Source organism: Hippopotamus amphibius, chromosome 17, assembly GCF_030028045.1.
Source record: "Hippopotamus amphibius kiboko isolate mHipAmp2 chromosome 17, mHipAmp2.hap2, whole genome shotgun sequence".
NCBI lineage: Eukaryota > Metazoa > Chordata > Mammalia > Artiodactyla > Hippopotamidae > Hippopotamus > Hippopotamus amphibius.
The window spans coordinates 20,423,292-20,708,168 of NC_080202.1; the positions used below are offsets into that span (position 1 = coordinate 20,423,292).

Genomic DNA, 284,877 nt, shown 5'->3' on the forward strand with positions numbered 1-284,877 from the left:
AGCCTTACCCCAGGCACCCAGCCACCTGCAAATGATAATTAAAGGGAAGCCCAGGCCTCCGGGGCAGCTGAAACTCCTAACTGGGCCCCACAGCCACACTTCGCCCTGCCTTCCCTTGGCTCCAGCCACCCAGGTCCGCATCCCCTTCCTGAACCAGGATCCTTGAACCAGCCTCCCTTGTTGCACCAAACCCACAGGCACTGATGGCCCCACCTCAGGGCAACTCAGAGGAAGACAAGCCATCCTCACTGGCCCAGGACTCGAGGCCTGCCAGGCTGGGGGTCCCAGGCTGGTGGTGAGCTGGAGGGTACTCAGAGCCACACACACACTGAGAAGAACTTGAGTCACTTCTAAAAGAAGGGGATGGTGTGATCATGAGTAAGTCATTTCATCTTCTGAGCCTCTGTGAAATGGGTGGGACTCCTGGTGGGCCTGTCTCAGAGGCTGCTATGGGGAATTCAAGCAGCACATTTGGGGGAAAGCTCTGCAAGAACCTGAGGGTCATGCAGGTGTATGGTACTGTGATAGTTAATAGTGACAATGGTCCACACCCTTACAGACGGCTGACGTGGCGCAGGCACTATTCTAAGTGCCTTATGCATATTAACTCATTTTATCCACAGAGCAACCCTCTGAAGTGGGAACAATGATCCCATTTTACAGATGAGAAAAGTGAGACCCAAGAAGGTTAAATAAGTTACCTGAGGACCACTAGCCAGTGTGACTGCGGCAGGCTTGTGACTCAGGACAGTCTGGTGCTAGACTCTACTCTAACCATGAGACTACACTGCCTCTCTAGAGCTGTGGTTTGAGGGGGAGAAAAGGGGTCAGGGAGTCGGCCTCTCTGACCAGAAAAAGCTGCCCCAGGGCGGGGTGGGGGGGACACTTGCTATGTGTCAAGCACTTTCCTCACCTCTCACTTAATTCAGAACCCTGGGCGGCAGGGCATAGGGGTGGGGCAGGCAGCCTCAGCCCAATGGGCGCACCAGGAGACTGAGGGCCGGAAAGCCCAAGGTCTCTTGGTTGGTAGGGACTTGTCTTCTCATTTCCCTTCCCTGTTACTTCCAGCTCATACCATACCTTGTCTTCCTGAGCCCAAAGCCCCTGCCACCCATGCTGCATTTCTGCGTGCCAGGGACTGAACACCCTGGGGGATGGGCAGTGAGGTGACCAGAGGCTAGACACAGGCCACGCCCTGCCTTACATGCCCTGCCACGGGGCTCCCGTCCCTCCCTGCCCACATCCTCTCCCCACTGCCACATCCACACTGCCTATCCAGGGCACCCATCAGGGCCCTGCAGAGTGGGGCCTAGCGTGGCCACAGCCTGGCACTGGAGAGCTCTGGAATGCAGGTGAGGACCTCCCCCCGAACCAGCCTGGCCCTCAGAATCCCCAGATGCCCCCACCCACATATCCAGCTGTACCCCTGGCTACTCTCAGGCCATGATTTTCCCTCCTCTCGTCTCCACACATACAGGAGGAAAGGGTCCAGCTTTTCTGCCTCTTCCTCCAGGAGCCCTCACCTAACCCTTAGAGCAGCTAGGCTCCACAGGGCTCTACAGAGGGTGCATGGGGTAAGGCTGCCCCCAACAGGCAGTCAGGGGAGGAAGTTTTTTTGCTCAGAAAACCTGACATCTCTTTGTAAGCAAGAGGGCAGGGTGGGGAGGTGTCAGAATCTCTTTGCTGGATTGTCTCTGGGATCTTGAAACTCACCCCCAAACCCTGAGGCTGGGAAGAATCCATTTAAAGGATTTTAGGAGCAGGTTCAGAGCGTGGGTGTGGGTGGAGGGGTTCCAAGTCTAGCATATAACCTGAGTCAGAACCCTACCCCCAGTGCAGGGTCAGAGGTCATGGGCCACCCCTTACTTCCACCCCTTTCACTGTCCCTACTGCTAACTCTAGGCCTTAAAAGCTCTCATCCTGCATGCACCATCCCACAACCCCTAACTGCCTGGAAGCTCTTCCTGGGATCTAAGCAGAATCCCTCCTGCTCCAACTTAAGTCCAGGTCTGAATGCTCTAGTCCTGTTTGGTCAGAGTAGGGGAGATGAGTGAGTGGGCACAGAGTCACACCCTCAGGGCTGCCTGGAGTGAAGAAGGGGGCACAGCAAGTTTTGGAAGGGAGCCAGTAGGGTGCGGGGAGCCCCAGACGAAACCTTCAGACCAAGGGCAGCAAAGCAGAAAGCAGAGCATCTCCTTAAGACAAACATCTCCACTGCCTTCAGCTCAAAGTTCCATTTGCATAGAAAAATTATCCTCACTGCTCTTTTGCCTAATTGGCGAGGAGCACCTGCCCACACCAACAGGAACCACCACTAAGCAGCTCATAAAAGTTGGTGTGAGCAGTGGCTAGCTTGTGCCCACCCCACTGGCCAGGACAGGGCCTTGACGTGGCCATTTCTTCCTGGCATGGCCTGGTCCCAGTCCCAGATCTGCCACTTCCTCTGAGTCACAGTTTCTTTATCTGTTAAGGAGGAGGAATGATTCTTGCCTTATTCGGTGTTTGAAAGGATTTCAATGTGGTATTGCTTCAGAAGGTTTCAATGCAAAGCCAGGGACGTGCTCAGTGCTCCACACACATTCAAGAGCAAGTTCTTCTAGGGACAGCATGATTCTTGGGTAAATGACTTACCCTCTCTGTGCCACACACTCCTCATCTGTAGAGCACGGATTAACAATACCCTCCACAAGGCTGTAATTACACTTAAATAAGGTAGCATGTGTAAGAGCCCCTGGCACAGAGTAGGTCTGTGCTGAGTCAGGATTATTGGTAACCAGATGCCATCAACCAATCTTTCACCAGAGCGCGGAACCCTGCCTGATACTTCGGAAGGAATTCTGAAGCCAGCTGAGGGGTTTCTGATGGCCCCTCCAATTTTGAGTTTCCCTCATTCAAACAGTCACATTCATCATGTTTCAGGGCCCTGAATTCCAGGGTCAGAACCCCTGACCCCTCATCAGGAAAGAAGCAAGATGTGCCTGTGGACTAGTGATGGTCACCACTGGTTCCCCCAGTGTCATGTGGACGAGTCAGCTCCTGGCTGCATCTCAGACCCCTCGCACAGTGCTGGGCTCACCCCACGCTCCAGCTCTGAGACCCCTTGCATCAACTGTACTCTACATCTGTCTGTTTGAGCCCAGGAACCACCAGGAGGACAGGAGGGGCAAGCTTCCGTCTGGCTCTGTTCAGGGGTCTGTCCTGGGAATCCCCCAGAGCTGGCCTGCTCTTAAGCTAAGGGGGTCCTTCTGAGTCCCCAGACCTACAAGAGTCAGGTCATGGCTGGGGACCTGACCACTTCCAAGGAGAGCACCATGGGCATCAACTCACAGGTGAGGATAATGAGTCATCAGCGACAGACTTGAGAGAAGACCTCAGGCCTGCTGAGTCCTGGGCCAGGACACTGCCCCTGTACCCGCCTTTCTCGAGCCCTGTATCCGTGGAACGTCACTCAGTGCTGGAGTGCACAGGCAGAGAGGAGTTCAAATCCTGGCTCTTCTACTTCCTGGCTGGGACAAACCCACTTAAAATCTCTGAGCCTCTGTTTTTTATCTGTAAAATGAGGGCATCATTGCTTACTTCCCGATGGCTGTGAGGATTCAGGGAGACGGTGGAGATGAGTTTGGTACAAGGATGTAGTTAGCGCCTGGTGCATGACAAGCATCCAGTACGGAGAAGCAGTTGCCAAGGCCGCTCCTCTGTAAACTGTCTTCCTATCGTCACACACACACGTGTGCACACACACCCCACATACACAGACTTGCCCACTCAAATACACACACACACAACACACTGCAAATATTAGTAAGAGGGAAGAAAAGAAAAACTTCCAGCCAACAACCTGAGACTTAGCCCCACCCCTGCACACATTTGCTTTTGATGGCACTAGATAGAGAGAGACAAGGGAGGAGAAGGGGAGGCAGGACAGGACAGGACCTGAGAGGGGCAGGGATTCACCCAGAAGCTAACAGTAAAAGGGACAAGGGAGAGGCAGTCCTCCTCGCCTCTCCCCCAGCCCCTGCTGGTCACCTAGCAACAAGTATCTCTTCAGGATCTTTCCTAAATTGCTGAGTCTTCTGCTCAGCAATGCCCTCCACAATGTCCCCTCAGCCTTCCTCCAAGCATTGAGCTGCCCTCACTTGTAAATCCATACCTCACACGTCCTCCAGGCCTACCTCCCAGGGCCAGGAGAATTGGAGGAAGGGACTTGGATGGCAAGGTGCTAGGGGTGAGGCACGAATATTTGGGTGTTCCATGTGGAGGGCAGGGGAAGCTCGCCTGGAATGGTCAGGATCAGGGCCCACGAGGGGGCCCACAGCCCTACCCTGAGAAAGGAGAAAGGACAGAACCCAGAGCCACCTGAGAGCTCATTTCAGAAAGCACAGCTGTGAAAACCCAGAGCTAAAGCCAGAGTGGAACAGGGAAAAGAAGTGAGAGGAAGCATTTGCCAAGCATTTTACACACACACACACACACAGAGTTTCAATCCACAAACCTTGCAAGGTTAGGACTGCAAACCTCACTTTACCAATAAAGCAGACGAGGCCTTGAGGAGAGAGGTCCCTTGCCCTTCATCAGAGAGCAGATGTGCGGCAGCCCTGGGGTCAGAATTCAGATCTGCCTGACCTCAGGCACTGGAATTTCAGGGCTAGTGCCTTCCTCTCCTCTCCAGGGAGGTGGCCTCCACTTCCCAATAGCCCTGGGCTCTGGGCTGTTACGGTGAGTCATCGGGCCCCTGCAAGGGTTCCTCCAAGTCCCAGGGTCTCTAACAGGCAATGGCCACCCATCCCATGAGACCTCCATGCCCTCCCAGCAGTCCTGAGCTGCCTCTGAGAGCCCAGGGCTCTTCATTACTGAACCAGCACCATTCTAAGAGGTAGGCTCTGCACACAGCCGGCAGGATTGCTAGTGGCTCCATGGAGAGGCGGTGTGGAAACAGAAGTATTCGCTGAATGTCTGCCCCTCACCAAGGTGGCCAGCACCCTCAGGATGGGTGCAGGGCATGGGGTGGGCTGGCAGTACTCCCTGCCCAGGACCTGGGGTGTGGGGTGTGTGCCCGCCCTGCCCCATCTGCAGCCCTCACAGCTCTCCCTGCATTCATCCTTCTGTCCACTGCTTTGCCACCCCCTGAACACACCACCCTCTCTCCCACCTTCATGCTATCCCCGTATCACCCCGTTATCCCCTTCCCCATCAGCTTCTCCTTTCTTCCTGTAATTCAGCAGTTCTCACTGTTGGCTGCATATTAGAATCACCAGGGGAGATTCTGATTCAATAGGTCTGGATAGGGCCTGGGCGTCTGCATTTTTTAAAAGCTCACCAGGGGATTCTACTGTGCCAACCTGAGTGAGGAACTGCTATTTCTTCATCAGACCTCAGCTCAGAAGTCAGCTCTTCTGGGAAGCTTTCCCTAATCATCCCTCCACCCCCAGCCTGGGATAGATGCCCCTCCTCTGAGCTCCCAGGTCCCCTGATACCTCCAACTATCAACAACCTTATCACATAACACTGTAATCGACCTTATTACAAGTCTGTCTTGCAAAGACTGCAATCAACTCCAGGGCCAGGAGGGTCTTGTTCATTGTCATAGTCCCCGCACGGGGCTGCTATGAAGAAGAGGCTTCAGAAGGGTTGGATGGATGGACGGACGGACAGACAGATGGATGGATGGACCCAGGTGCTAATGCTCTGCTCACCAATGTCTCTTCCCATTCTTCCTCTGACAAGCCTCCCACATTGCTAAGCTGCCCGAAATCCCCTTTGCTTAGTCATCACACCCCAGCTGCCGAGCCGTTGCCTAGACAGGGTCACATGCCTGGGGTGCCCACCACACCAACCTGGATAAACCTCTCAGATCATTCTAACTGCGCCAGAAATCTCTCCTGCTCCAGGAAGCCCAGGGTTAACCAGGTGGACCCCAACAATCCTCCCTGATTTAGAACACCCTGGTTACTTTCCCACCACTTTCCCCCACACCTGGTCTTGGAGGGTCCATGCTGGACTGACCTCACAGGTGAGAGTCAGCAACGAGTCCAGGACTAGAGTCAAGAGACCTGAGTTCCTGCCACCAACTTCCTGCATGACCCTGGGCCAGTTGCTTAACCTCTCTGGGCCTCAGGCTTCCCATCTATAAAATGAGGGAATAATAGTACCCTCCGCATAGAGCTGCTGTGAGGATTAATGAGTTAATAGATCTAAGGTCTTAGAGTAGGACCAGGCACAGAGAAAGTGCTGTTATCAAGGTGTTTGTTAACTATTCTTATCTACCAATTGAGAGAATATTAACTACTAGACTGAGGCCTTTCCAGCCTGATGCACTCTTCTACTACATCATCTGCCCAAGCCCCCACCTGTGGACAAGACCACCAACGAGGGACAGTAACAGGCCTGGACTTATGTCAGTTGGCCCCTGGCTGGGGTCTGGTGATGTTTCCATAAACACAGTGGAGGTGAGCCCAGGCTGCCACCCAGCCAGGACCAAACTAGAGGGTGGCCCGCACAATAGATCTCAGCCCCAGAGTTCAGACCCACCTCACCAGGATCGGGAAAGAGGCTTTTTCGAAACACCACCACAACCACAGCCCCTTGGTTGTTTTTCCTGCTCACTTTTCAGCCTCCATTTCCCATTCACGAAGGCCCAGTTAGATTCCCTCCACACCTTCTCCCCTCCCCTTAAACAGACGGGAGCATCAAAGCGCAAAAAACATTGACATTGCCAAATGCAATTTCTCTCCAGAGATGATGAATTTGCTGCAGTTTGTATTTCCAAACAGGAGCTGCAGCTCCTGGGCGGCTCCAAGGCAGGCTCCCCGCCCCCACTGACCAACTCCGCATAGGCAGGCGCAACGCCCCCTCTCCCTCCACCCCTGCAGAGGAGGGGCACCCTGCAACTTCACGCTAGGGGTAAGGGTGCTGCAAGAGGGAAGGGTCAGGGCAAGGACAGAAGGCAGATGAGAGAACCAGGCAACGGGTCCCTCGAGATTCACTCAGACACACCTGTTTGGCCAAGGTCAGACAGAGTGCCCAACAATGATTCCTGACATTGGCTTGTTTGTTAAAGCTCTGCCTCCAATAAACAATAACAACTATTACAGCGCCCACCATGCATTGAGAGTTGGACCACCCACTTCACTTAAAAAATCTCATTTACTCCTCGCTCGACCCCAACCCTGAGAGTTGAGTCATCTTCTCTATTCCCATTTTACAGGAGAGGATTCACCTGAGAAGGGCTGTGGGGCTGGCCCAAAGCCATGCAGTTAATAGGACATGACAGTTTACCCTCTCACCTCCCTGACTCCAAGGCTGGCATTCTTCCCTACCACCAGCCCATGACCTTGGACATCTCCTTCAACCTTAGTTTTTCTCTTCTGCAAATTAGTATGGACCAATGTTTCTTAAAATATTTTTTTAAATGTATGCCCTTGTTTAACCAGCATTAAAATCTCATACCCTGGGACTTCCCTGGTGGTGCAGTGCTTAAGAATCCACCTGCCAATGCAGGGGACACGGGTTCAATCACTGGTCCGGGAAGATTCCCACATGCCATGGAACAACTAAGCCCGTGTGCCACAACTACTGAGCCTGCACTCTAAAGCCCATGAGCCACAACTATTGAGCCCACATGCTGCAACTACTGAAGACCACATGCCTAGAGCCCGTGCTCCACGAGAGAAGCCTGCGCACCGCAACAAAGAGTAGCCCCCACTCCCAGAACTAGAGAAAGCCCGCGTGCAGCAGCAAAGACCCAACACAGCCAAAAATAAATAAATAAAATAAAATTTAAAAATTAAAAAAAAAGATAACTAGGAGTAAATTAAAAAAAAAAACCTCAGACCCTTTCTGTGATCTGCATTACGAAAAACATAGAGGGTTTGGTGGCTGGTTTGTTTGTTTTCCAACACAAAATTCTGTTTTCCAAAGAAAAGATTCATTTCCAAAGATCATAACCCTGAATTTGCTTTGTGTCAACTCCTCCCTGCTCCCAGGAGATTCCCATGTGCACCTGCAGGAGGACCAGGGCCTCCATGGCTCAGCCACCGCACTGGGCTGGGGAGCTCTGGGCTCAGTCTCTTGGGCGCTTCCTTTGCTCAACACCTGAAGAAAGGCAGCAGTGCCCCTCTGTAGGGGGACTCCAGCAAGTCACTTCTCTCCAAACCTCAGTCTGTAACATGAGAAGAACAATACGAGTTCCCAGTGGTGTTGTGAGAGTTAAATGAGTAAATACCTGTAACACACCTAGAACACTGCCTGGCCCTCAGCACTCAGTAAGTGTTAATTATGTTAGGTTCTAGGGATGTTTAATCAAAATCATCATTTGCCTGCCCCCAGGAAAATTCCTGTAGCAAGTGCCTGTGCCTTCACTGGGTCCTGGGAGATCATTTTGGGGACATGTTACATTACTGAAGCCTCTCGATGGTCAGGATGACCTGGGATTATTGTGGATCCTATTGATCTGTGAGAATCTAAACAAATCACAATCTCTGATTGGTTTGGGTACAATTCAAACATATTCAAACAAATCACAGCCTCTGATTTGTTTGGGTTTGATTTCAAATACAAAGGACTTCTGTTTTTTTGTATTTGAGAAACTAGCCATCTGGGAAGTTTTTTAAGTTACACCTTTACCTCACTCCACACATCAAAACAAACTCCAGATAGACCTCGGATTTAAACATAAACAGTGAAACCATAAATGTACTAAAAAAAAAAAAAAGAATCTTAAAGAGAGCAAAACACCTTTGTAAGTAGGACACAAAACTCAGAAACCATAAAAGAAAAGATGAATAAATTCAACTACATAAAATTGCTTATTTTACACGAAAAAAATTATAAACAAAAGTAAAAGACAAATGATAGGTCAAGGAAAATACACTTTAAAACATATTTCAGAAAAAGGCCTAATTTCTTAAAGAACTGGGAATGAATGAGAAAATACCAAAGAGTTTAAAAAATGGGTAAAGAACATGATGAGACAATTCACAGAAAAGCACAAAAATAGCTCAGACATATAAGATCCTCAACCTCATTAACAAGGAAACACATAAAACCTGGGTCAGGATATCTATGGCTTTTCATCTGTTACTTTTTTTTAAATTGTCAATTATATTTCAATAAAGCTGGAACTTTTTTTTTATTTTAAAATTTGATAATAGTCTTTTGGAGAAAAAGGAAGTCTCACACTTGGCCAGTGTGAACTGACAAAATGTACATGGAAGGCAATTTGGCAAAATTTGACCCAGCACTTCCACTTGTAGGAATTCATCCTACAGATTTCTTTCCACATGTGTCAAATGACTTACGTATGAGGGTATCATTGCATAATAAATCCACACCAGTGGGAATAATTAACCAAATGTGGAACCTTGGGGACGTCCCTGGTGGCACAGTGGTTAAGACTTTGCCTGCCAATGCAGGGGACACAGGTTTGAGCCTTGGTCTGGGAAGATCCCACAGGCCACGGAGCAACTAAGCCCGTGAGCCACAACTACTGAGCCTGCGCTCTAGAGCCCGTGAACCACAACTATTGAGCCCGAGTACCACAACTACTGAAGCCCACTCACCTAGAGCCCGTGCTTCGCAACAACAGAAGCCCTACAGTGAGGAGTAGCCCCTGCTCTCAGCGACTACAGAAAGCTCTTGCGCAGCAACGAAGAACCAATGCGCCAATAAATAAATAATAAAATAAAAAAAAAAAAGAAGATGCCACAGGAACCATAATGGTCTTAAAAAAAAATGGGACCTTGGGCAAAGTTACTTAACCTCTCTGGGCCTCAGTTTCCTCATCTGTAAGACAGGGATAGTAATGGAACCTGCCTCAGAGATTGTTGTCAAATATGTACATAAAGCCCCTCGAAGAATTGCCAGGGGTGTAGTAAGTGCTCAGTTCATATCATTATTATAATTAATGTTGTCACCAATGGAACCCAACCTAGAGACTTGTTCTGATGGTAGGAGTGAGGAGTTTGGGAGCCACCCACCATCTTCTTTTAAGGAGAACTCTCAGGGAGGCAAAGTGAGATTGCAACTGTGGATGAGTAAGTAGAAATCCAGTCTTTGTATTATGCCTTTGTATTACAGAAGCCTGGTCAGCAATATAAACAGGAAAAATGGCTTTCCCAGAAGCAAACTTTGACAATGCCCATTCCTGCTCTCATCTTGGGAGAAAGCATTCTGGCTAAGCAGACTGAACCATTCCTTCTTTCTTGGAAAACCTAACCCTTGCTTACTTAAGGCCAACTAATAATAACAGTAACAGCTTACATTTTGTGGTGTGTTTTCTAAATGTCACATAGAGCTAAGCATTTAACATACAGTAGTTCATTATTCCTCATGCCATCCTATCTGGTAGGTTTTTATTATTCTTCCCATTTTACAGAGAAGGAAACTGAGGCTGCAACTTGGAGAGATTCACACAGCAGGTAAGTGGCAGAGTCCACATTTGGGCCTGGATCTCTGTTGCATCAGCCTTGTCCAGGTGGGCATTTCATTGTATTTCTCTGTATAAACCACAGGGTAGCATCTTGGCTTGTGTGCATCTGCTTCTTCTATGTATCTGTCAGTGTGAATCAGCCCCAAAGGCAGGACCTCTCTGAGCACAATAACAAAACTGGGGTTTAGAGATCAGGAGGCATGGGCCAGGTCATGGGACTCAACCAGCCCATGTGAGACATGCATTTCTGCCCTGTGAGACATGCATTTCTGCCCTGATCCCTATTTTCAGAGAGAGAAACGGTCTCAAGGTGGCACACCCAGCACTGGCAGAACCAGGTCACCCTCCCTCCTCCTTACTGCTTCTCTCTGTGCACCTCAATGCCTAAGAAGCCTAGGTAAAGGCTGTGCTGGCAGGCAGGGTGAAACGAAGTCCCCCACATGCTCCTAGAATGACAAGTGGTCCCTGAGCAGAATCAGAATTCCATTCAAGGCCATGGAGCCCCATTCCCTCAAACACATGTGGCCGCCAGCTGTCCCAGCTAATTACAATACCTTCCCAATAAAGAAGGGGTCAGCACTGGGGGAGGGTGTGCAGTAAGAGCTCGGCTTCCCGGAATCCTCGCAGTCCCTTTAGCACAAGATAAATTGTTGCTTCGGATTCAATTTCTTCCTCCCTCACGCCCACCCTGCTTGGCTTCCTAAAACAATAAGAAAACACATTTCTCATCACTGCATTTAATCCTTCAGGCAAGGAAAAGGAGCTATGCATCTATGCACGTAATGAGCAAGGAGGGAGAAGGCCGGGGAGGGGCAGTGGAAGGGCAGGTAGAGTCCAGGAAAAGACTCAGAGGGGAAGATGGCTCAAAATTCTTAGGTGAACAGGATGCAGCTTGCTCTACTACACCCTTAGTGAGTTCATCATTCTTTCAGGCAACTAATATCCATCGAGGCAGGCCCTGTTGTCTGTTGGACAGACAGAAAAGAGAAAGACACAGTCCAGGATTCACTGTGTAACGGGAGACACTGACCTATAAGCGACTGAGTAGATTACAGTATTCCATGAACTCTGATAGGGGAAAGTTCTAGGCTTTGAGGCAGCAAGGATGAGGGAAGGTTTTGCAGTAGCTGGGGGCATTTGTGCTACCTCTCAGAAATTCTCCAGGCAGGTGACCTAGGGAGGGAAAATGTCTTTTTTTTTTTTAATATATAAATTTATTTATTTATTTATTTTATTGGCTGTGTTGGGTCTTTTTTTTGCTGTGCACAGCCTTTCTTTAGTTGCGGTGAGTGGGGGCTACTCTTCGTTGTGGTGTGCGGGCTCCTCATTGCCATGGCCTCTCCTGTTGCGGAGCACGGGCTCCAGGCGCGTGCGCTTCAGTAGTTGCAGCACATGGCTCAATAGTTGTGGCTCACAGGCTCTAAAGAGCAGGCTCAATAGCTGTGGTGCACAGGCTTAATTGCTCCGCGGCATGTGGGATCTTCCTGAAGCAGGGATCGAACCTGTGTCCCCTGCATTGGCAGGTGGATTCTTAACCACTGAGCCACCCAGGAAGCCTGGGAAAATGTCATTTTAATAATGGCATTCTAATACTGCAATGGTCCTTACAGTAAACATGTGTACAGGGCTTTACAGTTTGCAAAGTGCTATTGCACCCATCACCTCATTTAATCTCATGCCATCCCTATGAAGCAGGGATTATCCTATCACACTCATTCTGCAGACAGGAAAGCAGAGGAGAAATGGCCTGCCTGAGTCTCCACAGTCAGTCAGTAACAGAGCTGGGATTCATGCTCAGGTTATCTGACTCTAAAACCTGTGCTCTTTCGACAACCCTAGTGATGCCAGTTTGTTCCCCAGGAAAAGGGTGCTGCAGGGGAGGCAGCAAAGAGTGGAGTAGGGCTAAGGTAGGGTTAAGGAGGGCTGTGGACATATAGCCAATGGGCTCCCTGAAACCAGTCAGCTACGTCCTCAAGCCAATCCACACTCACTTCTGGATTTGAACTGAGAGAGCCCCTGCCCTCAGGGTGACATTCTTACCCAGCCAGGCAGCCACAGTGACAGTGGGTATGGTTAGTGTTTTGTAGAAAAGGATGTCTGGTCTGTTGGCTTAGATGTGCTCTTGCCTTGTAATTATGGCTCTCTCTATATATATACATGGAATCAGCTGCTATTTTGAAAATGGACTGAAGGACAAGGAACAAGGACATAACTTTCTCTAGCGCTTACAATGTACCAGGTACTATGTATGCTAAAGTGTCCATCTCATTGGCTCCCCTGAAAACTGCATGAAGGGAAATACTACAATCGCCATTATATAGATGAGGAAACTGAGTCTCAGAGAAATGAAGCTACTTGCCCAAGGTCTCTGACCCGACCCTGGAGCCACTCATTCCTTTATACCATAAATGTCCAGAAAAGGAGCAACCAGAGGTCATCAGGACCCAAGTAGCCCAAGGGTCACTCTGCAGCATCCTCCTGAATGTCCCAAGGGTCTGCAGAGAGTCCCTTGTCATCATTTTAAGACAATCAGTGTCAATAATAATAATTTAGTGCTAACATTGATTTATCAGAGCATGACCCAGGCAGTTGTGACCACAAAGTTAAACCAAACCATAAGAGAGGATGCCATTTTAACACCAGGGGAATTGTGACCCTAAGAAATGGAAATAATAAAAATAGAACTGCAGAATCTCCTCAAGGTCAAAGATTTCTGGAGCCTGGAGACAGGAGGCGATTTCAGTATCTCAAAAGGCCAACAAATGCAAAGTCCGATCACATGTGCAGATAACCCAGGACAGGACTGCCCATTTCTGCAGCGCACTGAAGAACTTAGTAATGAAGGGACTCAAAGCCTTCCTGGGGCATGGAGTGCATGACCACCTTCTTTAATTCATGGAGTCTCTGACACAGAATCTACACTGGAGCTTAGCGGGTTCCACCAATGCCACTGGTAAGAATCCAGTCAGCACTGTGGCCAGTAACTCCATTATACAACCTCAGTCGTCTGAGGTGACCCCCAAAACTACTTGGGAAGGCATAATTATCTCCTTAGTGCATGAAGATCTTTCATTCTCAAATACAGAAATGTTTGAGAAACTCAAACCCACAGGCTGAATATTTTTAGATGTTAAAGGGTCTGTGCATATTGGTACCTTAAGTATTTGTAATGCTGGAGAATTTGGCCTGTTGACTAGCAAATCAGTCTTTAATTCCAATCTAAAATGTAATTTAAAAATCGAGTTAGATATGTGATTTTTAAGTTGAAAAAAAATCATTAAATTCATATACAGTACTGGAACATTTAAGATAATTTAATATCCTCTTGGATTTATGAGAACTACTTAAAATTACCTGGGAAGGTTTATCAGTCAGGTGATAAAGCAGAGTACTTTAAATTTATCACATAACATTTTACATATTTGAAGGTGTTTGATTAAGTTGATAAATGAAACAAACATTATCCAAAAACCTCTTAAAAAGACTGCTAAATTTTGGTAGACTTAAAAACAGAAAAAGAAAAAATTATAAGCTAAATCTTAAAACTTAAGGAAGAACCAGATTTTTATGAAATTTATAACTTTAATAAATTAAACATTCCTTTCAAAACCCAAAGTATTTCTGGATATTTTTTCAGTGCATACAAACTGTCTTTGAGGATTAAAAGAAGTCTCACTTGTAATCGAGTACTTCCTACATGCTCAGAACTTTAAGTGAATGATCTCATTTAGTCCTTACAACAGCTCTATAAAGTAGGTATTATTATTATCTCCATCTCCCGGGCACTGAATATGGGAACCAGAATTCCGCACTGGGGCAGCTGGAATTTCAGAGCCACCTGTCTTAATCTCTGTGCCACAAGTTCCTGTGTAAGAAAGAACCCTCTCAGGGCTGTTTTGGAAACACCATTAAACAGCCCGGTGGCCTCTTCTTCCTGCGTTCATTAGTTTTTGAGCCCAGCTCTTGTCCTCATCTCCAGACTTATCTCTACAGCTTTTCTTCTGTGTGTTCCAAGAACTAGCAACCTGGGCATCACCTGGGAGCTTTTTAGAAATTCAGTGTCTCGGGCCCCACCCCAGGCTTTCTGAATGAGAACCTGCAATCACAGGATGTCCCGGTGACTGTGGCTGCCCATCAGAGTTTGAGAAGCCTGGCTCTATAGCATCACTTTGGATCAGCCTTGCTCTATTTGGCAAACCAAGTTGCTGCTCTGCTGTCCCTCTCCCCAGAAAACCCCTGCCTCCTGCAGGCAAGCACAACATTAATAGGAGGGATGCAAAGCCATCTGGCCCAGCCCTTAGTGACTGTAAGGCTCTTCCACCACTTGAAGTTCCGCCACCAGCTGCAGAGAAAGGTAAATTTTGTTGAACTGCCCAAGGCCACGCTAATCTTTAATTATGCCATTAATGTCTGTTTCCCCCCAGGTAGCTGTTATGCCAGCAGTTACTGCGGTGCCCTGGCTTTAAACAGCTTGCAGATTTCCTGACAGTATTAATGGAAGTTTTGCAAATTGATTTGGGGAGATTAGGTGGAGAGCGGCTGGCGTGACTTGACGTGAAGCCCATTCTAAGCGGCTCGGATCCTCTGGTCCTTGATCCCTGCCCAGGACAAGGGGAAAGAGTAGGCATCAGGAGACCTGGGTTCCAGGCCTGGCTCTCCTACAGTGGGCTTGTGGCCTAGGCCCTGTCACTTCCTGTCTGAGCTGCTTCTTCAAAATGAGCAGAATGAGCAGGTTGGTCTAGACTAGCTTCACCAGCGATTTCTCCTGGCTTGAATGGCTCTGATTTCTGAGTCTCAGAGGCTGTCAGAATGGCTTGCCTTAGAGGGGATGAGCTTCCTTCCCTCCTTCTTTCCCTTATCCATTCATTCGCTTAACTTTTCACTCAATACACACGACAAGGACCACATGAGGCTCTGCAGTCGGCCCTGGGGACATAGACAAGAATTAGCTGCTTCGAGCTGGCATAGTCACACTCTGGAAAACCAAAGGCAAGCAGTGCTCACCATGAACTGGGTCAGCTCAGCCTCAGGTTCAGAGTACACTGGCCCTGCCTCCATCATCCCCTCTGCTCCAAGACCCAGAGGAGGGAGAGGACCAGAAGAGACAGTGAGATGGGGTGGAAAGAGAATTGGCCTTGGTGCCAGGGACCTGGGTTCTGGAACCAGCTCTGGCTCTAACTGCTGTGACCTTATGCAAGTCACTTTCTATTTCTAGAGTTTCCTTCTCTGGAACATGGGGAAATGGAGATGATAATTTCTGATCTGTCTTGCTAGGGGGTCATTAGTGAACCTAAGGGCCTTTGTGTGTGAACTGGGGACGACTGCCCTCTATTCAGTTGCCAGGCAGCTGCCCTACCCCTTTCTAAGAAATCCAGCCATGGGGCAGAATATCCAGGAGGCCAGGCCTTGGCTGAAATCTCTACCACTCCCTGCCCACATTTCATGAGTGACAATGATCACACAGCTTTCAAAACATTCCTATGGAGACACACAGGGCAGGGACAATGGGAAAATGAAGCCAGGGCAGAGGGAAGCAGAGTCAGAGCCAGGATAAATACAGGGGTCTGCCCCACTCCCTGTGGGTGGTCCTTAGTGGTGGGACTGGATCCTCGAGTGTATTCCCAGCTCTAAACCACCCCACTGGACTTCCTAGGGGGCGCAGTGGTTAAGAATCCGCCTGCCAATGCAGGAGACACGGGTTCGATCCCTGCTCCAGGAAGATCCCACATGCCTCGGAGCAACCAAGCCCGTGAGCCACAACTACTGAGCCCATGTGCTGCAACTACTGAAGCCCACGTGCCTAGAGCCCGAGCTCCACAACAAGAGAAGCCACCACACTGAGAAGCCCACGCACAGTGATGAAGAGTAGCCCCCGCTCGCCACAACTAGAGATAGTCAGCGCAGAGCAACAAAGACCCAATGCAGCCAAAAATACATAAATAAATAAATCTTAAATAAATAAATGAATAAATAAACAAACCACCCCACTGCAGAAAGCAAGGACCCACCCCAACTTCAGTAAACCAGTGAGGGGAAGTAACTGACTTGGGGAAGTAGCCCTGGCCCACACCCAGTCGGGGCAGAGTTAGGAGACAACTTGGGCCTCCTGGCTCTCCCCATGCCCAAAGGGTATTCCTATAAGTTGGGCTTCCCCTGCATCTCTGCCCTTGTCCCTCTAGTTTCTAGCTTCCATCTTGGCTCCTCTCTCCCTCTGTGTACCACACCTTCTGTGTCTTCATCCTCTCTGACAAGCTGGCTAACGCCAAGTATCGTAAATTCTGCCCAACACCAGCGCCCCTGACTCCAGAGCCTCTGGCACCTAAGGGTTCTCCATGCCCCCAGCCCCTCCATCATCACTGCCATTAGCAGCAAGAAGGGTTTATGGGCCTGGGCTTTATTCTAAAAATAAGTTTTCAATTAAAGTTGAGAGGTATGGGAATGCTGCCTCAGGCAGGCAGCCCCTCTCTGAGGCTTCCTCTCAAACAGATGGTTTGTAGCATTTTTCATTAATGAGAGATATGCAGATGGGGACCCTTAACAGCCTGCAGCAAAATGTAGAGGCTGGAGAGGGGTGAAGCAGAGCTGGCCCTGAGCCGGGGGATGCTGTCCAGCCCTGCCCTTAGTCCTGTCTCTCCATGGCCAGCCTGGCACCCAGCACCCAGGCCAGCCCTGGCCAGCCCTGAGGGTGAGAAAGCCCTGCACCACGGGTTCTTTGCCCCACATCTGCATGCGGGAAAGGAAGGCGCATGGAAGGCAAGCTGCTCTGTACAAATCAGATGGGCCTAAAGGGCCTCTGCACACCTCGCTTTAGGATACTTTACACCTCTCTCATCCGAAAGCCCCCTCTCCCCAGAGCTACACCTTGAGCAAGTCTTTTAATGTCTCTGAGCCTTAATATTGTCATGGGGAAGATAAGGATCAGAGAATCATAAGCCTGTAGGCTTGAAAGGATCATAAAGTCCATACTATTCCGCCACCAGGGCTTGAATAGCTAACAAATCTCTCCTGCCAAGAGGTGGCCTGGTCTCCAAGGCCGAGGCCTCACTTCCTCCAAGAGTCACACAGCAGCCAGTTTTACCTGCAGTCAACTCTGACAGAACAGTCTACTTTAGAATAAGGTGGACTCTGCCTCCCTGAGTTAAGCATGATCATTGTGGAAAGTTAACAAGGAGACAATGTATATGAAGTTGCTTTGTAAACTGATTGTAACTATCTTTAATTATGGGAACAGATGATCTAGGGCCAGAAGAGGAGAAAGTAGGGGTCAGTCAAGACAGAGTCCCAGAACAGCATCCTAAGCCTTGCTTCTGAAGCCCACCAGGTGGTATCTAGCCCCCCACCCTATCCCACCCCAGAGACCCCTGCCTCTAGAGCTCAACAAGGGGAAAACAGTCAGAGAAAGTATGCCTAGGTCAGCATTAACTAGCCCACCACTAGATCAACAAAAGTTCCTGGAGCCCCTACCATGTGCCAAGGACTGTTCTAGGCACTGAGGATTCAGCTGCGAACAGGAAGCATCTCCCATTCTGGTGTAGGGGAGGTGAACAATTAACAAGTCAGCATTTTATTTAAATCTCAGCTGGTGATGAGTAGTCGAAAGAAAAATAAAGCAGACAATAAAGAACGTGACAGGAGGCAGGGTATTTCTTAAAAAAAGGAAGTGTAATTACATTAAATGAGGGAGTAGGCCAGGCAAGGGCCTGAGGGAGGAGTGTCCTAGGCTGAGAAAAGGCAAAGTCCCCAAGACAGAAACAAGCTTGAGAGGAGGAGCAGCAAGGAGGCCAGTGCAGCTGGAAAGAAGTGAAGGGAGCAGGGAGAGTGAGAGATGAGGCAGGAGAGGCGGGGGGGGGGGGGGGGGGGGGCACGTGATGTAAGGCCCCTTAGGCCACTGGGATCACAGGTGGGGGCTGGGGATACAGGAGACCCTTCCTGACAGGAACCTTTTCCCATTCCGGTCACAGCAACACGACCCCCTCCCCTGGTCCCCATTCCCAAGCACACGCTCTGCTGCTGCTTAAGGTTCTGCGAGGACAAGGAGGTGGCAAACTATTTATCATCCACTGGGGCACTGCCAAAGAAAAGCAAGATGCTGAGGGAGGGCTGACTGGATGGCTACAAGGACTGAGGAAAAGGTGCTTCATCATTCATGAGAGACAGAGGATGTGACTTTCAGTGGGGAGGGGAAAAGAACACAAAATGTGGACAAAGTAGGCAGAGAGAAAGAGAATGCCAGGTAACAATAGCAGCTAGCACCATGTGCCAGGCACTGTTCTTAAAACTTCATAAAGTCTTTTCATCTTCCAAACAACCCTATTAGGTACTATGGTATGATTCCCATTTTAGAGATGAGGAAACTGAGGCACAGAGCAGTTAAGTAACTTACTCAGAGTCAACCAGTCAAGTGATAGAGCTGAGACTTGACCCAGGCATGCTGGCTTCAGGGTCCATGCTCATAGCTATGTAGGATGCTCCACGCAGGAACTGGACAAGGATGGCCTGAAGAGAAGCAGGCTGAGCAAGGGGGAGGGAACCTCAGGGGACGAATTTTGCCTCCCATACTATTTCCTCCCCATAAAATTCAATGCTACCCATTCAGTACTTGGGAAGTTTACAAAGTGCTTTCCAATTTGATCCAAAATGACTGTGAAGCAGGTACTATCATTATCCCCAATTTACAGATAAGGACACTAAGACTCAAAAGGCTAAGGAACCTTACTAGGAAGTGTAAAGACAAAATTCAAATACAAGGTTTGCCTGACTCCAAATCCCACACTCTTTCATTCACCCAAAAGCACCCAGGAGCATTATAAAGTGGCAGGCATGGAATCAAGTATTCAGGCGTGGGAAAGACGCAGCCCTTGGAAGGATCCCTTGGTTAGTGACCCTGTCTCCTCTACTCTATACTCAGCCCCGTAAAGAACATTCATCTTACTCCTGGCCAAAGCACTCGAAAGCCAGGGGGAGAGAGGAGAAGAACACTCGTGAACTCCTGCTCTGTGCTTGGTATTTTCAGGGATTACATCACTGAGCCCCTCCATCAGCTCAGTAGGGTAAGATGTGGCTGGGATCGCTTTGCCTATCCAAGCATTGTGCTTCCCTACCTCTGCAGCATGAGAACTCTGCTCTTATCTAGACTGCCGATATGCCTAACTAAAGACCACATTTTAAAGCCTCTATTGCAACTAGGTGTAGCCATAAGACTAAGCCGTGGCTAACGAAATATTGAGGAAATCTCTGCATGGGTCTTCTGGAAAGGCTCCTTAAAACAAAGACAGATTCCTGAAGTGGGCCCTTTGGACCCTTTCTCCTTTTCTCCTGTTTTCCGCCCAGAACTCGGTTATGATGGCTGAAGTTCCAACAGACATCATGAGTCATAAAGGCAACTTTAAGAATGGAAATCACGTGCTCACAATAATGGAACAAAAAAGATTAGGCCCTGGATCCCAGATGATACTGAGGAACCACTATACAAGCCCTGATCTCCCTGCTTCTGAGAAATAAACTTCTGCATTGCTTAAGTTACTTATCTCAGTTGCTGGAAGTCAAGAGCATGTCTTAACAGATACAGTAGTTATTACCATCATCCTATCTGGAAACTGAGGCTGGCAGTTTGCCCCAAATCCCACAGTTAAACAAGAGAAAGAAGCAGTTTTCAGACTTGAATTTGCCTGGTTCCAAAAGCCATGATCCTCCCATGCCTTTGGTAGGAGCCTCACTCACTCTCAGTAATTCATGAGAAGACACAGGCACCAGAGTTTTAAACAGCCAACAACCCCTACATCCTCTGCTCTGGTCTTAAGGATGTACATCAGAGCAGACTGTCTTCCTCCCTTACCTATGCACTCTAGTAGATCAATTAACCACATACCAGACAGCAGGCAGATTTTTTTTATTTCCCATTTAACATCCCTCTGCCTCCGATACTCAAGTTGCCAGGCCTTTTCACGGCTCCCAGAAGAAAGTCCCCTAAACTCATTTTTGTGCAAACTTGACAATGTGCACTACTCTAAGTGTAACTTGTGTATATTAATTCCACAAAATTTTCTAGATACCAGATAATGTTGTCTGTGAATAAGCATAGTTCTACTTCCTCTCTTCCAATCTGGATGCCTTTTATTTCCTTTTCTTATCTACACGCACTAGCTAAACCTCTAGTACTATATTGAATTAAAGAGGTGAGAGTGGACATCCTTGCTTTGCTTTGTTCCTGATCTTAGGTGCAAAGCATTCAGGCTTTCACCATTTAGTATGTTGATTCCTGTAGGTTTTCTTATAGACGCCCTTTATCAGGTTAAGGAAGTTTCCTTCTACTCTAAGTTTATTGAATTGTATTGTGCATTTTGTAAATTATTTTCTGTGTGCACACTGAGATGACTGTGTGGGTTTTGTCCTTATCCTATTAATATGGTGTATTACATTAATTGATTTGGAGATACTAAAAACAACTTTTCATTCCTGGGATAAATTCAACTTGGTCATGGTGTATAATCTTTTCTTATATGATGTTGGATTTGACTTGCTAATATTTTATTTAGGATTTTTGCTCAGATATTGTTCCTCTGTTTTCTTGGATATCAAGAATATTGTTGCGTTGAAGGTCCCCAAGACCATCCCCAGGTTCAATGATTCACTAGGAAAACTCAAAGGACTCAACATAGTCATACTCCCGGCTATAATTTATTACAGAAAGAGGATACAAAGCAAAATCAGCAAAGGAAAAGACTCATGGGATTAAGTCCAGAGGAAGCCAAGTGCAAGTTTTCAAGGACCCTCTCAGTGGAGTCAGACAGGATGCTCTTAATTCCCCCAGCATGAAATTGTGACAAGTGTAAAATGTTGCCAACCAGGGAAGCTCAGGGTACCCAGGGTTTTTATTACAGACTGGTGATGTGGGCACCCTGTGCCTGACATGCACCCAAATTCCAGACTCACAAAGGCAGGCAAATGTTGAGCATAAGTCATACTGTTGACAGTTTAGGCACCGTGAGCCACTCATCAGCTGGGGCAGTGGGAATTCTCCTGAAATCCAAGTTACCAGATGCCAACCAAGGACCAGATGCAGAATTAGGCCTTTCAAAGGACAGGCGTCAGCCATACCATGTTAACTTTTTTTGCACACTTGCATTTAAAACAAAAACCCAGAAAGCAGATAATACTTACTACAAAAGAATTCACTGCTAATGTTGGAATTTTAGCCACAGAGGGTGAGGAAACTTGAGTATCAGCACGTTCTTGGTGCCTTGAAACCACAGGTATGTGGAAGGTCAAGCCTGAGTCTCTAGAAAGTTCCATGTGGACTGACAGAAAAGGCCTCTCAGTTCATGTTGTGCAGTGCTTGAGCAGAAATACTTTCCCAGCACTGTAGGGAAAATGGCTTGGCTTTACCAACCTCATGGCCTTTCAGCAATGTTAGCCTCCCACCCTGCGCCCAAAACTGCCCAAGTTTCATCAGTTGCAGTCTGGGGTAGAGACTGAGGTGTGCCAAAGCAGAAACAGGAGAGCAAACGCTTGTTTTCCACCCCCTTTGGCACACTCTCAAGCATCCAACCTGCCTCTAGGCAGCATAATCCTGGTGCTACAGACAAAGCAATGCTGACACTCACTGAGTTCCACTGGTTACAGCCAGACACTTGCAGAGTTATTCTGCACTAGTTGATTTTACTCTAGTTATGTCACAAACTGTACCCCTGATCCTTCTCTGATGTATACCACTAATGGTAATAAAAAATAATAGCTAAACAGTTGTTAAGCATAAAACATGAACCAAGCACTTTGTGAAGCAATTTGCACATACTAACTTATCCCCACAACAATCCTGTAAGACAGGTACAATACTATCCCCCTTTTAAAGATGGGAATCTGAAGTTAGGTAAGTGGCCCCAGGTCACACAGCTGATAGATGGCAGGGATGGAATGTGATCCCACGCACTCTGGCTCCCAAGCTGGCATTCTTAACTGCCATCACAACCCCGCTTCACAAAGACAACACTATGACCCAGGGGTTTCCGATACTCTCCTCCACACAGGACAGCCCATCACATTCTCTGACCTGGACTGGGGGTGAGAGAGAAAGAGTACTAACTGAGGCTGAAGAATAGTGAAGACAAAGAATACACACAATGATACACAAATGGGCGAATCATGAACAGTTAAAAGCTTCCTTCAGTGGTACCATCCTCCAGAGGACATCTGGAAATGCTGGGGCATTCTTGGCTGTCACAAGGAAAGGGGGTGTACTGGCCATTAGTGCCTAGGTGCCAGGAATGTGAAACATTCTACAGTGGATAGAACAGTCAACACAATAAACGGTGCCTCTGAGATGTCAACAGCACTCCCACTAACAAACACAGCACATCAAACTGGCCCTTGTATACAGCTGCAGGGCAAGAGAAGAGGCAATGGGAAAGAGTCTTAGAAGCTCACTGCTTTTGAAGCCTTACCTTATGCATCCTGAGCTTTTGTGAAGCACCTGCCAGCATATGGCCCAAACCTGTTCCTCAACCTCCACATCAAGATTTATCTCCAAGGTATGGACAAGAGCCAGATTCAGGCCCACAGCCTATTTATCCAATAAGACACTTGGCTCCATCCTGGCGCAGGCAATGAGCAGACACAGGGCTATGCCAGCTGACTCCTGGACTAAGCAACTGAGAAGTGTTGAGAAAGTCTCAGAAGAAAGGAGACTGCAGTCATTGCTCATTGTGACTGTCATCAGCTCTGTACTGTCAAGGACTCTGCTGAGCACAGAGAAGGTGGCAAGTCAGGTCATGAGAAAACAATTCTTACCATCCGTGGGCTCTGGGGAAATGCCAGCACCCTGGTACTTCCCTTCTCTCTCTGTCCTCAAACATAATGCCCCTCAGTAAAGGCTCCAACTCAGGTCCCCAAGTTTCCTTTTTAAAGAAAGACTAATATTCATGAAATAACTAAAGAGGAGCATAGTCAAGAATCCACAATCAAGTCCTTGTTGCGGGGCAACCTGTATAAATAGCTTAGCAGCATGTTTGTTTTTCACTAAAGTACTAAATCAGTGATCTTCTAAATACTAAAACAGTATCTTCCAGTTTCCCATTTCTGTCCCTTTCCAATATAGCCTAAACATCTGGCCAGGCAAAGTATGACTGAAGATTAAATCTAATTCATGAGACACTTGATTTCCTAGTTGATAAGCTTAAACACCTCAATCTAGAATAGGATAAGGAAAGCAAGGCTATTTAGAGAGTCACTGGGGATGTCCTTAATGATTATACCCTTGTTCCCCTAGATCTTATTGACAATTATATGGGCAGCTATAAAGGAAGAGTGAATGGATTGTTACAAGGCCTTACTACTTAGTGATATTAAACTGAATTATGTTCAAGAGCCAAAACCCTGGGATGACAGCGATATTGTGGGAGACTGGGAGGGCAGTAATGTATGACTATCAGACAGGATCAAAACATAAAGCAATAGTGATGGCACCAATAAAGTGATCTCAAAGAAACAGTTATTGTCATGGAAAGGACTGTAAAAAAATATATAGGTAGGAAACAAACTGTTAGGAGGAGAATGGCAGACGGGGATAACAGCTCTCGGCTCATGATTCTTTAAGTGAAACTGAGAGAATTATGAAACAAACTTAGGATAAAGTCTTTTTTGTTTTTAATGAAACTGTCATGAATTTTTTTATGCACTCAAAAGTTGGCTACTCTCCAAAACAGAAAATTAGTTAAGCAATTTGCATTAAAAATAGGTAGGCCTGACAGTCGTAGCACATAGCAGATTTGGCCAAGGTTGACAGCCCTCCACCTCACCCTCAATTCACAAACACAAAAAAGTGCCAGATAAAATACAGCATATTTAAAACTACATGGCTCATTATGAGAGACCACTTCATATTCATTAGGATGGCTATTACTTAAAAACAAAACAAAACAAAAAACAGAAGATGACAAGTGTTGGCAAGGCTGTAGAGAAATTAAAACCATTGTGCACTGCTGGTAGGTATGTAAAATATATGGTAGCTCCTCAAAAAATTAAAAACAGATTACCATATGACCCAAAATTTTCACTTCTAAGTATACATCCAAAACAAAAATGAAAGTAGGGACACTAACAGATACTTACATACATATGTTTATAAAAGCACTATTCACAATAATCAAAAAGTACAAGCAACCAAGTGCCCATCAACAGATGACTAGATAAATGAAATGTGGTATATACATACAGTGGAATATTATTCAGTCTTAAAAAATAAGGCAATTGTAACGCTTGCCACAAAATAAGGAAACTGTAACATGATGAACCTTGAAGTCATTATGCTGAGAGAAATAAACAAGACACAAAAGGATAAATACTATATGGTTCTACTCATATGAGGCACTTAGAGTAGTCAGACTCATAGAAATAGAAAGTAGGATGGTGGCTGTCAGAGGCTAGGGGAGAGAAGAGTGAGAAGTTGTTTAATGGGTTAAAAGTTTTAGCTCTGAAAGAAAAAAAGTTCTGGAGATGAGCAGCGGTGATGGTTGCACAACAATGGGAATGTACTTAACACCACTTCACTGTACACTTTAAATGGTTAAAATGATACATTTTATGTTATGAATATTTTACACAATTAAAATAGATAGCAAAAAACCCCAAACAAACAAACAAAAAACCACAACTGAATAGCTGAACCTAAAGAGAGAAAGGGAGATTTTCCTCAAGAGGAAACCAAAACTGAGTGATAAACTCTGAAGGTGAACTGCAGAAGCCTGGGAAAGATGTAAGATCTAGTCTAGGTGTCAAGCATTTAATGTCCACACAGAAACAGGGCCTCACTTGAAGGCAGAGTTGACATAAGGCCCCTAAATGAAATAGGAGCCTTGCTGTTAGGCAAACTCTACCCACCTGCCAAGTGAAGCAGTAAAGAAACTTGCTCTGCTCAGGGCTCCTACAAGATATTAAAGCCCAAAGTCTGCACCATGCTCAGGTGAAGAATTTATATTACCTGAGTGGAAAAAAAAAAAAAAAAGGTAGAAAAAGGTCCCATGCTCTATAAATTGCTGACAGTAGTGCATAATAGTGTAAACCCCATGGAGGGGAATTTGGCAATACTGTTGAAATTATAAAGCATATACACTGCATATACAAAGCAGAAAACAATAGGATAATATTTTCAAAATGCTGAGAGAAAATAATGGTTACCTTAGATAAATGAAAGGTGGTATGTACACACAATGGAATATTTTTCAGTATAAAAAAAGAGGGAAATTCTAATATTTGCCACAGTACGATGAACCTTGAAGTCATTACGCTAAGTGAAATAAGCCAGACAAAAGACTTATACTGTATGTAAATTACCACTCAATAGCAGAAATAAAGACCTTTACAAGGAAGCAAAACTAAGGGTACTACTACCAGACTTGCACTAGAACTAGGATACACATGAGAAAGAAAGAAAGTGAACCCAGTTGGAAGAGTACAGTTGCAAGGAGGAATGGTAAACAAAGAGAGGAGATAAAAACAAATGGAAAATATAAACAGGAACTGTTTTATTGTATAAAACAATAATTATTATTATGACTAATTTAGGGCATTTAAAAGAAAAAATGGAACTAAAATATTGAATAAGAACACATGTAAAACAAGAGCGGATGACTATACTTAAAATGTTTCAAGAACTTTGCATTGTTGGGGAGGAGCAGAGAGTTATTAACTACATTAAGTAAGCAAGTTAAAAATTTTAAAGTAATAAATAAGATGTATCATTTCAAACTAGCAGAGGGAAAAGAGGAGTAATAAACTAAATTTAAAAATTGGGGGGCTTCCCTAGTGGCACAGTGGTTAAGAATCCACCTGCCAATGCAGGGGACACAGGTTCGATCCCCAGTCTGGGAAGATCCCACATGCCACGGAGCAACTAAGCCCTGTGCAGCACAACTTTTGAGCCTGCACTCTAGAGCCCTTGAGCCACAACTACTGAAGCCTAGACGCCTAGAGCCCATGCTCTGTAACAAGAGAAGCCACCGCAATGAGAAGCCTGCACACCGCAATGAAAAGCAGCCTGCACCGGCCACAACTAGAGAAAGCCCACGTGCAGCAACGAAGACCCAATGCAGCCAACAAATAAATAAATATAAATAAATAAATTTTTTTTTTAAATTGGGTCAATTCAAAAGAAGGTAGCAAAGGAGAAAAAGCATAAAAAAGGATAAACAGAAAGTATCAAGATTATATGGTAGGAAAAAATCCAACATATCAGTAATCACAAATATTAACTACGCTTGACAGTTAAAAGAAATGTCAGATTGAATTTTTTTAAATAATAAAAATCTAGGGACTTCCCTGGTGGTCCAGTGGTAAAGAATCTGCCTTCCAATGTAGGGGACGTGGATTTGATCCCTGGTCAGGGAACAAAGATCCCACATGCTGCAGGGTAACTAAGCCTGCGGGACACAACTACTGAGCTTGCACACCTCAACTAGAGAGCCTGCATGCTGCAAACTACAGAGCCCATGTGCTTTGGAATCCAGGTGCCACAACTACAGAGCCCATGCGCCCTGAAGCCTGTGCGCCACAACTAGAGAAGAGCCCACCAGCCACAACAAAGAGCCTGCATCCCACAACGAAAGATCCTGCATGCCTCAACAAAGATCCTGTGTGCCGCAACTAAGACCTGACACAGCCAAAAACAAACAAATAAAGAAAGAAACAAAGAAACATAATAAAATAAATATTTTTTAAAATCTAGCAATAGGCTGTTTTCTTTTCTTCAGATCTTTATTGGAGTATAACTGCTTTACAACACTGTGTCAGTTTCCATTGTACAACAAAGTGAACCAGCTGTATTTATACATATATCCCCATATCCCCTCCCTCGTGAGCCTCCCTCCCACCCTCCCTATCCCTATAGGCTGTTTTTAGAGACATACTTCCAAAAACAAAGAAAGGACTTCAATTAAAATAAGGAAATAAAATTTTTAAAAATCAACTATACTTCAATAAATAATTTTTTTACAAAATAAATGAAAAGAAAGTAAATGGATACTAGAAAAATATTATCCTCTCTCAACCCCCACCTACCAGCTCCGCAATACCAAAAAGAGACAGCATCTCTAGAGTAATACAAAACAAAATAAGGCTTTAAGGGTAAAAGCATCACTTTATAGAAGGTTTTCATAAAAATGTGAATTACAAAAACAGACTCAAAAGGAAACAGATAACTCAAGACCCAAAGCAATGAAGAAAATTTTATCAGTAGTCAAAAATCTACCCCTCCCATTTAAAAAACTACTAGGCCAAGAACAAGCTGTCAAGAAAGAGATAACCCTCCATCTTACTGACTTAAACTGTTCCACAGAAAAGAAAAAGATTCCCCAACTCATTTTATGAGGCCAGTATGTCACTGATACCAAAACTGGACAAGGACAGTAAACAAATAAAATTATAGACCCAATCCTGCTTATGAATACATACGAAAACCTAAATAAATATTAGCATCAAGTCCAGCAGTATATGAAATGTTAATATAATATTCCACTGAATCAAAAATGTCACCGATTATAAGATACACCATAACTTTGGTACTAAGAAAGAAAAGACTTGTCACTTCAACCATAACATAATGCTTTCTTATCACACATTTTATTTTACACTCACTGAAGGGGACTTTTAAACTTATTTACACTTACTTTTATCATCTATCATTCTTATACATTCATAATGAGGAAAATATAAGCAAAATAAATAACGTTAAGATCTTCATATTGGAGTCCAACTCTTCTAAATCACTTTTCGATTCAGAGTCTCTGATATTTATTCTTGCCAGCAAGAGATGGTAGTATGTATAACATTTGATAAAACATTTTCTACCATTCTCTCTGGCATTTTCTTCTAAGCCACTGACACATGTTCGGAAAGTTTTGCTGCTAAAATTTTCTTTACCAGAAGTTAACAACAGAAAGTTTTCAGGCAACAATTAAGAGTCCTATTCCTTCCTCAAATGGTCCTTAAATGGCTGTCAACTAAAACACTAAGGAATCACAGGTAACCAAGTTCAAGCAACAGCAATTAGAGGATGCACTGACTGCAAAACATATTCAAATTACAGAAATGAGAAAATGTGAAAAATCTGCATCTCAGAATCAACAAACATGGTATATCACAATCAAAGAGGATTTATCTCAGGAATACAATAGTTTAACATTAGAAAACTTATTAAAGTAGGTCACCACATTTACACATTAAAGAAAAAAAACAAAGCATGCAAAAAAGCATTTGATAAAATTCAACGATCATAATTTTTTAAAAAGCCTCTTAGCAAAACAGAAATACAAAGGAACAGACCTTATACAGCTGATTATCTGCCAAGATTTCACAGCAAAAATGAAACAAACAAACAAACAAAAATAGTAAAATGCTAGAAACATCCCCTTTAAAGGCAAGAACGGGATAAACGTGACTGCCATTATTGCTTCTAGTCAATATTATACAAAAGGTCTTATTAGGCAGCTCAATAAAACAGGACAATAGTACAAGGAGTGGAAAAGAAAAAAGGACTAACCTATTATTATCAACCCAGATAATCCAAAATAAAGTACAGACAAACTACTGCACTAATAAGAGAGTTCAGCAAGGCTATGAAATACAAAAGCCAACATATTAAAGCCCATAGAGGGCCCATAGTATAGCAACGAACAATTAAAATTATAATTTTTATAAAAGATGGTATTTATCATAGCTTCTAAAAAATACATAGGAATGAATTTAACCAAAGATGTCATGTATTTTTATAGGAAACACTTAAAGCTTCATTGAAAACATTTACTTAAAAAAAACTGAAGAACTTAGTAAGATATAAATAAAGTGATATAAAATATTTATGAGTGGGAAACAATCTATAAAGTCATTGAAATTCTACAATTCCAATCAAAACATACAACTCAAGAAGCTGATCCTAAAAGAGGGGAAACAGATCTAGGAATAGCCAAAGACTTTTTATAAAGTTTTAAGAATTAAAACAATGTGGTATTGATATAATAAAAATTATCAGACCAATGGAACAAAATATTTAAAACCAGAAACAAACCCAAGTAACAAAAATTCAGTCCATCAAATGGACTGCGATAGACCTTGGTATAGATCACAAATTGGCACGTGTGAGAACACTTGGTTAGCAATACGGAAAAAAAAATTTTGATCCACAACACATAGCATAGGACACATAAATTCCAGATGAATTAAAACCCTAAATGTGATAAAATTTTAAAACTCATGAACTATAAGAAAACATCATTGAAGTAGTAAAGAATTTCTTTGTAGAAGCACAAAAAATAAAAACTAAAAAGAAAAAATAATTTCAGTATATAGAAATAAAAATATGTGTATCATATTCTTTTGCTTACTTTTCAAAAGTGAAAAAGCTTCAATCTGGGAGAAAATATTGCAAAATACAGGTGGATACATAAAGAGATAGCTATCTAATACCAATCAGAAAAACAAATCCAATAAAATAAAATGGGCAACAATATGAATAGATAATTTTATAGAACTGAAAACGGTCAAAATATTCATGAAAATATGTTCAATATCACTAGTAATCAAGGCAATTGCTCTTAGGAGATATAATTTTATATCCTTCAGATTGGCAAAAATTTAAAAATATCAAGACTTGGCAAGGTTGTAGGGACACGGAACTTTTGCACAGGGGAGAATGTAAACTGGTATAACCACTTAGTAAAGGTAAAGATGAGGTGTCCTAAACCCCAGCAATTTCACTTCTAGGTATAATCTCTAGAAACACTCTCACACATGTGCCCAAGGAGACATATACACAAAAACTCAATGCTGTGATGTTCAAATGATGTAAAATTAGAAATAAGCAAAAGGTCCAACGATGGACAAATACATTATATTACAGACATATACTGGAATACTTAAAAACAGCTAAAATGAAATGAATGGATGAATGAATGTGTAAATTTCAAAACCGTATGTTAAGGAGGAAACAAAAGCAGCAAAACTATACATTTTTAATACATTTTTAAAATCCCCAAATAACAAATTTTATTATTGTGTTACAGGCAGATACAAATACATTAAAAGTTTTTTTAAGTGCACGGGGATGATAATATCAAAGATCAAAGAGTATCTCTAGGTAGTCCTTTTTCTAAGGAGAAAGGGTGGGAAAAGCATCTGATGAGGAGGAGGCAGGGGAGGGTGGCAATTTAACAATATCCATACTTTATTATTTCTTCGAAGAAAATACGAAGCAAACATGACAAGAATTCACTATTTTTTAAAGCTAGGTAGAGGGTACAAAGCTGTTTATTATATTTTTTTCTGTCCTTTTAGTATATTTTAAATATTTCATAATTTAAATATTTTACACAGAAAAGGTCTGGGAATGTGCACAATATACCCATTTTAAAAGGCCTATCCTATAAAATAAGGATAGAGGCTTAAAAAGATGTTCGTTTATAAAGGGAAAAAATTGAAAACAGAATTAGCTAGACAAGTTGTTGAACAGCCATACAATGAAATGTCACATAACCACAAAAAATTATAAGTTAGAAGTGTAGTTATTAACTTGGAAAGACACTAACAACACATTAAGTGGGGAAAAGCAGACTATAAGACTACAGGCTTTCAACTAAGGCATTAACGGGTTAGATGAACTTTGCCCCACAGGTACCAACAGGCCAAGGTCCCATTAATGCACCTGCCATATTTTAATCTCATCAACTTGCATCCATGGATACAAGTTAACTACAAGCCTAATAATAATAAAAAGTACAACAGATTAATTCTAGTGTTCTGAATAAGAAAGATATTGCTATAATACTGAGATAGAATAGCTTTATTCAAAGCCCCCCAAAAGTTATTTCCCAGCGAACAACCCCAGCCTTTCCAGATGAGACCTGTTCTACCTAATCATCCAGTTAGAGAGCCAGCAGAGCTATCACAGTAGTGTAAGTTGCTGATCATATATACAAAAGAGCCAGGTAAAATGTAATAAACTATATCCAAAATAAACTGTCAGGTATCAGTGAAACATAGCAGTACTCACAAAGTGATGTCATATTCACTAAAGGAAAGAATGGCAGCAGGAAGTTACTGAAGGAATTATGAGAGAATAAAACACTTTGCCCTGCTACATTAATACTGTCTGATAAATTGGAAATTGACATGGGTGCTCTAAAACCTGTGCTCCATATTTTGTTCATTAAAAGTTGCCCAAAAGGTCTAAGAATCATAATAGATTCTATTTTATGAAAACTGCAACAGCATACTACAGGAAAATTGTTTCCTCTACTCACAACCTTTTGATACGAAACGTGTGGGAGTTTTCCCACACCCACCAATTCTCCAACTCTCCAGACACAACTGGGTGTTCGACAATTCAATTCTGACACTAACTACAGGGAGTTAGCACAGACCCCACAGGTTAAGGGCTCAGTCCCACAAGACTGTCCCCCACTTCAGATACCAATCAGCAAGTAGTGGGTCCCCATGTGATCCACACTTGTATCCAATTTCTGTTCCCATGACCCCCCTCCTTATGTTTGATAATTTGCTATACCAGCTCACAGAACTCAGGGGTATACTTACTTACATTTGCCAGTTTATTATAGAGGATATTATAAAGAATATAGATAAACAGCCAGATGCAGAGGTACATAGGGCAAGGTCCATAAGAGTCCTTAGCATAGGAGCTTCTGTCTCCTTGGAGTTGAAGTGCACCACCCTCCTGGCACATGGATATGTTCACCAACCTGGAGGCTCTCCAAACCCCATCATTTAGGGGTTTTTTAATGGAGGCTTCATCATGTAGGTATAATTGATTAGTAACTCCATCTCCAGCCCCTTTCCATTCCCTGGAGACTGAGGGCAGGGAGGATTAAAGTTCTAACTCTCTAACCACGTGGTTGGTTCCTCTGGCATCCCAAAGCTATCTAGGGGTCCATCAAGAGTTACCTCATTAGCATACAAAAAAGAACTCATTACAGAGATTTTAAGGGTCTCAGAATCTCCTATGTCAGGAACCAGGGACCAAGACTAAATATTATAATAAAAAATGTTCCTATCACCCCTATTACTCAGGAAATTACAAAGCTTTTAGCAAATCTTGTGCCAGGAACTGGGGATAAAGACCAAATACATATTTCTTATTAAATCATAATATCACACACACAATAAAGGGTAGGGAGTTAGAACTCCTAAGGGAAAATAGTTTCATTATTATTTCTTTACTGTGTTCTTTATACCTTAATGAAATACTTATGAGACTTCTAAGATCAACAAATATAAACTACATTTATTGTGTAAAAATTAAGAATGGCTCAGGCTCTATAATGGGAGTTGGATGTAAGATGCGCTAAATCTCAGCTTCTAGGAGAGCTGATTTTGAACTCAATCACCCTTTGAGAGAAGACATACCAGCTCGCATAATTTCATCAACCAGGAGAATGTTGGTGGCAATCACTGTGCTGAGGGAAAAGATGACAGGGTGAGTAAAGCTTACCAACCCACTCTTATCTTTCCCCCCAGCAACCTTCAGCTACTAAAGGCACTTTGTTCTGCAATGATGTTGGTATGAGATAAGACAAAGCTATTATAAATACAAACATCACCCTTTGTATTATAATTCAAACTCCTTTGCTGATAAAGTGGAAGCCTAATTTTATATTCCAGCAAAACTGAGCTCATTTTTAGCACATCATTTGATTTTTTTTTCCCACTATGCATGTGGTACTATTTCAGTAAACTTCCTTCTTTCCCTTCCCCCTCAAATAAACAGTAAGATTAACATTTCCCTTAACATATACTGCTAGAACTGAAATGTCAAAGGGACTGTAAAATGACAGAAGCTAGTCTTAATAACTGGATACCATGCCTTATCATACACTTAACCATTTTTCCACTGCAGCATGGCAAAAATAATATAAAAATCTTAATGTTATCAATTATGTCCCTAAAAGTATTTTCTTTTTATTAATACAAACTTACCAAGAGTGAAGAAGTTGTTTTTTCACACAATAATTATCCCAAACTCCTGCATCTGCTGCTACCATTGGCTCACCTGTAAAGTAAAAACAAACTATTTCAATACTACAATCATGTTAATATTGGCTGTATAGTCTAACAATATTTAATATACCACCAAAACTACTATTGTCAGGGTCACCAATGACCTCCATGATGTCAAACCCAAAGGTCACTTCTAAGCCCTCATCCATCAGCAGCACTTAACACAGCTGATCACACCCTTCCGACCGCTTCTCCACTTGTCTTCCAGGACACCACACTTACCTGTTTTTTTTCTTTTGCACTAGCGGCTCCTTTTTTTTTTTTTTTTAATTTATTATTTTTTTGGGGGTACACCAAGTTCAATCATCTGTTTTTATACACATATTCCCATATTCCCTCCCTCCCTCAACTCCTCCCCCACCCTCCCTCGAGTCCCCCCCACCCTCCCCGTCCCAGTCCTCTAAGGCATCTTCCATCCTCGAGTTGAACTCCCTTTGTTACACAACAACTTCCCACTGGCTATCTATTTTACAGTTGGTAGTATATATATGTTTGTGCTACTCTCTTGCTTCGTCTCAGCTTCCCCTTCACTCCCCGCCCCCCCCCCAAACCTCGAGTTCTCCAGTCCATTCTCTGCATCTGTGTCCTTGTTCTTGTCACTGAGTTCATCAGCACCATTTTTAGATTCCGTATATGTGAGTTAGCATACAATATTTGTCTTTCTCTTTCTGACTTACTTCACTCTGTATGACAGACTAACACTAATGGCTCCTTTTCTGTCTACTTTGCTGGTTCTTCTCTTCCTCCTGAGCTCTTAATGTTGGAGTACCCAAAGGCTCAGTCCTGGATTCTTCTCTTCTCTCTCTACATTCACTCCCTAAGTGATCTCATCCAATCTTCTGGCTGTAAAACATATACACTCTGATATCTCTCAAATTTTTATCTCCAAGCTAGAGCACTTTCCTGAGCTTCAGACTTGTACATTCAACTGTCTGTTTTAAAGTCTACAGATACTTCAAACTTAACTTTGCCAAAACTCAGTGCTGACCTCCTGCCACTACAACCTGCTCTACCCACAGTCTTCTAAAATGCAGTTATTATTAGGCAATTCTAATGGCAATTCCTTTCAGTTGTTCAGTTGACTCCTCTCCACAAAGTAGCAAGAGTGATCCTTTTAAACATATTTAGACCATGTCACACCTCTGTTCAAAACTGCTCCCTATTCCACTGCAGAAAAAGTCAAACTCTATACACTGGCCCACATGCCCTCATATGATCTGAACTTCTATTACTTCTCTCATCTCCCTCCTCCTCAAAAACATCAGACTTGGCTTCTTCACTGGCTTTCCCTCTACCTAGGACATTCCTTCCCTAGCTCCCACATGGCTAACTTCCTAACTTTCTTTGATTTTGTGCAACAGACATTCTCAGTGAGGCCTACTCTGACCACCCTCTTTAAATTGAAACCCCCTCCTCACAATCCTGTGCTAGCATTCACAATCATCCTTATACTGTTCCTTTATTTTTTTCACAAAATTTATTGCCTTTCAGAATGTTAAAGGAGGGACTTGCCTGGTGGCGCAGTGGTTAAGAATTCGCCTGTCAGTGCAGGGAACATGGGTTCGATCCCTGGTCCAGGAAGATCCCACATGCCGAGAAGCAACTATGCCCATGGGCCACAACTACTGAGCCTGCATTCTAGAGCCCATGAGCCACAACTACTGAAGCCCACACGCCTAGAGCCTGTGCTCTGCAACAAGAGAGGCCACTGCAATGAGACATCTGTGCACCATAACGAAGAGTAGCCCCTGTTCACCACAACTAGAGAAAGCCCACATGCAGCAACGAAGACCCAATGCAGCCAATAAATAAATTAAAAATATATATATATACACATACACACACACATACACAGGCACACATATATATATAAAAAATGTTAAAGGAACTTATTTATTAAGGTTATTATTTACTGCCTATCTTTCCGTGCTACAATAGAAGCTCACAAGGGCAGGGACTTTTGTCTGTTTTGTTCTGTGTGAATCCCAAGTCAAATAACATGCACTCAATAAATAATTATTTCTTAAATGAATGAATATTTGCTCTTAAGAAGTTCAAAAGTAAACCAAAGGCACCCAAAATTTAAATATAAAAGTCATCCAAACCTCCACCCCCTGACTATAAGTTCTGGGTCTCTGTAGTATAACTTTTTTTTTTTTTTTTTTGGCAGCACTGTGAGGCTTGTGGGATCTTAGTTCCCCAAGCAGGAATTGATCCCGGGCCCTCGGGAGTGAGGGCATGGAGTCCTAACCACTGGACTGCCAGGGAATTTCCTCTTTTTTCATTAAGCAGCTAATTTTTTCTTCACTTTCTTACCTGTATTCAAATCTATGCCAACAGGTTGTTTTAATTCTGAATGCTCAGCCTGTACTTTTACTAGTGTTTCCTGGAGGTCATAACCAGAATTCTGAGCGAGAACCTTTAGGAATAAAAATAATAATAAATACATGCATGGAATGCCTTCATATGTATTTGAATATCAGATATTAAAAATAAGGCATTGCTCTCCAGTCTTGTGAAAACACATCCATAATAGAGTAATCATCTTCTTTTGAAGAATTCCATTCATAATCTAAATCAAATAATTTTGTGTAGCTAGTAATTTTTATATTTACTTAAACATTTTCCCTATATATATCACACTAAATTCTGAAGAATACATTAGAGTTTCCCTACCCCCAACTCTGCTACATTAGTTCCCCTCTGTTAGGGAACCCTAGACTGAAACCACCCACCCTGGTCAGGCACAAAAATAACCGCTTGCATAAGTTGTCTCAGGACAGGAGGTCCTGATAAGGAACACAGAACTGACAAGCTGCCTCCAAAACCAACCAGAAGAATTTGGGAGAGACCAAAAAGAGGGAGGAGACACCAGCCCATAATATGTCCTGACAACCTCCCAGAAACCCTCATGCTGGAATCCATCTTGACTGAGAGATGTGTGCGTCCACCAGGAAGGGCCCTACGTCAGACCAAATACGGGCATGAGCAAGATGACTGGCTAGAGACAACCCGGAAACTAATCCCAACACCATAAAACCCATGAATGCAAGCCACATGGCAGAGCAGTTCTCCTGGGTTCCCTTACCCTGCTACTCTCTGCTCCAGCACCCCTTTCTTTTCCCTTGTCAGTACATGTGTCTCCTTGGACATTTCCGAGTGTTAGACAAGGGCCCTTGAAGGTGTTCCCTCTCCGGTAACACCTTGCAAAAGATTTTTTTTTTAGTGGAAGGAAGCAGAATGGTATTCTTGTTTGCTCAGTCCCTCTAGCTGCACGTTTTCCAGTTTTTCCTGGACACTTGCTAAAGGAAACCTGACTATTTGCAGCATATCTGTGCCCCTCATTCACACGAGAAGACTCATGACCTGTGGCAGCAGGGATGGAGATACCTGCACTCCAAGCGAGGTTTATTTCCAAGTGGTCCTAAATCAACAGCTGATGAGTGAAAAGGTACCACCAAATGTCTACCAGATTTACCAGTGTGTGTCAACTACAGGATGATTACTTACTGACTTTGCCTCTTCAGGGGAAGAAAAAAATGGATATCTAATTCACAAAAATTCAACAAATTATGAATAATTTTAAAGCAATTATCAAAGAGACTTTGCATTGTTTGTAATGCATTGTTAACTAGCATTAACTAGCATTGTTAGTAATGTTTTAATTCATGATAATAATATATTTGAAATAGTTTTCTGTATTTCCATGTAGTTCATAACCAGATTAAGGCAAAGGAAAAAAATGGTAGTTTTCTGTCCTTCTGTTGATACATGGAAAAAAACTGGTTTCTCTCCTTTTCTAGGAATTATAATGACAATGACAAATGCAAGCTAGTATTTGGAGTGCTAAACAGCCTGACATTCTCACTTCCCGTACTTTAAAGTGCTAATACTTTGGATACCACCAACAAAATAAAGGTCTTCTCAAAATCTAATTAAATTTTACTTTCTACCCTTCTTCATCATGATTAATCATGAACCATTTTTGAGGGAAATTTTTGGAGTTACTTCAACTTTTGGAGCTCAGAGATGGAAGCAAAGTGGTAATTTAGCCATTTCATGAAACTCCCACAAGAATTCAGAGCTGCTTTAGCCATATAATATCTCAGACAAAACTGTGTGGGGAAATACAAATTAAATACTTGTCTTTCTAAGTCTGCTGTTATACATAACATGGGCAATTTAAAATTAATTAGACACCGTATGTCTAACCAGTTGTTCTTTGGCCATTAGGTAGTTGTACCTTAGGGACAATGAGTAGAGCCTCAGCAAAAGCCTGGACTCCAAGACGAGTTCTTCCTTTTATACGGTGCTTGTATGTAACGAGAGCTTCAGCTATTGCCACTTCAACTGCACCCGCTCCTGGAACCACACAACCTATTGGAGGAAAAAAAAAATGACTGGCAAGACATACCACACAGAAGAAACAGAGGAAAAAGCAACTAGCTCTTCATGTTCTATCATCTTGCCTGCATCTAAATGTATTTAAATATATATAGAAATAAAATAAGTTGCACAGCTCAGTGATCACTCAGATGTCTTATGAGACATCTTGAAGTTATACACCATTAAATAATTAAGCACAGTACAGACAACAGCTGGCTACAAACAGTTTATTTCATTGTTTATAAGAGTATACATTTCTTTCACCTTCATCCTTCTCCTTTATGACTATATTCGAAAGGTAGTTATTTATAATTTATGGTGGCAGGTAATTAATATAACATCTGATTTGAAAAAATGTTAGGTCAACATAATTTAGCCATAACTTTTGGTATGGAATTCTCAGGACTCAAGGAAGTGTTAGCTTTCTGTACTGAAGCAGAACCCAAAAAGTCTGAGAAAAAAATAATTAAGTGCTCTTATTATTCTAAGGCAAAAGCTCTGGTTAAACACAACAATTTTCACATCAGGAGATGACTCTTATACCTGCTGGTATGGTTCTATAAAATGTATTACTCTTATTTGAATCAGTAAACTTGGTTTGAAATCACCCATCTTTAAAACAAAACAACACAAAAAGAATCTCTCCTTTCATTCCACATCATTTTTTAATTACTATCCCCTTTCTCTGCTTCTCTGTACAACATAACTGCTCAAGAGAGTTGTCTACCCACAAGGTAATTACATCCTCACCTCCCATTCACTTTTTAAAAGTTCCTTGTTAAATACTGAATATATACAAAAGAATATTTACATGTATAACATATAAAGAATAAATGTACCCATGTACCTACCAGCTTAAGAAACAGCTTAAGAAACAGAACATTACCAGTAGCTTTGAAAACCTCCCTGATCCCATTCTCCTGTGAAAACACAACATACCAAAATGTGTGGGATGCTAAAGCAGTACCTGAAGAGAAATTTATATCACTAAACACCCATACTAGAAAAGCAGAAAGTTCTCAAGCTGACAACCTCAGCTTCCACCTTAAGAAACTAGGAAAGGAAGAGCAAATGGAATTTAATGTAAGCAGAGTAAAGAAAACAGTTAAGATCAGAGTGGAAATCAATGAAATAAAAATGACCCATGTAAGAAATGAAAACAGTGTAGAAATCTGTCACTACAGATTCTACCTATATTAAAGGATAAATGAACAACTTTATTCCAATGAATCTGAAAACTAAGATCAGGGATTGGCAAACTTTCTGCAAAAGGCCAGAAAATAAATATTTTAGGCTCTGTGGACCACACCATCTCTTTTGCAACTATTCCATTCTGCTAGCATAGCACAAAGCCACAGACGATACACAAACGAATGGCAGTAGCTGTGTTCCAATATAACTTTATTTACCAAAAATAGACAGCAGACCAGATTTAGCTCATGGGCAGTAGGATCTTACCTTAGATGAAGTAGACAAATTTCTTGAAAGACACAAAGTACTAAAGCTCACTCAAGAAAAATACAACCTGAATGATCCTGTATCTATGAAAGAGACTGAATTTATAGTTTAAAATCTTCACATGAAGAAAAGTCTAGGTATAGAAAGCTTTACTGGTGAATTCCACCAAACACTTAAGGAAAAACTAACACCAATTCTATACAGGAATTCAACACTTTTAGAGAATTAAAGAGGAAAGAATACTTTCCAACTCATTTTATGAGGCCAGCATTATTCTAAAAGCAAAAAAGATAAAGGCATTACAAATACACACACAAACACACACACACACATATATATACACACAGACCAATATCTCATGAATGTAGATGCAACAATTCTTAACAGAATTACAGCAAATTAAATCCAACAATATATTAACAAAAAATAATAGGCACAGCAAGCAGAATTATTCAAAGAGCCTAAACATGAAGAAACTCAAGTGTCCATCAATAGATGGATGGATAAATAAAATGTGGTATCTACATACAGTGGAATATTACTCAGCCTTAAAAAGGAAGGAAACTCTGAAACTTGCTACAACATGGATGCATCCTGAAGACATCATGCTAAGTGAAATAAGCCAGTCATAAAAGGACAAATACTGTATGATTCCATTCCTATCAAGTACATAGAGTAGTCAGATTCATAAAGACAGATGTAGAATTGTGGTTTCCAGGGCCTGGGAGGAGAAAAGAATGAAGAGTTATTGTTTAACAGGTATAGAGTTTCAGTTTTGTAAGATGAAAAATGTTTGTGATGGATGGTGGTAAAGGTTGCACAACATGAATGTACTTACTGCCACTGAACTGTACATGTAATGGTTTAAATGACCAAAAAAATCCAAAATTAAAAAAAAAACAATCTTTTAATAACTTTTAAAACTTTAATCCAATCTTGAAAAGATAATACATCATAACTAAGTAGTGTTTATCCCAAGAATGATTTGAAGATCAATGTAATTTAGTACATTAAGAAACTAAGAGAAAAAAAAACCATATGATCACCTCAATAGATACAAAAAAAGCATTTGACAAAATCCAACATCTATTCTTGATAACGATTCTCAGCAATAGAAGAGAACTTCCGCAATCTGATAGTGGATGTCTATGAAAAACCTACAGCTAATATCACGCATAGTAGAAAAAGACTGAATGTTTTCCCCTTAAGATCAGGAACAAGGGATTTCCTAGGTGGTGCAGTGGTTAAGAATTCGCCTGTCAATGCAGGGGACATGGGTTCAATCCCTGGTGCAGGAAGATCCCACATACTGCAGAGCAACTAAGCCCATGCACCACAACTATTGAGCTCATGTGCCACAACTACTGAAGCCCATGCATCTAGAGCCTGTGCTCCGAAACAAGAGAAGCCACAATAATAAGGAGCCCGTGCACCATGAAGAGTAGTTCCCGCTTACCACAACTAGACAAAGCCCATGTGCAGCAACGAAGACCCAACACAGCCAATAAATAAATAAATAACTTAAAAAAAAAAAAAGATCAGGAACAAGAAAAGGATGCCTACTCTCACCACTTCTATTCAATATCATATTGAAGGTTTTAGCCAACGAAATAAGGGGCAAAAAGAAATAAAAGATATCCAGCTTGGAAAGAAAAAGTCTCCATTAGGAAGACAACATTATCATTTACACAGAAAATTCAATGAAATGAATAAGAAAGCTACTAAAACAAATAAGTGAGTTTAGCAAGGTTGCAGAATTCAAGATCAACATACAAAAATAAACTGTATTTCTAATATGTTAACAACAATCAGAAATTGAAATCTTAAAAATACTACATACAGTAGGATCAAAATACACGAAACACATAAGGATAAATCTGAAAAAAAAAAAAAGATGTGAAATATGTAGTATACTCACATACTAAAAAGTATAAAATATTGCTGAGATAGATTCAAGAAGGCCCAAATAAACAGAAAGATGTACCATGACTCAGTATTGTTAAAATATTAATTATTCCCAAATGTATCCATATATTCAGTGAAATTCCAGCCAAAATCCCAGAAGTCTTTTGGTAGAAATTGACAAGCTGATTCTAAAACTGATATGAAATGCAAAGGATTTAAAATAACCAAAATAACTTGAAAAAGAACAAAATGGGAGGATTAACACTACAGATTTCAAGACATTATAAAGTTACTATAAACAAGGTAGTATGACATTAACATTAAGATAAACAAAGCAATCAATGAAATAAAGAACCCAGAAACAGAACCATACAAATACGGGAGAACTAACTGATTTTCAACAAAAATGCAAAGACAATTCAGTGAAAGGATAGTCTTTTCATCAAATGGAGCTGAAACAATTTGATACCTCTACACAAAAAAAGAACTTAGATCTATACTTTGCAGCATATACAAAAATTAACCTACATAGACCTAAATATAAAACCTAAGCCTATAGCACTAGTAAAAGAAAACATAGAGACGGGGATACCAAATTGTACACTCTAAATACACGCAGTTTATTGTATGTTAACTGTATCTCAATAAAAGTTCTTAAAAAATAATAACAAAAATTAAAAAAAAAAGAAAATTAAAAAAAAGAAAACATAAAAGAAAAATTTTGTGACCCTGGGGTAGGTAATGATTTTTTAGATACCACCCAAAAGCATAATCCATGAAAGAAAAAAAAACTGAAAAATTATACTTCATCAAAATTAAGAATTTCTCTTTGAAAGGCATTGTTAAGAGATTAATAGAATAAACTACAGAGTAGCAAAATATATTTGCAGATCATCTATCTGAACAGATATTTGTATCCAGAATACACAAAGGACTCTCAAACTCAACAATAAGAAAACAAACACCCAATTTTTAAAAGCACAAAAGATTTGAACAGAAACTTCACCAAAGATATGTGGATAGCAAATAAGCACATGAAAAGATGCTCACCATCAACGATCACTAAGAAAATGCAAATTAAAATCAAAATTTAGTTTTTTAAAGTTTAGCATGACTAAAATTATGACTCACTATACCCAGTACTGGTGAGGATGTTCATTATATTTACTGAGGGGACAGTTTCATGGCTGCACTCTTTAAATGTGTGTAGTAGTTCATTATATGTCAATTATACCTTGATAAATTTTTTCTTAAAAAAAATTAAGAGGTTGAAGTGATATAAAAAATATTCCATTTTTCTTTGTATTCTAAATTCTAAGAATCAGGTTGAACTACCAAAGCCTTCATGCCCGAATCATACACGTTTATCTTCTTGAAAAAAATGCTACTAGATTTTATCAAAAGTTACTACAAGAAGGAGGGTCTTATATCAAGCCCCATATTTTTTCAATTTAGGAACTGCTGTGTTTTCTCCTTTTCAATAATGAAATCTATATAGCTGATTGTATCCCTTTATGTTCTGGCAGCTTAAATACTATACTATTATGTTTGCCACATTCACACACTTTTTTCCTGGGTTCTAATTTTCCATTTCAGCTTCTATTTTACCATTATTTCACATCTATGTTTTTGCTTATCAGACAAATCTAATGTATTGTTTATAGAGTATATTACTCTATTTTTTGAGATACATTTCACATACCATAAAATTCAGTCTTTTAAAGTGTACTTTTAATATATTCACATGATTGTGCAACTATCACCACTAATTCCAGAACATTTCCCTCAAAATACCCTGTACCCATTAGCAATCATTCTCTTTTTCCCCTTCCCCCAGCCCCTGGCAACCACCAATCTACCTTTTGTCTGTATGGCTTTGCTTTTCCTGGATTCATGTAAATGGAATCATACAACATATGGCCTTTTGTGCCTAGATTCTTTTACCTAACCTAATGCTTTCAAGGTTATCCATGTTGTAGCATATATCAGTATTTATTCCTTTATAATACTCCATTATATGAATATACCACATTTTGTTTATTCATCAGCTAATGGATATTTGGATTGTTTCCAGTGGTTGGCTGCTATGAAATTCATGTATAAGTTTTTTGTGTAGACACGTTTTTACCTCACTTGTATAAACACCTAAGAGTTGATTTGCTGGTCACAGAGTAACTCAGTGTTTAACCTTTTGAAGAACTGCCTGTTTTCCAACAGTTCCCACCAGAAACATATGAGGGTTCCAATTTCTCCACATTTTTGCCAACATTTATTATTGCCCAGCTTTTTTATTATAGCTATCCTAACAGCTGTGAAACAATGGTTTTGATTTCCATTTCCCTAATGAATAATGCCGTTGAGCATCTTTTCATGTGCTTATTATTCTCATTTAAACATGTGCATTTTTATTGAATTATCTACCCTAACTCCCTTTAGAAGGAGGTTGGCAAGAAATTATCAATAAATAATAAATGCTAATATTCTTTTCTAATCTTTCTTAAAATTACACTGCACTGAGGAAATGGAATGGGTTCTAATCTGTAAAAGCCTTGTCATGGTTTTAAAAATAAATTTCTAAAAATAAAAAATGATACTACAATATTAAATTAAGGGTTTTTTCATTTAATAAACAGAAGTTAATTAAAAAGGCAGCATACTATTAAGAATATTCCAAAGGAGAAAACTTCACAATCCAAACTATAAACTGTCCAAAGTGAAATGAGAGAACAGTAAGCATTCATATCTTTTAAAATACTATGTATACCATGATGGATGTATTACTACTTTAAAAAATACATGAGGTTCATATCTATCACAAAAAAAGAGCTTACCATCTTCAATGGCATTTTTGATGGCACGAAGTCCATCTCTAACAGCATCCTTGATTTGTGTGAGAGTATGCTTATTTGGTCCCTTAACCAACAATGTGACAGAGCGAGGGTTAACACAGTCCTCAATAAAAGTGTATTTTTCCTCACCCTAAAGGATAATACAAGAAGATATAACTTTAATATGTAATGTCATTATTATGACATCTAGTTTATAATATTACAATCCAATCTTCATGTAAATTTTTCTTATCAAGCGTAACTAAATATGCGTTAAAAACAGTTAAGTTATATTTGCACTCTCAAAAAACATTTAGGTAAATAAATTGTAAAATCTATCCTGTGGCTTCTTAAAATATAAAATGTGAATTAAAAGGTTTAGTATTTAAAAAAAAGTTTACTGTTCAATTTATAACCATTGCCCGCAGAAATACTCACTAATGTACACTCATGTACAACACCAGCATGTCCCAAGCAATCTATACTGAGGTCTTCAAGAGAATTCACAGCTACTCCACCACAAGCAAGAGAGAGTCTGAAATTATATACATGGCACCATAGCTTTGGTTATGGAAAACATACAGACTAATTTCTTAAAGGTGAAAAGATAATCTAACACAGAAGACTGCATTTTCACTGTATTGTATTGTTTTTCAAATCTGTTTTAAGATGAAAACCTTCTGAGGTTCTGATGAGAAAAAAGTTCTGAGGTGGGTTAACAATCTTGATTTTTAACAGTTCCATTATTTACTGAAACTACAAACAAAATTTGGAATTTGTATGCTACTATCTTGCTCAACAACATTTATGTATAAGCTAAAAGGAATATACATGGGATAATTTCATCTGTCAAAAAATTTAGGATTCATAATTATCTGCAGGCTTACCTTTCCATATTTCTTCTTTTTGCTCTACGAAGAGCTACTATGCCATGTTTTGCAAGAGCATCTAAGGAAAATGGATCAATTCCCTATAATCAAATTAGCATAAAAGTTATAAGCAGGTTTTAAGCCAGCAGTTCTCAAACTTTTTGGTCTCAGCACTGCATCACAACCTTAAAAATTATTAAGAACCCAAAGAGCTTTCATTTATGTGAGCTGTATGTATAATATTTATCATGTTATAAAGTAAAATTGACATTTTTGAAATATTTATTAATCCATTAAAAATAACAACAAACTCATTTGTTAACATAACACTTTTAATGAATATTATAATTTCCTAAAACCAAAAATATACAGTGAGAGTAGTGGCACTGTTTTACATTTTTGCAAATCTTTTTAATGTCTATCAACAGAAAACAGCTGGATTCTCATAGCTGCATCTGCGTTCAATTTGGTGTGATACGTTGTTTTGGTTAAAGTATATGAAGAAAATCTGGCCTCCACAGATATGTACTGGAAAAGGGAGGAATATCTTAATTGCCTTTTCAGATAAATGTGGATATTATTGTTTGATACTATACCAAAACTCAACAAGTGATAGTTTCTTAAAGGTTAATTTCAAAGTGGAAGATGAAGTCATATCAATGAACTTTTCTTACTCCCTCACATTCAAATCTATTTGTCTATCTTGCATTTTGAATGGATTATTGATTTTGTTAAATCATGCACTTTTTTTAGTCATATAGAAAATATTCACTAAGTTAAGCCAGAGCTTCCGAATGTTGACATACTTCATGGCTATACAACACCAGAAATATCACATTTGCTAATCATCACTAATATTATCAGAAAAGTCTTTTAAGTAGTGGAAAGCTGTCAAGCTGACAGTGGCAGATACAAGTTTTCCAAAATTCTAATTTTTGTTTGAAAGCACAAATGCTATCATTGCCAACACATACTGTCTGTTGTTTCCTTAAAGTGGCAGGACTGTTTCATTCATTTTGAAGAAAAACCTACCAAATACCCATGTCTAAATAACCATTCTGTCAGCCATTCTTTCAAGTAAAAATGGCATTCTATGAAAAAAGTGGCTACTTTAGCTTGCAACTCAATTACACGAGAGCTTTCCTTCAAGACCCTTATGTTGATATGCGGCAGAAGTATTTTGTACATACTTCACATTTTGTGACACAAAATTATAACAGGATGCATCCACTTCTGGGTATATTTCCAGAAAAAAATAAAAACACTAAGTCAAAAAGATACATGCACCCAATGTTCATAGCAACACTATTTACAATAGCCAAGACATGGAAGCAACCCAAGTACCCATCAACAGATGAATGGATAAAGACGTGATATATGTATACAATGGAATATTACTCAGCCATAAAAAAACAATGAAATACTGCCATTTGCAGCAACCTAGATGGATGAACCTAGAGAATATTATGCTTAGTGAAATAAGTCAGACAAAGACAAAAACTATATGATATCATTTATATTGTGGAATCTAAAAATTTATACAAATGAATGTATATGCAAAACAGAAACAGACTCACAGATACAGAAAACAAACTTGTAGTTACCAAAGAGAAAAGGGAAGGCAGGGAGGGACAAATTAGGGGTATGGGATTGACAGATATAAACTATGTACAAAATAGATAAGCGACAAGGATATACTGTATAGCACAGGGAGTTATACCCATTATCTTGTAATAAACTAAAATGGAGTATAATCTGCAAAAATCACTATGTTGTACACCTGAAACTATCACAATATTGTAAACCAACTATCCTTTAACTAAAAAAAATAAAATAAAGTATGCAAATTTAAGGATCAAAATTTAATAAAATTATTACATTTTGACACTTCATCAAGAAATTCTTAAATGAAACTGCCCTTTTTGTGTGGGGGGTAATGTGGCAATAAAGTATACAATGACTAGTACAGTTTGGTGTTACTGCTTTGATCTGTACTAAGGTACCAGAAGTTTTAGCTATCATTATTTTTGCATCATCATTGCAGATGTGAACACAATATAAAAGGCATTATTATTAATATTATGAAAATAGTTTTGACCTCACAGACCCCCTGAAATGGGGTCCACAAACCACACCTGGCAAAACACTGAAGAACATTTACAAACAGTGAAAATCTAAACTTTCTTTCTCACCTTTTGATTAATGACAACAAATCCTTTATTGGAGTGAGCACAGACTTTGTCTCTCAGATCTATTATTTTTTGTACTCTATCATCAATAAATTTTCTTTCAGCTTTTACCAATTTCTCTTTCTCTTCTGCAGTCTTATAAAAGAAACCAGAGCTCACCTCTCTAAGATTAATAAAAACAAGTGAGTAAAGACAAGGCAGGGGAAGAAGGAAAGGTAGAAAGTTTATACTAAATATTTGGGATGTAAGAAAGGGATTAAAAAACACTTTTAGAAAAAAACAATTTCAGGGACTTCCCTGGTGGCACAGTGGTTAAGAATCCACCTGCCAAGGAAAGAAGAGTAGCCCCTGCTTGTCACAGCTAGAGAAAGCCTGAGCGAAGCCACAAAGACCCAATACAGTCAAAAACAAAATTAAAACAAAAAAAAATTCAAAGGATACAAAGAAGAAATGACATACGTACATTTTTTCATATTCTAGTGATACATTACAAGTAAGGATAAATGCATCTTCTACTCGCTTCTTCATATCTGGATGACGGGCACCATGATCCAAAACTAATCCTCTGATCAACCTATTAAAAATATGTAATGTTTCTTACTCTGAATATACATTCTAAAATTTGGTATAAAATTAAAATTATACTCTTAAAGTTGTTACAGAACTGCCAGGGCAGTTATTACTCATTGTTACACATTGTTTCCTTATACCAACTTTAAGCCTAACACATAATTAGTAAAATTAGGAAAGAGAATCTATTTTAGCACAGTTATGATTGTGAAGTCACAATGAAAAGTCAACCCAGAACTATTCTTTAAATTATGTGGCTCAAACATGTGACACAGCTAATCAAGCAATGAAAGGTAGGCACATAATGAGTTTCTTAGGAACATCTGCTCAAAATAATTACATGGAAAATTAAAAACTGTTAACCTAAATGTCCAACAATAGGGCATTGTTCAGCAAGTAATGACTCAACTATGTGCTAGTCATGAAAACCATGTAATAACATGGAAAAATATTTACAGGGGTAGCTAATAACCAGAGAATGACAAATTACATATAAAGCATGATTATAACAATTCTTTTAAAAAATAAGCACCTTGCATAACAAAGGGAGATCAACTCAATGATGGGTGATGTCTTAGAGGGCCAGGACAGGGAGGGTGGGAAGGAGTCACGGGAGGGAGGGGATATGGGGATATATGTATAAATACAGCTGATTCACTTTGATGTCCCTCAAAAGCTGGTACAAGAGTGTAAAGCAATTATATTCCAATAAAGAGCTAAAAAATAAATTAATTAATTAAAAAAAAATAAGCACCTTGGCACTGAAAAGGAAAAATGGAAGAAAACTAAGAGTAGGGTTATGCTTGGATGGTAGAAATAGAGATAATTTGGGTTGGAGGTGCTTTTTTCCTGTTTTCCAAATGATCTTTCAGGAGAAAATATGTTTTATAACTTTAAAAAAATTCATTTATACCCAATTAGGAAATGCATTTCTACTTATGAATCTTTCATAATCAATATTTGTTATACATTAATGTAAAGAAATAATTTTTAAAATAAACATAACTATAGGGAATTTTTCAAAATTTTCATCTAACTAGATCACCCTAACTCCTAACTGAATGTGAAGATATTTTATTTAGGAAGAAAAAAACAAACTACATGTTCAATATTCTTCACTCTTCAAGTCTCCTTCACTCTTCCCCTTCTTCTCACTGTCAGCAAATGATCTTGCTTCTTTGAGAACATAAAAATGCTGTCCCATCACTACTTCTACCAATCCACCTGCACTTGAACCTGAACCTCCTATGACTAGGAATGAACTGCCCATGCTCCTCTCTAAGGTTAAGCCCTCCGCCTGTGTACTGTATTCCATTTCCCCTCTCCACTCCTGCAACTGTCCCCTCTTCCCCCACATAAACTGTTCCTGCCCACATGAGCATTCTCATCAGGGTACAAACTTGTCATAGTAATTCCCATCTTTAGAACAAAAATTCTTCTCCTTCAACACCATCCCCATATTCCCTTCTAGCTACTGCCCCACTTCTCTGCTCCCCTTTAGAGCTACACTTTTCTGAGTTGTGTACATTTGCATCCTCACTTCTTCCTTAACCATTCTCTCTTGAGCTCACCTTCAATCTGACTTTCACCCTCACCCCCTTTTTGAATCAACTTTCATTAAAGCCACCAAAAAACTAAACGTTCTCCAAATCTAATGGTCAATTCTCAGTTCACAACTTGCTCAAACTGTCAACAGCATATGACAGAGCAGATTATTCTCTCCTTCTTGAAACACTTTCTTCTCTTATCTTCTGGGGCACTACTCTCTTTTGGCTTTCCTCCTATCTCACTGGCCACCCCTTTTCAGTCTTCTTTGTTCAGTCCTCCTCACCTTCTCAATTTCTAAACATTGGAGTTTTCAGGGCTCAATCTTTAAACTTCCTCCTTTCTCTATCTATATCACTCCCCAGATGATCTTATTAACTCTCATAGGGACTTCCCTGGTGATCCAGTAGTTAAGACTCTGCGCTCCCAATGGAGGGGACACGGGTTCAATCCCTGGTCGGGGAACTAAGATCCTGCATGCTACACAGTGCAGCCAAAAAAATAAAAAATAATAAGAATTCTCATATCTTTAAGTCATTCATACACTGATGACTCCCAAATATATATTTCCAGTCCAGACCATGATCCTGAACTCCTAACACCTCTCTCCAAATCCTTACTCAACATCACCACACGGACATCTAATAGGCATTTAAAACATAACGTTCCCCAAAATAAACTCTTGGTTTATTTCCCCAAACCTGCTCCTCCCAGTCTTCTCCATCCCAAGAAATGGCATCTCTGCTTTTCCAGCTGCTCATGCAAAAACCCAAGAGACATCCTTGAGTCCTCTGTTTCCGTCACATTCTATGCGGAACCATCACAAATCCCATTGCTCCTTCTTTCTAAGTATACCCTGATCCAAATCTGTTTCTGTTTCTCATCTGTATTACAACAGATTCCTAACTGGTCTCCTGCTTCTGCCCTTGCACCTCCCACCCTGCTCCACAGTGTACTCTCCACACAACAACCACAGAGATCCTTCTTAAGTATAAACCAAGTACTTACTGCCTTCAGCCATGGTAAGGTAACGTGGACCAACCCTACTACCAAAAACAACTAAAAATGCTGGATTAAAAAGAAAACAAAACAAAAAACCTTAAAAACACTGGAGAGCCATAAAACAGTAAAGAGCTATAGAAGTTTTCTTTTCAAAACTGAAAACAAAACAGGGACTCCAAGGGGTAAGTAAAGAACTGCAGGCACTCACCCTAAAGCCATCTGACAATTTAGGCCAATCTAAACTTTGACCATATGATGAGAGGGGGACAGATAAAAGCTCAAGGCTCATCTAAAGTAGAGAGTATAACAAAAGACCCTCTTCACGTTAAGCTGCAACCTCAAAGTTGCATACTCAGGGTACAAACTAGCAGCCCTCACATACACTTGCAGTTAGAATTTGCAACAACTGGATATTCCAAAAAAATCTCAAGCTGTGGATTTAAAGAAGTCCCTGGGCTCTTTGCAGCAGTAAATTCAAATCCTCTATGCAGAAAGGCAGCTTCAGCCTAGGTCTCAAATTATTTCTACAAATACTTTTCTTTACACATCGAATGGCACACATTGGAAACAAAGTACAAAGAGTGAGAACCAACAAAATACAATAAACACCAGAAACAGATAAGATAAAACTTTAAATACTGTAATTATCAAACATGAACTATATGTTTAAAGAAATGAAAGGTTAAGTTTGAAAAGATCTGCAGGGAACAGGAAACCATAAAAAGTGAGAAGGCAGATTTAAGAACAAACCAAATAAATGAAACTATTTATAGATGAAATATAACATCTGATTTGGCTTCAAAATAATCCAGGTTTGGGACAGGGGGAAGGAAAGAAGAGTATACAGGGGGGATATAAGGTAAAAATAAGACTGGCCATATACTGAAAATTGATGAAGATGAGTGCCAGATAAGTGAGAGCTCGTTCATTATTCTATCGCACTTTTATATATGTTTAGAATTTTCCATAATAAAATGTTTAAAATGAGTTAAGTCCAAAATCAACAAGGTGCTACTCACTCTGAGTACATACATACTCAGACAGTGTTAATTGTCTTACCTCTCTGACCTCATCTTCTACTACTTTTTCCTCTTCCTATGCTCCAGGCACATGAACACCCTAGCACGCTTCTGCCTCGGGGCTTTTTCCACTGTTATTCCCTCTGCTTAGAACACTCTTCTTCCAGATATTCACATGACTAGTGCCCTTATTTCTTCAGAGACCTCTTTAGCTCTCTAGTTTACTTTCTCATCACAATGATCTTCCCTGACTACCCTAAAATCTCACACATGCTCACATACACAGCTGCTCTAGCCTCTTCACAGCACCCATCAGCATTATTTGTTCACTATCTCTATCAACCAGAAATGTAAGATTCCTAAAGAAAGAAATTCTGTTTCGTTTACTCTTCATTCCTATCACCTAAAACAATGACTGCTTCTGGTAAGTATCCAATTAATATATGCTGAATGAATAGACAGTGTTGAATAAAAGTAACTAATGAAATTAATGAAAGAATATCTGAATATAACCAAGTATTCTAGAATCTACCCACTGTTAATGTCATTTACTTTGTATCTGTTTCTGATTTATGCTTCATCTCCATGATTTCTACCATGAAGAGATCAATAGGATAACCCGGTCTTCTAACAGCCAAAACAGAATCCACCACAGCCTGGAAGAGAAATGAATGAGAACAATAATTATTTGGTCTACTAAAAGAAACCACTGGCCCTAGTAATCTATCACCAGACTAAGCAGATAAAGTGCTTCAGGCTCCAAAACACAGGGCAAGGCCAAAACATGCCACTTTGTCACGGACACAAATGATAACCAATGCCAATGGATACTTCAGAGTCTACAGGAACTTCAGAGATTATCAGGTCCAAACCCCTTGTTTTACAGAAAAGGAAACTAAGATAAGACTTTAAGAAGTTATGGTCTTAAAACAAGGTCTAACAGGTAGTAGTGGAGTCAGGACTAGAAATCAGGTCTCTAACTGCCAAGCCTACTATACCACTACTCAAACTTTTCCACCAAAGGACATCTTAATGGAAAAGAAGAAAATATAATCTAAGGGAAAAGTTCAAATTTGCTGGCTAGTCTAACAACATGAAATTTTTAAGTCTTATGTTTTACCATGAAACTTTTGCAAGTCATGCCATAATATATGTTTTTTTTGTTTTTTGTTTTAATTTTCATTGGAGTACAGCTGATTTACAATGTTGTGTTAGTTATACATGTTTGTTTAATAATGCTCCTCCCCCACTGTAAAGTAAAATTGACACTCCAGAAAGACATGTCTCATTTATTCTGCCAAATATCCCCAGGGATATACAATTTGAGAAGCACAGCACAACACAGCCTATTGCTTAGCTCAGAAAGTAACATGAAAATAACTGACTACAGAAATAAGTGCTACAGTATAACCATCCTCAAATATAAATAAAGCAATAAAAAACCCTATATCTTAGTAAAGTTTACTGAGGTAACATGATTTTTGGTTTTGATGCCTAATGGGGAATAATGACAAACACTGGAAAGTGAGAGTATTAGTATTCCTATAGCTCCAAAAGAGAATGGGGGCCCTAACCAGATAGTTTGAAGATTCTGGGCCACATGATATATGTACCGTAACAGCAGAAAATACAGCAGAGTCTGTATTTAGACTGCTCAGCAAGAAAATGTCTCAATTTCTTAATCTGATTTCCCAAGTAGTTTTTCCTATTGGTAAGGAGAATTGACCAGAAACAACTCAGGTGTTTCAGCCCATTTGATATTTATCTATCTCAAAGTAAATTAGTAAGATAGAATTCAGACTTCTATGTCAATGTCTTGTGAATTTGGTTGTTATGAATTCATCACTCCTGATAAATTAATATACTCAAGTTTCAAAAATTGCAAAGCTGAGGAACAATGATAATATCATCAAACTATAGCTACCTGATAAAAGCCTTCCTAAAATATCCAACCTTATTCTGATATATATATTCTACCTTTAGAAGTAAACAAGTATACCTTTCCCAGATGTGAATGTTATCTATCAGATCAAGCATGTTCACTAAAGTGGTAACCTTAATTACAAGGCACAATGCCAAAACAACCTCCCCAACCTCACATAATAAATATGGACTTCTAGGTTTAGGAGACCAGTACATCACACCAAAGGCTTCCACAGGGGGTGATCCATAGGCAGTCGAGCCCCTCCCAACTTTCAAGTTAACTTAAAAGAAGGCTTAAGATGACACTTGAAAAATTACACATACTGTTCTGGCCAATCAAATCTACTCTATAAATAAACCTATAAACGTCTGTCTTCTATATTCTGTTGTATGATCAAAAGAACCACATGCCATAGTTGATTATCTTATAGGAAAAAGAAAAATATCCCCATGCGTTAGGCTGTAATCATTCTGCAAAAGTTTAACCACATACCTCTGTTAACACATCAGCCAGCTGAGGATGAACTTTAGTTTGTAGAGATGTTCTCGCCACATCTAAGAGGATTTCTCTTTTCATCTCTTTTTTAATTTTAATTTGTTCCAAAACTTCAAGTGCCTTTATTTTTGCAACTTCAAATCCTTCAGCTATTATTCTAGGGTGAAGGCCCTAATACATCAACATAAAACTATAAAGTAAGTTAACCAAAGTAAAAGCAACCATCCTTTCCCATTAATAGGTATGTCCAAGAAAGTTGATTACCCACATCAATGCCACTAAATATAAGTGTATGTAATTTGTAATCTTTCAGTGCTTCATTTTTAAAACAATCTCAAACTTACAGAAAAGTTGTTTATAATTTACAACAGTACCAAAAAACTACAAAAGTTCCTTTACTTTTGAAAACTATAACACACTGTCATGTAGCACTCTTCTGAATGAGCACAAAAGAAAAGACTCCTTGTAATGTAGAGGAAAAGAACCAGCACTGTTTGGAGAAAATGAGATAGGCAGCATCTTCACCAAATGTTCAAAGTTAACATCATAGAATGGGACAAACACACACCATGGGCCTCCAGATATGCTGCATTAAGACCACTACCCCATTTCCACAGCATTTCTGCCAGAGGTTCATAACCTGAGTCTGATCATAAAGAAACAGACAAATCCAAACTGAGGGACTTTCTTCAAAAAAAAAAAAAAAAAAAAAAACCTATACTCTAAAAGTAGCAATGTCAGCAATGTCATGAAACACAAAAGATGGCTCAGGAACGATTCCAGCTTAAAGAAGACTAAAGGGATATGACAACTGAATATGATACATGAGCCTAAGTTTTCTTCTGCTATAAAGGGCAGTATTGGGACAAGTGATGAACTTGAATAAAACCTGCAAATTAGATAATAGTACTGCATCAATGTGTTAATATGCATATTAATTTCCTGTTTTGATCACTATACTGTGGTTATATATGAGAATTCCCTGGTTTTAAGAAACATACACCGAAATATTTACATCATGTCTGCAACTTATTCTTATACCATTCGAAAAAAATATGATATTACTATACATGTACATTCCATATATATTTATGAAAGACAGAGAAATGTTATTCTTTGGAATATTCTTGCAACTTTTCTGTAGGTCTGACATTTATAACAAAAATTTTTTTTTGAAAAAACACTATTGTTTATTCTGAAAAATAATACATAAACTTATTGAAAGCTGAAACTAGTTCTAATTTATTCCCTTCCACCATTCCTTTATGTCAGTCCTAAAATAACCTTCAAAAGTTGACATTTATTGAGCATTTGTGCCAGGCACTATTCTAAGGGCTTTACATGTATTATTTTAGTCTTCTCAACACTATGAAGTGAGTGTTATTATCATTCCTGTTTCACAGATGAGGAAATTTAGGCTTAAAGGCGTAGGTCCCCAGGCTAGTAAGAGCCAGAACCAGGATTTAAACCAACAAGGCCTGACACCACAGCCTGTGTTGTTAACCATCTTCATAACACTTCCTCAGCCTGGAACCTCACAACTTCTCACCCAGACTACTAGGAAAACCTTCAGTCTTGACTCCCTTAAAATTGTCCCCCAAATATTTAAAATACCAATCTGACCATATCACTCATTAATATGTTAACATGAATATTCTTCTTGGTTGGTATACTACATGCCAATTCACTACTGTCCGCCATCACTTTAAACTCCACCAACACCACACTGCTCATAGCTCTGCACACACACCAGGTTGCTTCTTTTCTCTGTGCCTTTGCTCACGTTGTTCCTTCTGCCTGGAATGCCATTCTCCTTACCCCTCACTCTTTCATCAGGTTCACTCCACACCCTTCACTCTTTCATCAAGCTCACTCCTTCTCATCCTAAAGATTCAGCCCAGGCCTATTTCCTCCAGAAAGTGCTTCCTGACTACCTCAGGCTCGTTTACGATAGCCCTCCCTCCTCAGTGTTTCTATCTCACCCTGTGCCTAGCTCTATCACTGCACTGCCACACAGTTTCATAACGATGTCAGTGTCTGTCAGCATCTCCCCCTTCCCTAACTTCTTTCTTCCTAGCCCAACCCTAATTTTAAGCATCTCTCTTCCTCAGTGCTTCAGAGGAATCTGACCCTACCCCTAGCTCAAGGGGTGGATTCTCATCAGACTAAGTCAATGTCCAAAAAAACTGTCATTGGTTTGGGATGGACATAAGACCAATGTTGGCCCAATCACATAAAGGAAGGACTTTTATTCTATGGCTAGGTGAATGGTTTTCTCTTGCCCTCTCCTGCTGAGCGTTAGTAAGGGGAGCAAGTATCCCTGATTTCTTCTGACAGTCTTTCATTCAGAATGGGAATAAGCCCATGATGAAACAGTGTTACAAGTGGAAGAGCTATGAGATAGAAAGGACCTGGGTACTTGATGACTGAATGAATTTTTTCATCAACTAACCCTAGAGGCCTGCTTTATTGCTATATTTTCTGTTATGGGAGACAATTTTTTTATTGTTCAAATGACTTTTAGTTAAGTTGCTACTGCTTACAGCCAAAAGCAACCTGAGATAAGTTGCAGGTACTGAATTAATAGACAATTCCCAATACTAAATGAAAAACAAAGAAGTGATCCTTTTTGCACTTTGACCAGGTAACACTGCTAAAATGGTCCTTGAAAGAGCAAAAATTCAACTACTTAATTAGAAAAGACAGATAAGTAATGCAAAGAAAACAATATAAATTGAACAAAGGCACAGAGGCAGAAATGTATGTAATGATTTCACAGGCCAGTGAACGAAGGAGTCTGGCTAGAGTAGACTGTTTATAAAGGGAAATGAAACTAGAAAGGTAGGTAAATTCACAATGCAGAAAACCGTCAATAATTTTTCTCTAGTTATTTTTAAAAGGTGCATAATTTGGTTTCAACTTTATCAGTGATATTTTCTTTCTTAGGCCATTAGTCATGGGTACATGGCTAATTTTTTAAGTTTTATATATCTCAAATATTTCATTCTTTAAAAAGGTATATAATTTCAATAAAAGGCATTATTTTAGCCAAACATTTCATTTCCATTTATAATTGTCCAAAAATATCTTGATAAAAATTAAATTCTGCCCTCTAAAATTAAACCATTTTACTAGCAAAAAATAAATAACTTTTTACTCAAAATGAAGTACCATGTGAATGTGCACTCTATGAAATTCTAATACCTCAGAAATGTAAAGATCAGCTTGTTTTAATAACTCTCCAATAATTAGAACATTTGAAGTAGTACCATCTCCTGTAATGTCATCCTGGGCTGTTGCTACTTTTGCTATCAAGGAAGCTGTTGGGTGCTGAATTTGCTGAAAAAAGTAAGCAATAGATTAAAAAAAGAGAGAGACTGAGATAAAGAAATAGTCCACCAAAAACAAGATAACCTAAGGGTCAACAGTAAAATTAAGAAATGAAATAAGCTTCATTGTATAAGTTCACAAGTTTTGCATTATCATACATAATAAATGTCAAAACCAAAAGTTAAAAACTGAGAACTAATGAGGTTTGAACATTTTATAAAAAAGTCTCTGTTCAGAATGCACTGACATTTCCAAAAATTAGATTAAATCCTTCAATCCTGAAGATGAATATATGTACTAAACTTGCAAAGAATTTTTTCCCCATGATTACAAAGAACATAATGTATTGCCTTTAAAAGATGTAACTAATTGGGAAGTATCCCCAAGCTATTATTTGTACTATCAAAGATTTGAAAACAGCCAATAGACTTTTTCCCCCTAAGGTTTAATCCAACAAGCATATCTCATGACTGCAGTATTTAGCTAACAGCCTTGGTTTAAGGATATACAAACTGTACTATGTTCTCAGTTAAGGCTTTTTAAGGTTTATTAAGTTAGCCTCAGCTAACATCAGCTCACCATCTCACGGAGCAATACATTGCCATCTTTGGTGAGTTTGATGTCTCCTGCACCAGAAACAAGCCTGTTCAGAAAACAGTGGTTATAAACTTAATATAGCAAGAGCCAAACAAGACACTTCCAGGGTTTGCCACTCCATTATCCTTCATATAAGTAACTGGGTGTGGAAAACTTCCATTATACCATGGGGGACACCACAGTAACTACCACCATTTGCAACCCACAGAATCAGTTCTCCCCAGACGGACTGCTATGGCAATTTCATTCCAAAGGGAGCATTTACAAGGTTTAGAATAGTTGATGAGTTATGAACAATGGTGTGGTACCTGGAAGAGTACCTGGAAGTCTACAAACCACTTCCTGCAGGTTCCTTATTTTTGTGAAATGTTACCATTCATTTACTCAACTAATTTTTTCCCTCATCGCTCACGTTTATTAGATCAGGTTCTGTCAATTCTACAACCTAAATGTCTCTTGAATCTACCCGCTCCTCTCCATTTCCACTGTCATCAACATCTCTAGCCTGGACTACTCAGCATCCTGATATCTCTGAATCTGAATCTACCCTACACACTGCATTTATCTTTCTAAAAGGCAATGTGATTCAGTCAGTTCCCTGATCAAAAATCCTTCCATGATTTTCACGTTCTCCATCACCTTCAAGGTAAAATCCAGACTATTTAGCAATTAAATAGTTTACCTTTCCCAACCTGGGTAATGTCTGTTTTTTTCTACCTCTTCTACCAAATGAGATCTTGTGGGCAAATCCTGTGGTTCACTTAATACATCATGTTTGTTTTTGTTTCTGTTGGATTTATGCTGTTGGGCTTTCTTGTTCCTGAAGTTACTCTATCTAGAAGGCCTTAACTCCCTCCTCCAACTGGAGAGCTCTAATTTGTTTTTCAAGACTAATGAAAAATCCTGTTGTTTGAGAAGCTTTTCCTTCTCCCTTCTGCCATCAGTTATTAGTCCCTTCCCTCAGTATAATGATGTATATAATTAGCACATTCATTTCTACCAGAACTCCTCAAGAACAGAAACCGTATCTTAGTCATCTCTGTGTTCCCAGTATCCCAGTTAGTACATAATCAGTGCCCTCTTTTACCGTTAATTACTTTGCTCGCTCCTCTGAGACTGTACCTCTCTCCTCTTACACCTCTTTGCCCTCACTAGTCTCTTTCCCTCACTCTCTTCTAAAGATAATAACGGTCCTAAATACATATATGCTGGAAGAATGAATAGACAGATATGATGAACCGTAGGCACAGAGCGTTCAACTTGCCTAGGGACTCACAGCTAAAGCGGGACTTGAATTTAAACCCAAGCCTGCCAGGCTCCAAAACCCGTGCCCTCTCAGCCACAACACACTGCCAAGCAGAACCCAAATTCCTAAAGAGCAGGGGAGCTAGATGGCTTATGTTTCATATTAGACACTAGATGCACGGACTGTATAATTGCATATGAGCCTTAACAAGAAGTTGGGGGGCAGGGAGGGGGCTCTTTCCTTGAGGAGCATTTCTCCTCCGCCCCTACAGGGCTAGAGATGAGCTCGGGGCAGGAGCGGGAACGAGGGAAAGCAGGCCCAAAGTGCGCCCACATCGCTCCAAACTCTTTGCGGAACGTCTGCCTCACAGCGCGCCCCGACACCCAGCAAACCCCGACGCCCTAACCGCCGCTCCAACCGCCCTCTCACATTTTCATGGTGCCCTTAGGACCCAAGTTGGTCCGCAGCACATCCTGCAGCCCCCGAGCGGCGCATATATTGACGGCCAAGGCCGCCTGGGCCCGCGCCACCTCAGCCTTGGAGTTTATGGCCTTTATCGCTGCCATCGCCAGACGGCCAAGGACCGACGCAGCCAGCAAACGCGGCCTGGGACGCGCTTTTGAGGGAAACCCGGGCGCCACTGCTCACGCGCCAGAGCCTCAGCCAATCCGCGCCCGGACAGGAAGTGGCGTCATCAGGCGTCGCCGGGACGGAAGCCAGAATCGCCTCGGGTCCGCTCGGGAAGATGGCGTCGTCCGCGTCTGCTCGGCCTGCGGCGGGGAAGCGAGTGGTGAATCAGGACGAACTGCGGCGGTTGATGAAGGAGAAGCAGCGTCTGAGCACCAACCGGAAACGGATAGAATCTCCATTCGCGAAGTACAACCGCTTGGGGCAGCTGAGTTGTGCCCTGTGTAACACCCCGGTTAAGAGCGAGCTCCTGTGGCAGACTCACGTCCTGGGAAAGCAGCACCGAGAGAAAGTGGCCGAGCTGAAAGGCGCGAAGGAAGCCTCCCAGGGCCCATCTGCCAGCGCAGTGCCTCAGTCCACCAAGAGGAAGGCGCCGGACACAGAGAACCAAGATGCCAAGAAAGCGAAGGCCTCCTTGGTGTCTCAGGTACAGCCCTCCACTTCCGCTTTGCCCACCAACTTTGACAAAGCCGGAAAGGAGTCCACTAGGGCGACCCTCAGTAAGGCTTCGGGACTCGGTTTACTCCCTGATTACGAGGATGAGGAAGAGGAGGAGGAGGAGGAGGGAGGAGGAGAACAGAAGAGAGGGGATGTCTGTAAGCAGCCGTCCAACGCACAGGGCAAGGAACACTCAGTTTCCTCCTCGCGGGAGGCAGCTGGTAGTAGGCTGCCAGGCGATTTCTCGGATACAAATCCTCCCAAGGCCCCTTTAATTCCTCATTCGGGGTCAATTGAGAAAGCAGAAGTACATGAAAAAGTAGTGGAAAGGAGAGAAAACACCGCAGAAGCATTACCGGAAGGGTTTTTTGACGACCCTGAGATAGATGCGAGGGTACGAAAAGTTGATGCCCCAAAGGATCAGATGGACAAAGAATGGGACGAATTTCAAAAAGCCATGAGACAGGTCAACACTATTTCCGAAGCCATAGTTGCCGAAGAGGATGAAGAGGGACGGTTGGACCGGCAGATTGGGGAGATTGATGAGCAGATAGAGTGTTACCGTCGGGTGGAAAAGCTGCGGAATCGCCAGGATGAGATCAAAAATAAGCTTAAAGAGGTTCTGACCATAAAAGAACTGCAGAAAAAGGAAGAGGAGAATGTTGACAGCGATGATGAGGGAGAACTACAGGATTTGTTGTCTCAGGATTGGAGGGTGAAAGGGGCGTTGTTATAGGGTTTCAAAGACCCAAGATTTCTGTCCCCTCTACGACTGTATAAAAAGTGCCGTCTCTCAATAAGATATCGTTTACTCCATGCCTAGAGATTTGGTAACTTAACTGGGTTATTGAGATACCAATTTGGAAAATTGGTGTAAAATATTTTTGAGGTAAAGGAGTTTTTGAAGTATTGTACTCAAATGCCAACTTTTTCACACACTTAAAAAGTTTGAGTTGTAAAAGCTGTAAGCTGTAAATATTGTACATATTAAATATATATTTACTTAAGAATTCTGCTTTGAAATTTATAAATTAATAGAAGTCAAACCAACAGACAAGTTTTAGATGAAAACCAAGTGTGGCATTTGGGATATATAAGGCTTTTTCTTTTCTGACTCCCTAAATCAAACTCAAGAGGGTTGTGGCAGGGTGGGGGGTTGTGTTTGTTGTTTTTGTTTTTAAGAACACTACTCATAAACACATAAGTCATTCAGGGCTAATCAGCTCTCTGTTTCAAAACTATGTTCCAGGAGAACATGGTGAAAAATATATGCTAGCTATGACCAACCTCTTTAATCCAAAGTTTCTCTTGATTAAACCAGTGATTTCTTAGATGTAGGTGCACATGAAGATCTCATACAAAGCTTTCTACAAAGTGTACATGAATCACCTGTGAAGCTTTCTGAAAAAAATTCATGTGCCTGACCCTACCATTGGAGAGACTCAGTAAATCTGGAGTGGGACTCAGACACCTGTATTAGTTTTGAAAACGTCCCACGTTATTCTATGAGAATTCCCTGGTGGTCCAGGGGTTAGGACTCGGCACTTCCACTGCAGGGGGCACGGGTTCGATCCCAGAACTAAGATCCCTGCAAGCCGCAAGGCGCCGCCAAAAAAAAAAGGAAAGAAAGCAAGCAAGCTTCCCAGGTTATTCTAATAAGGCCAAAATTGGAGCACCGCTGCCCTAAATCTAGAACCCATTTATATTTTTCCAGGCTTTGTTTTTCCTTTAAATGACACATTCCATAAGTTTACTGTCTATTGCATAAGAGAAATGCCGCCTTTTATTTATATCCCATCTAACATTAATTTTTTTTGTTACATATTGTAAATTAGGGTTCAGAGTTAACAAGTTCTATCAGTTGTAGGAAGGAGGTATGTTATTTCTCTAGCAGTAACAATTGGCTTGTGCTCATCATCGATAGTTTAGATCAATTCTTCTTCCTTCAGAGACAGAGGTATTCAAATAGGAAAAAAGGAATTAGCAGTGTTCCGGTGATAGAAATGCATACAGCACATTCAAATAAAAGTGAGCAGTAATAATAATAACTAAGACTTTCTTACAGTATAAGTCAGGCAGAATTCTAAATGCTTTACGTAAGCTCAGTCTAGTTTCCCTAAAGCCCAGCGTTTTTTGTTTTGTTTTTTAATTTATTTTTCTTTCTTTATTGGCTGCATTGGGTCTTCGTTGCTGTGCACGGGCTTTCTCTAGTTGTGGCTAGCGGAGGCTACGCGTCATTGCTGTGTGCAAGCTTCTCATTGTGGTGGCTTCTCTTGTTGCAACCACGGGCTCTAGGCACGCAGGCTCTAGTAGTTGCGGCACACGGGGTTTTGTTGCTCTGCAGCATGTAGGATCTTCTCAGATCAGGGATTGAACCCATGTTGCCTGCATTGGCTGGTGGATTCTTAACCAGTGCACCACCCAGGAAGTCCCAAGTCCAGGTTTTAAGCCCAGGGATAAGGTATGAAAAAGCCTTGAATGTTGGACAAAAGAATTCTTCCTATAGGCAATGTGGGCAAAATGAAAGTTTTTGAACAGAGAGTTATATCTGCAAAAGATATTGTGGAAGATTATTTTCGTTGTAGTATATGGAATGGGATGAACATGGGTAGGGGAAGGAAGCTGGGAGACTACTTGGAAACGATTTTAAAAGCAAGGTGACTAAGACTGTAATTAGGTATGTATTGAGAGAAAAGTAATAGAATTGAAAAAATTTCACAGGAAGAGCTAATATTTCAGTGACTAGAAGTGAAGAAAAATAGGAGGGATGTAGATGGAATTCAGGGGTTTTGGGTTTTTCTAGTGTGGGTGCCTAAAATAAGTTATCTAACACTTACAGAACATATTAATTGTCCTGTGGCCTTTGGCAGAAAGGCTTTGATTTCTCAGCTGTCCAGCTGATCTGTGATAGCAGCTTCAGTTTGATAATGTAAAGGGCATGTCTGCATCAGATGTATGAACCCCCGGAGTTTTCGATCTTTTATCGTCTTCTTATTTCAGGATGTGAGAAAGTACCAAATGGGGCTTAAATGGTGGGCCAACTTCTACATAGGCCTAAGAGGCTAGGCTAATGATCTAGTGGAGCACTGTACATTAAAAATATAACACAAGCCACATACATACATTAAATTTTCTAGTAGCCACATGAAAAAGTAAAAAGAATGTGAAATTAGTTTTAATATATTTTATTTAATCCAATATATCCAAAAAACTCACATTTCAATATGTAATCAATATTTTAATGTTATTAATGAACTATTTTACATTTGGGGGGTTCCTGTAGAAATGTATTTTGAAATCTGGGTGTACCTAATAGCACATCTCAAATTGGACTGGCCACATTTCAAGTACTCACTAGCCATATGTACTAATGGCTACCATAAAGGACAGTGCAGGTTTAAAAGAGAAAGGTGTTGGGACTTCCCTGGCAGTCCAGTGGTTTAAGACTCTACACTCCCAATGCAGGGGGCATGGGTTCGGCCCCTGGTTGAGGAACTAAGATCCCACATGCCGCACGATGCAGCCAAAAAAAATAAAGAGAAAGGTATCCAGGTAGAAAAATACAAAATGCTCAGGAGGTAGTGAGCAGCCCAATTTAACTGGAGTAGAGTGTTTATTCCTGACAACAGTGGGAGTTAACAATTGAAAAGCTAAGTTATGAATTGTGGAGGGCCTTGAATGCCATGCTCCGAGGAGTTGGAACTTTTACAAAGTTAACAATTGAGTATCCTTGAGGTTTGAGTCCTTTACTGTCACACAGTTAAAGAGTTTAAGGGGTGCCAGGCATATAAACCCCCATTGGGTTTTTGGGAGGACCCAAAAGCTCTCAAAATCTCCCAATGTTCTGTATGTATCCCAGAGCATGAGTGATGGGTCCCTGATCAAAATCAAGTGAATCCTTGGATCTGAGATTGATGTAGATAGCTACAGGGGCTGTTGAATCCTTCTTGATCCTCCATGCCTCAGAGAGCTCCTCTATACTTTTAGAAATAGGTTTTGGGATTAGACTGTGAGTACCACAAATATTCCCAAATTTTAAGAATTGGTCCCAAGGATTTCTTCCTATCACTTGTTCTCTTTTTAGAGATCCCCCCAGTTCAGCCAACATCTACAGGCATACCGCAAAGATATTGCAGGTTCCACTGGAGACCACCACAATAAAGTGAATATCGCAATAAAGCAAGCCACACAAATCTTTTGGTTTCCCAGTGCATAAAAAAGTTATATTCACACTACTATATTGTAGTCTATTAAGTGTGTAATAGCGTTATGTCTTGAAAAAAGTACATACCTTAATTTAAAAATTCTTGTAGAAAATGCTAACCATAATCTGAGCCTTCAGTGATCACAGATGTTATGGATGTCATAGATGTTATGTCAGTGATCGTAAGATGTTATGGAAAGGGCTTCCTAGGTGGTGCAGTAGTTGAGAATCCGCCTGCCAATGCAGGGGACACGGGTTCGATCCCTGCTCCAGGAAGATCCCACATGCCACGGAGCAACTAAGCCCGTGCGCCACAACTATTGAGCCTACGCTTTAGAGCCCGTGGGCCACAACTATTGAGCCCATGTGCTGCAGCTACTGAAGCCCACGCACCTAGAGCCCGTGCTCCGCAACAAGAGAAGCCACAGCAATGAGGAGCCCGTGCACCACAACGAAGAGTAGCCCCCACTCACTGCAACTAAAAAGAAAGCCTGCGCACAGCAAAAAAGACCCAACACAGCCAATAAAATTAATTAAGTAATTAATTTAAAAAAAAAGATGTTATGGAAAAACCCAAACGAACTTTTTGGCTAACCCAATAGTAACATCAAAGATCACTGATCATAGGGAATTCCCAGGTGGTCCAGTGGTTAAGACTCTGCTTCCACTGCAGGGGGCATGGGTTTAATCCCTGGTTGGGGAAGATCCTGTGTGCCACTCAGCATGGCCAAAAAAAAAATTCACTGATCATATGTGATAATAAGGGAAAAGTTTGAAATATTGTGAGAATTACCAAAATGTGACACAGAGACACAAAGTGAGCAAATGCGGTAGGAAAAATGGGAGCAATCGACTTGCTCAATGCAGAGTTGCCACAAACCTTCAACTTGTAAAAATAAATGCAGCACTATGAAGCCCAATAAAATGAGGTATGCCTGTGTATTAGAATGACTGTAAATACTACAAAGGTAGTCCTCTCACCCATTTCACTTATCAATCGAATACAGTTCCTCTTAGAAAAAAAAATGCTGATCTCCTAACTAGGCTTCAAGTGTTTATTTGTCCAGTGCCTTACAATTTACAAAATGCTTTCACCTATATCTCATTTAATAATGGAAGAAATGGCTACTTTTTATACACAAAATAAGGTGCTACGGAATTAAAATTGCAGGAAAAGATATAATTTAGGCCTAAAACTTTTAATGTAGCACTCACTAGATTAGTATGGAGTAATGGAAAGAACAAGGAAATTGGCAAGAGAAAAAAAGGACAGGTTCAAGTTCCCACTCTTATTTTTTAATTTTAATTGAAGTATAGCTGATTTACCATGTGTTACTTTCTGCTATCCAGCAGAGTGATTCAGTTATATATATTCTTTCTCATATTCTGTTACATTATGGTTATCACAGGATATTGAATACAGTTCCCCCTCCGCCTCTACTTTTTAATGTCTAGTGCTCTTGGGCAAGTTGCCTCTCTGAAGCTGTTTGCTCTACTATAAAATGATGATGATACCCCACAGGGTGTAGTGAGAGTCTCAGGACACATGCATGTGAAAGGGGTTATAAACTGAAGTTTATAAATAAAGCAATAAAAGTATTTCTACCAGTAGTATCTGGTCTAACCCTGCCCCATGCTACTATTAACTTGCTAACTTGGTCTTACGCTAATAATTTAATGCCCCTTAATTCCCTCTTTAAAGCGAGGGAGTTAGAGCAGAAGATTTTTTTTTTTTTGAGATTTCTTTTAACTCCAAATACTTAATTTTGCCATGAGACAAGTGGCGTCTCACCTTTTAAAGATTTTAAAAGTCGTTCAGTTGACTATCTGGAGACAGAGATGGCTAAGGTATTGTTACTTGCAAGATTTGCCCAGGATAGTCCCAGTTGTCTTGGTGTAATTATGAATAGTGCCCCCTTTCACTCTCAACACTGTCCCTTTTGGGAGATATATCTATATCTACCTAAAAGTTTCACATGAGGAAAAACCACTTGCTAATGAATGGAAGGTCTTAATGGAAATAGTATTGGGTTGGCCAAAAAGTTAATTCGGGTTTTTCCGTAGGATGTTACGGTAAAACCCAAACGAACTTTTTGGCCAACCCTGTGTTTCCTGTTAATGACGCACTAATTGGCCAGCTATTTGGCTACTTAGCTGGATGTTGTGTAGGGGGATTTAAGTAAATACAGATGTGGGTAGGAATGGTGGCTAGCTGGATGACCTTAGATTGCTTTTTAATACTGAGAGTCTAGTAGCCTGTATGATACCAGGAATTTAGATGCTTTAAATTTGAACAGGAAAAAAAAATTCCTGTAACTCTGCATTCTATTTTCTATCTATGTTTCCTCCCTCAGTGACCTCATTCATTCCCGTGCATTTAAATATCACCCATATTGCAGCACCATGAACAGACCTAGAGATTATCATACTAAGTGAAGTCAGACAGTGAAAGACAAATATATGATATCGCTTACATGTGGAATATAAAACAATGATACAAATGAACTTATTTACAAAACAGAAATAGAGTCACAGATATAAAAAACAAACTTATGGTTACCAGGTGAGAAAGGGAGTGGGAGGGATAAATTGGGAGATTGGGATTGACATACACCCACTACTATATATAAAATAGATAACTAATAAAGACCTACTGTATAGCAGAGAAAACTCTATTCAGTACTCTGTAATGACCTACATGGGAAAAGAATCTAAAAAAGGAGTGGATATATGTACACGTATAACTGTTTCACTTTGCTGTACAGCAGAAACTAACACAACATTGTAAATCAACTATACTCCAATAAAAATTTTGAAAAAATAAATATCACCCATATACTGATGACTCTCTATTTATATCCCCAGGCTTGACCTTTCTCCTGGGAGGCGTCCTTCAACCCCTTTTCTTATCCAAATCTAATGCATTCGTTAAGTCCTGGCAACTCTACCTCTAAAATATGCCCAGAATCTGTCCACTTCTTTCTGTCTTTACTGGTCCTAGCCACCAACATCTCTTGCATTAATTGTTGCCTGTCCCCATCCCAGCCACAGTCTGTTATCAGCAGAGTGATCTTTTGAAAATGTAGATCAAGTCACTATCACTTAAAACCCTTCATTATATGCTTCCATCCCAAGCATATAATGAAAAAAAGCATGCAGGCCCTATCAAGCCTACACAATGCTCTGAGGTTACTAATTCAAATATCTACTATGTATAAACTGCTGACCATGAGCTCCATTAAAGGAGGATGGGAGGGGACAGGTGAGCATAACTGCTGTATGTTGAAATCAAATGTTATTCAGGAATAGTGGCCTGGCATGGCCAAGTTTTTTTCACTTTCAAAAGAAATTGCAAGTCAAGATTATTTTTGTTTTTAGTGAAATCTCAAGAACACCATGTGAGCTAAATGGGATCCAGGGGACCCCACTTTGTGAACTACTTTCTAACTTCATGTGCTACACTCTCCCCTCTTATTCTCTATGTCCCAGGTCTCACTGGCTAACTTTCTGTTCCTCAAACATGCCATTTCAGGACCTGTGCCTTGTAGTCCCCTCTGCTTGGGACTGACCTCAAATAGCATGGCAGTCTTCTCATCATTCAGTTCTCAGCCCTAATGTCCCTTTCTCAGACAACAAACAGCCATCCTCCCCACCTCCTGTCATTCTATCACATTTTTCCTGTGAATCCAGTAAACTTACCACTATTTTAAGTTAGCTTGTTTATTGGTACACACATTTTGTGTCTCCACATCAGAATGTAAACACAAGGGTAGGGAGCTCGTCTGTCTTGTTAATATAATGCCAGGCACATAATAGGACTCGATACATATCTGTTGAGCGAATAATACCCTCAAGGCAGGAAGTTCCTTGGCAAAGTGGTCAAAAGACCAGACTGACTCATGGAAATCGGAACCAAAACAGAAGTCAGTTCAGCAGCTTAAACCAAGGGGTAAGAAATCTGCCTTGCAGGGAATTCCCTGGCAGTCCAGTGGTTAGGACTCCGTGCTTTCACTGCTGAGGGCCCAGGTTCAATCCCGGGAAAGAAAAACCCTGCCTTGTGTTTCCCTTTTCTGGCCCATGAAGCCTTTATCTGTACTGAGAGCAGCAGCGCAAGGAGCTATATACAATAGCCTCTACAGTGTAATGGGCCACCTCCGCATTTAGCAGCGAATACGAATTCTTCCTGGCACCAAACAAGCTAAGAGGGATGTCCATATGTCAGCAGGAGCTGGTGGGCAGCCCTGATTGCCTAGAGGCCTCTCAAGTGGAGAAAAGGAGAAATAAAGTGATTCCGTAGCAGAGCAAGATCAAAGAGTCAGCAAGTACACATTGCCTCCCGGCGGCTCTCAGCTCTCATCCCCCCTTCTCTGCCATCACCGTCTTGTTTGGCTCACTCCTGTCACTTGGCAGTCAAAGCTATTTCCAAGTGAGTCTTTGCACTCAGCCATCATCCTGCGCTGAAAGCGCTCCCCGTCTCAGAGGAGGAACGGAGTTCCATCTGGCTGCACCTCCATTTTGCTACAGCAGTTGGCAGGCTTCAAGCACACTGGGGAGCCAGCAGTCACCTTTAGGGGAGTTCAGAGGACCATGCTGGTTGGGTAGTTGGTGGTGGTGGTGATTGTTGTCAGAAGTATTGTTTGTTTGCTTGTCGTCCTGCCAAATGTGGTTATAAGAGAGCATCAAAACAGGTGTCAGGTTATTATTAACAATAGTTAGCATTCGCTGGATTCCTACCATGTGTCTGACATTATGCTACGGCTTGACATACACCACCTCTAATCCTCCCAACAACCTTGTAAGGTATATAGTATCTTCATTTTACAGATGGGAAACTGATGCTCAGAAGTGAAGGAATTTTCCCATAAAGTCCCTACCATTACCCTGCATCATTATTATTTAACATGACCTTATATTTGCATAGTGAGAGTATTGTTTACTCACCAACCTTCAGATCAGTTTTCTTTGTTTCAACACTCCCCAGAGAAGTAAAACAACTATTGTCACCTCCATTTTAGATGTCTGAGAATTTGTCCAATGTTACTCAGCAAATTAATTGCTAAAGTAAGAGTAGGTGTAACTTGATTCCCAGTCCAATGTTCTCTATTTAATAATGAAATATGGGAAATGGGAGAGGATCCCCCAAAATAGCAAGAATAAGATTAGGGGACTTCCCTGGTGGTCCAGTGGTTAAGAATCCACCTTTCCAACCTAAATGCCCATCAACAGATGAATGGATAAAGAAGATGTGGCACATATATACAATGGAATATTACTCAGCCATAAAAAGGAATAAAATTGAGTAATCTGTAATGAGGTGGATAGACCTAGAGTCTGTCATACAGAGCGAAGTAAGCCAGAAAGAGAAAAACAAATACCGTATGCTAACTCATATATATGGAATCTAAAAAAATGGTACTGATGCACCCAGTGACAGAGCAAGAATAAAGATGCAGATGTAGAGAACGGACTTCAGGACACAGGGTTGGCGGGGTGGGGCAGCAAAGGGAAAGCTGTGAAGAAGTGAGAGAGTAGCACTGACATATGTACACTACCAAATGTAAAATAGGTAGCTAGTGGAAAGTTGCTGCATGATACAGGGAGATCAACTCGATGATGGGTGATGACTTAGAGGGCCAGGATAGGGAGGGTGGGAGAGAGTCTCGGGAGGGAGGGGATATGGGGATATATGTATAAATATAGCTGATTCACTTTGGTGTACCTCAAAAACTGGTACAACAGTGTAAAGCAGTTATATTCCAATAAAGAGCTATTTAAAAAAAAATAGAGAGAATCTGCCTTCCAAGGCAGGGGACGTAGGTTCGATCCCTGGTCAGGGAACTAAGATCCCACATGCCACGGGGCAACTAAGCCCACGTGCAGCAACTACTGAGCCCACACACTCTGGAGCCTAAGTATCACAACTAGAGAGAAGGGCCCGTGCGTCGCAACAAAAGATCCCACACGTCACAACGAAGATCCCACGAGCTGCAACTAAGACCCAATGCAGCCAAATAAATAAAAAGAATTAAGATTAGGAAAGTCTACTATGGAGGTTAAGGGAATTTGGTGCTGTTCAAAGACCTTGGCTGGACTGGGAAGCCAAATATTTTGAAGCTTGTTATCATATTCTCTCCACATCGCTCTGCCTTACACCCATTTTACCAGCAATAAATTTTACTCCTTAGTGGTCTCTGATCAGAGCAAGAATGATGACTTCAGTTCCCAGACATTCCAACTGGGAAACAACAGATACACCATGCCCCACGGTCCACCACTTTTTAACCAGGTGACCTTAGGTAAGTTACTTCACCCTTACTTTCCTCAACTACAAAACAGGGGAACAACAGTTTCTATCTTCTGGGACTACTGAGAGGAGTAAATGAGTTAAATGCATATAAATGTTTTTAGTATGGACACTCAAATAATATTAGTTGAATAAATGAATGAAGACATGGCTCTTAGCTTCAAGAAACTGCAATCTTGTATTGTAAACAGTATAAGAAATCTGGCGGTTATTGTGGAATCTAAAAAAATGGTACAAATGAACTTATTTACAACACAGAAATAGAGTCACATATGTAAAAAACAAACATGGTTGCCAACGGAGGAAGCGGGGGAGAGATAAATTGGGAGATTGGGGTTTACATATACACACTGCTATATATAAAATAGAAAACAAATAAGGACCTACTGTACAGCACAGGGAACTCTACTCAATACTCTGTAATGGCCTATAATGGGAAAAGAAGCTAAAAAAGAGTGGGTATATGCATAATATATGTATGACTGATTCACTTTGCTGTACAGCAGAAACTAACACAACATTTTTTTGTTTGTTTGTTTGTTTGTTTTTGGGGGGGTACACCAGGTTCAATCAACTGTTTTTATACACATATCCCCATATTCCCTCCCTTCCTTGACGCCCCCACCTCGAGTCCCCCCCACCCTCCCTGCCCCAGTCCTCTAAGGCATCTTCCATCCTCGAGTTGGACTCCCTTTGTTATACAACAACTTCCCACTGACTATTTTACAGTTGGTAGTATATATGTGTCTATGCTACTCTCTCGCTTCGTCTCAGTTTCCCCTTCACCCCCCGCCCCCTCCCATACCTCGAGTTCTCCAGTCCATTCTCTGTATCTGCTTCCTTGTTCTTGTCACTGAGTTCCTCAGTACCATTTTTAGATTCCGTATATGTGAGTTAGCATACAATATTTGTCCTTCTCTTTCTGACTTACTTCACTCTGTATGACAGATTGTAGTTCTATCCACCTCATTACATATAGCTCCATCTCATCCCTTTTTATAGCTGAGTAATATTCCATTGTATATATATGCCACATCTTCTGTATCCATTCATTTGTTGATGGGCATTTAGGTTGCTTCCATGTCCTGGCTATTGTAAAAAGTGCTGCAATAAACATTATGGTACAAGTTTCTTTTGGGATTATGGTTTTCTTTGGGTATATGCCCAGGAGTGGGATGACTGGATCATATGGTAGTTCTATTTGTAGTTTTTGAAGGAACCTCCAAATTGTTTTCCATAGTGGCTGTACCAACTTACAGTCCCACCAACAGTGCAGGAGAGTTCCCTTTTCTCCACACCCTCTCCAACATTTGTGGTTTCCAGACTTTGTGATGATGGCCATTCTGATTGGTGTGAGGTGATACCTCATTGTGGCTTTGACTTGCATTTCTCTGATGATGAGTGATGTTGAGCATCTTTTCATGTGTTTGTTGGCCATCTGTATGTCTTCTTTGGAGAAATGTCTATTTAGGTCTTCTGCCCATTTGTGGATTGGGTTATTTGCTTTTTTGGTATGAAGCTGCATGAGCTGCTTGTATATTTTGGAGGTTAATCCTTTGTCCGTTGTTTCATAGGCAATTATTTTTTCCCATTCTGAGGGTTGCCTTTTAGTCTTGTTTATGGTTTCTTTTGCTGTGCAAAAGCTTTTAAGTTTCATGAGGTCCCATTCGTTTATTCTTGATTTTATTTCCATGATTCTAGGAGGTGGGTCAAAAAGGATGTTGCTTTGATGTATGTCAAAGAGTGTTCTGCCTATGTTTTCCTCTAGGAGTTTTATAGTGTCTGGCCTTACATGGAGGTCTTTAATCCATTTGGAGTTTATTTTTGACTAACACAACATTTTAAATAAAGTATACTCCAATAAAAATTTAAGAGAGAGAGGGAGTGAGGGAGGGAGGGGGAGAGAGAGAGAGAAAGAAAGAAAAAAAATCAGGGACTTCCCTGGTGGCACAGTGGTTAAGAATCCACCTGCCAGTGCAGGAGACACTGGTTCAATCTGGTCCAGGAAGATTCCACATGCTGCAGAACAACTAAGCCCGTGCGCCACAACTACTGAAGCCTGTGCACCTAGAGCCTGTGTTCTGCAACAAGAGAAGCCACCGCAATAAGAAGCCTGCACATCACCATGAAGAGTAGCCCCTGCTACTCTTCTAGCCACAAGAAAAAGCCCACGTGCAGCAATGAAGACCCAACGCAGCCAAAAATAATTTTAAAAATAAAATAAAATAAAACATCAAAAAAAAAAAAAAAAGAAATTGAGTAGGTCCTTGACCAAAAGTCTAGGGTCGGGTTTCTCCCACTCACTAGCTATGTGGTATCTACCTAGTCAGTTTACTCCTCCAGCCTTCCTTTTACCCTCTCACCCAGACAGTATTGTGCTGTCTGGGTACTCCCTAAGGACCCTCTCACCTCTGTCTATCACTGTGATAGTGTGATTTATAGTAAGAAATATATATTTGGATCTTCGTCCCCATTTCTGGCACAGAGCTCCTAAAACCCTTGGAATTTCCTAAGTGATTAGAGAGAGAAGAGTGATAATGGTGTCATTTGTTATTCAAAACAAGCCCCTTTCAACTACACCTGAGTTTATATTCACGAGGTGACTTTCAGAAAGCCCCTAAGAAGGGATGCTGTTTACATGGGGAACCAACCACTGACTAGAGGGTTAGAACTTTCAGTCTCACCCCCTGACCTTCAAGGAGGGGAAGGGACTGGGACTGAGTTCAATCACCAGTTGCCCATGATTTAATTGATCATGCCTGTGTGATGAAGCTTGCATCAAAACCCAAAAGGACGGCATTAGACAGCTCCCGAGCTGGGGAACACAGGGAGGTGCTGGGAGGATGGTGTGCCCAGAGAAGGCATGGAAGCTCTGCACCCCTTCCCACATACTTTTCCCTATGCATCTCTTCTATCTGGGTGTTCCTAAGTTATAGCCTTTCATCATAAACCAGGAATCTAGCAAGTAAATTGTTTTCCTGAGTTCTGTCACTGCTCTAGCAAATTTATCAAAACCCAAGGATGGGGCTTCCCTGGTGGCACAGTGGTTAAGAATCAGCCTGCCAATGCAGGGAACAGGGGTTTGAGCCCTGGTCCAGGAAGATTCCACATGCCACAGAATAACTAAGCCCATGTGCCACAACTAAGCCTGCGCTCTAGAGCCCGCAAGCCACAACTACTGAAGCCCGTGTGCCTAGAGCCCATGCTCCACAACAAGAGAAGCCACCACAATAAGAAGCTTGTGCATCACAATGAAGAGTAGCCCCCCTCCCACCACCCCCTACTCCCGCTCTCTGCAACTACAGAAAGCCCGAGTGCAGCAACAAAGACCTAACACAGCCAGTAAATAAAAATACAAATAAATAAAAGTATTAAAAAAAAAAAGACTTCTCAGGCCTTTTTCTAAAAAAATTAAAAACAAAAACAAAAAACCCCGAGGTCGTGGGAAATTCTGACCTATAGTCAGTCAGAAGCACAGGAGACAACCTGGATTTGTGATTGGCATCCGAAGTGGTGGGAAGGGGCAGTCTCATTGGACTGAACACTTAACCTGTGGCGTCTGACATCAGCTCCAGGTAGGTAGTGTCAGAATTGAATTAAATTGCAGGACACCCAGCTGGTGTCACAGAATTGCTTGATGTTTAGAAAACCCACATGTCTGGTGTCACAGTTAAGTAGTATTCAGAGAGTATTTTGTATAATGTAAATGGAAACAATAGAGTTTTTCCCTTTGCAATCACCAAGACCAAGACAGGAGCTGAAGGCAGGAGAGGGAAAGCATAGTGGGCTGCTCGGTCGGAAGGCTTCAGGAGAAAGTGGAACCTCCCAGAAAAGGAGAGAAGAGGGCTTGGGGCTCTGCTGGTATAAAGGAAATGGCACAAGGAACAAGAGAGAGAGGAAGTGTTCAACCCTCTCCTCAACCTCTGCCGCACCCCAGAGCTGGGAAACCTGCAGTCATCAGTGCTACCTATCAACCGACCAGCCCTCAGTCCAGTGAAGGAGACAAAGCAAGTTTGCTTCCCAAATAGGTTCTCTTGGTAAAATTAATTTCCCCTTTGAAAAGTATTCATTTACCTCCTAAAAAACAAGACCACCGGGACGTCACACCAGAAAACCCAACCAAAAGTTCAAGGAGGATGGTAGTAACCTTGAGTCTCCCTCACTCTATATCTGTGACCTCAACCCTGCCCCCAAAAGCCCTGTCTCTGTGCGACAGATCAACTACTCCCAAAGGCACATGTGACTTCTCTCCGCTGTCCTACATCAACCTGGCAGCTACAGCACAAAGATGTTCAAAGGAGAGGGAAAAAAACCCCTCTGGTTAAGAACCAACCTCCAGGGACTTCCTGGCAGTCCAGTGGTTAAGGCTCTGCTCTGCCACTGCGGGGGGCACAGGTTTGATCCCTGGTCAGGGAATTAAGATCCCGCATGCCACGCAGCACAGCCAAAAAAAAAAAAAAAAGCCAACCTCCACAGCCTTTATTGTGAAGGAAGATCATATGAATTATTACATCTTCCTACAGCTGTTCCCTTTTAAATATTTATCCTGGCAAACACCACCACCATTTTTTACAACTGATTTTAATTGTGTGACTATTAAGCAAACCAAACCGTAAAATCAGCTCTCAGTGCTGAGATTTATGTGATTCATAGACCAGAGCTTATTAAAAAAGGAATCCACTGAGTGCAAACTAGCCTCAAGAGTGCCCCCACACCGTCTCCAGGCAGGTGTGAAGCCTTTTCCCTATTACTGCCTGTGGCTTCCAAGCTTCCATAGTGGGTGGCACAAAAAAGAACATCATCTACCCATCTCCCGGTGATTTTTTTTTTCTTCTTAACAATCCTGATGAGTGAAAACGGGAAGTTAGGGATGAAACAGTCCTAAAGGGGGCGGCAGAAGCTCTGAGGGGCTCTCAAATAGGGTCAGTGCCCTGGAGGATTTAGGATCAAGGTCTGAGGGAAAGACTTAATCATGGGACTTTGAATAGCCAGGAGGTACCCTGTGTATTTGCTACCAAGGTCTTTCTTGATTTGGATCCTGTAACTGCTTTGAGACTCCAGTAGAAGCTCTCCCTCCAAAAATGCACTGACACACAAATACTTATATAAAATTTCAAGGGGTTCAAGGACCTCCCTGAGCCTATCCACAGATCTCCTAGAGGTCCATGCGCCTTCGGTTATTACTTACTGCTTTCACTGTTACCACCCAAGCTGCCCTCATTTCTTCCCTTTTTACAGTAGCCAACTAACTCATCTCCCAGTCTCTCAACACAGCAGGCAGAGTGACAGCAATCCTGTTAAAACCTATCACATCATGTTACTTCTCTGCTCAGTGTAACCCACTAGTTTCCCATTTCACCTGCAATAAAACCCAACATCTTTACAGTGGTTTTCAAGATAGGATCTGTCTCCAGATCCCCTGCTAACCTCATCTCTAGTTCTCAGCCTTAACTCCTGCTGCTCTAGACACACCCATCTCCTTGTGATCTCTCCACAAGACAGACACATGATATCCTTAGGCCTTTTCTGCTCCCTCTTCACCTGGCTCTCTCCTTCATTCCGTCAAGTGTACTCAATTGTCAATTTAAAACTGCAACTCCGGGACTTCCCTGGTGGCACACTGGTTAAGAATCCACCTGCCAATGCAAGGGACATGGTTTCGATCCCTGGTCCCGGAAGATCCCACATACCTCAGGATAACTAAGCTCATGAGCCACAACTACTGAGCCTGTGCTCTAGAGCCTGAGAGCCGCAACTATTGAGCCCGAGTGCCACAACTACTGAAGCCCGTGTGCTTAAAGCCCGTGTCCCGCAACAAGAGAAGCCACCGCACTGCAACAAAGAGTAGCCCCTGATCACAACTAGAGAAAGCCCGTGTGCAGCAAGGAAGACCCAATGCCGCCAAAAAATAAATATAAATAAATAAACTGCAACTCCCATCCTGCCATGCCTGACACTTCCTGTCCTCTTCTTTCTTTTTCTCCATAACACCCATCATCATTTCACATAGTAAGCATTTTCCTTAATGTTTATTACCTTTCTCCCACGCTCACCTGTTAGCTCCAGGAGGGCAGGGATTTTTGTCCATTTTGTTTCACTGCTGTATTCCAGTTCCTGGAATAGTGTCTAACCCAGAGCAGGCACTCAATAAATACTGGGCTGATTGATGACTAGCTGAATGATTCAACTCTGCAGCGCCATGAATGTATCCAGGCTGGGGAGTAGGGGGAATGTAACTTTAGCGAAATACCTCCAAGTGTCAAGCAGTTTTCAAGTTGATACATGTTATTTAATTGTCACACACAATCGTAAGAGGTATTTTTTATCCCCATCTCACCATGAAAACTGAGCCCCAGAGAAGTTCAGAAAATAAAGGAAGGTTACACAGCCAGCGGTGGAACATAGTTCAAAGCCAAGTCTGTGTGACTCCAAAGCTCTGCTATTCCCACCACACACCACCTCCTTCTTGATGGCAGTTCCCACTTCTCTAAGGAAATGCAACTGCCAGCTTTCACACCTTGTTCCATTTTACAGCTGGTGTCTGAGTCAAAGATCATTAAGGGTTCCTTGGAGCTCTAATCAAGTAAAAGCATGTAGATTTTTTAAGGAAACTCCAAACTGTTTTCCATAGTGGCTGTACTGATGAAACCAGTGACAGGCAAGAGTGGAGATACAGAAGTAGAGAATGGACTTGAGGACACGGGGCTGGGGTGAGGGGCAAAGGGGAAGTTGGGACGAGGTGAGAGAGTAGCATAGACATATTTACACTACCAGCTGTAAAATAGATAGCTAGTGGGAAGTTGCTGTATAACAAAAGGAGATCAACTTCATGGGAGATGCCTTGGAGGGCCAGGACGGGGAGGGTGGGGGGAAGTCGCGGGAGGGAGGGCATATGGGGATATGTGTGTAGATGCAGCTGATTCACTTTGGTGTACCTCAGAGACGGGTACAAGAGTGTAAAGCAAACATATTCCAATAAAGAGTTTAAAAAAAAAAAAAAGCATGTAGAGCCTGAGTGTTTTTGCACATTTACATCTACCACTGTCAAAGATACAACGTAATGAACATCCTTCTGAGGGAGGCTTATTACTTTTAGAGATTCATTCATTCATTCATCCCATTCACTCACAGACTTCATTCATGTATTCATAAATACTTGCCTAGTGCCTGCTATGCACCCACTACTGTTCCAGGCTAAATGATAAAAAGAGGATAAAAAGGTGCAGGAGGCACAGATGTCACCCTTCACAAACAGGTTTGAAGTCTGGGGTGGTGCTATCCAACAGAAGTACAGCATACGCTGTTTGCAGCTTTATATTCTCTTGTCCCCACATTTTCAAAAAAGTAAACAGTAAAAATTTATTTGAATAATATATTTTTATTGAATCCAACATATCCAAAATATCACTTCAACACACAATTAACATAATATTATTAATGAGATATCTTACAGTCGTTTTTTGTTTGATAACATCTTCAAAATCAGTTTGTATTTTACACTTACAGCACATCTCAATTTGGATTTTTTTTTAACGTAGGTGTAGCTGATTTACAATGTTGTGTTAGTTTCAGGTGTATGGCAAACTGATTCAGTTATACATATATATGTGTGTGTATATATACATATTCTCTTTTCAGGTTCTTTTCCATTGTAGGTTATTACAAGATATTGAATACAGTTCCCTGTGCTACACAGTAGGTCCTTCCTGTTTATGTATTTTATATACAGTGGTGTGTATATGTTAACCCCAAACTCCTAATTTATCCCTCCCCCACAACACATCTCAATTTGGACTGGCCATTTCAAGAGCTCAACAGCCACTCGTGACTAAATGACAGCAGTCGACAGCACAGGGATAAGAAAAAGACAGATGCAATAAAGGGGACTTTCAAAACGCCGGGGTAAACGCAGTGAGAGATTATGTTCAGGATCACTCAGCCGAGGGAGTTCGGATTTGAGCTTCTGGTGACCTTCCAACGCCAGACCGGTTCGTTCTGCCACACATAAGAGACTTTGCCCACTTCAAACAGTGGCCTCATGGCTTGCCTCAACCAACCAAACAATACATCCAAAACAAAATCCATCCTCTTACCTCAAACACCTTCTCCTGCTCCCTCATTTTCTATTTCAGTTGATGGCACCATTATCTACCTGTTCAGTCAAGTCATCCTCATTACATCTTCAGACAAAGGAACACTTTATCTAGAAGATAATTTAAAATCTAAATGCTTATCCAAAAGTGCACCTTCCTCTCCACTCCAACTGACTGAGCTTGTTCAGGCCACTTTCATCTCTAACATGGGTCGTCACCACAAGAACCTTTTTCTTCCCGTTTAATTGAGATATAATTGACACACAGCACTGTATAAGTTTAAGGTGTACAGCGTAATGGCTTGATATAGACACAATAAAAGGCAAAAAAGAAATAATTTCCTTAAAAATATGCACCTCTTCACGAATTTGCATGTCATCCTTGGGCAGGGGAACCACGCTAATCTCTGTATGGGTCCATTTTGGTTAAAGTTCTGCCCAAGCTAGCACTGAAAACCTTTTAATTGGTTCCCTTACTATTTCATAAGGCCCTTCAAGGATCTCCATCCCCTACATAACAAAGGCCATGATCCTTTTTACATCGCACAGAACTCCCTCCTGGGTGTGATCTTTGCTTATCTAACAATGCCCAGTTGTTTACCTTTCCTAGACTTTGAACAAGCTCTCTCATCTCCTCTGAGCCTGCTATTCTTTTGCAATTTGTTTGGTTGCTTTTTGGGGCTGTGCGGCCGCCCCACCCCCGCCCCCGGGTTGCCGGATTTTAGTTCCCCTACCAGGGATTGACTCCGACCTGGACAGGAAAAGCGCCCAGTCCTAACCACGGGATCGCCAGGGTAAAAAGAGCCACCCCAATCTCTCAAAAAGTTGACCTGAGGTTTAAAAGAAATACACTTAAACAATACACAACCAAGGATTTACTGTACCCAGCACTCCTTTATATATCTCTCTAGTGCCCCTTTTCAATTCAGTAGTATTGCTTGAATACTTACTATGTGCTAGGCACTTTGCGGGACAGAAGACAGAGGAAATACAGAAAAACAGACTGAATAACGCGACCTCTGCCTTCCCCAAGCTCATCACAATATAGTTTTTCAGCCAGTACCTTTAAGGACTAGATACTCTCTAACGTTAGGAGCGAATCAGGGGGTACCCAGCATTCCTCCGAGCGCCGCCACATCCCAGCATCTCAGCTTTCCGGGGCCGTCGGTAAGCAACCCTCACGCCCCAAAACAGAGTACCAGGCCTGACTCTGCGGACCCGGCCCACCCCTCACGTGGCCGGCGGGGTGGGCGGGGACGCGTGGCGCCGCGGGGGCTGGCCCTCTGCGCCTGCGCGCTGCGGCAGCTCAAGGACCCGGATTTAAAGAGACAGGCGCTGCAACCGTCGTGGCTGCGCGCGGCCTGTGGGTGCCTGGTCCGAGGCCTGAGGTGGCGCCGGAGCCGGGAAGGCAGGTGAGGGGCGGCGCGGCGGGGCCGGGCAGCGGGGAGAGGGGCCGCCGGGGTTCCGAGGCTCGGGGCGACTGGGAGCCAGCCCCCTGACCTCCTCCCGCTCCCGCCCTCCGGCGGAGCCCCGGGGCACACCCTCCGTGACGTGGCGGCCCCCCGGGAGCCCACGGGGGGTGGCTCCCGGGACCCCCACGGGGCCGCGCCGGGGAGGCAGGGCGCCCCCGCCCGCCGCCCGGGCCCCCGCGGGGCTGCTCGGGCCGGGGCTGCCCACCCGCCGCGCCGAAGTCGGTGCGTTTCGGAGGGAGCTCCAGAGGCTTTCCCTTCCCGCCGCGTCGCCTTCAGCCCAAGGCCGGGCTGTGCCCTGGCGGCCCCTCCGGCCCGATTCGAGCCGCCCCTCCCGGTGCCCGCCCCTGGCCCGCAGCCCGCGCCCACTCCCGATCGCCTCGCGGGGAGGCCTTCCGGGGAAAGCGGCCGCGGGGCTTTCACTTCCCGGCCCGGCTGCGTTCAGGCCTCAGCGGCTTCCTTCTCGGTTCCCTTTGGTGAAATGCTGAGCGGCGGCCGTGGGGGCTGTGAGCCGGGCGGCTTTGTGCCTCCTCGTGGCCCAGCGCCTCCTGGGCCCTGCGGAGAGTAGGGCGCCGCCAGGTCCTCTCCCCTCGGCTCCTGTCGTCCTGGGGGGCGGTGGGGGGAGAGGAGGGCAGGAAGGAGGGGGGCTTCATAAATCGCTCTCCAAGGAAGGTGGGGAACCCTGACTTGTACTGAGCGCCTCTTACGGGCCTGCCGTGCTTTCACATACCTCACCTCTGCGGTTCTTCAACTTTTGGGGGTTGTAGAGCCCTTTGCGAGTTTCGTTAAAATCATGATGGTCTCTCCCTAATAATGTACAATGCTGAATGTGCACCTTTTGTATACGTTTTCAGGGAGTTCACACACACCCCCCATCAGCCCATCCATGGACTCATTTTAATTTTCCAGCCATCCCCTGAGGAGGTAGGTATTCTTTCCTCTGTCTTAGAAATAAGCAAAGAGGGGAGTTAAGGGAATTCTCAGAGATAACCTAGTCCCAGAACTGCACGGTCACACTTGTGATTCCCAGTTAGCTGCTGTCCTCTGCGTCACGTTGCACTACAGTAAGTAAAGCCTGCTTTTCTTTATCACCCAGTAGCTATTTCACTACAAAGCCCCGTGCAGGCTGAAAATCACTTCCAGTCTGTTTAAAGTTGGAACTATGAGGATACTTTAGAAAATATGGATAAAAGAATGTGGAGGATACCTTCAGGATATAAATCCTGAAACAGGATTTGAATTGATAGATCACTTCCTTTGATTCTTGCTGTCCAGTTACTTCAGCATTCCCCGATTCAAGTTGCTGAATTATAACCAGGCCAGTAGCCCATAGGAAGCCTCTGCTTAAAGAATAGCCGCTTCATTGATTATGAGGGCTTTATTCTTGGGATGACAGCCCTTTGAGTTAGGTACTATTATTATCCACATCTTACAGTTGAAATTAAGGAACCGAGAGGTTAAGTAACCTACCAAGGTCACACAGCCAATGAGCTAAGATTTGAAACCAGGCAGTCTGGTTTTAGGCTCTGTTCAGTTGCCTCTCAAAGTAGGGCTCAAATGTATATAGTGGCTTAATTATTTTCTGAGGATGGCATATATTTTATACTTCACATTAAAAACTTGACAAACATAATGTAATTTTTTTTTTTTTTTAAGTCTCGCCGTGCGGCTTGTGGGATCTCAGTTCCCCTACCAGTGGATGAACCCCAGGCCATGGTGTGAAAGCGCTGGGTCCTAACCACTGGACAACCGGGGAACTCCCAGTGTAATTTTTCTTGATGATTCAAAAGAAACTTGAGGATCTTATGGTACTTAAGGGTCAGCATCCATTTTAAGGATTAGGGGTTGCTGATGGCCTGAGAAAAGGCTTTATGTTATTTGCATTCTCTTGATTGTGACTGACTAGATCCATGTGTGTACATTAGATAATTGAACATCCTTTTGCAAACTGAATTTTCCTGTGTTGGAACGCTTCATCCTGTAAGCAATTAATCTTTCATACTTTGGGAAATGTTTGATTGGTCAGCCTGGATTGTGTTAGGATGTCAGCCTTTGAGGAAATTAGAAGCCTGCCTCCTTGTTAATAACTCACTTTTCTACCTCTCACCTTTTCATGCAGCTGTATGACTTTGGCTTTTAAGATCCTCTTCCCACCAACTCTCCGTGTACTCGGCCAAAAAGAACTGTGCCTATTCCGAGAACAACATCACTGGCCTGGCATAAGACAGTTCAGCCAGTGGTCAGAAACAGTTCTTCGTGGACACCGCCTCCTCCAGAGAAGAAAGCCTGTTCTGTCATTCCAGGAAAACAATCTAAGACCACGTGCCACCTGCCTTGTTTTTTTGCCAGGGTCGCATGTGGGACTCTGCAGCCGCTCCTGTGAGATGGCAGAGCAACGGTTCTGTGTGGACTATGCCAAGCGTGGCACAGCCGGCTGTAAAAAATGCAAGGAAAAAATTGTAAAGGGTGTATGCCGAATCGGCAAAGTGGTGCCCAATCCCTTTTCAGAGTCAGGGGGCGATATGAAAGAGTGGTACCACATTAAATGCATGTTTGAGAAACTGGAGCGGGCCCGGGCCACCACAAAAAAAATCGAGGACCTCACAGAGCTGGAAGGCTGGGAAGAGCTGGAAGATAACGAGAAAGAACAGATAAGCCAGCACATTGCAGGTGGGGTGGAGAATACTACTTTCTCATCTTATTGGTACTGAGAGGAAAAGGGATGAGTAGAGCCCAATTTCTTCCTGTCTGTCTTGCTGTCTTTCTTTGTTTTAACTTCAAACTCACAGAAGAGTTGCAAGAATAAAAATAGTACAAAGAATGCTCATATTCAGATTTACCTTTTTTTTGCTTGTTTGGCCAAATAGCTTGTGGGATCTCAGTTCCCCAACCAGACCCTGGGCCGTGAGAGCTCGGAATGCTTACCACTGGACCGCTGGGGAATTCCCTCAGATTTACCTGTCGTTAACAGTTTGCTCTTTGCTTTATCATTTGTGTTCGTGTGTGTGTTCTCTCTCTCTCACTCTTCTCCTTTCACACAGGCAGTTTTTTTCCCCTGAACTATTTGAGCGTAAGTTGCATACGTCATGGCCCTTTGCCTTTAAATACGTCAATGTGTGTATCTTAAGAATAGGATACCTTGACCATAATACAGTTATCAAACAGTAAATTTATCCTTGACATAATACTTCAATCTACCATCTGTATTCTAGTTTTTCGGTTGATCAGATAATATCTTTTATAGCTTTTCTCTCTTTGCAGTGTGGAATCCTCCTCTAAGACGGGTGTTGCATTTAGTTGTCACGTCTGGCCTCCTTTAATCTGGAACGTTTCCATGGTCTTTCTTTTTCTTTTATGACGTGGACTTTTTTGAAGAATAGAGTACCTACCACTACCCCCTTTTATCTATCAGTTTATTATCTGTATGGACTCATAGATTACTACTGCTTTTTCCAGGTGGCTTATAATTGTACTGTATTTTATTAATTTACTACTAAATTGTCACGTATTTGGCCAGTTGGGAGCCCCTTTGTGCTAGTTTCTGTTGGATGCCCGCATCACTTTAAAAAAAATGTTCTAAAGTACTTCATTACTCTCTGGCATAACAGTACGCTTGCTCTTAGGCTTACCTTGTGTGTATCCTGTCTCAGCCCTGGAATCAGCCATTTCTCTGAAGAGTCCTTGTTCCTATTAGTGGGGAAATGGCATTAGAGACCAAAATCTGGATGCTCCGTGTCCTTGCTTTTAAGCCCTTTCAGCAGATAGAACTAGAAAATATGTTTGTATATACACAAAAACATACACATATACAGATACATATATGTACACACATACATGCATATTCACATGTGCCTGTACTTTAGAAATCTTACACTGATACTTACAAATCCAATTAGTCTTTTCTGACCTTCAGTGTCTTCATCTATAAAGTAATATTCATATCTTCAATTAAATTTAGCTCTGGTCAGTGTAGGAAGACTCTAAAATAGTCATCTGTCTTTGTTCTTTGAGAGGAAAAAAGACTTCCAGAGGAGAAAACTACTCATAAATTTTTTTTCTGAATCTCCCCTCCTGCCCTGCCCAGCCTTAGCCATTGGCCTCAGCCTTTGTTACTTTTTGACCCATCTCATTCAGAGGAAGAGAAATACAAGGTGGAATTAAACTGTCACATGACTCAAATAACTCAGCAGCTGGAAGTTTTCCTGCCCATACCAAATCAACATGCTCTGTTTATCCATCTTCATTTTACTTTCTTATCTATAAATTGGGGCTAATTCCATAAGCTGAGGTCCCCACATTTTATCTGTTGAGACATGATTTCTGATTTCCTCTAAATAATCTGGAGATTATTATATGTGTGATAAGGAGTGGAGAGTGTTGATGAAAATCTAAGTTACTAATGAAAGTAAAGAGTAACTGGGTCTTTTGTCCCATGAACACCCTCTCCCCAGTGCCCTGTTCCCACTACCTGCACTCAAGAAGACAAGCCGGCCAGCAGTCAGTATCGGGTTAATACTGTGGTAGTCACGTAGCCAGGCTGTAAGAGCATTTGACAGATTTTTGGAAGCTTTCTCAGGCGTCTTTCACTGAAGGATATTTTCCCTTCTACAGATCTGTCTTCCAAGGCAGCAAGCACGCCAAAGAAGAAAGCTGTTGTCCAGGCTAAGTTGACAGCCACCGGCCAGGTGACATCTCCAGTGAAAGGTGCTTCACACGTCACTAATAACAATCCCCGGAAATTCTCTGGCTTTTCAGGTAAGATAGGTTAGGGCTACTTGAGTCCTTTCACTTCGCTCTCCTGTTTGGGACTCTGGTTAAGAGTGAACATTCTGTGCTCTCTAGCGTCCTTAATACAGTTAACTTTGAACAACATGGGCATTAGGGGCTCCAGACCCTCTGCACAGTTGAAAATCCAAATGTGATTTATAGTCTGCCCTCCTTATCTGAGGCATAGCCACGTTTCCACCGTACCCTCAGTTCTGCATCCGTGGATTCAGTCAACGGCAGAGTGTATAGTACTTAACTTGCTATTGAAAAAACATCTGCATATAGGTGTATCCATGCAGTTCAAACCCGTGTTGTTCAGGGTCAACTGTAATCTGCTTCCATCTGAGCAGAGAGGTGATGGCTAATTCTCAGTGCTCCACTTGTCTAGTATTTCTTTGTATATTTTAATCTCTGCTGCAGCAAAAAGATGTTTGTTTTGTCAAGACTTTTTCCCCTTGAAGTAGTTTACCTGGATCAGACATGATTGTTATAACCTTCCCTTTACTTCCTTGTTTTTTTTTTGTTTTGTTTTCTTTTTTTTATTTTTATTTTTTGTTTTCTTTTTTTTTTTTACTTCCTTGTTTTTTGATAATGGAAGAGTCTTTAGAAATCGCATCCCTGAACTTGCCCAAGCTGGAGATGAAAGTAGAGAAGAAGGGAGGTGTCCTGCATGGCCTTGTGTAGCAGATAGCATTGGGCTGGGGGCTTTTGCATGCGTGGTTTCATTTGTTCTTCATTTAACGTTGGGAAGCACTTTTAGGCCCATTTCATGAATGAGAAAGCTGATGGTCAGCATCATTCTGGAGTTAGCATTTACACCGAAGTCTGTTTAACTCTAGCACTTGTGCTCTTTTACCCTACAACCTGTTACCTCTTTTATTTGGAGACATTCTTGTGACTGCCTCAGCTAAAGAAAATAAAGTCAAAACCCATGGGCTCAGGAGTCGTTTGGGGAGGTTGCTCTGTGTGAGTGAAAGAAGTCCGGACTTGAGGTCAGAAGACCTGGGTCCCGATATGAACCTCTGTGGCATCATCTGTGAAGTGGGAATGGCAACACATGCCTTGTTGACCGCACGGTGTCTCACAAGGAATAAAGGAGATAAAATTGCAAAAACAATGCCTGACTCTCTGGGATTTTTTTTATTATTTTAAAACTGAGGTTTGCTTGGTTTTTGTCTGATGGTAAGCCAAAGAGAGTAACAGGGAAGAATCCAGGTGGCAGTAGGGGCAGTGTGTTTCTGGAAGGGCCCGGGTTCTAGGGAGGGAATTTGAGAGACGTGGGGTGTTCTAGTTCTTCAAGCTGCTGAACAGTGACACTTTGGAGATTTTGTCCCCTGACACCCTCTAGACTCCAGGTCAGAGATGAGGATAGATTTATAATTACGAAACCCAGGCAAGAAGACGCTTACATCAGCAGACAGCTTGCTAATGGCTCTGCTGCAGCTTTACAGAATGAAATTTACTTTGTAAATGGTCACAAGGAGGTAAAAGAAGATCACTCAAGAGTTGTACAGTTATTTGGGGTGTCTGGAGGAAAGCCCTAGTTGCCTACCTTTTGTTTTTACACTGAGAAAGAAAAAGTGGTGATGGGGGTGGGTGGGAGTGGTAGGGGACTGGGAATGTCTTCTCTCCTCAGGCCTTGGTCTCCTCATCAATAGGAAGAGATGGAACTAGGTAATTTTTAAGGCTTTTTCCAGTTCCAACAATCTTCAGTAGCAGTGGTTTCAGATTGACTACATGTCCCTTGATTTCTTCCCCCTTCCTGATCCCAACTTTTCTGGGTTCAACTTGACAATTGCTCTGAGATCGTCCTGACCACTCTTGGAATGAAAATGGCCCTTATTCTTCTGTGAAGCACTCATATAAAAAGGTGCATATCAGCTGGTCCTCTACTTCAGTGCGAGGCCATTATTCTTTTACTATTAATAGTTGTGAGATTTGGGGAAATAACTTGACCTCCATTTTTTTACCCATAAAATGGGTATAATGATATCTACCCCCAAAGGGCTCTTTTGGGGGGCTTAAGTGAAGCTACATGTAGAGCACTAGCAGAGTGCCTGTTAGTTTCCCTTCCTTCTCAGCAAGGCAAAATGAATCATTTCTGCTGTTTCTCTCTCCCTTTTACTCTTTCCAACAGCCAAGCCCAACAACTCTGGGGAAGCCCGCTCAAGCCCTACCCCTAAGACAAGTCTGTCCTCAAGCAAATGTGACCCTAAGCACAAGGATTGTCTGCTACGCGAGTTTCGGAAGTTGTGTGCCATGGTGGCTGAAAATCCCAGCTACAACACGAAAACCCAGATCATCCAGGACTTTCTTCACAAGGGCTCGGCAGGAGGTGGGGCCTCGAGCATCCTGGGTGGGCTTCTGTAAAGAGCTCAGAGTCATAGCTGGCTTCCTGGGCACATGAACTGTACGGTTGCACAGGGCCTCACACTTGATTTAATGCTCTGCGATTGCCGTCTTGAAATTCTTAACACTTTTGAACAAAGAGCCCACGTTTTAATTTTGTACTGGGCCCTGCAAAGTGTATAGCCAGTTCTACTCAAAACACATTGGCATTTTTCCTCTTCCTTTACTCTGCCCTCTAGGAGGCCAGAAGAACCTGTCTCATTTGACCAAGAGGAAAATTCACTCTCCTGCATGTTTGTTTAGGTTTTTGTGAACCACTTGCACAGCTTAGAATAGAATCTTCCAACTGTGTTTCTTTCATTGGTTTAACAAATGATCGTTGAGTATCTGTAATATGCTCATCACGGGGGACAGTGCAGTGAAAGGCGTGACTCTGCCCTGCAGGAGTTCATCCAGGGGCTAAAAGGGAGGTAGACACATGAACCACCAGCCACCAGTGCCATGGCCTCTGCTGCCATAGTGAAATGCACATCCTACCTTGTGGTCTTGTGGCAGCAGGGGCAGCGAAGTAGGCATCTCTTGGTTCCTTGAGTTTATTTATTTACCTGTTTGAGCTCCATTTCTCAAGAAAGGTTTCTTTCTTGTCTCTTCCAGATGGTTTCCGCGGTGACGTGTACCTAACGGTGAAGCTGCTGCTGCCGGGTGTTATTAAGAGTGTTTACAACTTGAATGATAAGCAGATTGTGAAGCTTTTCAGCCGCATTTTTAACTGCAATTCAGATGATATGGCACGAGACCTAGAGCAGGTCAGAGGAAGGGGAGGGCAGGTGGATTCCAGGTGGGGTTCTACCAAACCAAATACCTATACCCTCTTTTTTCTGGTGGGGCACATACTGTGTTTTAGGAAACTGAAACCCACTTGAGCAGGCTCTCATTATGAGAGGAGCTGAATGGGAGGCTACAGCTGTTAGTTTCACAAGGTCTGAGGACTGAACTTATACTACTGCTGAGCCCGAGAGGCGTAGACTTCAAGGGGCAGGATCTGAGACTTCCCACCATCTCTCCACTGGCTCTTGTTCTAGACCCTATTTTTTTCTGACTTTCTTCCCCCATAACTTGGGCTTACCATTCAGTTTTGGTTTATTCATGACTCCAGCCTTGGCACCGTGGAAAGTTTCTATCCAAGCACCCCCGTTAGCTGATGACCATATCTGTCTCTTAGTTGAGATTTTAACAGGACTCAAACTGGCTTGGCCCTGGATTTGTTCTTGCATCACGTCTCAGATAAGACAGGCGGCCAGATCCTGTGGTGGATAGAGGTGCCCTTTCCAGGAGCTGTGGGTGGGATAGGTTCTCTAAGAAGTGAGGCGATATGTATGAGTTGGAGACAAGAGCAGTGATTAAAATCTCTGATTCACCTTTAGTCCTGGGGGCTTGGGGGTTACACTTGGCCACTCTGGGGTTGCTGCAGTGGCATTTTGGTTTTTGGAGACAGGGTGATGTGTCAGAGACAATCAGAGTCTTCTTCGAGCAGAGCAAGTCTTTCCCCCCAGCTGCGAAGAGCCTCCTTACCATCCAGGAGGTGGATGAGTTCCTCCTGCGGCTCTCCAAGCTCACCAAGGAGGACGAGCAGCAACAGGCCCTGCAGGACATTGCCGCCAGGTCAGGGTGCTGCCCTGTGGGGTTGGGTCTGGGGAGATGGAATCACTAGGGAAGGAAGGTTTGGGAGTCCAGAGCTTTTCAGAACCTAAGTTGAATGTGCCTCATCCCTCTAGGTGCACAGCCAATGACCTTAAGTGCATCATCAGGCTGATCAAACATGATCTGAAGATGAACTCGGGTGCAAAACATGTGTAAGTACCGGGTCCTCTGATAGGCAAAGCTGCCCACTTCCTTTGTTGTCAGCTGGTGACAGGACTTTGGAGCCCTGATTTGGATTTGAATCCTGATTCTACCTTCTTACTTCCTGTGGGACCCATCACCTGACCTAGCTCAGCCTCCATTTTCTTATATGTTAAATGGAGATAATAGTACCCTTCTCACAGAGTTATTACAGTCAAACATATGGAATATGATCAAAAAGTATTGGATGAGTTGTTTGCCCATTCCAGCCGCCTCTTTGCTAGGGCAGCATCCATGTAGCACAGTATCTGAAAAGAGCTGAGTTTTACAAGAGCTTTTTCTCCTGTGAAAATCTTTAGACAATAGAACATAACCCCTTCCCCATATATTGGGATCCCTCCTCTCTCTGAGGACAGACTGGTATCCAAAGCAATAAGGTCACAGGCAGTGGTTTTTGTTTCCTTGCTCCTGTCGGCCTTGGCAGGCTAGATGCCCTAGACCCCAATGCCTATGAAGCCTTCAAAGCCTCGCGCAACCTGCAGGATGTCGTGGAGCGGGTCCTGCGCAACGAGCAGGAGGTGGAGGAGGAGCCAGGCCAGAGACGAGCTCTGAGGGTGCAGGCTGCACTGATGACCCCGGTGCAGCCCATGCTGGTAAGGACGCTGCTCTGGTCCTGCTTTCTGCTCCTTCCCTGTGAGGTCTGATAGGGTACAATGTTGGTGGCCTGTGCAAGTTGGCTGGAGGAGTTTGGGGAAGGAAGAGTTGAGACGCAGAAGGTGTTTCTCATGGGGCAGTAAAGGCAGGGAGGAGACAGTGTGACCTGGTGGAAAGGCCTGAGATCTAGGCCCAGCTCTGCCACCAGCAAACTGTAGAATCTTAGGTGAGTTCTATAGCCTCTGTTGGTCGTCCTTTGTTTTCTTATGTGAATGATGTCTGAAACATTTATCTAGAGCGGTTCATCTGCTGTTTTTCTTGAGGTCAGGTGGGTGTATGAAGTAACTTCTGAGTTTCTGTGACCTGCCCCAAAGTAGCTCTGAGAGTTGGTGACAGAGCCAGGCTTCCTGTGACAGGGTGACTTGGGTCTCCTTTTATTCTGGAAAGAGAGGAAGCTTAAGGAATGAAGACCAGCTCTTCTTGGGGCTCTGCTTATTTCATGAGACACGGGGTTTCCTTTCTGGCGTGGGTTTTCCTGTGCAGCAGGACCAGCCACATCTGCTGCCGTGCCTACTCTGAGAGCTTTTGCATTGTTTCTGTGGGGTGCACTGCTTTTCGTGAAATGGTCTTTTTCTCTTTCTTTCTTTCTTTTTTTTTTTTTAATGAAATTGTCTTGTGTGTTTTACTGAAGTCTTGGTCTAGGGTTCTGTGTTTGGGACAAGGAAGTATTCTGTGGGACAGCCAGCAGCAAAGTAGGTCTCCACTCAAGGGACAGGACTGGTCACCTCCATAAGTGGCCTTTCTGACTTTTTAGAAGAATTCTTTCTGAAGCCTGCTCTATAGCCTGTCATTTGAAGTGTGGCATGGGTTATCCAGCTTACTGGGTAACCATCCCAGCTCTGGAGTTGGGCCTAAATTCACACCTCACTCCTGCCCTTTACTAGCTGTGTAGCCAGAAGTGCCTCACAGAGGCACTTAACCTCTGTGAACGCCAGTTGTCTCATTCATAAAGCGAAAACAATGTTTATCACATAAGACATGGAGGATGAAATAAAATTACTTATACGATCCATCACCTAGAAGGACCTCCAAGGTGGTAGTCATTGCTCGTCAGGCTGGCACAGGTATGTGAATAAGTGCTCCTGTGTCGTGTCCTGTCCTAGGGATGCCTGATCGCTGTCACCTGCACACTTTAATTTTACCTCTGCATACCTCCGTGCTGAGATAACTGATGTGTTTAGTAATAAGCCAGAGGCCCTGCGAGACCCTAAGTTATTGAGAAAAAAATCACATGCTGTCTCAGTGGAACTATATTTGCTCTATAGTGAATTACATTCGTATATTCCTCAAAATGCAAGCTCCTGTGTCAACTCCAGTGGTGCTTTTATAGTCAGAATACAACACTGCCCAGTCTCTTCCACTCCCATCACCTCTTCGGCAGCCTGCCCTGAGGGTGCACTCTAGCTGTCAGTCCCTAGGACCTGGATTCTGGGCTGTCCTTGCTGAGCAGCCCCTCTTGGAAGAGCACCCGTTAAGTCTCCAGGCTTTTCTTTCTCCACCGCAAGGCTGAGGCCTGCAAGTCCATCGAGTATGCAATGAAGAAGTGTCCAAATGGCATGTTTTCTGAGATCAAGTACGATGGGGAGCGAGTCCAGGTGCATAAGAACGGGGACCACTTCAGCTACTTCAGCCGCAGTCTCAAGCCCGTCCTGCCGCACAAGGTACAGGCCCCTTCCTCTCTGCTGGGGCTCTTTCCCTTTCTGCTTCTAAGAATCTTAAAGCCAGTGTTCCACAGTCATTCCACCTCTGGTGCAAAATAGGGCCTGTTTTGTATTTGTTGAATGAAAGGATGAATTCATTTATTCATGTTTGGAGTCTTCCAGTAATGAGGAGCTGCTCAAGTAGGGACAGCCAAAGAGCTCAGATGGGGGTCAGTCAGTACAGAGCCTGGGGGCTGCAACGCCGGGACAACGAGCTCAGCTAGGGAGTGATGTGCAGTGTTTGTCTTCTATGTTTCCAGGTCCCGGGTGCTCCCCCCACCCCCGAGCTAAGTCACGGCTCAGGTACAAAGGGCTGTTGGCCTGTCATTCATTTAATTTGTTCAACAAATATTTACCAAGTGTTTGGTCTGTGCTGGGCACTGTCCAAGATAATGGGCATCCAGCAGTAAAAAAAAAAAAAATGGCCGGAAGTTCGGCCCCTCCGGAAGCTTACATTCAGATGTAAACACAATCCCACAGTGACTTCTGGGAGCCCAGACTCTTGCCCTTAATCAGGTGGCATTGAGAACCTCGCCCCTCAGCCCTTCTCAGCTCCTGGGGCCTCTGGGAGCCTTTGGAGTGTGTCCAGGGAAAAGCAGCGGGAACATCTGGCCCCAGTAGCTGGGGGGGTAGGTGGACCTCCTGTCCTTGCTCTCTTTTCTTAGGTCAAACTCTGTTTCTCAGAGCCCCGGGGAGGGGACATGGTGTGAGGCTTACATCCTTACCTCAGCCTCACCTGCCTGCTTGAGCACTGGGCAGTCATGCCGTTTGTTTCAGGTGTTCCGGAGAGCTGAGCATTAGTGCGGGCTCCCCTGCTCTGTGGGGAGGGCTCACAGTCCAACTGCTGAGGAACAGCTCCTGGCGAGCTTGTTCAGGGGGCACCTTCTGCTCCTTAGGAAGGAGTTTGAGCATAGCTTTCCAGCATGAGAGCCCTCCCCTGCTCTCCGTTAACAGTTTCCTTCATCCCTGTCTCCCCTGTGCTTTAGTTCATGAAGGGCTGGGTCAGGGATGGAAGTGGAGTGGGATGGATGTACAGACCTTTCCTGTCCCTGCTCCAAGCTTCAGAGGCAGTGATAACCTAAGTGCCCTGCCCAGGGGAGCATTGGACCACAGTCATGCTCTCTGGACCGCCTTGGTGGCCTTATTCAGCAGGGGCCACCATGGGTTACAGTGGGACCTGTTCCTGTGTAGGCCTGTCAAACACTAGGGCTCTGCCTTTAACAGGAAAAAAAATCCAGTTCCAAACATCCTTTTCTTCCTCATTCTGAAGATAGCTATAGGTTCAGAGCTCCCACTCAGAGAAGACCCTCCTTACGTTTCCTTGCAGCTCCTAAGGGGATTCATTTCTTCCTTTCCACCTTTTTTCCAACTGATCTGTTCTCCTGTACAGGTCTCTGCCTGCCCATCTTCCTTCCCTCCATTCTGTGTTTGTCTGCCCCCGTTTCTCCCCTTCATTTTCACTCTCAGGTTCTTACTTTTTCCTGCAAATTCTCCTCTGCAGCCCATAGAAAGTGACCTCAACATGGGCTGACCTCTTCCTGGGTCTGGGCAGAGGTCCCAAAACATAGCTGATTCTCTTGCCTAGGCAGCTGCTGAGGCCTAGGTCTGTTTTGCCCATTAGCTGGGCTTGAGCATGTTGGTGGTCTGTGTTCCTTCCGGGGCCTGGTTTTTGCTTTCTGTGGCCCAGCTCCCTCCCCTGAATGATCCTTCTGCCTCCAGGTGGCCCACTTTAAAGACTACATCCCCCAGGCTTTCCCTGGGGGCCACAGCATGATCTTGGACTCTGAGGTGCTCCTGATCGACAGCAAGACAGGCAAACCATTGCCCTTTGGGACTCTGGGAGTGCACAAGGTACTGCCCAGGGCTGGATGGGCAAGCGTGAGTGTGTGTGCGTGTGCATATGTGTGTGTGTGCGCGCGCACGCGCGCGCGCGCTATCGGTCTGAATGGAGAGGAATGTATCACTTACTTAGAGTCAAGCTTATCTTCATCTCTGAACTGGTTCTGGATTTAGCCCTGAGTTTACATTTGTTTTCTTTTTGTGTTTTGCATAAAAAAGAGCTAGTAGTGGCAACTAACTTATAATTGGGTCAGTCTCAGGACCATCTGTCAAGTGCCCTTATGGCCCCGGAACTTCACAGTACACATAGGCCTTTTGTATCAGATGCTTCAGAGGGTCTCTGGAAGTGGGCTGGTACTCCCCATTTCATGCCCTCTTATTTTTGTCCCTCATGTACCTACTACCTCATTTTCCCTTACAGAAAGCTGCCTTCCAGGATGCTAATGTTTGCCTGTTTGTTTTTGATTGTATCTACTTCAATGATGTCAGCTTGATGGATAGGTGAGGAATCTGGTTTTGATTCCTGGGAGGGGGAGGTGGGGGCTTCAGATTGGAAAGGAGGGAGAAGGGGCTGGAGCAAGTGCCGTTTCGTGCCCCGGAGCTGCAGCAGGAACAAGCTGAGAGGGGGCACAGTTGCCACGCAGTCAGCTTGCCATTCATTGCTAGGAAGAGCCAATGTGTTGACTAGATCTTGGCTCTGAAAGCTTAAGTCACAAAGGAAACCCAACCACCCATTGCAAAATGGACTGTTGACTTGATACAGACTCTGAGCACAGTAAGGTTTCAGTTTATCTCTTCAACGGCACCTACAGGTGCATAAGGCAGGTGTTTTTCAGCTCAGAGGGCTTGTTTTTGGAAGAGGCCAAAAGCAGAAGCCTGTGATTATCGGGTTCTGTGGCTGGGACCGTCTTAGGGATAACTAGCAGTGTTGATTTAGCTGCATCCAGTTCTTGGGCCTGAGAAACCATTTTGGCCCCTTCCTCCCTTAGTGAGGCGTCCCTGGCCCCACCCCCCACACCAGCCCATGTCCTTGAGTGTAGAAGGAGAAGGAGATAGAAAGGAGAAAGAATTGCGGGGGTAGGAGCTGCGGTTTGGGCTTCAGGTCCCGAGGCCCGTCAGCCTGCTGAGCCAAGCACCAGCCCGTCTGGGGCCTGGGGTGAGGCAGCGTGCAGAAAATGAGAGTCGGAGTTATTTTTCAAGTGGGACCAGGATGTATATAGTCTGTTTGGGCTGATGAGGTAGAGACAGGAACTACAACAATGGAATGGCTCTGGGCTGCAGCTCATAAGCGTCCAACTTTGGTCCTGGTGAAGCCCTCGTCACCCTGGACAGGCAGAACTGTTAGGTACAAGGGCCTTCAGCCGTGGCAAACCCTCTCAGGAAGCTGCAGTTCACTGTTGTGCCCCTTCCCTCCTCAGAACTCCTCAAGGGGGTGGGAGGATCCTGGCCTGACCTCAGCTCTCCTGTCCCCCTCAGGCCTCTGTGTGAGCGGCGGAAGTTTCTTCACGATAACATGGTTGAAATTCCCAACCGGATCATGTTCTCAGAAATGAAGCAAGTCTCAGTGAGTGACGATCCCACCCTGGGCAGTGTCCTGGTGGTGTGAAAGTAGGGCAGAGAGCCCCTTGGGTCAGACGTGGCTGTGAGAACGAGTCTCAATTATTTTATAACAAGGGAGGCTGATGTGCACACCAGCAGCCCTCAGAGATGCTGTGGGCCTGGTTCCAGACCACCACAGTAAAGCAGTGTCACATAAAACAAGTCACATGAAGGTTACGGTTTCCCACTGCACAGAGAAGCTATGTTAATGCTATACTGTAGTCTGCTGAGTGTGCAATAACATTATGTCCAAAAAAAAAAAACACATACATACCTTAATTAAAAATACTGCTAAAAAATTCTCACCATCTGACAACACAGGGTTGCCGTTGCCTTCAACTTGTAAAAGACCCAGTATCTGCAAAGTGCAGTAAAGCAAAGCACAGGAAGACAAGGTCTGCCTGTGTTCATCTACTAGTCTGCACCTGGTGGGGCAGGGCATGAAACAGCCTTCCCGGGGGGGCTCCCAGTGTCTCAAAGCTGAAGCAGCTCTCTGGTTGGTTGCTGCTCTGCTAGCCATTTTGTTCCTTGTATTCAAGTCAGGGTTTTTCCAGCAGGCACTTGTGCTAGTGTGTGAAAAGGAACCCCCCTCTACCTTGCTCCCATAGCCCTTCTCTGTTCTCACACCAACCTCAGCGTCTCTCCTGTTATCCCTCAGAAAGCTTCTGACTTGGTCGACATGATCAACCGGGTGATCCGAGAGGGGTTGGAAGGGCTGGTGCTGAAGGATGTGAAGGTAAGATGGTCACTTCCTTTGCTTTCTCCCACAAAGCCCTCCCCCGAGCCTTTCCAGCCCTGGCCAGGAGGTGGCGGTGGCTGTCTGAGGTGCTTGGGGGTGGGTCCTGAGGGAGCGTCTTTCCAGGGTTCTGGATCTACAGCAGCGGTCCCCAACCTTTTTGGCACCAGGGACCAGTTTCATGGAAGACGATTTTTCCATGGACCGGGGTGGAGGGCTGGGGAATATGGTTTCAGGATGATTCAAGCTCACTACATTTACTGTGCACTTTATTCTTATTACATTGTAATATGTAATGAAATAATCACACAGCTCCCCATAATGCTGACAGCAGGCAGAGCTCAGGTGGTGATGTGAGTGATGGGGAATGGCTGTGAATACAGATGACGTTTTGCTCACTCGCCCACCGTTCACCTGCTGCTGTGCGGCCCGGTTCCTGATAGGCCACGGACAGATATTGGTCCGTGACCCGGGCGGTGGGGACCCCAGATCTAGAGGATGGGCTTGTGTGTGTCTCCTGTAGTGCCTGGAGCAGAGTGGGCTGGGCACTGTGACAGGTTCAATATATCACGTGAAGAGGTGAAAAAAGCCCACCGTCATAGTTTCTAGTTTGTGGTCTCTCTCTCGCTTCCCTTCAGGGCACATATGAGCCTGGAAAGCGTCATTGGCTGAAAGTGAAGAAGGACTATTTGAACGAGGGGGCCATGGCTGACACAGCTGACCTGGTGGTGCTTGGGGCCTTCTATGGGCAAGGGAGCAAAGGTCAGGGTGGCCTCTGGCCCCTGGGATGGTACTTCTTTGAAAGGTACCCCTCAAGGAATAGGCAGGCCTTTTTCCTGGTTTGATCTGCTAGCATGGCCAGTCGTGACATCCACAGTTCTGGGATCGGGGCCCCAACCTCACCCATGCTGCCTAAAACAGGGACATGGAGCGCTGCAGACCTGGGCAGGGAGAGATCAGGTGAGAATGCCCTGCGCTAGCCTGGCACAAAGAGGCTCACCACCAGCTATTCCTTTAGGGCCTGGCAGCGTTCTCCTCAGGGGAAATCTCCATTTCCTGACTGGAAGGGAAGCTGGGGTCTGAGGAACTGGTACTTGTAGGCCTCTTTCCTCGTGCCCGGCACTATTCCATTCCTTTTACTTCACCAGAGCCCAGTGTCAGGTGTGATTATCCCTAATTCACCGAAGAGGAAATCGGGGCTTAAAAAGGTTAAACTTACACAGCTAGTAAGCGTTAGACCCAGGAGGTGATCTGTGGCACTCTGATGCGAAGGCCCAGGGCCTTTCTTCCAGCAGGCTGCCCCTCACAGGGCACACGGGGCTGGCAGAGATGGCTCTGCCCCGCCCCCAGCTTAGCCCCTCCTCCCCCCAGGTGGCATGATGTCCATCTTCCTCATGGGCTGCTATGACCCGAGCAGCCAGAAGTGGTGCACAGTCACCAAGTGTGCAGGTGGCCACGATGATGCAACACTCGCCCGCCTGCAGACAGAACTGGACATGGTGAAGATCAGCAAGGTGAGGAGGGGCCCTGGGGCCCTGGCCTCTGCCCTGGCCATCATTACTGAGACAGGCAGTGTCGTGGGGGCTGCAGGTATCACGTATCTGTCTCCACAGAACAGAGAGCTGCTGCTTGGCCATAGGAGCAGTATTAGGCCCTCAAATTCTCTGAGTACCGACCATGTGGAGACTGGCCTGCGTGCCCTCCAGGCCACACCCTCTCTGGGCAGGGAGGATCCCAAGGGGTGAGGGTCAGCCTTTTGTGATAAGTCACCTCTTCTCACAAACCTTTTCTTCGTTACGGGGTTTAAGTCTTATTTTGGCAACAGCCCAGGAAGCATCTTTTCTCCTCTAGGATCCCAGCAAGATACCCAGCTGGCTGAAAATCAATAAGATCTACTATCCTGACTTCATCGTCCCAGACCCAAAGGTATTAGCCCAGGGCCTGGGGTCCTCCAGCCCAAGAAATGAGCTTGCACACTCTCTAGTGCCACAGAGACGCCATCTCGGCCTCACTGACAGTCCACCCAGCGATGGGGATCTGGGCTGTTGAGCCAAGTGACAGGCACAGGGATGACCAGTCAACACTGAGGAGTCATTCTCAACATAGAGAGGAAGGGACTAACCGTCCTCTAGTCACAGAGGGGCTGCTCGAGAAGTGACCTGGCGCAGTCCCTTCCTGCACTGATAGAGAAACAGGCCCAGAGAAGAAACGGGACTTCCCTAAGGTCATGCAGCAGCAGCAGCAGCAGGACTTGAACTCGTCCTTGCCCTGTTAGCCACCACTTTTTTGGTTTTAACAGTTCTGTATTGCTTTTAACTGGTGGGGAGGTGTTTTCTGTTTAACCAGTGAGTGACCTGACTTACTCCTGACAGAAAGCTGCCGTGTGGGAGATCACAGGGGCTGAATTCTCAAAATCTGAGGCTCACACAGCCGATGGGATCTCCATCCGATTCCCTCGCTGCACCCAGATCCGTGACGATAAGGACTGGAAGTCGGCCACTGACCTTCCCCAACTCAAGGTGTCTGCTCTTGGGCTGCATGTGTGTCCTCTACCCCTGTCCCTGCGTCCTCGGCTTCTCCTTTTCCCACTGCACTGAGATGGGCAAGGAGAGCGGTTACTAGAAAGGGAGACCAAGTTGTGGCAGGGCCGGGAGCAGCAGCCCTGGGCCTCCATCAGCAGCAGCCCTGGGCCTCCGTCCCCATCGCCCAGTAGACAGCCCTGCCTTCATCAGGCCCCTCTGGGCAGCCCTGGAGAGGGCGTGCGCCTGTCTCACAGCCTTCTGCTGAGGACTTGACCCCAGGCTGTAGTGTCCAGTTGCTGGTAAGAACTGGGGAACAGGACAGTGATCCGTGCTGATGACTCCAGAAACGGGGCCAGAGCTAGAAGAGTCTAGCCAGCCACTTTTCCAGGAGGCCAGCCACTTTTCCCTGCTGTGTGTCTTTCTCCCCTCATTGTCCCTGAGCTACGTGTGCCTAAAACGTACAACACAGACTGAGGCCAGTGGCTGGGAGGGAAGTGATAACCCGACAGTCTTCCCCCCTCCTCAGGAACTGTACCAGCTGTCCAAGGAGCGGGCGGCCTTCGCCATAGTGGCCGGGGATGAAGGGAGCTCCACCACAGGGGGCAGCAGCGGAGAGAACGAGGGCACCTCGGGGCCAGCTGTGTCTCACAAGGCCCCGAGCGCCTCCCCCAAGCAGCCCTCTGCCAGTGCCAAGGGGGCAGGAGAGAAGCTGAGTAGCTCCAACAGCAAAGGCGGTAAGAAGGGAAGGGGCTGAGGTGATGAAGAATGGGCGTGAGGGCGGGGGCCCAGCCTCACACGCCAGCCCTGAGATCAGGTGATTCTCTGTCCGCGGCAGCTGACGTTGGCTGCATTCCTGCTGTGTGTCTAGCCAGGGGCTAGAAGCTGTTCTGCTGGGCACCCCCCTGCTCTGTGAATCTGAATCACAGGACCCCGGGAGAGCCCATCAGAGCCAGGGATAAGCCACTTCCGAGCTAAAGGCTCAGCACACAGCCCTCCCCTCCTGTCTCACCCATGCTCACAGCAGAGGAAGGGCTCGGCCCTTCTCTTTGCTCCCCTGACTTCAGGGACCATTATCAGCTCCCCTCCCCTCTTCTCAGCTCTTACCCCAAGCTCTCTCCTGCAGGTAACAAGCCGGCTGCAAAGCCTCGCCTGGTGAGAGCGGGAGAGAAGCGGAAGGCTCCTGATGAGACCCCTTGCCAAGCAAAGGTGAGGGTAAGAATAGCAGGGCGCCACGAGGAGGGGTGGGGAGCTAGGGTCCCTAACCTTCTGCACTTGGACTCAGAGACAAGCAAAGGTGTTATCAGGACTCACTGCAACCCCCTGCCCTCCTGCAGCTGCTCCTGGCGGCGGGCTGGGCCGGCAGCGCCGAGGCTCCACCCTGTAACCTCTTGTTGCCTTGCAGAGGCGGCCGGCCAGCGAGCAGAGAGGAAGGAGAGCTGTGCCAGCAGGCAGGAGGTAGAACAGCCAGCGCAGCCGAGAGGCTGCAGGCACCCACCCAGCTGCCGGTCCCAAGTCACAGTTGACATTAAAGGGGAGAAAGCCCGGTCTGGGTGTGGGAGTTGCAGCAGTGTGTATGTGAACAGGGCCAGCCAGCGAGGAGCAGGGGAGGCGGGCACTGGCCCGGTGACCATCCTTTCCGTCCCGTACTCCCTTGTCGGTCTTTGGTTTGACAACAGCTGTTGAGTACCTACTGAGGCCAGTGACTCAACTCAAGTGTGGGGTAATGAAGGCCCGAAGGGCAGCTAGAGAAGTTGGCATCTGGTCACTACACGGTCACTGTGCCACCCCGGTGCAGGAGTTAGCACAGAGGTCCGGGAACTCAGGCCCTGAACCCAGTCCCCAGAGCACCTGTAGGACCTTTCCATCTTTCCCCTACCTGAAGCCCTGGAGTCCAGTGCAGTCACGAGCAGGGCTCCTGCCCCTCGGCCAGCTAGTGCACACGCACAGGGGACGGCCCAATCGAGCAGCACCACTGCATCTGAGCACCACTGGCCTGCCCACCAGTCCCTGGCTGGTTCTTGGAGAAGTGTACTTCCCCATGTCCCCCGTGTGGGGACCCGTCCCCTCTCCCTTTTCCTCTAGGCGAGGACGGAAGGGCACGTGAGTCCTGTTGTGATCTGGAGCGGCCAGAGGTTGGGAGTTTTGATGCCTTCACCTTTTCTCCAGCAAACAATTTCCCCTCATGTCCTGATCCCTAGGCTCCCTCTCTCTGGCTCTTGTTCTGACCCCACCCCCACCCCCCCCACTGGTCTCCACTCATCAGGTGGAGAGCCATCCGCCCCGGCACAGTCCAGCCCCACCCCGGGCCCACCCTGACCGCTGTGCATTTGCAGGTGCTGCTGGACATCTTCACTGGGGTGCGGCTCTACCTGCCGCCCTCCACACCAGACTTCAGCCGTCTCAGACGCTACTTTGTGGCATTCGATGGGGACCTGGTGCAGGAATTTGATGTGGCCTCAGCCACACACGTGCTGGGTAGCAGGGACAAGAACCCTGAGGCCCAGCAGGTCTCCCCAGAATGGATTTGGGCATGTATCCGGAAACGGAGACTGGTAGCTCCCTGCTAGGACTGCTGCCTGCCCTTGCCCTTGGGCTGTACTCTCCCCATCGATCTACTCCTGGACTGGGCTCTGGCTGGGCAGGCAGGCACGGGAAAGAACGTGGAGGGGATGGGCTTTCTTCTCCAAGCTGTGCATCCCACCAACTATGCATGGTCTCTTCCAGACTGGAGTTAGTTGCTGTGGGTACCCCAAATGAAGTCCGTTTCTCCTGCTGGTTTACATAGGTCTTTCAGATCTGGGTGCTGGTTTTGACCTCTTTTCTTCTTTAAAAAGAAGCTTTAAAAAAACAAACAAAAAAACCCCACACAAACAAAAAACAGGAACCATCTTGGAGTTATCTGTGTCCTTCCCTCCATGCCCCCTATAATTCTGGAGATTAAGGAATGAAGGGAAGGCTGGCTGTTGAAGCTGTCCACAGAGGCAGTCCTGGTGGCAGTCTGTCTTCTCTCCCTGGCCTGCCCCTTCTACTTCCAGGCTCGTTTTAAAGTTGTATTTAAAAGACTGTCCTCAGAAATACTTATATTTGGCAAAACTTGTATTCAACCTGGCCATTTTTTTTTTTTGCCAGGAATGAAGTCTCATTTGAAAGAAAACAAAATAGATTTTATGTCTTAATTCTCTGTGTTCTCCTATTACAGCCAGTGGGTCCTGGTTTGAAGGGAGGGAACCAGGATCAGGTAGGAAGGAAAGGGAGGTTGGACTGCCCCCCCCCCGGGGGGGGGGGCAGTATTACAGGGCTCCAGGAGGATCTGCCGCCCCCAAACCTGGAAACAAGACTGCTCCTTAAAAGCCCACCTGAGGACAAATCTACACAGCCTGCTCACAAAGAATGGTTCCTCCACTGCTTGAGGCTAATTTATCTGAATAAAAGGAAAACAATTTAGCATGGATGAGTGCAGTTCAAAAGAACTTTTTATGGCATTGGAAGCATCCTGTAAATCTCCACTGGCTGAAGTGAACCAACCACATTCAGCTGCTGAGCATGTGAACTGTGCTAACAAAGCCAAGGAACTGAACTTATCATTTTCGTTCAACTTGAAGTAGTCACGAGACTAGTGACTACTACATCTTAGTGAAGGTTTAGACAGACCAGGTTTGAATCAAGCACTGAAACTTAACAGCTGTAACCCTAGAGGAACGGGGACAGGAACTGCACCTAAATCAGGGTCGCTGTAAAGAGTAAGTGAACTCAAGATGTCTTGGGTAAACCACCCAGCACAGAGCCTTGCACGTGGTGACCTAGAGTTGGGAAGATCAGCTCTGGCGCGCAAGTCCCGACCCCGCCCAGAAGAGCGGGGCAAGAACCCTGCCGGACCACCTCCGAAGCTGCACAACCGTCTGTTACAGCTCTGCAGACTCATCATGTCACCATCTGGTTCTGAACTGGCTTCTAATGAGCTCTGCTGACTTTTGAGAGTCTGTTCTGTTTTTTTCTTACCAACAAATTGGCAGGCTTGTTTGTCCAGCCGCTGTGAGATGCGAACGTGACTTCAGCCTCTGGAGCACACCTGAGTGAGTCTGGGCCGCTGCCTCCCCCAGCCCTCCTCCAGTGTGCACAGCTAAGGTGACACACTGCTGGGAGGCCAACTTCAACCCGTTTGAATGGGTTTCCACCTGCTGGTCAAAATGTGTTGGGAGGAAGGGCAGGAGGGGGAGGTGCCCTGACTCTAGGCCAGGACATTTGGTGTTTCTGAATAGGCACCATTCAGTCTGGCTTCACTGTTGAGACTAAGACACTCTTTTTATTCTATCCTCTACGGAGACAAAAGCTGCTGCTCCTCTGAGCACTGACCTACATAAATTTTCACCCCCCTCTCCAGCCTCCTCAGGCCAAGCCACTGGACAGAGCAACAGAACAAGGCTCTACCCTCGGGATTTTGCCAACGGACACTGACACTGCCCTTTGGCCTGGCTGGTCTCTCGCTCAGGGTGCACCCACACAGCAGAGGGGGTCATCTCAGTCATGAGCTCAGCCCCTCAGCCCCTCCCTGCCTCACTGGGTGTGTTATCTTCAGTTCACTCTTCAAGGTGTTTATTTCCTTCCAGTCTTTTCCACTGTTTTTCTTTGCTGCTGAGATTGTATGCAATTTTGTATCTGTGTATTTCCACAGACCCCAGAATAAGCAGCAGCATCTTAAACCTCCCCAGCAGAGTGCTGGAAGCCTGCCCTTCTTTGAGCCTTTGTTTACTTGCTGCTGGTTGGCAGCAGACAAGAGGTCGCCCTGAGCGCTGAACGGGTCAGCTGCCCAGAACAAAGGACAAAGTGCCGTGGCTCAGCCTCGAGCCTTTACGCCCTTTTGGCGAGGTTCCTTCTTTCCTCAGTCACAGGGTAGATCTGCACTTAATACAGCTCTCCCAAAGGCTATGTTCTCAGGAGTCACCTCCCCTCGGGCACCTGGTCAGGCAGGTATACAGAACTGCACAGACAGGGCACTCTGCCTTCGAGGCTGGGCCAACCTCTGAGCCACACTCCAGCCACGCCAGCTGTATCCACAAGCTACCATCCATCTCCCAGTTACCTAAAGACTTAAGTAGGCACCCTGGCTGTCCTCAGCCTCCTTTCTACCCCATCTTTAAGGTCTACCTCTAACAAATAAGTGTCCATGTCTGAACTCACTTGATGTTTCTTCCTGTTTGGTCTTAGGATTGGTCCTTTTCCTACCCAGGTCCCATCTTCTAGGCTCTTCTATGACCAAGGCCACGTGGCTCAAGCATCTCCAAAAATAATGCCATCTCTCAAGAACATGCCTGTGTGCCTGGGATGAGCCTGGGATCAACTCATGTCAGTCTTAACTATCAGACCTCTGGCATCCTTACACCAGATAGGACAGGCATCTGTATTGAAATTTTATTACAAAATTATAAAGCAGAGCTCTGTAACAAAAAATACACATTTGGGTTTGCTCTTAACACCCAAGTAAGTCTGAGAAAATCTTAATATAAGCCACTTGAAATAACACATTCACATCCAAAAGATTTCAACAAATTTATACAATCTATATTGAGCACTAATTCCTGTACAGCTTATTCTTACTAGTCTGGATCCAGCTATTCCAGCGTATTATGAACCGGTCAGCTGTCCATGTCTTTGAAAACAAGTCTCAACTGAAATCTCAGAACAATCACAGCAAAAGCCACGGAATAATGGCAGAATTAGGTGTTTCCATGATAATTAAGACCAAGGACCCATGAGGGGCAGGAGAGCGCAATCAAGGATGAAAATCAAGTTTCCTGCCTGTAGGTGAGAGAGTAACTGAAATGGGACCTCAGGATTCCCAACCTTTATTTGGTGTGGTAATAAAGAAGATACAAAAAAGGGGGGAGCTGTTTGATACCTTTTTTTTCCTAAATGGAAACCTTCATCAAAAGAGGTTAGACTTCAAGGCAAGTTCTTTCTCCAAAATGAGTAAATGACATCAGTTCTAATTCTTAGTGAGGTTACAAACCAACCATCAGGATATTATTAACTCAGGCCTAAGAGGGAAACTGGGAGGTAGGGAGAGGTAAGGCCTCAGCAGAGAAAGTGAGTTTTAAGCAGGGAGACAGCCAGCTTCTGCCCTGAAGTTATTGCTAGGTTGTAACTGAGCTGCATATATGTAGGCCTGCTTCACAGTGGAACTGAGGAGTAGCTGAATCCTTTGTTAAACTGGTAGGCACTGTAAACTACAGTATTTACTGTCCAGCAGAAAGGTGAAAGATGATATCTTTACAGGGAAATTTCTTGATTCCCCCAGTTCCTACAAAGGCTGTAGCCCAGAATCAAATCATCCAGGACTTGCTATAATGTCAAGGTAAGTGGTCCAGTGTTCATCTGACAACCACTTTATAAAATTATTTCATGCCCCCAAAAGGGCTTAGTGGTTGATGGAGAGAAAGCATTAAGCGTGTCTGTACCAATAAACAGGTCCCCTTAGAGGCTTTCCCACCGTTTTCCAAAGTTATGATTGGTTCTTCTAGTCTGAGAGATCTTGGCTGTATGGGGTGGGGGTGGGGAGGGGGACTGCCAAGGCCCTCGTATTTAAGGGTTTGCATAGCTCATCCAGTGGTAACAGCGCTGGCACACACTGCTCTTCTGATAGTACACAGTATGTACATTTGTGCTTGGCGAAGCTTCTCCAGCAAACTTCAGCTCTTCCAGTGGTGAAAAGACCCTAAGCGCTCAAGAACATCACCTACTCATTGCACAGCCCTTCCTAGAGGGCCTAGAGAATGCTTCTTCCCGACCTGCCCCTCAATCAGCAGGCTGAGAAAGGAAATGGGAGTAGGGAATCCCCACCAACCTGGGGAGCTAAGACTTCCAGCCATCTGCTCAAGGGCTGAATCCAGCCGTGCTCAGTACCTTCTGACACTCCTAGGTGCTCTGTCTTAAATGCTTGGTCTCCTAGAACTTCATGAGAAGTCTGGCTAGAGAAGAGTAAGGCTCTTTGCTTAAGTCTGTGCCTTCTGTGACACCATGTTTAAAACCTCATGGAAAAGCGGGACCTCATGCCCAGGGGAAAGTGATTTAAGGCTGCTGGAGAAGTCAAAGCCAAGCAGAAAGCCACAGCTTCCACCCAACGCTTTCCCTTTTCTCGTAAACTAAAATTAAGGATGGCACAAAGTCAGGCCCCAAGAGAAGAAGCAGAGATGACCCATGAACCATCTCTCACACAGACGCTGGAACTTCCCAGCAGTCTGAAAGCCAGCCACTTTGCTTACTCCTGAGGTCAGGTCAGGAGACTGATGGCTTCCAATCCCAGCACTTAAGGAAGCAACTCTTTAACGACTCCAGATTTTTTCAATAGCATTTGTGTTTCATTTCTCACCAGAAATAAGTTTACTGGTCCAAATTCTATCCTAAGGAGGATCACTATTGGTCTGGTAAGCTAACATCTTTTTGGTCTGAAGAAACAAATGGATTTTAGGTAATGTAGCAAAAGACTTTAGCAAAGGTCAATTAAAGCACAGAAAGCCAGAGAGGCCAGAAATGAATCCAGACGTGCTGGGGAAGAAGAAAGCCATTTCTACCAGGACTTCTGATGGCTGAAACAGAGGCACCACAGCTCAGGGGGATGGGTGGGCTACAGGAGGAAGGGTGAAACTGTTTAGGTTCTCAGAAGAAGGGAGGAAGATATGGTCCAAATTCCAGAAAGTCCTCTCTTCATCAGTTACCATCCTCACCCCAAGATCACTGAAACAGGGACTTGCCTGTGCGATCTGTACCAGTTCCCACTGGCCTCAGGCTATGCCAGCCACAAGGTGCACCTCTGAAGCAAGACAGGCATGCCCAGAGGTGACACAGCATCTATGCTTGCCCTCGTCTCGGGAACACTGCCAATTTTCTTGTTAGCCTGCCCCTCTGCAAGCTGGCCAACTGTGGGGCCAGACACCTTGGGCTATGTCCCTGTAAGGCACTGAAGAAGCCGGTGCAAGCCCTCAGGATCGGAAGACGTGCACGGCTCGGATCACATACTGCCGGCAGATGGGACACTCGTTCATGCGCTTGCCACACTTGGTACAGGTGACCATATGGCCGCACTCCAGCAGAACACAGTCGATGGGTGAGTCCATGCAGATCCGACACAGGTTCTCCTCCAGGCTGGATGGCACCGCTCCTGGATACACAGCAGAAAGGGGGTAGAGGGGAAAGTAAGGAGACTGTCTAAGGGTACCAGGTGGGGGGATAGGGGAGAACAAGCACACTGAACAGCCCCCCAAATCCACACACTTCCCTCCAACAGAACTCCAAGAAAACTTTTCCCCAGTAACTAATTGCACTTGCTTGTTTAATCTGCGCCTCTATAGGTCAGGCTATAGATTTGAAGAGTCAAGTACTTGTAGATATTGTACAAAAACCACCTCCCAGATCATGAGAACTAAATGAGGCAAAGTCCTCAAAGCTTAACAGAAATAATTTTCAGACAACTGAGGCTGTAATACAGCCAGTGAGTGGCACTTAGGGACTCAAAATTCCCTGAGGCAGGACTTGCTGAAAAGATAAAACTGGTTCAGAAAACTTCAGATATACACAGAGCTGTGGTGAATGGCTCATTAAAGATTGGGAGGCTTATATGTAAACACACCCCCATTTAATAAAGCCAAGGATCACGGGAGCTCCCGGGCCATGCCACAGACTACCCCCAGGCTTCCTCTGAGGAGACTTCGTGGTGCAAGAGCCCAGCAGAGATCAGGGCTCCCTCTTCTCTGCTCCCCACACACAGCTTTCCTCACACCCCTGTGGCCACTCACCACACTGGATTAGGACCTGAGTTTGCCCACTTGTCGCCCCCACTGCACTATGGCTCCTCAATTCAACAAACGCCAGCAATTCCCACAATAACATACTTAGCATCTGCTCTGTGCTCTGAGGTCTGATACTCATCTTTGAGTCCCTGAAACCAGTCATGTGGTAGGTGTTCTCTAAATGTCTGATAAATGAACGTCTCCCAAGGGAACGATAACCGCTCACTTTATTGAACGCTTACAGGTGCTAGGCAGGGTCCTAAACTCTTTGCATGTTTTAACTCATTGGATCCTCACAAAAACTATGAAGTACATACTCTCATTACTCATTTTATAGATGAAGCAACTGAGACCAAAGGGTTAAGCGGCTTGCCCAAGGATTCAAATCCAGGCAGGCGGGCTTCCGGGCAAGTGGCCTGAGGGCAGGGACTGCCAAGACAGTATGAACTGCTCAGCTCACAGTTCTCACAAAGGCTTATTGGCTTGTGCAAGTGGTAAGATACAGGGGGCATGACCAGCATCCTAGGTCAGCTGCGGGAACAGAAAAACCTTCACGTCTCCAAACCCAACCTTCCCCAGCATGTTTTACATGGTAGCCTGAACTGGGTAGCCATAAACAGGAACTGGCCTCGTACCAGCCACCTCTACAGTTCCACAGGGAATTCTCTCATACTCCATTGCTTCCGCACTTTCTTTTCCTGTTTTTTGGACTATTCAAAAAGTCAAGAAACATTTGAGCTGGGCTGGCTGTGAGAGGTAGTGAAACCTATTCACCCCTCTGAGGAGCTGCAGGCCCTAACAGGGAAGGTCTGGAAACAACTGAACTATATAAATACCCAGATGAGCTGCAGTAATTTACAGAATTTCATTACTGATTACATCTGTCAGGATTAAGACATTCATCAACTTAGTGCCAGCATTATCCCAGGGAATCAGAGAAAGAAAGACACCAAGTGGATTGGCCAAATCTTGGTATCAGATGAGGGAGTGGGTCTAGAACTCCAAATGATTTGGGGGAGCTCAACTCTTGAGAATTTATCAGCCAGAAGACTGTGCCCCATTATGAGCTATATGGCTGTCAGCTCCTCCCCAAGAAAGAATGTTCTCAGAGTAGTGTAGGGGCCTTCAAAGCACTTTAAAACTTCTTCAGAAGACTCATCAAATTTGTTAGTAAAACCGCCATACAGCCTTGAGGCTTTCAAAAAGATCTAACATGTTTTAGAATGATTTGGATCTGCAGTCAGATTCCTGCAGCGTGTTCTGGAGGTGCCCAAAGGCCCAGTGATGGTCTTTAACACACGGATGGGTACGTGGCAGCTGAGTGCCACACAGCACTATATGTGACACCTTTCTGGACCTGTCCCCAGAGCAGTTCTGTACAAACAAGGCTCTCAGGTCACCACTCTCTTTTTAGTTGGTACCAGAAGCTGATAAACATCCCAAAAGATTTCCCTGAAGGTGTACACAGAGATCCTCCCCACTCAGACCAAAATGGAGTGAAAACTATAGGGGAGGGAGTGCCTTCATCCCAGGAGTGTGGGAAATGCGCGGGGTGTGCCACATGCCACCACTTGCTTTGCTGAATGTTTTACAGATGCTGGCTTCTAAGCTCTGACAACCCAGAGGCGTGCAGATCAGGCTGCCCCTAGGTATCCTGCCACTCTTCTCCCTTCACTGGGACAGGGGTGAGAATTTCTAAAGATGCCGAGAAGCCTTGGTTCCCAGTGAACTCCCCCACACCCTCTCCGGATGCTGACATGCTCAGAATTCTTAGACTGTTAAAAGGAATCAGGGTTGAAGGAGGGGAAAGACAGAAGAGCTAACAGCCTAAGCCCATGCCCAAACAGGAACAACCACATACCGTTTTGGTCTTCAGCACCACACACTGGAAAGGAAAGAGAGAAAAGGTGTCTGAACATGTGATGGCAGGAGGAAGGTCTCCAGCCACCCTGCCTGCACCACTTCCGAACTCTGACTGCCCCCCTGCTGGGACCCAGGCCCGCCAAGAGCCCAGACAGACCCCCGCCCTCCTCACTCCTACATGCAGAGGATTCACACACAGCTCCTGCTGGGGTGTCTGGTCTAGTCTTAGAAAAAGGGATTCCACTGCTTTGCCATGAACAAAACTGCCAAGCAGGAGGGATACTGCATAAGAACAAGGCCCTTTACTACTGCTTCTGAAGTCAGCACTAAAGTCGAGAAAGGAGGAACAGTCGGCTCCAGTCAGTCAGGGAGTCTGGATGCAGGGACGGCCATCTCCTAGTCCCAGGTCCTCGCCACTCCAGGGCTGTTCTGGGATAATCCCAAAGGGAAGAGTCAGTGATCAGGTGACCCGTCAGATGTCCCCTAACTCTGATGAATTTGAGCTCCTGGGAGAGGAGAGCCTGAAATCTGACTTCAACCACTGTTAGCAGGCAAGGAGTCAAAATGGCCTGCAGGAGCCAAATCAGCTGGGGAGCAGCTGTTTGGGGCGGGGGGGGGGGGGGGGGCGGCGGGGGGGTGTCTGGGTGAAGTCATTTCAGGAAATGCGGAATTCCAGAGAGCTACACTCGGCTCTCTTCCACAGGACTTCTCTGCCTTTACTGCCACATTATTCATCCACCGTGAATCAGCAGCTGGAACATAATACAAAACTTCTTTTCCCCCCAAACTCCTTTGACCACAGACCTTGCCATTTTACTGGGCATCACTGAAAATGATACCATGTAGAATGCTTTGGGAAATTAACAGCCCAAGTTCAGGCAGGACAGACATAGTATTCTTGCACCCTGTGTGTGAAGAATGAGTACTAGAAGAGGGGGTAGTGAGTATGGCAGGGGTGACATATGGTGGGAAAGGCCATGGACTTGGACCGGGAGATCCTCAGTTCAAATCTGTGCTCTACAATAAAAGGAAGATGCTAATAATGCCTACTTCACAGGCTGCCCCCAAGGATTAAATACACGTACACGATGCCTAGCCCAATCCTGGCACTCAACTCCAAAGGACAGCTATTATCAGATGGTACCAATGTGTAAGGGGACTCCTTCCTCAGCTAAAAGCATGGAGATTTAGTCAGGTCGATGTCGACGCTAAAGCAAGACAGCAAGCACTCTGGGCCTCTGTGCAGCTGCCACCCACACGGCCCCTCACCCAGGTGCTGGAGTCCCTTCTGATCCTTGTACAGCCGCGTCACCCTCTCCATCAGCTCCCACTTCTCACAGCAGCCCTTGTAGTTGACGAAGTTGCGAGCCAGGATCTCTTTGAGCTGCCGCACAGTTAGACTTTCAATGTCCTCCAGGTCAGTCAGGTCAGACAGAGAGGCCCTCCGGCCCGGGACGAAGTTGTCCTCTGAGTCGACGGACTGCAAAAGCAAAGATGAGACCGGTGGGCTCAACTTCCCACCGCCAGGCTCTCTCTCCCAGGACCCCTGAACACGCAGCACCCTGTCCTTCTGGTGATCAGACTCAAGAGGAGTAGGAACACGGTACCTGGCACCGTGCTTTGCATCACAAGACAGACCACAGTCTCTTCCTGACCCGAGTCCTGTGCTCAGGCCACAGACACACCCAGCAGCACGAGCCGGTAGAAGGAGCAGCACCAGTCTGAGGCAGGTGGGCCTAGTTTTGAATGCTGATTCCTCCACTGATTAATGCTGAACAGTACCAGGCAAGCTGCTCACCTCTCTGAGCATATCTGCCCCTCCACAAAGAAGAGGCAGCAGTCCTGCCGCACAGGGTTCCTGTGAAGATTAAACGTGGCAGCACAAGAAACTAGAGAATGGTGCTGGTCTTTCTCCCCCAGAGAGTTCTGCTTTCCCATGGAAGCAGCCCACCTCCAGGGCAAGCATCCTCTCCACGACCTGCGATGAGAGCTCCATGGCCCCGATGGCTAAGCCCTGTGCACTGCGCCTGCCACGGCTGAGGCCTGAACTCCCTCTCTTCTTTCCTCCTGATTATCTGACCTCCTTCCCCTAACACTGGCTACTGTGTGCTAGAAGCAGAAGAAAACAAGACTCGCACAGCGGCACCAGGAGCCTGCCCTCTGGCAGCTCTTAGTAAGTCAAGAGACTGGAAACGAACGGGCCAGGTGGCTCCCCAGCCTCTGCTGTGACTCACAGCTCCACACTAACACACTGCCAGCCACAAGGCTAACACCAAACTCCACCCCTGAAAACAATTTCAGAAGGACTATCGTCACACACTGATTCTCCTCTCTCCACTTTGAGTCTGCCGAGAGGTTCCTAATAACAGCCTAAGAACACCAGTGAAAGAGCAAAGGCAAAGGTACAGACCCAAGCAGGGGCCCCACCTGGGTCTCATCCTCAGCAGGTGCTCTGGCTGTGCTCTCCAGGTAGACAGGTTCCTCTTGGTCCTGAGACACATGGCCATTGGCCTGTGGGAAGAGAAAGGTGTCATCACATCCACGGAGATGCCCCAGGGAGAGCATGGGCCTCTTGAACTCACACCAAATCCAAACGCATTCCCATCTCCCCCAGAAATCTGTGGAGTCTCACATAACTGCATTACAAAAGCCTGCTCTTTAACACTGACTTTGTTAGGCAGAGAAGCAATACAAGATTTCAACTCTAGAACAAGAGTGTATTAATTCTGCCTGCCTACCACCAGGATGGCATTAACCGCCACTCACCGTCAATTTAGTCTCAGCTTGAACACTCCAGGTGAAAGGAAGAGCACACGTCCACTCCTATGCTGGACCACCGTCAAGTTTGTTTTTAATACTGACCCCAAACTGCCCTCCCAACAACTTCTGCCCATCATCCCTGGTTCTGCCCCCAGACTAACTATTTTCTTCCCAACTGTTCATACCATGTCTTCCCTTTCTCCACACGAAATCTCCCCCACTTCCTCATCTGGCCCAGATGAGACAAAGTTTTCAGACCCTTACCACCGCACCCCTCTCTTCTAGCTAGCTGTTGCTCTCACATTCTAGAAATATGCTCCCACCAGCAGGGCACACTATTACTAAGAGCTGTCTTGAAACCTGGTCAAAAAATTATTTTAATGCATCTAAGAGTCTATTAGCCTAAGACCATATAAGATAAATGCCTATGCTTAAGAAGTTTCATTCTGCTTAGAATTGTAACTTTTCAAAAGGTTCCTCCTAGATACTCCTTCAGGTTTTGCCACAGAGTAGTCAGAACTGTGAGCCTCCTAATCCCACCACCATTAAGCCACAAATCCCTTAACTAGATCCTCTTCACCCACTGCTCCCAACAGGCAAAGGGCCTGGTATGAGCCCAGAGCAAAGTGGTGTCTGAGCTCACAGGTCTTCTCCACCGGACTCTTCAGAGAACCAGGAAAGGGACAACCCGGGAAACCACTCACTGCCCCCAGCCGCTCATCTCAGATTAGGATGCATAACATGGAGCTAATTAAGAAAAGGCACACAACTACAACGGAAACGGTAGAAATAACAACCGCCACCAAAAATACCAAGGGACGATAAGCTCCTACATACCACACACATGTACAGAGATGCATCCAAAACAATGTCTAGTTTTCTTACATTTACGTCAGTGTAGTACCCACTGGCCTCCTGGTATCTCCTTGGAGTTACAAAAAGTCTTTCAGAGCCTAATCTCTTCCCAAGCAGACAGCTTCTTGTATGTCCTTTCTTTTCCAGAAAAGAGAAACTAGATCTCATGCTGCAAAGCATGCTCCTGTCTTTTTCAGTTTGCCCACTGGCTAAACCAAAATCTACAAGTATCTGTCCACAGTTGTGCTTAGTCCACGTGCTTCCATCCCTAGCAGCTACTGCCAGGGCATTAAAGGTACAGGAGAGAGCCCTGGTGGGACAAGCACTACGGGCAGATTTGGCAGCTGTACACAAGTCCCTTCTGGCTGGCAAAGTGCAGACCTCACCAGAACAGGGAATGTGAGCTGACCTGAGGCCCTCTGAAAACATCAGAGGAGTAGTAGCCAATGAGATCTGCGTACACAGTGTGACCTGTGGGTGCAGTCTGGAAAGTTCTGATTAATGAAAGGAAGCCTAAAACCACCTCCTTTCACTGAAAAACCCATCTGAAGATTCTTTAGGGGAAAAAATGCCCTCAAGGTACTCTCCTGCCTCCCCATAAACAGAGAAAGCCCTCAACAAAGCAAAGGGAGGAAGTCATAGCAGGAGGCAAAACCTGCCCAGTGGACAGAGCCAGAGCTGAGGGAAGAGTTAAACTCCAGGGCGTGCTGGGGAGAAAGCAGGCTCAGGCCACCGAGGGAGCTGCAGGTAAAGCCCGCGATCACAGCAGCCTTTAGGCCTCAGCGCTCATCAGAGCTGAATCAGGGGGCCCACCCCAGCAAAGGTGACTGTAAACAAGAGCAGCCTCCATCACACCCGGTGTGGGAAGTGCCCGCGCTGGCACAGGCCTGCTCTAAGCAGCTCACAGCCCTTCAGAAGGGAGATCACGCGAGTCAGTCCTCCCGACATCCTGGCGAGAGCAAAAGTGGTCTAGATTACTAACCTCATTGCTAAAGGCTCAAAGCTCACCCAAACTGACCCAGGAGTCGGTGACAACCTGGATGTAGAAACCAGATCTCCTAGGTCCTAATCCTCCCATTGTTGCCCAAGCCATGTCAGTAAAAGGCTCACTAAGGCCCTTACATATGTCTACGGGACACCATCTTGCCTCACACCACAGTGAGGTCTACTGGTGTCACTCTAATCCAATAGTTGGTTTCCGCGTCTACCTCCCCCTTAGGGGGCTCTCTCAGCGCAGAAGCAATGGGTTACTCATTTCTGTACTGTCCATGCCTTCTTCATACTTCAGTCGAGGTGCTGCTCTGAGCTTACCATTCCCAGGCCCCGCTGCAATGCTCATAAGGCCGCCTACTGTTCAATAGCCCACCAGCCATCCCCCCCAGACAGTGGCTGGCAAGAGAAACAGTGTCCTTGTCTTAGTCACAGTGTTTCCCCATTCTCCCCCTTCCCTCTACATGTCCCTTTGTGCCTTGTGATGGTCACTGAAGATCAGAGTTCCCCATCCAGCCACGGAAAACCACGACAAAGGAGCCTAAGTAGAAGGGCAATTCGAACAGAACTAAATGCGGAGACTAAGTTTTCTCAAAATATTTCTGTAACGATGAATTGTTAAAAACTCTCTAACCAGGATATGTACACCTATTAAAAACAAACAAAAAAACACAAAAACCCAGTACCGTGCATCATTATCTCTGAAAAAAGCCAAAACATGAGTCTGATGTCCATCAGTGAGCAGAAAGGCGTCCCATAATCAACGCACTTAACCTCGCCCCACTCCCACGGTGCAGGCGGGAGGGGAAAACAAGTCCTCAAAGTGGCAGAGACAGTGAGGCTGCAATCGGGCCCGTACCTGCTGCCGGTCCTGAGCCTGGGCTGGGGGTGAAGAAGGGAGGCTGGGTGAGGTAGGAGGTACTGTGCTGGTGTGAGGCTGTGTCAGGAAGGCCTGCTGCTCGGGGAAGTCCGGGGACAAGGTGGGGGCGTGAGTCCTGCCCTCCTGGGAGATTACAGGCTGCTGGCCAAGCACCAAGAACACCAGCTCCTCCTTCTCCCGGCACATTTCAGTAGAGATGTCATGGAGGCTGAGATAGTCCCTCAGGTCCTTCACCTTCATCTTCATGAGCTCCTCCCGCTGAAAGGCTGTGGCTCGGAAGCGTTGGCAGAGAAGGCAGAGGCGGGGCCCGTTCCCCACTTGGCTTGAACAGGTCGTGCAGAAGTTTTTCTTACAGTCCAGGCAGGTCTGCTGCTTAGAGCAAGAGGCAGAGGAAACCACGTCAGATTGTGAGAACAAGACAGAGTGTGACAGGAGCTGGGCAAGACCTCCTCCATCACTTTTACTTTTACTGAGCTCCTCCTCACCCTGGGGATGCAGGCTACCTTGCAGATTTCAGGGTAAAAGCCACTCGGAGGTGGTAAAGCCCGCACAGGCATCATGTAACCACACACGTGGAGTGCTCCGTCAGAGGCTTACTTTATTCATTTTACTGACAGAGAAATGGAGGCTATTAAGACTATCAACTTCAGGATTAAAAAAGTGCTGCATTTTAATTATCTCCCTCCTCCATTTCTTGTGGTGTCACCTTGTGGGGTGTAACTTAGCCTGTCCGGCCCTCAGTTTCCTCATCTGCAAAGCAGGGGTGATAACAGCACCTACCTCACAGGAATGTTGTAAAGTTAAGAGAGAGTGCACTTAGCCTATCTGACACGAGCCTTCAGTAAGCGTCTCCTATTTTAATTATTATCGCTGGGAAATGCAAGCCAATGATAGGAATCGAGATTCAAATCCTGAATTAGGATTCTTTCTACTTTATGGCTGAGGTAAGAAAGCAAGTGCATAAAAGGTTATGGTGGTGACTGTTGTTACCATTAATATTATTAATTAAATTATTGAGGGACTACTATGTGCTAGAGATAGACTTGGCTTGTCATTTAATTCTCAAAGCAACCCTGCAAAGTAGGTATTCACATACCTCCCTGTTTCACAGGCAAAGCATCCGAGACCTAGAGAGATAAAGTACTACCCTAAAGGGCAGGGAGTAAGGAGAGGAGCTGGGATTCATACTCGAGGTCTGAGTTTGGTGCCCACCAGGTCCCGTTGCCTAACTCGGCCCTGTGCCAGCCTTCAGCAGTGCTGAGTCAGGAGCCTGGCTCTCCACCTCCCAACCCAGTGCCCCGTCTGCAGAAGCTGGGGCCCAGGCCCCCCCACCCCAGGAAGGCCCACTCTGAGTCCCACTCCGAGTGCTGGGAACTCAGCGGTGCCTAAGAGCCTACCCAAGAAACACACTGAGTCAGGAGGCCCTCTGGACATGATTAGGGAGCCGTGATGAGGGGTCTGTGAAAGTACAGAGTGTGTCTCAGACGGGCGACGAGAACGACTGGCGGGCAGGCTGGTACCGCCTGGCAGTAGCTACTCCGAGGGTCACAGGCAGCACAACACACGGAGGCTTGCTCAGCTCAGAGGTGAATCCCCGGCCTCTCACCCTGCAGGCTGAGCGAGCACAGTGACATCTGACTGAGGCCTGTTCCAGCCACGAGCAGGCCACACGCCACACGCCACCGGAGGGGTAATCCCTGGGCCCACAGGGCTGGTCCTGGAGGGCGCACTCACTAATCCTTTAGAGAAATTAAAACCTTTTCATCCTATGCTGACTTAAGTATTAACCTAAACTATTTCTGCTCCCTCTTTTCTAAGTATAGAAAGCTATTCAAGCTAACAAGAATGCCCAAGAGACTTAGATTCCCAGAGTCGAAATCACAGACACTCTCTGTGGCGCTGAAGTAAACGTCTGCATAGCTGAGGTGGTTATATTTAGTTTTCTCTAAGTGTCATTCGGGCAGTAAAGGGAAACAAGCATAATGCTTGCCATCGTTCTGACCAGTGATACTTAGAAGGCATTGGGGAAGGGCACACATCAGGCTCCCTTATTCTCTACTCAGTTAGAACCAGCCAATAAAATGTTCGGAGACTGACTGGAAAGGACGCACGGCTGCACTCGCTTCGTGACAGTTCTGGGACCAGTAGCCACTCAGGTGGAAAATAGATGTTTTGGGGGTATTGGGGGCTCCGTCCTACCTAAAGCTTTTCTATTGGGCAATGAGATGTGTTTAGGATGACAAAGTGAAATGACGAGGCTTCCGTGTCATAAAGCTTGTAGGGCCTGACATGGAACATTACTTAAGTCAATGCAGTTTGACAAGACCCAGCTTGACACAATCTAAAAGCCCCGAGTTGCTCGATCAGCCAGATCTAAACAACTCTCTTCTTCAAAGGTGTGTGGCGCACTGGACGCGAGATCAGAATGCAAAGACGGCAACCCAGCTTCTCCGAACCCCAAGCTCACCAGGGACACTAAAGTCCCGGTACCTGAAACACACCCTACAGGGAAGAGCAAGACGGCGCCTGCTTGAGGCTAAAATGCCGGTCTGGAGAGGCAGGAGAGAACAAAGGAGAAGGGGAAAGCAGCTGTCCACAGATGTGGGCAGAACTGAGCAAGGGCAAACACACATGTATCCATTCTAGCAAAGGGTGCAAACTGAGCAACAAGGTAGCACGAAAGACCTAGGGGCGCCGTCGCGCCTGCACAAATGCCAGGAGCACAGGCCAACAGCAGTATCGGGAGGCTGGCAGGGGTGCCCGTGCATCGCTCCCCTTGGCCAATCGCCCTTCCTTGTTCTAGCCCCTCCCCAGCCACGTTCCCTGGCACAGCCCAGCTTTCTCAGCCCACCAGCCCCTCCTCCTAGCCGTCCTGCCCCCAGACATCCCCTCCTGCAGACCACTGGGAGGGCAAGGGGCAGCCTGAGGAGAGGCACATCAGGATTAAATCCTGGCTGGCCACATCCCAGCTAAGGGGACTTGTGCTAAAAACAGATAACCTCCCAGAGCATCAGATTCTCACCTGTAAAGCTGGATGCTCAGCCTACCCCGAAGGACCACTGAAGTATTACATGAGCTAATGCACAGCAAACCTCAGCGCTCACTCCAGGCACTAAAAAGTAACACAGTCTCCTCTTACTCCCTTTCTCCTGTGCCTCATCTCCCAGCTTGGGCCAGTACCTGGGAGCCACCCCCTCTTTCTACTCTGAGACTTGAATATCTATTTCGTGTTTCCAAGCACAACCTCCCTGCCAGGCCGCCGACGCCGCCACGTCGTCCTCCCCCTTCCCCTCCTCCTCCTCCTCCTCCACCACCACTTGGTCAACTAAAGAGGCTGGGCGCCAAACTCCCTCCAAAACTGACAGGGCTGCTGCCAGACCACACGTAGGTATTACCAGTACGGATGGGATATGAGGCTTGTGGCAAATCCCAGCCTGCCATTTCTCTCTGTGACTGTAAACTCTAGGAAGGCAGGGCTCCATCTTTCTTACGTCCTCTCTACAAAGTCCTTAGTGTTCTCTGGGCTTGTATCCAATGAGCATTCAGAAAATACCAACCACGGTGAAGAAAGGGAAGAGACAGTAGCATCTTTGCAAGCATGTCAATTCAGCCACTTGTAGAAGAGACATTTTAAAAGCCTGCAGCTGTTAAAATGCCAAACTCTTAAGATAAGATGCTGAGCCACTTAAGCATGAAATTACAAGTGCAAAATTCTCATAGGAGAAAACATCCTCAAAATTCACTGCGAATTACACAAAATTAATTCATGCCTTTGTGGCAAGAAAATATTGTACCAATAACCATCTTTTACCTTCCAAATTGGAACTTTCTTTGCCCCCCTCCCCCCCGCCACAAAAGCTCTTCTTGCTACGGACGCTTTCTTCTTGTCTCCTTGTGCAGCTGCGTACTCACCCCCTCTTCCTGTCAGACTACAAGCTCCCTACTAAACAGGGATGACTTTCTCCATCCCTGCCTGCCCAGCCCAGGCAATGCCTGACACTCAATAAATATTGAGTAATTTATTTCCCACTGAATAGGAAGAAAGTCCCTTATTTTATCCACTGCCACGCTCCGAGGCCCCTAGACCAATGCCTTGCCTTCTGCAGCCTGACCTCCTCCTCCTCCATTCCATCTGTCTCCCTCGGCTGTGTACCTTTGTATCTTAGTAGCTAAGATACCTGTTGTGTCTGAGTCTCACGTTTTTCATCTGTAAAATGGGTTAACAGCCACTACTTCACAGGGTCTGGCGTGAAGACTTGCTCTCTAAACGCAAGGTACCTGGATCAGTCTCGGCTGCCTCCCTAGACCAAGCTCTGGGAACTTCCCACCAGGTATGCATGAGCTTCCTAGTGCCACTCCTATGGCTTCATCAGACCACCCTCCTCATGAAGCCACGTCTGCTCCCTGAAACAGGATCGATCAGGTTGTTGCTTTGTTCAAGATCTTGCTGATGCTTCCTTGTCGTCTGGTGGCTGTCAGCGCCTTACTTTATGGCAGTCATAGCCCTTTACCACCTGATCCCAACTGTGCTGCCCTAACGTCCCTGGTACCCTGCACTCTGGCCACACGGGCCACTCACAGTTCCCAAGTCCACCTTGCACTTGCTCCACATCTGGTGCTTTTACCTCAGCCATTGCTTTGCAAATCAACAAACTTTCCCTCATCTGGCTAGAATTATCAATTTACCAACAATGCTTGGTGCCCTAGTTCTTATTATTAGTTTTTGTAAATGTGGGCCTCCTTAACCAGACAGTAAGCTCCCTAAGGGAAAGACCTCTCTCCACAGAACTGTAACCTCCAGCTGCTAGCATGCTGCGGGGACAGAAACCCAACCCTCAGTGAAAATCTTCAGCGTGGAAATGTCACCCATAAAGTGATACAAATAGAAACTCTCTGGTCTACTTCCTCTTTTTCAAATTGCTCTCAACAGTCCTTTCACTCATTCATTTTTAAAATTTGATTGCCTACCTACCATGTGTCAGTCACTGTTCTAGACACAGGGGAAAAGTGAACATAACTGACAAAATCCCTTGTCCTGTGTACCATCTGAGAAGACAGGCGATCCACAGGCACAGGTGTGTTGTGTGGTGACAACCGCTACAAAGAAAATAACACATCTCCCCAGCCCCAACCAACCATCAATCTCCTTTCTCTGGGGGCGGTTTCCTTCCTTGTTCATCCACACCCCCTCTTCCAGCAGAGCAATGTCAAGGCCGTGCCAGATCCCCTGGTTCTCTCAAGTTTCCAATGTGCTCGACATGCTCATCCTGAGCCTGGACCGCCGCACTGTCCTCTCTGTGCTTCCTCCCCATGTCCACTCCAGAGTATAACTGACTTAAAGAAAAAGCTCATGCTACTTCCTTTACTTGTTTGTTTGTTCATTCTTTAATTAATTTTGTTTTGGCCACGCCACACAGCTTGCAAGATCTTAGTTCCCCGACCAGGGATTGAACCTGTGCCCTTGCAGTGCAAGCATGGAGTTCTAAGCATTGGACCACTAGGGAATTCCCCATGCTGCCTCATTTAAACGAGGGTTTTCCCTATTCCTTTCCTGCCAATTACTCTGCCACTTCTGCTGGTTGTTCCTAGCATTTCTCACAAGGTAACGATGAAAACAGCATGAACTTTGACCATCCACCAGACTCTTGACGTACTTGAGGAGTCCTTGAAACTACTACCTTAGATAACGAGAGCAATTTCTTCATCTGTAAAATAGGAACAAATGATAGTAGTACGTACGTCATAGCCTGTTGTAAGAACTCAGTGAGACAACATGTCTGAAATGCCAGGCTCACTGCCAGGCATGTGACCAAGACCCGACAGCCCTCCCTCCATCTCATCTCAGACCCTAACTCCACCCCACCGTTTCCACCACTGACAACACTGAGGCCACGTGGCCGAGTTTCTCCTACTCTCCACTTCCGTCTCCATCTATGGACTGAACCTTTCAGCCTACATATAAAAGGAGAGGCATCCCTGCCCACCGAGCCACAGCCCCTGGCCTGCAGGAACCTCTCTGGTTGAGTTCTCAGTGACTAGAGTAGCCGAGCAAATGACAACAAAGCTTGGCTCCGTGCCCGCCTTCCCCGCACTGCGGTGAGGTGTAGGCAAAATACAACCTACGAGGCCAAATGCCAATCTCCTCCACCATCCTACAGGTACAAAGGGGTGGCGGGTCGACACCGTGAGCTGCAGAAATCGCGACGTGCCGTCTTCTGGGAGGGAGCTTGTGAGAGTCAGAGACCTATGTTTGAATCCCTGCTCTGACATTTAATAACCACGTGACCTCGGGGCGCTACCTAAGCAGAGGGGACAGAATTAGCATTTTAATGTCCCCAATGCTATTTATTAGGAACTTGAGAGTTACAGTTTCCTTCTTAGCTTTTAAACTTTAAGCCTTAGTTTCCCATATGTAAAGTGGGAGTGTAGAGTCCCTAAACTTACATCACAGAGTTATTGTGAGGATTAAATGAAACAAAAACTCTATAAATTGCTTAAAATAGTCCCTGGCATACAGCAGATGGCTTAGAAAGTATTTTTTCCTCTCAAATTTCCCATTATCCTCATGTTAACATCACGTTCTGGGCTGCAATCCTCTCATTCTGCAAAGAAGGCAGATGCAGTAGTTCTTTCTCCAGGCCAGGGCCCACCTTCGGCCCCAAGCATGCCTGACCACTGACAGAGGGACGGCTGCGCCCACGGTCCATCGCCCAGCCACTGAGTCCACCTCTTGCTCACTAATCTGGAAAACACGGCTACCATGCCTTTCAAATGAAACAGCTACAGTAAATAAGCTCCAATCTTCACCTTGTTAGGGTCCTGATGTACCTGAGATGTTCTTGACACTGCTTTCAACAAAAGGAACAAGTTCATCCTGTTCAGGTCAGGCTTTTTACGATGGCAGCTAATGAAGGAATAACAGCAAGCATCGCGCCAGGCGCCCTTCACAGCGTAGTTCATTTTATTCCCACAGCACCATGAGACGTTGACTTGGGCACAACTATTACAACCCCACTTCATAGATGGGGAAAATGAAAGTCGAGACAGGTTGTCATACAGCTAGGACGTGGCCGAGCTGCCACTGGAATTCAGATCCAGTTGGCTCCAAATCTGTGCCGAGATGCTTTGCTTCTGCTTGGTTAGTGTTAATACCTCTGCGAAAGGACGGGTCTGGGTTGCCAGCTTTGCAAAGGCAAGGGGCAGGTGTCACAGAAGGGTCAGCAGACGTGCCCGAGAGCCTGAGGCTACAGTGGCCGAGCAGGCCAAGAGGTCAACACTCACCTTCCTGGCCATGCTTGCAAAGTGGGCCCCACAGGCCTTACAGCTTGGTTCTGAGCCCGTGGGAGAAGGGAAGGAGCTGTACCCAGGGTTGGAATAGGCCTGCGTCCTGGCTCCCTGGGGCGGTGGGGCCTCCTCAGGCTGTCCATCCAGGCAGAACCAGTTGCAGCAGGTTGCCCACATGATTAAATCTGGTAAGAGGGAGAAAGGGGGAAAGGTCAGAGTTAACACACCTCAACCACGTTCCCTGTCCACGCCTGCCGCCAGGGTCGAGATGAGGTGGGGCTTGCGGGGGCCACCAATTTCTCACCACCTCCTGCACCGGCCCTGCTGCCATCGCAGATAAAGGTGTGCACAGATGCCTGAGATGCCAGACAGGCCAGCACGAGCAGCCGAGCCGACATCTTACCTTCGAGAGGTTGCTGATGCCTGTTTGCGTTTCATCTGAGATCTTTACTTCAAATAAAATCTTCTGTCTTAGCAATCACAAGCGGCCTAACAGCCCTTTTATTCAGGAACATGACCTTGCCCCTAGAGCTCAGACAGATAAACTCTATCGCACACATGTGTACAGTTCCACACTCATGTGTACAATTCCACACTCACGTAGACCATGGTGGGGAGGGATCATTATTTCCTTTATTTAGATGAGGCAACCCAGGCCCAGAGGAATCAAGGTCACACAACTAATATATAGAGAAGTGAGATTCCATAAACCCAGCTCTTCTGACTCTAAAGCTAACGTTCTCTTCCCTATACTATGCTGCCTCCTGATTTCCCCTCCCACCAGCCAGCAGAACTTACGTGCAGCTCTTACATTTGTACGTCCAACCCTACATCAACTTGTACCGTGGCACCGGTAACAGCCGTGCCTTTTCCTACCACTAAGCCACATATTCCTTGAGGGCAGGGGCCACGCCTCATTCACGCCTGTGCTGGGCCCAGCAGTGTCGTGCGCACAGCAGATGCTCCACAAATGCTCGCTTCCTTGCTGAATCCGTGCCTCTGCGGGCTTATTAAGAAGTTCTGGGTTATTTCCATTTTACATATCAAATACAGCAATTAGGGGCCAGGGGGTTGAGGATTTTTTGAGATCACAGAACAAAGAGAATCCAATCTCTCAAACGTCAGAATAAACTAAACATTGCAAGGGGGTCCACTAAAATTCCAAGCGCTGCTGTGATAAAGGCAGATGTGCTTCTCTCAGTAGATCAAGGCAGTCAGGATGGACACTGTGAGCCTGAACTCTCTGCTTTCAGAGATAATGAAAGAAACGTAGTGTATTAACAATCAGCGCACGCAGAATGGTACTTTCTGCTCTGCCTCCTGACTCACTGAAAGTGCCTTTGTTAGATCAGAGTTCAAAGATGTAGTAAAAGCTGGAAGGAACTTAAGCTGCCAACTGGTTCCACCTTGGTTATTTTTTTAGAGGAAAAGAAAGAGGCCCAGCAGGGGGAAGGAACTTCCTGGTTCACCCAGCTATAACCTTCGGCCTCGCGATCACTCCAGGGCCTTTCCAGCTTCCCAACACCGCCTCCAATACACGCATTTACTTCTGCAGGCGTGTCCAATTATCACCTGTCTCACCCGCTTGCCTATGACCCCGGTGAGAGCAGGGACCATGACAGTCACACAGTGCCCAGTAGACGGGCGGCTCAACAAGGCTACTGAATGAATGAATCACACGCGATATTTAAAGCTTAACTAACCACACATTTGTTCCGTTTCCTACACATCAAAAACATCTCTCTCTGACTCACGATGACTTGTCTGAAGACTCTTGGTTCCCAGAAAACAGGGACCTAATCTGCCTTATGAATTCACATAGAATAATAAAGCCAAGAGCAGTTAAATAATCGAGTTATTTGTTGGCAAGAGACTGCAGGCAACAGCAGAGTAGTAGCCCTCTGCAAGAGGACGTCTGTAACTCTTTAAAAATCATCTGTTGATGAAAGAGTGTGTAATAATACAAAGATCACAGGATCTGGAATCTGAAGACCTGGGCTGTTAACCTACCTCCAACACATCATAGCCTTTCTGCAGTTCATTTTTCTCATCTGGACATTCTCCAGGCTGTAAAGCACTAAATAAACCTTAGTTGTTGCTACTAGCATTATAACAATGCTTTTACTGCAATTTCTCTGGGACAGCACAGGTAAAAAGTAAACCTAGAGATCTCACCCCAATTACCATCTGGCTTTCTGGGCTTGTCCCACACGTGGACAGATAGATCTCTGACAGAGTTAGCAGGATGTGTCCATTAACTGAATGAGGTGGGGGGAAGGAGAGTAACAGAGAAGCCTTAAAACAAAGCTGTGGGTGGTTCACCAACTTGTCAAATCCTCCCCTCATTCATGCGGCAGCTCTGAGAGGAGCCAATGCCTTGCTGTCTCCAGTACTAGGTGACTGTGGTTTGAGTACCTACCCTCATGGAGTTCATGGTCTAGTAGGGGAACGAGAAGTGTAAAACCGAAAACTGAAATTTCAGGGTGATCAGTGCTTTAATGGAGGCTTGTGCAGTGCGGGGGGGAGAGGGTGTTCACAAAGATGGGAATAATGATCGGCTCCTCGGGGGTGGAGGAGCGACCAGGGAAGACATATCCTATTGAGACAGGCTGGGACCCCGGGACCCTCTGCTGCAATGCTTCACCTGGACAAACGTCTCTTGGGGCAACAAAATACAAAGAAACTATAAGGGACTAAAAACAACTGCATGCATGCATTGGGGCAAATTATGGACAAGATACAAAAAGACCAAAAACCCAACGCCATTTCTGAAGAGGCGGGGCAAAAACAGGGTACTGGGAGCAAAAGCAGGGTACTGAGCACGCCCCCTGCACACAACACCAAAGGGGTGGGCAAACCACCTACGCCGCCCTTCCGGCCCGACCCCCGGACCCGTTCCCACCCTCATCACCACGTATAAGGAAACAGCTCGCACCCCCCACCCCCACCCCAGCAAGCAAGTGAACCCCTTGTTTGCTCTCATTTCCCACTGCAGCAGGGGCCCCAGTAAAGCCTTGCCTGAATTTCTTATCTGGCCTCTTATCAATTTCTATTGATTAAGGAGGCCAAGAACCCTGGTCAGTAACACTATTACGGACCAGAAAGTCAAGGGCAGAAAGATTTTCCCAGAAAAAACCAAGCGCATGCATCAAGGCATTAAAGAAACTACAAAATGCTTGGCTGGGTCAAGGGTAAGGGTACGGATAGCTGAGAGCACAAGCACAGCAAGTCAACAAACAGCCATTTTAAAAAGACACCTTGTGTCCCATGGTAAGGAGTCTGGACTTTATCCTATAGGTAGTGGGACATGAGTAAGCTTCAGGCAACCACATTTTGTGATCTTACTTGCATTTCAGAGTGGCCACTGAAGCAGTAAGCAGTGTGGCAGACAAACCCGCGAGGAGCAGGTTGGAAGCAAGATATGGGCAAAAGAGAAAAGGACAGCTAGATCTCTGACAGACTTAGCAGGATGTGGCAATGAACTGAAGAGGTGGGGGGAGGGCAGAGAAGATGCCAGCTCTCTGGGTTATGCAACAGGAGAGAGGGGAATCACTGACCCGGCTAAAGCCCTGGGGTGGATTATGTGTCTGTGTGCTGGGGGGGTGGGGGGCAGGTTAAGATTCTCAGTTGAGTTTTGTACCTGTGGGACCTGCTGATGTTTACCCAGCACTGTGTCAGCTGAAGATAAAGGTCCAGGGATCCTCGCCTGCTGGAAAGTATGTAAAGTCAGAGAGGGGCAGAAGGCTGGTTAGACCGTCTGAGAAGCTGGCCTGGGACAGCCCTCGGGAACATGAGATCTAACGTGCAAGTGGAGGAGAACCAACCAGCACTGAGGAAGGAAGGAAGCATGCTCAGAGGTGGCAGAACTGGAAGAGGCTCTCAAATTTCTAAAAGAAATTTTCAGTGCTGTCAAATGACCCAGAGAGTAGAACACACAGAGGAATGCGATGGACCGTGATGGGCCTAGTTTTAGGAAACAGTGAATGTGCTCCGTGCCCGAGCAGGTAAGGAAGAGAGAAGCTGACCAGCAACCACAGGTTGGGAAGTGAATGAGAAGTGAGGACTTGCCAGGTTCTAAGGATAAATTATTCTTTCTAGAAACTTTTAACGACGAAGGGAAGAGAGAAGGCAGCAGAGGTCGCAACATAAATGTGGACGTGTTCACAGACCGCAGCAGAAACCCTCCAAGACTAAGAGCTGAGAGAAGAAGGGAAGCTGGCAAGGAATGATGGGAGTGATGGCCAGGAGTGGAAGGAAAAGTGACCAAGTGATGAGACGTGGGGGTGGACTACGACCTCTTTCACCAGAGGGTGGAACCGAGGTGAAGACAGATGGAACCAAAGATAGGCTGACAGCATTAGCAAAGAGATGGAAGGATGAAACATTTAATCACAAGAAGAAAACAAACTTTTCTTCCACAAGGAATCCACAAATTGCAATTTTTTTCTCTAAGAGGTAAGGACTTTGCCACAGAATGCATAGACCCACTTGGTAAGGCACCATCGGTTGGGAAATCTGGAAAGCTGGCCAGCTCTATATTGTTTCATTTCGTGTGCTTTTACAAGCACTTGGGAAGCACCAGATGTGCTGGGCACTGGGGAGACCAAAGGTGATTTCCACAAGGTCCTTGCCCCAGGGGCACTCTGGGCCCAGTCAGGCACGATATATATACAGCTCAGGTGGTCCTCCTGGTACAGGAGCTAAGAAAGCTCTTCCTTAGCTGGGAGTCAAGAGGACCTATCTTCCTCACCACTATTTTCATCCTCTTAACTTTGGCTCTAATCTCAACTGCCTCCTCTGAACAGCTCTAAAAGAAAAGCTGTCAGCCTGTTTCAGTATCTGGCTACTCTTACAAGGACTTGGCTCTGTGTGAAGACTTGAAATCTGCCCCTCCGTTATTCCACAGGCCCCCATGTGTGGGTGGAGAATGCAGCCTCATCCTGGGGATGTGGACGTGTGGGCAGCGGTCACTGGGGAAGAGTCTCCAGTGCTAAAAATACCCTAGACCTGCTCGCCTAGCAGAACAGGCTCACCAAAGTCAGCAGACTAGGCTTCTACTCTGTGACATATATTTAAATACCAAAGACACATTTCTTAATGTGGTCTTGCCAAACTGGAAAGCCTTAAGCCGAAATAACAACTATATTCAGGGTTATTTCGGGGAGTGAAAGCAAAGAAGTTTATAATTTTCACACTGCCGTACAAACTAAACACTCTTCTCTGGAGCTATGTTGCATCCATCCTTCAGCCCTAAACACACATGTGGCATCTGATTACGTTACTTAAGGACTGAAAGTGGAACCAATTGTGGGGTGTATAAAGAATTCTCCTTGGGTTGACAACTTTGAAAAACTTCCCTCTCTGATCTTCAAACCTCCTCCTGAAAAGAAAATTCTCATCAAATCTTCACTGAGGGCTTGAAAATTCCTTCCCCAGTTCCCCTCACCCTCTTCAAAAAAGATGGACTTGGTGAATTAATTTTCAAATACAGTCTGCCTGCTCTCTTACTGAGTTTGTTTGAAACCTGCCAGGCTCTCCTTTTCCAATTTGCCTAAAGAGTAAAAAAAGATAGGAGATGTAGGGCAGGGGTGAACAAGACACTGTGCTGTTGCCTGTGGAAGAACCCTGGGGTATGAGGCAAGAATGGCGAGCTCCCACCCGGGGTTCCGTCAGCTTGATAAGTAAGCTGGTATTTCTTGGGAGACCGAACCCTGTTGAACAGGAAAATTACAGTGCTAAGAACAGGATAAGATAAATGACCTATTCCAGGTAGGCTGAGTATAGCCACAGTTAGAGACAAGAGGGCAGATAATGTGATTTCTCCCTATTAAGTCCTAGAATCCTAAGTAATTTCTTTAAATATTTATTTATTTAATTGGCTGTGTTGGGTCTTTTTTGCTGTGCGCGGGCTTTCTTCAGTTGCAGTGAGTGGGGGCTACTCTTCGTTGTGGTGCGCGGGCTCCTCATTTCCGTGACTTCTCTTGTTGCAGGGCACAGGCTCTAGGCACGTGGGCTTCAGTAATTGCAGCACATGGGCTCAATAGTTGTGGCTCACGGGCTCCAAAGCGCAGGCTCAACAGTTGTGGCGCACGGGCTTAGTTGCTCCACAGCATATGGGATCTTCCTGGAGTTGGGATCGAACCCGTGTCTCCTGCATTGGCAAGGGGGATTCTTAACCACTGCGCCACCTAGGAAGCCCCCTAAGTAATTTTAAAACAAACACTTCTCTACTTGTGCGCCTGCCCAAGACAAATGATTTTAAGTGGATCAATGGTTGTCATGGACTTTCCTATGTAAGAAAGAAGGGTCAAAATGGACTCACGGAGTAAAAAGGTCAGAATGTCAGCGTCCTAGTAAAATCTCTGAGTTTGCATTGCAACTCCAAAAACACCTTGCTGGGCTTCCTAGGTGGCGCAGTGGTTAAGAATCCGCCTGCCAATGCAGAGGTCACGGGTTCGATCCCAGCTCCAGGAAGATCCCACATGCCGCGGAGCAACTAAGCCCGCGTGCCAAAAAAAAAAAAACACCTTGCTAACCACCAAAATCTAAGGCACTAAAGTTGAGACCCCCAAGGTTCCCATTCAATCTGTTCTGATTTTAGTTAACTGCTCTGTGTGCCAAGGTACTTCTTGCAACAACAGGCTTTTACTCAGATGCACAGACAGCAGCCTCTTGGAATTAACATACTTGTGGTGAACTCACTGTGTAAAATATTACAAAAATTCTTTGAAAAAAGCCTAATTAAAAAAACCCCCCGAATCCTCAAAGAAGTGCCTTTCTGACACGGCAAATCAGAAAATGGCTTGTTGCAAGCCTTACAGAACCATCTTGTTTATTGAGGGCAGTTTGCCTACTGTCACTACTGTATTGCTGGAATTATCAAAAGCATCTATGCTGTTAAGTGCAGAAAGCAAAGTATCCCACGTTCTGGATCATTAATACAGAATGGGCTTTGCTTCATCTTGTATATCATCCTTAAAAAGCAATTAAGGTACAAATGCAATGGCTTTGAAAGGAAATGCTATGAAAAACCTATCAATATGGCTTAGCCATGCCTCTCTGAAATAATTGCAGAAGTAATTGCATATTCTGAGAAGTAAAGAAGAAAGCAGCCATTCCCCACTGGAAGGATGCTTCTTATCTGCCAGGCACTGAGCTAGGTACCACCTACTGTTACCTCAAATGACCCTCACAACCATCTGGCAAGGCAGATTAGCTCTTCCCACTCTCAGGTAAGGAAACCAAGGTTCAGAGAAGTTAAGGAACTCGCTAAAGGTCATAGCTAGAGGGTAGTACAGCCAGAATTTGAACCTAAGTCGCTCAGACCCTGAAGCCTACACTCTGTAAGCCACAAGAGAAATGTTCCCAATTCTACACAAAAAAAAAAAAAAAAAAATCAGTCTATCTGCCCTGCAGCCTATTCCCCTCTGAGCATCTGCTTTCTACCTCTACTGAGCTTTCCCATCAGTACACACGTACTTTCCAGGAACTCCCAGATTTAAAAAACTCTTCCTTGCCATAAGGGAAGTATAAATTACAATCACAACATGTTACCACCAAACACCCACTGGAATGGCTAAAATGGAAAAGACAAATACTAGCAAGTGTTGACGGGATAAAGAGCAACTGTAACACTGCTGGCAGAAATGTGAACTGGTACAACCACTTTGGAAACACACACACACACCCAGGACTTTGCAATTCCACTTCCAGGTATATACCCAACAGAAACATGTTTACCAAAAGTATATGAGAATGTCTGTAGCAGTACTAGTGTAATAGCCCCAAGGTGGAAAAGATCCAAATGTCGATTCACAGTAGAATGGAGAAATAAAGGTATATTCATACAGCAATGAGGATAAAACTACTGCTCTATGCAATGGTAGAGGTGAATCTTATAATGCTGGATGAAAGATGACAGGCACAAAAGATACATGCTAAATGATTCCATTTATATAAAATTCAGACACAGGCAAATTACTCTACGGTGCTAGGAATCAGGACAGCGGTAATCCTCCAACAGTAGATGGAAGGGGCACAAGGGGGCTTCCGGTAATGTTCTATTACTTAATCTGAGTGCCGGTTATATAGACATTTACTTTGTGAAAATTCATCAAAATGTACACTTAGAATTTGTACAATTCTCTAGTTATAGTTTAATTAAAAATTTAAAGAAAGTTTTTAAAACGTCTAATAAAATATTTGTAATTTGTAAAAAAAAAAAAAAAAAAAAACAGTAATAACAACAAAAAAAAACCCATTTTGACTCCATATCCCCCACTCCTCAGTAAAGGTCCTTTTTACTGCTCTCCTCAACATCAGAATTTCTCCAAATATCTGACTCCACTTCCTCAACCTCCAATTCACTCTTCAACCTTCTCTAGTCTAGCCTGACTCAATCACTTCACCTAATCTCTTCTTTGCAAGGTCACAGGGACTTTCAGGTGGCCAGGTCTGAGAGAGACTCTCTAGCTTCATCTTCCTCAACCTCCCAGCAGTGCTGGACACAGGCAGCCCTTCCTTTCACCTTGAAACACTCTCCCCTCTAATCATCTCTTAGCTTCCAGAACTCTGCACCCTTGGTTTTCCTCCTACCTCAAAGCCTTTGTGCTGTCCCCCTCCCTCTGTTCTTAAACTCTGGCAGTGCCTAGGCTGTCTTCAGTATCCTCTCCATCCACACTCTGTCCCCTGAGAAGACCCCAGTCAGGTGGCTTTAAACACTCTTCTCAAGCTAAAGATTCATCAGTTCCTATCCCTGTCTCCCTTGCCCCCAACAGTGGTCTAGATCGCATCTCTCATCTATTACTCACATTTCCCTCCTTAGGCCCTTTGAAATTTGCTGTTTGTTCCTTCCACCTGGACTCTCCTCCCCAGAATATCACATGCTTGGCTCCTTCTTGTCATTCACCTTCAGTTTAAATATCACTTTCTAATCTCACGCCTAACAGTACTAGCTGGAATTACTGCCTTCCCTAGCTAGAATTTAAAAATCCATAAGGGCAGGGTCTTTGCGTTATATTGCACCTTCAGGGTCTATAATGGCTTCCTGGACAAAAGGACCGCTTCTTAACTAGTTTCCCAGCTTCGTTTCTTGCCTCTCTTCAATTCTTTCTCCACGAGGCATCATCCACTTTCTTCCTCCCTCAACACATACACTTAAAGCTCTTTCATGGATTCCCATTACATTTGAGAATTAAACATTCTCACTCCAGCCCTGGCCCACTTCCCCAATTCATGTCCTGCTACTTTCCTGAACACTCACTAAGCTTCATGCCATGTGACCCTTCACTTCTTCAAGGACACCAGGCTCCCTTCTGCCTTGGGGTCCCTCCACTTGCTCCCCTGCTGCTAACTGCTCCTTCTCATCTTCAGGTCTCCACTCAAGTGTCACTTGTTTAGAGGAGTCCTCCCCAGTTGCACACTCACTTGCTGCCCTTTCAGTTTCCTTCGGGAGAAGGATCATAATCTGTAATTATCTCTGTCTGTTTACAGTGTAAACTCCAAGGGCAGGAACCTTATCTGTCTTCACTTTTCTATCCACATCCTCTAGCACCAAGGCCACTTCATAGCAGGCACCCAAATAATTTGTGGAATGAACAAACCGAGGTCGGAGAAACAGTCTATATTTTACCAATACAGCTCGTAAGGCAAGTACGAGTTATCTCTGTTTAGGGCCCAGATATTTATAGTGACACAAAGTATGGGACTTCCCTGCTGGCCCAGTGGTTAGGACTCTGCTCTCCCAATGCAGGGGGCCGGAGTTCGATCCCTGGTCAGGAACTAGATCCCACATGCCACAACTAAGACCTGGCACAGCGAAATAAATAAAAAAATATTAAAAGCAAAACAAAACAAAACGAACAAACAAAAAAACCCTCCAAAAGTAGCTAGGGACTTGCCTGGCAGTCAGTGGGTAAGACTGCGCTCCCAATGCAGGGGGCACGGGTTCAATCCCTGGTCGGGGAACCAAGATCCTGCACGCTTGGCATTGCCAAAACAAAACAAAACACAAAACAAAGGTAGCTAACCTTGAGCAGCCTACTTAAGCTTTCTGAGTCCCTTTCCTCACCGGTATAAGAGGGTAACACCTCCCCTATTGGAAGGTGACTGTAGGGATGAGAAATAACAGTGTCTAACCTGCAGCAACTGCTGCAAATAGCAAGTCAAAATAAACTATTAAACTATACAGTTACGAGTCTAAAATGGCCAACAGCCCAGCTGTTCAATAGGGACTCTTGGCTGGCAAGCCCAATGTCCCTCCCTCTCTCTGGTCACGCAAAACCTGAGTTTCCTACCACCCAAGGGACTAGGCTGGAGGGGGGCTCTGACACAGTTGATCACATCACCCCCACACACAATCAGTACCTGGAGAACTCACCTGAAGTTTAAAATCATCTCTCAGCTTGGAAGGCTGCTTATTTTTAAAAAGAAGTTAGTCTGGAAAGAAACCTGAACTCCCTCAAAACCGTTTAACGCAGAAGAGAGTCTCAGACTCATGACTGGAATTTTCCAGGAAATCTGCCTGAGGGGTCCATCTCCAAAGGGGAAGATTTAAAATGCTGGTGACAACACAATGAGCATACGATAGGGTGACTGTTGCATTTGTAAGCAGGCAACTTGCAGGGTCAACCATATTACAGACCAGTCTCCCTTGCTGGGTGCGGGACAAGGAAGCATGTTTTCTGTGGTACTGAGATTATTCCTGAGAGATGTATTTTAGAATGAAGAACTCAGAACACCTGAGTCACAGAGGAGACAAGTATGGTGTGGAACTTTAGAACCCCAAGGCCTGAATGAGAACAGCCCTGCTGAGGTGATGTATGGGCTGGACAGAAACGGGAGCTCTCTCAAGGCTAGAACATTCCCAAAGGCTTTAAAACCTAATGGATGGGACTTCCTAGGTGGTGCAGTGGTTAAGAATCTGCCTGCCAATGCAGGGGACACAGGTTTGAGCCCTGCTCTGGGAAGACTCCACATGCCACAGAGCAACTAAGCCCGTGCGCCACAACTATTGAGCCTGTGCTCTAGAGCCCGTGGCTCCACAACAAGAGAAGCCACTACAATGAGGAAGCCCGGGCACCACAATGAAGAGTAGCCTCCGCTCTCGGCATCTAGAGAAAGCCTGTGTGCAGCAATGAAAACCCAACAAAGCCAATAAATAAATTAAGTAAATAAATAAATTTATTAAAAAAAAAAAAAACCTAATGGATGTTTTCCATCCTCCAAGGCAGTCCTTTAGATGTAGGTAATGGATATTGCATCTTTCCTAGATAAGAATTTTTTCTCAGGGCTAAATTTTAGAAAAAAGAACAGTAAAAAAAGTACATATTAAAAAAACAAAGTTCCCAAACATGAAGTTTTACTTTGGTTTTAGACTCAGTCAGACCTGTCCTTAAATCCTGGCCCTAACAGTGAGTAACAGAAGGAGCTTGAGGAAGCTGCCTCTCTGAGCTTCACTGTAACAGGAAGACACTTACCTGATGGACACAGAGTAGGTGCTCAGTATGGAGGGAGCAGACCTTACCGGGCTTTTCAGTTTTACATGAGGGGCGGAAGGCAGTACTAGACGTTCAGTAAACGGCAGACACTAGAATAAGGCACGGGACCAATGAGGATAGTGTTTGCCTCTCTCCAGATCAGCATCCAGAACCTCCGTTCACACTGAGCCATCGGAGAAGACCTCAGAGACACAGGGGCCTGGCTCCTCTCTCCTCCAGTCCCTGAGTTACACTTCAGTACAAACAATCAAAGCTTCAGGTGAGAGAGAGGATCTCCTGTGCTGGTATTTCAGGCACAGGCAAGAGGAAAACTGGGGGAGTTATTCAGACTTGGGGGTCCTGAAGCCCCTTCTCAGATGACCCTAGAAATTTTTATTTTTTAAGGAAAAAGTAAAAACACTACAAAACACCTAACATGTGCCAAGTGAGTTGTCACATTTCCATTTAATGTCTCATTTAATACAGCAACGTTGCCCCCAAACTCAGAATTTAAATCTTATTTTGTAAATGAAGAGGCTGGGCCTCAAGAAGGTTGGGTAACTGGACCAGGGTCACATAGCTAGAGGGTAATGGGATGTAAGTCCAGGTTCTCTGAGTCATGTGTGGTCCTACGGAAAGAGGGGGCTGCTTTCACCATCCACACCCCACCCTCAGCACCAGTGCTCCAAGGGCCTGTGCACTGGGACTGACTGGGAGAAGACCGCGGAACGTGTGAAGCAACCTGGGGGGAGGGGGAGCGGGGGGGGGAGCGCTTCACACCGGTTCCTCCTCCCTTCTAGGGACACCCAAACGGGTATCAACCCACCAAGCCAACCTTCAACACGTGAGGACCCCATGAAAGGCACTGTAGACAGAAAAACCATCCCTGGAAATCCAGAATTTTAGCTTACACATCCAGAAAGTCATCTGCATTTCTTACTTACTACAACCTCAGGGCACCAGTGCTACACACAGATGCCCACTTCCTAAAGATAAAGCCTTTCCTTGATATTTGGGGTGCATTTCAGTTCCTATCCTTACCCACCAGTGGAGAAAGGAGGGGGTTCTGACTTCATTGTCTCAAGTACAACTAAAGCTCTATTACCCCCCTTTTAAGAAGTGTTTTCACTGGTGACCATTCAATTATAATGAAAGTGGAGTTCAGGGCCCCACTCTCCTTGCTCTAGGCTCCAGCTACCCTGCTATGCTTTCAGTCTCCCAAATGCCAAGCTTACTGTGGCCTCAGGAACCTCCCTCCAGCTCCTCTCTCAGCCTTGACCCCTGCTCCCACCCCACCTCCCTGCTGTGGCACTTACTTCCTCAGCAAAACCTTCTGGCCCCCATGTGTGCTCTCACAGCATCTTGAACATCTCCTGACAACTGTCATTCATTCATCTGCTCAGCCTTCTTTCAGCCGCTGGCAATTCCCAAAGGAGCAAAACCAGGCAAGGTCCCAGAGTGGCACAGCGAGTGTCTCTGAGGGGATGAGCGTTCTGGCAGCACCACGTTTAAGCAACCGTTTCACAATCTGTATGATTCTTTCTAAAGTATTCTTCTCCCGTGGTTAGAGAGCAGAAAGTGAAACAGGAAATAAGAGCAAGTCACTTTACAGCTTCATTCCCAACCTTAGTGCCACCAAGCAAGTGTAATCACCAGGTATTTGTTGAAGTCTTGCTAATGATAATGGCATCAGAGCTTTAAAAACTGGGGCCGGGAGGGGGTGGGGATGACAGACTTTCATTCTTGAAAATTCCATTATGCTGATTCCAGGGTGATAAGCAAATTACAGGTTTTAAACCTACAGAATCACAGCAATCCCTTCTTTTAAGGAAAGATCACACAGTAACCCTGCCTACCTCACGCGCTGTAAGCATCCGCTAAGATTACTTGAAAAAGAAGAAAACAACCGGGAACAGACTGACCTTCTATAAGTAACAGAAAAATGTTACAATTGTCAGTTCTTACAGCATTACAAAGCCAGAAAGGGCATCCCTCCCCTGCATCAAAAGGCACAGAAGGCATTGGGGGTCCTCCTGGAGACTGTGGTTTGAAATGGTGCTGTGATAAAACTGCAAAGAATACAAATACAGATGAAAACAACAAATGGAGAAGATAACAGAGAAGAGAAATGCTGGAAATCAAAGAGACAGACTCGACCAGACACACCCGGGTTCAAGCAGAGCTTTGTCTGTCGCTACTGCAGACACAGGCTGAGCCAGGTGGGAGAGAAACAGGACAAAGGCTGTGAGAACTAGAACAGCAGAGGGTCTCCGGGCATAAAGTATCACAAAGCCAACACTGAAGAACCGGGAAAGGAGAGAGATTTCTCTTTCCACTGGTAACAAATGAGCTCTTTCTCTGAAGTGGTAACTGTTGTAAACAACTGAAAACATACATGATAATCACAAATTATAAATGTTCCCAGAAACTCCCGGGTTCCAACTAGTTCATGATGAATATCTGCAGAGGGACCTCAGCATCTGCTCTGAAGTTCAGGGGAAAGTAATTCTAACCAATGGAGTTGTGCCAGAATGTCACCCTCGGGGTCTGACCAATTAAATGTCTGCTTCTTCGTGTGGCGTTTAGGAGAGATGACAGATTGAACAGTGCAGCGGAGAAACCTACACATTTAATTTCAGCCCGGGCATTCAGCCCCAAAGGGCGAGTCAATCAAGGAAGAAAGCAGTACAGAGTGAAGTCTTCTCACAATGCTGAAAAAAGAATAAATGGACCTGCAGTTTAATTACCTCGGGATCCTTCTTCCATCAAAACTGATGACAAAGCCCATCAAGAATAAAGAGACTGATCCTCCTTGTACAGGGAACAGGATTTACAAGACAAGCTTTTCTGGACCTTCTGATTGAAGAGCCTGCTTTCACTAGAGACTATGACACTGACTGACTAAAAAATGTTCAAGGAGACAGGAACTAAGGTGAGAGGGTTTGTGGTACTTCTTGCCCTGGGAAAAGGCTTCAGGACAGGGATCTGTCTAGGATCAAAATGATGTTCTTAAGTTGCCAAATGTACTGGGTGTGGAAGGAACAAAGACTCTAAATTCTGGGATTATTTAATCCCTTTAAGTGTTAATTTCCTCAAAAACAATAGAACCTGCTCCATTGAAATGGTAAAGGATTAAAATAAGAATTCTAGAGCTTAGCACATAATAGGTGCTCAATAAAAGTTGGCTATAAATAATTTTAAGAAAATCTTTTTTCAGGGTTTTTTAATGTGACAGTTTATCTGTTTGTTCTATCCCCTGCTTAAAAAACAAACAAAAAAAGCTGATACCTTTAACCAGGCTCAATCTAGTTTTCCAAAGATCCTCCAAGAACTAAAAGACTCCAGGCCCCTCCCATCAGCTCTTAATTTTTTTAATCCCTGAAGAACCTCTCTCTGAGGTGGTCAGAAGCAGTTTATCTGCAGTGTAGCCCTAAACCTTTTCTTTCCAATTCTACCCCACTGTTAACAATTTTGTCAATTTTCCTGCAGCCCAGACATCTTAGACTTTCTCCCTTAGCTCCTCAACCCCTCTTGTTCACCAAATTCAGATTAGAATGCAACATACACACCTCTAGTCCCCGCCTGGTGCTCCGTAACTATTTGCAGTGCACTGAAGTCAGATGGGATTTGGGGATAAATCCAGACTAACCCCTTCCTCCCAAAGACCTTTGGTTTTGGTTTGATATTCAATCTCTGTCGGAAAATTATGCTGACTTTCTGAAATGTTTTCTGCCTGTGCCAGAATATGATATGCCCAGTATCTATCCCAAGAAGCAGAAATGGACATTTCCAGTTCACCCAGTACCACAAAGAAAACCTCTGTATTTACAACATATTATCTCCTCGCGAAGAACACCTGTGCTTACCAGGTCTTCGGGTTTTATTCTTTGCCCATATATCCCACAACACAGTGCAAACTGCCTCATATTCGCTCCTTGACAGATTCCAAAAAAAGCCACCTATGCTGATACCAGGAAGAACTGCTATTTTCACTGATGTTGCAATGTGTTGCTACCTCACCCACCTGCTCCTGGAATCACAAAGTGGCAGGATAGTCTTCCCTGCAATGTGCCAGGGATATGAAATGCACAGGAAAACATTACCCAAGCTTTTACCTGCCCTGTACTCACTGGTTTATGGTTTGAGACCATCACTGTTCTGAAATAACTCAAGCAGTTATAATAATCCACAAAGACCCCAAGATGACCCCCTACAGGTAGTTATTCTATAGCCAATCCAGCCCCCTAATAGACATAATAAAGCAGATTTCACAGACAGCAGCTAGGAGGAATGGGGTGGGGTTCAGAAAACACAGTTCCCAAGATTTCTTTACCGGCTGAGTGACCCTCCCCCCACCCCCACCCCCCCAGCAAAGTACTTAATCTCTTCTCCAGAAACTTGCCTACATATAAAACAGTTCAGCAGTTGCCATTAGATCCAGCCTCCACACTGGAGGAACTTTTCAAAGGCTAAAAAGACCCCGGGGGGTCATTTGTAAACGACCTTGCTCAGGAAACACTCAAAAGGTGGGCTAGAAATCCTGGAATTCAATAAAAGGAAACTGTAATTTAAAAGGCTAATGAATTAGAGGCTAAAATTTCCTATCGTTATTAAAAAATAAATAACCAAGCACAGCATGAATCCCGCATCTACCAAAAGTAACAGATTAGCAGTCAATTCAGGGGTTTCATTTTATAAAAACAGACAGATGCAATATGGTATAAACTAGGAAAAACCACGTGCACCAGGGAGACAGAATGGCCTGATCCTCAGAGGAAAGATCCGCACCAGTGTAAAGGCAAGGGCAGTAAAGGTCTCGTTGCCTTAGCTGTTTTTCAAACCAGAAGCAGAGACTGCTTCTGCCAAGCTCAAGTATTAGAAGTCTTGACTTGTTAACAACACCAAGTTTCAAAATACAGGCATACAAGTTACAGTAAAGACAAGCACATCCTGTTTGCACTTGACTTCCTGTTCTGGGCTGTCTGATCTCTTTAGAGGGCTGCTCCCTAACCACAAATAGGTATTCACATCTGCCAACCACTGGTTCACCGGACAGTATTTCAGCAACAACGAAATACATAGTTCCACGAGTCGGGTAAAAGATGCACCTAAAAAGCACCAAAAACCAATCATGAGCCTCTAGGACACTTTCTGGATTTCCCATGCTTCATACTGACATCTGACCTAGAGTAAACAATAAAAACTTAACACAAATAGTGCTGAGATAAGAAAATTAAGCCTGGAACAAAATTTGGAATATGAGGGCTGGGAAAAAGCAAGAAAACTTGGAAATGTTTTTATTATTAAACGTTGGCCTCTTTTCAAATGTAAAAGGAATGGATTTCTGTCAGCCAGTCCCCAGTGAGCAGATTCCCAGAAGGGAACCACACCGAGTGATCACAGCAGTTAACAGGGCCCTTCTGGTGAACGCTGTCCCCCATCCAACCTGCTACCAACCTCGGTCTACTTTTCAGCGCTGCAGAAGCCTTCAGTTTTAGAGACCTGAAGCCTCCACTTCAAGGCAAACTTCCACTGTTTTCAAAGAGCTAGTGGTTCCTCCAAGCCACATTCAGTGTTGGGAATAAACACTGGGCAAAGAATATCCCAGTTCTTACAGACAAGTCATTTAGCCTCTTCGGGTCTGCTTTCTCATCTGGAAAATAGGAGGGCTGCATTACACTCATCTCTAATGTCTCTTCCAGCTGTAGAAAAAAAATGCAGGGATTCAACACGAACGGTTAGCTGAAGCTTCTGTGGCTTCCTGCATTATTTCCTTGGTCCAACAAGATGCCTCAAACATCCCACATCCTGCACTATGAATATATGCCTTGATCTACCTCCCAAGGACCCAAGGATTTTTTTCCCCTTCCCTTAGAAATGTGGATCAGAAAGTTTCCCATTTGAAAGCAATATACTAACAAACCTTGAGGACTCTTCTTTACATGTGGTCTTTTTATTAAGATCATAATGTAACCACCACTTGGTTCCCATGCTGGTCATATGATTTCTGGAGAGAACAGACCCACAAAGGATGGAGAAAATTGAGGAGCAGCATGTGGCACTCCCTCCCACACACTGACTGCTAATGGAGAAAGAATGAGGCAAATCTGGGTAAGGAAAGGGAGTGGTGAAGACAAGTTCGGTGAGTCAGTGCAAAGAAAGAAAGAAGAAAAGGAAATGGGAAAGGAAGAAGAGAAGCAAACAAGAGGGGGAAAAAATCTCAACCAGTGAGTAGAAACTTAAATCTGAAATTCTGCATATCCATTCATCCATCCACCCAGCAGATATCCCATGCCTACTATATGCAGGCAACAGAACTAGACTCTAGAGGAGATACAAAGGTCAACCAGATAGATCTGCTCAACGAGGTTATGGTCTAGTGGGAGAGATAAAGGTGTATACACAAACCACTGAAATATATGGCAGAGGGTGTGCTGTGCCATAAAGGAGACATAAAAGAATCCTCCACTGTGAGACCCAGAGGAGGAAATTATTACTCCCAGTGAGGGATCAGATAAGGCTTCTTGGGAAGAATGACATTTCAAGCCAAAAACAACAGAAACAAGGGCACGCAAGTAGGAAATCAAGGACATATAGTTTCAGTAAGTAACTAGATTTGATTTGAGACATAAGTGGGCATGAAGGGAGAACGGGCAATAACAATAGCTAGCGATCCAGAGAGGCACGGCTAAACTGGGCAGCTGGATTGGAGCCAGACTGAGTATTCTAAAATCAGACTCAGAATTTGAATTTAAATCCAGTGGGGGACTTCCCCGGTGGCACAGTGGTTAAGAATCCACCTGCCAATGCAGGGGATGTGGGTTTGATCCCTGGTCCAGGAATATCCCACATGCCTTGGAGCCACTAAGCTTGTGCACCACAACTACTCAGCCTGCACTCTAGAGCCCATAAGCCACAACTACTGAGCGCATGTGCCGCAACTACTGAAGCCCACGCACCTAGAGCCCATGCTCCGCAACAAGAGAAGCCACCGCAATGAGAAGCCGGTGCACTGCAACGAAGAGTAGCCCCTGCTTGCCACAACTAGAGAAAGCCCTCACGCAGCAACAAAAACCCAACAGTCAATAAATACATAAATAAATAAATTTATTTTTTAAATGAAGATAATAAAAATCGACACAAAAGCAATGTGTGCAGATACATTAAGTTCCTCCAAAGATACTGGGTTGGCCAAAAAGTTTTCCGTAACATCTTACGTAAAACCCCAAATGAACTTTTTGGCCAACTCAATATAATGTCTTCCAAACCAAAAGCAAGAAGAGAGGAGGACCAAAAGGCTTGGATGATGGTATTAATATATTTAAACAAAGCATGTGACTACATCAAAGTATGGTCAACAAAGAAACTTAGAAAAATCTAGAAAAAATAGAGGGGACCACACTGACTCCAGAATCATCCAAGGCAGAGAAATACTGCAGCGAGGTGACATACCACCATCAGTGGGACAAGGTTCTTTCATGAAGCTTAAATGGGAACAGCATATAGAAGCAGTTAGGGGTTTGGGTTCTCAGAGTCAGAGGGGCTTGGTTCCAATCTCAGTTCAGCCTTTTACCAGCCTGGACAGAGCTTTGGTTTCTTCATTTGTAAATTGAGGATAATTGTGCCTACTTTGCTGGGGGACCTCTGGGAGAATTAAATGTCCTACTGTATGCAAAGCACTTAGTGCAATACCTGGCATGCAGCAAGCAATCAATAATCTTAGCTTTTCTGTAATCAATAATCTTAGCTTTTCTGTAACTGTGTCCTCAACTATCCTATCACGTTATTCCATGCTCACAAAAGCAAGCCTAGTATTATTAAATTTCATTTTTCAGATTTCTTGATATTGAACAGCAGTGTCTTAGCAAAAGTCCAGGATCCAGTCAACAGGAAAGGAACACGCCCTAAAATAAAAATTGGCATTCCATTCTGAGCACAGTTACTCAAGTCTGAACTGATCATTTGCAGGTACAAAAAAAATCCACTTAGGAGAACCAGCCATAAAACACAGTGACCAAAACCCTCAGCAGTCTTCCTGAGAAGCTCCCAAAGGCCAGTCCTACCTGATGCCACCCTCAATCTACAACGAGCCACCCTGGGTGATACTTTCCCACACTTCTCCTTACCTTCCAACCTCTCTCATACCCTCCAATCATGCACTGCGGTGCAACACTTTATCTCCCTCTCTAACCTTATAGAGGTCAAGGATCCCAAATTACCCATCTTTGCATTCTTTTTTTTCCACATCCCAAAATACCTTGCAACAAACAGAATTATGATAAATATTTACCATAAGAATTTCAAACATGACTTTTCTTAGCAACACAATCCACTGCCATCTGCCATTCCCGCAGCCTGAGGCCCTCCTCTGATTTACTGAATTCTTATCTTACACTTTTCTTCCCCTCCTTTCCTCAATCTCCCCACACCTGAGCTACCAAGTATTACAGGAAAGTCAGAAGACTTTATTTACTAGGTTCCCAACAAATTCATACAACTAGGACCAAGCCATCCCTGGGCTCAGAAATCTTCTACTCATCTCTAGTTGATGTCTCATAGCAACTTCCCAAAGAGCAGTGTTGTGCAGGATTTAGGACACAGGGCCTGGAGTTCGACAGAACTCACAGTCTTCCTGTGTGACTTCAGTCGAGGTGCTTAACTTCCCTAAACGTCATCTTCCAAATCTGTAAAATGCAGTACTTAAACGAGGTGATTAATGCAAACCCTTAACAACAGAGTAAGAGCTCAAAAAATGGGAACCATTACTGTTTCCTACTTTGCCTAAGTAATCTTTCAACCCCTGTTCCTTCTTCCACTCCTTCTTTATCAGATAACTGAAACCTCCTGTCCTCCTTTATCAAAATTATTCAACGGGGTCCCGTCCACTTGAGAGGCAATGTGGTAGGGTGGAGGATGCTGGGGTCAGGAGTCCAGCTGGTGCCACAGACCAGATATGTGACCATGCGGTGATTGTTTCACTTGTGCCTCAGATTCCTCAACTGCAGAACAGGTATTTTAAACTGTTCCTTGTAGAATCACGGTGAGAATTAAATGGAAAAATATGAAGAAGCAGTAAGCAGAGTAGAGGGGGAAGAACAAGTGAAGTGATAAGGCTTTCAAGTAAAACAGACCCAGTTTCAAATTCCACTTCTATCACTTAACTGGTTGGGTGACCTCAGGCAAGTTAATTTCTCCAGCCTTCAGTTTCTTATCTGTAAAATGGGGAAAATAACTTCACAGGGTTCTTAAGAGGTTTAAAACCACCTACAGACTAATAGGTGTGTTAATTTCCCACCCTTCTCTCTACCTCTTCTTTTCTTTCCATCTCAAAACCTCCCCTTTATTCACTGGACCAGTAGAATCCACCCTTTTTTGACCATCAGTTAAAAAAAAATTAGCACATTTCCAATGTATCTATATTTAACAGCAAATTAGACAAATACTAGTACACAAATATACTGTATTCTATCTAAAGCTCGATACTAAAAGGACATTTCAAAGGGTAAGATAAAAATGTAGAAAAACTGAGCTCTAATAATCCCTTCCCATATCCAAAAGAAAGGTCCTATATGTCCCTAGAATTTGGAAATTCATTTTGGAGGTCACTGCACTTTTATGGAAACTGTTTCAAGACAGATAAGTAGAATAGACTTGGTATAATGGTACTGATGAACTCAGTGACAAGAACAAGGATGCAGATACAGAGAATGGACTGGAGAACTCGAGGTATGGGAGGGGGCGGGGGGTGAAGGGGAAACTGAGATGAAGCGAGAGAGTAGCACAGACATATATATACTACCAACTGTAAAATAGTCAGTGGGAAGTTGTTGTATAACAAAGGGAGTCCAACTCGAGGACGGAAGATGCCTTAGAGGACTGGGGCAGGGAGGGTGGGGGGGACTCAAGGAGGGGGAGTCAAGGAAGGGAGGGAATACGGGGATATGTGTATAAAAACAGATGATTGAACCTGGTGTACCCCCCAAAAATAAATAAATAAATAAATAGATAGATAAATAAAAAAAGACTTGGTATAGCTCCTAGCACAGTGACTGGCACAGAGTAGATGCTCAGTAAATACTGGTCCATTAGTTTTTAGAAAACCTGCCTCTACGCACATACTTCTCTGTACAAATTTGCACAAAGTGAGCTCTCAGCTCAGTCTCCTTTCTCTTCAGTCCCCACATTCCCCCACAGAACAGCTGGTGCTCTGCTTCACTTCCACATCACACATTTGTTCATGAACTCTGCTCCACTCTACTGAAAGCCCTTTCTCCAAGGTCACCAATGATCTCGTGATGGCAAAATGCATGGCTTTTTCCTACATCCAACCTTGACAACACAGGGTGGAAAGGGGAGGCTGGGACATAGTCAGAGAGTAGCACTGACATATATATACTACCAAATGCAAAAGAGATGGCTAATGGGAAGCTGCTGCATAGCACACGGAGATCAGCTCCATGCTTTGTGACAACCTAGAGGGGTGGGATAGGGAAGGTGAGAGGGAGCCTCAAGAGGGAGGGGATATAGGGATATGTGTTTATATGTATACAACAAAGCTGAGTCACTTTGTTGTACAGCAGAAACTAACACAACATTGTAAAGCAGTTATACTCCAATAAAGATGTAAAAAAAAAAAAACAAAAACCAAAAACAAACAAACAAAAACCTTGATGACCTCCCATATATTGATGACCTACTTTCTTCCCTTTGGTTCCCAGTGAAACTACGATAGCTTGACTTTCCTTTAAAGACCAATTTTCCTCCCTGACCTTCACTGGCTCCTCCTTTTGCCCCCGAAATATCCACTAGGGCTTTGTACCAACCATTCTTCCTTTCCTTCTCTAGTGAATTCTACTGGTTTTACTTTTAAAATACATCCTGCAAACATCCCTCCTATGTCCTAAGCCATGCCCTGCCTTATATGCCATTATCTTTCTCAAGAACTAGAGCAAACACCTCCTTACTGGTCCCCTCTTTGCCATTCTCTTTTCTCCACACAGTAGTCAGGGTAAACTTTTTAAAAATATATACACTCTGGGGACTTTCCTGGTAGTCCACTGCCTAAGACTCTGCGCTCCCAATGCAAGGGGCCCAGGTTCAATCCCTGGTCAGGGAACTAGATCCCACATTCCACAAGTAAGAGTTTGCATGCCGCAACTAAAGATCCCACCTGGCGCAATGAAGATCCTGTATGCCACAACTAAGACCCGGCACAGCCAGATAAATAAATAAATATTTTTAAAATATACTCTGGGGCTTCCTAGGTGGCGCAGTGGTTAAGAATCCGCCTGACAATGCAGAGGTCATGGGTTCGATCCCAGCTCCAGGAAGATCCCACATGCCACGGAGCAACTAAGCCCGTGTGCCAAAAAAAAAAAAAAAAAAGTCACAATATACTCTGCCCATTACTCTCCTGCTTTAAAGCCTTCAGTGGTTTCCCACCATGCCCTTATGTAAAGCCTAGACTCCCTACATGGCCCACAAAGGCCCTATGTGATGTGTGGGCCCTGCTTACCTCTCCCACTGTACCTCATGCCACCTCCCCATCACCCTCCACCCCACCCCCCCATTCACCTCACTCTAGGCTCTTGGTGGTCTCCTTTCATTTTGACTTCCTCAAAAAAAAAAAAAAAAATTTTTATTTGCCCCCAAGGCCTGCACACTTGTGGTTCCTTTCCTGCCAGGAACACCCTCCATAGCTCTTCACAAAGCCAGCTCCTTACCCATTAGACTCCAGCTGACCATCCTTACAACACGGCTGTCTGACACACAGTGGAAGCTCGGTAAGTATCTGTTGAATGAACAGATTCCTCAGTCTTACTAGTCAGATAACTCCAAATCTAAATATCTGCAAGTAATCTCACGCTTCAGTTTTAGTAGCCATCTCCAAATGCCTGCTAGATACCCAGACTTCAAACCTAGCATACCAAGGACACTCAAAACCAAACCCTTCATCTTTCCCCAAACGAACAGTTCCTCCAGTCTTCCGAAATTATATGAGTAATATAACCCACACTTTCTGCTTCATGAAGTATGAATTTCCCATTCGTTTGCTCCACCTGTCCAAAATTCTAATCACCCATTAAAACCAAACTATAATATCACTTCATTCATCCATGCTTTCAATCAACCACTTATTCATTCACCAAATAGTTACTAAGTACCTTTTATGAGGCAGGCACTATGTTAAGATACTGGAAAGCAAAGCAGACGTATTTCTGTTTATTATATATCAGTCAAATGATCACACAAATATTTAATTATAAACTAAAAATTGCTATGAAGGAAAAAGTGCTAGAAACTTTGAGAAAACATAAGCGAGGCATCAAGAAACACTCCTTTGCTGGGACTTCCTTGGGGGTCCAGTGGTTAGGACTCTGCGCTTCCATTGCAGAGGGCACGCATTCGATCTCTGGTCTGGGAACTAAGATCCCACAAGCCACGTGACATGGGGAGGGGAGGAGAAGAGAGAAGAGGGGAGAAAAGAAAAAAGAAACACTCCTTTGGTGATGTGCTGACTGGATGAGATGTAACTTACACTAGGCAGCCTGGAAGGTGGAGCACGCCAGGCAGAGGCTTCAACCAAGTCCTGGAAGCAGGAGGAGACCAGATGGCCTATCCTGAGGCACCTACCATTCTGCCTCACATATTACACCAGCTGGATCTGTCTTGTTCCCTCGCCTCAGCCCAGCCTCATTTTACTGATAGTTACCTGAGAGGAAGAACACAGAATGTGTCAACACACCCAGGAGACACTGATTCACATGTCTCGTCCCTAAGGAGTCTACACTTATAAAAAGCTCCCAGATGGCTCTGACGTGCAGCCAAGTTTGTAAATTATGTGCCCAAACTCCCTACTCAATAAATATGTATTATTATCTCATTTAACATTTCAAAGGTGGTAAATTATTTCCAAAACTGGCCACAATAATCCCAACCGTGCTGCATGTCCTTCTGCAGTGTGACTTTGACATGCTACCCTGTAAGAGGTGGAGTCCATGTCCCATCCCTTGGATGCAGGCTACACGCATGACTTACTTTAACCAAAAGAACGGGCAGAAAGTGTATGTATGACCCCCAGGCCTGGGCTTTAAGAGGCCCTGCAGCTGCAATGTGGCCTCCTTGGAAGCCAACCACCACGTGAAAGAAGCCTAATCTAGATTAATGAGTGATGAGAGGCCATGAGAGATAGACGGACCTCATGGAGGAGAACCAAAATATCCCAGCCAACAACTAGCACCAAAGCCCCAGATGTGCTGGATCCTCCAGTCCAACTGACATCACATGGAGCAAAGCAATACGTCCTTCTCCCCTGAATTACTAACCCACTCAATCACGTGCAATCAAATGATAGTCATTTGAAGCCACGAAAAGTTTTAGGGTGATCCATTACACGGTCACAGATCAGTGACACAGTCAGAAATTCAACCCTCTTCTAGCAGTCATTCAAATGTTTCCCAGCTTTGATGATCAAGAAACTCTTCCTTCATATTCATTAAAATCACTCCTCCTTCAGTTTAAGCCCATTTCCCCTTAAATCTTTGAAGTATAGGAAGACCAATTAATCAAGTGCCCCTGGCAAAAACTATTCTTGTTCTGTTATATGGTAATCAAGCCATCCCTTAGCTCTTCCTTCTCTAGGCTAAAATCTATTTTTTTTAAATATATAATAATGATAAGGACTTCTTTTTAATTTTTTAATCATTTTTATTCCTCTCTTAAGTATAAGGGGACCAAAACTGGATGGCGCATGCCAGTCTCTAACAGAGGTTATGTCCCAACCTTTATGGTTCCTGTTTCTATAATCAAATTCCACCATCCCAAATATGACATGTTAGCCCCCCAAAAGTTGCGAATTACCCTGCAAACTTAATCACTTACTAGAATTAATGTGAAACCCCTTCTGCTCTTAACACTCAGCTTATTCCACTTTGTGATGACTCCCTCCACTCATCAACCTGGTTTGATGCTCTATTGAGATAGATTTTAACAAATTCTAGATATCTGAAGCACAAGAGAAGAGCTTCAGAGGCCAAAGAGAGCGTACCATTCATTTCAGTCAAGGGCTCCAACCAAGGTCAAGGCCTCTCTGAGGCCAGGCAGGCTCTGGGTGCCTCCTCCTTCCACCTGGAAGATAAAGTGGCCTTGCAAAAGACAAGACCTTTAGCACTCACCTATTGAGCAAAGGCACCTTTTCTGTAGAGCCCAACAAGGTATTATTTATCTACAAAGAGACAAACCAGGTTCTTAAAGCAGTGTAAAAACACATTTCCCCTCTGAGTCTTAAGTGAATGTATGCTTCAGTGTCAGAAATAGCTTAAATCACCAATAAAATAGGGATAATAACGCTTACCCAACACAGGGTATTGTAGGTATCAAATAAAATGATACAAGGGAATAATTTTGTAAGGTACTATACTACATTAGGTAATGGTCTAGAACTAGGTTTCAGGAAGTCTTATAAATCTTCAAATTAACTTTGGATGGTTACCTGATGGTTTCAAGTGACATATGGAACAGGCACCACAGGCTCAAGTTCATCAAACAGGAACCAAAAACATGCCATCTAACTGAAGAGCTTATAGATTTTCTAATACTGCCAAGTTTAGACTACTCGTTTTACCCTGGGGACCCACTTCAGCCGCTGTCTGATGGTGCCGAGCTCTAGGTCAAGGACCAGGTTCAGTGAAGGAATTCAATAGTCTAGTGGTAGAGACAGACACTGCTGCGGAAGTACAAATTAGGAAGAATAACTCTACGGGAGGAAGTCAGGGAAGGTTTAATATATGAAGGAAGTCTCCTGGGGGATGAGTACTTTACCTGGGGGGGAGGTGGGAGGGGGAGCAGAACCACTAGGAAAAAGCGCCCTGTCCTAAAAAGACATGGTATAACCAGGGACTGGAAAAATGAAAAGTTCAGTGAGGATGGAGAGGAGAGAAATAGCTGGGAAAAGGAGAGGGAGATAAAATGAGCAAGAGTAAGGATAGGACTTTACCTATGCAGCTAAGCAGGGAACAGGGAAGCAATGGCACTCTGAAACCCTGAGAATGAAAAGATTAGATGTGGCCTTTAGGAACATAACTTCAGCAACCAGAATGAGAGGTTGGAGCAGACAAAGATCTGCGGTGGAGCAGCAAAAGCACAGTCAAGATTTGATAGAGCTCTGAATCAGAAGTTACAAACTCAAATTCCTGGAGGCTAAGTAGGTGAAATGTGACACCTTCATTGTGTAAGATCTGGGAGGATGGTGATTATCTGTCATCCTGGAAGAGTGCAGGTCTTGCCTAAAAGTCTTCACATGCAAAATTTTAAGTCATTGGGCTGGTTAAACAAAATATCTAGCTTTTGACCTCTGATAAATTAAAGCAATACAGTGGGAATGAAGAAAAACACACATCAAACAGTACTCCGATATAATCAAGAGGGTTTAGCAACCATAGATTTAGCATATTTAGAGATGTGAGACTTAAAAAGAATGAAGAGGAAGACCTGGTGGATATAATTAACAGAGTTCAAACATACAGCAATACAAGCAGATAACAGATACTGAGTAGGGGAGATAATGGCTTCGTATGTATGTGTTGAATTTAAGATGCCTTCTGAACAACCCTGGTAGGTCTGTCAAGTTGGACAAAGCTTGTCAAGATTTGCCAAGTTGGAAATAAGGATCTGAAGTTAGGGAGACAGCTGGACCGGTAAGACACACTGAGGATAGCTGAATTCATGGACATATTTGAGATCCTTAGAGGAAGAGGGTGGGAGAAGAGTGAAAAGAAACCCAAGACAAAAGCCCTGGGGTGCCTTGACATTTATGGGATAATAAAAGAAAATGAGAATAAATAATGAAGGATACTCTGGAAACTCAGAAGAGACAAGGCGGCCACAAAGCCACAGGAAGAGGGTTGCTGGGGGAGAAAAGGAACGATTCAATAGAGCCAGACGCTAGGCAGAGATTAAGTAAGAGGGAGGCTGAAATCAGGACCAGAACACTGGGTCTGGAAATTAGAAACAGGAATAGGACAATGGGGGTAGAAGCCAAAATAACAAAGAATTGCTAAGAGGTCAGAGCTGAGGAAGCACAATGCAGGATGGTGCTCATCCTACCCTTCCTGAGAACCTACCATGCGCCAAGTACCATGGGTATAATTCCAACAAAACAGGTGCTGCTTCTCCACATACCCTACGATCGAGGAGACACAGGGTTCTCCTGATTACTCACGCATCCAGTCTTGGTGAGTAAGAAGAGACTCCAGGAAGAAGTGATTCCCAGGCTAAAGCCAGCTGGCCGGGTTAAGCCGGGGCAGGGTGTCTCAGAGAAGGCTTGCTCGCGCAAAGGCCTGAAGTAAAAGAGAACGTGGACCATCTGGGGTAACTGTAAGGAGCAGGGGCAAACTTTAAGGGGGGCGGGAGAGGGGAGGGACTACTGCCTAGTGACGAGGCTGAAGGCTGAAGAAGTTCAGAGGTGAAGAGCAGAAGGAGATAGGGCAGCGGTCTGAACAGAACAATGGATGAGGCGAGGGTCTTCATAACACCTCAGAAACTCACTGGTAAGATAGTGTTCTCTACAGTTCAGTAGTCACAATTATTTAGCAGAAAAACAAATACATTTGCCCCTCTCTCTCCCTCTAACAGTGGTTTCGTTTGACTAATCTATTTCTCACAAGACACAGAAAGAACAGAGCACACAAGAGCAAAAGATGGATAAAGCTGTAAACCTAGCATATGTGACTCCTCTAAGATTGATATTATAAACAGTCTTATTAGCTCCAAAACCACATCCAGATCCCAAACTTTTCCTCTATCAACCCCTCCAAAGATTTGAAGGACTAACTTTCAGATACCCAAATTGATAACACATTGACTCATCTCTGAAGACTAAGGCTCTTCCCAGTTTCTGCTGCAGCTCCGTCTAGCTCGTGATACTAAGAGAAAACAGTCCAGGGTTACCTGATTCTGCCTGTTTCAAAACATGGCCAGGGCAGAAAGCAAGCTGCTTCCAGTCCCTGCCACCGCTGAGGTCCTTGGAGCCCTGTTCAGATGAGATCATCTCAGGAACCAACAGCAGCGGCTTTCAGGCAGTGAATGGTGCTGCCTGGGGACGTATCTTTGGTAAGCAAGATTGCAACAGAGCAGGCGGTTTACCCAGGGCAGTGCTGACTCATGCCGGGCAAAACTCTATTTCCCAAACAACTCAGCCTGAGCCAACCGCAATCAACTGCGACCCAGAAAAGAAGAGGCGCCCCACTGATTTTTTTTTTTCTAAATCGAAAGCTGATTACTGCAGGCAGGTGAGCCTCATTCCCCGGCTGTGCCGGTCACCCGGAAAAGCTCCAGGGGTTGGTCACCTTCTGAAATTTCATCTGCAAACAGCCTGGGGCTCAGGACAGCAGGATTACTAAAGGTAGCAGGTCCAGGAGCTCTGGAGATTTTCCCAAGAGGCTGATAAAGAAGTTACTTCGCATTTACAAATTAGAACCTCTGGGCAAGAGGACTGTGGGGACTTGCCCAGTCATGGCTAGCTGGTCAAATTATATGGGTGATTTCTGTCAGCTCTGACCAGGCTCACTGTTCTTCCCCACCATCCCTTCTCTGACCTTTCTGTTTCCTTAGACAACTCCTGTTCTCTAATTAACACAGAGATACAGGAAGGGTTTTTTGTTTCGCCAGCTGCCACATTCTCTATGCTAAAGCTAAACTACCCACCATCATATGTACTAGATGTTTAAGGAACATAGGAGTCTGTGAAAAATCACATTAACACTTACTTTTAAAAGAAAAATCCTTAAATTTATGTCAATTATCATTTATTGGCCAGCATATTAAAAAATCGATTCTAGAATGACTGCCTCATCAACAGCTATTAATTATTATTGAATTTGCCCCGACAGGCCAGAACTGGCAATGGTGCTAGACAAAGAAAACAAAAGATTAAGTCCTTGCTTCCTTCGTGTTTTCATTTGACAAGAAAGAAACTAAAGTTCATATCAGATCCTTCTGTTCCCTGCTCAAAACTTCCCACGGTCATCAGCTATTCCTTGGCACAGGCATTTGAGGCCGCCATACCTAGTCTTGTTCATCCTGTCAGGTAGGTCTCTCAAGACATCAACTTTGCATGTAGCTGCCAATCCACATTCAATAAATGTTAGGATTCATTAAAATGTACATGCAGGTCATCAGAATTTGGGTTTAAAAACTATGATATTTAATTCTTTCCTTTTCACGGGGCTAGTTTAAAAAAAAAAGTCATTTATCCAACTCAATTGCCCCTTAATTACATTATTCCAGCAGGATAACCACACTGGGCTTTTAGGTTTTAGAAAATGTTCCCTCTTTTATTTCCTCCCCTTCAGTGTTTTCCTTTTCAGAAAATAGCTGTGTTTAAAGAAATTTTCCTACAGTATGTGTTAATTAGTCTTTTTCAAATGATAAAAGCATCTTTACAGCAGTTGACAACCATTATCTCACAGACCACACTTTAAAAAATATTCCTGTAGTTGATGATAAGTCACAAACATCCTAATATGGAACAACTCTCAAGGTACATACAGTAGAGACAAATACGGAAACAAAAATAGAATATTGTTAGAAGCTTCTGACTCATTCTATATTAGTAAACGTTAAATAAGGAAGAGAAAGTCCAGATGGTACTGTGCCCAGGAAGTAAATGTAAATGATGTGAAGAGCAACAGAAGCATCAGAACTGCCTAAATTTGCTATAATAAGCACCACTTAGCAGGTGAGGAGGGCTGTCTCAGATTACGGCTTCCCTCTGTGGGATTCTGGGCACTTCCAATCAGTTTCCCCTGAATATAACCATACTCCATCCGAGTTCCTTCTCTTAGCCAGGAAAGGCTGAGGCTTACACATGTAGAGCCTTAAAAAGATGCTAGACTTTAACTAACGGCTTCAGGCACTTTAGCTTTTATAAGGTTACATGAAAACCATAAGAATATGAGACTGTATGAGAAATAAGCAAAATAACTATGGCTTTGTGCTTAAGTTCTTTCACTATATTATTTGCAAACTCAGACAAGCAATTCAGCACCCAAAGCTATACAGGCTTATGTGTGGTCACAAGAGATATTTAACAGGTATATGTGTGTATGTAGGCATTTGTGTTCGAGTATGTGTGTATACACACATATATACACACACTTTGAAAAGAGCATACCCATTGTTTTACTTGAACAGAAATATGTAATGCCATTTATAGCCCACATTTGGTTTGTTTTCTGATATATCAACACTTTAAACAATAAGCAGGTGTCAAAAGAAATCAAAATAGTCACTTCTAAGGATTTTGTAGTCTTCCAAATCCACAAAAAATTAGCAAATACATACAAAGATATAGGAGGGAACTGCAATGGAAGCAGATCAAGGAGGTATTTTAGCTTTACCAGTATTTGAATACTTCTTTACAACAAGCATATATTCAAATACTACTTGGTAATTTAAAATTCAGTTAGGGACTTCCCTGGTGGTGCAGGAGTTAAGAATTCGCCTGCCAATGCAAGGGACACAGGTTCGATCCCTGGTCAGGGAAGATCCCACATGCCAGGGAGCAACTAAGCCTGTGCACCACAACTACTGAGCCTGTGCTCTAGGGCCCATGTGGCACAACTACTGAAGCCCACGCACGCCACAACGACTGAGCCCATGCACCTAGAGCCTGTGCTCCGCAACAAGAGAAGCCACCGCAACGAAAAGCCCGGCACCAAAACGAAGAGTAGCCCCCACTCACTGCAACTAGAGAAAGCCCGCTTGCAGCAATGAAGACCCAAAACATCCACTAAATTAAATAAATAAATTTAAAAATAAATCAATGAAATTCAGTTACAGTTTTCAATGCTTTACTGGTTTATAAGCTACTTTAATCTTTTCTTCTTCTCACTCCTTCCTCTCCACAGCCTCCTTTTACCTGCGTCTCCATTCCCAGCATCCTAAATAATACTGCACATTTCCTCTTTTTAACAAAATTAATCTTACCTATGTCCACATCCTCCCCCCCCCCCCCACATCCTTTTCCTGATTGAGAAGACAGTGAATTGATAAACCCAAATTTCCAGGAACCAGTGGCTTTCTCACTTTGTTGATAATTAAAGACTGCCAAATTCTAATCTTGGATGTTCAGGGATCTTATGATCTTTTTTTTTTTTTAAACTAGAGTACTGACTCTTCAGAAAAGACAATGAATATCAACCAAGTAGCTATCATCTAATAAATCACAGAAATTAAGCACGAAAAATAAACTTTAGGGTACTTGAGAATCAACTCTAGGTGTACTGAAGAATCAACTCGGGTGCTTATTGAAAAGGCAGTCAGTCCTTTCAGATGCTCGTACTGGCTTACTGAAACCCAATCCAGTCCCTCGGATACTCTGAATTAGCAGAAGGGGAAGGAAGTCCCAGAATCGGAATTTGTAATAAGCATCTCGCTCTCCCACATGACTGTGATACAGACAGGCCTTGGATCATGTTTTGAGAGACAGGTCAAACCTCTGTTCCCTAACCACTGTAAAATGAGAAGTGGTTTGGGGTTTTTTTTTCCCCCAAAGACCACCAAACCGAACAGCAGTCTCACAGAGCAGCTCTTAGACATTAGTCCCCTCACTCACAAGAACCATCAAGAATATAACGGGTTGAACTGTATTTATTTGGTTGATTGGACCATTATTTTCTTCAAGCCTCTAGAGGCAATTATCCTAACAACGCTTAAGGATTTCTGCTGTCACCCACAGCCCTGTTAGACTGAGACATTTTCACACCTGGGATGCAGTACAATGGGCTTAATAGAATTTTTACACAGCTGTGAAAATTAAAGTTCACTTGACTCAACAGAACAGTCAAATAGAACAAAGGAGAAAACGTCCCCAAAGGCATGGGTTGAAAGCAGAGGCTTTTGACTTCCTGATGAGGCAGTTTTGCCCAGAAACTCAAACCATGGGATGCTATACAGCTCATATGTCTTGAGAGCATCCAAAAGCCAACTTATCACCACAGCATCAGCCCCCGCAGGCTTACTGTAACATTTGGAAGCACAACCCTACTGGATAAGATGGCTTCTCCTGGGAGACAGCGGCTGTCGCCATGGCGGGGATCATTCCATCTTGGGGCCAGAAGGACCAGGCAGTCTCTTTAATCTTTAACGAGTCACTTTCGTGTTCAGATATAGGAACTGGCACTGAACGAGGCTCATTCTGCTTCACAGCACTTTGCTGCAAAACCAGCCGTGAGCTGCAGGAGGGCACGCGAGCCAAGCCTGTCCCCGGGGGTGCAGTTACCAGGATCTGTTCTAAAATGTAATCGGGGGCACTTTATTATCCACTGTGGCATAATACTTCATAGTGCAGAAAGGTATACAATATCAAGGGTACAGCAACTGCCTACCTCAGGCACAATGAAATACAAGATTAGTAAATATCAGGAACTGAAAAAGTAGCAAGCCCACAGGAAAAGGAAGACTCCAAAGCAGACAGGACACAGCCTGACAACCTGATGACAAGATTGGGAGAAAGGAAGTCAGCGACGTGACCAAACTGCTATCTTGGGCAACTCGCTTTAGAAACCTGGCAACGGAAATCTTGGAACCATTCGATGGTGTAATTTTCTATACAAAGCTATTCCTTCATGTTTTTCCCCTGAGCTGCTAATACAGAAGAAGGGCAGGGGGAAGGCCCCTGTCATCAAACTCTATCACCTAAACAACTCCAGTAGCTTCATAATGAAGGGATTGGTGAGCTCATGTCCTATTCCCCACTAGCCACCCTCTCAGAACAAAGATTCTGTAATTCAACTTTGAAGATTTCCTTAATTCATAATTCTTTTCTTTTTCTAATAAATTTATTTATTTATTTATTTATTGGCTGCTTTGGGTCTGCGTTGCTGCACGCGGGCTTTCTCTAGTTGCAGCGAGCTGGGGCTACTCTTTATTGTGGTGCATGGGCTCCTCATTGCTGTGGCTTCTCCTGTTGTGGAGCACGAGCTCTAGGTGTGCAGGCTTCAGTAGTTGCAGCACATGGGCTCAATAGTTGTGGCTCACGGGCTCTAAAGCGCAGTCTCAATAGTTGTGGCGCACAGGCTTAGCTGCTCCGTGGGATCTTCCTGGAGCAGGGATCGAATCCGTGTCCCCTGCACTGGCAGGCAGATTCTTAGCCACTGTGCCACCAGGGAAGCCCCATAATTCTTATCTACGCTATAGCTCTGGATTCTTCTCCTGCCCAAATATACACACACATTCTCTCTCTCTCTCTTTCCCCGCCTCTCCCCCTTCTCTTTCTCTTTCTGACTCTCCACCTTAATACTCATGCTCTGCCTCCAATAAGTCAAACTTCCTAAATTTTCACCCTAAAATTTCCATCCTAAAAATGCTACAAGATTAAGTTACCTTCCCTCAGGTTCCCAAGTTTAGGGGGCCTTTGTTGACATGCGTTTCATCCCGATGGGCGATTTCTAGTCAGGTAGATAAGATTACCTGTTCACCTACAGTTAATCTTCAAACTGGCTTCTGTAGGCTATGGAAATAAAAGGGTAAGACTGCACAGCTTGAATGTCTGATCAAGGTAATCAGAGTAATAGAAGGGGGAGAGAAGACAGGAGAGATTTCAAAATAAAAACTATGCTGTGCATTTCAGTAGCACTTAAGAAAACACTCCATCTAATAACTAAGCAGCCAACGAGGAGGCAAATACCCAAAGGACTATACATTCTCTAAAGATTACTTTGCTCACTGTTCTTGCTTCCCTCAAGGTTCTGTAAGAGATCACATCATAAAGTCAGACTTGCATTATTTATAATAAAGTGGATAGATCCCAACATCCAGAATTCTAAGGATTTACGTGCAAATAAAGCCACAACCTTATTTCAACCCAAATCAATGTAACAAGGAATAAAATACATATTGTTTGGGTCTTTCAATGGTATCTCTCTCATCCCTTTTTTTCCTAAAATTAATTAATTAATTAATTTTATTGGCTGTGTTGGGTCTTCATTGCTGCACATGGGCTTTCTCTAGTTGCAGAGAGTGGGGGCTACTCTTTGTTGTGGTGCGCAGGGTCCTCATTGTGGTGGCCTCTCTTGTTGTGGAGCACGGGCTCTAGGCACGTGGGCTTCAGTAGTTGCGGCACATGGGCTCAAAAGTTGTGACTCATGGGCTCTAGAGCGCAGGCTCAATAGTTGTGGCACATGGGGCTTAGTTGCTCCGCAGCATGTGGGGCAGGGATCAAACCTGTGTTCACTGCATTGGCAGGCAGATTCTTAACCACTGCGCCACCTAGGAAGTCCTCTCATCCCTTTTACAATAGAACAAAAAAGCGTTAGAGAAAGGAACCCAAAGTTTTGTCGCAGGCATTAAACACTTAAAAAAGAATCACTGGGGGAAATGCCCACAATGTATTACCCACTGGGAAAAAAAAGAAAAGCAGTACAGAACAGCAGGTGGAGAACACACACACACACAAACACACACACACACACACACAGAGAATATACATATATATGTATACGTATACAGAGAGAAATACAAAACACATACAATCAAAAATGTCTAGAACCACTTAATAGTGTTACTTTTGATAGGGGTGGAGGTTTACTTTCTGCTTTATACATACACTTTTGTGCTGTTTTGGTATTTAAATGAGGAGTATAAGGGACTTCCCTGGTGGTCCAATGGTAGAGAATCCACCTTCCAATGCAGGGAATGCGGGTTTAATCCTTGGTCGGGGAACTAAGATCCCACATGCCGCAGGGCAACTAAGCCCATGTGCCACAACTACTGAGCTTAGCGCGCCTCAACTAGAGAGCCCGTGTGCCACAACTAAAAAGCCCATGGCACCCTGGAGCCTGTGCACCACAACTAGAGAGAAGCCCACGTGCCCCAACAAAAGATCCCGCGTGCCGCAACTAAGACCCAACGCAGCTAAAAAAAATAATTAATTAAATATTTTTTAAAATGAGACATAAGCTAATTAACATTACCAGAAATAAAGCACCTAAGATTGCTTGATGAAGAAAATGAAACAGAACAATCTGGACAAGCTCTCACGGCCATTCTGAGCCAAATTTCCAGCATATTTAAGGTGACATTCACTGAGGCAAACTTATAAAGGGCTAACCAGAATTCACAGTGTGGGGACAGCATCGTTGGTTGGTTGGTTCATTCGTTTGTCATTCTGAGCCAGAGGCAGTGCTGTGCTAGGTCCTGCCGGGTAAGGGGGAGAATGAGTCTTGTGCTCAGGGTCCTCGCTTCCCCCAGGTTAGTCTTCCCTCTCTCAGGGACACCAGGACAGGGGATTAAAAAGCAGATCAACAGACCAATGAACGCTGTGTAGAGAAAGAGGCACACGGAGGGCTAACCACGACTCAAGAACCTTTGCTCTTTGTCAGTCAAATCCATTTTACAAGTAGTCTGATGAACTTCAAAACCAGATACGCTACTTCTTAGAAAAGTTAAAAAATGGGGACAATACCAAATGCTGGTAAGGATGCAGAGAAACTGGATCTCATACATGGCTGGTGGGACACTGTACAATGGTACAGCGCTTGGGAAAACAGTTTGGTAGTTTCTTTAAGAGACTAAAGATACACTTACTGTGAGACTCAACAATTGCATTCCTGGGCACTCAACCCAGAGAAATTAAAACTTGTACCTACACAAATACCTGTACATAAATGTTTATAAAACCCCCCCAAAAAAAAAAAAATGTTTATAATGGCTTTATCTGTAACAGCCCCAAGCTGGAAAGAACCAAAATGCCCTAAAAAGGTAACTGGTTAAAAAACTGTGATACAGGGACTTCCCTAGTGGTGCAGTGGTTAAGACTCCAAGCTCCCAATGCAGGGGGCCCGGGTCTGATCCCTGGTCAGGGAACCAGATCCCACATGCATGCCACAACTAAGAGTTCACATCCCATATGCATGCCACAACTAAGAGTTTGCATGCCGCGACTAAGTAAGACAAGTAAGACCCGGTACAACCAAATAAATAAAATTTTAAAAACAAACCAAAAAACTGTGATACATCCAAGGCATAGAAAACAAACTTACGGTTACCAAAGGGGAAAGAAGATGGGGGAGAGATAAATTAGGAGTTTGGGATTAGCAGATACAAACTACAATATATAAAATAAACAACAGGTCCTACTGTTTACAGGGAACTATATTCAATATCTTGTAATGAAAAAGAATGGAAAAGAATATGAAAAAGAATATATATATATATCTGAATCACTCTGCTGTATAGCAGAAACTAACACAACATTGTAAATCAACTATACTTCACTTTAAAAAAAAAAAAAACCGTGATCCATCCAGCCATACAATTTATGCTATTTAGCAATAAAAACCATTATTGAAAATTAGAGATGTTTAATCTTTTTTGGTACATCTCCCAAACTTGTTTCAAGCTTGTGCTTGAAAACATAATAAAGTAAATAATAGTTTGCACAGCACACTTTGAAAATAAAAAAAAAAATTATTGAATACATTACTAAATACAGCTTGGATGGAGGGCATCATGCGAAGTGAAAAATGCCAACCTTGGAAGGCCACATGTTGTTATGATTCCATTTCCATACCATTTCACAAAGGACAAAATTATAGAGATAAGAAAACAGATTACTGGTTGCCAAGGATTAGGGATGTTGGGGGAAAGGGATGTATGTGACCATAAATGTGCAGTTACAATTACTCACTCAACTGTCCAGCCACTACGGGGAATTAGGGAAAGTGAATCATTCGTAAGGCAAAACCCATTTCATATTATTCTGCCATCCCTACCATGCCAGAAACAAATTTTAAAAAAAGACTGTTTAAGAATGGGTCTGTTGCTGGCTCAACCACCTGAAATACATTTCAGGCATTGCCTGTGCCCTATCCCCTCCTGGTGTTTTTATCTGAGCATCCCCAGGGCCACGAGCAATGAGCCAGGAGGCAGTAGAAGAAACCCACGCAGAGTGAACTCTCATTGCAATTTCAGCTCAGCGTTCAGCCCAAAGCGCTCTGCTTGAAATCAAAAGCATCTGAAAACTGCAGCGATCAGAAAAATAAATTGTGAAAGATGTGGTTACTGGGGTGGGGCACCACACATGTGACAGGGTTCTTACTACAAATAGTTTTTCCTACAGAAGTCTCAGTAGCAGTGTCCAAATGTGAGGGAGAGGTTAGTGGAAAAAATGTAAATGATGCTTCCTCTGTGATTCTCCCAACCAGTCCTCACATGCACCAAAAGCAAGTCACATGTCTCAGGCATAAAGTTTTACTTTCTATGCTCATCTGGGCTTCTTATTGAAAGCGGTCCACCACCATTTATTCCACTGTCACTTACAACATGAGGACTCTGGGGGCACCAACATCTATAATATCTTACATAGAGGTCAATTTGTTGGGAAGGCCTATTGACAAACAGAAAGACACTGCAAAAAAAAAATTTTTTTTTTTTTTAAAGAAAAACCACCAATAAATTCTCCTCTAACCCAATGCTTCAACTGTTTAGCCAAATGTGCTTTTGAGGGTGGCAAGCTGCTAAATCAAATACAATCGCAATTCTAGAATGAGGAATAAACTATAAAACAATCCTTCAGTGTTAACGGAATTAAAAGGAATAACAAATACTGCTACTAACATTCTAAAATCACCTTCCACACAAGGAGGCCCATGTATAAAAGGATAACTTTAAGCCCACATTATATGAAATAGAACCTATTTCTAAAGACTTACTCTGAGAAGTAATCATAATTAGATGAGCTGATGAAGAGAGGCAGCTGGGGCCTTTCCAGCCAGACTACTTGGGTTCAAACACTGCGTGGCCTTAAGCCCATTCTTCAACTTCTCTGTGCCGCATTTTCTGATCTGTGGAACACAGATATTAGTGCCTACACTTCACAGAATTGTTAGGAGCGGTTAAATGAGTTCATATAGCAAAGTGCTTGGCACACAAAAAGCACACAATAACTATGGGTGATTTTTACACAGGTAAAACAGCATATAAAGAGAAGTACCATAAGATTATAATGACCAAAGTCCTCTGTAGGCTGGCACACAGCCTGACAACATGCTATTCTAGTGAACAGTCACTAACTAGGAAAGAGAGGCCCAGGGAGTCAACAGTCTCATCACACAGTCCCCCCGACCCCTCCCCCTCCCCACCCCAGTTAAAAAGATGGAGTTTGTTCTAGAGATGGTTAAAGAAAAAAGGCTTGACTTAACTTAGACACCTCTCTCCCATTTCTAGGTTTCCCAACTATTCAGGAACAGCCAGAGACATTTTGGAATCAGAAACATAAATTGTTTCCAAAAGTGTTAAGCAATGCTGGTCCAAAGGCCCCAGTATGGCTAGTAGTTTAGACAGCTGTGCTAAGAGCCACAGAAGCTGCATTTTCTAACTAGTATTGCTTCTGAACAATTGAAACTTTCTCCAGAGCAAAGTCCAGACACAGAGAGCAGTGTTCCTTGCAAACATCCAAACAGTTTCATTATTGTTTAACCACCAAAATAACAGCTCCAATAATCTATCAAGTTTGACATTTCATCCAACCAAGCAATTAAATCAGGATGCAACGCGTGCATGGAGAGATGTTTTTTCCCCTGCTCCAAATCAACACTCATTCTGACATTATAGCCACACAAACTAATAAAGCTTGTTCCCAGACTACTTATAAAAGGCTTTTAAAACCCAACCACGCTTAAGTGCCTAAAAGAAACGGCACACCCTCATATTTTACTTTCTGTCTCCCACCTTTAAGCGTCTTTATTAACTGTAAGTAAAGTTACAGGCCAAGAAGTTGGAAATTCCTTTCTAATATTTAGTCAAAAGAGGTAAATATCCCTCCTGATACAGGCACAAGATGCAAGGTCTAGCAATATATTCTTAAATATATTAAAGGTAAGTATCCTCCCCTCATCCTCAAGTATTACAATTGTGGTTCTGATCCAGTAATCACCAAGTGATAGAACTTCTCTCCCCAAGTAGGGAGTTCTCAGTTGGTTGCTTCAATTACAGGTAGCCTAAGGAAGGAAATCAAGGACTTCCTATATGGAGTTCTAAGATGTCCTCAGAACCACTTATAAAAGAACAATGCTATTCAAAGTATACAGTCGCACACCGTCCGTGGAGCTCCACATCAAGGTAAACACAAAAAATTCACAGTAGGTATGAGCTGCTGTGCATCCAAGTGCATGACTTTCTGCTGATTGATTTTTCTTGTACTTTACAAAAATATTAGTTGGCAACAGACTGAAATAGCACTTTACAAAGCTGGTCCTTCACCATTTTCAGAAGCACCAACTTTTCACACAACTGAATGCCAATTGTGTCACTTATTGTCCTGAAGGAATCAAAGCACCCTTGCCCTATCCTACAGCTGATCTGAGGGCAATCAGAGAAACCAATAAGGAGGTACACTATGGTGTGACCTCACTGAAAGGGTACCCAATGAGACTCAAAAGATCTCGCTGCTGGTCTGCAACATCCAACTAACTTGGAGACCCTGGGTGAGTTGGAGACTTTTTACTTCCCTGTGCCTTGAATTCTTCCCCTGCGCCTTGAATTCTTCCCCTGCAGAATAAAAGCAGCCCCGTAACATCAGCATTTCTCAACATTATTATTATTTGTAATGTGTGGTTCCTTCTGACAGTACTACTTTCTCCAAGAGTGGTCAGCAGATAAACTGCATCAGAAGCCCCAGCTTCATTCCCAAACGCCCAGATTCTATAGGTCTGGGCCAGCAACCAGGAAACAGCAGTTTTTTTTTTACAACTACCCGGGAGACTCTGATGCACATGAAAATTTGAGGTCTACTGCAATAATAATCTTACTAATGCCTCTAGGGATTAAAAAAAGGTCACAATTTGTGTGTAACCCCTGATAAAGAAATTATTTTAGGTAAAAAGTATTTTTAAATCAGTATATTAAAACTTACAGAAAGCATATTTTAAAATGCTTTTATAACATTAGTATATGTAACAACAAATTTCAACTTTTCCCCATTTAAAAAAATGACACTGGGACTTCTCTGCGGTCACAGTGGTTAAGAATCCACCCACTTGCCAATGCAGGGGACACAGGTTCGATCCCAGGCCCGGGAAGATCCCACATGCTGCAGAGCGACTAAGCCCCTGTGCCACAACTACTGAGCCTGTGCTCTCTAGAGCCTGCAAGCCATAACTACTGAGCCCACACGCCGCAACAACTGAGGCCGGGTGCCTAGAGCCCGTGCTCTCCAAGAGAAGCCACCGCAATGAGAATCCCATACACCGCAACGAAGAGTAGCCCCAGCTCGCTGAGACTAGAGAAAACCCGTATGCAGCAACGAAGACCCAACACAGCCAAAAAATAATAATAATAATAATAAATTTAAAAATTTTTTAAATTAAAAACTGATGTTTGGTTGGGAAGACCGGATATTAAAATATATGTAAACATTTACATGCTATGGCATCAAGAAGTGCGTTTTTTTTTTTTTTAAGAAGTGCTATCTTGACATGATATTCTGCACTCATGAATTTTGTACCCGTCACTCCCAAACAAAACTAGTGGCTTATTTTTACGTTTGTGCTGTTTCTGAAAAGATGAGATGAGGAGGAAGATTTCAGGTGGCTATCTGTGAGCATTTCCACAAATAATGGTGCAGGTATGGCCAGACGGTATCTCAAAAAAACAAATTAGATGTAGCTGTTGACATATTTTCACTTTTAATATTAGTTTTGGTAGTACAAGAGACATGGTGATATGCTGTATAAAAAAGTTTAATCAAATAAAATTTAGGAATCTGGTGAAGGTCATCCGGAGATGAAGCTGCAGAACTATTATCTTTATGTCCCCCATTAATTGACTGGTTCACAGTCACTATTTCTCAAGCTGCCGGACTGCAACTATGGCAACAGTCCAGAGAGCTGGGAAACACTGAACTAGATCAATGGGCATGGGGGTGATGACTCAGCTCACCTGAAGTGCTGGGTCCAACCACATGGTGGGGGTGGTAGGGAAGGTGGAATGCCCTCTGTCAAGCTGCCTGGGAACATTTGGGCACCCCGCTCCCCACCCCCTGTGCAGCAAACACTGGCTAAGGTAAACTTCAGCTCCCACACAGACTGACTACGCAGGTACTTCCATCAGCATATGATAAAATGACCAAGAATGGCTCCTGAATCTAGTCATTCCCCAAAAGGTAAAAAGAGAGGGAGGCAGAAGTGAGAACCAGAAGGCCTAAGAATTTTCCACTGCGGACCAGGCAAGTCCTAGTTCTTGCAGCTACTCCTTCCCATCCCACACCCCTGGCACAAAATTTTAACGCCTAACTGTTCCTCTTCGTCTCCATAAAATCTGAATTGCCCAAACCATGGCTGCTGGTCTGCAAAATCAATTCGCAGACAATTCCACCCTCTTCCTGAGAACCATCCTTGACTAAGGATTCCTCCAACTGGCTGAACTTCAGCTGACCCACTCCCTCTAAAGCACTGCAAAACCCTCAGCCGTCTTTCCCCAAATCAGAACACTCCTTTTGTCCAGCATTTTCAAATAAAGGCTCATGTTCTACTGGATCTTCTTCCACACCATGAAGATAATAATTTTGCATGGTCAAGAGGGGGTACAATTAATTGGCTATGGACCCATGACTCAAGACCCAGGAAAAGGTTGGAAGTCAACAAAAGATGAGGCTTGGTTATTTCTCAAGCAGATATCTTAATAATTATGAAAGTTAAAAAAGGGGCAGGGGGAGGGAGGTTCTCAGAAATTGCTGGAAGGACAACAAGCTTCCCTATAGCATAAAATATATTGATTCACGAGCTGTAAATCTGTATGCACGTGATTAGGACTAAGACTGGAAAGATTTTTCAAAGTAGATGAAAAGGGTAAAACAAGAAGAGGCCAGGGTAGGAAAGGAGGCCGCTCCATTTACTTAAGAAAAGCTTTTTTTCCCAAGTCTTTTAACATAATCCAGCAGTTACAAATAAACAATGGTGCTGATTACCGATGAGCTACATTTAAGGACTCAGAGGCCAGCAGAGCCTCCAGTTGGCCTAACTTCCTATAAATTTCAGGATGGCTAGGCAGCATTTCTTCAAAGTGGATCAAGACAGTTAAAATGCTTCAGCAAATCAGGCTGGCTCCAAGTAGTTCGAATAGGGGTGGGCTTCCCCTACCCTGAGAACTGGCTTGGTGGAAACAAACGGCTGTCCCTAGGAGACCTGAGATAATGAAACCCAGAGATAATGAAACATTGATACTGCATATAATAATTATAACATAATTGTATATAATAATTATATGCAATTCTAGAAAAGGCATGTGAATGTCAAACTAGGAGATGTGGGCTAAACCTGTAGCATTAGATGCGGCAGCTTTCAAAAGTCAAGTAACACTAGCTCAACAGAAACTTTGTAAAGTTCAATTCAGCACATGGGTGGTAGCTGCAGAAAAAGGCTGCTGAGAGAGCCAGGTTTAGCTTATCTTTTTACAGGAGAGGACAATGGAGAAATTACCAGAGCAAGGTCACTTTCCCTTAAAAAAAAAAAAAAAAGGTTAGCAGGCTTAACTGAGATAAAAACCTCCATAGGTCATAACTCCGTGAAATCAGCAGACTGGCTAGAATCTCTCCAAGAATCCTGTAGGAAATTAAGTGTGGATTAGAGTAATTAAATGTAAAGTCTCCTTGAGAGCGACTTCTGTTCCTGAAGACTAGAGCCATTTCTGTGAAACGCATCATAGAAAAATTGTGAAGAGGATTTGCCAGGCATCTCAGCCTTTCCACTTTCACACAGAGGTCTGCAAACGCTATGATCTAAAAAGAACAGAGCAGTGATTTGGGGAGGGAATTAAATAATACAGCTTATCAGAGAAAACCACTCCATTCTCTAGTCTTTGCAAAAGTTCACATGCTCATGTAACTGTAATATACTTAGGAATTTTCAAAATTACATACATTTCCTCAAAAGAGATATAGGAAAAAATATAATCACGGGGTAAAGGCCAAACATTGTCTCTTCTGAATGCTTAAAGAGCCAATTATGTCTTAATACATTAATTCCACACAGAGAAAGAGACTATTACAGGAAAGTTGAGTAAGACATCTTAAAAAACGTACTCTCGGGCGTAAGTCCGTTCAACTGATGGTAAAATCACCCTCTCAAAAAAGCAGTTTTATGCAAAATCTAGTATTTTAATTTCCCAGCATCCAAGAGAAATACATAAGGAGCAGAAATTAATTATGTCAGCAGCACAGTGAACAAAACTTTAATTGTATTACACACTAGACGTTTGCAGAACAATCCAAAAGCCCTTAAGAGTAGAAACTTTTTTAGAATATAAGTGATTCCGAATCAATATGACAAAAATTGTCTGGCCAATAAACAGATTCTCAGTTTACATGGAAAAATTCAGTCAACATCCTAATTCTATATAAAAAAATTAAGGTAGAATATAAGAAACAAACCTCTAAAATGGGTTTAAATCACTCCGTGATTTACATATGTTGGGTCATTAATAAGTCCTTTAAGTCAGTATTGTACTAATCAGCTTTTTTAACATCCTGCCCACAAAAGCGCCTATTCATTTAGCTGGGAGACAGGTATTAGCAACCAGCAACCTCTTTTAGCCTCGAGTTCCAGGGGCCTGGTCTGCGATTACTGGGGCCATGATTGGCAAGTCGAAAGGAAGGGCAGTTTAAAAGAGGGAAAGGGAGGAGAGAGGGAAAGAGAAATGAAAGGGCCCAAGAAGGGGGGTGGGGAGGGAGATGAAGAAAGAAAGGGCCGTCAGGTGCTACTTAATGGGGCCGCCTTCCAAGCCTGGCAGCCTGAGCTGAGCTGCCGGGCTACCGCCCAGACACTTGAGGCAGAATTTGGATAATGTCATTAATTTATTCCCGCAGACAGTAATTCTGGATCTATGCCTACACTCCACTCGTTCTAAAAAAAAAAAAATGTTTTGCAAGTATCTATGACTCATTCCTCTTTCCCATATTCTCTAGTTCTTAACTTTAGTCCTCACTCTTTCATACATTTTCTAAAACAGCTGACCGAGTAGATATTCCTGGAAAGAGATAGAGAGAAGGCTGGATTTAGAAAGACATCTTAAGCCTACGGAATAAAAATCCCATGAGAAAGTGGGAGAAGAGAACATCCATTGAATTCCATACAATGTACAAAGAAGAGATTTTCTCTCTTTTCATCCACAGAACAATGCTACCTGGTATTATTTTCCTCTTGCAGATGAAGAAAATGAAGCCCACAGAGGTTAAGTAATGTGTCTAAGGTAGCACAGCCAAGGGGTGGAGGAGCTGGGACTCAAACCCAGGTTTCTCTATTTCCTAAATTGTTACACTTTTCCCAAGTTTAATTCCCTAACATATTCAGTGCCCCCATTCTGCTTTCACTCAGAGGGTTCTGTATTTCAGCAATTTTTCTTCCTTCCATGAACTCAGCAAAAGACCTGTGACAATTTTATTGCCTATTAAGCATCCATTATTTCCAATAAGCGCTTCAGATATGTAGAAATGAAACACCTGGCAAGTTGGCTTTATTTTAAAATCCTACGTACAGAGAATTCCCAGGCAGCTCTCCTATCCAACACTGATCAGAACTAGATTTGACTACCCATTCAGACCTCCAGTGGTTTCCACATTATCATTCATTTGTCCACTCAGGAAATAGAGGAAGCTACTTTTACCAACTCTCTCCCTCATGACTCCTGACAGATAATACAGCAGAGGGGGCCTCTCTGTAAAGTAATTTACATAGAAGTTATAAAAGCTCTTTGTTATCTGTCATGACTAGGAAACGGGCTATTCTAGCAAATCAAACATCCTGAATAACATAATGTTGCTTTTAAAGGGACTACCAATTTATAAAGAATTTCAAAGCAATGCAACAGTGGCTCCTAAACCTGGCTGCAGGTCAGAATCACTTGAGGAGCTTTTTGGAAGTAGATGCCCAGAGCGGTTTTTAAAATGTAAATTCTTGGTCATCAGTGATCCGCTCAAAAAAAAAAAAAAAGAAAGAAAAAGAAAGAAAAAAAAAAAAACATCCAGGAGGTGAAGCTGGGAAATCTGTATTTTTAAAGAACCCCTCAGTGACTCAGTTGCAAACTGCTAGGTACCGAATCTTTTAAGGAGTGGCTGGCTTTGGAGAACTCCTTGCACTAAAATTCACTAAAAAGGCTAAAGCTGCACTGAATAGAACATGACCTTCTTTGGATGATTGAGGAGACTTCGGAATCTCCCAGTGCCTCCGGTTCATCAGTCACTACTAGTCTAGTCACTGCGCTGGCAAAACCAGAAAGGAAAGGAAGGTTTTAGACTGGTAAAAAGCTGGAAAAACCAGCTTCTGTTTTGCTATCAGATTTTTTAAAAGATGGTTTTCCCCCAGAGGAAACGCAGATTTTATGCCTGCGTCGAAAAAGGAAAATGTTTAAAAACAGGCAGATTTTCTTAACCAACTGCTCCAATTCAGAACGTTAACAGGCCCAAATGCATCAAAAATGTGGAATATTCAACGTGAACTCGAGAAAGCAGAGAAACTTCATGACAGTCTTAACGAAGATAAAGGAGGATAATGAGTTTAAGCTAAGAATGGCATCATGGGATTAGATAAAACCACTGTCCTGACCATAGCAACTGATAAATCCTGGAAACTGGGAGAGCAGACATCTTTCAAAACAGAAGGCCGATGATTCCTACCTATCTTGGATGACTTCCATGTGAGATATAAGAAGATATCCTATTAAAAGCCCAACTAGTTTTAGGATTTTAAAACTCCAAATAATACAAAGTCACAAAACAAGAAATTGACCACACCACCTCTCTACTGAAGAAATGGGAATCTGTGTGTTTGCATATAAAAAGATTGCCCTTCGAATTGCCAGAATCTTTCTTACGTAAACACAAGTCACTACTGCCAATAACTAGTAACCAAACAAAAATAACCAGTAACCATTACCAAACCAGTAACCATTACCAAACACTAATGATGAGGCAGCTCGCCCACTGAGACCTCAGCAACAGAAATTTAAACTACACATTCTCATTAAACTCTAAATTATAACTCAGCTCTGTACTGCAGGGGTTATGAGATTTCAAGGTGCAGAGGTTAAATCTTTCCTCTCAAAACATAAACACTATAGCCAGTTCAAGTTTAATATAAAAGTCTCTAATCTACCTCTAAGGCAATAGCAGTGATAAAGGTTCTATTTTAATAAAAAAAATCAAGGTGGAATTAGTCCTGCTAACATTCCTTAGGTTTATGTAGGTGTTTTCAGAAAGTTCTAGGCACAACATTCTTACAGATGGGTGTGGCTGTATTAAACATCACAATGGACATGTAATTAGGGAAGAAACTGCCCTTTTTTATTGTTGCTGTTTGTCTTGTCTTTTTAAATGCTGATAACTGAAAATGCTTTTCCCACTGCTATTTTAAGAGGCCTCAAAGAGGCCTATCATATGGTGCTAAGCAGCATTATATCAACTTGCTTGGCCAAGAGAAGGTTTTGAAAACAAATTAATTTCTAATCTTTTTGTGTGTGCTATTTTAGCAACTGGCTAAATCAAGTCAATTCAGAAGATTTACAATCCATGATCCCAATGTAAACAGGTGGGATAACAGCTGTCTTCCTGATCGATATGAAAGTTTTTAGTGGGCTGATCTTCCTAACTAAATAGACATTAAAATGTGTGTGTGTGTCCTAGACTACACAGAAATTTTCTTCACGCACAATCAAGTTATTAGTTAGCCCTGCCCCATCAATCTGCAACTGTCATATGCACCTTTCAAACTTAAGAAAATAAAACCTCTAAATAAACTGTCATTTATGACTTGTACTCTGAAGTCTGGAATTATTAGGAAATATGCCATAAAGTTTCAGAAATGCTTGCCATCATCTATTTCCTTGAATGTGAAAAAGAATGCAATCAGGAAGAAAAGGATAAAGAAGTTGTCAAACTTGAAATCCCTTGAACTAGCTCCCAACCCTAGAATGCTGTATACAAACTCAGTCTAGCACCTTGTCCCTTGCCTACTCCCATTCCTAGAAAAATGTTCCAATAAGTGGACAGCCTTGGCCACACTTCAATAACTTGAACTGTCATTGGGAAAACCACAACTGCTCCCCCAAACAGTTGCAGCAACAGGGGTGACAGGAAGTCTCTGTCCTCCGAACCACCTATAAAAGGGATGGGCAAGGAACTTACTTTCTCAGAAGGCCACCTGCACCTGGGGATGTTTGTTCATTACGTTATGGTGGCCTTTAGCCAGGGTGCAAAGTGGCAGTCGTGGGTAAAGCCCTACTTCCAAGCTAACAGTAATTCTTCCCAGGGGTAGACTGGGAGGAGCATGGTACACTCTTCCTTGATTACACAAGCAGTTTTTCCCCGAGAACAAATGAGAGACCAACAAAAAGGAGAAAATATGCTATTGATTCAATCTTCTGCCAGCCTGAAATCAAGCTCTTAGCAGAGAGATGCCTGCGACGCTCTGGTTCCCCGGGTCTAGCATACTTCCCCCAGGCCTGGTCAAACGTCTCCTGGGCAGCCAGCTGCTGAGAGGTCCCCACGTCCCCTCTCCGTCTTAGCCACTGGCGACCTCATACACATCACCTCAAATGAACACAGGACAACCCCCACCAAAGGGAACAGTGCACCCTGGGCGGGTCGGGGACGGAGGGGCGGGGGGGGGGGGCTGGGAAGGAGAACCACATCCCCAAACTCCTCCATCAAACCTCCAAACTCCAGCCTCCACCTTCCCCCGAGAAGCCCGCAGCGCTCCTGCACTAGGAAGCGGGGTCAGGCTAGTTCCTTTCACTGCACACGCAGGCCGCCGCGTACCTGACTCAGTTTCCTCTGCTGTAAAGCGGCATCTTTCCCTCACAAGCCAAATGAACCTGCCGACCTGTAGGGCGTCTGGGGATGTCTGAGGACACACGTCTCCCGTCACTGCCCCACCGGGGACATGCTTCCTCTGAGGGGACTTCTAATGGGACAGGTGCGGGCTACCTTGAACGTGCAGACTTCCAGCGAGGCAGGGCTTTCCTCCCGTCCCCTGCAGGCAGGGAGAGCCTCAGGCCGCGCTGTGCGCAGAGGAGGCGCCCCCGGGCCACAGCCCGGCGAGACCCGAGGCCGAGCAGCGCCCCTCACTCCGGCCACCCCCGGGACCCCACCCCAGGCCGGGCGCCGCGCGGACCCCAGCGCCGCCGCCGCCGCCTCCTCACCTGCCGCGGCCGCCCGCCCGGCCCGCACCTGGGAGGGGAGGGGAGGGGCCGGATCCGGGCTGAGGACGCCTCAGGCAGGGGGGCTGCGGGCTCCGCCGCGGCGGCGTCTCCGGGGCTGAGGGGCACCGGGGGGCGGTCGCGACATCCTCACGGGCGGCCCCAGGAAGTTGGCCCCCCCACCCATACCCGGCCGCCCTGCCCGGTGGCTCCCGCCCCCGGCGCGGCCCCGCCCCCCCTCGGGAGCGCGCCTCCTCTCCTGCCGCGCCCGAGCCACCATAGAGAGGGGAGAGGCGCCCGGCGGGCTAGAGCGCGGCCTCCGCGCGCGCCCCCTGGCGGAGCCCAGGCCGCGGGCGGCGGAGCCGGCCCAGCCGGAGCCCGGACGATGAGTCGCTCGCAGGTGTCAGGGCGTCCGCCGCTCCTCGTTGCCTTGATCGCCGAACTCTGCGGGAGGAGCTGAAGAGTCCAGGTGCGTGATCCAGCTTGGTGACCCTGAGCGAGTCCCATAACATCTCAGAACTCGTTTCAAAATAAAAGTTTGAAAGTTGCCTCACTTTCATATCCCATTGTTCCTCACAACAATGGCTGTCGGCAAGTGATGGTCCCCCAGGTTACAATGAAAGAAACCCAGGCTCATCAGGGTTCCCTAGCGTATTCAAGGTCCCATAGTTGGGAGGTATTAGAAGCCAGATCTGGAGGACATCAAAACCCACGTTTGTCCCATTCATTCGATGACACCTCCCTCTCCAGTATTTCCCAGTCTAAGCCCCCAGAGTTAACTAGTTTCACCTTCAGAAAAGGGAGGAAACTGCTCGGAGGAAAGCCCTGGGAGGACGAAGACGATTCTGTGTGGAGGAACCCACCTGGCCATTGATCAGCTAGCTGTGTATCTTTCAGCAGGTAATTAACATTTCTGAACTCCCATTTCCTCATCCCTGAAGAAATTAGTATGGTTGGTGTGAGGCAGGTTGGTATAAGGATTAAATAAGCTAATACGCATAGAAGTGCTTAGTAAACTATAAAGCACTATGGTTGCACGGGGGATGGTTAGCCACCGTGGGCTAAGAAAATGCCTAGTCATGAAAATAATACAGTAAATTCGAATCCTTCTTCTGATGATGTCTAGTGACATTTAATTTTTTTATGCCTTAGGTTCCCCTTGAGACCTCTCAGAGTTGCCCTGAGCAACTTATATTTTAACATAAAGAATATCACAAGGGGACTTCCCAGGTGGCTCAGTGGTTAAGAATCTGCCTGCCAATGCAGGGGACACCGCTTGGAGCCCTGGTCCGGGAAGATCCCACTAAGCCGGTGGGCCACAACTACTGAGCCCCACGTGCTGCAACTACTGAAGCCCGCGCCTAAAGCCCGTGCTCTACTACAAGAGAAGCCACCACAATGAGAAGCCTGCACACTGCCATGCAGTAGCCTCCACTCTCCGCAACTACAGAAAGTCCCCACACAGCAATGAAGACCCAACACAGCCAATAAATTAAATAAATAATGTTTTTAAAAAGCTGTTAAAAAAAGGAATACCACAAGGAAAAGTGAAGTAAAAATATCATTTATACATGCAGACTCTGTCACTTTACAAGTATTATTTCCAGTCTTCACAATGCAGCAAACTGAGTACAATTATTCCCATGTTATTAATGAAGCTCTGCCTATTAAGAAATTTACCCAAAGCTACATAGTTAGGAAAAGGCTGAACTGGAATTTGAAACCAGGTCTTTCCACCACCAGGAATGTGTGGAAAGACCAGCCTGCTAGAGGCCTCCTGCACCTGAGTTAACTGTGCCCATCTTTTTCCTATCTGGCTATTTTGGTAACTTTCCTTGATGCAATGCCCTATCTTCTCTGCTTCTCTCCAGGGGTTTATTTTCCCCCATGAAGGCATTTATTGTCTCCTCTTTTCCGCTCTCTGACTCCTTTTCTCTTGAGTTGTCAGGACCTTGTTCATCTTCTCTTATTTCTGAAAGGGCTTTGTGACCCTTGATTAAGGCACATCATTCCCCACCCAATCTCTCTTTCTCTTGATGTTAATTATTATCATAGAAAGTTAATAGGTCCAGAGCAAGGATGGGGTGAGACCCACAGATGTCTTTTCGTAAGCTTAGTTTTTAAGCTGAGTGCTCAGTTCCGAAAGGGAGTGCGCTTAAGCCACTGATTGGCCTAATAATTGGAGTCAGAACTCATGACATCCTGTGGAAATCAGTTTTTCTGGGCCCTCTGGTCCATATTACAGCTAAATCATTGGAACGCTGCTAACTAGTGTGCATGTCTCTAAAGCGAGGCGGTCTCAGAGCTGCATTTACCCACACTCCTCCTTTCTCCACCTTTTAATATTATCACCATCACTATTTTTCATCTTTATCGTGCCCTTCCGCAGAGGCACTCAATAATGTACCCATTGTGCAAGTAATCCAAAATCCTTTTCAGCGAGCAATAGTATTTAGTAGTAATAAAACACTAATTTGTCTACCAAGCGACATATTTATAGGAGCTGTTTACTTTGACGTATTTTTATTATTTCTGCTCATTTGCTAAGTACTTTCCAATACATATTTATGAAGCACATGCCTTTCCCCAAACAGCAGTAAAAATATATATCATATTATTTCTTGTATTAGTAGCAGCATGGCTTGTAGGTCCTAGAGCCCTGATTTTTGTTACTTTTGGCAAGAGCTGGAAAAATTAATGGTGATTAAGCACCTACTATGTGCCAGACTCGGTGAAAGGCACTTTACATAAATTATCTGTTTAATTCCCCTGAGGCATATATTTTACCAGTAAGGAAAATGTAATTCCCCTGCAACACACATTTTACCAATAAGACAGAGACATTACCTTGTCCAAGTAATTCAGCCAGAAAGGACCCAGCAGGGTTTTGAATCTAGATTTTCCCCTGATTCCAAAATCCCAAATCATCATTCCACTTCACCAGCCCCCTCTCAACTTCTCCGGACCCAATCAATTTTGTAAAATATAAAGTATTCCTTTCTGAGAGAGGCTGTGTAGATTATTCCAGAATGGAACAGGAAGTGATAAACAGACACAGGATACTAACCCCAACTTTTCTATACGTTATTCTCCAAGGGAATTATTCCCTAAGAAATCAGTGGTGGGTGTTGCCCAAAAAGGACCGGTACAAGAGTTTGACTCATTTCTGGAGGCAGGACCAGCTACAAAGTTTTAAGGGCACAGTGCAAACGTGGAACCCTTGTTCAAAAAGTACTAAGAATTTCAGGATGGCAACAGGGGAGCATTAAACTAAGCACCGGGCTCTGCACAGCTGTACTGGTCACACTATCGTGAAGCCAGCCTTGCCTGAACAGAAGGAAGCTGTCACCAGTTTCTCCCAGGCATCCTAAGCCTTTCAATGATATAAAATTGAGCACCTATTATTAATATATGCCTGGGGAAGTATTTGGTGTTTTACATGAGCTGTATGACCCTAAAGCAATTCTATGCAATAGGTATTATTTTCCCCATTTCTCAGTGGATGAAACTAAGGCTTAAAGAGGCTGATTCATCCAATGACATACAGTAAGTAAGTGTCAGAGCTAAGACCAAGTTAGATGAGATGTAAATCTTGTTCCTTGACTTTGTATCCTTTTCAGCATATGCCCATTGTCTTCTGGCAAAACCCAGGCTTATGTTGAGACTATTACACCCAGAAACTAAAGAGGCAGCAAAGAGCTAGGATTCAAAGGCTACTCAAGAACTCAAGCTTGTGCAGCAGCTAAAGTGCACCTGTGCAGCTCCGACATGCACAGACCTTTCACTGGCTGGGTGAATTCTACACATGTCAAATGGAATGGCCAGTACCTGGCCTCCCTCTCCAGGATAGACAGGAAACACACTGAGGTCTTTCTCTCTCTCTCTCTTTTTTTTTTTTGACATATAATAAACTGTATATATTTAAAGTGTACAATTTGATATTTTTTTCTTATTAGTAATGTATATATGGCAATCCCAATCTCCCAATTCATCTCACCCCAACCCCCCCTTCCCCTTTTGGTGTCCATGTTAGAAACACACTGAGGTCTTTACCTTGATAAAAGGTAACTACAGGCAACTTACAGCATCTTACTTAACAATAAAATATTGGAAACAGCTCACTAAAATCAGGAAGCAGACAAGGACAATGGCTATTGTTGCTTCTATTCAACTTAGCAGTGGAAGTTAGTCTAGCCAGTGCAATAAGAGAGGAAAACATGAGGGAAACACCTTTTTGAGTGCAAGCTTGGATGAATAATCTACTTCGCTCTATTTTTTTTTTAATATTTATTTAATTATTTATTTATTGGCTGCATTGGGTCCTTGTTGTTGCACACAGGCTTTCCCGGATTGCAGTGCACGGGCTTCTCGGTGTGGTGGCTTCTCTTGTTGCCGAGCATGGCCTCTAGGTGCACAGGCTTCAGTAAGCTGCAGCATGAGGGCTCAGTAGTTGTGGCTTGTAGGCTCTAGAGCGCAGGCTCAGTAGTTGTGGTGCACAGGCTTAGTTGCTCTGTGGCATGTGGGATCTTCCAGGAGCAGGGCTTGAAACTGTGTCCCCTGCATTGGCAGGTGGATTCTTAACCACTGCGCCACCAGAGAAGTCCCTGCTTCACTCTAATTTAAATTCCAGGCATCACAGAGCCTTCTCCAATGCCTATCCCCAGGAACTGGACAGTTTTAATAACTCTCCCCAGTGCACCTCCTTGCCAGCACATAGTGAAACCTAGTTGGGATGTGCATCCCTCACCTCCTGCCAGCTCACATCTCAGGGATGCATAAACCCTGTTATTTTTCATTTGGCTTTATTTCCCCCAAACCTCCAGTTCACCTTAGTACCAACAATACCTCCCTTCTTTGAGTGTTTGTCACTCTCTCAGAACTTCCCTAGGGGAAGTCGGAAAGAACTGAGAAAGTAGATCTCTGATCCAGCTTTTACGGTGAGCAAAGATGAAAAGATATTAGGATGGGTAGCCTTGGTTGCTATCAGGGCAAAACATGAAGAATTTAATGGAAACATTTACATACCCACAACCGAAGGCAGCATGAGGAGGGAAAGAAGAGGGTTTGGAATCAGATTCAGGTTTGGGTTCTGGTGCTGCCCATTTATTAACCTTTTACCTGTAACCTCACTAGACTCCCATTTACAGTCTGGAAGATGGAAGGCTTTCCAAAGGTCTAAATGAGATGTAGACAAAGGGCCTTGATACACTTGCCTCCTGGACTTTGGCAGACACTAGTCCAACTCCTCCGTGCACACTCCCTCCTTTCTCGTAGCATCCTCATTTTCTTCTGATGGCCACATGTCTCCAGCCCCAGCTCCAGGGCTATTTCTAGTTGATCTGAGCCAATCAAAGTGGTCCCATTTTCCTGGCCATGATTTAGATGTGGGTGCATGAAGCAGTTCTGCATCAATGCGATATGAGGTACGTCTGCTTTAGTTGGAAAAAAGTTCTGAGGTTTCCTGGTTCTTGAAAGGACACAACAGGGAGGCAATTACATTCCTGCCTAGAGATATTGTCATGTCTGGACTGATGCTCAGAATGACTGCTTTGATGAGAACGAACTTGAAGACAAAACCAACACAAAGGGAGAGCAGAGCACAAAGATGGAAAGGCCCTATGCCCCTTGACAATAAGTTGCTGAGCCAACCTTGGACTTCGTGTTTCTAGAATAAACGTCTTATTGTTTAAGCCTCTTTCAGCCAGGTTGTGTTACTTGCAGCGGAGAACAGCCACAATGATACATGGACCTTGAGCCTGAGAGAGTCTCTGGGGGTTCAAGAGCCTGACTTAAAAGCCATCAAATGCTAGCACACAGTAGGGACTCAACATGAATGTTGTGTAATATCAGACCAAGGACACACAACAGTCCCTCGTAGAAAGATATATAAAAAGACACTCTGATGTGAACCTAAAGACTGTCTGGATCATGTGGAAAACATTCCTGCAATCCTCCTTTGCCATCTTTAAAATGCCTTAAAACCCACCCATTCGTATATTTAACAGTTACTGAGCTCCCATACTGTGGAAAGAGCAAAAGAAAAATTAATGTGGGAGCCCTTCCAGTGGATCTTGGGCTCGTGGGCAGACAAGTCATAAGACAAGTCTGAGTGAGTGGTACAGGAGGATGGTGATGTCTATGTAGACCCCAGCTGAAGCATAAAAAAGGGAAGATGTCAGGGTGGGTGTGCACCAGACGCAGCCAGGGCTGGGCAGAGGCGGACACGTAAGCAAAGGGAGCAAAAGCCCCATGGGTAGGAGAGCCAGCCTGGCCCCAGGCCTGTTAGGGGAGCCTCGCAGGGTGGCTGGCCCGGAGCAGAGTGTGCGTGGGCAGCATGGGGATGAGAAGGCCCAGTCTGAGAGCAAGTCCAAGGAGGAAGCAAGCTGTGAGGGGCAAAGTCCTGCAGAAATGTCTCGGGTGGTCTGGGGCAGCAGTGAATGGGGTGCCTTCTTGCGGCCAGAGAGGCTGCCTGGCTAGAGCAAGCCCCCACTGAGGACAGAACTGTGCCGATTGGAAACTAAAGGTAACGTGGACACAGAGTCCTGGCTGAGGAATCAAGAGTCCTGGATTCCAGCCCCTGTTCTGCCAGTGGGACTGTCATTTCTCCTCTTTGGGCCTCAATTTCCTTCTCTGTTAAATGACAAGATGGGGCATATGATTTTTTTTTTTTTTTAAGATGTATTTATTTTTGGCTGTATTGGGTCTTCATTGCTGTGCACGGGCTTTCTCTAGTTGTGGCGAGCAGCAGCTTCTCTTGCTGAGGAGCATAGGTTCTAGGCACGTGGGTGTCAGTAGCTGTGGCATGTGGGCTCAAGAGTTGTGGCTCACGGGCTTAGTTGCTCCACCGCATGTGGGATCTTCCTGGACCAGGGCTCAAACTGGTGTCTCCTGCACTGGCAGATGGATTCTTTACCACTGCGGCACCAGGGAAGTCCAGGGCATGTGATCTTCATAGGCCTCTCAAACAGCACTATCGTAGGGTCCTGAGTCAAGGACAAAGCACCTGATACCACATACAGGAAACATGACCCATCTGCTCGGGGCAGAGATGGCAACCAAGCTCCACCTTGAAAGCCAATTCCAACTGACTGGCTGTGGCTGCCTGGAGTGCCGTGTGGAGAAAAACCAAAACTGCAAAAGACTCTGAGCTCTGCAAAAAAGAATGCTTGATTGGTGATGTCTGTGTGGGCTCAGGATGCCCAAATGGTACAAGGGACAGGGATGTGCCACTCCCAGCTTAACGTTTTGTTTCCTACTACAGTTGCAGTTATGTGCCAACCGCTCCTGGTGTAAGGATGCTGAAGATTTGTTTCTCCTGGGAGTCTGTGAAGCTGCACCACCAGGGTTCCTCCAGTCTTCGGCTCACCAAGCCTGTCCTCCCTCAGGCAGATACCCTCCCAGATACCCTGGGAACAAGATACCCACTTGTTCCCAGTCCTCCAGGCTTCTTGCTTTTATTCCTGCTGTGTTCATCACCTCTAAATGTCATTATCTTCAGCCTGTAACTCTGACCCCTCTTCTTGCAGCCCAGACACAACTAATGAATTACACAGCAGGCTCTCAAACCGAGAAAGGCGACCTTCTTTTAAAAACTGTGGTCAGTAAACAATCCTGATCATTTCTCTCCTTTGTCTTTTATTTCCCTTTCCCTGGTGTCCTCCTCCCCGCCCAGCCAGGGTTACAGCTCGCACATGGATGGCCACAGTGCCCGTAACAGACAGGGGGGTTATTTCATACGCTAGGGCACCAAGCTGTGGTACAGCTGGCAGGAAGAGAGGGGTAATTATATTGCATCTTGGAGCCACTGGCAATGAGTTTCTACATAAAGGACTAGATTTGCCATGTATTATTTATGCCAGCATCGATTTTCCCAGCTGGCTCTATTTACTGTGCAAATTCTCCTGTATCTGTTTATGGGCAAGGCCATGGTTCAGCACCTCTGGTTACTCTACACTCTGGAGGGGCCCCACAGGGCACCATGCACATTAAACAAGCGGCTGGATTCACCGGAACCAGGTCACATCTTCCCTTCCTGTTAAATTATATCCTGGGACGACAGCGAGCTCCCGGTCTCACCTGGTCACGGCGATGCATGCAGGTGTGTGAAACCACATCGTCAAGAGGGAAAGAGGGATAACCGTTCTCAGGGGACCTCACTGGGGGAAACTGAAAAACCACCTTGGGGGGGGGTTGTGAAATAGATGGCTCTGGGGTTCAGCGAATTTCCTTTGTATGTTTTTAAGAGCAGGATCTAGATAAAGAAGAGCTTTGCATTTACAAGGTTACTTCCACCTGGTAACTCAAAGAGAGAGTTAAGGGAAAGGGAGCCCCATCTTACAGATGGAAAAACAGAGGCAAAAGAAAAAAAAAGAAGGGAGGCAAAGGCGAGCTAGAGGCCTCAGGCTGAGTCACTGTGTTAGGATGCAGTGCAGGATGGTGACGCACAGGGTTATCCGTCCAGTTACAGAGTGCCTCTTCAGAGATGCCCAAGCCAGTGGACTCGGCTCCCACTGGAAACATGTGGTAGGAACAAGAGAAGAAAACCTGGTATCAGCATGAATTTCTGGGTTCTTCCACAATAGCATCCTCTCTTGCCGGTAGCACTGTGTTTCCGGAGAGGAACTGAGGACGGAGATGGCCGTCCAGCCCGAGAGCTTCTCTGCAGCCGCAAGGGCTGCCAGAAGCGAACAGCAGGCATTACTGAACATGAGAGTTTGTCTCAATCAACAGTACAGTCATAAGTGATCTCCCTGTAAAGCTGGGCTCTGCTCTGGGGTTCCCCAGGTCCCGATGTCCACCATCTCCTGGAAACCTGTTGGCTGGAACAAGACAGGAGAGAAGGGTGAGTTTTTGAGTTGAGCAGCCAAGTGGGTAGCCTCTTTGGCTGCAGGGTCTTAGCATCCAGGAATTCCTCAATGAGATATCTGGGCACAGAAGCCACCCTCAAGGGTCCAAATTCCTGGCTTTCCCCTGGGGCCGGCTCACCAGACGGGGAGATTTGGTCAGGCACACCATGCGCTGGCTGCCTGATGCTCCTGCGCCTTGGCCAGTGTCCAGGAGAAGCCGGGTGCTGGGCACAAAGCTCCAGGAGCGTCCCAGGGCAGGTTTGAGCTGCCCGCTGTCCCTGTCTCGGGTCATGTGATTGGTCACCTGCGGCAGAAAGAATCAAAGGCTTATAGATCCGTAAACACTAGTACAGAGGACACCTGCTCCTATGGCTTCATTTTACAGATGGGAAAGCTGAGGCCTAGTACAGGGAAACGACTTCCTCAAGCCACCGTAACTTATCAGTGGTCTGGAATCAGAACCCTGGGCTCCTGACTTGCGCAGAGCTCTTGTCACTAAACCACAATGTCCCAGGCTGGACGCCGACAAAAGGTAATGGGGCACATGTCTGGGAAAAGCAGTGCTGTCTGCTTAGGCCTACTATACTCCCAACCCAGCAGGTGGGCATCCTGAGACGAGGTCCACCCACACCTTTGTGTCAGAGTGTGCGTCTGTGTGTACAGGTGGGAGGGGTTTTGGAAGGGAGGGGGGGTGTCCTAATTTGGTCGGTCAGCTCTACTCTGCCCAGGCTACTCTCAGGTAAGTGACCCCAGCCTCACCGCATCCTCTTGAGGTTCCCCCTGCCTCCCACCCCACCCCTGGGCAGAGGTGTGGCTTGTTCATCATTGAATCCCTGCTGCCTAAGCCAGAGCCTGGCACACAGCAGTGCTCACATACATCCTACAGTTAGAAGAGGGAAGCCTTGGGACCCAGTGTAAGAACAAAAGAATAAGAGAACAAATCCCCTTATGCTGCCAGTAGGTGCACAAAAACTATAACCTTCCTGGCAATTTGGCAACGTCATACCTAGATATTTAAAAATACGCGTGTCCCTGACTCACTGATTATACTTTTAGGAGTTTGAGGAAATATGAGATGTGTAAAGAGGTTTAGGTATAAGGATGTTCACTATAGTTTTATTGAAAACAGAGGAAAACTCTTGTCCTGGTCTATGCTGTTTCTGCTCCCCTGTGCTCAGTTCTAACAGGGGAGTCTGGCAGGACACACAGCAATTTCCCTCTCAGCTTAGGAGCGCCGTCCTAAGAATAGGGCTGGATCTTAAAGAGGACAGTTTAACATAACATAACATAACATATAACATAACTAAAATCCATAGAGGAAAACTGGTAATGACCTAAAGCCCCTAGATCAGGAAATATCAATAGATCGTTATGGTACACCAGGGGTCGCAAACTACTGCCCACAGGCCAAATGTGGCCCAAAAATTGTTTCTGAAAATCAAGTTTTATTGGAACATAGCCATGCCTGTTTATTTAGGGATTGTCCGTGGTTGCTCTCCTGCTATACAGGCAGTTGAGCAGTTGCAACATAGACTACATGGCCGTAAAGCCTCAAATACAGCCATCCCTCATTATCTGCAGGGGGACTGGTTCCAGGACCCTAGGGATACCAAAGCCACCGATGTTCGTCTCTTATATAAGATGGTGTAGTACAGGGGACTTCCCTGGCAGCCCAGTGGTTAAGAATCCATGCTTCCACTGCAGGGGGCACAGGTTCGATTCCTGGTTGAGGAACTAAGACCCCGCATGCCATGCAGTGTGCGCCCCCCCCCCAAAATAAAATAAAATAAGATGGCTCGAATCCACAGTTGGTTGAATCCACAGATGCAGACCCCACGGATAGGGAAGGCCAACCATATTTACGCGTACTACCTGGTCCTTTAGAGAAAAGGTTTCCCGACCCCTGTAACATAGGTATTAAACAAAATAATACGTAGCTGCTAAAAAATGGCATTCTTAAAGAATCTATTAAAAGACTTGGGAAATGGTGTTTTGTTTTTTTTTTAAAACAAGTTTAGTTGGAAAGTTGGTTAAAAGTATATGTATATATGCAAAGAAAAAAGATTCTATGGAGGTATAAAAATATGAATATGGTTTCTGTGGCTGTGGAGATCGATTACAAATTTGACTCTTATATTTAATTATTTTTTACCCTCTTCTATGAGAAGCATGCAGACTTTAAAAAAATCTACTCCATAAGCAGAAAAAGCTACTTTAAAGGCAAAAAGATCCCTTTCTAGGAAGCTCTGAAAAAAGGCAAAACTATTGGGACAGAAACCAGATCAGTGGTTGTCTGGGGCTGGAGGATCTTTCTGGGGTGACAGAAACAGTCTGTATCTTGACTACAGTGGGGTAACAAGGCTGTATACGACTGTATCAAACTTCAAACAAGGAGAAAGTTACTCTGTGTGAATTATACCTCAATAAATCTGAATCAAAGAAAGTAAAAAGAAAAACAAGACTGTCCCTGATCCCTTGGCTATTCGTGGTCCGATCCCCTCACAGTCTGGCGCTCTAGATGACCCAGGTAAGTTGGGCTATGACCCTTTCCCAAAGGGCCACTTTGGGGGTGCAGAAGCTGCTATTTAAGGGAAATAAAAAACTATAACTAGGAAGAACACCTCCCCACTGGGTGAAGCCCAGGGACCAGAGGTAAGACAAGCACAGCTGGCCAAACCCCCTTCCTCACCACCACTGCCACGCTGAGGTCCCGCGCCAGGGTCTTCAGCTCTCGGGCCAGCTGCATCATCAAGGCCAAGCCTGGGGGAGAAAAAGCAGAGTGCGGGCAGCAGGGCATCGAGGACCAGGCTGGCCGAAAACGGGGCTCCAGAGCTGGGAGGCAAGATCACGACCCCAGCCCTGGGCTTTGCCACACCACTCACCTTCCCTCTGCTGACCTCCCAGAAGTGGGGCGACCACTGCGGCGACGGAGTCCACAACCACCGCCTTCAGAGTCCCTGAAGAACTGCTCACCTGAGGGGGTTGACAGGAAGCAGGTGCCATGAACCAATTGGCCTCTAGGGGGCGCCCATCGCCAGACAAGCCCCTCTATCAGAAACTGGTAAGAAATAACTTCCCCCACCCCAAACACATCTGCACATGTACGATGGAATTTCAGCAATGTCTTTTTTCCCCACCCCCACCTGTATGTATAACAGATTTTACTGAAGACTTGGGTGGATAGAGAGAGTGTAAATCACAAGACATCACAGATACCATAAAATAACTACAGTTGAGAAATCCCTGCTCAGATCCTGTGGCCCCCTACTCAGGAATTTTCTTAGTGGAATCTTTCTCCTTGTGGCCAGTCCCCCATCATCTTGTCAGGCCCTTCTTTTCCCTCTCCTGCTTACTCCCCAAGTTCCTAAATTCCTTTGCTGAAGAAGTCAGCCTTCTCTTTCCTTCACTGTCCTTCTAGATCATGGGGCCTCACCTTCCACTTCTAAAAAGATTCCAAATATAGACTTATATAGACAGCCACCTGTTAAAACCATACTTTTTCGTCTCTACACAAGCATTAGCATCCTCCTAGTTTCTTGGACCTAAAATGTTTCTTTTCCTTGAAGCTTCCTTCCTCTTCTCTGTCACTCCTTATATCTAACCCATTTGCTGATTCTGTTTCCATAAATGTTTTTTTCATCTCATGTTGGCCAAGTCCTGGATATTCAGCTGATCTGATCTGTCTTTTGCTTACCTCCCTCTTCATCCCTCAGTTATTGATGCTTGGCTAGTCATCACCTTGTCTAAGGGAGGATGGTAGGGACTTCCCTGGTGGTCCAGTGGTTAAGAATCCGCCTTCCAATGCAGGGGATGCAAGTTCGATCCCTGGTCGGGGGACTAAGATTCCCACATACTGTGGGGCAACGAGCCCATGCACGGCAACTACTGAGCCCACGTGCTTTGGAGCCTGTGCACCACAACTAGAGAAGCCTGTGAGCCACAACAAAGAGCCCACGCACCTCAATGAAAAGACCTCGAATGCCGCAACTAAGACACAATGCAGCCAAATAAATAAATATTTAAAAAAAAATTTTTAAGGAACTTCCCTGGTGGCACAGCGCTTAAGAATTCACCTGCCAATGCAGGGGACACGGGTTTGAGCCCTGGCCTGGGAAGATCCCACATACTGCAGAGCAACTAAGCCCATGTGCCACAACTACTGATCCTGTGCTCTAGTCTAGAGCCCACGAGCCACAACTACTGAGCCCACATGCTGCAACTACTAAAGCCCGAATGCCTAGAATCCGAGCTGTGCAACAAGAGGAGCCACCACAATGAGAAGCCCATGCACCACAATGAAGAATAGCCCGTTAACCTCAACTAGAGAAAGCCTATAAGCAGCAACGAAGACCCAACACAGCCTAAATAAGTAAATAAATTAATAATAATTTTTTTTTAAACTTAAAAAGATTTTTTGAAGCCTACCATTTATTTTCATTTGCAGAGTATTATATAAAGTCAGTATTTTTTTTCTGCTGTAAAACAAAGTGAAGCAGCTATATTTATACATATATCTCCATATCCCCTCCCTCCCACAACCCCTTCCCACCCTGCCTATCCCACCCCTCTAAGTCATCACCAATCATTGAGTTGATCTCCCTGTGTTAAAAAGACAAAAACAAAAACAAAAGAGAGGATGACAGAAAAGAGACAGATCAGCTTAGCCCTTCCTTACTCTCTGGGAGAGCAGGTTGAAATCTGTGGCCAAAATGGGACAGCAAGCCTTCCGCTGCTTTTAACTATAGAGCTATCAGGTCATCTGTGGCAGACAGATCCCATGATCCCCACCTCTAGGTGTTCAAGCCCACTATGATCCCTTCCCCCTGACCTTGGGGGAGTCCTGTGACTTGCTTTCTGACTAGAAAATGTCAAAGGTGCTAGGATTAGGCTACATTATATGGGCTGCCACCCCATGATTACATTATGTTATGTTCTGTAGGACCACATGTTACATTCTCTCACTCTTGTGCTGACTTGCAGAACCAAGGGGCCATGCTGTGAACTGCCTACGGAAAGGGCCACATGGCAGGAATAGTGGGCAACCTCGAAGAGTTGAAGGTGGCCTCTGCCAACAACCAACTGCCGGCGAGAAACTGAAGCCTCTAGGAAATGAATTCTGCCGACAACCTGAATGAACTTGTAAGCGGTTCTTCCCCAGTTGAGCCTCCAAATAAGACACAGCCCAGCTGCCACCGTGATCACAGCCTAATGAGACCCTAAGTAGAGGATCAGGCTAAGCTGTGCCCAGACTCCTGACCTACAGAAACTGTGAGGTAATAAATACATGTTGTTTTACGTCACTACGTTTGTAGTAACTTGCTATGCAATAATAGAATATATACCATCTAGGGACTTTTCTGGTGGTCCAGTGGTTAAGAATACACCTTCCAATGCTAGGGATATGGGTTCAGTCCCAGGTTGGGGAACTAAGATCCCACATGCCACAGAGCAACTGAGCCCACTCAAAGCAACTACTGAGCCCACGAGCCACAGCTAGAGAGATGCCCACGCACTGCAACAAAGGATCCTGCCTGCCACGACTAAGACCCGACACAGCCAAATAAATAAATATTAAAAAAAAAAAAAGAATATGTACCATCTAATGGTCCTATGGTAAAAAATGTAGTCTTTTGACCTGAGAGTTGAGAGATCTGGGTTATAAACTGCTCTTATCCTAAATATGTGGTGACTTTGGGCAACTCACTGAATGTCTCTGGCCCTGACTCTCCTCATCTCTAGAAACAAGAGGGTTGGATTAGGTCAGGACCAGTTGACTTCATGTCTCAACACATGGGGGGCGGGGGGCATAACCTGCTATGATTCCTATGGCAAGTATTTGTTCAACTGTTGTATGTTCTAAAGTTTGTAAAAATGACTTACTTTATATACAACCCTGGGTATGCCCATGGGAACATTTTATGCTTTGGGGTGAGAGAGAAAGTTTAAGATGAATTAAACTATTCTCTGTAAGGTGTCTCCCAAATCTAAGAGTATATACATCAGTGCACCAAATCCTGTTTAAGCACCTGTTTAAGCAGGGTACCAACCCAAATGCCATTCCAAACCCTCTTCCTTGTTAAGAGGACTCTGAATGTGTTCAAGTACTGAGCAGAAATCTCCTGACATCAGGGAAGGTGGGCCCAGCCCCTGGTGTAGGACATACACATAGCTCAGTTTTGGCCAATTAGATGTAAGGGGAAATGGGAAGTGTACTGGTGAGTTTCAGAGAAAGATTTTTCTTCCCTTATAAAAAGGAAGAGGTACAGATAAGAGGCATCTATCTCTCACTGGCCTGAATATGGATGTAATATGGATGTGTGAACATATGCTGCTTAGAGCCATAGCAGCCACTTTGCAATCATGAGGGGGAAGAGCAAGAGAACCAGGTGCACCAACCTAGAGCCCTGATATTATGAACCTGCCAACCTCCAGACTCATGTGAGATAAATAAATGTCCTCAAGATTCAACTCTCTGTCAGACAGACTACTACTTGCAGCTGAAAGTAATCTTAACTGATCCAACGCTGGAATGCAGAGATGAATATGACATGATCCTTGTACTCAAGGAAGAAGCTTACTGTTTAGTGGGGAAGATGGGCATGTAAACGATGAGGCACTCAGGCATGAATTAAGCATTCAGAAATCCCATCCTGGGAGTGGCAGGCACAACTAAAGTCACCAGATTGCACATCTGCGTTTCCAAGCAGTCTATAGTAGGACACCTGCCCACATGCAGGCAGCACCGGCCAGCTGGAGGGAGCAGGGAGTGGCGGAGGAGCAGGCTCACCTGCTGGGACACAGCACCTCGCAGGTCCTGCAGCACATCCAGCATCTGGAAGATGTCAAACGCACGCACCACCTGGATCCTCTGGAGAGCTCCTGCCTGAAGGTGTAGGTGAGAGAAGGAAGGGCTTTGGAGAAGAGGAGCAGGGGGTTGCACAAGATGGATTTTGAGGCTGAGCGGGAAGAGGCACTTAGATGCAAGCACTCAGGTCCAGGATGGCAAATGGGCTTTGTCTGATGGGCCAGTTCTCACCAAGGTGGCTGCCTGGGTGCTGAGCTACAAAGCCAAGTCAGAGCTCCGTGGGAAGGAGGGATGGGACTGATCAGTGTGTCTTTCATGGGCAAGAAATGGGAGAGAAACACAAATGCTGGGTGTGTGGCAGCCCTAAATTAGGGTATGTCAGGGGTTGAGTTTCCTGGGTCAGTGTGGGTGGTGTCCGATCTGGGATGATGTCATAACAGGGAGGCTCACATGACAGGAAGTACTAGGAGAACAGCAAGTTTCCAAGCCGGAAATATCTATTCACCCAAATGACTAAAATTCTTGCCATGTTAGATAATGCGGTCTTATGGTATCAGAACCTCAAAGGAACCCAACCCTCCTATTCTTTACCTGCTCCTCCTCATCCGGGGTTCTGGCCTGAAGTAGCTGGAGGATGCGGGAGGCTGTGAGGCCTCCATTGGAATCGATGTACAGGACGTTCTGTCGCAGGCCATGGGCCACGTTTGCGGCCACACAAAGACATACCTGAGTAGAGATGGGGCATTGGGTGAACTTGAGCCCTCAAGGAGGGCCCAGAATGGGTGCTCCCACCAAAACTTGTCCAGATCCCAGAGACATGAATGGGCCAAGTTCAAGCCCCACTCCTCACTCCACCCCTCTCCTCTCTTCCGAGCTCTGAATCACAAGCATGCTGGAAGAAGCTTCCCCAGGGATCCAGAGCTATGCACCCACCTCCCCCAACCCTCCTGGCTGCTGGCCGCATGTGTACCTGGGTTTTGCCGCTACCTGGGCCTCCTACAATTTCAGTCACTTCTCCAGTATAGAGACCAGCATCGAGCAGTTTGTCCAGGCTGATGGCAGAAGAGGAGGGAAGAGAATCAACCGAAGGGATTCCAGGGAAGGGAGGGGAGCAGGAACCAGGAAGAAAAAGCAAGATATCCCTTCCAAGCACTGTTCTGTCCAGAGACATTCTAACATCTCTGTCCAGGAGGCTTCTCCTGGCGGAGTTTCCTTTAGGGAAAGCCAGCACAGCTAAATGTTCCTCCCCTGCCCCCTCATCCTTTTACTCTCAGCTTAAAGATCACCGCTGGGTGATCACTTCTCCGCAGAGGTCTCTTTGCCACCCCAACCAATGGTCCTCCTCTCATTCTCCATCTCAGCCCCTCCTGGGTTTCCTTGATAGAAATTCCCATAATTTGTCATGTTTTAAAACTGTGAAAGAATTATAGATTGGCAGAAAGTTGTAAAAAACAATGTACAGGGAGGTCCCATGTACCCTTCACCTAGTTTCCCCTAATGGTAGCATCTTTCCCTCTAAGATGTATTGTACTACAGTACAACATCGCAAATTGACACTGGTGCAATCCACAGAGTTTATTCAGATTCATCACCATTACTTTCATGTGTGTCGCATGTATAGCTCTATGCTATTTCATCACACACGTGGGTTTATGTAGCCACTGCAATCAAGATACTGAACATTTCATCGCTGCAAGGCTCCCTTGTGCCACCCTTTTATAGCCACACCCCTCACATCCACCCCTAATCCCTAGTCCCTGGCAACTGCTTAATCTGTTCTCCATCTCGATTATTATGTTTTATTTATCTATTTATTTATTTATTGGCTGCATTGGGTCTTCATTGCTGAGCTTGGGCTTTCTCTAGTTGCAGCAAGTGGGGGCTACTCTTTGTTGCGGTGCACGGGCTTCTCATTGTGGTGGCTTCTCTTGTTGTGGAGCACGGGCTCTAGGCGCAAGGGCTTTAGTAGTTGTGGCTCGAGGGCTCAATAGTTGTAGCTCGTGGGCTCTAGAGTGCAGGCTCAGTACCTGTGGCGCAAGGGCTTAGTTGCTCCGTGGCATGTGGGATCTTCCTGGACCAGGGCATGTGGGATCTTCCATGTCCCCTGCACTGGCAGGCGGATTCTTAACCACTGCACCACCAGGGAAGTCCCACCATCTCTATTATTATGTTATCTCAAGAGTGTTATGTACACAGAATCACACAGTACTACCTCTGTGATTGGCTTTTCTCACTCAGCATCATTCCCTCAAGATCCATCCAAGTTGTCACGTGTATCAATAGTTTGTTCTTTTTCACTGTCAAGCAGTATTCCATGGAATGGATGAGCCAAGTTTGTTTAACCATTCACCCACTGAAGGACATTTTAGCTGTTTCCAACTGGGGGCAATTATGAATAAACCTGCTACGAACATTTGCATACAGGTTTTTCTGTAAACCTAAGTTTTTATTTCTCTGGAATAGATGTCCCAGAATACAAGTGTTGAGTTGTATGGTAAGTGCATATTAATCTTACAAGAAACTACTAACCTGTTTTCTGAGTGGATATGCTATTTTACTTTCCCACCAGCAACGTATGAGTAATCCAGTTTCTCTACATCCTTACTAGCATTTGGAATTATCACCATTTTTTATTTTACATTCTAGGAGGTATGTAGTAATATCTTGTTGTGGGTTTTTGTTTTTGTTTTAATAGGTATGTATTTATTTTGGCTGTGCTGGGTCTTAGTTGCAGCATGCAGGATCTTAGCTGAGGCATGTGGGATCTAGTTCCCTGACCAGGGATTGAACCTGGGCCTCCTGCATTGGGAGCTTGGAGTCTTACCCACTGGACCACCAGGGAAGTCCCTCATTGTGGTTTTAATTTGCACTTCCCTAATAACCAATGATGTTGAGCCTCTTTGGTGAAATGTCTGTTCATGTCTCTTGCCCATTTCCTAATTGGATTATTTTACTGCTGAGTTTTAAGAATTCTTTATATATCCCAGATGCAAGACCTTTGCTGAATATGCAGATTGCAAATATTTCCCCCATTCTATCACTTGTCTTTTCATCCTCTTTTGCAGAGCAAAAGTTTTTGGCCCAGAGTACCCTGGGGCAAGGCCTGGGCCTTGTTCGCCCCAGAACTGGCACAGTGGCTGAAATGCAGGAAGATGCACAATAAATGTTTCCAGACAAATGAGTGTTAGAAGGTTCCTACGTTATTAACACTCTGACTGTGGAAGCCTTGGAATAAATTCAAGTCATGGCCAATTCTTAATCCAGTTTCTGTCCCTAAACCACCAGGAAGTAGGTCACTACCCACACTCCATATCCTGCCCAACCTGTGGGCTGAAATTTCACCTCCATCACAGCCTATACTAATTCCTCCAAGTCCTGACCACGTGCATCCCTCTCCTAACCCTGTAATCACCTCCACGGGCTCCAGCCCTTTGCGATGGTCCTTGAAGACCTTCCATGACCCCTCTGTATATGCCAAGCAGCACCTAAGTAAGCACCCCACCTTTCTTTCAATTCCAGGGACCCCATGATTATAATCACAGGGCCCTGCTGGTGAAAACGCTCTGGTTACCACTCCGGCCCTGGGGCTTCTTGGGATCACTGTGCTCACCTTGTCTCTGTGTAATAAGCACTTTTTAAAGAGCATCCAGCCTCTGCCACTGCTGGCTCCTGTTCCTCCCACTGAGATCAGAGAACCCCCAGCCCCATTACAGCACTGGTTCTCCCAGTGTGGTCCCCAGACCAGCATCAGCATCACCTTGGAACTGATTAGAAACGCAAATTCTCGTGCCCCATCCTAGATGTACTGAATCAGAAACTCTTGCGGGAAAGACCACATCTGAGTCTCAACAATCATACATGGGGACTTCCTAAGTGGCACAGTGGTTAAGAATCCGCCTGCCATTGCAAGGGACACGGGTTTGATCCCTACTCTGGGAAGATTCCCACATGCTGCGGAGCAACTAAGCCCGTGTGCCACAACTATTGACCCTGTACTCTAGAGCCCGTGAGCCGCAGCTATTGAGCCTGTGTGACACAACTACTGAAGCCTGCGTGCCTAGAGCCCATGCTCCGTAGCAAAAGAAGCCACCGCAATGAGGAGCCCACGCAACACAATGAAGAGTGGCCCCTGCTCACTGCAACTAGAGAAAGCAGCAATGAAGACCCAGTGTAGCTAATAAATAAATAAATTTATTTAAAAAAACAAAACAAAAACAAGCACACATGTTCAAGTTTGAACACAGTTAGGCTAGACTAGTGTTTCCCAATCCTGCCTGCATGTTAAAATAACCATGGGAGTTTTAAAAAAAGAGGCCTATATCAGTGGTTCCAAAACTTGTCTGCACTTTGGAGGCAGCTGGGAACCTCAAAACATACTGATGCTTGTGTTCTACCCCTAGAGAATGTGATTTAATTGGGGTGTTGTTGTTGGGGGTGAGGGTGCAGTGGAGGGCTTTGAAATTGGAAAAAAATAATAATTTCCAGGTAATTCTAATATGCAGAAAAGTTTGGGAACCACTGGCCTAAAGCCATGAAGTCAGAATTTCTAAAGGTGAGACCCAGGCAAGAATATTTCTTAAGCTTTTCAAATGATTCTTTTTTTTTTAAACAAATTTTTATTTATTCATTTATTCATTTATTGACTGCATTGGGTCTTTGTTGCTGCGCACAGGCTTTCTCTAGTTGCAGAGAGTGAGGGCTACTCTTCATTGTGGTGCACAAGCTTCTCATTGTGGTGGCTTCTCTTGTTGCAGAGCACGGGCTCTAGGTGCATGGGCTTCAGCAGTTGTGGCACATGGGCTCAGTAGTTGTAGCACACAGGCTTAGTTGCTCTGAGGCATGTAGGATCTTCCTGGAGCAGGGATCGAACCATGTCCCCTGCACTGGCAGGCAGATTCTTTTTTTTTTTTTTTTTTTTTTTTATTTTTTTGGGGGTACACCAGGTTCAATCAACTGTTTTTATACACATATCCCCGTATTCCCTCCCTTCCTTGATGCCCCCCCCTCGAGTCCCCCCCACCCTCCCTGCCCCAGTCCTCTAAGGCATCTTCCATCCTCGAGTTGGACTCCCTTTGTTATACAACTTCCCACTGACTCTTTTACAGTTGGTAGTATATATATGTCTGTGCTACTCTCTCGCTTTGTCTCAGTTTCCCCTTCACCCCCCGCCCCCTCCCATACCTCGAGTTCTCCAGTCCATTCTCTGTATCTGCTTCCTTGTTCTTGTCACTGAGTTCCTCAGTACCATTTTTAGATTCCGTATATGTGAGTTAGCATACAATATTTGTCCTTCTCTTTCTGACTTACTTCACTATGTATGACAGATTGTAGTTCTATCCACCTCATTATATATAGCTCCATCTCATCCCTTTTTATAGCTGAGTAATATTCCATTGTATATATATGTCAGGCAGATTCTTAACCACTGTGCCACCAGGGAAATTCCTTCCCAAATGATTCTAACATGCAGCCTAGGTGAAATCACTGGTATTGACTCTCCAGTCAAGAATCAACTGCATTCTTGGGACTTCCCTGATGGTCCAATGGTAAAGAATCCACCTTCCAATGCAGAGGACATGGGCTCGATCCTTGGTTGGGGAACTAAGATGCCACATGCCATGGGGAAACTAAGCCCATGTACCACAAGTACAGAGCCTGCTCACCACAACTAGAAAAGAGAAAACCTGCATCCCACAACTAGAGAGAAGCCCACTCACCATAATGAGATCCCACATGCCTCAACAAAGATCACATATGCCGCGACCAAGACTCGCCGCCGCCAAAATAAGTAAATAAATAAAATTAAAAAAAAAAAAGAAAAGAATCAACCACATTCTTGGCTGTGAGGCTTAGTCTCCACAAGGAATGCCCAAATCCACCATCCAGGGGACTCCTCACCTGTTTCCGTCCCATGTCTCGTGGTGGACCTTCCTACCAAGCCCCTCTGCTCACCACCATGGACAGAGCCCCCCCAGCCTGCCTTGTGGGGCAGAGGTACAACTGGGTCTTACCACCTGTTCTGAATACAAGTGATTTCTGGGATTTATCCTCCACCTTTCCCTCTGAACTGGCTTTCAGCCGTTCATTCAAACATCTCCTGAATGCCTCACATTTCCGGAAGGGCAAAACTAGGGGGAAGCAGAGATGAACAAGACACAGCTCTGGCCTTCAAGGAACCACCCATCTCCCCCAGGCAATACAACCTCCTCCAAAGCACGCTACATGCTCTCCGGCCCTCGTAAAGATCCACGGTGCATGCCAGCACTACAGGCTGTGAGAAGGCCTACAGCAGAGAAATCTGCTTCATTCGGGTTAACCAGCCTTCCCCGGGCTGTTGACCACAGAACTCCCCTCCCTTCCCCTGTTCAAGTTACATCCATCAAATGTCCAAAGAATACTGTGAGGAAAGCTAGAAACCTAGTGGGTCATCTTTGATTCTTCACGTCTGTATCCCCCCTGGCAAAAAGGCGATCGCATTTCTTCAACATGCCTCCAGCTGTCACCTGGCCTAGATCGGCTCACACACCCTCCCCTGCCATGTCCTCCAGGGCCTCTCTCCTGCCAGCCTCCCCAGCCTCATCCACACCACCCACCTCCACCCCATGCCTGCAGCTCTACTTTCACAATACAGCCTCCCACCTGGAGGGAAGCAATAGGGCAGATGTCTTAGATTTGGGTTCTTATGCTTAGGAGGTGACCTCAAAAGCCTGGTCTGCCACTTACTAGCTGTGGGATCTTTTTTTTTTTTTTTTTTTTTGGCCATGCCACACAGCTTGCGGGATCTTAGTTCCCTGACCAGGGATCAAACCCGTGCCCCCTGCAATGGAAGCACAGAATCATAACCACTGGATTGCCAGGGAAGTCCCTAGCTACAGAATCTTGAGCAAGTCTCTTAACCAGTTTCCTCATCTACAGGATGATTTTTCATCCCAGTGCGCTCCTCATGGTTGTGAAGATAAATGAAATAATGTACCCGGAGTAACAGAGCCTGGTTCCTGATCAGCACTTGGAGAGGCCCCATCCATTCCTCAAGGCCCAAGACCAGCCTCCTGCACAGAACTTTCCTAAACCTCTCTGATCTCCCCTGCAGTGACCCACGGTGGCTGCCATCCTGCAGTTTATCACCTGACTGTTTCCTCTGTATATGCTGGTTTTATAAGCTCCCAAAGGACAATGTTGCTCTCTGTTAATCACCCCCCCCCCTTTTTTTCTTTTAATTTTTTGTTTATTTTTTGGCTTCATTGGATCTTCATTGCTGCATACGGGCTTTCTCTAGTGGCGGCGAGCGGGGGCTACTCTTTGTTGTGGTGTGCAGGCTTCTCATTGTGGTGGCTTCTCTTGTTTCGGAGCACAGGCTCTAGGCATGCAGGCTTCAGTGGGCTCAGTAGTTGTGGCTCGTGGGCTCTAGAGCACAGGCTCAGTAGTTGTGGCACACGGGCTTAGTTGCTCCGCGGCATGTGGGAATCTTCCCAGAGTAGGGATCAAACCCATGTCCCTTGCAATGGCAGGCAGATTCTTAACCACTGCACCACCAGGGAAGTCCCTGCTTGTGGGCTCTTAGTTCCCAAACTAGGAATTGAACCCAGGCCTTTGGCAGTAAGAGCTCCAAGTCCTAACCACTGGACCGCCAGGGAATTTCCAATCACCCCCTCCTTATGCTGCCTCCACGAGTGTTCACACCTCTCTCTTATGTTTACCTGCTCTTCTTTACGCACTGGACCCCACATTCCTCAAGTGCCTTTCCTCACCCACACCTAGATCATCCGTACATATCTGGCACCCATGAGCACTTGGCCAGTGCTTGATCAGTGACAGACCTGAACTGCCAACCTGGGGAGAGCAAGCACTGTGCTGTATGAACCCTGCCAAGAGAACGTGTTACGGGAACGGCGAGGGCCAAACCAACCCAAAGACCTTTGCGGTGGCAGAGTTCTTTATCAAATTCTGCACAAACAGGCCAGCAAAGAGGTCAGACTCCCTTGGCCAGAAGCCTCCTGTTTTCTTCCAACTCTTTCTCTCTCCAAACAACACGGCAGAAGGTAACTGCTTTTGTCCCCTCCTGCTTCAGTGTATGGGGAATGAATCAAGTTCTGGATCAGGTGCCCCAGGGCTGGAGCTCCACCTCTGCCCCTTGTGCCTCTCAGGCTAAACTCATGTGAGGTTAATAACCACTAACTCACAGGGTCACTGAAGAGATTATACAACCTATTATATAACCTACTATGTGTCAATGGCTGGTACGTAGTAGGCACTCAATCAATGTTAGTCCTGCCATGCTCTCTCTAGCCCCATCCTTAAGTGAAAGGGGAGATAGGGCCAGGGAAGAGTTGCTCTGATTTGCTGAATAATAATGAGATACTGACATCTTGTGTTATAGGGCGGTGGTTCTCAACCAGAAGCAATTTTGCCACCCCGGGGGGGTGGGGTGGGTGTCATTTGGTCATAGCTGGAGACATTTTTGATTGTCAGACATGGGGAGGAGGGAGGTGCTACTGGCATCTAGAGGGTAGAGACCAGCGATTCTGCCAAACATCCTACTATGCACACAGGACAGCACCCCGCCCCCCAAATAATTCTGCATCCTCAAATGTTAAGAGTTGGAGAAACCCTGTTATAGGGTAAGAGAACTCAGAAGTCCTGACCATCCTCACCACTGTTTGAAAAAGCCTGCTCTCCCTAGACTCAAGCATCAAAAGCCCAGCCGGATGCAGCCAAGTCCCCCTGCCTCTCACCTTCTCCCCCAAGTACGCACACAAACCTTCCAATGCCGGTGGACAGGATGGCAGTGGAGGTCTTCAATTCCTCGTAGAGATCAGCGCCGTTGAACGGGAAAGCTGAGAACTGAGCCAGCAGCACCCGCCTCAGGGCGACCAGAGCCTGAGGAAGGGGCGGGGCAACTCAGGATGGGGACTTGGCGCTCCCACCCGAAGCAGCACAGACCAGAGCCTGAGGAAGGGGCGGGGCAACTCAGGATGGGGACTTGGCGCTCCCGCCCGAAGCAGCACAGAGTACTCGACAATGACCCGCCAAGGGAGGGGAGTCTCCCAGGGTCTCATAAGTCCCCCTATCGATCTCTGGGAACCCTTTGCTCAGGATGGGCATTTAGAGACACACTGGTTTGGAGCGTGGAGATCGTCCGCTCACCTTATAAGACAAGCCACATTTCTGGGCTACCTCCTCCAGGTCTGCAGAAACCAGATCCACCACTGAAAACAAAACACGTGGGGCTGATGGGCAGGGAGGGAGGCCCGGGGCCTCCCGCACTTGACTTTCCCGCGCCTACGTGGACTAGCGGAGCCTCAGGACCTGGCGTGGCGCCTGGCACACAGTGGGGGGGTCTACCCTTCCTGGGGCGGGGCTCGCTGACTCCCACCTTCCCCGGCTCTCGAGGAGGCTGTGGGCGGGGGAGGGAGGGAAGGGACCCTCCCGGGTGTGCCGGGGCCGAGGCCGGCCTCGGCGCTGGGCCCGGCCGCGTGGCCGCACTGGCGCGCGCCGGCGGTCACCTGTCTTGATCCCGCGGCTCCGCAGAAGCTGGACCATGTCCTGGGTGAGGCCCGGGCACAGCCCGGCCCGGAGCACTACCATGTGCCCTGGGGGCCCGGGGCCCTCTCCAGACGGCCCCCCGGCGGCGCCGCTTTCTGGACCGAGCCCGGGAGGCGGCTGCGGCGGCGGCGGCGGCGGCGAGGGAGGCTGCGGACCCCGCGGGGGCTCCGGCGCCCAGGGCCCTCCGGCGCCCAGGGCCCTCCCGCCAGGACCGCGCCGCCGCTTCCGGCTTCCAGGCTCCGGGGCCCGGCCTGCGGCGCCACCTGCCGGCCGCGGGGCGGACGCGCGGGCCTGCGGGTGGGGCGGAGACGGCGCGGGCGGCACGGAGCGGGCGGCACGGAGCCGGGTCCCCTGCGCCGCCGAAGCCACCGCGCCCAGCTCGGCCGCCCCCGCGCCCGCGTGCGTCTCTGCCTTCTCCCCGATGTCGCCTCCTTGCAGGCTTCCCACGTGCAGCCTTCCGTTCTGTACACTGGGCCAGAACGTTCGGACCATCCATCCCTACGACAGGGACCTACTTGTTAGTGGGGGAAGACAGTAAGGAGGAAATCAAATAAATCAGATGATTATCGATTGTATGATGGGGGCTAAAAAGCAGCAGAGCACAGAGCGGGCATCTGCTTCTCTGTTTTCCAAATAAAACAATGTTTAAATGAACAACAACAAAACCCTAAGTATATAGAACACACACACACACACACAGATTTGGTATTTTCAGAAGAAAACAACTTTACAGGGTTATCTCCTTACAATCCAGTGAGGTAGGTGCATGTTTATTCCTATCTTACAGATGAGGAAACTGAGGCTCAGAGAGGTGAAATCATTTGCCAAAGGTTTCACAGCCTGTAAAGGCAGGGCTGGAGTTAGAGCGGACAAAGCCGCATCTAGGTGCAAAGCTAGTGCTGTTTTAACAGCACCCCCCTCCCAATCCCCCAAAGTGGTGTGTATGTTTTCCTACGTGACATGGCCTCCTTCGGAGCAGAAACACCATCTGGCCAGTTTCTACATGCCTCTGCAACACCCACCATTGTCACTCTACACATGAAGACACTTGGGGTGAGGGTGTGGCAGAATTTAGAAATTCCAGCAGTGAAGGGAGGGAATACGGGGATATGTGTATGAAAACGGATGATTGAACCTGGTGTACCCCCAAAAAAATAAAAAATTAAAAAAAATAAAAAAAAAAAGAAATTCCAGCAGTAAAACCTGGGTATACGTGAGCTATGAACCCTGTGAACCATTGGGGCTTTCCCTGTGCCTACGCAACTGGACGAAAGGGGGTTGCTGCCTAGGATTTCTGGATATAGAGTCTCAGGATTCTGTAGATAAAGTCCCATACTCCCAGAGACCCAGTCCAGTACTGCCTGCCTCCCTCCATGCCCAGGTGTCTTTGTCTCACTATCCATCTCCTCCTTCCCAGGGCAGGTCTGAAGGGCAGCAGTGGTGAGCATTTTGAGATCTTCAGAGAAGGCCAGGGCTGGTGTAACCACAGAGCCTTAGCCCAAGGGGTGTTGTCGTCTGCTCCTTGGCTCTACCCACTCCTGACATTGGCCCTGGGCAGCAGCAGCCTCAGATCAAGGGGGAGGCTAGCCCCTAATTGTTATGCTCTGTGAGGATTATGAAGTCAGCTCAGTGCACCCCCATCCCAGCCAAACTAAGGGTGTGCCCTCTGCCTCCAGTTTCTCTCTGCTTCCTGTCAGCTTGGTTGTCCTGCATGGTGACGGCTGTGGTCCCAAACAAACTAGATGGCATCCGAGACACTCTACAAAGTGGGCGATGCGGAGGAGGCCCTGCTGAAGAAGGAAACCCTCAACGTGTTGAATGCTCTCAATCAGATGTCGAAGCCCTTTCCAAACCCCAAGTCTATGAACAGGACCGTCACTACCAAGGGACTCCCACTTTCCTCAAGGGGCAGTTTGGTTAACTTCTCAGAGGAAGATGCCATCAATCTACCGTAAGACACAAGTCTGGTCTTTTTCTCCCTTCTGAAGCCCGAGCTGGGGGGAGGGGTGGAGAGAAGTGCTTGAAGAGGCGGTACTTCATTAACGTATCACAGTCAAGACTCCCAGAAAACAGCACGTGTGCAGGTTGCCTATAGATTCCTGATCTCAAATCAGTTCTTGGAGGCAAGCTGGCCTCCGCCTCCAGGAGGCCTTCAGGGATTAGTAGGGGACTTCCTGGTGGTACTCATCACCCTGCTTTGTCCTCACCATCCCCACACAGATCCTGCCCCCGCCCGCTCCACTCCCCATGCCTCCTTTGCCTCGTTCTCCCTATTGTGCCTTCACCTGCCTGGTTATGTACCCTCAGTAGCCTGCCTGCCTTCAGATGGAGGTCTGCTGTTCCTCCTCAGTGATTCTGGGTTTCCTTTACTTCATTTCACAAAACTCTTTGAGCACCTACAAGGTATCTGGCCCAGGGTTAAGTTCTGGTAATGCAAAGCCAGAAAGCACAGTCTCTGACTTCAAGGAGCACCCAGCCTGGGGATGTGCGTGTGTGTGTGTGTGTGCGTGCGTGCGTGTGCGTGCGCGCATGTGTGTTGGGGGGATGTCAGGCAAGAATTGAGACTATAACAGCATGGTCTGTGTCAGGCAAGAATTGAGACTATAACAGCATGGTCTGTGCTATGATGGGACAACTGGAGGAACCAGAGGGGGCTTAGTATAGCTTGTGAGGGGGTGAAGTTAAGAGAGGCTTCATGGAGGAGGTGATTTTATTTTTTGGCCGCACCACGAGACATGAGGGATCTTAGTTCCCTGACCAGGGATTGAATCCACGCCCCCTGCATTGGAAGCGCAGAGTCTTAACCACTGGACCACCAGGGAAGTCCCAGGAGGTGATATTTGCACTGACTCTCATAGGAAGGGAAGGAGCTAGCCAGTGGAGAGATGGTGCTGTGGCTTGATGTGGGCTAAGAGAACTCTTAGCTGGAAAGTTTTATCGGTGTGTGACCTGTACAGTCACACACAGCCTGACACTAAGAAGGGCCCTGTGCTTAGTTTAATGCTCAGATGTCACTGTCTCAAAATGGTATGGGGTGAAAGTCTTGGGCTAGGAGCCCAAGTTTAAGTCCAAGTTCTACCACTTAGACATATGGCCATAGACAAGTCAATTAAGATCAGGGACCCTTGGTCCCTCATTTATAAAATGGGGCCAACACCATCCAGCAGGGCTGCTATGAAGACCACAGAGAATTCTTCTCCAGCATGTAGCCCAGGGCCTCGCTGCCTCCCATGCCCCTTCAGCACTGGTGTTTCCAATAAGTAAATCTAAAAGCAGAGATTCGTTAGGACAGTCTGTAGTATAACTGACATGCATACATCAGCCTACAAAGGGCCTTGGTGGGCGAATCATCGATTTCAAGTGTCCACCAAGAGCTAGCATAGGAGGTTTGGGCTGATCAGGATTCCTCAGGAGGAGGTCGATGGGCCTGGAGCTCAGGGAGGAAAAATTTGGCCTTCATCAACCAACCATGAAACTGGAGGCTGGCCTGGCATAAGGGATGTAGGGGTGCATGTAGGTTGCTGGATCTGGCTAGAGCAGCCCGGGGAGAAGGGGGAAGAAGTGGAGGGGAGCCAGAATGCACCAGGGCAGATGGGAGCTGTGTAGCATGGGGTCCAGGAGATCTAGGTTCTGGTTCCAACTCTGCCATCGACTCACCATGTGACCTCGGTCAAGGTGCTTGGTCCCCAAAGGCCCTGTGACCGCTCTCTCTACACCAGTGCTCTTCAAACTGTGGGTTGTGTCAGGAACTCATTCTAGTTGGTGGAGACCAGTACTACAAAAAAGAAATAAAATAGAACTGAAAATTCCAGAGTACATCACATAAGAGTAAGTATTGGTTTGTGAAACATTTTAGTTAATGTGCATGTATGAGTATACTAGCCTGCCAAGGAATATGTATTTCTTACTTTGGCTTAAGGTAAAAAAAAGATTTGAAAGCCATATTTTTTGGATTCTGTACTTCATCAGCAAAAAAGTTTAAAGAGTGGGGAAACATGTACAATGTTTTTCTTTGTAACAGCAAAGAATTGGTAACAATACAGATATGCATGTAATAGAAAACATACAACAGTTAAAATGACTGAACCAGAGCAGATTAATCTAAAATACACAATGTTTTAAGTAAAAAACAGCAAGCTGCAAATGGGTATGTACTGAATGATACCATTTATTTATAAAAAGTTTAAAAATATGCAAAATAATAACATATGAATGTAACAAACCTGTAAAGACACGTGGAGAAAAATAAAAACTGAAATTTTAAATTTATTGCAGAGGCTGCCTCTGAGTGGCAGGATGAGGAGAGAGGTGGGGGAGCAAAGTACACAGGGGGCTTTAAATTACACTGATAAAGCTTTAGTTCTGAGCTGGATGGTAGCTAAATGGAAGCCTAACATATTACACCAGGGTGAGTCAAAAATTATCCACGCTGATAATTTTTGACTCACCCTCGTGTAATATGTTCATTGCCAGTTTTATTGAGACACAACTGAATTTTTAAAATTTATTTATTTATTGGCTGCGTTGGGTCTTTGTTGCTGAGCACAGTCTTTCTCTAGTTGCGGCGAGTGGGGGCTACTCTTTGTTGAGGTGCGCAGGCTTCTCATTGCGGTGGCTTCTCTTGTTGCGGAGCACAGGCTCTAGTGCGTGGGCTTCAGTAGTTGCAGCACATAGGCTCAATAGTTGTGGCTCACGGGCTCTAGAGCGCAGGCTCAGTAGTTGTGGCACACGGGCTTAGTTGCTCCAAGGCATGTGGGATCTTCCCGGCCCAGGGATTGAACACGTGTCCCCTGCACCAGCAGGTGGATTCTTAGCCACTGCACCACCAGGGAAGTCCCAATATATTATTCTTGATATCTTGGAGTGTGTTTAAAAGATTTCATAATTTAAAAAATTTAGAATGGAAAAAAATAGTTTTTGAGCATTCACCCCAATATACATATATTTATCTGTACTGTGAATTTTTACATGCTATATATTAATAAATATTAACTGTTATAAAATCTAAATAAATTAGTAATTCCATAAATAATAAATAAATGTTAATAAATCTTAGTTTATTATTTTTCTTTTAGATACTATTAGATATTTTTCCACATCCCAGTAGATCATTGTGGTCATTCCCTGGGGTATTTGCACCCTACTTTGGAGGAAGAAAAAGTTATTGGCAGTGTTTCTAAAAATGTGGTTCTCAGAACACTTGATGAATCATCTGAAGATCTTGTTTGGGTTTTTTTGTTTGTTTTTGTCTTTTGGCTGCACTGTGTGGCATGTGGGATCTTCCTTCCCTGACCAGGGATCAAACCCGTGCCCCCTGCTGTGGAAGGGCGGAGGCTTGACCACTGGACTGCCAGGGAAGTCCCAAGTCGTATTTTCTTGTTTTATTTCTATTATTATTTTTTATTTTTTTGGCTGCAGCACATAGCTTGTGGGAGCTTAGTTCCCCAACCAGAGACTGAACCCAGGTCCACATTAGTGAAAGCCCAAGTCTTAAGTACTGGACCACCAGGGAACTCCTGAGGATCTTATTAAAGATGCTTTAGCAGCTTCCCCAGTCCCTCCCAACTGGGGACCGGGGACCAGGGACCAGGAATATGCACTTTCACTAGTAAGTGCCCTGTTGAGTTTGATGCATTTCTTCAGAGCAAGAATGTTAAGTAGCTGGGGGCGCTGGTAAGTCGTGCCCAAGGCCTGCCCGCCAGGAGCTTCCAGGCAGCAGGGGCTGGGGCGGCCTCCTCGTCTGTCTCACCTGTCTCCCCTCCCACTCCAGGAAGCAGATGCCAATGGAGGATTCTGAATGCAGCTCCGATGACACCAGCATCTCCCCCATGTCATCCACCTTGTTGAATCCCATCAAATTGGCCGTGACCCAGCCCAATAGCAGCTTCTTTGCAGGGATGCTGGAGGGCGAGCTGAACAAACTCAGCTTCTCCTCGATGGCCAAGAGTACAGAAAAGGGGGACCTGGCCCTCCGCCCCCAATCGAAGTCCCAAATTGCCCCCGGGGGCCTGCTGGACCTTGACAACCCTGAGGTGGACACAGACACCTCCTCGACACCCTCGGGGTCCTCTGTGGTCTTGGATGTGCCGGAGGCGCCCTTCATCTGTGAACACACGGTCAGCGATTCCACGGCTGTGGTGCGTTTTCCCCCTCTGTGCATTTGGCAAAGGCTTAATGGCTGCCCCCGACAAGCCGGGCACTGAGCTGAGCTCACTGGGGAGTGTGAAAATGCCTGCATCCTGACCTCAAGTTCATGGGTTGGGAGAGAGGGCATGACACTAAAGAACTCCAGCACAAGCTAGAGAAGGCTCAATGCTGTAGGAAAAGCTCAGATCAAGTGCCGATAGGGATTCAGAGGGCAAGAAACATTACTTTCAGGTGCGGGAATAAGCTTTGGTGGCATTTAGTAACATCTGAGCTGGGACACAGAAGTTGGATCTAAACATCTAGAGATGGGGAAAGATTCCGTGGAGGGCTGACACTAGCAAAGGCTCACAGGTGGGAAAGTGTGGGAGGAAACACCCAGGTCCTAATCCAGGGCTTCTCACACTTCCCTGTGCCTGCAGATCTGATCATCTTGTTACCAGTAAGATTCCTGAGCCTCATCCCTTGAGATTCTGATTCAGTAGGTCTGGGGTGGAGCCTGAGAATCTGCACTGCTAACAAGTTTCCAGGTGGTGTTGATGGCCCATGGACAACATGTAGAGTAGCACTGTTCTAGATACAAGAAGGGAACAGAGCAGGAGTTAGTCTGGGGTCACTTTCCAGAGGTCCTTTAACATTAGGCTACTTTATAGATTTTTCAATAAGCAATAAGGATTAGCTTCTTGAAAAGCTTTATATCGGGGACAGATGCAATTTGAGCTATGTTTTGGAAGATAAATCTGAAAGTCCTATTGTTGGGTGGCCTAGAGCGGTGTTTCTCAAAGTGTGGCCCCCAGACCACCAGCAGCATCAGCATCATACAGCAATTTATTAGAAATTTAAATTTTCGCTTTCCCCACCCCCTACTTGGGCCTCCTGAATCAGAAGCTGGGGGCAGGGACCAGCAGTCTGTTTTAACAAGTCCTCTGGGTTATTCTGATGTGCACCAAAGTTTGAGAACCACTAGTCTAGTTAGAGGAGAAACAGGAAGCGGGAGACAAGGCAGGTGACAGTAGGGCCAGGAATCTGCAGTGTTATAAAAACTCTCTGAACTCCTGGCTTGGCAATCACTGTTGTAGTATAAAGTGGATGGACTCTGGAGCTCTTGGTTTGAACCTTGGCTCTGCCACTTAATTGCTGTGTGACCACGGGCCAGCCCCTTGCTCTCTCTGAACCTATAACCCCATCTGTAATGAGCAAGGTGGACAAGATGATTGCAAAGTTCCCTTTCAACTGACACACAGCCTAGACTATGGAGTGAGGGTCCACTCTGAGGTCAGCGTGGCTGCCCAGCGACAGCAGCTCACGCTTTGGGCCGGTGGGTCCACGTCTAGCGTTGGGAGTGCTTAACACCTTCCGTCAGACCTGCCTCAGCTCCAGCAGGAGCAGGGATGGGAGTGGGCTCTTCTGACCAATGTTGCAGGGGGTGGCAGGGTGGCGAAGAGAGGCCAGGCCAGGCCAGGCCTGAGGAAGCCTCGGGGGGTTCTCTTTCCCTAGATTTCCTGGACCTATGCTCCGGGCAAGCAGCAGGTCAGTTTCTACCAGGTCCTGTTGCAGGAGGTGGTCAGGAAAAATGGCACTGAGGTGCTAAAGGCAAAGAATCGCCCATGGATCTTCAATAAGATCTTGGGCACCACTGTCAAGTTGATGGAGCTGAAGCCTAACACGAGTTACTGCCTCACCGTCCGTGCAGCCAACACCGCTGGGGTGGGGAAGTGGTGCAAGCCCTACAAGGTGAGCCCTGGGAGAAGGGCGGCCCAAGGGGTCGCAGGAGGGGTCTGGGCCAGGGGCTTTGGAGGTTGGGAACACCCCTATATCCCCACGACATGTCCTCCTGCTGGCTTTCCTTCTCCCTGGACAAATAAGAATCAATTCCAGGCCACTCTCCTCTGGGAGGGGTAAGGATTCAGCCGCTTGGGGCCCACTGGGAATGCAAACTGATGTTTTCATTCATTTCTAACGTAAGTCTAAAGTCATTTGCTTTTGGATTCTTCAACTTAGTATCAATCATTGTGAGTGGTCAAGGGCATTGAGGGAAAGAGAGGGACGAGGCTAAAGGGGGACAAAGAAGGGAAGAGTCTGGGGGCGGGCGGGGGAGGCCGAGGAAAGACAACCCTGAAGTTGGAAACAGCACACAGCTGGGGGGCTGCAGATTTGAATCATGCCTCTGTTCCCGTTTCCGGTGTCAACGAATAGGTTGGTAAAGGTGTCAGAGACCCCACGCAGCAGACAAACAAGGGGGGGGCAGAGTCACAGAGGCGAGGTCAGGGTCGGGTCTGCGAAGGAATTCTGAGAACTTCTGTGTTCTTTCAGTTTGCAACTGTGGCCACTGACTTGAATAGCTTCCCCGAGAACAACCCCATCCAGATCACCGTGCAGCGCAGGGAACCCCAGCGGAAAACCGTGTCCATCGGGCTGGAGGACATGCGGAGGCTAGAAGATCTGGAATACCTCTTTCCCTACTAAGGGGGAGGGCCCCAGGAAGCCCCTCGCCTACCTTCAGCTTTGGTCCAGGGCCCTTCAGATCCAGAACCATGAAATGTACCACCAGTACCAAGCCAGGGAACCACTGACCACACTGCCGGTCCCGGGCCCGGGGCCGAGGCTAGACAGGAGCTCCACGTACCTGGAGACACCGCAAGCCAGGCCAGATCAGCCTCCACTGCCTGTGGCTGCTAGGCTTCCTTCCCCAGATCTGGGCTGGTCCAGGTCCCTCATTAAAACCTGCAGGTCACCCAGCACTCTGAAATTGTTTCACGCCGCTGACAGCCTCAGCTGGGCCACGGCCACCCACCTCCTGGCTTCTGCCGGGACCAAGAGTCCAGGTGGGTCTGGGGATGGAGCAATGAGATGCTCCCATCACCTCCTGCTTGGCTCTGCCAACATCACCCTTTCCCTGGGGGAGGAAGAGATGGTCCTCAAAGACGAAAACATGCATCAGGAAAAAGAGCAATGTTGGACAGGCAGTCACAGCCCGCACGCTGTCAGCCTCAGACTTGAGCTCTGGGGTTCCTGGTGCAAAGTGCACAAGCTTTGGAGGGAGGGTCTCATTTAATCCTGGCCCTTCCTGGATGTGAGGGCACAGGCAAACCATTTAAGCTTCTTGGGCTCAATTTCCTCAATAAAAATACGGGGACGTGGTGTGATCCTTCCCGGCGCGGCTGCAGGGTTACTGTGAGGGTCACGTGAGAGCACAGCAGACCAGCGCCTGGCACCGAGTAGGACCTCAGACCCTGTGGCCTCCCTTCACCCCTCACACAGTCTCACTGCAGAGACCGGCCAAGTGGAAGCTGAGAACCACAGCCAGACGGCGTGCAAAATTGTAAAAGCACAGACTGGGGCGGGGAGGGTGAGAGGGAACAAGATGTCAGAAATGCTGTGGTCCCAAACGGGCCACACAAGGGTGGTTCGGAATTCAACCTGAGTAGATGCCCCTTGGCATTGGAAGAGAAAGTGGAGGCAAGACGCGTGGAGGGCAGCATCTCAGATGACGTCCTGGTGGGGATTCCCTTCACCATGTGAGTCTTCATGGGGCAGAGACATTTCCCGCGCCCCGACTTTCCGCCAGAGTTCTCACCACTGCACGGCCCGGCCCGTTAGAGGGAGCCCTCCGGGACAGTCGCCGCCTTCCTCTCTGTGCTGCGAGAGCCCAGCGGTGTGGTGTGAGGCCGAGGAAAGCACCCCAAGAGCACACTAGCCAGCACAAGTTTCGTGATGGTCAAAGTGTCCTCTATCTGTGCTATTCAAATCAGCAAGTAGCCCTGAGCTGGGGTGACAACTGCATTTCTAACTGGACTGAATTCTAGTTAATGCCAACAGCAACACGGCTGGGGCCACCAGAATGGACAACACAGCCTTAGATCATCCTCTGGCCACCAACACATGGGCTTCAGCCGTTCTCCCCAGCCTCAACTGGCCTCTCCCTCACAGGCACAGTGGGAAGAGACGAAAGGCGACTTCCTGGTCAGCATGCTTTTGGTGCGGCCCAGAGGGAGGCGCTAGACAAGCTGACGCAGCACAGTCCTCAGTAGAGCCTGGGGAATCCAGGACAAGGAATCATAACCCAAACACACAAAATATAAGTTATTTATTTGGTCACAGGACCTGGGGTCTGACTCTGAATAGACGGCATTTAGAAAAGGAGGCAGGGCAGCAGCGGGGGCCAGTCATCACCCGGCCTCCCACCACCCCAACTGGCACCAGAGAGGTACCATGTGATGGCCAAGGGCTGAGCTCAGTGATAACGTCCCACGACCTTCGACCTCCTGCTCTGGAGAGGGACCCCTTGGGGTCTGTCTGAGGACAGCAGGCCACGCTCATCCTCAAGGTCATCACCTCAGCCTTACGGTCTCCACCAGGGCAAGCAGCAGGCAGAGGCTGAGTCCAGGTGGGGATCCCAGACAACCTGGGATTTCTCACCTCCTCCATCTGTGGAGAAGGGGAGGGAACAGGATGGGGATCCCACCTGGGAAAGGGCGGCCCAGGACCATACAATCCCAGGAGCCCACTGTGGGGGAGGGCTTGCGGCTTCCCCTTGGTCATCAAGAGCCTGGCTACCGGCTCTGCTCCAGCCACCCAAACTTGGGCTAGGCACGTGCCAGGGCCTGGCCCCTGGGGTGCCCACCAAGGCTGTCCAATGACGGACAGTGACAATCCTTCACAAGTATGCAACACTCAGGTTCCAGAGCGCGTTCACCTATCTTGGATCCTCCTGTCTCCTGATAAGCCCCAGGAGACAGGTGAACCAAGCTCTGCACGACTGCACAATGAAAGGCAGAACCAGGATCAGAACTAGGTCTCAGGACTCCAAAATCCAGTGCACTGAGAACTACCGCCTCGTGCTGGAGGCTACTGTCCAGCTCTCCCACGGGCCCTGCAGTCCCCGAAGGCCCTCCTAGTGCCCACGCGCTGTCTCAGGACAGTGGGCACCTGGAGAGCCCTCGGAACCCTACACCACAGGGGAAGGCCACACAGGGCAGGAAAGCCGCCCCTCCCCCAAGCTCACATCCGGAGGCATTTGTCCTTCCCGCCACTTGCCACTCTCTGGCCATCTGGACTCCAGTCGACAGCGTATACCTAAAGCGGGGGGAGGGGGACAGTGGCGCAGTGAGGAGGGCAGGGGAGCAGGGCCAGGCTTCAATTCCCCCTCCCTCAACCACGTGCCCACGAGGGTCGGCCGTACCTCATCCGCGTGGCCGGGCAGGTCTGTGGTCAGCTTCTGGGCCTTCACATCCCACACCTTCAATGTGCTGTCACTGCTGCCGCTGACCAGGAGCCGGCTGTCGGCCGACCATGCGAGCTGGTACACGGCGGCCACGTGGCCACGCAGGGAGGCCAGGTACCTGGGCCGGGGGAAGGAAGACCAGGACGGATATGAGGCCTTCAAACAGGTCTGAAGGGTCCTCTGTGCCCACCGCAGTGGTTCTCAACCTTGGCTGCACGTCACGATTTACAAAATCTCATTGCGGGGCTCCTACCCTAGACCAATTTAATCTTTGCTGGTCATTACGATTTTATAAAACTCCTCCAAATGAGTTGCTTCTGGGATGCTTCTTGCCAGGCCTCCATACCTGCTCAACTTTGCAAGCCTTAGCATCCAATGCAGCCACCTGCTTAGCCCATCTGCACGACCATCTCCCTCCCCAGCCCCCCATCCCAACAGGTGCCTGCTGACAGGGGGCAGGGAGAAACAGCGGGCCAGGCCCACCTGGAACCTGGTTGGGACAGGCTGGCTGTGTCTGCTGGTGCAAGTCACTGGGCCTCTCTGAGACTCTTTCCTTATCTTAAAATGGAACTGAATGGCTGTGGTGTGAAAATACACGGAGACTGACACATAGGGGCCCCTTCGGCCGCAGCAAGGGTTTCCCTGCTCTTTTCCTTGCCCGTGCCTCTGCCTCTCCTCCTAACTAACCGCAAGGGCGTGGTGCCTTGTCACACCCGTGCTTCTCAGACTTGAAAGGTGACTTTAAAATGCAGGTTCTGATCCCCAAGGGCTGGGGTGGGGCCCAAGGTTCTGTGTTTCCATCAAGCTCCCAGGTGATGTGCTGCCTGGTCTGTGGACCCCACTTTAAGGAGGACGAGATAACAACTGGACCACAAACCTCACTTCTGCTGCATCCCTGGCCCTTGGCCAGCTTCCCCGACCAGGGATCGAACCCCTGGCAGTAAGAGTGCAGAGTCCTAACCATTGGACCACCAGGGAATTCCCTTGGCCAGCTTTCTCTCCTGAGATATGAAATGAACTAGCATTTTCAGCACCTGCTTATTGATGGTGCTAAACATACCACCTCATTTAATCCTTGTGACAAAGCTGAGAGGCAGGGGGTCTGCACATTCAGAAGAGAAACAGAGGCTCAGAAAATCCAAACACTTGCCAGGGCCACACAGCTAGGAAGCGGGAGAGCCAAGCTCCTTCCGGAGGAAGAGCGCCCCTCCTGCCCCTGCCCACGCCCCCACTCACTTGCCCGTCCTGCCGTCCCACAGCTTGATGGACTTGTCGAAGGAGGCGCTGGCAACGACGCGGGAGTCCGGGGAGAAGAGCACCTGGTTGATGAGGGCCTGGTGTCCTGTCATCCGCGCCAGGGGCTTCTTGTCCTCCGCCGGGGACCACAGGAACAGGGTGAAGTCGTCTGAGCCAGACACCAGCCTCTCTGGGCCCTGGCCCTGGGGAGGCAGAAAGACACACAGTCTCAGAGGGGAGAGCCCAACCTCGGCGGCAAACACACCACTGACTGTTCAAAGCCAGCACACAGGCCGGGACTGGAGAAAGGCGGCTGGGTCAGCGCTAACTGGCACAGGTTACTTCCCCCAAAAGGAAACTTCACAGGATGGGACCATTTCTACAACATATAATTACGTGAAGAAGCAAGGTATAGAGTGGTGTGTTAAAGGGGGAAGGATTTTACATGGGGGCTTGTATACATGTGTGTATCTGTGCGGTGTGTGGTGTACACATATGCGTGTATATGTATATATGAAGTCTCTGGAAGGACTGCTAGCACTGGATGCTTCCAGAAGGCACGGATGAAGGTGCAACGGAGATGAGAGACTTTCCACTATCTAGCTTTTTGTTCTTTGAACCTCAGACCACGTGACTGTGTTACTGAAACTAAATAAAAGAAAGAGAGGTACCTTAGGACTGCAAATAAACAGATAAGCAAATGAAACAAAATGATCCCCAGCCCATTAAGATTTTTAGGACTGTAATCTAGGATTATCAAGAACCGCTTTCTGGAAAAGGTACATTCTGAGCTGGGCTAGAAGGGAGAGGGGCCTGAGCGCCCGCAGTGTTTCGGGGATGAGGAGAAATAGTACACGGAGCTGGGGAGGTTGGCGGATGCTCACCCGCACGAGGCTGTAGCGGCTCAGAGCCCTCTCCTTTAACTCCTGCACTGTGTCCAGGACCAAGGAGAGAAGGAACAAGGCTGATTAGAAAACTCAATACAAACAGCAAGCACCCCACACCTTAGGTCCGCCTCTCGCATGTTAAGCTCAAGCTCAAGAACTGGCTCCTTCCCAAGCAGCCCTTCCCCTCCTCCCCCCGCTCACTCACAGGACCCTCGGAGGTCTTGGGCGTTAACTGAGGCCTCGGCTGGCTCAAAGGCCCCCGTGCGCAGGGCGTAGTCTGTGCTGAGGGCCATGGTGTTCACCCAGTGGCCGTGGCCTTGCAGAGTTCGGCACAGCACACCCTAGGGTGGAGGGAGACAGGTCAGGTACGCGCAGAGCACTCTCCACCCCTGGGAATGTGCATCCCCACATCAGCTCCAGAAGACGGGAGCCATGGGACTCAGAAGCAGGGCCCTCACTCACTGTGACCCGAATCAAATCACCCCTCTGGGCTCAAGTCTCTCCTCATTTGTAAAATGAGGGCACGGGCCCAGAGCAATGTTTCTGAAAATATGTTTCACAGAAGGGAAATGTCGGAAAAAAGGGCTCAAGTCAAATAAGTTTGGGATATGGCAGGTTTGATAAACCTGAACAGGCTTCCTACAGCAGAAATTTACAGAACCTCCGCTATTACACAGCACCAAACCACAGGACCCCTGTTCCCAAAGCACTTCCCCAACCAGTCAGAAAACACTGGTCCACATCCCTGGCCCAAGATTTCTCCAGGCTGGTTCCAGACCCCTCCCAGCTCTTACATCATGAGCCCTCCAGACTTTGATGGTGCGGTCCTGGGAGGCGGAGTAGAGAAGCCCGTCCCCTCCCCACCGGAGACACGTGACTGACTGCGTGTGCCCGGTAAGGATGCGCTCACAGCGGCCCGCGGTTGTGTCCCAGACCCGCACGCTGCCGTCCTTGGAGCTGCTGGCCACATAGCGGCACTCGGGGTTGCTGGAGGGGAAGGGAGACGTGTCCTCACTTCTGACCTGGCAACGCCCGTCTTCCCACACTGCCTCCCGAGCCCCAGCTCTAAGGCCAGGGATGTCTCGACAGCTTCCTGACCCCAGGATCTGGCTGTGCTGCAAGGTGGCTCTCAGGGCCCTTGATGAACACCTGAACACCACCCCCCCGCCCCCCTCAGGCAACACGGGTGCAGAAGGCCTCCCCACTGCCTGCCACGCTGTCACTGCCAGTCAGACTGCCTACCCTGTCCCTTCACATTAAGACTCCTCCACACCAAGCAGGGAGGGGTACAGCTTTGGACTCCTCGCTCCTCAGTCACCCCAACTCTGTCAATGTCACTTACGCATGGAGGGGCTCCCAGCTCAGGGCTGTGATCCACTTGCTGTGGCCAACAAGGGTCCTGCCCACTTGCTTCCCTGTGCTTGGGTCCCACAGGAGAATCTGAAGGACAGAAGCTCACTAAATAATCCTCCCCAATCTTCCCCTGGCCCCACCAAGGGTCCCCCACCCATCGCCCCTACCCACTCCTCCCCAAAGACCCCAGAACCTGATTCTGACCCAGCTCCCAGGAACAGAGCCCCAGAGTCCCTGCCTAATTACCCTGAGCACCAGCTACCTGGCCATTCTTGCAGCCTGAAGCCAGCTTCTTGCCATCTGGGGACCAGGATATGCTAAGGACCCAGTGTCTGTGGCCTAGGAAAGCAGCGGGAGAGAAAGGGGGACCACAGCTGTCTTTACTGCCAGTGCCTAGCAACACCTGGCATATTGCAGAAACTCCTTAGCGAGCTGCTGAATAAACGCACGATCGAACAGAAGAGACGAGGCCTGCCAGGCAAAGGGAGAATCCTCTCCGAGCACGAGAAACATGCATCTGGCCACACAGACAACACTGCCACTTTCTAACAGTTCCCTGTGCGCTACGTGATACAAAGCTCCCTCACACGTTAGCCCTTGTAATGTTCACGATAGCTCTAGAGCAGCGGTCCCCAACCTTTTTGACACCAGGGGCCGGTTTCGTGGAAGACAATTTTTCCACAGACGGGGTTGGGGGTGGGGGGAAGGGGCAGATGGTTCAGGCCGTAACGCCAGCGATGGGGAGCGGGTAGATGACGCTTGCTCGCTTGCTCGCCCGCCGCTCACCTGCTGCTGTGCGGCCCGGTTCCCAACAGGCCGAGGACCAGTACTGTCCGTGGCCCAGGGGTTGGAGACCCCCACTCTAGAGTACGGAGCAAAGCAAAAAGGATCATCCTCATTTTCCAGATGAGAAAACTGAAGCTTCGAAAAGAAGCAAGGCCCACACACAAGGTCTCCCAGCTAGTGTGAGGTCCCCAGGCCAGCAGCATCCGCAACGCCTGGGCACTTGAAATGCAAACTCTCAGGCCACACCCCAGACCTAAGGAGCCAAAATTCTGGGGATGGGACCCAGAAATCTGTATTTTAACAAGCCCTCCAGGTGATTCTGATGCACGCTCACGTTTGAAAACCACTATGGGAGAGAATGGATTTAAGCCTTGGTCTCCTCGCTACCAGGCAGTCGGCCCCTGCCCACAACCCCACACTGACTCTTTGGTCCCGTCTCCGCTTGTTTATGAGTGGCTGGTGGGGCTCAAGGGTAAGATCTCCACCTAGAAACAGGCAGCCGGGAACTGGCTGTTAAGGGGCTGTAATCTGCTCTGGGCCTCCTCAGGAGCCAAAGAGCTGCGTGAATCACCTGCCCGCCACTGCGTCAAAACCCCCAAGTGGGTAACTATGCACTGACCCTGGCACGTGAAATGTGGCGTCTCAGTGCTGAGATCCCAGAAGCGCACAGTAGTGTCTCCGGAGCCACTGGCCAGGTACCTGGGGAAGAAGACAGGCTGCTTGACCTCTGCACTGGGGACAAGGGGTAGGGCCCACCCGAAACACTGCACATGTACATTCTTGCTGCCTAATCCATCGTCTTCTGGGAATAGAATCTGGGACTGGAATTTTCTCTCTCTTCTGAGAAGGAGAAATGTAACACCGATGCGGAAGAAGACCCCAGGAGGCCATTTCCCTCCTCGTCCTTCCTGAAAGGAATGACCACAGTCATAACCAGATTTAAAGCTTCTTATTATCCTCATAGGATTGTGAGAAGCAAATAAACGCTGTGTCTCAGATGAACAACGAAGTCAGAGAGGTTAAGTGACTTGCCCAGGTCACACAGCTAGGAAGGGGCAGAGGTGGGCTTGCAGCTCAGATCTCCTGAGAGCAAGCAAGTTCAGGAAGGGTTCTTCCAAGGTAGGTATCCTTGGCCTCTGGGGACCAAACTCCACTGGTGAAGTCCCTTACTTGCAACCTGAGCCCAGAGCTTGGATCTATGGTAGGCAGCTGGAGGCCCCACTGAGCATAACTTGGGGGTCTCCCCCAATCCCAGCCATCAGTTGCACCCACACTCTCCTCCATGACTCTGCAGCTGTCCTTACTTTCCTGTGGGGCTGAAGGCCACAGAAATGACCGCCTCGCTGTGACCCTCCAAGGAGCTGGTGCAGCGGGTCACAGCGCGAACCTTGAAGATAGCCTGCGGCTGGTAGATGATGTCGAGGACCTTCTCTGTCTCCACCGCCTGTGACTCCAGCGTCCTCTCCAGGGAGGATACGATCTCGGCATCATGGACATAGAAAGCCAGTGGCAGGGGATCCTCCTGGAGGACAACAGGAAAGGGAACCCCCCCCATCAAAGGATGGGAAAGGCTGCCTCCACCAGGGATACCCCCCTCCCCCACCCCACGAGCTGTGGGCAGGCAAAGCTTCTTACTTTTCAGCCACTCTGTTTGGGTTACCCTTATCATTCCCCACTGAGCAAGACACTTACATACCACTTTAAAATTCTTTACCTTGGACTTCCTAGGTGGCGCAGTGGTTAAGAATCTGCCTGCCAATGCAGGGGACATGGGTTCGAGCTCTGCCCTGGGAAGATTCCACACGCCGCAGAGCAACTAAGCCTGTGCTCCACAACTATTGAGCCTGAGCTCTAGAGCCTGTGAGCCACAACTACTGAGCACATGTGCCGCAACTATTGAAGCCCACGTGCCTAGAGCCCGTGCTCCGCAACAAGAGAAGCCACTACAATGAGGAGTCTGCACACCACAATGAAGAGTAAGCCAGTGTGCAGCAACAAAGACCCAACGCAGCCAACAGATTAAAAAAAAAAAAATCCTTTACCTTAATCGCACAACCAGCCTGGGAGGTAGGCATTAATATTGATAGATGAAAAAAAACTAAGGCTCAAAGCAACTAAGTGATTAGCCCAATGTCCCATCGCTAATGACTAATTCAAGTTCTTCAGAAAGAAAACTAAAGTCCGGTTAGTATACAGCATTATGCAGCGTTTTCTAAACCACCAGACCATGCGGCATAATGTGTAAGAAGCATCCAAAAAGCTGACTGAAAAAAACCCCAGAGTCTGGTGTAGTAAGTCTGGGGTGGGGTCCAGTACTGCATGCTTAAACAGCCCCCCACCCCTCCAATAAAGGGCAGCATTTTGATAAACACTGGCTTAGGAGAGCATGAGTTCTGAGTCTGACATTTGAGTTCCAAATCCAAATCTACCACCCACTGCGCAGCACCGTACAAATAACTGAATGATCACAGACAACACAGTGAAATGCGGATATTCGTGACAATGGGGGTATAATGAGGGGCTGGGACAAGGGGTCACAGTGATGATGCACCCAATGCTTTCAAAACCGGCTCTCTCCCCGCAGATGGGCGTGTAGAGCGCTGTCACACTGATCACATCCTCCGACCCTCCCCAAAGCAGACGGCACTGCCGGGTTGTTATCACCCCTGCGGGTGAGTGATGGGCGCCCTGGTACCCAAGACCTTCGGTCCCCTGATCCCCTGCGTCCCCCACCAGGGGAGCGCCGCCCGTCCCCCGCCCGGCGGAAGAGACGCCGGGCCGCCGGGTCCACCGCTCACCTGGGCCAGCAGCGCGTTGCACACGAGCTGCAGCTTGTCCGGGGTGATGTCCACGGGCACGTCGAACGGGGAGCCCAGCAGCTGCCCGCTCTCATCCTGGAACTGTACCAGCAGCCGCTGCACGTCGCGCGTCGCCGCCTCGTCCTGTGCGGACAAGCGGACAAGCGAGGCGGGCGTCATTCACGCCGCCCGGACCGGAGGGCCTCCACTTCCGCCTCCCTCCGACCTCGGGGGCCCCGGCCCGAGCGCCCGGTTGCGGCGCCCCCCTCCCCGCTCACGCAAACCCACCACAACCACCGCCGCCATCCTGCGTCCCCACGTGGAGGGGAAAACTCTGGCGGGACAGAGCGCCGCCCCCGTGGTACAGCGGTGTCGCAATCTGCCACTTCGCCCTCTGGTGTTGCGGAGGGGAAGTGTCGCGCCGCGCCTGGCCTCAGGCTCTGGGCGTGGACTCACTTGGTACCCGCCCCCGTAGCGTCCCCAAGGACCCTTGGCCGCCTCCGCATTCAGCCCCTTCCAGTGCCTTGCGGGATACAGGCAACCTTTTGTCTCCTCAGAACAGATTCTTGCCCCATTTATAGATGAGGAAATTGAGGCTCTGAGGGGTTGATTTTCCTCAAGATCACAGAGAAAGGAAGTGGCTTATACAACCAGAGCCCACTGCGGGGAAGGCAGAAATTAGTATTTTTTTTTTAACATTTTTTATTTGTTTGATTGTTTATTTTTTGGCTGCTTTGGGTCTTCGTTGCTGCACGCAGGCTTTCTCTAGTTGCGGCGAGTGGAGGCTTCTCTTGTTGAGGAGTCCGGGCTCTAGGCACGTGGGCTTCAGTAGTTATGGCACACAGGCTCAGTAGTTGTGGCACAGGGGCTTAGTTGCTCCGTGGCATGTGGGATCTTCCCGCATCCGGGATGGAACCTGTGTTCCCTGCATTGGCAGGCAGATTCTTAAGCACTGTGCCACCAGGGAAGTCCAGGATTCTCTTTTAAATGGATCAAATAAATTAATAATACTTGATGAGTACAGAAGCAAAAAATTCCTACGGTTTTCAACAGTCTACAGCAGTAAACATTAATAATGATAATGATAGCAATGTATCAGGCATTGTTCTAAGTGCTTCACATATGTAACTCATTTAATCCTCACAGCTCTTTTCACCCCGTATTACAGGTGAGGAACTAAAGCAGAGACAGACCAGGAGTGCTCTAACGGAAACCTGGGGTCTTCCTGTCAGCTCTTCTCTCTCCCTCCCTCCCTCTCCCTTTCCCTCGTGCACACACGCGCTCTCTCTCTCTCTCCCTGTCCCTGTCTCAGGCTCTGCCCATTCTGCCTGATTAACCTATCTAGAATCTGTTCTCTCCGTTTCCATTGCCACACTCTGGTGTGAACCACCATGGTTCCTACAACAGCCTCTTCATTTGCCTCCATCTCTACCCTGCCTCCTCCTTTGCATTCTCCACACAGCAACCAGGGTGATGTTTCAGACCAAAAATCTGGTCTATTACTTTCTGTCCCAAAACCCTACAATGGCTCCCCCTACTTGTCGGAAAAAATCAGACTGCTTATAATGGGCCACTTAGCTTTACCTCTCCAGCCACTCCTCTCACTTTAAGATCAGATCCTTCTGGCTTTTTCTTAGCACTTCCAAGGCCCAACACTTCCTATATCAGTGCTTTTGCACATGCTGTTTTCTGGAACTGGTACAGACTGAATTGTGCACAAACACCCCCAATTCACATGTTGAAGTCCTAACCCCCAGTGTGACTGTTTTTGGAGGTAGACCCTATAAGGAAGTAATAAAGGTTAAATGTGGTTGTAAAGATGGCATCCATTAAATAGGACTGGTGTCCTTATAAGAAGAGCAGGAGACACAAGAGCTCTCGCGCACGCTCTCTTTGCTCTCACACAGAGAAGAGGTGGTGTGAATACACAGCAGAGGGTGGCTGTCTATAAGCCAGGAAGTGAAGCTTCACCAGAAACCAACCCTAATGATGGTCTAATGATCTTAGACTTCCAGCCTCCAGAATTGGGAGACAAAACATTTTTTGTTGTTGAAGCCACCTAATTGTGGCATTTTGTTATGGCAGCCTGAGCTGACACATACATACAGGAACAGTTCCTCATTCTTCAGGTCTTGCCTTAAATATCCATTCAATCATTTAACAAAGGTCTCTGCCAGACATTGTTCTAGGAACTCTATGTATATTAACTCATTTAATCATTTATTCAGAGAAACCGTCTCTGAAACAATGTCATGTTTCCTGATTTCAAAACATCCTGGTAATCTTCAGAAATCACAGATCCATGGAATGCTTTCATCCATTCATTCAGCAAATATTATTGAGCACCGACTATATACCACACACTGTTGCGGACCCTTGAAATATGTAAGTGAACAAAATAGATACAAATCCTTTCCCCCAGGAGTGTTCTCTGCTTGCATAATCATTCACAGTTTCTGGCACATAGCAAATGCTTAAGAAATGCTTGTGGAATGAATTACTGAATAAGGATTTGAATCTAGGGGCCCTTGGACCTAAACTCACTCTCTGCCAATGGCAGGACCCTTTACCATATTACATCATTGTTACAGAGAGCTGCCCACAAATGGGCCCAGGGTTGGGGACATCACGAGGGCAGGGAATTCACCCATCCATTCATTCATTTGCTTATTCAGTCAACAAACATGCATGAGGGCTGGACCTTGTGTCCAGCAGGACAGTTTTATCCAAGGTCACAGAGCTAAGAGCAGAGTCTAGTGTGAGTGATCTCACTTATGCTTTTTTTCCTTTTTTTCCTTCAGTGTCTTTCTTAGTTTGAAGATATCTGGGAGGGACTTCCTAGGTGGCACAGTGGTTAAGAATCCGCCTGCCAATGCAGGGGACATGGGTTTGATCCCTGCTCAGAGATCCCACATGCCCTGGAGCAACTAAGCCTGTGTTCCACAACTATTGAGCCTGTGTGCCACAAGTACTGAAGCCCACGTGCCTAGAGCCTGTGCTCTGCAACAAGAGAAGCCACCGCAATGAGAAGCCCCCTCTCACTCGCCACAACTAGAGAAAGCTGGGGTGCAGCAACGAAGACCCAATGCAGCCAATATATAAGTAAATAAATAAATTTTTATATAAAAAAAGATATATGGGACAGGGCGGCAGAATGGTAGTAAGCAAAGCAAAGCATCAGCACAAAGACTTCATTCATTCATTCATTTAGGAACATGCACTGGGCCCTGACTCTGCCAAGCTCTGTGCCAGGGGAAATCAAACGGCATGAGATGCTATCCTTGTCTTCTGGGAGGATGGTCACAGCCCAGGCTCAGAGACACAGAAAGGCAGGAGAATTCTGAAGCCAGGTAGGGACAACCTCATAAATTTGTCTTAGGGATGCTCAAATCAGATGAGGAGAAAAAATTCCTGCCCTAGGGAAGACCCTCCCTGGTGGCGAACCCATAGTTTTTTGGTTTTTCATTAAAAATTTTTAAATTTAATTAAGATGTTAACATCGAGGTATAGTTGACTTACAATATTGTATACGTTTCAGGTGCACCACATAGTGATTCACAGTTTTTTTTGGGGGGGTGGGGTGGGGTGCTGTGTGGAGCAGCATGCAGCATGCAGGATCTTAGTTTTCCAACCAGGGATGCAACCCGTGCCCCCTGCAGTGGAAGCGCAGAGTCTTAACCTCCGGGCCGCCAGGGGAGTCCCTGATGCACAGTTTTTAGTGAATGCATAGTACTTATCCCAGGAAGATCCCTTTCTGATGAGGAGGACTCAGCAAGCCCCAGTCAGTTAGGGGGTGCAGTTCTTGGTCTCAGGGAATTCCCAGGCTGCCCCAGCTCTTGCTGTGGGAGAAGATTTCAGTCTGGTGGGGGATGTACAGAGCCCGTCCTCAGGGAGCTCCCAGTCTGATGGAGAGGGAGACGGAATACAGCCACTCCATATAGATGGGGAGGAACCACAGAAGATGCGCAGAGTGAAACAAACAAGCCACTTCCACTAAAGTGAGATAGCAAGTCCATGGGTCTTTCTGAAAAACAAGGACATTCTCAACAGGTGGAAGGGGCAGGGGAGTTGTGGACAAGGGGAAGAGGGGAAGGAACGTTCCTCCCTCTTCTTCCCTCCTCCCTCCAGAAGGGCGTTTCTGGAAGTCTCCAGTTGGTTGGGGACCTGGGCAGCTGCTCTGTGTGTCCAAATGTGTCAGCCCCTCAGCTGTCACTCTGCTCCGAAAATAGCAGTGATGGGGGGAGGGGAGAGGAGGTTGTTTATCTGGGATGGAGGTGGAAAAGGGGCATTTGAGCTGTGCCGAGGCGGGGGAGGGGGGGTCTGCTGCGGGGTTCCCGTCCCTCTGGATCTTTCTCTCACTCTTCGGGGTATGAGTGCCTGAGCCCCCAGAACTGCCCCTCAGCAGGGTGCCAGGGGAGAGGTCAGCCAGAACCTCCACGTGGTAATGACTGTCCAGTCTGGGGAGGGGGAGGGCCATGAGTATCAATGACAGACTCCGGGGGCACCTGCCCCTGTGGCCAAATATGGTCTGGAGCCACTGGCAGGGCGATGAAGTCTCCTGGGTGGGGGCTGGGAGGGGCAGACTGACGCTGGCTGGCTGGGGGTTCACACACACAGGAGCAGCACCCCGGGGAGGACAGACGGAGAGCCTTGTCCTTGTGAGAAAGTGAGCTGGCCTGGAGTGTTCCTCGGACTGGGGAGGGAGAAGGGGGACCCAGAAGTTTTAAGGCCTGCAATAAGAATTCAGGCCCTTGGTGTGGTGGCTTCACCTGTCCAGCTGGGAGGGAGAGAGAGGGAGGAACAGGGCTTTTTTTTTTTAGTGTGTGTATAGTTGATTCACAATGTTGCTTTAGTTTCAGGTGTACAGCAAAGTGATTCAGTTATACATGTACATGTATCTATTCTTTTTCAAATTCTTTTCTCATTTAGGTTATTATGTAATATTGAGCAGAGTTCCCCAGGGACTCTGAGACCCCTCTCAGCTCCAGCCATGCTCCGAGCAAATGCTGTGATGTCCTTCTGGACAAGGGATTCACATGTGCGGGGGGTGGTTTTTTTCCAGGTAGCATCCTCACCTTCCATCCTGGTGGGTGGGGGGCCCTAGTGCTCCAGACCTCAGGCCAGGAGCCCAGCCCCGGGTCTGGAGGGAGGGGCTGGCCAGACAGAGCTGCTCCTGTCCCGACAGATGGCCGAGGCAGAAGCAGTGCAGCTGAAGGAGGAGGGGAACCGCCATTTCCAGCTCCAGGACTACAAGGCCGCAGCAAAGAGCTACAGCCAAGCCCTGAAGCTGACCAAGGATAAGGCCCTGCTGGCCACGCTCTATCGGAACCGGGCAGCCTGTGGCCTGAAAACGGTCTGGGGTGAAGAGGGGTGGGATGCTGAGGGCCAGGGCTGGGATGCAGGGGTGTGGAGGCAGCCCTCTTGTCCGACAGGCACGCCCATCATCCCAGCCCTTGCACCTGGACCCCTCAGGTTGGAGAAAAGCGCCTCCCAATGCTTTCCGGTACCCCTCGTCCGACCCACTCCTCTGGGAGACAGAAATTCATCCATGGAGACAGTTCTCATCCCGTGGGAAGCAGCCTCACGGGAACTGGCATCATGACAGGGGCTTTTCATAGGTTATTTCATGGTGTCTTAACCACAGACCATGAGGTCGCTGCTGCTTTCATGCCCAATTCGCAGATAAGACACTCAAGACTTAGGGGAGAATTAAATAACTTCCCCCAAGATCTCCAGGTAGTTAGAGTCGGGTTCAAACCCAAGTTTGCCTGATGCCAGAGCTCATCCACTTTTCCGTGCCCAGTGAGGGGCGCTCCCCTGGCCTCTGACAGTGGCAGCTACCACCAAGCCCTCTGTCCTTGCCTCAGGGACCCTCTCCTGCTGTCTCTGTGTTGAGTGCACATTAACCAAGTTTCCTTCTTCCCCATTTCTCAGGAGAGCTATGTGCAGGCAGCTTCAGATGCCTCGAGAGGTGAGCCCCCCTCACTCTGACCTTACCCTCCTCCCCTCCCCCTCTGCATCCTTGTTTAGTCTAAGAGGCTCTTGACACTCCCAGGCGTGACTGACTGTATCAACGCCACCCTGGGCATTGTAGGTGGGACTCAGACATACCATCCTTATGTGAAAGGAGAGCTCCAGAGAAGCCACTCCTAAGTCATGTTTTCACATGTTAAATATGCTGGAGCAGCTTCTTTTCCTAGAAGGATGCTTCCAGAAATCCTTTTGTCACAGTAAGGACACAGCCACTTTGTCGTCATTTAGGATATACTCATGGGGGAGGGATGTTCCCCAGAACGAGGGCATCAGCCTGATCCTCACTGTGGGGGCCAGGCTTCCCGAGGGGAAGAGGGAGGCACTGTTTTATTCCACGGACACTAAGAGAAATAAATATACATCAATGCCAGCTGTGGAGTGTCTCACGTTCTGAGAGAACTTAGAACTAAGAGCATGATCAAAATTGGGAAGACTTCTGGCTGCATTTTTAGGGCTATGATATGCAGAATGAAGGGGATTCTCCTCTGCATAGCTCTGTATTGGGGGTTGATCTGGTCACTATTTTTTTAAGGAGAAACAGAGATAGCCTGGAATAAGTTCAGAAGGGAGGGACCTAGCTGGAGAGGGGACTGGAAACACATCCTGTGAAAAGCAGGGAAGGGGCACTATTTAGCTCAGAGAAGGAACTCCCAGGTGGGATGAGGAGCTGCCTTCAAATACCTAAGAGGCTGTCACAAGGAAGAAGGATTGGATTTCAGCTCAGGGATTCCAGGGCTGGACTTAAGACAAAAGGACAAAATTACAGGGAGATATACTTCAGGTGGGAGGAGGGAAGGGCTTTCTGAAGGAGCTGTCTGCCTTGAAGAGGGAGCTCCCCATTGCTGGAGGTATGCAAGCACCAGCTGGATGAGCATTTGGCAGGGATCACGGAGCCAAGACTGGAGAGTCAGGAATTGGATGAGATGACCCTTAAGCTCCCTTCCAACCCTGACACTGTGATTCTTACCACCTCCCTAACAAAGGGGAGCCTTGGACCAGATAGTCTACATGGATGCATACTCTCCAAGGAAGAGACAGAAGCCCTGGAGCTGGGGGCAGCGGTGGGAGAGGGAGGAAGGTGGTCTGCAGCCTGGCCCCCTGAGGCCTTGCCTGTTTCCCTCACAAGCCATTGACATCAACTCCTCGGACATCAAGGCTCTGTATCGGCGATGCCAGGCACTGGAGCACCTGGGGAAGTTGGACCAGGCTTTCAAGGATGTGCAGCGCTGTGCCACCCTGGAGCCACGGAACCAGAACTTCCAGGAGACGCTGAGGAGGCTCAACACCAGCATCCAGGAGAAGGTGAGCCGGACCCTTTCCTGTTAGCCTTGGCTACCTCTCCCCATTCCTAGTAGGGATCAGTTAGGGGAGCGGGACATCAGGGCAGGGCTGGCCTACCTCCATACCCTTGGATGGAGTGAGTGGTCACATGCCACAGAACAGCTGGGCAGGTACCTCTACCTGTGAGTGATCAGAGATGCCGTGATGCTTGTTCGAGGGTGCAAGTCAGCTAGGACTAGAACAGCGGTCTTTTAAACTGCAGATGGAGGCTTTTTAAAAAATTGTGACTTAGTATGTCTGCACCATGACCTTCTTCTCTTGGAGGACAAAGGCAGCTGGAGAAACCTCAGAGTTAGGGGGAGGGTATTGCTGGGGAATGAAAGAGAGCCAGGAACCAGTAGGAACAGGGAATCGTTTCTAGGAAAATGGAGTGGGGTCGGGAGAACTTGGACCAGAGGTGAGGAATCCTGCATCCCAGCCCTGGCTTAGCTACCAATTTTCTGAGGGACTCCTTAGGTTGTCAGTTTCCCCACTGTAAGAGCAGGAGGGTAACTGATCACACAGCTCGTTGTTCCAAGACACAAGGCTCCTCTGTGCCTGGGGGCAGCCCCATGGTGGGACCACAGCAGACTGTCCATAGTGCAGGCTCAAGGGCTGACAAAATACAGACTAAGGAGTGATCATAGAAGGGGTGGGGAGTGAGCGACACCCACCCCCAAAAGGAAATGATCCCAGGATGGAAACAGGTGGCACTGTAGGTCAGCAGAACAAAGTAGTGGGAGGTACAGAAGGAGCTGGCAAGATGGGGGAGGATGACTGGTTAGGTCATTTTATGAAAGCTTCAGAGCATTGGGGTTGGGATGAGGTATTCAAAACTGATGGTTTTACTTTGCTTGAAGAGGTACTTGGAAACTGCTTCACGTTTCTGATCCTGGAGATATATTTCTGTTTTAGCCCATATTTAAATGTCTCATAGCTAATCGTTTACTAGACCTCAAATTTGGGGTGATGACCCTTTGTCTTCCAAGACTTGTGAAGACCAAATGGGGCCGCAAATGTAACCAGACTGTTAAGCTTTGTCGGGCAAGGACTTGATTTTGTTCTCCATTCTATCCCCAGCATATACCAGTGTCTGACTCGTAGTAGTTGTTCAGTAAATGCTTGTTTTTTTTAATTTTATTTTATTTTATTTTATTTTATTTTATTTTATTTTATTTTTTTATTTTTTTGGGGGTACACCAGTTCAATCAACTGTTTTTATACACATATCCCCGTATTCCCTCCCTTCCTTGACTCCCCCACCTCGAGTCCCCCCCACCCTCCCTGCCCCAGTCCTCTAAGGCATCTTCCATCCTCGAGTTGGACTCCCTTTGTTATACAACAACTTCCCACTGACTATTTTACAGTTGGTAGTATATATATGTCTGTGCTACTCTCTCGCTTCTTCTCAGTTTCCCCTTCACCCCCCGCCCCCTCCCATACCTCGAGTTCTCCAGTCCATTCTCTGTATCTGCTTCCTTGTTCTTGTCACTGAGTTCATCAGTACCATTTTTAGATTCCGTATATGTGAGTTAGCATACAATATTTGTCCTTCTCTTTCTGACTTACTTCACTATGTATGACAGATTGTAGTTCTATCCACCTCATTACATATAGCTCCATCTCATCCCTTTTTATAGCTGAGTAATATTCCATTGTATATATATGCCACATCTTCTGTATCCATTCATTTGTTGATGGGCATTTAGGTTGCTTCCATGTCCTGGCTATTGTAAAGAGTGCTGCAATAAACATTATGGTACAAGTTTCTTTTGGGATTATGGTTTTCTTTGGGTATATGCCCAGGAGTGGGATTACTGGATCATATGGTAGTTCTATTTTTAGTTTTTTAAGGAACCTCCAAATTGTTTTCCATAGTGGCTGTACCAACTTACAGTCCCACCAACAGTGCAGGAGAGTTCCCTTTTCTCCACAGCCTCTCCAACATTTGTGGTTTCCAGACTTTGTGATGATGGCCATTCTGATTGGTGTGAGGTGATACCTCATTGTGGCTTTGACTTGCATTTCTCTGATGATTAGTGATGTTGAGCATCTTTTCATGTGTTTGTTGGCCATCTGTATGTCTTCTTTGGAGAAATGTCTATTTAGGTCTTCTGCCCATTTGTGGATTGGGTTATTTGCCTTTTTGGTATGAAGCTGCATGAGCTGCTTGTATATTTTGGAGGTTAATCCTTTGTCTGTTGTTTCATAGGCAATTATTTTTTCCCATTCTGAGGGTTGCCTTTTAGTCTTGTTTATGGTAGTAAATGCTTGTTGAGTGAATGAATGAATGATGGAAGATATTAACTGCGATGAACTTTGATGTGGACCCCTGCCTGCCTTCTTCCCCACTGCCTCCTCTCTCCTCAGCTCCGTGTGCAGTTCTCCACAGACTCGAGGGTACAGAAGATGTTTGAGATTCTCCTGGACGGAAATAGTGAAGCTGATAAGCTGGAGAAGGTGGGTGCTGGGCAACCAGCGGGCCAGCAGAGGGCGCTCTCGGGGCCCACCAGGTAACTGTACTTCCGCTGCAGACTCCGCCCCCGCGTCACGGCGGTAACGCCCCCCGACAGGTTGCAGGGTGGTGGGGCCGCTCACTGGAGAAGGTAAACGAAAATGGGGCCAAACGTTAAGCACTTTAGAAAACAGCGGGAACTATAAGAAGGGCCAGGATTAGGGTGAGACCAATGAGGAGAGTCATGCGGTAGGGTTGAATCCTGTCTTTATTTATATTTCTGATATTTTGTTCACCATGGATTTTTTTTTTTTGCATTGCATTGATTTTTTTTTAACTTTTAAAAAAAATATTTATGTATTTATTTATGTTTAGCTGCACCAGGTCTTAGTTGCGGCACGTGGGATCTAGTTCCCTGACCAGGCATTGAACCCTGCCCCGTGCATTGGGAGCTCAGAGTCAACCACTTGACCACCAGGGAAGTCCCCCATTGCATTGATCTGGATATTTTAAAACATTGCATTAAATACCATTTATCTTGATTACAGAGGTTTTTGGTGCCCTGTAAATTTTGCACCCAAGGCGAGTGTCTTACCTGCCTCACCCTACTTTTGGCCCTGACAAACACATTAAAATGATGTTTTATTTCTTTTCAAAATATTGCAACAAGTCATTCTAAAATATGAAAATATTTATTCAGAATACCATCCTCTTAGCCAAATCTGTTGCATTTTTAAAATGTTTCTAGTCCTTCAGAGGAAAAAAAATGAATATCTGAACATTTATAAAAACTTGACAATGCCTGGGGAATTTTTGTTCATTTAATGCTCAATAAGTCCATATAATATGCAGATATCTTTTTTTAAGAACTTTTATTGAGATATAATTGACATACAGTAAACTGCATATAAAGTGTACAATTTGATATTTATTTATTAATAATTTATATATGGCAAGTCCAATCTCCCAATTCATCCCATGCAGATATCTTTTATAACAAACTCTTATGAGGACTTAATGAGTTGTTATAGATAAAAGTGGTTTGAAAATACAAAGCCCTTGACGGATAGAGTGATGATGGTTCTGCTCATGCTTGCCTGGAATTCTCTAAACAGCCTCCCCTACTATTTGTCCACCTCCTCCTTGTCCTGCCTCATGAGTTCTTCACCCAACCCCAGGGTCTCAGGTCCTGCTCAAGGCCTCCTCTCCAGATCTGGGGTCTTTTAAGGGAATTTGGCCCATGGTTGGTTGCCTGCGGTTAAGGAGGGCTGTCTGTACTACACCATTTTATATGACGCACTTGAGCATCTATGGATTTTGTTATACACGGGGGTCCTAGAACCAACTGCCTGTGGATACTGAGGGATGACTGTATATATATCCTCAAAGTGGAAGGCTTTAGGGGTGGAAAGACACTTCAAAACCCAGCTCAACTATCTATTTTTACAGATAGGAATCTGGAGCCCAGAGAAATGCGATGACTTGCCCAAGGTCACACAGCTAGCATGTGGCAGAATCAGCACTCAAACCCAGGGCTTTCACATCCCATCTCTCTGCCCACAACCTTCAACCTTCCTGAGAACCCACTGCAACTTCAGATATTCCCAAACAGAGAAACAAATAAAAAATGCCAAAACTATATTCAAGGAACACTTTTAATGGAAAATAATCCCCCATGTAAAAACACTTCAATTCTGTTAAAAGATAAACTGAGACATATTAAAAATTCTGTGAGTTTGAGCAAAATCTGCTTGAATTGGGCAGTGTAAAACCAGAATTGGTTAGGAGTACTCCACTGACAGGAGCTAGGAAAAAAGCTTTTATAGAATAGAGGTGGAAACAAAACAAAGGAATTATTTGATTGGCTATAGCTGGAGCAGTTGTGTTATTTGGGGAAGGCTCATTAGCTGTTTGTGACTGGTCATCCTTAAGTTTCAATTTTTTCACCTTGAGGCAATACAGGGTTAGATTTTTTTTTTTAATTGAAGTGTAGTTGATTTACAATGTTGTGTTAATTTCTGCTCTATAGCAAAGTGTGGTTTGGGTTTGCTTACTTAGTCGCTTAGGCATTGAAGCCACCTCAGACTAAGGGCCTCCTTGTTTAATTAATTTAACATTTCCCTACCTTTTTAAAGTCATCTGCAAGCATATATTTACAGTTTTATTTTACCATAAGTGCAGTCAGAGTGAACCTGCGATTCTGTTTCTGCTTACCAATGTTTTTTCCCAAGTTGTTCCTGAGTCTTTTCATTTATAACTTTAATGGCTGCAATATATTTCATCCAATAGGTCTTTATTGCCAGTTACTTTGTTTCTTGTTTTGAATTATGTTCTTGGGCTGTGTTCCCAGGAGTAGGATTATAGGGGGAAAGAATATAAAGATGTGTTGAAGACCCAGTCCTTGCACCAGCCCCTGCACTTGGCTCATGGCCAAGGCCTCCGTAGCCAGACTTCCCTCATGACCTTCACTGATTCCTTCCTTCTTCAGGCCGCCAACAACCTCATTGTCCTAGGCCGTGAGGAAGCAGGGGCCGAGAGGATCTTCCAGAACAACGGCGTGGCCCTCCTGCTGCAGCTTTTGGACACTAAGAGGCCTGAGCTGATGCTGGCTGCAGTGAGGACCCTGTCGGGCATGTGCAGTGGCCACCGAGCTAGGGTGAGGGCAGGGGGTGGGGTTCATGGCATGGAGGGCTGCCAGTCTGAGGACCTGGCGTTGACATGTGGGCAAGGCGGGCAGGGCATGGCTGGCATGGATAGACCCTGATACAACATCTAAAGTGTCCCCTCTCAACCTTGGTTGTGTGGGCCCAGGTCAACAGAGATTGGTCCTCTTGTTTTTCCTTGATGCTGGGAGCAGGTCTGACCAAGCAAAGAGAAGTTCATCGAAAGTAGTTTGTGAGGAAGAGCTGAATGCAAAGACTGTGCTAGTTTACTTTTTTTCGTACTAAGTCTTCAAAACCCAGTGTGCAACCCAATTGAGCCCAGTTGATTGTCTAACCTACAATATTATATAAGCTACTAAATTTGTGGCAATAGAAAGTAAATACACATCATTTGAACCTAAGAGAATTTTAAATTTCCTGGTTTGAATATCTAGAGTATCATAGAGACTGACGACCTTCAGGATATAATTCTGGCCATGCTCTAAATGGCATGGCCTTTTTTTTATAGCTACCTTAAATGACACAAATAGATTTTGTTAGTGTTGTTTTTATCTAAATCAGGTACTTGAATGCTAAAACAAAACAAAACAAAATTCTGATTTTTCTAAATATCTTTTTAAGCCAACCTGTGCATACAAATTTGCCATTATACACAATAAACAACAATTTAATAACCTAAAAAAAAAAAAAACCCAAAAAACAACCCAGTGTGCATTTTACACTCACAGCACATCTCAATGTGAAGTTGCTGTTACATGTGTTCAGTGCCTCCCCTGTGGCAAGTGGCTACTGTACTGGAGGGAGCAGCTCTCCACCTCTGGAAAGGGGGCATGGCTTGTGTCAAGGGCCTCCCTGGGCCACGGAGCCCGTGAGGCATTGGCTGCCTGGGCTTCTGTCCCTACCGCACAGGGCGGCTATCACCCACTCCCTAACCCGCATGGCAGCTGGAAGGGCAGGGCAGGCAGCTGACTGTGCTTCTTGCTGGGGGCATCTAGGCCACGGCAATTCTCCACGCAGTCCGGATAGGCCGAATCTGCAGCCTCATGGCCGTGGAGAATGAGGAGATGTCTCTAGCCGTCTGCAACCTGCTCCAGGCCATCATCGACGCTCTGTCTGGGGAGGACAAGCGAGAGCATCGAGGGAAGGAAGAGGCCCTGGTTCTGGGTAGGAGCTACTTTTCAGCTTTGGTTCAAGGGGGTGGGGGCAAGGAAGGGTCAGTTACCACCTCAGGCTGGGCATTCCATCTATGTGGGGGTGCCCACTTATATTTTTACCGTTATTTTCTGATTATAAAAGTAACAGAGGTACAGCTGCATAATTTACAGCAGCTAAAAGGTGGAAGCAACCCAAGTGTCCATCGACGGATGAATGGGGAAACAAAATATGGTGTCTATCTATACAACAGAATATTGTTCAGCCTTAGAAAGGCAGGAAATTCCCACACATGCTATGACATGGATAAACCTTGAGGACATTATGTTGAAATAAGCCAGTGCCAAAAAGACAAATACTGTATGATTCCATGTATATGTGGTTTCTAAAATAGTCAAACTCATAGAAACAGAAAGTAGAATGATGGTTGCCAGAGGCGGGGGAGGAGGAAATGAGGGATTGTTTAATGGGGTAGAGTTTCAGTTTTGAAGGTGAAAAAATTTCTTTGGATGGATGGTGGTGATGGTTGTACAACGGTGTGAATGTACTTAATGCCACTGAACTGTGCACTTTAAAATGGTTAAGATGGTAAACTCAATTTTTTGTATGTTTTACTATAATTTTTAAAAGTAACAGAGGCTTATGGAGCAATGTGGAAAATTTTAGAAATATGTAAAGATGAAAAACTCCCAACAACCTGTAATCACCCCTCCAGATAACCACTATTCTCACTGCCATGTGTGTCCTTCCAGTCCTTTTTCTATCCATCCATATAAATATCTATTTAACAAAGTTGGAATCCAGCTATGGATAGTTTTATGTTTTTTCTCCTTTCTGAGCATTATATTACTATTGCATACTGTTTAATATTCTTAAAGAGGATTCCTTTTGACTTGAATAATCATTAGTTTAACATGTGTCTCATTCCTACATATATGCACATACAAACTCATGCTTCTTCCTGTGTATGCAGGTTCTAGACATCATTTTAGAACTAACTGCTCTCCCTGGGAGGGTCACAGAGGGAGGTTCACTCATAGAAAACTCGATATTAAATAATTTCATTTTATTCCATTGTATGGATGTATTATAACTCATCAATCAGCTCTATATTGCTGGAGATTTGGATTGCCTTCAATTGCATACTTATAAAAAAAAACACTTCAGTAGCTATTGTTAACATAAATCTATGTTTGCATTTGTAATTATTTTCTTGGAACAAATTCCTAGAAATGGGAGTACTAAGTCAAATGCTATGAACATAATTAAAGCTCTTTCACTACCTTACTTTCAAATTCCTTTTGAGAGGGTGCGTCAATTTGTACTCTTACCAAGTGATGATAAGAGTTCTAGCCTCAGATCATTCTCACCAGATTCAAATATTATCATTCTTAAAGATATTTTCCTATTCGGTAGGTAAAAATCATCTTGTTTGAATATTAAAATTTACTAATGAGACTGATTATTTTTCCTTATCCTTATTAGCCATTTAGATTTCTTTGTCTTCAAATGGTTTGTGTTGCTACCTGTTTTCTCTGTTGGAGTATCAGTGTTTTTCTTACTGATTCATAAGAGCTCTTTGTATGTTAGTAATTAACATTCTCGATGTGGTTCTGACTTACTGTGGTGATGATCCTTGTCTGCACTAGAATCATTGGAGGGTCCAACATGGCTTCACTCATATGGCTGGTGATTAACTGGAGATGCTGGCCAGGGTACCTTAGTTTTACTCCTTGAGGCCTCTCTGGTGGGCAGCTTGGGTTTCTGTGTAACGTGGTCACTGCATTTTCACATGGACGAGCCCCAATGTGTAAGTGCTTTTTAAGCCTCTGAGTGTGCCGTAAGGTCACATAACCAGTCCAGGGCCAGTGTGGGAGGGGACTGAATACCCAAGACCGTGAATACTGTGGCTTCATTGGAAGCTGCAACTTCCTCCGGAGGGCATGGGGCATTGGACATCTCTGCTAAAGAATTCTTCCATATATTGATTTCAGATCTGTCTCCTTGTAGGTCTACTCACCTCTGGTCCCAGTTCTGCCCTCTGGAGCCTCATCTCACGCTCATGACATACTTTTATCTGAAGACAGGCTATCATGTCCACGTGTGTCTTTCCTTCTCCAATTAGCCCTATTCCTTCATCATTCATTTATATAACGTGGCTTGGAGATCTTTGCTTTTCTACCTGCCTGTCTGCTTGCCTTGGGCTCCAATGTAGAATGAAGACAAAAATCTCCAAGTTTCAGAGAGGTCAGACACGGCAAAAGCAGGAGGAGGTGTTTGCCTTTAAGATCCCCAGTGGGCAGGGAAGATCTGGCATCCCAGGCAAAGGCTTGAACTTCAGGCTCCCAGCATGTCTGAATCTGCAGGGAGTAAGATGTCTGTAGGGAGTGTAAATTTCCTTTCTGGAAAACATTTTATTAAATCAGTGTATTAAAAACTGCACAAAGCATCTTTGGATCCCTGCCCATCATTGCCTGGGAGTAAAGAACTTTCTAAGAACCAGAGCTTTTCAAGAATGGATTGGGCTGCCAGAGTAGTCAGCATTCAGAGTGGCTGGAGGACCTGCTGGAGGTATTGTCTAGAGATCTCCCTCCCCTTTTTGGAATGAGATACTGTATTGTCCTGGGAAATTCCAATATCTGGGAAGCAATGAACTCGATATGTCCAGAGTCCTTCCAGAAGGCTCGGCCATCTCTGGCTCTGTATACCTGAGATGCCCTAATCCTCTGTATTTACGCCTCTCCTCTCCTTCTTCAGACACCAAGAAGGACCTGAAGCAGATCACCAACCACCTGCTCGACATGCTGGTCAGTAAGAAGGTGTCTGGCCAGGGCAGGGATCAGGCCCTGAACCTGCTCAATAAAAATGTCCCCAGGAAGGACCTTGCCATTCACGACAACTCACGCACCATCTATGTGGTGGATAACGGTGAGGAGGTGGGAGGGTCTGGGGCTCCCGCCAGTCTTTCCAGGGAGCACAGGGTACCAGGCAACCAGCAGAAGGTGGAAGGGGTGTGGCTCTTGTCTGGAAGAGGTCTTTATTCCCAACTGAAAAGCCAGGAAAAGGCATTAGCATATTCAGGGTCTGTACACACCCAGAACTCAAAAACCTCTGGGCGGGGTTTCCTGACAAGTGAGGCAAGTACCAAAAAAAACCAAACAAGACTCCATCAACAGGGGGTGAAGTTCCTGAAGTCTCCGATAGCAAAATACAGGCCTTCCAGAGGGAGAAATGGCATCCATGTACTTTATACAAAAAGTCCAGCCACAGTGTTGCAGGAGACAGTCACTAAGTTTGCCACCTCCAGGGCATCACCCCTCTCCTAAGTCGCCTTCTTCAGTTGTTTGGGAGTCATACCTGGGGCTTTATGACCTGCTGTGACAAATTCTCCCACAGATATAATGACATATAGACCATACCTTGTTTTAAAAGGTTTAAGTCAGCTTTTATCAGCTTGACCTTTAATCTCTTTTGATACAGCACTTCCCTTGTTTGGTTTTCACAGATTTCAGCAAAGTTCATGTGTAAATGCTTAGACTTGGACAAATTACTCTAGTGCTTAAGCCTCCCTGGCTCAACACTCCCTCTTCCCCTGCCCAGTTCTGGTCTTATATGCTTATGTGACAGAGGCTGGGCGTCGACAATGGACTTCTCTCTGCACTAGGATCTAGGCCCAAACCCATGGTTCATGGGATAGGGCAGGTGGGAAGCAATATCTGTTATTCCAGGCACCAAAATGAATAGCATTTAGGTAAAAATAATGTAGACTTAAAAATCTAGGTATCTGGTGCAAAGCTGCAATGTGGAAGTTTGTTGTGAAAATTGGTCTGGGAGACTTGGGTAGGGGAGTCACCAGGATGTCTAGCTTGAAGTGAGTTTTTGGATTCAGGGAGAGGCAGACATGGACAAGGAGGAGGTCCAGTGTTGTAGCAGAAGAGAAGTGAGGTGCTCAAGGCGAGGGCAGAGTGGAAGGGAAGGACAGGGGATGAGGCTGGGGAGGTGGAGCAGGGTGCACGTGATGAAGGCCTTTGAGAGCCAGGCTGGGGGGTTCGGGTTGGTTCATCAGGCCCCTTCCAGGGACTCTCCAGTCCTGCCAGTGCTTTTGTGCTGTGTGTTAAAATACACAGCACATATAAAACAGAAGCAGACTCACAGACACAGAGAACAGACTTGCAGTTGCCTAGGGAGATGGAGGGTGAAGGAGGGATGGACTGGGACTTTGGGGTTAGTAGATGCAAACTATTACATATAGAATGGGTAAACAACAAGGTCCTACTGTAGAGCACAGGGAACTATATTCAATATCCTGAGATAAACCATAATAGAATATAATATAGAAAAGACTGTATATATGTGTATAACTGAGTCATTTTGCTGTACAGCAGAAATTAATGCAACATTGTAAATCAACTATACTTCAATAAAAATATATTAAAAAAATAAAAAATAAAATACACAGCACAAAATTTACTGCCAGGCACTTTTTTTTTTGATTTTTACATTTTTTTTTAAATTAATTTTTATCGGAATATACTTGCTTTACCATGTGGTGTTAGTTTCTACTGTACAGCAAAATGAATCAGCTATACATATACATGCCAGGCACTTTTAATTCCCTGCCACATGCAGAGTTTCATGCCTCCCAGTGTTTACCTAGAATGTTCTCCCTCCCATTTATCTGTCCCCCCCTCCAAGGTCTGACCAACTCCGAAATCAAGCTGTTGTCCCCAAGGCAGTGTAGCATAACAGTTAACATCGTGGGCTTTCAAATCAGACATTGCTGGGAGAGGGTCCCTGCTATGTCACTTGCCAGCTGTGTGATCCTGGGCAAGTTATTTGACTTCTCCACGTCTTGGTTTTCTGCTCTGAACCATGGCGATAATGATTCCCACTAACCAGTAGGGTCAGTGTTAGGAATAAATGAGAGAACGTGTAGAAAGCTCTGGGCACGTAGTAAGTGCTCAAAATAACTTGCAGCTCTTGCTTTGGTGGAGTGAACCACACCATCCGTGGTGTTACTGCTCTGTCCCTATTACACCTTATTGTAATCTTTATACATCTGTCTTCTCTATTGTATTGTGAGGTTCTTGAGGTCAGGATCGTCTTTTATTTTGGTAGCCAGTACCTAAAAGGTGCTCGTTTATTCGTTCACTCATTCATTCACTTATTCAAGAAATAACTTAATGGTTGATTAGCCCGGTGGATAACAGGAAGCCACTGAAGATTCTTCATCAGAAAAGAAGAGACAGGGGGCTTCCCTGGTGGTGCAGTGGTTAAGAATCCACCTGCCAATGCAGGGGATGTGGGTTCGAGCCCTGATCTGGGAAGATCCCACATGCCGAGGAGCACTAAGCCCGTGCACCACAACTACTGAGCCTGCGCTCTAGAGCCCGCGAGCCACGACTACTGAGCCCACGTGCCGCAAGTACTGAAGCTCGCACACGCCTAGAGTCTGTGCTCTGCAACAAGAGAAACCACCGCAATAAGAAGCCTGCACACTGCAGTGAAGAGTAGCCCCGGCTCTCCACAACTATAAAAAGCCTGCACGTAGCAATGAAGACCCAACATAGCCAATAAATTAAAAAATGAATAATAAATAAATTTTAAAAAAGACATTATTTAAAAAAGAGAAAAGAGGGGATAATAACCATAAATAGTAAATGTTATATTTACTAAATGTTTGTGGCGTGTCATGATGTATCTGCACTGGTACTAGGCAGTTTCCATACATTATCTCACTGAATCCTCAAACTCTATGAGGAAGGTAGTACTGTTCCCATTTTACAAAAAAAGAAACTGAAGCCTGGAGAAAAAAGAGTATAAAATAATATTTGCAGAAGATTATGCATCAACCCACAGCATGTTAGCACTGGTAGAGTCCTCTGAGATCAACCAGTCTTGACTTTGTAAATGTTGAAAACAGAGGCCCATAGCGGGAGGCGAATTGCTTAGGTAGGTTCAGAGTCAGGGGTAGAACCTGGGTCTCTTGGCCCCATCCCAGTGCCCTTCACGTGGACAAGCCACGTGCTGCCTAAAGGCGGGCTGCAGAGAGCTGATGGTAAGACAGGACTGAGCGCGGAGGGGTGTTTGTGAGGACGGAGCCCGGCAGGCCTCTTACGGTTGCTGCCATCTGTCCTGCAGGCCTGAGGAAGATCCTGAAGGTGGTGGGGCAGGTTCCAGACCTGCCATCCTGCCTGCCCTTGACTGACAACACACGGATGCTGGCCTCCATCCTCATCAACAAGCTCTACGACGACCTGCGCTGTGACCCGGAGCGCGATCACTTCCGCAAGATCTGCGAGGAGCACATCACGTGAGTGTCCCGGAGGGTCCTGTGACCGAGAGCGGGGGTCCAGCTGCTCACCACTCTAAAGCCAGTGAAGAGGCACGGTTGGGGGTGGGGGGAGGGTGGACTCCTGACTCCCCCCCCCCCCCCCCCGCCCATCCGTGGGCAAGAGCTTTTATAGACAGACGCAGGGGGCCACACACCGAAAGGGCACCGTCAGCTCCGACAGTCACCGTGAAATGAGGCATGCAGGGGTCTGATCAGCGTCACCTTGATTGTTTTAGGTAGTTAGTCTTAGTTCCAGGGTTGGTTGGTTCTCATTTCTTTCAGGCCAGTTCTCAGCACTGTGGCAGCTTAGGTCATGGCTATAGTCTGATCATCATGTAGTTAACTTCTTCCACATGGTGGGGGTTTCAGTACCTGTAAGACAGCTCAAAGGATATGGCTTGGAATATTATCTATAGCCACTGTGGAGGAACTGAAGATCCTTGACTTTGCTTAATGACTTATTATTTGGTCTCATGTGACTGCCTTTGTTTCTGCATTTTCTCACTTCTCTGATTAATCTTATTGTTTGGCTGAAGTTCTTCCACAGACAAAAGGCAGGCTGAAGACACTGGGGGGAAGGACCATAGGGTCCTGCTCCATTTCAGTCAGGCTCTGTATTAGTCATCGATGGCTGTGTAACAAATTACCCCAAAATTTAGTAGCTTAAAACAAGAAGCATCATGCATTATCTCACAATAGGACAGCAATTTGGCAGAGGCTTGGCTGGGTGGTTCAGGCTTTGGGGCTTACAAATTACAGTCACCTGTTGGCCTGGGCTGCAGCCATCCGAAGGCTGGACCAGGGCTGGAGGACCCACTTCCAAGATGGTGCACTCCTGTGGCTGGCACGTTGGTGCTGGCCTTGGTGGGAGGCCACGGTTCCTCCCCATGTGGCTCTCTCCTCATGGTAGCTGGCTTCCCCCTTCCTTTACTCCAATGATCCTCAAACTTGGAAATTATTCAGATTCCTGGGGACCCTCATGACCCAGCAGTCTGGGTTGTGGCTCAGGAAGCTGCATGTTTAAAAAGCACCAGGTGAGTCTTGGGAGGGTGTAGATCCTGCCTTCACTCTGCTCTCCTTTCTCTATTCCACGGGTTGGCAGACTTTTCCTGAAAAGGGCCAGAGAGTAAGTTTCGGTTTTGTGGGACACATAGGTCTCTATCACAGCTTTTTTGTTTTGTTTTGTTTTGTTTTAAAAAAACCCTTTAAAATGTAAAAACCATTCTCAGCTTCCTGGATTTGGGTCCCAGCAAAGTTGGCTCAGTCCCATTGCTTATCCTGATCCTGACTTTGCTTCACTTAAAGCTCCTCAGGGATTCTCTGGCCTTTTTTTTTTTTTTTTTAAATATTTATTTATTTGGTTGTGCCAGGTGGGCTCCTTAGTTGAGGCATGCATATGGACTCTAGTTCCCTGACCAGGGATTGAACCTGGGCCCCCTGCATTGGGAGTGCAGAGTCTAAACTACTGTGCCACCAGGGAAGTCCCTTCTCTGGTCTTTTTTGACCTCAGCTTCAGCGTTTGCAGCTCACTTCTTGAGTCTCTCATGAGATCCCAAGTTGAGTTCTCCCAGCCAGTCCTCATCTGGATAGAGGTTTTTTTAATGAAGCCCCCTCTCGGTTAGCCTGTGAATACTGCCTCTGCAGTCACCTGACGCTGAGTGGGTGGGGTCACCACCTTCAACGAATGGTGCCTGAGGCTGCCACCTCCCCCCGCCCCCAGGGGGTGCTTCATCAGGGACCAGGGGCTGGGTGTAGGTTCAAACACCAGCTGGCATCAGGAACCAGTTTAAAGGGCAGATCCCTACTAAATATGAAAGGCTCTAGGTTCCAGGGCACCGAGTGGGAAGATGAGGTACAGCACATGATTGTCAGAGCCAGAGAGGTGCTCAGAGCTCCCAAAGCCAACCCCTCTTCCCCAGAGGGACTTGCCCAGTCACCCAGCCGGAGGCAGATGTGGGACCGGAGCCCAGGTCTCTGACTCTTGCTCCATGCCCTCTTCTTTAATTTATACACGTCTGCATTCGCACTGTGCACATCTGACCCGATTCCCCACATGGAATCAACCTGGGCAGATCACGGAAGGATCAGAAGGTGTGTCACCTCTGATGTCCCCATACAGAGGTCCTCCCGTAGAGTAGATGATAGTAGATTTTGAAAGCAAGCCAGAACCTTCCAGCTCTTGTAGTCCACTCCCCCGCCCCACTTGTTAGGGGAAGGGACTGGACCAGATAGAGGAGCGACTGGCTCAGGCTATGTCGTGACTCAGCCACATTGCAGAGTCAGGCAGTGTGGCAGGCACCGTGGTAGCCCTGTTGTGCTGTGGTGGCTGCCCTCCTTTCCCACCAGGCACCCCAGTTTCTGGGAAGCCTGTCAGCTGACAGCTCTCACCTGTCACCTCTCTTTGGGGACATGCCTCGGCTGAGGGCAGCCAGCATCCAATGACTTGTCTCCACCCCAACTTGGAACAACTTTGAAAGGTGTCTCGGCTCTGGAACTCTTTGTATCGCAGTCCAGCGCCTCCCTCTATCCAGTCCTGATTTCTTCCCTTTCCCAACAGGTGTTGATCCCAAGAGCTCTCCCTAATAAACTTCCTGAGTGTCAGTCTCCATCTGAGTGTGCTTCTTGAGGAATACATCTCTTATATCCTTTACTCCCGTCATAACTCTGAGAAGTAGTAGTGCTATCCTCAGTTTCCAGATCAAGAAGCTGAGGCTCAGAGAGGTTCAGTGACTTGCCTCAGGTCACACAGCACGAGTGGTGGATCTAGGATGCAAGAACAAATCTGTCCGTCCCCAAATCTCACACTCCTCCTGCTCCCCTTGGCCAGTTCTCCTGACCACGCTGGCCCTCTGTTTTAGGGGCAAGTTTGACCCCCAGGACATGGACAAGAACGTGATTGCCATCCAGACAGTGTCAGGTATCCTGCAGGGCCCGTTTGACCTGGGCAATCAGCTGCTGGGGCTGAAAGGAGTGATGGAGATGATGGTGGCACTGTGTGGCTCAGAGCGTGAGACGGACCAGCTGGTGGCTGTGGAGGCCCTCATCCACGCCTCTACCAAGCTCAGCCGTGCCACATTCATCATCACCAACGGCGTGTCACTGCTCAAGGAGATCTACAAGACCACCAAAAATGAGAAAATCAAGATCCGCACGCTGGTGGTGAGTGCGCTGGGTACCAGACACCGTGCCGGGCATCCGGGATGCTAGAATGAATGAGACGTGGTCCCTGTCCTTGAGGGGACCACGCTCTAAGCACCGAGACCCACCCACAGGCCCCTGCAGAGCAGGGTAATAAGCAAGAGGCTGTGAGAATGTGGATTCAGGATGGGGGACCCTGCCGTGTAACCCTAATGATGGTCTCCTCGATGCTTTTGAACGACGCAAACACTGATGAGTTTTGTCCACCAAGTAGTTTCACTGCAAACTCCAAAAACTCAGTTTGTTTCCTTAACCGGATTCTATATAGCACAGTTAAACCTGCTGCATTTTCTCCATTTTCATTTTGTAGAAATTAGTTTCATTGACCTTTTTCTTGTCAAAAATTACAGTGAAGATTTGAGACATTGACCTGGTTTTTTTTTTGGTTCATATCAATTGTTAAAAAACTAATTTTAGCTCCTGCCATTGTGAGTTTTCTCTTAGGGAAGACATTTTTTCCTAGCAAGAGTCCAGTTTTTCCTGGATAAAAATCTGCACATCTGAATCTGCCCCCCACAAAAATATGATTTCACAGCCAGTTTTTGTGCCATAAGTTTTATCATTGTGGTTACAGATATGGTTAGTATTATCCTGTGCTGATTTTTCAAAATGACAGACACAAAGCATCTACGTGGGCAAAATGGTTAGGGGGAAAAGGGTACAGTAAAAACCTCCAGTTTTGTGGGCATCTACCCTAACCCGGAAGCCTCAGGGAAGGCATCTTGGAGGAGGTGACACCTGCCCTGAGTTCTGTAGGATACAGAAAGGTTTATCCAGGCAAAGAAAAGGGGCAAAGTGTCCCAGCCACAGGGACCTGTTTGAGCAAGGCCTTGTCTCCAAGCCTTGGTGTCGCTGATCCTACAAATTTCCCCTCCTTCTCAGGGACTCTGTAAACTTGGCTCTGCGGGCGGCACAGACTACGGTCTCAGGCAGTTTGCTGAAGGGTCGACAGAGAAGCTGGCCAAACAGTGCCGCAAGTAAGGGGGTCCTATTTCCCCAAGCCCACCATCTCCTCTCGGGGATGTGCCCTAGTGGATGCCAGATCCTGAAAGGCCGCCCACCTGCTGCCTGCTCCCCTGAATCACCTCACTCTTGCCCAAGCCCTTGCCTCCCCTCCTCCAGGTGGCTGTGCAATGCGTCCATAGACACCCGGACCCGGCGATGGGCAGTGGAGGGCCTGGCCTACCTCACGCTGGACGCCGACGTGAAGGACGACTTTGTTCAGGACATCCCTGCCCTGCAGGCCATGTTTGAGCTGGCCAAGGCAAGTGTGGCCCTGACCTCTGGCCTCAGGATCTGCTGGATTCAGGCTCATGGGGCCGTCCACTGAGCGTGGGAGATTGGACCCCCGTGTCCTTCTCTTGATTTACCCTCTGCTTTTCATGTAAACCTGGGTTGGCCATTTCCCTCTGTCTGGCCCTCATCTTTCCTGACTGTAAAATGGGCTCACAACTCTTCGTGCCTTCCAGGCAGCAAGAGGATGAAAAAGATGATGGTATTTTATTTTCCTGGGACCCCCGCCCCGCCCAGGAGTGAGGTCTTGAGGGATCAAGGGACAGTACCTGACCTCTTCTGGGCCCCTCCCGTCTTCCCAGTCCCTTCCAGGTGCCTTTCCTCCTCTGCTGGGCCACCTCCCCCCACCCCCCTCTTTCCCTCCGCTGAAGGATGGAAGTGTGGGAGGGAGTTTCCACCAAAGGTTATCCAGCTCCCACCCCAGTCTGATGGAAAACCTATTGGACTGGGCTTTTGAAAGGGGCACAATGCAAAGAGCACACCGAGAGGACTCCCATTCATGCTCTGGGGTGCCGTTGAGGGGGCAGTAGAAATTCCTGCCACCCTGTGTGAGCAGAGCTAGTTCCTCTCCCTTGGGGCCACACAAGCCACGCTTGTCCCAAACCAGCCTGCCTGTGAGGGCGCCTCTTGGAAGCAGCGGTGTGTTCTCAGGTTTCCTTTCTGCCTGTCCCCTCCTTTCCCCCACCTCCCGCCTCCAGACCCCTGACAAGACCATCCTGTACTCGGTGGCCACCACCCTGGTAAACTGTACTAACAGCTATGACGTCAAGGAGGTCATCCCTGAGCTGGTGCAGCTGGCCAAGTTCTCGAAGCAGCACGTGCCCGAGGAGCACCCCAAGGTGGGGAAGAGGATGGCCGGGAGGGGAGCTGTGCCACCGGACTGCCAGAGGGGTGGGAAGGAGAGTCAGTGATGTTCAGGTGCTGTGTGTGTCTGGGAGGGTTTGGTGGAAGATGCAGATAAATTGAAGAGGGTCATGGTCAATTTCCCCCACTAGGTGGCACTCGTGTTTTTCTTAGTTTTAATGTTGGGGGGCGGGGGGGGGGTGGGAAGGAATCGTGTATAGTCTGAGAAACCACGTGGAGCCATGATGAACGTTTTGCATTCATGTTGTTGATTTCATGGCCATCAGGCAGTCAGTTGTGTTTCACGTTTTCAACGTGGACACAGATTTTATTTTCTGGGCGATCTGGATTTGGGGATATGGGTGCTAGGTAGCAATAATGAGAAGAGCAGGGATGGGGTCGGTGGCAGCCCAGATGTCACAAATCTCCTTGGGACCCTCCCACAGTGATTCCCTGCACACAACGGTATACTCTGTATGTGGTTTGCATATGAATATATATGCATTGTATTTACGACCAGTAAAACATTTAGATTTTTAAACATGACCAAAGTAGTATAACCATGTTGCAAAACAAACACAAATGTGACAGTAGAGAAATGAAAATGGCTACTTGCAGTTACATCATCTCCCTCTGACCGCTATCAACATTTTAGTTTGTTATATTACCTTCCAGAGGCTCTTTTTTTTTCTATGCATTTTTAAAATAGTTATAATCAGAATATAGTTACCATTTTGTACCCAGTTTGGGGAGAATACTTGAGGTGTTTTCCACACTACTGTGTCATTCTCTGAATCTTTTTTTTTTTCCTTCTGCGCGCTGCATGGCATGTGGGATCTTAGTTCCCTGATGCGGGATGGAAGCCGTGCCCCCTGCAGTGGAAGCGCAGATTCTTAACCACTGGACCTCCAGGGAAGTCCCTCATTTTTAAAAGCTGCATAGGATTTCATGCAGTCGAGGGTGTATAGCGTGTTCTGCCACTATGAAGTTCAACTGTGGCTTCTAGAGATTGCCCACGACTGTCAGCCTCTTCCCAGCCACGTTGAGGATTATCTGTAGAGACTGTTCAACCCTGGGGCTGACTTTGGGTTTCCAGCAAAACCCAGTCCATTAGTAGGTCAGCTTTATGTGCTCCCTCTTCCCTCTCCCTCCTGCTTACCCACCCTGCCCCCATGCATAGCCTAATGGAAAGCCAGCCCTCTGCAAGGAAAGTAACACACAGGTCATCTAGTGTTTTGGATGATCTTCCTTCTGTTTCAGGATTGATTTCCTTGCCCCCCTTTGCATCTCCCCAGGACAAGAAGGACTTTGTGGACATGCGGGTGAAGCGGCTTCTGAAGGCCGGTGTCATCTCGGCGCTGGCTTGCATGGTGAAAGCAGACAATGCCATCCTCACTGACCAGACCAAAGAGCTGCTGGCCAGGTGTGGCTGCAGTGGCCCCGGCTGGGGTGTGAGGGGCCTGGAGGCAGGAGGCTGGGGAGACAGAGAGGGCGGGGGAGTGAATGAGGGAGTGAGCCCACTGGGAGCCTGCAGGGGAGGCTGATGGGCATCAACATTGAAAAGTGACACGACGGGGCAGCCCATCACAGGGAAGCGGTCACTGTCCGTTCTGGTGACCTGGTTCCCAGGCTCTGAAATGCAGAGATGAAAGGCACGGTTTCTGTGCAGCCTGATGGGGAGGCAGACAGGCCCACAGTTACCATACAATGCAGTGGGTGCCGTTATGGGGGACATACAGAGGACTGGCTGGAGCACGAGCAGTGGCACCGAACTTGCCAAACTGGAGGGTGGGTGAGTGGGAAGCCAGGAAGGCTTCCTGGAAGATGTGACAAATCAGGGGAATCCTGAAGGAAGAAAAGAAGCCGCTCAAATGCAGGGGAGGGAATGGCTCCAGACAGAGTGAACAGCATGTGCAAAGACCCTGAGGATGGAGGGAGAACGAGTGAATGAGGATGGGGTTCTCCAGGAATATGTCTGGAGCATGGAGTGCACGGGAGAGAGTGGTACTAGATGAGACCAGAGAGGAAGGCAAGGGCCAGAACGTGGTGGTCCTGGGGTGCCTCCATGTGGAAGACTTTCTCCCGCGTGGTGGCAGCAGGGAGCCATTTGGATCCCCCTGAACAGGGATGGGGCAGTTCTCTGCAGCTGCCTTTGGCCTCACTTCCTCCTCAGCCATTCAGGTCCATGGCAGTATCTTCCCAAGGTGTCTAGTCCTGTGGCACGTGCATACTGGTCGCACTTCCCAGGGTTTCACCGGGTCTGACCGCTTGGCCTGCGGATGCCTGGGAAGGGTGTGCTCATGCACTGTGTCCTTCACCCTTGCCCTCCAGGGTGTTCCTGGCACTGTGTGACAACCCAAAGGACCGAGGTACCATTGTGGCTCAAGGTGGTGGAAAGGTAATTGGGTGGCATAAGGTTCTTGCTGTCCTAGAAGGCGCTCCATTGGGGAGGAGCACACTCGTGTGTGTATGTGTGTGTGTGTCTCTGGGTGTGTATATGTATGTCTGTGTGTTTGTGTATGTGTTTCTCTGTGTATTATGTGTCTCTGTGTATTTGTGTGTCAGTCTATGCATGTCTGTGTGTGTGTGTGTGTGTCTCTGCATGTGTGTGTCCATGTGTGTATGTGTGTGTGCCCGCTCTTTGCCTGGTCCAAGAATAATGCAGCCCCTGCCCCAGCCCAACCTCTGGAATACGGTCATTCAGGTATCTGTGCTGTCTGTGACGTGTCATGGGATTTCCTATGGGATCCCATTTATCCTCCTTGCTATTGGAAGGAACCCTGGTGCAGGTACTTTGCTATAGAAGTCTTGTCATCAGATCCTCACTTATCCCCTTTTCAGCTGCGTAACTTTGGTCAAATTACTTAATCTCCCTGAGCCAGCTTCCTCATCTGTAAAACGAGGGGGAAAAAATCACACACTCACTTTGCAGAATGTCGCAAGGATTAGAGAAAATACATGTAAAGTGTTGGCTCATAGGAGGTGCTCAGTGAACGGCTGCTGTTATGATGAGGTTTGACTTAGGCAGAAAGTAAAAACTCAGTGATCAGTGTCTTGATTTATTTTTCCAAAAGCCAAACAAAAGTATGGATAGGTGGGGAAGAGGGTGGGCGAAGACCTCCGTGTGTGCTGGGAACCAACGGGAGGGAGCGAATCCGTGATTCAGAACTGAACTCTTCTGTGATGCTCAAGAGTTGACTCTATGATAGTCTTCCTGAACTTCTGATGGAACAGACAGCCGTTGGCGAGGGAGGCTGGGGAGAGAGGCCTCTGTGTATCTGTGACTGAGGAATGACTATGCCCTTTCTTGCAGGCCCTGATTCCCCTGGCTTTGGAGGGCACAGACGTGGGCAAGGTGAAGGCGGCCCATGCCCTAGCGAAAATCGCAGCGGTCTCCAATCCGGACATCGCCTTCCCCGGGGAGCGGGTGGGTGACAGGGGAGGGGGGGTTGGGAGGGGTCTCCTCTGCTCCCGGGGGCCTTTCCCCTTGTTACCCTACCCCTGGCCTGGGAGGGGGCATGGTGCTGTCACAAAGAGGGCAATGAATTGGAGGCACGTGGATTCCAGGCCAGCCTCTGACTCTGATGAACAAGGCTGTCCTCTTGGAAACTCAGTCATCTCATCTGTAAAGTCAAGGAAATAATCCCATCGCTCAGGATCATTGTGAAGATTGAATCAGACAATGGGGGGGGGGCGGGCGGCGGGGAAGGCAAGTGCATTGGAAATTCTAGAGCTGGGCACCTATAAATGACTGGGGGGACACCGTCTCCACCTGACCACTCCTTGACCCCTCCCCCACAGGTGTACGAGGTGGTGCGGCCTCTTGTGAGTCTCCTGGACACACAGAGGGATGGGCTGCAGAACTATGAGGCTCTCCTAGGCCTCACCAACCTGTCTGGGCGGAGTGAAAAACTCCGGTGAGTGAGGCGTGGAGGGAGCAGGCGGGGAGAGGTGTCCCAGGAAATGTTGGTGGAAACGTCACAGGTACCGTGTGTGCTCTCCTCTGAGGACAAGCTCGAAGGCAGTGGGTAGAAACGACTGTGGGAGGGATTTGAGTTAGCACTGGAGAAAACCACAGTGAATGTGCAAAGCCAATGGAGACTGTTAAGATTTCCTTCTGAAGTAGTAAAAAAGATATCAGGTGGATGGATGGGGATAAAGTGTATTCCTCCTGGGAAGCGGGGCGATGGTGGAATTGGGTTGAAATTCTTTTGATTGCAAGTGGCAGAAAACTCAGCTCCACTTGGTTTAAGCATAAAGGGAGTTTAATGACTCAGGTCACTAATGAGTCATCTGGGATAATTCGGGTGCAGCTTGATGCAGGGGTTACAAAGCTGTCCCAGATCCTGCTTCTCTCCACCTCTTCTGTCTATACTGTCAATTCTCAGACAGGCTTTTCCCCTCTCTCATGATCACAAGGGTTACTGCAGACCTCACATCTTCTTGGCTTCACTTCCAGCAGAGAGAGAAAGACACCCCCCAGCAGTAATACAAGAGAATCTCCTGCTGGGTGACATGTTCATCCCAGACCCTGTTGCTGTGGTCGGGATGCTGTGCTATGTCATTGGGAGCCCTGCCTGGAGCTGGGGGTGGGATTACTGCCATCTAAACCGTGCTGGCTGAGGATGTGGAATGGCCCCTGGGTGGCCAAAACCCCAAATGCTCATTACAGAGGGCTCAGTAGCCTCTCTTCCTCCACCCCTCACACCCTAGGCAGAAGATCTTTAAGGAGAAGGCCTTGCCAGACATTGAGAACTACATGTTTGAGAACCATGACCAGCTGCGGCAGGCGGCCACCGAGTGCATGTGCAACATGGTGGTGAACAAGGAGGTGAGGGGGCTCAGGATGGGAGTGATCAAGGCAGGGAGAACTGGGCCACAGGTCAGGGCCTGGCGCTAGACTGAAGGCTGTTACAGAGGTTTTAAGGCAACATTTTGCCAAAGGATCCAGGAATTCCTGGATCTTTCCTAGATGACAGCCCCTTCCCTGTAGGGACCCCAAGAGGAATATAATGCACAAAGCAAACAAAGGAAAATGCACAGAGTAATATCATCCCTCGCTGTGGCTTTGACCCCAAAGCTTGGGCTAGATGGGGTGGAAGTCCCGTTTCCCCAAGTTATTTACCAAATAATCTCACAGCAAAAAAGCTATGAGGCCAGGGCCTCTTAGAGGTCCAGAGGGGCTGGACCACTTGCATCTACTGAAGCTCCATGTATATAAAAAAATGAAGAAATGCAAAAAGTCACAAACAACTTTAGAATATGTTAACATTTAATGAACGATCGCTGTTTCCACAGAAACCGCAATGCACTATAACTGTCTTCTTCACAGAATAATTATAGGATTTGTAAAAATAAAATGAATTCAGAGCACGTCAATGGCTTCACGGTCCAGTTCTGGGACAAATTATCACCATATGATGAATGAACGTCTCCTTCCTTCCAGCCTGGCAGAGCACTGCTGTGCCTGCAGGTAGAGCCTCATCAGAGGTAACCACAGGGTCAAAATCTGAGGCCCTTTGTGAACACGGCAACCAGGCCAAGGGGCCGACTGTGAGACCCACTCTGTTGCCCTTTAATTCTTAACTCAAGTCTTGGATGTTCTCCCTGTTATAGGAGGAAAACCTGAACCATGAAAGCCTATTAAAGTCAAAAGAAATAAAGCTACCACGGTCCACCAGGAGCTGAGGCCTGAGGCTGGGCTGGGGGCCTGGCAGCCGTGTGGAAGGAGAGAGTGTGTTCAGACAGTGGAGGGGAGAGTGATGGGACAGGGAGCAGCCTTCCCCCCGCGAAGCACCAGCTGCCACAACAATTCGAATCAAGTGAACAGTGGTCCCAGCAGGAGAGAAGTTCATGTCTTACCCACGTCATTTCTCACTCACATTGGGATCAGGTGGCGCTCTTCCCAGCAATGACTTGGGGATGCAGGCTTCTTCAGTCATCAATAACTATACCGGCCCCCCCCCCGCCCCCCCCGCCAAAAAAAAAGAACTTTCTCCCCCTCTGCCACTTTGGGAGTGGTCTTCATTCAGATGTGGAATGGGGAGACAGACCAAGGGAGAGACCCCCGTAGCACTCCACCATGGTGGTCTGGAAGTGACACACATCATTTCCATTCATGTTCTGTGATGAGAACGGGGTCATGGCCACATTTAGTACAAGAGGGGAGTGTGGTTCTTTGGGGGCAGCTGCTTTCCAGTCATATCTGTGCCCCATGAGGGGACTGCACTATACTCTTACCTCTGAGGACCAATGCTCCAGCTTCAGGAAGATGCAGGTAGAGGTTTAAAATCTGGGCAGCTGTGACCTTTGAGCCCTTTTGGAGTTCCACTTCTAGGAGACCTGACCCAACAAAATGCCCTGAAGCGTAACCAACCAGATTTTGCTATAGAGCAGAGGAGCGTGGAGTCACTGTGCTCTCAGACATGTCAGGCCCCAGGAGGCTCTTCTCCTGGCTTTGGGGGGCTCGGGCAGCCTCATCCCTCACCTGATGAATGGTACAGCAGCTCTTGATTCCACATAAACTACCCAACTGTCTGCTGCTCTTGCCAAGCCTCTGTGCCTTCAGGGACTTACGGCAGACCCTGGAGGCCCATCTGTCATGGCAGAAACATTGCAAGCTTCCCCAAAGGGAGGTGAAACAGAACTCGTCAGGCAACATCTACCCTGCAGGAGTCTGTGCCTTCCCTTTCCCTAGAGGTGGAGAGCGGAATGCAAACAGAGGTGACAGCAAATGCTGTATAAGGAATCCCTTATTCTTTTTTTTTTTATACATTTATTTATTTATTTATTTATTTATTGGCTGCGTTGGGTCTTCGTTGCTGCACGCAGGCTTTCTCTAGTTGCTGAGAGCAGGGGCTACTCTTCATTGTGGTGCGCAGGCTCCTCATTGTAGTGGCTTCTATTGTTGTGGAGCATGGGTCCTAGGCACGTGGGCTTCAATAGTTGTGGCACATGGGCTCAGTAGTTGTGGCTCACGGGCTCTAGAGCACAGGCTCAATAGTTGTGGCACACAGGCTTAGTTGCTCCGTGGCATGTGGAATCTTCCCAGGGCAGGGCTTGAACCTGTGTCCCCTGCATTGGCAGGCAGATTCCTTACCACTGCGCCACCTAGGAAGTCCCCTTATTCTTTTTAACGTTTTAGCTGGAGGTGTCTGTAACCTTTTCATCTAGCTAATCAGAGAAGACTTCCCAGAGGAGGTGTCATGAGTTAGTTGCTCAAAGTAAAGCTCTGAGGGATCTGGGGTCAGAGAACATGGCTCCAGATGCATCTTTCCTTCTCCAGGCTGGGCAGGTGGGAGCATTTTTCTCTGAGCATGTACCTGCCTCCCACAGGTACAGGAGAGGTTCCTGGCCGATGGGAATGACCGGCTGAAGCTGGTGGTGCTGCTGTGCGGGGAGGAGGATGACAAGGTGCAGAATGCGGCTGCGGGGGCCCTGGCCATGCTGACAGCAGCACATAAGAAACTGTGCTTCAAGATGACTCAAGTGGTGAGAGTGGGCCCTGGGGGCCCTACCCCCAGACCACACTGTCCTGTATGATCTTCTGGGGGGAGGCCAGCCCCTGTGGTAACTGTTCCCAGCCCCCTGGGTATCTGTTCCTACCACCTAAAGAGAGGAGAATCTGTATGCCTCGACCCCGTACACTTATTATTTGGACTCCCTAAGTGTGCTAACTCACTTTGGTGGTGCTTATAAGTCATTACTTAAGAATAATAACCATAATAATAGCACTCACTATTACTATGGAGCCCCAAGCTCCGCAAGAGAAGCCTGAATGAGGTTGGGGTACCACAGGAAATCACAGTTTGGTGAAGAGGCAGCAGATTCTCTTAAGTGCACGTGATGACCAGACCCTTTGTGGGACAGTGGCCATCTCAACAGGTGTAATGAGAAGTGATACTGACACAGCCACAAACACGGGGGTGCAAAATGAAACTTCCCTATTTCACCAAACGCAGCTTAGTTTGTGGGCATCATATTCACCAATGGTGAAAAATGTAAACATCTCAAAAAATGTAAACATCTCAATTCAAAAGTATTAAAGCACGTCTGCTTTAAAGGCAGGCTCTTTTAGATAGCCAGCTTAAGGCAGGGGTGGGGTGTGTGTGTGTGTGTGTGTGTGTGTGTGTGTGTGTGTTTTCTTTAAGTTCCACGGGGGGTTATGCTTTCCTGGCACCAGGGGAGGGGTCTCTCTCCTGACTGTAGCTCATCCTGCTTGGTCCTTGGCCTTCAGCACTTTCCCTGAGGCAAGTTTTTCAAAACTGTAAAGTGTGTAAGAGTCACCCGGAGGGCTGCTTAAAACACTTTCCCCGGATATTCTGATTGCATACATAGGAGGTGGGGGTGCTTCCCGCCTGGGGACCACAGACTGCTGTCCTAAAGCAGCTTCTGCTGAATAACTGGTCACACACTCGTGTCACCAGGCCCCCGCGGGGGCTCTGGGACTCCTCCACTTACGATGCTGCAGGCGCTGCTCTCAGTGCTTGCACCTGTCATGTCATTCCGTCCTCCCAGCAGCCCTGTGCAGTGGGCATGATTACTATTCTCCTTTGCCGATGGTGAGACCAAGCTCAGAAAACTAATAGCCTAAGGCCACACAGCCTGGGATCCTTCAGGATTGCAAACCACTCCTAGCCATTTCTTCCATCTTCCTGAGGGGCTCAGAAACCCTGGCTGTGTTCCTGTCTCAGGGAGTGATGGGCATTGGACCAGTGATCAGTTACCCATCAGTGTTAAATCTCTCCCTGAACCCTACCTTTCCTTTCCTTGAGGTAGGTGACAGTGCAGTTTACACAAGTCTGCTTAGACGCTCAGAAGCAATGATTTGCCTTTTCTTTCTCTCTGTATCTGTCTCCCCATCTGAGAGTGGCGCATGTAGAAAGGCATCCCCGCTGACTAGTGGAGGGTAACAGGTATGAGGAAGCAAAGGGGAAAATCAATCGTTGGATTAGTGCCTAAAATCATCAACCCCGTACACTTCTTTCTTAGCATGTGTCATATCATTAAGTCATCACAACGTTATGCAGTGAGCATAGCAGATGACAGACGAGGCTCCTGAGGCTTGGAGAGGTTAAATAATTTAGCTAAGGTCATACAGTTGGTAAGTGGCTGAGTTGGGACCTGAACACTCATCTCTCTGACTCCAAAATCCATACTGATAACTATTGTATTCTGTTGCTCATGTGTATGTGTTGCATGATGTAACTGTCAAGCCTCCTGGCCCTGTTCTCAGCTCCATCTCTGTCTCCTGCGGTGATCAGAGTGGCCTAGAGTCCTGCCTCCTCCATGTACAGTAGTTGGGCTGCTTTACAACTGGGAATGGATGAGAGAGATGGAGGGATGGAGACTCCAGACTTCAGTGTTAATTCCAGCTGAAGTCAGGGCTGGTGGAGTGCATGCCTAGGGCATGTCTCTAAGGGCACCTGGGTTGGCAGAAGCAGGTGTTGTGCATGTGTCCAAGGTTAGAATCCTCCTTTCTGAACACCCTCCATCCCCATTCCACTCAGGCATGCAGTGGGCCTGTCCCTTTGCTTCTCAAGATGCTTAAACATTAAATAGATGGGTGGATGTTTATTCTCTACTATCTTTAGACGTGTGACCATAGCTAAGTTCCTTTCTCTCCCTGAACCTCAGTTCCTCCGCTTATAAAATGAAAGAGACTGGATTACTTCAAGTTCCTTCTAAGTTCCCTGATCCCTGCCCTGGCCTTGGTAAGGAGATGGGCTTCACCCAGCTAGTCCCAAGGGGCTCAAGTGGGCACATGCTGTGTCCCATACCGATAACCAGATATATGCTTGCCCTTTCAGAGCTCAGAATCTGGGCCTGGCCAATGCCTTATGTTTATCTTCTCCAAAATCTCCTTTCTCCATCCCCCCATTGATTGCTCCAATCCTTCCTTATCCTCCTCCCCACCACCAGACGACTCAGTGGTTGGAGATCCTACAGCGGCTTTGCTTGCATGACCGGCTGTCAGTTCAACACCGGGGCCTGGTCATTGCCTACAACCTGCTGGCGGCTGATGCTGAGCTGGCCAAGAAGCTGGTGGAGAGTGAGTTGTTGGAGATCCTGACCGTGGTGGGCAAACAAGAGCCGGACGAGAAGAAGGCAGCAGTGGTTCAGACAGCTCGGGAATGTCTCATCAAATGCATGGATTATGGCTTCATTAAACCAGTGTCTTAGACAGGGGCCCAGAGGGATGGTGGGGCTGCTCCTGTATGGTGCAGAGTTCTGAGCTGAAAACTCCTGGGGTGTCAGTTCAGCCAGGAATCAGAGCCCCAGGAATCATAGCAATGACAATGAAGTCTCCATATAAAAGAAGGGCTTGATTGTCCCCTGAGTTGTGAATCTTCCCCTTTGCTCTAAGAAAGTTTGGATGTTTCATTAGCTGTCTTGCTCCTTACATCTGTCATGTTCCAGAAATTCCTAGAATAACTTTCATCTGTGATTCAGAAGACAGGTTGGATAATTCTTTCTGTACCCATTCCAAAGGCCAGGATAATGGGCTGAAGTTCTTTGTATTTTGGAAAATGGACTGTGTGGTAAAGTAGGACCTAATGTGTGTGTGAATATAAAGGTTAGTGCTGGTATATCTGGATGCTGATCTGTGCTGGTTTGTTTATTTATATTTTATTTATTTATTTGGTTGCACTGGGTGTTAGTTGCGGCTGGCAGGCTCCTTAGTTGTGGTATTTGAACTCTTAGCTGTGGCATGCATGTGGGATCTGACTAGGGATGGAACCTGGATCCCCTGCGTTGGGAGCGTGGTGTCTTATCCACTGCGGCACCAGGGAAGTCCCTGTGCGGGTTTTCATATCCTCTCTCCCATGCTGTTTGAATAAGGCTGCCTAGAACTGCATATTTCAGCTGCAGTGCCCTGTCCCAGCCCCATGTCCATTCCCATCACTCAGCTATGAGGGAAGTACTGTTTATGTGCGGCAGTATGACATGAGTTTTGCAATTTGCTTGGGGAAGTCTTCTAAGCGAGATGAATGTGATGAATACAAACAAGATCAACTCTTGGTACTTTAAGCAAAAACAAAATTCACTGGTTCATATATCTAGTCAATGCAGGGGAAGTTCGGACGTTATTAGATCCAGGACTCAAATGCTGTCATCAATATTCTGTTCTGTGTGAGTGCCTTTCTCTCTCTTTCATCCCTCGCTTCATATCTTGGTTTTGATTTCCTCTGGGTTGGGCTTAATTTCTGGCAAGCTCTTTCCATGTGGTGGGAAAGACAGTCCCCAGAAGCTCCAGACTTTCACAGTAACTCCCCACTGTCCCCCGCAGTTTGTGGGATATTAGTTCCCCAACCAGTGATCAAACCCGGGCAGTTGGCAGTGAAAATGTGGTGTCCTAACCACTGGACAACCAGGGAATTCCCACATAGTTGTTATAGTTCATAATTACGGAGAAGAGAGAGGACCATTCTCAATAAGTCAGCAAAATTCCCGGAGACAACTCTGATATATCTAGCTTGCATCACATTTCCATATATCACATTAACAGAATGAAGAAGAAAAATAATATGATTACTTCAACAGATGCAGGGAAAACATTGGATAAAATTAAACAAGTCATGATAAAAAATTTCAGTAAACTAAAATCAGGAGACTTCATTAGCCTGACAAAGATTATCTACATAAAGGCTACAGCCCAAATGATATTTAGAGATCCGCCAAGATTAAGAATGAGACAATACTTGCTATTACCAATTCTATTTGACTTTGTACTGGAGGCTCAAGCTAGTACAATAAGGCAAGGAAAGGAAACAAAAAGCATAAAGACTGAAAATCAAGAAATAAAACTTCCAAATTATTCACACAATAGGACGATATATGTATACATGTACATGCATACAGAAGACATTTACAGATAAACTCCTAGAATAATAAGTGAACTTAGATAAAAGGTCAATTTACAAAAATCAATTGTATTTCTGTATACCTGTAACAATTAGGAAATTAAAATGTAAGAGATGATGCCATTGACAATAATATAAACTACATCAAATACCTAGGAACACATCATGTGAACGATGTTGAAGGATTCTATATAGAAAACTATAAAATATTATTGAAAGAAATAAAAGAAAATCTACATAAATGAGAGATTACCATGTCATGGATTGGATGACTCAGTATTAAACTGGAGATGTAAATTCTCCCCAAACTGACATACAGATACAAATCCATGAAATGCTAATCAAACCTGAGCCTTTTAGGGGAGAGAGACTGATAAGTTGTTTTAAAATGTATATGAAAATGCAAATAGTCCAGAATACTAATGACTGTCTATCTAGGAGAAGAATGAAGTTGGAGCAAACTACTTGAACAGGCATGTCATAAGCGAGGCCAATAAGTATATGAAAAGGTGCTCAACCTCACTAGTATCAGGAAAATGGAAAATAACGGTATCATGAGATGCAACTCTAGACATCAGAATGGCTAGCATTAAAAACACTGACAAAATCAAGTGTTGGTGAGAATATGGAGTAACTGGAACACATATATTGCAAGTGGGAACGTAAATTACTACAACCACTTAAGAAAATGTATTTGGCAGTATCCCCTAAAAGTGTTCGCAGTACCCACTAAAACAGCTAGCAACTCCTAGATAGAGTCAACAGAAATATGTACTTATGTGCACCAAAAACCACGTACTATACAATGAAAGAGAACATTTTCCACCACAGCTCTCAAGTGGGAATAACCCCAGTGTCCATAGGAAATGGATAAACTGTTCCATCCTCATACAGGAGAAGATGATACACCTATGTAAGTGAATAAACTACTGCTACACACAACAAGATGGAGGTAACTTACATAATATCCAGTGAAAGGAGCTGGACCTACACCATGTAGTGGATAGTGAATGATTCCATTCATATAGGTTCAAAACCAGGCAAACTAGCCTATGGTATTTTGAGTCAGGCTACTGTTTACAGTACTTGTAGGGAGAAGGGAGTGGACAGTGATGAGGAGGGACCCTAAGAGAGTATCCAATTTTTGGTCTGGATGTGTTCACTTTCATCAAACTTATCATTTGTGCACTTTTCTGTATGTTTCATTTTTAAAGACAATTTAGAAAGTGAATAATATTTTTCTCTTAAGAGTGTGTGAGGATTACATGAAAGAATGGATCTCAAGCACCGAGTTCATAGCATATGAATACTCAATTTAATTAGTTCCCTTCCTTTCATCTGATTACTATTCCCTGTCTGGACTGATGGATCAATTAGGGGAACGGGGAGGGAAGAGGCGGGGGACTGGTGACTAAGCCAGTTAACATCTGCAAATTCACCCACGCAATGGAGGCCACCTGGAGTCAGTGTCTTTAGGAAACGTAAGGGTTCTGGGCGGGAGAGCTGGCAGTGGTGAAATGCGGAAACATCTCTTCACCAAGATTCCAAGGCAGACTGGGCACAGGGTGCCAGGTGAGAGCCCAAGTAGGAGCTGGGATTGGACTAAACCGCCCAGCACCCCCTGCGGTGCTGCTTACTCTTCCAGGAAGTGCAGGTTCCCATGACCTCTCTTTGCAGTCCGCTTCTCGCGCCCTTCGCCTTCTGGGGCCTGTTGGAGTGTGTGGGCAGGCCCCGTGGCGGGGAGACTGGCACATCGCGAGCGCCCAGAAAATAATGCTTGATTTTGTTTTCTCTGAACCGCAAAAGCACCTGCACCTGTCACCATCCGTAGCTAAATTCCAGCGCCTTGGAGGAGCTAAGAAAGTCTGCCTTAGACACACATCCACGCTTTAAGAATTTCATCAATAGGAAAAAAGAAGAGGGAGAGAGAGGAAGGAAGGAATGGAAGGAAGGAAGGAAGGAAGGAAGAAAGGAAGGAAGGAAGGAAGGGAGGAAGGAAGAGGAAAGAAGAGAAAGAGAAAGAAAGGAAGAGCGAGCGGAAAAGCGTACTTTTGCAGGAGCGGAGACTCGATTTCCTACCTCCTACGGCCCCATCGCCTACACTCACCCCCCTCCCTGGACGGGGGACCCGGTGCCTCAAGCAGGCACCCACCGGCTGGACGACAGCACTTCCCCCGCCCCCCCCCACCCCCCCCCGCCACGTGAGAGCGCAGGGATTGCGGCGTCTGCCCTAGGGCGCGGGGATGTGGGGAGGCACCGGGCTCCATCTCCGAGAACCGCCAGTGTCGTCCTCCTAGGCGTGGATCCCCCGGCCGAGTAGTTGCTGTTGACGCTCGGTGCCCCCACGTCCGTGGCGCCCCGGCTGGGTGGTGTCTCCTAGCCCGATACGAGGGGCAGACACGGGCGGGAAGCTGGAGCGTGGTGGTGCCCCTACCAAAACACCCGCATGGAGGATACGCGAGTCGGTGGGGAGGCTCTGCCAGCTCCTAGGGCCGATCCTCAAAGCCTTGCCTCTCCCCAGCCCTCCGGGGTGTCATCCGCCCGCGATCTAGGAGGACTTGGACCTGGTGCGTTGGGCGCTGCCCCGCCCCTCCCGCCCCCGCCTGGCAGCTGCCTAGCTCCGGACTCGGCAGAGACTTCCATAGAAAGACCAGTGTGGCGGCCCTAAAGGCGGGGCGACCTGGGCAGAGCACGGGTTGGGACGGGAGGGATCCAGATCAGATGTCACCACTGCACCAGGAAGCACTGAGGACTCAGAAAGGAGGGGGCATCTGAGTGATGGAGGCGGGGCGGGGGTGGCCCGGCGGGACAAGCAAAAGGCACTTGGTCTCCCAAGTTCCTGGAAGTTCTTCCTGCTCCAGGTTCTGAGAGTAAGCATAGGCGGGTAGTAGCATCTGCAGAGGCACTTGCTGCGCTACAGATGTGCGGACAATTTACGCCGTACTCTCCGATAGGATTTTATAATTATAAGGAGGAGAGAGATAATGAAAACGACCCCAATACAGTAAAATACCAAGTGCCACCGGGAGGGGGATACATTGGTCACCACCTCCTTCTATTTGGTTCTGCCAAAATGCCACTTTGGCACTGACTTGCGGTTATGAGGTCTGTGGGTTTCCCTCTTAAAGTTGAAGTTCAAAACCCAATCCACCCAAACACCAAGGTAATAGATTTTAGAGGAAACAGCCACACCATGAGCCAATGTTCTGGGATCCAAGCTAGGCAGTTGAGTTTTGGGTCTTGGGTATGAACAGGTTCCTGAGATCATTTTACAGTGGGTTGTGTTCCAAATGATTGCCTGTGAGTTGCTGTCTTTGAAATCTGTGTAGATACCAGCACTGGATGGGGTGGACATGTGCAGATTTCTTCTCTCATCTACTCATGGTGGGTGTGGGGGCTAGAAAATGAATCCTCTAGGGCAGAGCCTCCGTCAGGGGGCAAGGGAGTGCTGAAAGGTGGGCTGAGGTTGTCCCCCGGGGTCTGGGAAGGGGAACTGTTAGGATTTATTGGACTGCTCCTACAAGTTGGTAGCTATTTTGTTTTGTTTTGTTTTTTAAAAAAGTGCCTGCGATACAAACCCCAGAACACCTACCCACCCACCCAGAGAGCATAGTTCCCATGACATTCTGCCTTCTTCCATTTACTCCCTCTTGGAAATCCACCAATGAATTTGGAGACTTCACCCCAACGAAACTGTAAGTGTTGTCAGGTTTTCATGTAAGATTCTTGCTGTAGTGTGGATAGCTGTGATTGTGGATGACTCATAACTATCCTTGGTTACCAGTTACACTGAAGTTGTAACCCCATTTTAGCTTTCTGTATAACAAAGAAGTTTTGTAAACATACTCTTTAAAAAAAGGTAATAGGAACTGCTCTGCTGGCTCAGTGGTTAAGAATCTACCCAGGGACTTCCCTGGTGGTACAGTGGTTAAGAATCTGCCTACCAATGCAGGGGACACAGGTTCAACCCCTGACCTGGGAAGATTCCACATGCGGTGGAGCAACTAAGCCCATGTGCCACAACTACTGAACCCACGTACCACAACTGCTGAAGCCTGTGTGCCTAAAGCCCGTGCTCCACAACAAGAGAAGCCATCGCAATGAGAAGCCTGCGCACTGCCAAGGAAGAACAGCCCCTGCTCGCCACAACTAGAGAAAAGTTCATGCACAGCAGCAAAGACCCAACACAGCCAAAAAAAAAAAAGAGAAAAAAAAAAAAAAGAAAAAAAAAGGTAATAGAGGTCATAGGAAAGAATGAAGGAGCTGCTGCTGTCACCTGCAGGTGGCAGTGCAGGGTGCATGCTGGCTGGCACAAGGGTAACTGAGTCCCCACAGTTTTGGGGAATGGCATGAGAGTTCCAGGTGTCCCACCAATGGGGAAGGTCACCAGCACTTCCTGGGTAAGAAATGTCCATTTAAATGCAACAAACTCTCAAGAAATTGAGCAGAAGCATAATTTTTACTATCTCCGTGCATGTGGAAGATAGGAAAGAGCTCTTCTTCCTTCTGGCTCAAAAAAGCAAACCTGTAAGTGTATATCCCTTCCAGGAAAAAGGTGTCAACTTAAATGTTAACAGAGCTGTACACCATTTACTTAAACAACCTATCAGGATAACAGACTTTTTAGCAGTTAGTGATTACTTTCATAGGCCATAACAACCGTCTCTGACTTCCAGGTGTTTATACAATTCTCCTTTGTGAGAATAGCATTTAGAGAGACAGCTTTACCAAGCTGAGTCATATATGCTTTTTATGCAGCTCTTAAGGGACAGGAAGACATTATCTGCTTATCTTGCTGATTTTTTTCCCACCGACCCAGGTCTGTAATTTTTGGAGCCAAGCACGGCAATTTCACTAGTTGTTTGGAGAAAATGAAGGCCAGATCCCCCAAACTCAAAACTTAGAACGCGCAGGGAGAGGTCAGGATGTTTTTTTAAAAATTATTATTTGACTGTAGATACTGCGGTTTTTTACATTCACAGGAGTGCCAAGAATCTGGGACTATAAAACAGACTGTATCAAAGACTCAGGTTACATGGGGAAAAAAGCTCCAAAATAGGAGACACACACATTGCCTACTACTTTGCAGATTATTACAATAAAAATTTTTATAAAATTAAAAAATCAAAGTTGCTCAAGTACATGGTATTGAAAGTCAAATAGTTCTACAAGGCTTATTATAAAATCAGCAGTCTCCTGTCCCACCCCTCTTCCTGCTCCCCAGAAGTGATCATTTTGATGTTTCTTTTGGATATACCTTTCTGTAGGTGCAGTTTTGGGTTTCAAATGGGATTATCTATTTACTTCCTGAAGATTTAGTTCAATTACACTCCCTCCCTATCTTTACCTCCCCATATTCTGCCAATATGCATATGTTACCATTTTGGGGTATACCTTATTATGACTTTTCACAGCTGTGCTAGGTGATACATCCTACATGTGCATTTCATTTCTTGTACAATTTTCTGCTTTGCTTAGGATTTATAATCATCTTACTTTTGGTTTGTCCAATTGTATATTTATCTAACTAATTTACCTCTGCCTCATACAAGGAAACTTTTTGTTGTTGCTGTTAATCAAATACATTACGTATACTATCAATTAACATCAATTTCATATCCTCAGGACATAGGCCCCCTGAGACCTTTGCCCTGGGATCCTGACTGGGGCCTCTCTAGGCTCACTCCTAGCCTCTCCCTTCAAGTGTATCCAGGTTTTTTGGAGGGTTTTGTTTTGTATTGCTTTTCCCTAGGATTAGATCCTTGTTTCCTGCACTGAACTGCTTGCAGAAGTATAGTGTGGGAACAGGGCCAGGACAATGCTTGGGGTACCAGAGTTTCCTGTATGTGCTTTGAAAGTCTCTCCAATCCATTTAGTTTTTGAAATTTCTTGGTTTATACTTTAATGAAATAAAATCTCTGTTTTTAGACAAAATGTCACCTATCACCAAATTATTAATGTTTCTTTAAGCCTAAAGGGATAAGAGATGGTGATACAGTCTGCTGAGATTCCTCTGACAGACAGACGGCTCAAGACCTTTTATGCATGGAAGAGAGCTTCCAGTTTGAATATGGTTACTTTACCAGTGAACTAAAGGTTCCAATACACAGGAAGAAACTTTAACGCTTTGAAGGCTAGATGTCTCAAATGAGACTTTTCCCCCCTAGAAGTTCCACTATACTTTTTTCATTTGACTGTGCTGCACGGCTTGCAGGATCTTAGTTCCCTATCAGGGATTGAACCCGGGCCATTGGCAGTGAAAGTGCAGAGTTCCAACCACTGGACTGCCAAGGAATTCCCTATTTTTTTTAATGGGACTTTTCCTAAATAATCTTCAAGCATCCTTTTAGTATACAAGACAGTCACAAACACAACTTTTCACAGAGGGGCGTTCTATTAGACAAGAGTATGTGATTGTGAATGCTCTGGCCTTCATTTACCTACAGACTCTGAGAATTCACCCGCCATGATACCCTGACACCCACTATCTTCTTCTGAAATAGCCTCTTCAAGGTCACTGATGATGTACAGTTTGCTCTATACAGTTTACCAATGTCATTACATTGTTGTGCTCCTTACCACAGGCACTTGACATCCCACCTTGAAACACCCACATCCCTGGGCTTCCTTGATATAACTCTCACAGTGTCCTGTTCATTTTTTAAATGTGTTAAAAAACATATAACATAAAATTTACAGATCTCCCAGATGTGCTCAAGTCTCTTCTTCTCTAATGCCACTAGCCTAGTGTAGACCACCACCTCTCAACTGTATGGCTGCAATGACCCTCCTTTGCTTTCAGTTTTCCTTCCCCACATCTTCCCTCCATCCTGTGTTAATAATATAACACTTTAAAGTGTAGACTGGAACATGTCTCTTCCTTACCTAAAACCCTTCATAAAGGCATAACCTATGCCTTCGGGAACCTGTTGGTCTGAAAAACAATGGATCTTAAATCAAGGATAGAGAAATCTGTCTTGAAGAAGTGAATTGTTTTTACATTTATGTTCTCTGAATACTGTTAGATCTTTGATGACAGAATCAGGCTTGGCATATAGTAGCTATTCAATAGATTGCTGTTGAATGGAGTGAATGAGAAAATGGTTGTTGAATGTTCCTAAGATTACTGCCATTAAGTCAACAATTATTTACTAATCATAATGTGCTGGCCTCTATGCTGTCTTCTTCAGGGGATACAAAGTTTCTCCTTCCATGAACTTGACAATTCGTTCATTTATTCACTAAATATTTATTGAGCACCTACTATGTGGCAGATACTGTGGCAATGATGGGGATACAGTGTTGTACAATATAGGCATGGTACCTGGCCTCATGGAGATTTTGGTTTAGTAGGGAAGATACCCATAAAAGCAATTACATAAATAATTATTTAATTAGAGTTTGTTATAAGGGTTATTAATGAAAAGCACAGGAATCTATGAGAACATTTTCTAGAGGGTCTTAATCTAGGGTTAGGAATGGTTGATGTGGAGAGGGGCAGGGTAGGGGAATAAGACATAGATACTGATAAGGATAGCAAAAGAATGTGGTAAGTTCCATTAGAACCTCAAGCAAAGCACTAATGAGACTTTAGAGAAAGGAGAACCATACTGAACAGAGAAATGTGTTCAAGATCCAAAACAACTCTTCTTTAATGGTGAATCTCTGGGCATGCAGCAAAAGCATACAGCAAAGGCAGTAGTCTAGGCAAGGAGGAGGATGCATGTTTGCCCAATGTCCTCTAAATTCTCCAAGCCTCACTTGGGAGCTTGTCAGAAATGCAGACTTTCAGGGCCAATTCCAAAACTATTGAGTCAGAAGCTGTAGATCTAACAAGATTCCCTAGGTGATTCATAGAGACCTTACAGATACCAGAATGAATAATGATGTCACATCAGAAGACTGTAATACATTTTGCACCTCCACCAACAAGAGGAAGTTCTGCTGTGGAGCACTGTACCACTGTGGTTTTTTTGATCTTTACTGAGTACAGCACACAAAGGAAGTGCAACCGTTAGGTAGAGTCATTTCATAAGGGCCTCACTGTTATTTATTTATTTTTAAATGAATACACCTTATTTTTTAGAGCAGTTTTAGATTCATAGCAAAACTGAGCAGATAATACAGAGAGTATGTCCTGTCACTACGTACATACAACCTCTTCCCACTATGGGTTTTCCACACCCCAGTGGTACATTTCTTGCAATCGACACTGACACATTATCATCACCCAAGGTCCACAGTTTACGTTAGGGTTCACTCATGGAGCTGAACACTCTATGGGTCTGAACAAATCCATAATGACATGTGTCCACCATTATAGTATCATACAAAGTGGTTTCACTGCCCTAAAAATCCCTTAAGGTCGCTTTTTCATTTTTAACAGGTACAGCACGTGCAGAAGGCACTGGTTGGGCAAAGTCAGTTTTTATTTCAGAGAGAATTCAAAAATTCTTTCAGCTGGTGACGAGATTGACCATGTGTTGTTTCAGAACCTCAGGATAAAGGGAAGCATGTGAGCTCAGAGGAGAGAGAGGGCCAGGGAGGGAAGTATCTGTTTCAAACTCGACTACTTGTGCTCCCTTATAAACTTGGTCCTTTTTGTTCATCAACTTCCAACCACCACTCACCTTCAATTCAGTCATACGATGAATTAAGTTCATTTGCTTTGGCTTTTGAAACTAATTTTTAAAACAAGTACTTTTTAAAGTGAATTTCTGAAGGAATTTCTTCACGCTTGACATGGTGCAAGTGGAATTACCTTATATTGATATTTTCTGTGAGCGCCCATCACATAATATATATTTTAGCTGAGTTTTAATTTTCAACTTATTAAAAAGAAGTTCTTCAAGTTTAAGTCTGAATTCAAGGCACAAGGAGCACTAACATCCACATGTCCCTACCACATTCCAGTCTGTTCATGGTTAGTTCATTCAACCTTCCCAGCAACTCTGAGAGGTGGGTCTGTATTGTCTACGTTGAAGAGAGTGAAGGTCAAAGAAGTCAAATAACTTTCCCACGGCTTCCCAGGGCCAGAAACAGTCTGACTCCAAGGACCACGGTCTGTCCACTGCAGTAAACTGTTTAGTGCTTCCAGACCGCATTTTAAGGAGCTGCTGTGAACCTGTAAGTTATGTATTTGCTGAGGACACGATCGACTATGACATGTCTTTCTTTCTCTTGCAAAGGGAATCGTGTGGTAGACAACCAATCAGCCCCCACTTCACCTAAGAACTCCTCATCCTTCAAGGGTCAGTTCCCACATGCCCTTTGAAAAATAGTTCTTGGCACGATAGTCGGCCCTCACAAAGAAGAAACTCTCTCAATCACAGGATACACACCGTCCATGCACCTAGACGTGTCTGTCGTGAGCTGGGTTTTGTTGGACCCACCAAGTCCTAAAGTTGGATGGGCCCAGCCGCTGTTCATCATAAGACAGAAATGACACATGCAGACTGAACCTGAGCAGAGCCGCAGGGCCCAGGTAAGTGGCATGAACAGGGAGCCCAGATCCCACCTCCCTGCCCCATGTCACCTACCACAGCTGAACCAGTTCACACCCACGGCTGTATGGGGGCTAGAGGAGCAACCAATACAACTGGTGAAAGAAGAGGAAAAGGCTCAAACCTCAGAACAAGAAAATATGTGTAAGGTGCCTGCTACCTTGTAGGCAATCAGCAAATTGTTAATTTGATTTCTTTGATTTCTGTTTTATTCCACTTGCTTTTAAATTTAATAAATCAGTAATCCATTTTCTCTAAAAATAAGACATTACAAATAGGTCTAAAGACCCTTTGAATCTGTCTCCAATCATATGTCCCCTACTCCCACTCCTCAGTCCCCCATCACACACATTTTTTTCAGTTTGGTGTACATGAGATCTTTAAAATTTTATGTATGTATGTACCTATATAAATTCTAGAGAATAGGTTTGGGTGTTTTCTTCACATAAATGTTACACATACATATTTGTCAACTTGCTTTTTAAAATTCAGTTATATGTATTTGATTATGTATGTGTGTATGCATGCAACCTTTTGCTGCGGAAATTTTCAGATGAACATGAAAGTAGAAATAATAACATAGTGAACCCCCACATACCCATCACTCAACTTCAACAATTATCAACATTTTTTCCAATCACCTAATATCCACCCAGCTTAGTTTTCTAGATTATTTTAAAGGAAAATCCCAGACAGTATATTATTTTACTTATATACAGTGCAGCATGTATCTCCATCAGATAAGAACCTTTAAAAGTGGATAACCACTTAAGGACATGCACTTAATTCAGCTCAGCAAATACCTGTTTGTCCAGAATAACAAGTTCAGCTTTTTGAGCAGAAAATAAAGCTGACCTTAATTATTTTATCACTGCATACTCCTTGAGGTGAGAAAATGCTAGTTTCTCTAAACTTTGTAGGCAGAGAAAACAGTTGGCATGTGTTTGCAAGGGCAGCTTGGTTGTTATGTTGGAAAATATTGGTTTTCACATGCATTTAAAAATTGCACATTCGATATGATTTGTATTTTCTCTGCTTTTGTAATTAAAGAGATTGGAGCTTTAAAAAAAAAAAAAGTGGATAACCACTATGCCCTTATCACACTAAACAAAATTGATAATAATTTCTTACTATAATCTAATACCCAGTCAGTCACTGTCAGAGTTCCCTGACACTCACAAGTTTTGTTACATATTGTTTGTTTAAATCAGGATCCAAACAAGGTCCACACATTGCATTTAGCTGATAGGTGACTTTTGTTGTTGTTGTCGTTGGGGCAAGGAATAGCAACTTTATTGGGAAAGTCAGCAAACCAAGGAACCATCTTGCCTGAGTTAGAAGTCAAGCTCTTTTATACTAAAAGGGGAGGGAGTAAAATCAAACACTTCCTGGTTCCCATCAGCCTCCAGAGGAGATGTGTTAATTTCTTCTTCCCTGCAGTCATTCACAGGTGGGCCTGGTCAGGATGTTTCCTGTGAGCTAAACAAAGGTATTTTAGCTTAATGCTCATTACCTGGGAAGTAGGGTTCCCAGAGGTGGGCCATTATGCATAATTTAAGCTTACAGGCAACATCCCTTTAGTGATTAACTTGTAATGGAATACAAAAGGTTCTTCCCTATTACATAGGTCCATCCATGTTGCTGCAAATGGCACTATTTCATTCTTTTTTTTTATGGCTGAGTAGTATTCCATGTATATATGTACCACATTTTCTTTATCCATTCATCTGTTGATAAACATTTAGGTTGTTTCCATGTCTTGTCTATTGTGAATAGTGATGCTATGAACATAGGTGTGCATGTATCTTTTTGATGATAGGTGACTTGTCTTTCTTAATCTATAGCATTAACCCTCTCTTTTCTCCCCAGTTATTTGTTGAAAAATCCCATTCATTTATCCTGTTGAATTTCCTACATATATCATTTAGTTGATTGCATCCTCATGGTGCAATTTAATTTCTTCCTTGATGCCCATGTTTCACCTAACCTGGCAATTAGACCTATAGAACTAATACTTTCAGGTTCACTGATGTGTGTGTGTGTTGAGGGGGAGGCTGTTTGCTAGAATACCTCCTAGGTGGTGTTGCATGTTTGCTAATGTACACAATGTCTTATAATAACCTCTGACTGGTGAGCAGACTGAGGCCCTGTCATTCTGATCCATCTATTATAAAGTTCCCCATCAACCTTTCATCTAGTGAACTGGTTGGTCCTCAGCCCTGGCTACACATTTGGAATCACCTGGGGATCTTTACAGATAACTCAGGTTTTTATTTACTTGGTCTGCAGTGCAGCCTACACACTGAGACTTTCAGTTCTCCCCAGCAGCCAAGTTATAGAACCATTATCCTGGTAGTTTCAGCATCCATTGATGACTGTTACCTAGATCCATCAATTCACTAGGGCTTGCAAAATGGTGGTTTTCCTAATTCCATCATTTTTTCCTGAATTTATTACCTGACATTTTTCTGTGCAGAACATTCCTCATCATATCTTTGGTTGCCCTGAAATAGTATTCATACACGAAAGGAGTATAAATGCTTAATAATTTCTCTTTGTCAATTTTCAAAATGATGATTTAGTGCCCTAGCATGAATTCACAAAGGTGAACAATGACATTTTTAAAAGTGTGATTATGAACTCATAGATTGTTATATATGAAAGTAATTTGAAATTGTAGAGGAAATGTTATTTCTCTTTGGTTTCTAAAGCTCCACTTAAAATATGCCCTTGAGGCATCCCACCATTTTTCGACAACATGGATGAAACTTCAGGGTATTGTGCTAAGTGAAATAAGTCAGGCAGAGTAAGACAAATACTGCAAGATATCACTTATATATGGAATCTAAAAAGCTAAACTCATAAAACAGAGACAGGAAGGGTGGTTACCAGGAACTGGGAGGTGGAGGAAATGACAGCATCTTATTAAGACAATATCAAAAATGACATTAATAGCGACTTCCTAGGTGGCGCAGTGGTTAAGAATCCGCCTGCCAATGCAGGGGACACGGGTTCAATCCCTGCTCCAGGAAGATACCACATGCTGCAGAGCAACTAAGCCTGTGCACCACAACTATTGAGCCTGTGCTCTAGAGCCTGTGAGCCACAACTATTGAGCCCATGTGGCACAACTACTGAAGCCCACCCACCTAGAGCCCATGCTCCGCAACAAGAGAGGCCACCACAATGAGGAGCCTGCGCACCACAATGAAGAGTAGCCTCCCCCGCTCACTGCAACTAGAGAAAGCCTGTGTGCAGCAACGAAGAGCCAACACAGACAATAAATAAATAAATAAATAGATAAATTTATTTAAAAAATGACATTAATGCCATGCTTTAATGAAAAATTATGATATTTTCCAAACAAAAATTTTAGTGAAAAGTGACATTGTTTCATAATTCTGCAAAGCTCTGATATCTGCTTTAAGAGAAGACAGCTAAATTCTCATATCTGCTTTTGCATTCAGTCTGTTGCAATATCACATATAATGAAGCCTCTAGAAAACTCGACTGTACATTTGTGAAAAAATGAGAGTGAAGAGGTAGATAATGTTTTGGTATTAAAATGAAATTAGTTTGGGGCGTCCCTGGTGGCACAGCGGTTAAGAATCCGCCTGCCAATGCAGGGGACATGGGTTCAATCCCTGCTCCAGGAAGATCCCACATGCTGTGGAGCAACTAAGCCTATGTGCCACAACTACTGAGCCTGTGCTCCAGAGCCTGCGAGCCATAACTATTGAGCCCATGTGCCACAACTACTGAAGCCCGCACGCCTAGAGCCCGTGCTCCATAACAAGAGAAGCCACTGAAATGAAAAGCCTGTGCACCACAATGAAGAGTTGCCCCGCTCACTGCAACTAGAGAAAGCCCCTGGGCAGCAACGAAGACCCAACACAGCCAATAAATGAATGAATGAATAAATGAATGAATGAATAAATAAATTTATATAAAAAAAAAAAGAGGGGGCGGCCGGGTCCCGGCCAGGACTACTTCCACTCCGGCGGGGACCCCCCCCCCCACCACGCTGCCGCCCCCCCTCCCCCCTGCGGTGGGATTGCCTGTGGGGAGCCCGCGAAGTTTTATGGATACAATAACTTAAAGAGACAGCCGATTTTTACGACCCAGCAAGAGGCGGAGCTGGTACAATATCCTGACTGTAAATCGTCCAGTGGTAATATTGGTGAGGACCCAGACCACTTATATCAGAGCTCGTCTCCTTCTCAAATGTTTCCCTGGATGAGAACACAAGCAGCTCCTGGTAGACAAAGAGAAGGACAAACCTACAGTGGATTCCAAACCGTAGAGCTGGAAAACAAATTCCTTTTTAACCCGTATCTGATCAGGAAGAGAAGAATCGAGGTTTCCCACGCCTTAGCCCTCACTGAGAGACAGGTAAAAAGCTGGTTCCAGAACAGGAGAATGAAATGGAAAAAGGAGAACAACAAGGACAAATTCCGGTTTCCCGACAGGAGGCGAAGAATGGAGAAACCAAAAAGGAAGCCTAAGAGCTGGAGGAAGACGGAGCCGAAGGCCCAACAAATTAACTTCTACCTTTAAAATGTTATCACTGACTATTAAAACTAATGATCAGCAGATGCTGGTGGACACCACCTATTTTCTTGGTTGGGAAGTACTTTACCTGTAGTTCAAGCTACCTTCATGTCACTGCTTTTGAGGTTTCTATGCTTTGAGAGGGATTTGGGTGTTTTAAAAAACAGGTTCTAGTGTCACACAGAAACAGCCCTTGAGCTGTCCTATGTAAGAGTAATCTGATACTGACCTGTAGCTATATTTTTATAATGGTAGATTTTAATGTCTGAGCTGGTGATTTTGCCTCAACAACGTAAACTTCCTAATGAGTAGCACTAAATAATTGAATATGAAATGCTTTATTAATCAAACAAGTGCACTTGAACATTTTATATCTTTTCTTTATAGTGAGTAAATTAAGTCTATTAATGTTTTAAAAAAATTATGCTCGCAGAATATTTACTTTATATTATTTGATTTAAACATATTATTTATATTTTTTCTTTCTACTTTTATAATGAATGGTTTGGGTGCCTTCTGTTTACTCCTAAAAGGTTTCTTTGAGTATTTTGTAAATGTAATATCTCTGGGAAAACATCTGGGCCAAATATTCGAAAAGCACATGTTAGCTGAAGAGTATAATGTGTAGTCCTGGCTCTGCAGCTTCCTTAAACTTGGGGAAAATGTTGGGCCAGTGGCAGAAGTTTCAGGACAATGTCAAAGTTGACATTTAATAATTTTTCTATAGTTTATACAGATTATGGCAATTTAATCATCCAGAGTGAATGAATACTTGAAAAGCCAATTTTAACATTTTCACTCATATAGTTTTTACTCTGGCAAGTTGCCTTGTGGAATGCGACTCTCGTTTCTGAACTTGCTTTCATTTTGAACTCTGCTTGGTATCGCCTGAAATTGCTAGGTCTCTGTGCTGTGGCCGCTGCTGTGATTCCAGTTTTTTTGAGGAGGTGCCATATTTATTTGTATTCCCTTCGCTCTGTTTGCACGCCCATTGTGAGCCAACTTGCTGTGCTCATCTCAGATGTCGGTTGGTACATCCTCTGCTGTTCTCCAGGTTGGCCTCACCTATTTGAAACAAGCCTTGAGAGCAAACGCAGAAAAATCCGAGTGTAAACAACCGCTGCAGCACATAGCTAGTTCCTTAATAAAAGTTATGAATCTTAAAAAAAAAATTAGTTTTGACCTAGTGGCCCCTCTGAAAGGGTCTTGGTTCCTGAGACCGTATCATGAGAACTGTTGGGGTTTTTTTCATCTTTATTGGAGTATAATTGCTTTACAATATGGTAAGTTTCTGCTGTACAACAAAGTGAGTCATCTGTATTTATACATATATCCCCATATCCCCTCCCTCTTGAGCCTCCCTCCCACCCTCCCTATCCCACCCCTCTAGGTCATCACAAAGCACCTACCTGATCTCCCTGTGCTATGCAGCACTTCCCACTAGCTATTTTACATTTGGTAGTGTATATATGTCAATGCTACTTTCTCACTTCGTCCCAGCCTCCCCTTCTCCACCTCCCTCCCCTTCTCTCGGGTCCATATGAGAACCGTTTTTAAATGTCCTTTTTCTCTCACAAGATATTGTGGAATCCTTGTGATTCTTTGCAGAATGGCGGAACATGTGGATTAATGACTATTGTACGGAAGTCTGAATCATGATTTTAGTTTCCTATGGCTGCTGTATCAAATTACCAAAAATTTAGTGGCTTTAGGCAATGCAAATTTATTACCATACAGTTCTGGGGATCAGATGTCCAAAATGGGTCTCACAGGGCTAAAATTAAGATGTTAGCAGGACCGAATTCCTTTCTGGAGGCTTCAGAGGAGATTATGTTTCTGGCTGTCCAGCTTCCAGGCTCCAGTATTCCCTGGCTCATGACCCTTTCTGTCCTCAAAGACAGCAATGGCTATAGTCAAGTCTTCCTCAGGGTGCATCACTCTGACACTCACTGTCTCCTCCTTCCACATTTAAAGGACCCTTGTGATTACAATGGGCCCACCTAGATAATTCAGGATAATATTATTTTAAGCTCAAGTGATTAGCAACTTTAATTCCCCCTGCAATCTTAACTCCCTTGCCATGTAACATAACCTCTTCACAAGTTCTGGGGATTGGGATGTGGACATCTTTAACAGGGCCATTATTCTGTGTACCACACTTATTCTCAGTGAGCTAAAGATCTGAGGGAGGGTGGGGTGAGAAAATTCCGAGTCGCACTTTCCCTTCCCTACACCTGTAAAAGCAAATGGAGGACTGGGCTCACATCAGCTGGGCTCCTTCAGGAAAAGTGTAATCACCCACTGGGACAGGAAAAACATCAGGATACTCTTGGATCTCTATGTGGGCGTTGGGAGGGTCAGAAAACCGACATTCTCTTCGATAACCTTTCTGATGTGTGTGATTTGTATAAACATTTGTAAGGGATGCCTCATCCCTCCTCCAAATAAATTTTGTTTCAGTGAAATTTCACCCCACTTTGTAAAATGGCAAATACTGTTCAAAATATTGTAATAATGTTTATGGAAAATTTACTTTTAAATTTTGTTACTGAGAAAAGTAAAAAAGAAGAATCGAAAAATATGTTTTTGCCTGAAAAGTGAATGTTATAAACAAGTTGCTTGGATTTGAAAGAAAGACTGTGGAGGCACCGATAGGGCTCTATGCTAACACTTGTGGCTGCAATAACCCTCAGTCCCCTAGTAAAAGTTTTAACATAAAAGTCTGACCGGTCACAATGTCACTGAGCATGGGGCCCCAGCATCAATCTCCCTGCGTCTCTCATGGAGAACACTGAATCGGGTTATCTATGGACCAAGACATACACACCATGGCATGCAGCCTCCATCTGTACTGTGACTTCAACCTCCTATGCTGGCAGAGGTCACTGACACATGGCTGCCCTAGGCAGTGATTCTCTTTAATATAGTGATTCTCTTTCTAGGAGAGACTGCCCAAACTAACTTATGTCATGTGTCCCTTTAACCTCCCTTCTCATTAGCTTGGTCCCTGCTTAGCTTGTTGAAGGACAAAAATGTAAATGCTGCATTAACCGTGTGTGTGTGTGTGTGTGTGTGTGTGTGTGTGTGTGTGTGTGTGTGTGTGTGTGTGTCCAGTAGCAGTGGCTCTTGGCATTTATTTTTGGCCAGAGCAAAGCTAAGAGTTTCACTTTTAATCTTGAGAAAAACACTAAGAATTAATCACATTCTGCACTTACTTCCCTCTCATCCCAAACAGATAAACATACAAACAACTGGAAAGGCAACATTCCCTTTCTCCTGACCCTCCAGAAGCTTGAGACCAGGAGTGGGGCATGGGAGAGAGGGGCTGGGGTCAGAAATGAAGATGGAGCGGGGGCAATTATGATCCCAAAGTGAGTGGGAGCTAAGGTCTTTTGCAAAAAAATTTGAAGACACCTGAATAATTTGGGGACCAAGGGGGAGGAATGGAATAATAAGCAGGAAGGACCCTGTTCACACAGCAACCTACAGCATGATCTAGAGACATGGATAAATCTTTAAAACAAACTGTTCTAAAGGAGTTGGAGCAAGCTCTGTAGAATATACAATTTACATATGACACTATTTACAAATGGTTTAAGTGTTTATGAATGTAAAACAATGCCATGCATCAATAAGTGACATATACACATGTAATAAAAAGTATACAGAACTGCATAGGAATAGTAACTTCAAATTCAGAAAATTATACTGGTTATCAGGTGAGTAGGGGATGGGCTGGATGAGGGAGGAAACCAGTGCGGGGTACACATAAGTTTTGCTAATATTTTATCATTTAAGCTGTGTAGTGAATACATGGGTGTTCAATATATTATTCTTTTTGTACTTTCATATACCTTAGCTATTTAACAATGCTTTTCAAAAATTAAAGAGCCTAACCCCAGCCCCCAGAGATGACCACAAGTGATGTCCGGATGTTTCCCTCCACTTTGATTTTCCAATAACTGGCCAGCATCCTCGTGTCTCCCTGGGCCTCCCCAGCTTGGCAGAATCCCTTGCCCAGAGTGACCTTGTCCTTTTTGGGCAGGGATTTGAATGTGCTTGGGCAGCGAGTTAGACTCACCAGAGGCATTTGTGGTCCTAAGATGACTTTTTTCAAGACCATTTCCCATTTGCTCAAAGCTTCAGATTCTCCCCATCCCCAAGGGTTGGGCTGATCCCTGACCAGGTTTTGAGATGTGAACTAGTAAAGGGAGAGCCGGGCCAGACTGCAGTGGCTGAATCCCCGTCTGCCCCAGGCTCCATAAGTGGTCTCAGTCTCTTCAGCTAGGTCCAGTCAGACCTCTAGCTCTAGAGGAGAAGATGGGAGACTGTTTGCTGGGAGGGCTCCAGTGGTCCATGTGAATTGGAAGTGATGAGATGGAGAAACATCTATTTACCATAATTTTAAGAGGGTGGAGGAAGACAGGAGGGCGCCCTGGGAGAGGGACACGACTGAATGCTCCAAGGGTCCCCAAATGCTACTTACACCCCTGGGAGCGTGGGCTCCAATCAATGCCCAAGCAGCCAATTCCTCGCCCCCTTCGCCACGCTGGGCCGCCCCTTCGGCTCCCCACAAGGCCACCGCAAAGCCACCGCGGCGCAGCACCGCGCCACCAGCTCGGGCAAGTCCCGAGAGTCACAGGAGGAGTCCTAGTGAGGGCGGAGCCAGAGCCTCTGCGAGCGCCTACTACACGTTTGGTGATAGAATAAGGATGAGTGCACTGAAAACTGATGGTTCTGCACAAGACTTGGGTGTGATGAGGTCTGCAGCGGGCAGATGAATCAAAAGGACAGTTTCTCTTTTCTTTCACCGAAATACCATCGTGAGAGCATGGCGGAGTTCTCCCAAGTGGCGGCACTCCCGGCGGATCTCCGTTGGAGCCCTTAGCAACAGTCATCACCCTTTTACAAATTAAACTACCCTCAAAAGAAAGGAGGCAGAATCAACTGTCTCCAGTTACCAGGTGGAGATGGGGCGAAAGCGGAAGCTTAATTAACCGCATGACGCAGGGCGCAGCGCTCCTACTTCCTTACTTCCCAGGTGCAGGGCAGTCGGAGGGCAATTGGAGCAGGAGTCTGGGGGCTTGGAGGCCTTGTGCGGGAGACAGCTGCTGAGTGCCCTGAGGCCGGGGAGCCTCGGGGAGGGCTGGAGCGGGGCCGGGAAGGGCTGGGGGACGTGGGCTTGTATCCAGATCCCCTCCACCCTAGCCCACCTGGGTGGGGTCGAGAACTGCAAATCTCAAAAAAATTAATCAGAAAACACAGAAAAGCAACAAAGAGCCCTCTCCCCGCCAAAAGCAAAAAAAAAACCCAAACCCCACACCCCACCTATATCCACCACAGGTAACCAGGGCTGTTGTCCTTGCAGGAGTGGGCTTCCTGGTCCACACAAACGATGCGGCTGGGCTGTCTCTGTCTGCAGTGCGGTCCTCCCCGCCACCGTCAACCCCCATGAGGGGTTACTGAGTTTAGCTGACATAAGGACCCCACCTGGAGGGGTCAACGCCTTTGCTTTGAACTCGGGAGGAGTGCGCTGCAGAGCGGAAACTTGGCGGGTAGTGAGTTCCCCAAACTCCTCTGCGCTGGTCCTGAAAAGTCCGGCTTCTTTCCCTCCCCAGGTCCTCACCGGTTCCGACCAGGCCGTGGCACTGCCCTGAGAGATCTGGTCTGCTGATGCTCAGTAGCAATTTCCAACAACAGGCGGGCAGTGGAGGAGCTGGGAGGCTTGGAAAACCAGGAGCGCTGGGGAGGAGGATGAGGATGAGGTGCACAGCATCTCAGCCTAAATCTTACCAAACCAAGCCTAGTAAAATTTCCCCACTGTTAGAAGCACGAAGAACTTTAGAGGAAGCAACTAAACCACACACCAAGGCTCCTGAAGATGAAGGCAGTGAAATGGTGGGCCTGGGGACAAATAAGTTAGTGTCCAGTTAATTGCAAAAAGTTGTGTTCTGCAAATTGCCTGTAAGCCCCTGGCTTGCAGCGTCAGTCCTCAGTTAATAGCATGTGCCAGGGTGGGCGGGCTCCCAGGTAGCCCATGAAGCCCTGTATCCCCCATCAAGTGGCTCTGATGTGTTGTCTGCAGAGGCTAGGCTGCGGCGATTTCGTTCCCCTTCTGCATGTGACTGTCAAGGGGAAATTCTTGAAGACTAGCGCAGTAGGGAGGGGAGGCTTGACGGTGGGACTTCTGTGGTGGCTCCTCCGGGTTCCCAGACTCTTGGTGGATCTCCAGAGGGCAGAGCCTCTAGGAGGAGATGGGGGTTGTGGCTAAGGTTTGCCTGGCTTTTCTCTATCCGAAGGTGCCAAGGTTATGCCTACCTTGGTGGGGAAACAGAAACTGATTCCATTTCAGTCTGTCAGGGGCGGGGATGAGAGTTCTTGTGGCCAAAGAAGCAGGGGAGATAAGCCACTAAAGCCTCACAGCTTCCTGTGTCAGAAGTGTTCATTTAAATGTCACCACACTCTTCAAGTCTTTTGCTTAAATAAGAAAATGAGCCATCACAAATTTTAGGACCTTCTTGCAAGTGGACGAAGAGTGAAATAAGATGATCCACTTGTGCCCTGATTATGAAATTTCAAAGGTGATTATGCCTATCAGAAAATCAAAATCAATTTCAGTATTACTGTCATGGCAACAGGACATTAAGTAAACAATGGTTCATAGTTACAGTATCTTTCAAGGCTAATAGGCACTGTTCACAGGCTAGAGAGACAGTCTCTGAAGACCAGGTGTTTTGGAAGATTCCTTTGCTAGAAAAAAAAAATCTACAAGGGCAATTTTATGAAATGCAATACTTTCCGTTTTAACGCACCTATAACTCCCTTAGGAGAGAGCATTTTCTCTTATTTTGTTGAGGTAATTTTCAGTAGTAGTTAGGAGGGCCTGCTGTTTTCCACACCAAGCACTAGATTTCCACTGAGAAAGACTTGGCAGGCCTGAGAAGTGTAAATTTACAACATAAAAAACAAAGGACAGGGGAGGGTGGTGATTATTTTCAAATAAATAGGAGGGCAAAGGTCTCCATCTGGAGTATGTAGAATTCCAGACTCTATACCATTAATCCTATCATAGATTTAGTTTCCATGGAAAAAAAACTTAGCAACAGCAGGCACATAAATATCCTACTGATTTCTGAGCTAATTATCTTACAATAAGTCCCCTACATATGCTTCAAGTTTCAAACTTTCAAAGATGTGAATGTGCATTTGCATGTCCAATCATGGAAGTTAGTTCACATGTCTGCACACACTGTCATGTGCTACAACCACTACAAGTGGTTGTGCTTCTGTGTACTTTACTGTACAGTACTGTATGGAGTACAGTAGTACAGTATCTTTATTTCAAACCCAGGATGTCCAGAAGCAAGCATAAAAGCAGCAGTGATGTAGCTTGTACTACTGTACTTTTCAAGGTACTGTACTATAAGATTTAAAATGTTTTACTTTTGTGTTTGTTTTTTATGCATTATTTGTATAAACAGTATTTAAGTCTATTACAGTACAGTAATATATATCCGATTGTGTAAGTTGGGTACTTAGGCTCTGTTGCACCTACCAACAATTGGACTTATGAACACGCTCTCAGAACCGAACTTGTTCGGGTGTAGGGGACTTACTGTATAATGTGAGAAATAAGCCCACTTGTCTGATTACCAAAGAAAGGACATGGAAGCCCTGAACACAGCAAAGTGAGATTTTAATAATGGTCTCGCAAGAGCGAGTGTCTGCGGGACAGGCACACCCCGGGATGGCCACGGAAAGCATTTTATCCCCTAGTTTGCAAATCCCTCCCCTGGTTCCTCATTGGCTGAGTACTACCGGGTTCACATGTTTTCCCAGATGTCTCCTACCAATGAGGAAAAAGTAAGTATTTTGTTGCTACTTGATTGGAGAGTTTAGACTTCCTTTAAGAGGAGGTGACTGGAACCACCCTTTCCTTCCTTCTGTTACTTTTTGGTGAGAGCCTTTGGTCACGTCATCAAACTTTACTCCATTTTCTGGAAATGAATCATAAAACATCTACTGTCTCTCACAATAATAAATATTCTTACTTATTTTTTTTTTTTACAATTATTCATGTAAGTAGTTTTTAATAGCGTTATTTGGGTATTTCTGGCAAATAAACTGCACATATTTAAAGTGTACAACTTGATAAATTTTGACATGTGAACCCATCACTGCAATCAAGGTAATGAACATATACACCACGCCCAAAATGCCTTTTTGCAATCTCTCCCCCCCACTTAGCCATACCCTGCCACCATCCCCAAGAAACAACTGATTGGCTTCCTGTCACTATAGAATAGTTTGTATTTTCTAGACTTTTACACAAACGGAATCAAATATGCACTCTTTTTTTGTCTGGCTTCCTTCACTCAGAATAATTATTCTGAGATTCATTCATGCTGTGGGTACCAACAGTTCTTTTCTTTTTTATTGCTGAGTAGTATTTCATTGTATGGATAACTAAAATTTGTTTCCGTTGAAGGGCATTTGGGTTGTTTCCAGTTTATGACTTTCACAAATAAAAGTGTTATGAATATTCATGTACAAGTCTTTGTATGGATACATGTTTTCAATTCTCTTGGGTAAATACTTAGGAGTGGAATGACTGGGTCATACATTAAATGTATGAAAATACCGAACTCTTTCCCAAAATCGTTAGTTCTTTATGTTCCTACCAGGATTGTATGAAAGTTCCCTTTCCCCCACATCCTTGCAGACAGCTGGTATGGTTAACCATTTTTGCCATTCTAATAGGTGTATTAATTGGTATTTCTCTGATGACTAATGGTGTTATCTCATTGTAGGTTTTTAAAATATTTAATTAATTAATTAATTATTCTGGCCACACCACGCAGTTTGTGGGATCTTAGTTCCCTGACCAGGGATCGAGCCCATGGCCCCTGCAATGGAAGCATGGAACCCTAACCACTGGACAATCAGGGAATTCCCTGTTTTATCCATTTTTAAACTGGGTTGTTTGTTTTCTTATTATTGCCTTTCAAGAGTCCTATATGTAATCTAGATACAAGTTCTTTATCATATAATCATTTACAAATAGTTTCTTCTGGTCAAGGTTCATATTTTCATTCTCTTATGTGTCCTTCACTGTTAAGAAGTTCTTAAAGTCCAACATATCAATTTTTTTCTTTTATGTATTGTGCATTTAGTGTCAGCTCTAAGAAATGTTGGCCAAACTCAAGGTAAAAATTTTCTCCTATGTTTTCTTCTAGAAGTTTTGAAGTTGCGAGACTGAATATACAAATGGACACTGGCCAGACTATATAAAAATAGAACTCTGACTCGTTGTGACTCACAACTCAACTCACAACTCTGACTTCCAAACCAGCTTGGGAAGCCTAACCATAACCCCTGCAGCAACTGGCCAAAAGTGGTCAGGACTTGGTCAATAGCTGCTAGCTTCCTTAATTTTTGCCCCCACTTCCAACTCAGGACCAACCAAAGAAAGCCACATAGGCTCTCCAAACCAATGACATGAGAATGCCCCGTGCGCTGTAGGTCCAATTCCAGCTTCCCTAGAGCAACAACCTCAAATCAGACCACCCGAGCTTCTCTTTTTTCACTGTAAAGCTCCTGCACTCCTCTGCCTGCCTTTGAGTCTCTTCCACCACAAGTGATGGTGGCCGATTCCCTTGATATACTGAACTCTGAGTAAACAGCCTCTGCTTGCTCTTATTTGGGCAGTCTTCATTTATTTCCTCATGATTTTAGGTTTTACATTTAGGTCATGATTTTAGGTTTTACATTTAGGTCTATGTACATTTAAGTACATTTTTGTAAATGGTGTAAAATATGAGTTGAAGTTCATTTCCGTTGTGTGTAGATATCCAATGGTTCCAGTCCTATTTGCTGCGACAACTGGATTGCATTTAGGAAATGTTGAAACCCACCTCAACCTGCCAGCCTGGTTGTTCCAAACAAATAGTCAATAATTTGTTAGCTCCAAACAAATTTTACACACACACACAAAATATATACTATATATTTTATTACATAAAAATAAAGTATATAACAAGATGGGAACTGCCTGGACCAAAAGAAGCTAAAGTATCTGTTCCACTGCAACAAGGATAAATTACCAACTCAATCAGATTTGCTCTTTCCAAAAACTGGGCTATAAAATAAACTGGGATTGCCCAGGTTTCAATGAGAGAGGAAAGACAAAGCACCAAGGAAAACAATACATATCAGCACATCCTAGAGACACCCTGACCATGAAAGCTTTCCAGTTGCCAAGGAGAACTTGGCAGAAACTTACCAAAATCACAGCATGAAAATCACCTCTTGACCGATTCTCTGGTGGTGCTTGGCTTCCAGCAGACTTAGCTCCTCAACCTGCCCTGCACACTTAATTCCTGCATGAATCTAGCTTCAAGCTCTGTGGGAATAAATGAAGTGACCAACTTCAGAAAACGGACCTTAAAGGTCCATTTTCCAGCCTCCCCTATCCCTGTCCTATTCTAATGGTGTATCTTCCTGTTTTTTAGGAGAACATTTCAGGGTAAGAACAGGACAAGTGCTAAGAAGATGAGTCTCAAGACTGATTTTGAAATGAACTTTGCTGAGTATGATTTTTTAAAAAATTAATTAATTAATTAATTAATTTGGCTGCGCCTGGTCTTAGTTGTGGCACGTGAGATCTTTGATCTTCCTTGTGGTATGCAGGATCTTTAGTTGCTGCATGTGAACTCTTAGTGGCAGCATGTGGCATCTGGTTCCCCGTCCAGGGATAGAACTTGGGCCCCCTGCATTGGGAGTGCAGCGTCTTAGCCACTGGACCACTAGGGAAGTCCTGAGCATGTTTTAAATGATGGAAAAGTCACCCTTGGGAATGAGTAAAGGAGTGGAAGGAACCCTCAACTGCAGAAGAAACAGAATGAGAGCATCTTGCATGCAATGTGCTTTGCTGAATTCCAGAGGGGGAGTGGTCAAGGCTGAGACTGAGAACAAAGACTATAATTATGAAAGTCATAGAGTAGGACTGTATCTGCCTTCAACTTTCAACGGCTATTTAGATGAGATGCAGCAGGGAGCCCTCTTTCTGATTTTTGCAAAATCATAGAAGGCCAGAGGCCTCTGGTATATGGCTGGTTACCTTGTGCTCCTCTTTGTACCACAGACACAGAACATCTACCGATGTCATAAATTCTCGGGAAGCATTCCTCAAAGGCAAGATTCAGACTCTTACAAATATTAATGAATTCAATTCATTAAGTGTGCAGAAAGTTCAGGTTCGCGTACAAAATGAAGGCAACATAAAGGCTTCAGCTGCTGTTTTATTTGACAGCACTCACCATCTTCAGTACCTGGAAAAGCCAACACATTGAATTTAAGATGTTCTCAACAGAGGTGTCACAATGCTTTACCAAGAGTCTCCCCAGGTGTGTTTCTGCATTTGCAAACACTGAGGGTTTTGGCCTGCGTGATGAGACCTATCAAGTCACTGGACGTGAAAAAGAGAAACTGGATCTTACCACCTTGAGGGCTGCTATTGATCGCTGTATTAGGAAGTTACCAGTCCCTCACTTCTGTATACAGAGGCGTGGGATAAAATATGCCACCAAATTTGTTGAAGTACACAAGCAGGGGGCCCTCCACAGATATGTCTCCACAGTCAAGGTGGAATGATTCTACTGTGCAGTGTTCCAAAGTGCCTAGCTCCTGGCAGGTGAAGGATAATCGTGTGAGACAGCTGGCCACAAAGGAATGGGCAGTGTGGATGGTGCAAGAAGATCCAGGTCAGGGAACAGAATGAACGATTTTTAATGTTTGCTGAGGTGGGAGGAGGTGAAGGAGGAAAGGGAGGTATTATTTTAGAATCTGGGGAAAGAGAGGTACCCTTCTGAGGTACACATGCCTGATTTATTAATTCCTCTAGATACAGTTGGTGGGTCATTGCCCCTCTTTCCCTCTGCCCAGCTTGAATATCCTGCATTCAACAAATAGATGCCTTGGCCTAGTAGACCCACTACAGTCTGGTGCAGAAGGTTGTTTGGCCTAGCTATTTCTATTTTCACATCCTTTCTTCTGTTCCTATTCAAGTCTCTTCTTTCCCTTTCTGATTATGAACTCACGTTTACTTATTCAGGAAATTCCTTTTTCACATGTACATATGTGTCCTCTTCAATTTACTGCCACTTTTCCCTGCCTCCCCACTCTTGTATGGTTCCCTGATCAAATATCCTCCCTTTCTCAGAGCTCCACTTCCATTTTTGAACCAAAACACCATCACACCTCTCTTTTCTCACTTTTCCTCCCAAAAGCCAACATGTGGTGCTAACCATGACCGACAGGCCGAAGAACAGTGTTGCTGTTATGCATGTACCTTGGAAAAGGAAAGCCTAAGATCAAACAGGAGAAAAGAAAATCAACGGTAACTTCCTTACAAGTCCAGAAAAACAAAGTCCATTTCAGAATCTTCTCAGAAATCTATGTTCACTGACCTTCACATCTTCTAGTCATATTTTTTAAGTATTTAGGAGCCACAAGTGCTCATAGATTCACTATCTGCAATGGCGCCAAACAAGAAAACAACCAGATTATCTATTGACACAACAATGGATAAATGTATTGCAGTATATTTGCATAACGGAATATTATTCAGCAGTGAAAATGAAATAGGGATAGAGTAGGATAATTAAATAGTTTAGAAATCCCACTGGAGGATTAAAGACAAAGAGGGAATTTTAAGGGAGTTTGGGAGACTGTTGTAAGCTAATGACTACTCAGGAAAAGAATCAGTAACCTAGCAACAATCTACACTACCTTGAAGGAAGATCAGGTGCGTCCAAGCACCATGCACACTAAAGCCACAAGTCCTTATAGTTAAGACACAAGACAATAGACACGGGGTCTGAATCTCGTTACATGAAGTCAGGGAGTTAATGAATCCTGAGGAGTAGGGTTTCTGCATGTAGCCAAGACAGGAATATAGGAGAAAGGAAAAAGAAACGAGGTGAAAGGGGATATTATGCTGAAACCTGAGGTGAATCATCACATTTTATTATATGTTATCACACTTTTGCTAATATACATATGATTTGAATAGCACCATGACAGTCCCGGTTAGATCAAACAGGGTTCAAAGAGGAACTAATGATGTAAGCCTGGATTGGGCCAGGGCAGGCACACAGTTATTAGTGTGAGACCCACAGCACCGTGGTTAGAGGTCCTGCTCCGCTAACAGCCTCACAGAGGTCCTGGCGGCAGAGAGGGTGGTGAGAGGCAGATCTTGGCCTTTTCCCGGGGCCCTCCAGGCCCTTCAGCCTCAGGACTGGCAGGTAAGCTGGAGGTCCTGGGGACAGGCTGGGGGCTGTGTTCTGCAGAGCTCCAGAGCGCTAGCCACAGCCACCCACGGGCCAGGCCTGGGCACTGGTGGGAGCACCCAGATCAGGTGCTGCATGAACACGCCCAGACAGGATAACTAGCCTGCCCAGGGACCCCCTCCTCTTAGCCACAGCCTGGGCCTCAGAGGGTGAAAGTTGAGCCTTGGGACCTTGCCTTTTCTTGTCAGAACAGAGAATAACATTTGTTTTGGTGGAGGTTTATAGGAACATTGTGACCTGACCTCAAAAACAAAGGATCTGACACCAAGAAGTCTGCAACAACTAACCATGCCCTTCCCTCACCTTTCCTATAAAAGGGCTTTGCTGAAAGCTTTCAGGAAGTTCAGGTATGAGCCACCTGTCTCCTTGCATGGCCCTGCAATAAATCTTTCTCTGCTCCAAACTCCCACATTTCAGTACTGTTTGGCCTCACTGTGTGTGGGGCACACTGGACTTGTGTTTGATAACAAGCCTTGGCATCTACTCAAGAATGAGGAAGAAAGCGGTCTTCTCCCCCCCATTCTTTCTTTGATTACAAAAATGTAGTCCTTTTTTTTTTTTAAGGAGAAATAAAGGTATTTTATTTTATGTTTTTTTTTCATTTTTTCTTCAGATCTTTACTGGAGTATAATTGTTTTACAATGTTGTGCCAGTTTCCACTGTACAACAAAGTGAACCGGCTGTATTTATACATATATCCCCATATCCCCTCCCTCTTGAGCCTCCCTCCCACCCTCCCTATCCCACCCCTCTAGGGTCACCCCAGGCATCGAGTTGATCTCCCTGTGCTATGCAGCACTTGCCACTAACCATCCATTTTACATAGCCCACTTTTCGGGGCTGCCCTCCCTTGCCTGCCCACTTGTATCTCTCACAAGTGTCCTATGCTGATAAACTCACTCTTTGCCTAATGCTGAAATTTCTCTGCGATGAGACAAAACAACCTGAGCTTCAGTAAGTCCTGACACCAGGTGAGCAATTTGAATTAAAAGGCAGGTGGGTTTGAATCCCCTCCTAAATCAAGGATCATGGGTTCACGTTCAACTCTGAGGCGTGCCCGGGTTCTAGTCCCCTCGAAGGAGTGTGGCTTCAGACAGAGCCTGCTCAGGAGACTCAGAACTCTTCCAGACACAAATCCGAACCACTAAATAAACTATACGATGTTAGAAACTAAATGGTTTGATGAGTGATTTTTTAAGGCAGTTTATAAAACACTCCTTGGGCAGAGCCAAAGAAGCGGGGTAAGAGGGAGCAGGATGTCCGCGGAAGTTCCCGAGGCAGCCTCCGCGGAGGAGCAGAAGGAAATGGAAGACAAAGTGACTAGCCCAGAGAAAGTTGAAGAAGCAAAATTAAAAGCACGGTATCCTCATCTGGGACAAAAGCCTGGAGGTTCAGATTTTTTAAGGAAACGATTACAGAAAGGGCAAAAATATTTTGATTCTGGGGATTACAACATGGCTAAAGCAAAAATGAAGAACAAGCAACTTCCTACTGCAGCCCCGGATAAGACAGAGGTCACTGGTGACCATATTCCCACTCCACAGGACCTTCCTCAACGGAAACCATCTCTTGTTGCTAGCAAGCTGGCTGGCTGATTAAAAGAGCTGAACTGCATGAATCTTCTAATTCCCATTATTTCTCATTAACATGTTACTTCTCCACTTTTTATTTCCTTTCACTCACTAAGTCATTTGAGAGGGGTGGCTTTCCAGGTAGCGGGTAGTGTGTGCTGCTATTGTAAGGGAATATACATGTGTACAGTTTTGATTAGTTTAACAGTGCACTGATGAAGAGAACATGTTAGAGCAACGTAAAGCAATCTACTTGAAAATAATTGTATATATTACCTAACTCCTAGTGTAGGGCTGGTTCCAACAAGTAACAAGCAAGATTTACAGTTTTAATGTTTTGGCTTTCTTTAATTCATCTTAATTATAGCTTTGTGTGTTACTCTTATTTAATATAACCTCTGTTGTATTGATTTCTTCTGTGTTTTCCTTTTGGATTTTGTAAAAACAGAAGTTTAAGACCACAAGTTAGAAGAAAGGTCACATATTTCAAACACAAATAGATGGGGCTTCAAAAGATTTGTATCCTGTGCTTGAACTTGAATGGCCTTAAATCTGTTTCAGCTTTAACAACAGAATTTTACTTGGGCAATATTTGCCCATTCTGGTGTAACTTAGTGACTCTAGTGCTTAACCGCTGCTGTTGAAGCTAGTGTTCTTATTCAGTTCTGTAGTGTTACAATCTCTTTTGTTGAAGATGTGAATGAAGTGTGCATGTGCATCACCTGTTGAATTCACTTTGGTGCCATTTTGTAAATACAATAGTTTTGCACAACCTCTCACAACTGTCTGTATTAATTTCACATATTAAAGAGTAGATGATGTGGCAACCAGAAGCACAAGAGTTCCTACACAAAACTCTGTCGTTAGAGCTTTTGTATAGTAAGAGTAGTCTACAGTTTTGGAGTTACAGACTACCAAACTGAAATCCTTGCTCAGTCTGCCGTAGACTTCAGCTTTTTCATTTGTTACTAATATCCATGACATTCAGTGGCCTTGTGCAAATATGATATGTTGCTTAGGCATATCTTCTGTCCTATGCAGAACATTTCATTTTGACTTTTATGAAAATTACAATTCATGTAATTTATATAAACTTTTTCAATGCAAAAACATTTTACTTCCACAGTCAATTTTGAGGACACTAGAAAAAAATACTTTGCCTCCTGAAAAATAAAAAAAATAAAACACTCCTTGAATCTTTTGTGAGAAAAGACAGATGATACTCAATCCCTTAATATATTTCAAAGAAAAGAATCAATGTCGAAATTTAAGGAGAGACTACAAGATTTCTAAGCTGCGGTTGTAGTTTTAAATACATATTACACAACGCATTAGACTAAATCTTGTCTAGTAAAAATCTCGTTTTGAGGAATGTGAAGAATTAGCAGCTGCCCAAATTCACATATCATATTTTCAAATTCTTAAGCTTAAAAATTCACTCTCAAAGTTTTCAGAGAATACAAAGGCAGACCACCACGGGCCCCTCCCTCCTCCAACTCCTGGGCCCTCGGGCTCCTCAACCGGGCAGAGGGAGCGAGGCCCGGGTGGCGGCCTCACGGAGGCCAGACCCAGGGACAGGTCTGAAGGCCGCCACCCGAGCCCCAGCTTTCTGAAAGGGAACGGGGGTCTGGACATGGACAACCGGCGGGCACATGGGGCAGCGCTGCACCGCGGCCACGAAGTCCTAGTATTTCAACCCGCAAATCAACTCGTTTGCTGTGGAACAACCCTCCAAAACAAATGCACATAAACTTAAAGGAAAAGCTGGCCGCGTGCCCATCTCCATCTTGCGCTGACTTAAGGCCGGTATCCGTGGGAGACCCCATCCTTCCAACGGCCACTACGGACGAGGCCGCAGACGGTTTACAACCCAAGTCCACAAATTCAACCCGCAAGCCTCGGCGTTTGCTCATCGGCACCCGCACGAGCACCAGGCAGCACTCGGAAGACGAGACACCGCGCAGGCTCCGGACGCCGCCCGCACCTCGGCCGCCCGGAGCCGGACCGAGAAACCCGACAGGCCGCCCGCGAGGAGACCAGACCCGCCACGCCCCGGGCCGAGCACCGCCCCTTCCGCACCCCGCGGAGCCGCGCCTCCCGAGGGTCCCCCTGCAGGCGCCTCTTCCCCGCAGGCGCCCCACCCTCCACAGGACCCCCCACTTCCCCCCACCAGCTCACCGTGCTGGTTCTCTTCCTGCAGCCCGGGGGTCTCGCTCTGTGAGTAGCGGCGGGGAGAGAGCGCTTCGGCAGCGGGGAGGTTAACATTGAGGTGGGCGTCAGCGTATAGGTAGGCGTCGGGGACGGGTCAGGGTCGGCGACTGGGTCAGAGTCCAGGTTGGGGTCGGGGTCGGCGTCAGTGTCGAGGTCGGCGTTGGGGTCGGGTCAGGGTCGGCGTCGGGGTCGGGTCAGGGTCGGCGTCGGCGTCAGCGTCCAGGTTGGCGTCCGGGGTCGGCGTCAGCGTCGAGGTCGGCGTCGGGGTCGGCTCAGGGTCGGTGTCAGCGTCGAGGTCGGCGTCGGGTCAGGGTCAGCGTCGGGTCAGGGTCGGCGTCGGCGTCAGCGTCCAGGTTGGCGTCGGGGTCGGCGTCAGCGTCGAGGTCGGCGTCGGGGTCGGCTCAGGGTCGGTGTTAGCGTGGAGGTCGGCGTCGGGTCAGGGTCTACGTCGGCGGGCCGGAGCTGGTGCCGGGGAAGGAACAGGAGCTCCTGGTCTAGCAGCTCAAGCACGGTTCTATTTCCTATACCAATTCCTCTCCTCAGGTACTCCAATTATATGTGTATAAGGCTACTTGACTTTGTTCTACACCTTACTGGTGTTTTGTGCTTAAAGTATGTTTTCTGTGTTTTCTGTTGCTACGTCTTCAAGTTACTAATCTTTTCTTCTACATACAGTGTTTGATACCATTAATCACATTCATTATATTTTTCATCTCAGATATTGTTTCATCTTCTAATCTTTCTTTAGAAGCTTGATTTGGATTCTCTTTTAATATTTTGGATGGTTCTATTTAACATGTTTAATTTTTCTTCTGGTGTGTTGAACGTATGGAATACAGTTTAAACGTCTGTTTATTATATATCTGTTAATTCTGAGTCAATTTCAAATGGTTATTTTCCTCTTTGTGGTTTGTATTTTCCAGCTTCATTGCAGACATGATAATTTTTAATTTTTTTAAGTTTTTTTTTTTAATAAAAATTTTTAACTTTAAAAAGATTTAAATTTTAAAAAATTTTAATTAAAATTTTTTTGGGGGGGGCCCACAGAGTTGTATGCAGGATCTTAGTTCCCTGACCAGGAATGGGTCCCACACCCTCTTGCAGTGGAAGTGTGGAGTCTTAACTATTGGACCACCACGGAAATCCCACACGGCAATTTTTTAGTGGATGCTAGACATTGTGAGTTTTAGCACTTTGGATGCTGCATGTTTTTGTAGTCTTATGAGTACTCATGAGCTTTGTTCTGAGATGTGGTTAAGTTACTTGGGACTAGTTTGATCCTTTTGGATTTTTTTTTAAACTTATTTATTTATTTTATGGCTGTGTTGAGTCTTTGTTGCTGTGTGTGGTCTTTCTCTGGTTGCAAGTAGCAGGGGCTACTCTTCGTTGTAGTGCTCAGGCCGGCTTCTCATTTCGGTGGCTTCTCTTGTTGTGGAGCACAGGCTCTAGGCATGTGAGCTTCAGTAGTTGCAGCACATGGCTCAGTAGTTGTGGCCCATGGGCTTAGCTGGTTTGCGGCATGTGGAATCTTCCCAGCCCAGGGATTGAACCTGTGACCACTGCACTGGCAGGCAGATTCTTAACCACTATGCCACCAGGGAAGTCCCAATCCTTTTGGATCTTGTGTTTAAACTTTGTACAGAGCAGCATTTAGTTTAGGGTTAAGTTTTTGCACCTGCTGAGGCAAAATTCATCTGAGTAGTCTAGCTAATGCCTTGTGAATTTTGATGTTTTTCACCCTGGTTGGTAGGAACAGATACTATTTCTGGCCCGTGTGAGCTCTAAGGCTTGTTCCCTCTAATACTTTGGGTTGAATATTTCTCCATTCTCAAGTGTTTCCTCACAGACATAAGCTGATAAGTATTCAGCTGAGTACTCAAAAAGAATGCTTTGCAGAGTTTAGAATTTTCTCTCTGTGAAACTCTGTCCTTTTTAGTATTCTGCCTTACAATCTCTAGTTTTCTTGGCCTCCCTAGGGTCCTAACTCTGTATTCACCTCATGGAGACTGCCAAACTGTCCTGAGTTGCTTTCTACAGGCAGTAAGCTGGGGCAGTGATAGAGACCACCTCATTAGTTTCCCATATCTCAGGGATCACAGCCCTGATTTCCAGTGTCTTAAGACCTGTTGTTTTCAAATATTTTGTATGATTTTGCTGTTGTTTCAGAAGGGAGAGTAAAAAGTAGTCACTGTTACTCCATCTTGACCAGAAGCATTTAAGAAGACAATGAAGCAAGAAATTCTTTCTTAGGGAAAGAAATTTTACCATAAAAACGTTAAACCTAGCCAAAATATTATTCTAGTATGAAAGCAACTCATGGATTTTTTTTGAACGTGAAAGAATTGTGTAAATACAAGACCCATGATTCATTCTTGAAGAAAAATTATTCAGCGAGGAAATCCAGCTAAACAGGCAATATGTGAAAATAAAGGAAAATGGTAATTGGACTTTAAGTCCATTCATATGGATATAAGGAATTATGACTACAGAAAAGAATGTTATAAACCTTGACAAAGTAAAAATATTTTTATATCAGATTTTTTGTTTCACTCAACAAAAGCAGGCTCTGGATAATTTAAACAGGCAATAACAAAAATTTAACTGGAATCATGAGGGAGGACCACTCAGAATCAAAAGACAAGCTGACTATACAGGCCTTAGAGAAGACAGGTACTTGAGACATTCCAAGGATCTAGATGGCAGGTGTGAATTGGCTCCAGTCATTTTCTTTA

General features: G+C 45.6%; 9 protein-coding genes, 2 long non-coding RNA genes, 3 other non-coding genes and 2 pseudogenes across 45 annotated transcripts; 9 read left to right on the plus strand and 7 right to left on the minus strand.

Annotated features, from left to right (window-relative positions):
- Window positions 1–32,690: 32,690 nt before the first annotated feature.
- CCT6B (chaperonin containing TCP1 subunit 6B) lies at window positions 32,691–59,460 on the minus strand. Of its 2 annotated transcripts, XM_057715722.1 has the most exons (14): window positions 59,274–59,460; window positions 57,581–57,644; window positions 56,876–57,010; window positions 53,669–53,842; window positions 51,805–51,908; window positions 47,580–47,690; window positions 47,120–47,279; window positions 44,946–45,028; window positions 44,497–44,593; window positions 44,062–44,209; window positions 37,725–37,858; window positions 35,798–35,900; window positions 33,401–33,473; window positions 32,691–32,880 (listed from the first exon to the last, which is right to left on the minus strand). In XM_057715722.1, the coding sequence occupies exons 1-14, from the start codon at window positions 59,408–59,410 to the stop codon at window positions 32,808–32,810; spliced, it is 1,596 nt and encodes a 531-aa protein (XP_057571705.1). In that variant the 5' UTR covers window positions 59,411–59,460; the 3' UTR covers window positions 32,691–32,807. The 2 variants fall into 2 exon arrangements, 1 of the variants encoding a protein (XP_057571705.1); XR_009049995.1 differs by lacking the exon at window positions 35,798–35,900.
- Window positions 59,461–59,568: 108 nt separating this feature from the next.
- ZNF830 (zinc finger protein 830) lies at window positions 59,569–60,984 on the plus strand. The gene has a single exon (XM_057715799.1). It carries the CDS (start codon window positions 59,590–59,592, stop codon window positions 60,703–60,705), a length of 1,116 nt encoding a protein of 371 aa, XP_057571782.1. The 5' UTR covers window positions 59,569–59,589; the 3' UTR covers window positions 60,706–60,984.
- Window positions 60,985–77,955: 16,971 nt separating this feature from the next.
- LOC130839783 (uncharacterized) lies at window positions 77,956–79,767 on the minus strand. Its single transcript, XR_009049900.1, has 3 exons — window positions 79,633–79,767; window positions 78,571–78,680; window positions 77,956–78,472 (listed from the first exon to the last, which is right to left on the minus strand). It is a non-coding gene; the product is annotated as an uncharacterized LOC130839783 (long non-coding RNA).
- Window positions 78,915–79,023, minus strand: LOC130841077 (U6 spliceosomal RNA). Its single transcript, XR_009050120.1, has one exon. It is a non-coding gene; the product is annotated as a U6 spliceosomal RNA (small nuclear RNA).
- Window positions 79,768–79,869: 102 nt separating the features above from the next.
- LIG3 (DNA ligase 3) lies at window positions 79,870–113,868 on the plus strand. 13 transcript variants are annotated; one of them, XM_057714212.1, is made up of 23 exons: window positions 80,802–80,962; window positions 81,695–81,856; window positions 81,964–82,018; window positions 82,158–82,708; window positions 84,650–84,793; window positions 86,943–87,140; window positions 87,809–87,960; window positions 88,650–88,816; window positions 88,930–89,007; window positions 89,481–89,649; window positions 91,216–91,371; window positions 93,130–93,261; window positions 93,671–93,750; window positions 94,726–94,813; window positions 95,507–95,584; window positions 96,223–96,346; window positions 96,956–97,098; window positions 97,436–97,510; window positions 97,957–98,103; window positions 98,633–98,840; window positions 99,230–99,312; window positions 99,509–99,561; window positions 100,440–101,260. In XM_057714212.1, the coding sequence occupies exons 4-23, from the start codon at window positions 82,162–82,164 to the stop codon at window positions 100,660–100,662; spliced, it is 3,045 nt and encodes a 1,014-aa protein (XP_057570195.1). In that variant the 5' UTR covers window positions 80,802–80,962; window positions 81,695–81,856; window positions 81,964–82,018; window positions 82,158–82,161; the 3' UTR covers window positions 100,663–101,260. The 13 variants fall into 13 exon arrangements, 10 of the variants coding, with proteins under 10 accessions (XP_057570199.1, XP_057570203.1, XP_057570194.1 ...); XM_057714211.1 differs by lacking the exons at window positions 81,695–81,856; window positions 81,964–82,018 and adding an exon at window positions 79,909–79,981 and having other exon boundaries at window positions 80,893–80,962; XM_057714214.1 differs by lacking the exon at window positions 81,964–82,018.
- On the minus strand, window positions 103,502–170,357 carry RFFL (ring finger and FYVE like domain containing E3 ubiquitin protein ligase). Of its 14 annotated transcripts, XM_057714225.1 has the most exons (9): window positions 170,187–170,357; window positions 169,972–170,017; window positions 159,710–159,841; window positions 121,519–121,706; window positions 114,217–114,606; window positions 111,180–111,263; window positions 110,022–110,232; window positions 108,751–108,774; window positions 103,502–106,261 (listed from the first exon to the last, which is right to left on the minus strand). In XM_057714225.1, the coding sequence occupies exons 3-9, from the start codon at window positions 159,723–159,725 to the stop codon at window positions 106,083–106,085; spliced, it is 1,092 nt and encodes a 363-aa protein (XP_057570208.1). In that variant the 5' UTR covers window positions 159,726–159,841; window positions 169,972–170,017; window positions 170,187–170,357; the 3' UTR covers window positions 103,502–106,082. The 14 variants fall into 14 exon arrangements, with proteins under 14 accessions (XP_057570208.1, XP_057570207.1, XP_057570209.1 ...); XM_057714224.1 differs by lacking the exon at window positions 169,972–170,017; XM_057714226.1 differs by lacking the exon at window positions 169,972–170,017 and having other exon boundaries at window positions 170,215–170,350.
- A 181-nt stretch (window positions 170,358–170,538) lies between these two features.
- LOC130839769 (uncharacterized) lies at window positions 170,539–171,618 on the plus strand. The gene is made up of 3 exons (XR_009049893.1): window positions 170,539–170,652; window positions 170,979–171,083; window positions 171,336–171,618. It is a non-coding gene; the product is annotated as an uncharacterized LOC130839769 (long non-coding RNA).
- A 4,961-nt stretch (window positions 171,619–176,579) lies between these two features.
- On the minus strand, window positions 176,580–195,595 carry RAD51D (RAD51 paralog D). 2 transcript variants are annotated; one of them, XM_057717141.1, is made up of 10 exons: window positions 195,338–195,595; window positions 194,979–195,040; window positions 194,587–194,711; window positions 186,805–186,886; window positions 186,426–186,560; window positions 185,817–185,912; window positions 181,912–182,002; window positions 181,719–181,789; window positions 179,169–179,333; window positions 176,580–179,002 (listed from the first exon to the last, which is right to left on the minus strand). In XM_057717141.1, the coding sequence occupies exons 1-10, from the start codon at window positions 195,417–195,419 to the stop codon at window positions 178,919–178,921; spliced, it is 993 nt and encodes a 330-aa protein (XP_057573124.1). In that variant the 5' UTR covers window positions 195,420–195,595; the 3' UTR covers window positions 176,580–178,918. The 2 variants fall into 2 exon arrangements, with proteins under 2 accessions (XP_057573124.1, XP_057573125.1); XM_057717142.1 differs by having other exon boundaries at window positions 194,593–194,711; window positions 195,338–195,570.
- LOC130841116 (small Cajal body-specific RNA 11) lies at window positions 180,169–180,301 on the plus strand. The gene has a single exon (XR_009050157.1). It is a non-coding gene; the product is annotated as a small Cajal body-specific RNA 11 (non-coding RNA).
- Window positions 188,604–188,676, minus strand: TRNAW-CCA (transfer RNA tryptophan (anticodon CCA)). Its single transcript has one exon. It is a non-coding gene; the product is annotated as a tRNA-Trp (tRNA).
- Window positions 195,596–197,051: 1,456 nt separating the features above from the next.
- Window positions 197,052–204,256, plus strand: FNDC8 (fibronectin type III domain containing 8). Its single transcript, XM_057717144.1, has 4 exons — window positions 197,052–197,328; window positions 201,148–201,514; window positions 203,019–203,255; window positions 203,835–204,256. The coding sequence occupies exons 1-4, from the start codon at window positions 197,120–197,122 to the stop codon at window positions 203,985–203,987; spliced, it is 966 nt and encodes a 321-aa protein (XP_057573127.1). The 5' UTR covers window positions 197,052–197,119; the 3' UTR covers window positions 203,988–204,256.
- Window positions 204,257–205,612: 1,356 nt separating this feature from the next.
- Window positions 205,613–214,124, minus strand: NLE1 (notchless homolog 1). 2 transcript variants are annotated; one of them, XM_057717205.1, is made up of 12 exons: window positions 213,806–214,124; window positions 212,312–212,529; window positions 211,627–211,706; window positions 210,484–210,560; window positions 210,211–210,308; window positions 209,663–209,855; window positions 209,074–209,209; window positions 208,866–208,912; window positions 207,982–208,184; window positions 206,704–206,863; window positions 206,527–206,597; window positions 205,613–205,949 (listed from the first exon to the last, which is right to left on the minus strand). In XM_057717205.1, the coding sequence occupies exons 1-12, from the start codon at window positions 213,983–213,985 to the stop codon at window positions 205,937–205,939; spliced, it is 1,476 nt and encodes a 491-aa protein (XP_057573188.1). In that variant the 5' UTR covers window positions 213,986–214,124; the 3' UTR covers window positions 205,613–205,936. The 2 variants fall into 2 exon arrangements, with proteins under 2 accessions (XP_057573188.1, XP_057573189.1); XM_057717206.1 differs by lacking the exon at window positions 205,613–205,949 and adding an exon at window positions 205,966–206,290 and having other exon boundaries at window positions 206,530–206,597.
- Window positions 214,125–218,386: 4,262 nt separating this feature from the next.
- UNC45B (unc-45 myosin chaperone B) lies at window positions 218,387–260,502 on the plus strand. 4 transcript variants are annotated; one of them, XR_009050095.1, is made up of 21 exons: window positions 218,403–218,471; window positions 218,991–219,158; window positions 219,740–219,776; window positions 220,965–221,140; window positions 223,529–223,618; window positions 226,102–226,269; window positions 227,272–227,440; window positions 230,186–230,356; window positions 233,570–233,741; window positions 236,621–236,921; window positions 237,843–237,937; window positions 238,083–238,224; window positions 238,952–239,092; window positions 240,392–240,519; window positions 241,428–241,494; window positions 242,410–242,523; window positions 242,898–243,013; window positions 243,810–243,927; window positions 246,432–246,587; window positions 254,523–254,655; window positions 260,149–260,502. XR_009050095.1 is itself a non-coding variant. In XM_057716999.1 (20 exons), the coding sequence occupies exons 2-20, from the start codon at window positions 218,991–218,993 to the stop codon at window positions 249,276–249,278; spliced, it is 2,790 nt and encodes a 929-aa protein (XP_057572982.1). In that variant the 5' UTR covers window positions 218,387–218,471; the 3' UTR covers window positions 249,279–249,693. The 4 variants fall into 4 exon arrangements, 2 of the variants coding, with proteins under 2 accessions (XP_057572982.1, XP_057572983.1); XR_009050096.1 differs by lacking the exon at window positions 260,149–260,502 and adding an exon at window positions 254,913–255,147; XM_057716999.1 differs by lacking the exons at window positions 254,523–254,655; window positions 260,149–260,502 and adding an exon at window positions 249,018–249,693 and having other exon boundaries at window positions 218,387–218,471.
- LOC130839552 (homeobox protein Hox-D8-like) lies at window positions 260,409–265,007 on the plus strand (annotated as a pseudogene).
- A 4,463-nt stretch (window positions 265,008–269,470) lies between these two features.
- Window positions 269,471–276,793, plus strand: LOC130839553 (schlafen family member 5-like; annotated as a pseudogene).
- A 2,798-nt stretch (window positions 276,794–279,591) lies between these two features.
- Window positions 279,592–280,049, plus strand: LOC130840604 (cAMP-regulated phosphoprotein 19). Its single transcript, XM_057716278.1, has one exon. The coding sequence runs from the start codon at window positions 279,620–279,622 to the stop codon at window positions 279,956–279,958; it is 339 nt and encodes a 112-aa protein (XP_057572261.1). The 5' UTR covers window positions 279,592–279,619; the 3' UTR covers window positions 279,959–280,049.
- Window positions 280,050–284,877: the final 4,828 nt, after the last annotated feature.

What these genes read in the sequence shown, in the direction of transcription:
- CCT6B (XM_057715722.1), bottom strand. Translation starts at nt 59,410, where the DNA reads ATGGCAGCGATAAAGGCCATAAACTCCAAGGCTGAGGTGGCGCGGGCC. An exon ending in CTGATCTTTACATTTCTGAG is followed by an intron (nt 53,843 to 56,875) that starts GTATTAGAATTT and finishes TTGATGTATTAG; the next exon opens with GGCCTTCACCCTAGAATAAT. An exon ending in TTGTTGTCATTAATCAAAAG is followed by an intron (nt 45,029 to 47,119) that starts GTGAGAAAGAAA and finishes ATTTGATTATAG; the next exon opens with GGAATTGATCCATTTTCCTT.
- ZNF830 (XM_057715799.1), top strand. Translation starts at nt 59,590, where the DNA reads ATGGCGTCGTCCGCGTCTGCTCGGCCTGCGGCGGGGAAGCGAGTGGTG.
- LIG3 (XM_057714216.1), top strand. Translation starts at nt 82,162, where the DNA reads ATGACTTTGGCTTTTAAGATCCTCTTCCCACCAACTCTCCGTGTACTC. An exon ending in AACTCGGGTGCAAAACATGT is followed by an intron (nt 89,008 to 89,480) that starts GTAAGTACCGGG and finishes CGGCCTTGGCAG; the next exon opens with GCTAGATGCCCTAGACCCCA. An exon ending in AGCCCGTCCTGCCGCACAAG is followed by an intron (nt 91,372 to 93,129) that starts GTACAGGCCCCT and finishes TTCTGCCTCCAG; the next exon opens with GTGGCCCACTTTAAAGACTA.
- RFFL (XM_057714221.1), bottom strand. Translation starts at nt 150,045, where the DNA reads ATGATCTCATCTGAACAGGGCTCCAAGGACCTCAGCGGTGGCAGGGAC. An exon ending in TTGCAAGCATGGCCAGGAAG is followed by an intron (nt 114,607 to 121,518) that starts GTGAGTGTTGAC and finishes TGCTCTAAGCAG; the next exon opens with CAGACCTGCCTGGACTGTAA. An exon ending in AGGCTCAGGACCGGCAGCAG is followed by an intron (nt 111,264 to 114,216) that starts GTACGGGCCCGA and finishes CTCTTCCCACAG; the next exon opens with GCCAATGGCCATGTGTCTCA.
- RAD51D (XM_057717141.1), bottom strand. Translation starts at nt 195,419, where the DNA reads ATGGTAGTGCTCCGGGCCGGGCTGTGCCCGGGCCTCACCCAGGACATG. An exon ending in CAGGTAGCGGCAAAACCCAG is followed by an intron (nt 186,561 to 186,804) that starts GTACACATGCGG and finishes ATCTCTACTCAG; the next exon opens with GTATGTCTTTGTGTGGCCGC. An exon ending in ACCTCAGCGTGGCAGTGGTG is followed by an intron (nt 179,334 to 181,718) that starts GTGAGGAAGGGG and finishes TTTCTGCCGCAG; the next exon opens with GTGACCAATCACATGACCCG.
- FNDC8 (XM_057717144.1), top strand. Translation starts at nt 197,120, where the DNA reads ATGGCATCCGAGACACTCTACAAAGTGGGCGATGCGGAGGAGGCCCTG. An exon ending in GAAGATGCCATCAATCTACC is followed by an intron (nt 197,329 to 201,147) that starts GTAAGACACAAG and finishes CTCCCACTCCAG; the next exon opens with GAAGCAGATGCCAATGGAGG. An exon ending in TCAGCGATTCCACGGCTGTG is followed by an intron (nt 201,515 to 203,018) that starts GTGCGTTTTCCC and finishes CTCTTTCCCTAG; the next exon opens with ATTTCCTGGACCTATGCTCC.
- NLE1 (XM_057717206.1), bottom strand. Translation starts at nt 213,985, where the DNA reads ATGACGCCCGCCTCGCTTGTCCGCTTGTCCGCACAGGACGAGGCGGCG. An exon ending in GCCACATTTCACGTGCCAGG is followed by an intron (nt 210,561 to 211,626) that starts GTCAGTGCATAG and finishes CTGCTTTCCTAG; the next exon opens with GCCACAGACACTGGGTCCTT. An exon ending in GGGAAGGACAAATGCCTCCG is followed by an intron (nt 206,291 to 206,529) that starts GATGTGAGCTTG and finishes GGTTCTGCCTTT; the next exon opens with CATTGTGCAGTCGTGCAGAG.
- UNC45B (XM_057716999.1), top strand. Translation starts at nt 218,991, where the DNA reads ATGGCCGAGGCAGAAGCAGTGCAGCTGAAGGAGGAGGGGAACCGCCAT. An exon ending in AAGCTGATAAGCTGGAGAAG is followed by an intron (nt 223,619 to 226,101) that starts GTGGGTGCTGGG and finishes TTCCTTCTTCAG; the next exon opens with GCCGCCAACAACCTCATTGT. An exon ending in TGGCTCAAGGTGGTGGAAAG is followed by an intron (nt 241,495 to 242,409) that starts GTAATTGGGTGG and finishes CCTTTCTTGCAG; the next exon opens with GCCCTGATTCCCCTGGCTTT.
- LOC130840604 (XM_057716278.1), top strand. Translation starts at nt 279,620, where the DNA reads ATGTCCGCGGAAGTTCCCGAGGCAGCCTCCGCGGAGGAGCAGAAGGAA.